The sequence below is a fragment of the Mobula birostris genome, chromosome 15 (genome assembly GCF_030028105.1).
Source record: "Mobula birostris isolate sMobBir1 chromosome 15, sMobBir1.hap1, whole genome shotgun sequence".
Classification (NCBI taxonomy): Eukaryota; Metazoa; Chordata; class Chondrichthyes; order Myliobatiformes; family Myliobatidae; genus Mobula; species Mobula birostris.
Genome location: NC_092384.1, coordinates 52,052,658 through 52,341,015, shown reverse-complemented (window position 1 = coordinate 52,341,015; position 288,358 = coordinate 52,052,658). Strand labels below are relative to the sequence as shown.

General features: G+C 41.2%; 4 protein-coding genes across 10 annotated transcripts in view; 2 read left to right on the top strand and 2 right to left on the bottom strand.

Moving 5' to 3' along the window:
- slc10a3 (solute carrier family 10 member 3) overlaps positions 1 to 4,594 on the bottom strand; it is a 5,578-nt gene extending 984 nt beyond the window's left edge. The window contains exon 1 of the mRNA XM_072279796.1: positions 1 to 4,594. This exon is cut by the window's left edge and continues 984 nt beyond it. Within this exon, the coding sequence (XP_072135897.1) occupies positions 2,795 to 4,177 (1,383 nt within the window). The 5' untranslated portion in view covers positions 4,178 to 4,594 and the 3' untranslated portion in view covers positions 1 to 2,794.
- Positions 4,595 to 17,982: 13,388 nt separating this feature from the next.
- On the top strand, positions 17,983 to 47,941 carry ist1 (IST1 factor associated with ESCRT-III). Of its 3 annotated transcripts, none has more exons than XM_072279794.1 (10): positions 17,983 to 18,062; positions 24,748 to 24,861; positions 25,735 to 25,915; positions 30,307 to 30,394; positions 32,436 to 32,519; positions 33,643 to 33,753; positions 36,206 to 36,379; positions 42,316 to 42,429; positions 45,555 to 45,606; positions 45,717 to 47,941. In XM_072279794.1, exons 2-10 carry the CDS (start codon positions 24,774 to 24,776, stop codon positions 45,929 to 45,931), a joined length of 1,107 nt encoding a protein of 368 aa, XP_072135895.1. In that variant the 5' UTR covers positions 17,983 to 18,062; positions 24,748 to 24,773; the 3' UTR covers positions 45,932 to 47,941. The 3 variants fall into 3 exon arrangements, with proteins under 3 accessions (XP_072135895.1, XP_072135894.1, XP_072135896.1); XM_072279793.1 differs by lacking the exon at positions 30,307 to 30,394 and adding an exon at positions 30,154 to 30,241; XM_072279795.1 differs by lacking the exons at positions 30,307 to 30,394; positions 42,316 to 42,429 and adding an exon at positions 30,154 to 30,241.
- Positions 47,942 to 129,727: 81,786 nt separating this feature from the next.
- On the top strand, positions 129,728 to 236,517 carry dhodh (dihydroorotate dehydrogenase). 5 transcript variants are annotated; one of them, XM_072279788.1, is made up of 19 exons: positions 129,728 to 129,801; positions 131,467 to 131,613; positions 136,202 to 136,387; positions 138,674 to 138,992; positions 147,408 to 147,541; positions 151,397 to 151,524; positions 155,549 to 155,709; positions 157,273 to 157,483; positions 157,930 to 158,031; positions 170,799 to 170,930; positions 176,210 to 176,308; positions 213,140 to 213,352; positions 220,576 to 220,775; positions 221,409 to 221,491; positions 230,607 to 230,794; positions 231,084 to 231,197; positions 231,573 to 231,726; positions 233,348 to 233,507; positions 236,073 to 236,517. In XM_072279788.1, exons 2-19 carry the CDS (start codon positions 131,481 to 131,483, stop codon positions 236,203 to 236,205), a joined length of 2,850 nt encoding a protein of 949 aa, XP_072135889.1. In that variant the 5' UTR covers positions 129,728 to 129,801; positions 131,467 to 131,480; the 3' UTR covers positions 236,206 to 236,517. The 5 variants fall into 5 exon arrangements, with proteins under 5 accessions (XP_072135889.1, XP_072135890.1, XP_072135891.1 ...); XM_072279789.1 differs by lacking the exons at positions 233,348 to 233,507; positions 236,073 to 236,517 and having other exon boundaries at positions 231,532 to 231,686; XM_072279790.1 differs by lacking the exons at positions 129,728 to 129,801; positions 131,467 to 131,613; positions 136,202 to 136,387; ... (1 more) ...; positions 147,408 to 147,541; positions 151,397 to 151,524 and adding an exon at positions 154,859 to 155,003.
- A 28,101-nt stretch (positions 236,518 to 264,618) lies between these two features.
- LOC140210193 (adenosine receptor A2b) lies at positions 264,619 to 265,668 on the bottom strand. Its single transcript, XM_072279070.1, has one exon. It carries the CDS (start codon positions 265,666 to 265,668, stop codon positions 264,619 to 264,621), a length of 1,050 nt encoding a protein of 349 aa, XP_072135171.1.
- Between the last annotated feature and the right edge of the window lie 22,690 nt (positions 265,669 to 288,358).

Here is a 288,358-nt window from a genome sequence, read left to right as displayed (position 1 = left end):
TGTACTCATTTTAAAAATGCCAATTTCAATGTTTCTTTCCAAATTAAGTACAGTGAAAGGCAACATATTTTTGAATGAAAACAGAATGAAACAACTGAATGGATTGACTTTTGTATGACAATACTAATGAATTTAGTTGTTAAATTATACTGATTTGTAGAAAATATTAGCAATTTCTCTAATATTATTTTGTTAAATGATTCAAGATTGACTGGAAATAGCATATTCAAAATGAGATTATCAAAACCACTGGGTAAATTAAGTCCCTCATGCTAAAGGTCTCCAGTAAACGAGAAAGAATGTTGAATGTTGTGCAACAAACACTGTACTCATGGCAAAAGTGTTTCTGCAGTTCTTCTTAAACTGCTTTAGTAAATTGTATCAACCTCTACCACCCTTTGCAGAGGAGAAAAGCCTTCATGTAGTTCACTAAAATGAAGGGGGTTTTGTCTTAGTTGGCTGAATTGCAATGGCCCACAAAATATAGAAATACGATGACTTCTATGTATGAAACCTACTTTAATTATTGATCCCTCTAAACAGTAAAAAGCAAACAATGAGATACTGCAGAGCAACTTGATAGTTAATTGTACAGTAACCTTTTTCCAGCAACCCATTTTATCTGCCAACTCCGCTCATCTATTATGTAAACTCATTGCCAGCAAACTGAGCACACAGAATTCGCTTCAATGTATTCTGTTATAGGCTTTCACACTAAAAGTAAGAACATTCTTGGCAAATGAAATGTTCTTAAGGCATTTATACCTAGATTGAGGAAAATTCAGTTATTTTACTAATAAACCAAATTAGACTGACACAAAGAACAAGAGAACAATCAGACCATTATGCCTTTGTCAGTTTCTTTAAAAAAATGTATGATTTCCATTTCTTTTCCCATAGCCAATTAAATTTTCCCTCAAGTTATTGGAAGTTACATGGTTTACATTGAATGCTCTTATGAAATTTGCTCCATATCGTGATGATTTAAAGCTCCTTTCGCATCTTTTGATTCTTTTGCCAATTACCTTTAGTTTATCTTATGTTTACTCAGGCATCCACAGAATATTTTTCATTTCATCTTGAAATTTCTAAAGTAGCTGGCATATCTTTATAATATTCCAGATGTATTTCATCATGTTTTTGTGACATATACAATACTGTATGCAAGGAATAAAAGACTTGTTTCTCAGCACAATTACTTAAGTAACAATGTATGAACATGGCAACTGCAGAGTACACAAAATAAAATAGATTATGAATTGCAGTTTTCATAATGAAATACCAGCTGAAAAGAAATCATTGCAATCTATTTAAAGCTGTTTTCAGTGGAGAAAGGATACTGAAAAAACCCAAATTAGACTATCTGGAATAGGTGTAATTCTTCCTATAAATGGTAAAAGTGCATTTGCATAATGTACCTGGTGTTTAAGATTTTTCTTCCATTTCAAAATACTTTGTTTCCCCACAAAAAAATTCAAAAGCAATTTTTTCAACATCTCTACAACCACGTAACAATCTGAACATTTATGACAAATTGCTAGCTAATTAAATCAATATCAAATGGACTGCACGAGTTAACCTGACAGCAGTTACTGAATCATTACAATTCTATGCCCAAATTTAAAATCCATTTTTTAAAATTGTTTTGTTTGAATACAGAACTAAACTTAAAGAAAATTTCTAATTGTAACTTTTCAAGTTAAAGATATGTAACTTCCCTTGTAGTCTTTGGCAAGGTAGCTGATCTCAGTAGTGGCGGCAGCAATGACAACTAGTTTCCAAACTCTTGGGCTCATGAGAAGTGCTTAGGTAGAAGTGATGAAGGAGTCCTGTGCATTCAATGAGTTTTATTGGGACGCTCTCGTGCAAGGATATGATTGGACTTGATAGAGGTGTGCAGAATAAAATCGAGCTGCTTAATACCTATCACAATTGCCAACTCTTGAAATAATGCCTAGAAACATGGGATTGGGAGGCTGTCAATAAAGAAGGTGGGATGAAGTGGGAAAATTTTCTTCAGAAGAAAAATTAAAGATATTGTTTAAATAGCACAGTGCAAATTAAAGCTCAGGAGTGCAAATTATAAAGGGTGCATTCTTATTGATACTGCAAAAGAGACAAATATTAGTTAGTGCTGGATACACAAATTGACAACTAACATTTTGCAAAAAAAAATGTCCAATGATGCAGATCCTGAGCAAGGAATCCTACTCACTCCCACCATTGAGAATTTGATCACTGGAAAACTTATTCAGTCCAACTTGAGGAATATGTTTACACGTTTCAGAGAATGTTGCCAATTACCAAAGCAGAAAACACCGACAAGTACCATTCTAGACAATAGTAAAATCATAGAATTCTCATTATCCCTGTGGCAATCTCTTGAATACTGCGTGCCTTTGACATCTCAAATATTGACAGGGGACAAGAACTGTCATTGCACATAGCACAAACTGTTGCCTAAAAAGAAATTGTCACAGCTATTTTAAAGCAATATAATTTAAAATTATTTAAGACTTTCCTAAAGCAACAAAATCTTACAGTTGTCATTTCAACTGAAATTAGATACTAGATTATACCAGAGTTCCTATTTTTAAGACAGCAGTTTTCCAAATACAGACTTTTTGTGCTTACAACAAAAACATGGAAGTGGCTCATTTCAGAATGCCATGTAAACATATTAATTTACTGCAGTAGCTATATACTTTCATTTTAGAAAATGTGTCAGTAGAAAAATATTTCAAATACATTTGCAGTGCAATAATTTTGCTTTAATGGAACCAATCCAGAAAGTTTAAGATTTAAAGCCATTTTCTTCAGAGACGGGGCTGGCCCTGAGACTTTTGTATATGAAATGAACAATCACAAGCAGCAGCATTTCCGAAGTGCTACTCAGGGCCACTATGAAAGGAGCCTGTGAGGCAAAATCTGCTTCAATGCGGCGGAAGGACAACTGGAGCACAGCAAGAGCTAGCAGACTATTTTGGACTCCAATTTCTATACTGACTGTTTTGCACACAGGCACAGGTAATTTCAAACAATAGGCCATAAGATATCCAATGAACAGTCCAAAGATAGGAACAGCGACTCCAGCAAGAATTATTTCTTTGCGCACATTATAAAGTATGGCAGCTCCCATTTGATAGGCCATGAAGAGTCCTCCAATGATCAATATAAAACTGAGGGGTCGAATGAACAAAAGCAAGAACTTACTGACCCGTGGCAATTTATACTTGATTAACATTCCTGTTGAAATGGGAATAGCTATAAACAGTAATGTCACCAAAATCTTGGTAAATGGCACATGGAGTGTTTCATGAACATTGAGAATGTGGCTATAGATAGTGGATGAAAGTGGCATCATAACAGTGGCAACCAGAGTGGAGATCAAGGTCATGGAAATCGCAAGGGTAACATCCCCTCCGAGAAGAAGACTGTAGAGGTAACCTCCTCCCCCTCCTGGGGCAGAGCAGGTAATTGCCAGCCCAAGGGAAAGGGCTTTGGGCAGGGAGAAGATCCTGGACATAATATATCCATACAAGGGCATAACAACAAACTGCCCTATCACCCCTAGAATAACTGGATGCGGCTGCTTCAGAATACCTCGAAGTACCGCTATCTCCACCTTACAACCAAAAGCGCATTTGTTAATAAATATCAACGGCAAAAGAAAATAAAGGACAGGGTTTTGAGAGAAATGCGCCAGTCCGTTGTAACTTAAAACATCATCAGTAGGCGATACTTTAATGATGTAATCTTTTCGCTCTTCCACGGTGAATGGCTTAACCCTGGCGACATCCAATAGTCTGATTAAGAGTGGTGCGGTGCCGGCCAGTCGGGATTTAATGCTGACGATGTAACTTTTCACCAAGCCAATGGTTTCGGCGTCGGTAACGTTGATTATTTTGAGGACATCCGGATCTAGAGACTCAACTATCAGTCTAGTACAGCCCTTTTCCGTGGCCGCTCGATACCGGCTGGAAACCACAATAATACCGTCGGTGTTTTCGGGAAAGTCGAATTGAGTCGAAGTGCCGTCGCCGATGTTTACGTAGTAGGGCGCCGGGGTGGTATGGCTCTGGTTCGAGTCCGACAAGCAGTAGACCCCGCCGATGAATGCCACAACCAGCAGCGCCTTCTTCATGCCGGCTGTCCACAACTTCGAGACATCAACCATTCCGCAACAACTTTTTACTGCGTCAATTCAGTGGAAAGGAGGAAGCGGAAGGGCAAGGGCCACACACAAATTGCAGTTACCCCGCACTTCTTCGTGCCCCTACGTTTACCTGCAGGAGGCTCAGCCCGCCGAATCAGCGCCAGCGCAGGGGGTTCGCAGCCCGGCCATGGCTGGGAGTCCGCAGTAAATCAGACAAGATCTCGGGAGTTCCCACCTCCTTCCTTCCGGCACAGCTCAAAATAACGCCGTCAATGTGTGTTGGTCGACTCTCCCTTTTCACCGCTCCTGACGTCAGCCCGGGAAATGATGGTTTGGAAGCAGATTTGAAAGACGCCCTTCCCTCAGTGAGGGGGGGTTTACTCCGTTTACGCTGCCTCGCACCGTTCACTGCATCCCTCTTCCTGCCATCCTCAGTCGCCGCCTATCAACTGCACGGGCAGTACAGCCCAATTGGGTCAAAGCCTTTCAAATGCATCTGCAGCCGATGTTTCCGGACTCATTTTTTTCCGGTTTATTATTTTTAAACACTACGCCTCTCTCGCAGTCTTTCAGTGCATTCTGTGGTACGACCTTGGTCACGCCTCGTCTCCGTGGAGACCTTGAATGGGTTCTTTATAATTCAGCCGACTCATTGCCATTATATTTCATGCTGCCGGCAGATCAACAGTCAGGGATCCTATTTAGGGATTTTTTAAAATGTTGTGCTGCATTTGTGACAACTTTAAGAGATAAACACAAACTAAGATGTTGACGGCATAATCGAATCCCTATTCATACCTCAAAAGGCATTTTGGATTCCCAATGTAAATTGTTTATTTGATGTGCATTACCAATGAACGTGAGGAGAGTCCTCCTCCAGCGGACTGGAGACTTTTGTTTCCTATTTCGGCTGCAATTTTCCCGACAGGCTGCCAGCTTTCACCAAAGTGACGTGCCTGGCATTTCCCACCTTGGCCTATTTTCACTTCTTTCCCCCTTCCACCATGATCTGCGTGTGATTTCAGCCCAGACAGATGGCATGGAGGGCTACCTTTTGCCATTTATAATGGTCCTTTTAAGCTAAGTTTGGAATCGGAATCTGGGGTAGGGTCTATTTTGCCCACTTCAGCTTGAAATATTAGCTCATGACGCAGCATATGGAACTTTCTATGTACACGTTTAACGGCCGTTCTTTAGCCGAAGACGTTCCAATTGAATGGCCAGTGAGAATAATTTGTATTAATATAGGTCCTCATCTTGGTAAAACATCCCAAAGCATTTCATAGGATTTGACACCAGGCTAACTGAGAGCATGGATAACATGGTTTCAATTATTATTGTAAAGGAGGAGAGATAAAGTGATCTTGTTAGAGAATTGCAGTGCTTAGAGACTTGAAAGTTGAGACGACTGCCATTAACTCAAGAAGTGAGATCGGGTATCTTAGAGCTTGTGCAACTGAGAGTAAAGGCTTGTGACTGATTTGGATGACCTCTGGATTGTTTATGGAACTCCTAAAGGAAGTATATACTGTCACAGGGAGAATTTTTAAACTCCACAGGGTAGCACCTGACGACCTGGAGCAGGGACTCTGGTGCTGTGAGACAGTGGCTTTAATAGTTCTGCAAGGTGTTGTACCCACAGATAGTTTCATCTCTCAGTTCCAATTTTATGTAATTATTTGAAATTAATTCCCCAAGCAATTTGAACTCATGGTTTTGGGTTAGTGATCCAGATCTCTAGATACCATTCCAGTATTTAAATTGTATGCTGCCGTAGCCATAGTCAGATGACCAACTAGTAAGGGATCAAAGTATAAATTATAAATATAATTTATAATAAACAGAAATCTAAAATTAAAATGTTGTCTTTCTATTCCTCTAAAACAACCCTACTTTTCATTCAGATTCAGAGGATTCTAACTACTGCCAGTTCAAGCTGGAAAGGCACCCATATATAGAATGCAGTATGTTGATCTGTATCCTGATGCTAACCTTATTTATTGAAAAAGTTAGCTCAGCACCACTAGCATAGAAAGCAGAAGTTGTGTTGTCCAGTATTCCTATTACTCTCCCCTATCTGTATTACCTTTCCACAGTTACAAGTCCAGCTCTTTCTATTTATGAACAACCACTGTATCTTCTGTATCCATTCCATATATTCAGCAAAATATAATGGACTAGGCTGCAGATGAGGATTGATTTTATGTGAGTGAGTTGAATAAGTTTTGAAAAATTTTTCATGATAGCTTCACATCAAACAATCTACACCCTCAATAATTTTACTTCAGGCAAATTTCTCAGACTAAACCGTAACTCACCACCAAGAAGTTTAACAAGACGCAAAAGGGCATAGGTTGTCACCTCTCTACTCACATTAACTGCAAGTACCTTTTAGATATCATCTAGAATTGTAAGATATTGTCATAGTTTGAAAGTATTGTCCTTCCTATTCATGCCTTACGTCTGAGGATTTTGTTCCTACTGAATGTGAAAAACAGATTTAATGTCAATGTACAAGAGTTTAAATTTTAAATTCTCATCTTTACTTGTAGGCATCACCTGGAATAGAGCTCAATCCAATAACTTTCTAACTCAGGAGTGAACAGATTGCCAATGAGTGACAAATACGCTGATATTCCTCCTCTGTCAATACTGCTACATGCAGTACGTGATAGTGGCTTCAGGTTTTACTCTGCTTCTGAAAGTTAATTCTATTGACTTCAATTTATCATTATTAACTAGAGATGAATTTCTAGATAAGGTTAACTTGCAGGTAGGGCCAGTGGTGAGGAAGGCAAGTCCAATGTTAGCATTCATTTCAAGAGGTCTGGAATATAAGAGAGTGGTGGTGGATAACTGTTTGTCAGATTGGAGGCCGGTGGTGTGCTTCAGGGATCTGTACTGGGTCCAATGTTGTTTGTCATATACATTAATGATCTGGATGATGGGGTGGTAAATTGGATGAGTAAGTATGCAGATGATACTAAGATAGGTGGAGTTGTGGATAATGAAGTAGGTTTTCAAAGCTTGCAGAGAGATTTAGGCCAGTTAGGAGAGTGGGCTGAAAGATGGCAGATGGAGTTTAATGCTGAAAAATGTGAGGTGCTACATTTTGGTAGGACTGATCAAAATAGGACATACATGGTAAATGGTAGGACATTCAAGAATGCAGTAGAACAGAGGGATCTAGGAATAATGGTGCATAGTTCCCGGAAGGTGGAATCTCATGTGGATAGGGTGGTGAAGAAAGCTTTTGGTATGCTGGCCTTTATAAATCAGACCATTAAGTATAGGAGTTGGGATGTAATATTAAAATTGTACAAGGCATTGGTGAGGCCAAATTTGAAGTATTTATGAGAATGTTACCTGGGTTTCATCACTTAAGTTACAGAAAAAGGTTGAACAAGTTGGGTCTTTATTCTTCGGAACGTAGAAGGTTGATGGGGGACTTGATAGAGGTATTTAAAATTATGAGGGGGATAGATAGAGTTGACATGGATAGGCTTTTTCCATTGAGGGTGAGGGAGATTCAAACAAGAGGACATGAGTTGAGAGTTAAAGGGCAAAAGTTTAGGGGTAAAATGAGGGGGAACTTCTTTACTCAGAGAGTGGTAGCTGTGTGGAACGAGCTTCCAGCAGAAGTGGTTGAGGCAGGTTCGATGTTGTTGTTTAAAGTTAAATTGGACAGTTATATGGAAAAGAAAGGAATGGAGGGTTATGGGCTGAGTGCAGGTCGGTTGGACTAGGTGAGAGTAAGAGTTCGGCACGGACTAGAGGGGCCGAGATGGCCTGTTTCCGTGCTGTAATTGTTATATGGTTATATAAGAGCAAGGATGTGATGCTGAGGCTTTATAAGGTGCTAGTGAGGCCTCACCTTGAGTGTTGTGGACAGTTTTGGGCTCCTCATCCAAGAAAAGATGTACTGGCATTGGAGTTGGTTCAGAAGGATGATTCTGGGAATGAAGGGGTTATCTTGTGAGGAATGTTTGATAGCTCTGGGTCTGTACTCACTGGAATTTAGAAGGATGATGGGGGATCTCATTGAAACCTTTCGAATGTTGAAAAACCTAGAATGAGTAGATGTGGAAAGGATGTTTCCCAAGGTGGGGGAGTCTAGGGCAAGAGGGCATAGCCTCAGGATTGAGGAGTGTCCACTTAAAACAAAGATGTGGAGAAATTTTTTTAGCTGGAGAGTGGTGATTCTGTGGAATTTATTACCACGGGCAGCTATGGAGGCCAGGTCATTGGGTGTATTTAAGGTAGAACTTGATAGCTTCTTGATTAGACATGGATCAAAGGTTACGAGAAGGCTGGAAGTGGGGCTGAGAAGGGGATAAAAGGATCAGCCATGTTTGAATGGGAGAGCAGACTCGATGGGCCAAATGGCCTACTTTTGCATTTATGTCTATGGTCTTATAATATACTTTAGTGCCCTTCAGAAGTAGTTTTGATGTGTAGTTACTATCACAATGTAGAGATACTGTTACAATGTGATAATGAATAAAGGAAGCTTTGGAATCAAAATCAGGTTTACTATCTTTGCCATATATCGTAAAATTTGTTAACTTTGTTGCAGCAGTCAATGTAATATATGATAAGTACAGAAAAAACTTAATTACAGTAAGTGTATATGCATATTAAATAGTTAAATTAAGATAAGTAGTGCAAAACAGAAATTTAAACAAAATAGTGAGGTAGTGTCCATGGGTTCAATGTCAATTTAGAAATCGGATGGCAGAGGAAAAGAAGCTATTCCTGAATTGTTGAGTGTGCCTTCAGGCTTTTGTACCTCCTTCCTGTTAAGTAACCGGCAACAATGAATATCAATCGAGACAGGTTATATAAAAACAACCAAACATTATTAAACAATGATAAACGATAGGGAAAAAACAAACGAAAATCTTAACCGGAAGTTAACCACTATGCAGCCGTTCAACAAATCGTCACTCAGCACTGGTTCTTAAAGCGTTAAATGCGAAAACAATTTTTAAGGCGATAAAGTCAGATATAGTTCTTAAAATGGTAAATTTGAAAGTCCTACAGATTTATACGTTCAATTGGGAGAGACTTCTCTGGAGAAGGATTTCTTCATAGACGCGACTTTCCTGCTGGTTCTGTCCACAGGATTCACGATGCAGTAAATAAACAGTTTAAAACAACTGACCTTAAATTCTAGAGAGCAAACCTTTGCATGAGCTCTTTTCTCTTTTGGCAAGAGTTATCTCCGATGCAGGTCGCTACTCCTTCAACGAAGACTCAATAAGGTCGATCCTTTGTTAAACTGCCAAACGATGCCGACTCCTCTCAATCCTTCAATCCTGTACTACGATAAAGTCTTCACTCTCCCTTCTACTGCAGGAATAGGGTAAATCAGCACATCTAGCCAAAAATTTCCAGTCCAATAACATTGTATCTTGCAACAGAATGCACAACCGTTTCAAAAATGAAACTGCGTCACAAAAACAAACACGCAACAGAAACGGAGACGCAGCACGTTCTACCTGGAAATCTACAAACTAAAAACTCACTGCGTCATCTGGAGTCTACCCTTATATACCTGTGGTGCACATGTCGTCACATGACCTCACATCAGTGGGAAAATTACATCAGGTGACCTCCAAAAGACCATTACTTCATTCTCACAAAAAAAATCACAGATCTCCTTGAGGCATGTAACACTCCTGACAGTAACAATGAGAAGAGGGCACGTCCTGAGTGATGGGGGTCCTTAATGATGGACATCGTCTTTCTGAGACGCCGCTCCTTGAAGATGTCTTGGAGGCTGGTACCCGTGATGGAGCTGACTAATTTTACAACTCTGGAGCCTATTTTGATCCTGTGCAGTAGCCTCCCCCCCCCCCCCCGCCCCCCATACCAGACAGTATTGCAGCCAGTCAGAATGCTCCCCATGGTACATCTGTAGAAGTTTTCATGTGTTTTAGGAGACAAACCATTAGCAATGTTGCTTCAACAATAACTGTGGCTAGATTAGGTGATCAGTAAGTTCACAGGTGACACAAAGATTAAGTTGACTTCATGGACGGTAGCCATAGGCTACAGGGTGATTTTTAGTGTTGTTAAACTTAACCACCAGAAAACTGTTAATTAGCTGTAAAGTTCCCTGCTTCTGTGTGCTGCTGAGTGAAGGTATGTTCCTTCTTAGTCTGTATAAAATATTGATGATCACATTTGCATTCAAGCATTTATGAATCATAAACTGGTTCAAGCACTGAATATTAAAATGACATTGTAATACATATACAGTATATTTTACTTTTTCAATTTTGTCAAATCCAAACTGTGGTTGAGAGAGACAATGCTATTTATATCACTCAAATTCCTAAGGGATGAATGAAAATTTTATTGGGTCTTCTCCTTTTGGCAAACTCAGGAGATTGTTTAAATTGGAAATGATTTTTCTTGTTACTGAAACAGTTCTGAAACTTTTCCTGATTTTGAAGGGTTCACATATTTTGCTTCTAGTTGTCATCTTCAAAAGATCATTCTCACAGTGCTCCCTCAAATGGCTAAATGCAATGTGTAAAAAGCACTATTAAAAAATCCAAGTTGTCCTGGTACTTAATATGATGTGTAATTGGAGGAATAATTCAATATAAATTTCTAGTCAATAGTAAGTAATGCACCAAATGATATTGTATTACTTAAGTTGATGATCTATTGTAGTCCACATGATGTGTTGGAGATACAACATTTCATTCAAAATGTTAAAACAAAGTTCAGTTTGGCTGCTAAAGAACCATGGGGAGATTTTCAGTATACAAGCCAGCATTCCATTCTGAATACCAAAACTTCATCCCCTATTCTATGCTAACAAATTGAAGTCGGTAGAACTAAATTTGCAAGGGTAACTACAATCTGTGAATAGTTGTTCCATATAGTATGTTTAGTCCCAATGACCAAAGATAAATTTCTCCTCTCTTAATTTAGCAAATTTAACATCCCATTGCCTGAAATTTAATTCCGTAGTTTTTCTGAATATGGATAGATTCAGTGACAATGGTCCCCTGCTAGTCATCTGTTTTTCTCTTATTTCAGATGGTACAGAATATCCTGCAAATGTGACAAACACTTGTCTGCCAGAAAGCTTCCATAAGAGAAGGTTCAAAGAAAAGTGTCCAAGGTGCAAAAGATTAAAACTCAAAGGGGAGCATCACCTTAGGAAATGGACCCTCTGTCTGGCCCCAATCTCAGACATCGATCTATAAATTATTTTGGGAGGCAAATAGATTATACAAACTAACATGCACTAGCAAAGTAACATTATGACAGAGCAATTGGTTGATTACAACGTATATGCCGCCACTCTCCCTTGCAGTACAAAGTACTCCAGCCTTACTAAGATGGCGTACAAAGTGCAACTGAACATTGAAGGGATGATCAATTTATGATGTGGGTGCTGAATCATTTGTTCTTGAGATCACACTTGCTTTTTTCACACCATTAGGTTGAACTTGCTTTTTCTTCATAACTTACTTGCATAATTTTGAATACTGTTATGTTTTTAATAATATTTAAAATATATATTAAACATTTTACCACATAACTATAGTGTTTTTTTCACATAACTCTAATGTTTTATGTTCCATATGTAGCTGATAGGTTTCCGTTTTGGAACAAAACAAAATACTGTAAGTTCTCTTGCTGAAGGGAATATTTGTCCTATGTGCCAAGGACTAAAAAGAAAAAAGAAAATGGATTTATATGGTCCATTTTTGCAACTTTGGATGTTTTGAATACTTTTGAAATACAATCATTGCTGTGATGTAGCAAATATGCAAACCAACAAGTTCCAACAAGATCACACAGTAAGATCCTACAAAAAGTTGTTGTGACATAGATTTTAATACCATATTCAGTGGATTCAGATTAACTGAACCATTGGTTAATCAGCCCAGCCGTTTATTTTCAACAACTCTTAAAGAACACAAACTAAATCAAGAAAATAGTCAGGATTCGCTTTGTTTATTTGGGACACTATGCTGCTTAATTGGGGCAGGAGACTGCTGCCAAACAGTTTAAAAACAATGTCTGTCACATGCACTTGCATGACAGTTAGACACTACACCATGCTTACAGCGATTAGATTTTAAATAGCATTAGTTGTGTGTGTTCTGTACAAAAAGCTGTGATTTTTTTCATTGATACGTGGCGAGAAATAAGTAGTAAGACAATTCGGAACTGTTTTGCTTGCTGCGGTTTTGAGCATTCTTGGAGGCTTGGAGATGCTATAACCGGCCAGGAGTGAAAATGAAACAATTTTACTACTTCAATAAGCTAGGAATTATGAAGGTGTTGACAATCATCTTGAATGTTATAATGAAAGTGAATATTCGGAGGATGCAATCATCTAAAGGACTATATGAAGGCAGTCCATTATCTGCACCAGGTGTCTGCACTGATTTTTGGTCATTTACAGTCAATCAAAGAACATGACAGATGAATTCCTCAGTTGATAACTATTAGGAACTAATACACATTTTTATAGTACTGTAAAGGTATTGGTAATGTTCTAATTTGTTCTGTATTTCAATTAAATACATAAATTGTTACTCCATTAAACAATAGTTAGTCTTTTTTAAAATACATTTTAACTATTTCCATGAAATTTAAGCTAATTGAGGTAGCTGCTTAATTGGGCCAAAACATACTGGTCCAAATGTGTCCCAATTAAGCAGAATCCACTGTATTCTGGACCACCAATGTGGCTGGTGTAGCACTAACGTAACTGAAGATTACTGTTTAATTTCCACTTGAGCAAATGTCTTAAATAATATAAGCACATTATGGACTACTGCAGCACCAATAATTAAAGTAAGTGTTGAATTTTTAATACCAGAATCTTAAATGTTTAATAACATTACAAAATGACAACTTGCTTTCACTGAAGACTGTTGCCTTCTAGAAAAAGAGATTTACTGGTTTCTTCAGCAGTGTTAGCATACTCACCAGAAACTGTGTAAGTGATGTACTATCCCAACATATCAATAGTTTAATCAAAGAGTAAACAAGACTATAGAACAATGTTTAACAGAAACACCAACATTTCTGTGTAAACACGAGGAAATCTGCAGATGCTGGAATTTCAAGCAACACACAGAAAAGTTGCTGGTGTACGCAGCAGGCTAGGCAGCATCTCTAGGAAGAGGTACAGTGGAGGTTTCGGGCCGAGACCTTTCGTCAGGACTCTTACTAGCTCTTCTCTCAGTTAGTCCCGACGAAGGGTCTCGGCCCGAAATGTCAACTGTACCTCTTCCTATAGATGCTGCCTGGCCAGCTGCGCTCACCAGCAACTTTTATGAACATTTCTGTGTAGCTAGTTTCAATTCAAGTGAACACACTGAAGATACACTCTGTTGCATTGTGTGGCACTACAAACATGCTAAATGGGATAGGCTGAGGACAAATTTGCCGATTGTAAATTGTGTATGAGATTCTGTGGATCATGTCTGGCAGTACAAAAAGTAAACCACTGCAGTCTGTAACCTCATGCCCCTGCTCAGCCCTTATCTCAATGTTACAATCCAGCTAGGGGATCAATCCTTCCAAAGGAATGCTGAAAGGCAAGCCAAGATGTGCAGCAGGCATACTTAAAATGCTGAACCGCCAGCCCTGTGGGGCTGCAAGAAAGGATTATTGAGTGATAAATAGAAAAAGCATTGGCAGAGTTAAGTGATCTCAAAACAAATGCATCAAGTCAAAGCTCTGTAGTCCTATCACAACTAGTTGTGAATGGTATGGACAATTAAATGGAAAGAGAAAGTACAAAAACATTTTCATTCTCAGTGAGTGGGGACCAGCAATGTAAATGCTGAAGAGTGAAGTATTTACAATCATGTTATTCTATGGTGTTAAAGAGGTGATGCAGTTTAGCCTCTCTCTGAAATCTCCACCATCATAGCCAGTTCAATTTACTCCACATAATATCTAAACATGGCTGACAGAACTGGATACTGCAAAGGTTACGAGAACAGACAGCATCACAACTGTATTGCTGAAGACCTGGATTCTAGAACGAACTACAGTATAGTAAAGTTGATTCCACTACAACCTGAATCAGCCCACAATGTGGAGATTTGCGCAGACACGTCCTGTTCACAAAAAAGTAATACCCATCCAGTGCTGCGAATCATTCTACTGTCAATCACCCGCAGAGTGATGGAAGCTGTCACTTAAAGTGCTATCAGCTGGCTCTTACTCATCAACATATTCACTGATGCTCATTTTGGAGTCTGCTAATGTGTGAGTGACTGACCTTGACATAAGTGCAACAATTGACTTAGCATGACATCGTGTAAAACATGTCAATGTACTTTAAAGGAAAACCACTCCAGGAGTTGGAATCATCCTTTTCAGAAAGGTAAATTAGGATTAAGCCAACCTTAAAACATTGTAGAAGTTCTATCTAATCATCTTCAGTTGCTTCACATAATGATGTTCATTCCATAATAAGGCTAAAAGTGCACGTTTGCTGATGAATGCACAATCTTCAATTGTCTTGACAAATGAAACAGTCCCTGCCTGCTTACAGCCCAAGCCTGTCAACAGTCAATGACAAATAACATTTGTACAGAAAGGTGCCTGGTAATGAAAATGACATTCAATGGCATTACTGTCACTAGGACCCCACCATCAATGGACCCATGTCAAAAATACAGTGGCTGCAAGAGCAGGTTAAAGGCTGGGAATTCTATTGTGAATGATCTACATCTGGAACCCCAATGCTTTAGGTAACCTACATGGCACAAGTCAGGACCTGATTGAAACTCCCCCCTTGCCTTGGTGAGTGCAGCACCAACAACTCTCAAGATGTTCAACATTTACAGCAAGGCTGCCAGGTTGATTGTAACCCCATGATTCACCCTCTGTATAACTGGAGCACAGTGGCTGCAGTGTCAACCATCTACAAAACGCATTGCAATTACTCACCCAGGCTATTTGAACAGCTCAAAACTCCAAAACTCACCACCTCTACCACCAGGGACACAGACAGAAGGTGCATGGCAACACCACCACTTCCAAGTACTCCTTCCTCCAAGCTGTAAATCATTATGACTTGGAAATCTATCATCCTCCCCAATATTCAAAATTGTTTGTCATTCTTTAGTACACAAATGTAAAGGAGAATGAATTGACTGTTACTTCAGATCCAATGCTGCATAAAAATCACAATAAACATAAAGAATACAAAAACAAAAAACATAATAACTAAACTTCTACAATGTCAACCTCATTGATGAAGACCACACTGGAATGTAATTTGTGATATTTCTGAAATGTATTATCTATAGTTTATCAGCTTGTGTTATGAATTTTAACATGAATTAGATTAAATTTTAATTAGATTTGATAATATGGTCATGTCCTTTTCAATTTAGTTTTAAAAATTGCACACTGAGTTAACAAATCTATTTTATACTAAAATTAAAGACACCTCATATTTCATCTACCAAAACAGACTATAATAAATTAATCTAATCTTTATAAAATAGGAAAAATATTAAGGCATTAATAAGATTACAGTACATTGTTTAACATTATAAAACAATGAAAACAGTTTGCTGAAGAAATCCTTCAGTTCTGCATGAAATATCTAAATTACATAATGGATGAAGGGAATTTTAGGGTTTAGTATCTGGTAATTTTTGCTTTTATAACTATTATGATTTGGAATAAACTGTGGAAAAGTAAGAAGTTTTACTGGAATATTAATAGAGTTTCAAAAGGAAATTGCATATGTACTTGAAAAATCTTTAAAATGCTATATTATGGGAAAGGTAAATGAATGGGAATTAACTGAAATAGTTTCTTAAAAAAAACTTAGGATTCAGGGACCAAGCGGCCTTTTTCTGTGTTGTATGATTCATGATTCTGTATTCTGACTGAAATATCTGTACCATTGCAATTATGCATGCCTCACGTTTTTCGTTTCAAAACTGTTGCATGCCAATTCTTGAAAAAGTATTTAATGAATAAAATATGATTATCAGCTAATTCATTGTTGTAAAATGTACTGTATTGTTAACAGTGAAATGTAATAAAACATGTTTCCCTCTTTCCAAGTTCTAATGAAGGATCTTTGGCTTCTTTTTCCACAGATACTGCCTGATCTGTTGAATATTGAATTGTGCCCATACAAAGGTGAAATACAGCTGATACTGGTTATGGTTTTTAACCTGAATTAGATTAAATTTTAATTAGATTTGATAATATGGTCATGTCCTTTTCAATTTAGTTTTAAAAATTGCACACTGTTAACAAGTCTATTTTATACTAAAATTAAAGGCTATCTTAAATAATTAATGATGATCTTAAATACACTTGGAAAGTGCTGGAATGACTGAACCTGTCAGGCAACATCTGGAGACAGCAGAGACACAAAAGACTGCAGATGTTGGAGTCTGGAGCACTAAACTTTCTGCAGGGAGAACTCAGTGGGTTGAGCAGCCCTGATGCAGGATTTTGACCTGAGATGTTGACAGTTTCTTTCTTCCCACAGAAGCTGCTTGGCCCAGTGAGATCCCTCCTGTTAAAGGATGCCGATCTTTCATCAAAATTTGGATAAGGTTGGATTAGTGACAGCTTTAGAGAATGCACAGTTGAAAGAAAAAAATATGGAGTGAAGAAAGAAAAAAATGAAAGTTGCGGTGAGGCTCTAAACTATATAAATGGCCCTGCAGAATAATCCTCAGTACAGTAGCTGCATTCAAAAGGATGATTTGAAATTTGGACTCAAGCTTGTAGGTGACAAGGCATATATTTAAGTCAAAGTATGTTCTTTAGCTTCCTTCAATAGCCTAAGGGCAAAGGTTAAATTAAGAGTGGAATGGAATCTTAAGAGTAGCAAAATGAATAATATAAATTTGTAGAATAAAATTAGCTATTTGGTCTGTTCTGTTTGCCCAGGCTCTGTGAAAAGAGCAATCAAATAAGTGCCAGATCCCAGTTTTTCTGCCCTTAAGTTTGCAGATTGACTTCTTCAAGTACATGTTTAATTGCTCTTGAAATATTATTGTGAGGCAAATGTTAATTTGGGTGAATACTTTGGCAGGAGTTGAAATATTGGAAAAATTAAGACCATATGGATTCCCAAACCCATTTATTTCCATATTTCAAACCAGTGTGTTGGCTGTTTGAATCAACCACCTCAGCTGGGGTGGAAATTCAATTCCAATAAACTTATTGCTCAATTACAGTGATTTTGACATGAATTTTGTAAGTGAATTTTGACTCTATGTGTTTCTTGAGCACTTACCCGTGAAAGTAAGGTGACAGGATTGTAGACAATTTCTGGACTTGTGGTTTAACCAAGAAAACTAAATGATTTGCCTTGAACATTCAATTCCACTTCAAAATTTCAGCAAGGGGATTTCAGGAATTTCAAACAAGAGAAAATCTGCGGGTGCTGAAAATCCAAGGCAACACAAACAAGATGCTAGAGGAACTCAGCAGACCAGGCAGCATCTATGGAAAAGAGTAAACAGTCGACGTTTCAGGCCGGAACCCTTCATCAGGAACTTCTCATCTTTTTTTCCAGACCTGATGAAAGGTCTCGGCCCGAAAGGTCAATGCAGGAAGGTAAAAAGTAGACTAGAAAGTTATTTGGTCTGGTGCATCATATTTCATTCACGCTCTCCTACTAGACCAAATCAGTGCTATTACGCGACAATGTTTGGTGTAGTCGAGACTTACAAAAAACAAAACGGAATCTCCTCAAATGCTGATCTTCGACAATTGCTGGTGTCCTAGCAACACCATTCCTCAATAATCCAGCGCTGTCACGGGATTCCAGACGTCATTTCCGCCGAGTTCGCTTGTGTCAAGTGACAGGTGACGTCACCGGGAGTTTGGTCGCGGCGGTGGGATAGTGAATCGCCGAGACGGAGAGGTGAGAGCTGGGATGGTGGTGAGGGGATGCGGGAGTCTCAGTACCCGCGTACGGTGCCTTTCCCTGACCCGAGTAAAAGGGCATTGAGCCCCGATAGCGCATTTTCGACGGCGGTTTGTTTATGTTTCTGAACCCACTTCTGTGTTTCCGTACTTCCATGGCCTCTGAGGCCTAAAATCGGAAATCAAGGAAGCCTATCGCTTTTGTGTAAAGTTTGAACATGACACCGAGTTTGATGTTTCACCCTTCCAAAATAAGTGATAAACTTACGAGAGTAAACCATCCAACTTTGGAGCTCAATTTGATGGTTGTCCTGATCGAGCTTGCGAAACTTAATTCCTTTATTAAAGTAGAGATTTCCTTTAAAGTCGAGGTTTTAATTGAGACTACTTCGCAAAATTGTTTACTTATGAGGGTAAATTTCTAACAGTAGTCAGCTTTGTGTAAGGCGGCTCTTTCATCAAAGTTCTGTGTTTTTATTTTCAGAGACCCGAGCACAAAGTATAGCTTGGCACAGTCTTTAAAATGAAATGTGAAGTTGTAGATGGGGATAAAGCTAATATTGTGAGGAGTAGCACTTCATTCACTGTCCAGGCATGTTTTCAGCTTTTGGTACTCAATATTGAATTCAGCATTTTGATATAATCAGTAAATCCTACTTGTTTTGTTTGAAACATGCCAATTGTAATGCAAGGTCATCGTTAGTAAGTGTTCTCCTGAGATGACATCATCTGGATTTTGGTTCCCACTCTATCACGGATATTCCTTTATTCTTTTCACCCCTCCCACTTGTTTTCACCTGAAAACTTCTCCAATTCTAATAAAGTTTTAACTTCAGGACCTTCCACAGACGCTGGCTGATCTGGTGGTCTTTGTTTAGTATTTCAAGTTGCCAGCGTCTGTATTTCTTTTTGTAATTTTAGTTTATGGGAAAGGCATTTCATTCCTGCTTGTAGGACTTTGCTGTTCTCAAACCTTTTTCGCCACCTTTATAACAGCATGGCTAAAGTTGTATGGCGGTTATGCAGTGGGTCCATAAAGAGAAAGAGCTACTTTGTTCTGATACTGAGTTTAGTGGTCAGAAGTCATCTGTGCATTTTGTAGATATCTGATATGTACATCCACTTAAGCCATGTGGATGCCCACGGTTAACTATCCATACTGGGTATTTTTTCTAACTACATTTATCAAGCATGCAACTCTGAGATTTGTGTTCTCCCCACCCCACCCCCATCTCCTCTGCGGGCGGCCATGAAACAAAGAAATGCCATGGAGCCTGTTCAAGAAAACATCATGCACCCAACATGCGAAAGAAGAACAAATTGTGTAAAAAGCAAGCAAACAGCACAGAATATCAAACATCAAACCGGGAGTTCTGTAGCATTCTGTCTCGTTCAGTTCAATGCTGCACTGGCGGGCCATCCTTCACTGAAGCACCCTAGTCTGCATCGACTGCCCTGATCAAACCATTCAAAAACAGCAAAAAAAAAAGTAACCAAAATCCAGAAACACATGCAACATGAAGCTCAAGAGTCTCCCTAAACAAGTCCACAGCCTCGCCGATCAAACCTCGCAATGTGGATCCTGCACTTACCCCTGACAGTAGCCAGCGAGAGCAAGAGGAATAATGGCCAAATGCAGGCAGGTGGCACCAAGCATCCGCCTATCCTCTGCTCTCGTCCTCGTCGACTTCATACTTGCTCAATGCCTGAATTGAAGAGAAGCAATGGAATTGATCATGGGGTTGTGCCCCATCTGCAGGCTGCACACTCCGCTCCAAACCTCACTGAAGTCCCTTGAAGGCAGCGAAGCACTAAATCGCTCAATCATTCGCGAGGAGCTGTGGGCTGTTTTCTGGAGTTAGGGTATAAAGCAAATATTAAGTTCAACAGCAGCCGTTCTTCAGACATAGACATGGACTGTAGATTAAATTTAAAATGCAGTCCTGAACAATGGCTTACCTGCAGCTGTGGGCACCAGCTAATTGAAAACCAGACGTTGCTGATTAGCATTCATTTTGGGTTTCTGGAGTGTGGGTGCAAAGAAGGAGGTGTGTGAAAACTATATGTAATTCAAAGGAAGCATTGTATGTACATTGTAACTATATAGAATTGTGCACCTTTTACCTTTGATCTTTAACATGTAAAATGTCATATATTGTTTGAATAGGCCTCTTCTTCCGAGAGTGTCTCAATAAATTGCCTGCTGCTCAATTTTGTTGAATGAAACATTTCTGTATCCACTAGCTTCAGTGTGTGTCTGGTGACTTTGTTCACGTTACAACATGGGCCATCATAAACAGAAATTGCCTTGTACGTTTGTATATATCATAGCCCTTTGAGAACTATTTGATAGACTGTTATCTCATTATATTTTTGTTTTCAAAGGGATTGCATGGCAAACACATTTATCATTTACATGAACAATTAATTGATAAGTAATTTGATGAAATTGGGTGGCAGAGGCTTTGCTGTTCCTTTACCACCTGCCATGGGTTTAGTCTGACAGAAATGCCTTTCAAAGATTGGTTACTGGTATATTATATGCCCTAATTTCACTCTGTAATTCCAAGGAATTTAAATTATTTTATAGGCATCCGTTAGTCTCGTGAGACAATGGATTTGCGCCTTGGAAGGTTTCCAGGGCGCAGGCCTGGGCAAGGTTATATGGAAGACTGGCAGTTGCCCATGCTGCAAGTCTCCCCTCTCCACGCCACCGATGTTGTCCAAGGGAAGGGCACTAGGACCCATACAGCTTGGCACTGGTGTCGTCGCAGAGCAATGTGTGGTTAAGTGCCTTGCTGAAGGACACAACACGCTGCCTCAGCTGAGGCTCGAACTAGCGACCTTCAGGTCACTAGACCGACACCTTAACCACTTGGCTAAGCACCAACACTATTTAAATTATGGAGTTGTATTAAATTATTGGTTGACATTGATACTACTATTATTGGCTAGACATTGATGTTACTAAATTACATCGAGCAGAAAATTTCCATTGACATTGATTGACTAAAAACAAAGTGATCATTAAAAAGTTGTACGCTATCACTGCTCCAATGTGCTGCTCAGACAGGATCTTAGCTGAAATCATTATTGGCAGCAATAGTAGTTAAAATCATGCGGTCAATACTACAGATGCCAATAACATTGTTGAATGCGTAATTAGAGTTAATGTTTGAAATAGTGGCATTGTTGGTGCTTAATAATAGGTTCAATAGGTTGTGGAAGTACAGGTGGATCCTAAGATGAGGGGTGATTGAAATGGGCACCTGCATGATTAAAATTGTACATCTCCCTCAGCTTAAGAACATCCAGTTCATTCAACCGTATAAATAAGTGGAGACCAGTGGGATTGATTTGCTGACTACTATGGGACTGTAGGCATCTTGTCTGTGTGAGGAACTAGTTTGTGGCTTCACCTCAGACTTGCAACATTTCAAGGAACTTTCCCCACTGTAATCTGGGAAAGGTGCATGGCATCTAATATTTTCCCCTCCCCCTATTTTGTATTTTTCTGTCTATTGCAATTGTGTACTTTCAATATGCTTTAGAATGTTTAAAAGGGTGATAGCATACATTTTCCTCCTCCAAAAATGGGTAAAATTGGTGGGAGGGTGGAGAATTTGCTGCTTTTGTGAATATTGTTAAACGTAGAGCAATGTGGAAAAGACTGAAAAGAGGATGGTGATAATCAGCATAAGGTTTAAAGGCAAAAATGGTTCAGCACAGTTAGATAAGGTGACAAAATTAGTGTTATGCAATGCTTGCAGCAGAGTATTTAATTAGTTTGTCCAATAAGGAAATGGAATAAACAGCACAGAACTGTAACAAAAATGTTTTACTTGTCTATGTAGAACAGTCCATGTTCTAAGCCTTCCCTGGTAATGCTTTCCAACTCTTCCCTCACATATCATGGACTGCTACTTCATGCATACATGCTGAGCTCGTCAATTTCATCAACTTTCATCCTGCCCTTAAATTCACTTGGTTCATCTCTGATACCTCCCTTCTCTTTCTTGATATCTCCGTCTCCCATATCTGGAGACGAACTGTCTACCGACATCTTTTATAAACCTACCGATTTCCATGGCTATCTTGACTATACATCTTCATACCCTGTCTCCTGTAAAATTGTAATTCCCTTTTCTCAGTTCCTTCGTCTCCACTGCATCTGTGTGTAGCCTCTTGAGAAGCTGTCCATGAGGCGTTGCAGTTGCTCTTCAGAGTGTAAACACGAGGAATTCTGCAGATGCTGGAAATTTAAGGAACACACATCAAAGTTGCTGGTGAACGCAGCAGGCCAGGCAGCATCTCCAGGAAGAGGTACAGTCGATGTTTCAGGCCGAGACCCTTTGTCAGGACCAACTGAAGGAAGAGCTCGTCCTGAGGAAGGGTCTTGGCCTGAAATGTCAACTGTACCTCTTCCTAGAGATGCTGCCTGGCCTGCTGCGTTCACCAGCAGCCTTGATGTGTGTTGCTCTTCAGAGTGTGTTGCCAGTGCCACATCGTCTGCAAACAACATGTCCCTGATGAGTACTTCATGAACCTTGGTTTTTGCCCTCAGCTGGGACAGACTGAGCAGCCTCTCATCCAATCTGGTGTGGAGGTAGACACCATCAGTTGATGTTCCAAAGGTGTGCTTCAGCATGACTGTGAAGAAGATGCCAAACAGGGTGGGGGCAAGCACACAGCCCTGTTTCACACCACTGCGGATGTTGAAGGCCTCCGAAGAAGAGCCGGGGAACTGAACGACGCCCTTCATGTCTGTGTGGAATGACTGAACTATCCTGAGGAGCCTCGGGGGACAACCAATCCTGGCAAGGATTTTTGAACAGGCCGTGTCTGCTCACAAGGTCGAAGGCCTTCGTAAGGTCAATGAAAGCGACGTAGAGTGGTTGTCTTTGCTCTCTGCATTTCTCTTGTAGCTGTCGAAAGGAGAAGATCATGTCGATTGTGGAGCGTTCCGACCTGAAACCGCACTGAGACTCGGGATATACCTTTTCGGCTATTTTCTGCAATCTGTTCAGGACCACGTGGGCGAAGATCTTCCCACCGATGCTCAGCAAGGAGATTCCCCTGTAGCTGTTACAGTCGCTTCTGTCCCCTTTGTTCTTGTATATGGTGACAATGTTGCAGTCTTTCATGTCTTGCGGCACTGCTCCCTCTGTCCAGCACTGGCACAGTAGTTCGTGCAGGTGGTTTAGCAGGGCGCCCTTTGCGCATTTGATGGCCTCTGGTGGAATGCCATCCAATCCTGGTGCCTTCCCAGTGGGCAGGCTGTCAATGGTTTTACTCAGCTCTTCGGCAGTCGGCAATGCATCAAGTTCCTCCATGACAGGCAGGCATTACATAGCATCCAGCGCGCTGTCCGAGATGCTGTTTTCTCTGGAGAAGAGTTCAGAGTAATGCTCCACCCACCTCTCCATCTGCTTGCCTTTGTCATTGATCGTCTCGCCTGTTATGGTTTTCAATGGTGCTGTCTTGCTCTGGGTTGGCCCAATGGCTTTCCTGATGCCCTCCTACACTCCACGGATGTTGCCTGTATCAAATGATGACTGAATGCTTTCGCATAGTTGTAGCCAGTAGTCATTTGCACAGCGTCTGGCTGTTTCCTGGGCCTTGCTTCTTGCTGTCCTTAGCGCTTGCAGTATTGCCTGGTTGGGGTGGCGTTTGTGCTCTAGTAGTGCAACCAAATACATATTTACTCCCACACCCTTTCAATCCCCCACTCTTCACTTTCTGCAGGGATCACTCCCTTTGTGATTCCCTTGTCCATTCTTCCCTCTCCACTAATCTCCCTCCTGGCAGGTACCCCTGCGAGTGGCCTAAGTGGTACATCTGTCCATCATTTCCTCAACCTCCATTCAGGGCACCAGAGAGTCCTTCCAGGTGAGGCAACGCGCCACCTGAGAATCTGTTGGGGCTGTCTGTTGTGCTCCCAATGCTGCCTCCTCTACATTGGTGAGACCACTTTGTCGAACAGCTGTCCTCCATTTGCCAAAAGCAGAATTTGCCGGTGCCAGCCATTTTAATTCCTATTCTCATTCCTGTTCCGACATGTTGTCCATGGCCGCCTCTTGTGCCACTATGAGGTCACTCTCAGGTTGGAGGAGCGACACCTCATATTCCGTGTAACCTGCAAGCCGATGGCATGAATATTGATTTCTGCTTCCATTAAAAATAATATTGCTTCCCTTTCCCTCTTCTTCTATCCTTTGCTCTGGCTTCTTACCTGTTCTCACCTGCCTATCACCTCCTGATGCCCCTTCTCTTACTCCTATGGTCCACTCTCCTCTCCTGTCAGATTCCTCCTTCTCCAGCTCTTTACCTTTCCCACCCATGTGGCTTCACCTATCACCTTTTGGCTGGACCTCCATCCCTACTCCCACCTTTTTATCCTGGCATCTTCCCCCTTCCTCTCCCCCTTCCTCTCCAGTTCGGATGAAGGGCCTCTGCCCAAAATGTCCACTGTTTATTCATTTCCATAGATGCTGCTGGCCTGCTGAATTCCTCCAGCATTTTGTGTGTGTTTTGGATTTCCACATCTCGTGTTTATATGAATGTTGTAACGACTTTACATTTAGTATACATTATTTTCATAGAAATAACTCAGATTAAAACTGGGTTATAAAGGAACTTGGACAACTTTTTGTGACTTGTGCTTCTCTTTATATTTTTGCTAGATTGATTCAATTTTAGTGATAGAGTCATGCTGCGATCCGGATTTAGACCTGAACGTTTGCGGGTGAACCTGCGACTTGTTATCAATAGGCTTAAGCTGCTGGAGAAAAAGAAAAGTAGGTGTTTTTAATGCAATTATGACAAATTTTATGAAATTGTTTGTAATAAACTTTATCTTTGTAATCATAATACCTCATTTAAATAAATGTTTTGGTGGAGCTGGAGTATCAAAGCCTTTGTGTTTCTGACTTGTTGCATAATTATCCAGCTCTTTAACATTATATAGATAATAGGTGCAAGAGTAGTCCATTCAGCCCTTCGAGCCAGCACTGCCATTCACTGTGATCATGGCTGATCATCCACAATCAGTACCCTGTTCCTACCTTCTCCCCATATCCCTTGACTCCGCTATCTTTAAGAGCTCTATCTAACTCTTTCTTGAAAACATCCAGAGAAATGGCCTCCACTGCCTTCTGAGGCAGAGCATTCCACAGATCCACAACTCTGTCCAATTCACCCTGCATCCTCATAACATCCTCCTCACATTTCACACTGCCACCCAGCTTTGTGTCATCTGTAAATTTGCTAATGTTACTTTTAATCTCTTCATCTAAATCATTAATGTACATTGTAAATAGCTGCGGTCCCAGCACCAAGCCTTGCAGTACCTTACTAGTCACAGCCTGCCATTCTGAAAGGGACCCGTTAATCCCTACTCTTTGTTTCCTGTCTGCCAACCAATTTTCTGTCTATGTCAGTACCCTACCCCCAATACCATGTGCTCCAATTTTGCCCACTAATCTCCTACGTGGAACCTTATCAAAGACTTTCTGAAAGTCCAGGTACACTACATCCACTGGCTGTCCCTTGTCCATTTTCATAGTATATTGTGTGTTTCTTACATACCATATAAAATAATAAATATTATGCAAGATGTTACATTCTTTAAAAACATTGCTCTGTTTGATATTGTTTAATTATTTTCTTAGCTGAATTAGCTCAAAAAGCCAGGAAAGAAATCGCAGATTATCTTGCAGCTGGGAAGGATGAACGGGCGAGAATCCGCGTTGAGCATATCATACGGGAGGACTACTTGGTGGAAGCCATGGAAATTCTGGAGCTGTACTGTGACTTGTTGCTTGCAAGATTTGGCATGATCCAGTCGATGAAGTATGTAAACATGACACTTATTGTCTCAGTCTTGTGCACATTTTAGCATATTATTGTTCGTTTGTTTGTAATGATTGTAAAATAGCTAACCAGCAAAATCTTAGTGTGTTCTAGAAATGAGAAATTAAGTTTACAAAGCCAGTAGGGAGAACTTGAGTAACAGAAAGATTACAACAGCTTTAAATTTGTAAGAGAGGAACAAGCAAGATATTAAATAACATACACAAAATGCAAGAGGAACTCAACAGGTCGAGCAGCATCCGTGGAAAAGATTGGTCGACGTTTCGGGCCGGAACCCTTCGTCAGGCCTGTAGGGGGAAGGGGCAGAGACCCTATAAAGGAGGTGGGGGGAGGGTGGGAAGGAGAAGGCTGGTAGGTTCCAGGTGAAAAACCAGTAAGGGGAAAGATAAAGAGGTGGGGAAGGGAGGCAAGGAGGTGATAGGCAGGAAAGGTGAAGAAAGAATAGGGGAAAACACAATGGGTAGTAGAAGGAGGCAGAACCATGAGGGAGGTGATAGGCAGCTGGGGGAGGGGGCAGAGTGACATAGGGATAGGGAAGGGGAGGGGGAGGGAATTACCAGAAGTTGGAGAATTCTATGTTCATACCAAGGGGCTGAAGACTACCTAGACGATATATGAGGTGTTGCTCCTCCAACCTGAGTTTAGCCTCATCATGGCAGTAGAGGAGGCCATGTATGGACATATCTGAATGGGAGTGGGAAGCAGAGTTGGTGGGTGGCTACTGGGAGATCCTGTCTTTTCTGGCGGACGGAGCAGAGGTGCTCGACGAAACGGTCCCCCAATCTGCGTCGGGTTTCACCGAGGTAGAGGAGGCCGCACCGGGAGTACCGGATGCAATAGATGACCCCAACAGACTCACAAGTGAAGTGTTGCCTCATTTGGAAGGACTGTTTGGGGCTCTGAATGGTGGCAAGAGAGGAGGTGTAGGGACAGGTGTAGCACTTGCGCTTACAGGGATAAGTGCCAGGTGGGAGATCCATGGGGAGGGACATGTGGACCAGGGAGTCGCGGAGGGACCGATCCGGGTGGAGAGGGAAAGATGTGCTTAGTGGTGGGGTTCTGTTGAAGGTGGCGGAAGTTGCGGAGGATAATGTGCTGGATCCAGAGGCTAGTGGGGTGGTAGGTGAGGACAAGGGGAACTCTGTCCCTGTTGTGGTGGCGGGAGGATGGGGTGAGAGCCGAAGTGTGGGAAATGGTGGAGATGCGGGTGAGGGCATCATTGATGACAGCGGAAGGGAAACCACGATCCTTAAAGAAAGAGGACATTTGAAATGTCCTGAAACGGAAAACCTCATCCTTGGAGCAGATGCGGCGGAGACGGAGGAACTGGGAATAGGGAATGGCATTTTTGCATGTGGCGGGGTGGGAAGAGGTATAGTTGAGGTAGTTATGAGAGTCAGTGGGCTTGTAGAAAATGTCAGTGGACAGTCTGTCTCCAGAGATGGAGACTGAGACATCGAAAAAGGGGGGAGAAGTGTCTGAGATAGACCAAGTGAATTTGAGGGCTGGGTGGAAGTTAGAAGTAAAGTCGATGAAATTGACAAGCTCAGCATGGGTGCAGGAAGCAGCACCAATGTAGTCGTCAATGTACCGAAGGAAAAGTTGGGGAGCAGTACCTGAATAGGTTTGGAGCACAGACTGTTCCACATAACCAACGAAGAGGCAGGCATAGCTAGGGCCCATGTGAGTTCCCATAGCTACACCCGTAGTCTGAAGAAAGTGGGAAGAGCCAAAAGAAAAGTTATTGAGTTCCGCCAACCAGAGGAGGGTAGTGGTGGTGGGGAACTAGTGAGGTCTCTTATCCAGAAAGTAGCGGAGGGCTTTGAGGCCTTCTTCATGGGGAATGGAGATGTGTAGGGATTGGACATCCATAGTGAAAATGAAGTGGCTGGGACCGGGGAACTGGAAGTTATTGAAGAGGTGGAGGGTATGATGCAGATTGGGGGACCACTTCGTTGAGCACCTGCGCTCCGTCTGCTGAAACCTGACGCAGATTGGTGGACCGCTTCGTCGAGCACCTCCGCTCCGTCCGCCTGAAACCTGACGCAGATTGGGGGACTGCTTCGTCGAGCACCTCCGCTCCGTCCGCCGAAACAGACAGGATCTCCCAGTAGCCACCCACTTCAACTCTGCTTCCCACTCCCATTCAGATATGTCCATACATGGCCTCCTCTACTGCCATGATGAGGCTAAACTCAGGTTGGAGGAGCAACACCTCATATATTGTCTAGGTAGTCTCCAGCTCCTTGGTATGAACATAGAATTCTCCAACTTCTGGTAATTCCCTCCCCCTCCCTTCCCCTACCCCTATTTCACTCTGCCCCCTCCCCCAGCTGCCTATCACCTCCTTCATGGTTGCGCCTCCTTCTACTACCCATTGTGTTTTCCCCTATTCTTTCTTCACCTTTCCTGCCTATCACCTCCCTGCCTCCCCTCCCCCACCTCTTTATCTTTCCCCTTACTGGTTTTTCACCGGATACCTACCAGCCTTCTCCTTCCCACCCTCCCCCCACCTTCTTTATAGGGCCTCTGCCCCTTCCCTCTACAGTCCTGGCGAAGGGTTCCGGCCCGAAACGTCGACCGATCTTTTCCACGGATGCTGCCTGACCTGCTGAGTTCCTCCAGCGTGTTGTGGGTGTTGCTTTGACCCCAGCATCTGCAGAGTATTTTGTGTTTAGGAGGAACTCAGCAGGCCAGGCAGCATCTGTGGAAAAGAGTGAACAAGTTGATATTTTTGGCTGAAAGACTGTTTACTCTTTTCCATAGATGTTGCCAGGCCTGCTGAGTTCCTCTTGCATTTTGTGTTTGTTGCTTTGGATTTCCAGCATCCGCAGATTTCCTCCTGTTTGTGCATGATATTAAATAACAAGCTTCTGCCACCTGGGTCCCCTGGTTGTCATATCAACCATTGTAGTGAACATTTTCCTACCACCATTAATACCACTCCACTATCAACTATTTCTGTCCAAATTGGTTTAAACTTTTTAGGTCAAATCCATCATTTATGGATCCTTCCTGGTAAATAGTTTCTGTACCCTTTTGTGCTACTGTTTTTTCTAAAGTACATAACCTGCATAACATTGAAACCTTCAGTGTTCGCTGTCAGACTGAGAAATAGGCAATAACTTCTGAAGTCTGCACAGTCATAATTAAACCCTTTGAAATTAGAAATTCAGGAGTTGCTGCTGGTGATATCCTGCTAGCTTCATGATGCAATATCAAAGTCCTTGCAGAAGGAAATTAAATTTCTGATTTCAATTTTTGATTCATCTATAAAAGCTGAGTAAGTAGCACTTTGAATGTGGAGCTTTAAAAAACCCTTCAGAATATAAACAGAAAATTGCTGGGAAAACTCAAAGATCAGGCAATATTCATGGAAAGATTACAGTAAAGATTACAGGCTCCATCAGAGTTCTCTTTTCTTTTTGAAATGTCCATGAAATTGTAATAAGGGTATTGAAATCATTTTGTATAATATTCCAAGTTTCTGAAATCATTCATGTCCAAATGTATCTTCACTCTAAGAAGTTTTAAAAAAATAGTTTCCCACATCCATGAGAATTTTTGAAACATTCATATTTGGTGGCCTGTTGGATTTTCTGCAGCTTAGGCTGGAGTGATATTTAGAGCTAGAAAAGAAGTCCATGTAGTGGAAAGATGTTTTTGAAGTGAATGGCAATTATCTATTGTTCTAAACATCGAGCAATCTTCTTTGGATGTGATTGCAAAGTAAGGGAAGGAGTGACAAGCTCTGTTAATCAAATATTTTAGATGCCTATGCTTTATTACTACTAACAATTAAACAAATATGCACCAATAATGGCATCAGTAATGTTAGTTGTCAAATACATCTTGGATTAATTTATTCTGATATTTCCATAATCTTGCAACCTGTATCCCAGTGAAAAACATTTCAGGTTGATTAAGTAGTTCTCTTATAGCTCCCTACGGTTATTCTAGGTAGACTCATTCATACACTCGTAGATGTAAGAGTAGGTCGTAAGCATTCCCTTCGTTCAGTGGATTTGAGGTGAGTGGGTGCTTCATCAGATTGAGATCTAAGTGTAGGTTTCTCAGTAGCTGGATTGACTTTACTTACATTGTGACTTGTAACTGAAAGAAAATCTGAAGCATTAACTATCTGAGAGCCCATTATAAACAATGCATGATGTTTTATTTGTAATCTACATTCTCTTCTTCTGTGTGTGTGTGTTTAGAGAACTTGACACAGGTCTCAGTGAGTCAATATCCACTCTGATTTGGGCTGCCCCACGGCTTCAGAATGAAGTGGTTGAACTCCGAACTGTAAGTATTATTTCTCTTAGTGGATTACAGATTTACAATTTCCGTCTACCCACTTTTTCATTCAGGGAACTGGACACAGGCCTGGCAGAGGCAGTCTCAACACTAATCTGGGCTGCCCCAAGGTTGCCAACAGATGTAATAGAGTTGAAAATAGTAAGTAACAGCAATTGGAGGTAGTTGCAACTACAGTTTTGTCCTCTGTATTTGTGTGTATTTCACATGCCTGAGTTCAAAGTGAAATATTTGTGCTGCTGGATTTGTGCTTCTTAATTTCTTTTTAAATTTTATGTTTTAGGTTTGATTGATGGTAGCTTATCTAGATAAATGTATTAGCATTAGCAAATACAGCACAGCTACATATAGCTTTTACTTATTTTAAGCTTATGTAGAAAACACTTTGCATTATTCTTTACTATTTGACAAAATCTGTAATTCCAATCCATACTAAACTTTTCAACAGTTTATTGCAGTGTTTAAGAACTAGTTCCATTTCAGATTTCTCTCCAAGTGAAGTGTAGTAGTTGCTCACTAATATTTCAACCGGTTATCTTGCTGTCTCATATCTCTTCACTAATGGTTTAATTTGTCCAGAAAACTATATGTCTGCTTTGGTGAATGGTTCTTGGATCTTTGCAAGGTGGTATTTATGTTTTCTCCTCAAATACTGATTATTGCACTTAAAGTAGAAACAATATTTTAAATTTTAATTTTCCATTCTTGGCTTCTACAGCAAATCTTTTGAGCTTGGCAGGTTATTCCTCCTACCTATTGCTCAAACTTTTCCCCTACTGAAATATACAAATTACAAAGTAATGTTCCAGGATAGAATTGTATATCTGTGGAAGAAGGTAGACTTTAGGAAATGTAAAATTGTGATTTCTTTATTACTCTGAAGTTTCGTTATTGAAATATAATGATCATACTAGTAAATCTTTTTGGAAAAGGATCTCAACTAGGCCTGTAGTATTTGAAATTGTACCTTGTACTCTTTAATATATCTTCACTGTGGAAACCTCAAGAAATCTCCCAATGTAAATTAACTAGTGTAAATTAACTATTTTCTACAAAGTTATGATTATAAAACCATTCCATATTTTACAAAAGTATAGATACTTCAAGATGAAAACAACTACTGTTCCAGCAACACACACAAAAGTTGCTGGTGAACGCAGCAGGCCAGGCAGCATCTCTAGGAAGAGGTGCAGTCGACGTTTCAGGCCGAGACCCTTCGTCAGGACTAACTGAAGGAAGAGTGAGTAAGGGATTTGAAAGTTGGAGGGGGAGGGAGAGATCCAAAATGATAGGAGAAGACAGGAGGGGGAGGGATGGAGCCAAGAGCTGGACAGGTGATAGGCAAAAGGGATATGAGAGGATCATAGGGACAGGAGGTCCGGGAAGAAAGACAAGGGGTGCGGGGGACCCAGAGGATGGGCAAGGGGTATATTCAGAGGGACGGAGGGAGAAAAAGGAGAGTGAGAGAAAGAATGTGTGTATAAAAATAAGTAACAGATGGGGTACGAGGGGGAGGTGGGGCATTAGCGGAAGTTAATTTCACACTCAGGTTGGAGGAACAACGCCTTATATTCCGTCTGGGTAGCCTCCAACCTGATGGCATGAACATCGACTTCTCTAACTTCCGCTAATGCCCCACCTCCCCCTCGTACCCCATCTGTTACTTATTTTTATACACACATTCTTTCTCTCACTCTCCTTTTTCTCCCTCTGTCTCTCTGAATATACCCCTTGCCCATCCTCTGGGTCCCCCCCCCCCCCCCATCTTTCTTCCCGGACCTCTTGTCCCATGATCCTCTCGTATCCCTTTTGCCTATCACCTGTCCAGCTCTTGGCTCTATCCCTCCCCCTCCTGTCTTCTCCTATCATTTTGGATCTCTCCCTCCCCCTCCAACTTTCAAATCCCTTACTCACTCTTCCTTCAGTTAGTCCTGACGGAGGGTCTCGGCCTGAAACGTCGACTGCACCTCTTCCTAGAGATGCTGCCTGGCCTGCTGTGTTCACCAGCAACTTTTATGTGTGTTGCTTGAATTTCCAGCATCTGCAGAATTCCTGTTGTTTGCGTTTTTAAAACTACTGTTCCATTTGCTTCTTGATCTATATAGTCCAGGATACTTCATTTTCCTGCTTTTCTGGAGCTTGAGTCCACAGTGATATTTCATAATTGCTTTTTCTTTTGTAGGTGTCAGATCAGCTCTGTGCCAAATACAGCAAGGAGTATGGAAAACTTTGCAGAACAAACCAAATCGGGACTGTGAATGAGAGGGTAAATGCAGTGTAATTTTCTTTTAAAATGATTCACTGCTGTAAAAAGGAAGTTTCAAGAGCACTAGGCTCTCAAAACAGGAATTATAATGTTATAGGAAGAAAATACTAATTCATGCCTTTCATGAGCATAACCTGTCAGTACAATTTTAGATTGTCATTGATGTAATATAGGAAGACTAATTTACTCACACCAACAACCTAAAAAATACAATGCACCAAATGAGCACATAGTCAGTTTTTAATGACCAGGACATTGTTCTTGAATTCTACCATTGTTCAATATTGATCCCTGAGATCTTGAGAGTCCAATTGAAGGAGCATCTGAACATACATCTGCGTAACAGAATAGAACTCCAAACGAGCAGCTCTTGTACAGTGTTGTACCAGAATGCTTAGTCCTCTGTTTGTCTATAACCTGACAAATAAGCAGTTAAAATTAAGACACCACAAATTTATTTTATTTAGAGGTAAAGCACAATAGCAGGTCCTTCTGGCCCAGCGAGCCCACACTGCCCAATTGCACACCCATGACCAATTAAAGTTCTAGCCTGTATGTGAAGGGACTGGAACACCTGGAAGAAACCTGCGCTGTCACCGGTAGAACGTACAAACTTACAGACGGCAGCAGAATTGAACCTGGGTTGCTAGTGCTGTAATAGTGTCACACTAATGTGCTGCCCCTAAATTTATAGTCATACAGCACGGGAGCCGGGCACTCTGGTCTGTGCTGACCATAATTCCCATTAAGCTAGTCCCATTTGCTCAGGTTTGGCTGATAACCCTCGAAGTCTTTCCTATCCATTACTTATCCAAATACTTTATATGTTGTTCGTGTACTTGTCTCAACCATTGCCCCTGGCAGTTCAATCCATACACTGACTGTTCTCTGGCTGGAAAAGTTGTCCCTCGGGTTTCTATCAAATCTCTCCCCTCTCATCTCAAACCCGTTCCCTCAAGTTCTTAATAAGTCAACCAGTTTGTGTATAGTTGAATTACATGATGGATGTAACTAATTTCTTGCCTGAGTTAGAAGTTTCTAATTTGTTGTTATAGTTATTTGTAATTCCTATGTCTTCATTCTCTTTGTGTGTTTTTCTAATACTAGCTTCATTGGCTTTCAGCTCATGCTCAAACTAAGTGTTGAAGCACCACCCAAAATCCTAGTGGAGAGATATTTAATCGAGATAGCAAAGAACTACAATGTTCCCTATGAGCCTGATGCAGTTGTCATGGTATGTATATCTAAAGTTTATCTGCTGCAAATGCTGTCTCTTGTAAAGCATACGGGATGTCCCTGGGTAATGAATGCGTTCAGTTTTACAGACATTCTTTTATCTGTAAGTTGGAAACCATATCACCTCAGTTATTCCACTGAGTAGTATCAAATGACTGACAAGAACAATCAACAATAATAGAGGGGAAGGTAATTCTGCAGTTCATAGGAATGAATATATGTTCAAAGTATGCCTAAATTATACAACCTTGAGAATTGTCTGCTTACAGGCAGCCACAAAGCAAGAAACCCAAAATAACCCAATTTTTTAAAAAAAGACCAGTACCTGATGCGCAGAGAAAGTGCACAGTACATGTACAGTGTGTACAGTACTGTGCATACATCTACAAACATCCAAGATTTCTAAATAAATTTTCTTGGATATTTTTTGTCTTATGCATTAATGTGTCAGTAGAAAAGAACAAGTTAAAAAGTTATTTTCCAAGGTATGAAATGTTAGAGAATTTTTTGTATTTCAATAAAGAAAGTAACTTATTAAGTTATAGGCCATTTTTCATATTAAAAACTTGATAACTTTATAAAAAGCCAACAAACAGGTGCTGATGATCGATGATAATAGTTGAATGAACTAAACTGATTAACTGAAACAGAAACTGGTGTAGAAGAAATCAAACTGGGTGAAGGACAACCCAAGCTAAAAGGTGAGGGTGTGGCAGATGTGACAGTATAACCTTCAAATCATCAATTTTTACACCATGGAAAGAGAGAGCACAGCAACAAGACACAAGGTGGTCATACTGCATAAGCAAGGTTGCTTCCCAAGTGGAAATTTCAGGACAGGCAGGAATTTCAAGATGAGCTATCCAAGCTCTTCTGAAGAAGCACAAAGAAACAGGCAAGGCTGAGGACTGAAAACACAGTAGTCAGCCACAGAAACTGAGTGCAGCAGACGAGAGAGACATCAAACTGACATCCCTTCTAAATCAGAAGTCCAGCACAGCTATCAGCTCTAAACTCTCAGAAATCACTGGATCCAAGTACACTCCTCTACAGTCTGGAGATGTCTTGTCAGAAACGGCCTTTATGAACTGCCAAAAGGCAGTTCCTCAGAAGTGAAAACAAAGCTAAGAGACGTACCTATGCACAAAAACACAAGGACTCTCTGAGCAATGGCAGCAAGTGCTCTGACTGACGAATCAAAAGTTTTAAATTTTTGCCTCAAACAGAAAACGGTTTGTCTGTAGAAGAGCTGGAATGTGCTGCATGGGTGAGTGTCTGCAGCCAACAGTGAAACATGGCGGAGGTTCCCTGCAGGTTTGAGGTTGCATTTCTGCAAATGGAATTAGTGACCTGGTCAGAATTAATGGAATCCTCAACGCATGGTATAAATAGATTATATCCATTGGGCAATACCATCAGGGAGGCGTCTGATTGGTCCCATCTTCAGTGACCCCCCCCCCCAACACACGATCAAGGTCATAAAGAACTACCTTTAGTGAAAAGAAGAGCAAGGAGTTTTGCAACAGATGGTATGGCCTCCACAGAACCTGATCTCAATGTCATTAAGGCTGTCTTGGGATTACTTGGGAGAGACAGAAGCAAGTGAGGCAACCAATGTCTGCCGAAGAACTACACGGCAGTGACCGAAGAGAATTGATGCAGTTTTAAAGGCTAAGGGCAGTCACACCAAATATTGATTTAGTTTTTTTTTACTGTTTACTGCTCTTTATAGTAATTATTTTAATATTTAGATGCTTCTCATTTCTTTATTTTTGAAAGCATCTTCACTTTACAGATTTTTTTTAAAGACTTTTAAGTTGAGTAATGTTACAGGAGCACAATATGTTGGGGTGTCCATAAGTCAGGTATTCTTAAACTGTAATCAAAAATGAAGCTTCAGCTTGGATGTATCTAGTTGATCAATGATTGGAAGAGTAAATAGTCATCAATGTGATGTAGTTTATTTTTGAATCAAGTTTAGCCCTTTAATTGTTTACATAATATTTTGTGTGGCACAGTGTCTTAACCAACAAATTATCACCATGGCAATCCTGGCCTTGTCTCATCAGAGATATTCCCTTTCATATTGGCCGTCACTCCCCTATACTGTCTCTTTCTGTTCTCCACTTCTGATTAAGGGTCTTTGATGTGAAGTGTAACTCTTTTTTCTCCTTCAGTAGATGTTGAGTTTCCAGTATTTGATCATTTTCAATGTACTTCTGAAGTCTTTGCGATTGACTGATATTGTTCAGTTATCTCTGATAGCATTCTGAATCCTTTCCAAGATGTATGGGTACCAAATTGCACCAGTTCAACAAATATCATAGTATTGTGCATCTTTTTTCTGCTGGGGTACAATACCTTAAAATTGGTAGTGTTTCAGAAAGCCTTTTTTGGATAAAATTGTATATTGAATCACCAATTAAAAGTGCTTTTTTTTAAATTTCAAGGGTGAAGCTCCAGTAGGGGTGGAAGCAGATTTGATTGATGTTGATAATGGAGACAAGAAGGGCGGACCTGGTGAAGGTGGTGGTGGAGGATTTACAGCGCCCAATCCAGGCTTTATGCCAATGGCAATGCCCACACCATCTGTACCATTTTCATACCCTCCAAGAAAGGGACCAGTAAGTATTTTATTTTTAAACAGTGAATATATCAGATTTTAATTCCTCATTTAAATTTCTGCAGTACTGCATGCAGTGCATTAAAATAGCACCTGGACAGATAGCATGACCGTTCATTGTTAAAAAAGAGGCAGAGCTGCTCAAAAAAAAGAGAGACTTACAACAAATGAATGATGTTTGTTAACAATGTGGCTAGAAAAGCAAATTTTATTGTGATTGAAGATATTCAGCAGCAGAATTTTGCATTAGATAAAGTAGAGTAGAAAACTGGCCAACAAAGTATCAGTTGTGGTTTTGATCATTCAAATCTAGAACATTACCTCCTATTACCTCTCTGTGGTTCTAAACCAATTCAAGTTGTGTTGAACCAATAGAGTTGATGCATGTTTGGAATGAGTTATAAAGACCCCGAAGTTTAGATGAATATTAACAATAACTATATCTAATTACTTACTGCCCGTTACACAGCTGGCATTTAGGGCAGCAATGTAGGTCTTCCATCTCAGTCTGTGTAGAAGGATTCTTCATCAATGTTTCCGTAACAATTGTTTTTTGACCAGTCTGGGTTGTTAGCCCTGAGCTGAACTCTGAACCTGGAGGACCAGTGGACCACTCTTAGTCTGGTCTCTACCCTTTGACCTGTTTGCATGGGTGACCCTACCACAAGCCAAAGCACAAGACCCAGCCAACTTAGCTCTCCAGTTCATTTAAGTTTATCAAACCTCCAAACCCTGTGGCAAGGTTGTCCTCTTGGAGGATATCTAATTACAACTTGTAAAGATTTTCTTCAGATGCATGTGGGGGTGTGAATACTGTGGAGCTTCTGTTTTGATGAAGTGTAAGCTTCTGAATTCTTGTTAATTAATGAAACATCGCTGCTTCATAAATGATACTGTTTCCACAGTTGTGAACTATTTGTTCTTTCACCTTGTCTGAGCTAGGTTTTGTGGTTGTAAATCTAGGTAATGAAGGTTAATCATTTGACATATTAAAATTTTAATTTCCCTTGAATTAATGCTTCTGTTACTCAAGCTGACAACTTGATAAATGCGATTAGATTAAAACTCCTGAATTTCCAACCTGTTTGTCTTCTGTCCTGGACATTGTATAGGGACAAATATACCATTACTTCCACTCTGTTTGACAAGGAGAATGAATTAGACAAGCAAGAAATTATTGACAAACACAAGAAAATCTGTAGATGCTGGAAATCCAAGCAACACACACAAATCTAGAACATTGCATCCTATTGTCTCTTTGTGATTCAAGTTGTGTTCTCATGATAGAGTTGATGCATGTTTGGAATGAATTATAATGACCCCAAATGTTAGCTGAATATTAACAATACTATCTAATTACTTGTAAAGATTTCTTGTATTCCGCCTGGGTAGCCTCCAACTAGATGGCATGAATATTGATTTCTCGAACTTCTGGTAATTGCCCCCCCCCCCCCAGCTCTCCTTCACCATTCCCCATTCCCGTTTCCCTCTATAACCTTATCTTTACTTGCCCATCACCTCTCTCCAGTGCTCCTCCCCTTCCCTTTCTTCCATGGTTTTCTACCCTCTCCTACCAGATTCTCCCTTTTCTCACATTTATCTCTTTCACCAATCAACTTCCCAGCTCTTTACTTTACACCCCTCCCCCATTTCACCGATCACCTACCACCTTGTACTCTTTTTTTCCCCCCCACCTTCTTACTCTGACTTCTTATCTTTCTTCCCCCAGTCCTGATGAAGGGTCTCAGCTCGAAACATCAACTCTTTACTCTTTTCCATAGATGTTGTCTGGCCTGCTGAGTTCCTCCAGCATTTTATGTATGTTGCCAAGAAATTAATTAAATTGAGTCTAATTTCCAGTTAAATTGGATGCCACATTTCTTGCAAAAAAAAACTGCAAGGTAATCAGGTATATAGAGTAATAATTTTAAACGAGCATATCCAAATTAAATTTGCTGAAAGTATCCGAAGTGTGTATCAAAGAATATTTATCAAGCATATCTTGCAGTTTCCATGCTTTCATCTGATAGGGTAATTATAGACCAATGAGCCTTACATCTGTGGTGGGAAAGCTATTGGAAAAGCTTCTTAGAGATTGGATCTGTGGGCATTTAGAGAATCATGGTCTGATCAGGGACAGTCAGCATGGCTTTGTAAAGGGCAGATCGTGTCTAACAAGCCTGATAGAGTTCTTTAAGGAGGTGACCAGACATATAGATGAGGGTAGTGTAGTGGATGTGATCTACACAGATTTTAGTAAGGCATTTGACAAGGTTCTGAAAGTCAGAAGGCATGGGATTCAGGAAGGTTTGGCCTGGTGGATTCAGAATTGCCTTGCCTGCAGAAAGCAGAGGGTCGTGGTGGAGGGGGTACATTTGGATTGGAGGGTTGTGACTAGTGGTGTCCCACAAGGATTGGTTCTGGGACCTCTACTTTTCATGATTTTTATTAACGACCTGGATGTCGGGGTAGAAGGGTGGGTTGGCAAGTTTGCAGATGACAAAGGTTGGTGGTGTTGCAGGTAGTGCAGAGGATTGTCAAAGATTGCAGAGAGACATTGATAGGATGCAGAAGTGGGCTGAGAAGTGGCAAATGGAGTTCAACCTGCAGAAGTGTGAGGTGGTACACTTTGGAAGGACAAACTCCAAGGCAGAATACAAAGTAAATGGCAGGATACTTGGTAGTGTGGAGGAGCAGAAGGATCTCGGGGTACATGTCCACAGACCCCTGAAAGTTGCCTCACAGGTAGATGGGGAAGTTATGAAAGCTTATGGGATGTTAGCTTTCATAAGTCAAGGGATAGAGTTTAAGAGTCGCGATGTAATAATGCAGCTCTATAAAACTCTGGTTAGGCCACACTTGGAGTGGTGTGTCCAGTTCTGGTCACCTCGCTATAGGAAGGATATGGAAGCCTTGGAAAGGATACAGAGGAGATTTACCAGGATGCTGCCTGGTTTAGGGAGTATGCATTATGACCAGAGAATAAGGGAGCTAGGGCTTTACCCTTTGGAGAGAAGGAGGATGAGAGGAGACATGATAGAGGTATACAAGATATTAAGAGGAATAGACAGAGTGGACAGCCAGCACCTCTTCCCCAGGGCACCATTGCTTAGTACAAGAGGACATGGCTTTAAGGTAAGGGGTGGGAAGTTCAAGGGGGATATTAGAGGAAGGTTTTTTACTGAGTGGTTGGTGTGTGGAATGCACTGCCTGAGTCAGTGGTGGAGGCAGATAACACTAGTGAAATTTAAGAGACTACTAGACAGGTATATGGAGGAATTTAAGGTGGGATGTTATATGGGAGGCAGGGTTTAAGGGTTGGCACAACAATATGGGCCAAAGGGCCTGTACTGTGCTGTATTATTCTATGTTTTTTAAAATTCTGAGCTATAGTTTTGGCACAGGATTGATGACGTTTGAAAAGGCACATTTTTCTGGAAAAATAATGCCCTTACCAAGCTAGTTTTGAAGTATAGTTAGTGTTGAATTTTTAAAGTTATTTCATTCATTTCTGGGTTTGAGGTGAGGCCAGAGTGATAATAATTATTGCCTATCCCTTTTTGGTCTGGTAGTGAGCTGCCTCCTGGAACTTCTGCAGTCATTCCAGTGAAGATGTGCTATTAATGGAGGTGGTACCAGGATTTGGATGCAGTGACAATAAAGGATCAGAGATATTGGTGTCTGACTTGGAGAGAGATCATGTTTCCTATGCATCTTCTGCTGTATCCCTTTTGCGCTGTCATTATTTACTCACAATAACCACAGCCACTGCATGCTGGTAACAGAGGGAACAGATGTTCGGTGTGACTGATATGGTGCCTTTCAAGTAGATTGCAGTACTCTGATTGTGCCAGGGTTCCTGGGAGTTTGTGCGGTGCCCACTCATCCAGACACCCGGGATGTGTCATATTGATGGTCGGAAGTCTTAGGGTGTGAGGAACTGAATTTTTCTTGGGATACTGAGCCTGTGATCTACTCTGGTGGCCATGTTATTGTGATTAGTCCAGTTAAGATCCTGATCAATAGTGATTCCCACTATATTAAATAAAGGAGTCTTGGCAATGATAATACCATTGAATGTCAAGGATTTGTTTTAAGACTTGCTCTTGTTGAAGCAGTTCGCTGCCTGGCACTTTTGTTGGGTCAGTGGTACTTGCAATTTATCAATTGATGCCTGCTCAGCAACATTGTTAAGGACCTTGCCCGTAACGGTGTACTGTCTCCTTGCATTTACCCTACCGGAGTGCAACACCTCACATTTTTCTGGGTTAAGCTCCATCTGCCATTTCTCAGCCCATACCTGCAACTGATCTATATTGTGCTGTAATCTTTGCCAGTCTTCTACGCTATCCACAACTCCACCAATCTTGGTATCGTCTGCAAATTTACTAACCCGCCCATCTACATTTTCATCCAGGTCATTTATATACATCACAAACAGCAGAGGTCCCAGCACAGATCACCACAGAACTCCGCTAATCACAGGCCTCCAATTTGAGTAATTTGACTTTCAACCACTACCCTCTGTCTTCCATGCACAAGCAGTTTCTGGATCCAACTAGTCAATTTGCTGCGGATCCCATGCATCTTAATCCTATGGATTAGCCTCCCATAGGGGGCTTTGTCAAATGCCTTACTAAAATCCATGTAGACAGCATCCACTGCCCCAGCCTCATCAGTCTCTCTTGCTACCTTGTCAAAAAAACTGTTCTCATTGTCCCAGTGGCTATTAGGTGGTCTGCAGTACAATCCATCAATGTGATTGCACCCTTCCTGTTTCTGAGTTCCACCCAAATTGTCTCGGTGTCTGACCCCTCCATTGTGTCTCCTCTGGTATTGTGATATTATCCCTGATTAGCTTTCTAACCCCTCTTTTACCTCCTCTATCTTTTCTAAAACTTTGAAAACTAGGTACATTAATCATCCATTCTTGTCCCTCTCTCAAGCAGCATTAGCAAACTTCTCCGCCAGGAGATCGGTTTACCTCCATTTCAGGTGCAACCTTCCCTAGAAAAGGTTACAGTGATCCAAGAATTTGAAACCCTGTCCCCTACACCATCTCTGCAGCCACTCATTTATCCATGCTATCATCCCATCTTGCCTGCATTAGCCTGTGGCACAGGGAGTAATCTGGAGATTACAACCCCCGAAGACCTTATCTTCGGTCCTTTTCCTAACTCTATACTCACTGCGAAGGACTTCCCCTTAAGTACCACAACCTCAGGCTGTTTCCCCTCCCTCTTGAGAATATCCTTCAGTTCCTCTGATACATCATGAACCCAAGCACCCGGGAGGTAACACACCGCCCTGGTGACTCTTGCAGCCACGGAATCTCCTTTCTGTCCCCCTAACTATTAAGTTCCTTATGACTACCGCACTGCCTGACTTTACTCTTCCCTTTCGAGGTTTCGAGCTGGCCACAGTGCCACCAGCCTGGCAGCTGCTGCCATGATCTGATGAGTCATTCTCCCCTCTCCAGCAGTATCCCAATGGGTATACATGTTGCTGAGGGGAATAGCCTCGGGGGCACCCTGCACTGATCTCTTGGTAGTTATCCATCTACTGTCCGAAGCCTGTATTCTGGGTGTGACCACATCTTCAAAACCTCATCCCTAGTATCTTCGGCCTCCTGAATGATCTTGAGCAGATCCAACTCCAGTCTCTGTTCTTTTTCTTTAGCGCTCCTGTTGGGCTCTGCTGCAGTTCCGAATGCAAATTTTCTTGACATCTCTTCTTTCTCTTATTTGCTTAGTTGCTTGCAGGTTATTACTGACTAGATGTTAGAGCACTCCATTTGCTGTGAGATTGCCTAGTTCTGGTCACTGCTTTTTTCATTTGGAATCCTGTTTGACTTGATCGAGACATTAAATGTTGGTCTTATGGGTTAGCAGTAGATGCTTAGCATTTGGGTGAATCCTCTCTTTCTGTTTCTTCTAGGATAATTTTAATGGTCTTCCAGTAGACACTTATCAGCCATTCAACAACTTCCAGCCAACAAACTTTGGAGGTAATCCACCTCCAATTCCAACGCAGCCACCAACATATGAATCTGTAAGTTGCTGAGGTTCTTTGGCAAGAATAGACTCCAGTGTGGACAATAGGAAGAGTGGATATTCAGGAAAGATGTTTCAATTGTACCTGTGCTTTCAGTTATGCATTAACCCTCTTAATAACCATTGCCTGTCATATGTGGTGTTTAAACTATTAACCTTGCACGATGTATGGCATTATTACCCTTTCTATTGTGCTTAAGAGAAATTTAAAATGCTTGTCAGCATGACTTTATGTCCGCGCTCGATTTCTGACATTTTATTTGCAAATGGCCTCTCTAGTACTTCAAATTAGAATATTTACCTATTCACATAACTGAAAACTGAGAATCATTTTACCAATCAGATTGGCTTGCTGTTTTGCAGGCCTCATTAAGCAAAATGGTGATTTCCTCATGTATAAATCAAAAGTAATATTTATGAATTTATTTTGTGGAGATGTCATGCTTAGAAAGGTCTGTGCGTTCAGAATGCTTAGAAACAATGGTACTTTATTCATAGAAATTTTTGATTTGAATGATTTAAGAAAATCTTAGAGCTTTGTTTTCTTGGTAATACTTCCAGGTTTTGTGTATGCTAACGTTTATACAGAAGTAAATATTTTTACTAGTGAAACTTAAGAATCTATATGGCTACATTCATATTTTCGCTGTTCTTAACATCAATATTCAAAAAGTACAGTTGCTTTGCACTGAAGTAGGTAGATGGTCACATGAGTCAGCTTTCTGTATAAGGATGCTTTGGAGATTGATAGGATACTCTCAGTTCTGGCCTCCCACCAAATAATATGGCAGGAGGATAGACTATGTAGGCAAAACAGCTGTCTGAGAGGAGATTGGAGGAGGCTTGGTGTGCAGGCACTGTTGTGTATCATAGAGCTTGAGATGCTGCAGGTGCTGAAGTCTGGGACAACAAAGAATGCAGAAGAATTCAATGGGTCAAGTAGCATCAGTTTTTAAAATTTGCTGCCATGTGAATTGTCTATTTTGATACATAGCAATTTTATATACAATGGATTCTGGTTAACTGGGCCATTAGTTAATCAAGGCAGCCGTTTATTTGGGACAACTTTTAAAGAACCAAGCTATTCAAGAAAGTTGCTGGGTTCCCTTCATTTATTTGGGGCACTCTAGACACTGTGCCATTTATTTGGGGCAGGAGACTTAACAAACAGGTTTTAACTTGCATCAGTCTCACTCACTTGTGTTTTTAAAAAAAAAAAAAGGGATTTTTGTCACTAGTTGGCGAGAAATAAGCAATAAGACAATTTGGAACTATTTTGCTCACTGTGGTTTTAAGCATTCAGGCTTGGAGATGCCAGAAACAACCAGGATTGAAAATGAAACAATTTCACTACTTCAACAAATTAAGAACTATGAAGAATTTGAAGGCAGTAACAATCATCTTGAATGTTACAATGAAAATGAAGATTTGTAGGATACAGTCATCAATAGCATTGTATGAAGGCAGTCCATTATCTTTAGGTGCCTGTGCTGATATTGTTCATTGTGCACACTGGGTGAATTCCTCTGTCGGTAACTAACAAACTAATGTGCAGTTTTATAGTACTGTAGAACTATTGGTAGTGTTTCATTTAAATACATAATTTGTTACTCATTTTGTCTCTTTAATAACTTTTTTTTAAAATCTATTTCCGTGAAACTGGCTAATTGAGGCAGCCATCGAATTGGGAAATATGTACTGGTCCCAATGTGTCCCGATTAGCCAGAATCCACTGTATTTATAATTGCAGTTAAAAGGAAAATGTTGACTGGATGTTTAATGACCCTTCGTAATTCCATATGTTGCCTGGAATTTGCTAATTTTGTTAATGATTTTGACATCTTGCCGGTAATGTGGGAAAACCTGTTAAAATGCATTAAGGAAGTAAGTGAAAGTTTGGTTGAAATCTATTGTCTTGAGGCTTTGGTAGGTCAGATGGAGGATTTTACAAGGATTTTGTTGCCGTTAAAAGTTACTTGCTTAAAGGTTAATTATTTAAGTTGGAATTGGTAGATGGGTGGAGAGTACAACAATATTGAAAAATCAGCGCTGGAACTCATTGGACAAGAACCATGCCTAGAGCAGTTTATATTAAGAGCAAATGGATTTGTTTTGTTAACTTTGAGGAGAATGTTAATAGATAGTGTGAATGTTAATGATGTTGCTTGAACAAAGAATGTGGTGCCTGTACTTTGGTAGCAGCAGCAATCCATCTTTGCTTGCTGCTCTCCTATGACTTCGGTCCTTACTTTCATTGTGTAGATATATCAATGTGAACTGCTTGGATAAAGTTGCCTCTAATTATAATGGCATTGTATTTGCCTGCTGGCTTTTGGTTTAACAGGCTGTCCAAAATAATAGATTTTTTTTTCTAGCATTTGGATACATTCAAAAACATTGCAAACCATAATTAGTCAATCTGTTCATAGACCCAGATCCCTCTGCCTAATCAAGTTTATTGATGCTTCTTTCTGTTTTTTTTAAAAAGATATGGTTCTGTCCTTTTCTATTTCTTAAGTTGAAGGATTGTGTCAATGAACACTGGCTTCTGGCTTGGCCTTCCACTGATGAGATGGTAGATGAGAAACGCTGAGGTGTGCATGAGCTAGAGTCTCAGGAGATGTGTTCTTAAAGGATGTAGGCTTTAGGATGCTGTTTAGAAGATGAAACTTAGATGATTATTGAAGTTGGAATTCAATCATCTGCAACTACAAAGTGTACAAGGCTTGTAACTTGCGTTTTATCTGGATTACCCTTACCATCTGTAGAACCATTAATGAATCAGGCTGATTGGTTAATTCAAGGTGAATTCAAGGCCTAATTGCCTTGGATAGTAGATTGGAAAATATTTAACCGGTGATTTGGATCTGTGCTTCTGTCACAAAATCAAACTTAACTCTTGGCTTAAAATATCACCAGCCACTTAATATGTGCACTCGAGTAAGATTCAAAGCATGCCATGTTGGAATTGATTTCTCATTCCAGACATATTGATGCAGACCACAGCTACTAGCTAGGCATGTGCTTCCCTGTTGCCTACCTCACAGCATGCAATTGGCAGTGATTTTAATGCTGTTAAAATTTGACTTGACAAAATTAGTGACAATTGATTTTGTTTAATAGATTGATGATGCTAACAGTGCTGACACTCATTTGCCTTCTTCCAAGCTTCCTGGTAAGCAATAGATATACTTGGCTTAATAGTTTTTGAAATAGAAATGTTTCTGTGATTAATGTCAGCAGAGGTGAAGTTACATTCTACATATTTTTGTCACCATTGTTTAGGTCCTTCAGCACCAGTTGCTGCACCTCGGAAGGTGCATGGACCTGCTGCTCCTGGCCCAAGCGACTTTATTTTTGATAACACAACACTACCAGAGTTGCCCTCTGTGCCTGACACCTTACCGGCAACATCTGTGGGTGGCACCTCTACGGCTTCAGAAGACATTGATTTTGATGATCTCTCTCGTAGATTTGAGGACTTGAAGAAAAAAACCTAACTGTCTTGATGATTATATTCTTCACTTTTCAGATTAATTCTAAATTCACCAATGTTTCTCTGCTAGAGCCTGAAAGCTTTATAATGGAACCAGATGCTGTGTATGCTGGAATATTAACACTCCTTGAAAACACTTTTGGCTTTTTTTTTGAATTGATGCAATAGAGCTTTCAGATATTATTCTATCGGATGATGTTTGTATTTACGGGGGAGTTATTAAACTAAATGGAGTGCAATGGTTTAAATCCAGTTTTGGCAATGGCTTCACATCTTTTATACTTGGTTGAATGCTTCTCTCTCTCATACACTTCAGCAGGACTGTTGAGGGCATTTGGAAACAGTGTACATTGTATTGACAGCTGACATTTGACCCTGTCATGTCAAATTGCGTTGGAGAAAGCAAAATGCTTATCCTGACAAAATGAGTTGTCAGTACCATTTGGTAATATTGTAAATACTTTTCATGTAGTTATTTATGCAGTATCCTGTGTACTCCAAAAAAAAAACCAACAATGTGGTTTCTATTTATGGGTGGGTAATCCTTATGTAATTTAGTCTAATTTGAACTTAATCTGTCAGAAAGATTCTTTCACTTGTTTTACCGCAGCCTTTTAAATATTAAATTTGGGATTTTCAGCATTTGAAATAATCATACTTAATGTCCATGTAGCAACTTTTAACAAACTAAGTGCATTTCTGAAGTTTATAAAGCTTCCTAATCAACAAAATCTAAAATATTTTCCGATTCACATTGCGCAGATTGTATTTTTTGGTCACTTTAAATTGTCCGAGGTCTGAGAAAACTTTTACTGCAGGAGTATGTGCTAATTTTGGATGGAATACTGAAGTCTTAAAAACTGACCTATCAACAGTTACTCAAATGCCATTCTCTTTTTATATAGTATAAAAATACAAGACCATCAAGTTGTTGTTTTACTTACCAGTTAATTCCTTAAAATGCGTATTACTTCATCACTTAATGCTACATTTCTGCTGAGCCCAGCCAATGCTAAAAACCGTGGAAAGACTACTGTGCTGTTTATCCCTCTGCCCCAGCTAGGGGTGTCTAAGAATGAAATATTCATTCAGTTTTACAACAGGTTTCTCAATCTTAGTGGGGTAACCTTTGGTGAAGTAACTCATTATTAGGAACTTGTCTATGGCAGTGGTGGCACACTTACTGGGAGTTCACTGTCCTATGCCTGTTTTTTTCATTGAGAAATATGTAATGCAGCAAGATTACTGAAGATAAAGTGGAAAAAATGCATTACCTTCCAGAAACTTAAGAATGGCTGTTGGCCCCCCCCAGACTCTTTTACTTGCTCCTGTACTTCTCAATAATTCCACTAATTGATTGTAATTGGACACTACAGCAAAATCCAATAAATGGTGTGGCTGAGATGGTCTCTGTGTATAAACTGATAATTGTTCAAATTTGACCTGCCAATTTGTGTCCTGAGTTGCCTACTTCCTGCACAGTCAGGCATATTTTGTTCATGTCATCAAGATTCTTCTCAGGCAACATACTCATCCTTTACACCAGTTTGAAACAATGATTGTTTAACTTGTATATTTTCTTTCCAACTGGAATGGTTTCTTATAACTGCCAATAGAGTGGATGAAGCAACAATATTAATGAACTCTGATTTTCCAGAGTTGATTTGTGCATGCATGCATCAATGGTTGATGTGTACAAGGTTGTAAAATTGCCTTCAAACATTGAGTAGCTAACCAACAGTCAGGTGGCAGGTTCATTTGTTTAACATCTACTGTTGAGTGGAAGTGCTGAATACAGAATAAACGAATTATTGTAAAAGTTCTTTTAATAAGACTACTCATTATTTTCTCCTTGTAATACATTGATTAATTTCCTGCAGTATATTCTGATTATTCTTGACAAATGAAGTTTTGAAGGCCTTATTAGTGTCTAACTTTACAAGAAAGTGTAGATGGTGTACATTATTCTGTTAATTATATGTTTAAACATTACTAAATAAAAGTTTAAAAAGCTGCCGATGGTTGTAAATGTCCAGTTAGTTCTATTTAAGAGTGCATATTTTCCAGTCCATTTGAACACTTGTGCAGAATTACAACTCGAATTATATTCAATTTGGACAGTGGCATTACCCTACGTGTGCTTTGGACAACACCTACAATCTGGCTTCTAGTTTCAGATTTCAGGAAAGGTTGTGTTAAAATTCCTTTTGGAGTGACCATTGTGTGTGTGTGGGTCATTGTAGGAGTGGGAATTTGAGGCTGTGGTGTGGAGGCGCAGGTGAGTACCAGATAAGAACAGGTCAGATTTTTTTTTATATAGATAAAGAAACACACTAAATTACAGCTGTTGAAGTGGGGATGCAGAATCAGGTGATGTGGGAGCTGTTGGACCCCACGGTGGTTCCTGGTGACCACACCTTCAGCATGTTTTAGTTACTCGATGAACCCTGGCTCGAAGCTAATGACCTAGAACCTGAGCATCAGGGAGGGGGAGAATTATCTGTATACTCTTTCAGGAGGCAGCCACATCCGTTAGATTAACTACTTCAGATTCAGTCTGTGGTCAGGGACGATAGGGTGTGACTACGAGTTAGGCAGGTATGGGTATCCAAGAGACAGTGCTGGAGGTCATCTAACAGGTCTGAGATTCCTGCTCCCTGTGAGGATGAGAGCGGGAGTTGTACCAATGATGAGCAATTGCATTGTGGTTCAGAGCCACTCAAGAGGGAGAGAGAAGAGAAATGTAGTTGTAATTTGGGATAGCATTGTTGGGGGAACAGACGGAATTCTCTCACAAGAGTTGAGCGTCCCAAAGGCTGTGTTGCCTGCCTGATGCCCCAGGTTCAGGACACTCATCTAAGTGCTGAGGAATTTGGAATGAGAGTGAAAAGATCCCGTTGTCATCCATGTGGGTACCAATGATATAGGAAGAACAAGGAAAAAGGTTTTGATGGAATTTGAGCAGCTAAGGACTAAGTTTAAGAACACAAAGAAAAAGGCAATAATCTCTGGATTGTTACCTGAGCCATGTACAAATTGGTACAGGGTTAATAAGATCAGAGGGTGAAATGTTTAGTTCAAAAGATCAGCGTGGGAGAGGTGGGTTTGAATTTGTGGGACATTGGCACCAGTATTGAGAAAGAAGGGAGCTGTTTCAATGGGAAGCAGTCTGGCTGAACCATGCTGGGACCAGGATCCTGGAGGACTGCATAACTAGGGCTTTAAACTAAATATGGAGACAGGAGGGAATGGGGTGGGTTCAACAGCTGGAAGAAGTATGGATAAAGTAAAAGGGCAGGTAAGGTTACTGAAGTCTTCAGAATAAGAAATATGACAAAGTTGAGAGAAGAATTTAACCTGAGGCACCAGGGAGACAAAGTTAAGAAGAATGGTGGTGAATACTGGACTGAAGGTGTTGTATTTGAATGTTCTCAATATATAAAATACGGATCTTGTAGCACAGTTAGAGATTGGTGGGTATGGTTTCTGAGCACCACAGAGTCATGGTTGAATGAAGATCACAGTTGAGAGCTTAACATTTAAGAAAACACATCCTTTCAAAAGGATAGGTAGGTGGACAGAAGGGTAAAAATAAACAAAATCTAATCCTTAAAGTGATATGGGCTCAGAAGGTGCAGAAACCATGTGGGTAGCTAAGAAACTGCAAGGGTAAAAAGACCCAGATGGAATTTATATACAGTCCTCCAAGCTGTAGCCTGAATGTGGGGTACAAATTACAATAGGAGAGAGAGAAAAGGCATGTAAAAAAAAAAAGGTAGGTAATTTCAATATTCAGGTAGATTGGGTAAATCAGGTAGGTACAGAAACCCAAGAATAGGAATTTGTAGACGTCCTACAACATGACTCTCTTCGAGCAACTTGTGGTTAACCCCACTAGAAAAAAAAAACGTTTCTAGATTTTGTGTTATGCAGTGAACCATATTTGTTTTGGGAGCTTAAGCTAAAGCAACCCTTAGGAGTAACGATCATACTATAGGATTCACCATGTAATTTCAGATGGAGAATAAAATCAGATGTATCAGTATTGAGTAAAGATAATTACAGAGGTATGAGAGAGGAGCTGGTCAAAATTGATTGGAAGAGGACGCTAGCAGGTATGATGGTAGAGCAGTAATGGCTGGGGTTTCTAGAAGTAATTTAGAAGACAGAATCAGTTCATCTCAAGCAGAAGCACTCTAAAGGGTGGTTGAGGCAACCATGACTGACGAAGTCAAATGCAGTATGGTAGCAAAAGAAGAGCATACCATATACTTTGCAGCAAAAAATAGTCAAAGCAAGAGGATTAGGAGGATTTTAAAAATGATTCAAATGCAATAATGAAAGAAAAGATGAAAAATGAAGGTAAGCTAGTCAATAATATAAAATATGATACCAAAAGTTTTTTCAGATATACTGTATAAAGAGTAAAAGAGGCAAGAATGCAGATTAGACTACTGGAAAGGTAGTAATGGTGAATAAAGAAATGGTGGATGAATTGAGTAAGTATTTTGCATCAGCCTTCACCGTGTAACACACCAGCAACATGCCCGATATTTGAGCCGGTTGGATAAATCACTGTTTATGGATCAGATGGGGTACACCTCAGAATTCTGAAAGTGTAGTTGAAGAGATTGTGTAAGCATTAATACTGTAGTGATCTTTCAAGAATCACTAGATCTGGAATGGTTCCGGAGGACTAAGAAGGGAGGGAGGCAAAGACAGGAGATTTAGATCAGTTAGTCTGACTTCATGGTTGGTAAGATGTTCGAGTCTATTATTAAGAATGAAGTTTCATGGTACTTAGAGGCACACAATAAAATAGGCCAATACAGGTCGACCTTCACTAATCCGGCACCACTGGGACCTGAGAAGTGCCGAATTACAGAAGGATCACATTAAGCATAATCAGTGCCGGATTATCGAAGGAACCGGATTACAGGTAGTTGGATTAGTGAAGGTCGACCTGTACCAGCGTGGTTTCCTTAAAGAAACATCTTCTCTGACTAATCTGTTGGAGTTCTTTGACGAAGTATCAGAGAGGACAGACAAAGGAGGGTTCGTGGATGGTGGTTACTTGGATTTTCAGAAGGCCTTTGACATGAGGCTGCTAAACAAGATACTAGCATGGATAGAAAGCAAAGAGTGGGAATAAAGGGGGCTGATCTAGTTGACAAGCAGTGTTCCACAGAGGTAAGCGTTAGCTCTGCTACTTTTCACGTTACATGTTAATATTCTGGATGACAGAAATGTTAGCTTCGCAGATGATGCAAAGGTAGGTGGAGGGGCAGGTTGAAGCAAGGAGTATTCTGAAAGACTTGAACAGATTAGGAAATGGGCAAAAAACTGGCAGATGGAATATAGTGTAGGGAAGTGTATGGTCAAGCACTTTACTAGGAGGAATAAAGGCAAAGACTATTTTTTAAACAGGAAGTAAATTCAGAAATCAAGGAGCAAAGGGGTTTGGGAGTCCTAGTGCAGTATTTCCTAGCTAGAGGTTAACTTGCAGGTTGAGTTGTAGTAAGGAAGGCAAATACAAGGTTAGCATACATTTTGAGAGGACTACTAGAATATAAAAAAAAGGATGTAATGCTGATGCTTTAGAAGACATTTATCAGACCATATTTGGAGTATTGTGCCCCATATCTAAGAAAGGATGTGCAGAGGAAGAGGTCCAGAGGAGGATCACAAGAATAATCCTGGGAATGGAAGGGATAATATATGAGGAGCACTTGCTGGGTCTGGGCCTGTACTCAACCTAGATAAAGTGGACATTCCTATAGCATGAACCATCAGCTTAAAACAAGCGTCGGCAATCTTTTTGCTTCCGTGGGCCAGATTGCGTATTAATGAGCGGACGGTGGGCCAGATAAATGCCATAAAGAACTTGAAATATGGGAATTATCCATTTAAGTACAAAGAACTCAGTTTAGTTGCAATTTATGTCAAGGCATCTTTTGAATCTATTAAAAGGACACAAAGAATCTTTAAACATAAAATGTATGAACATGATGCATTGAATGGTGGTAAATTAAGTATAATAAAAAAGAAAATTTTAATGCAAACATTTGATAAATCAATGTGAAACTTAATGCTGTTTGTTTCGAAACTAGCATTCATTCACTCAACTTCATCTTTCCTTACTTGCCCAGTAAACTTGTTAAAATTCCACTATGGCGAGTCTCGTAATATAGCCTGTTATTTGCCACCGTCTTCACAGCAACATTTTCTAGGCAAATGAGACAAACTGGTTTCCCAGCTTGCTCAGTGAAGAAGTAATCTAGTGTCCAAGTGTCCTGGAAATCTTCTGCACTGTCATGGTCCGGTCCGTGAAGTCCACATTCCGGTTCACGGTCCAGTCCGTTGACTCCTTATTCCAGGTTTTCCTGTTTTCCCTTGTTCCATTGGGTGCCTTAATTGAGGCACCTGTTTCTCGTTTTGGGCTGGTACATAAATACCTCTCAAACCAAGGATTCCCTGCTGGACTGTGTCCTTCCTTTCCCTTCCAAATCCCCGATGGTTACCTTGCCTGCAACCTTTGTCTGCCACTTCATCAGAATCCTCATCAAGTATCCTCGGCAGTTACCTCGGCAAATATCCTCAGCAGTCATCCTGGCCCTGCATCCTAAAATGGGTCCCGGCCCTATGTCCTAGAAGGGTCCTGGTGTCTCCAAGCCCAAGTAGGAGTCCTGGCTCCGTACCCTAGAGCCTAACTCAGCCAAGTCCAAGAGCCGAGCCAAATCTAGTTCAAGAGCCTCATCCTGCACTGGAGATCCCTCGCCCAGCCCGGTGCTGGAGCTCACCCATCCTGTGCTGAAGTTACCTTGTCCTGTCCAAGTCAATGCTTTGTGTTCTCATTCTGTCCATGTGCCTCATCCTGTGCAGGAGTTCCATGTCCAGTCCTGTAGCCAAGCCACATCCAGTCCTGTAGCCACGTCTTGTCCTCGCCTAGTTCCAGGGTCCGAGCCAGAGTCAAGACTCAGGTTCCGGGTCCCTGTCCAGTCTCTGGCTCGGAGTCCTAGCCCAGGCTCCTAGTTCCAAGTTCCTTGTCCTGGTCCCGCTTTCCTAGTCTTAGTCCTAGCCCAGGCCCGGTGTTCTTGACTCGTCCAGGGCCTGTGTCCGTGTCCAGCATCATTTCTTCCTGACTCCCCTTGCTTTCTTGATAAATCTTGTCCTGTTCCTAGTACTTCAGTGTCTGTGTCTTGCATTTGGGTCTGCTCCCAACGCCCCCTTGTAACAGGCACTCAGTGTCTACCTTCCTGTGCTTTGCATTCACAGACATCCCACCCTGCTGTGGCACCTAATTAATTAGCTTGTTTATTTCGGCTTTTTTCTTAAAGATGTGCTGGGTGTGTTCCGGCCACCGCTGTATTCTTTGCGGCCCGGAGGGTGGGGACCACTGAATTATAAGTCACTTATAAGTCAATAGCATCATAACATTTTAAGTAACGTTTGGATATTAAACACACAGTACATATTTTCCTTGTATGAACATATAAAATCATTGCAACACACCTATACCACTGAATCAGTGGGAGCCCTGGGCTTGTTTTCCTGCAACAACACGGTCCCATTGAGGGGTGATGGGAGACAGCGATACTCGAAGGGGGTTCCTTATGTCCAGTCTATTCCGCAATTTAGTTTTCGTTGCATTCATTGCAGAAAACTCCGCTTCGCAGAAATATGTTGGAAATGGAAGCAATGTTTTCAGTGCTTTCGTGGCTATCTCAGGATATTCAGCCTTGACTTTGATCCAGAATGCCGGCAGAGATGTTATGTCAAACATACTTTTCAGCCCACCGTCATTTGCAAGCTCAAGGAGTTGATCTTTTTTCCCGTGCTGACATGGATGATTCACCGGGGATATTCACAAATGGATCGTGGACCCACTCCTTTGCACGTCTTGGGTCACTGATGACCTCGCGTGCATTAAGATTCAACAGTGCATGACAGGGAATGAGGAAAGGTGCAGCTGACTCATATCATTTCATATCGCCAAATCATATTGTTTCCTCGTGGCTTGGTGGTTGGGGACCACTCTTAGCACGAAGAGAGACCAATCAGGATGTTCGCTCTCCCTCTCCCTCTCAAAAAAATCTATTTCCGGGATATTGTATATAATTTCCAGGCATCAGCGAGCCACTATTGATATGCTGGAGACTCCCAGAACTTCCGGGAGAGGTGGGGTGTCTGCATTCATTGCCATTGGAATTTTTTTCTTCGATTTTATTTCGAAACGCGACTTATTCAACAAGTATCATAGCACATGTAAATATCTGGATATTTAGCGTAGATTTCTTGTTAAAACACAGTGACGCTGCTTCTGTTTACAAGTTTGAATGATCCCATCTGAAAACCTGCGTGTGCTCGGAGAGTATCTAATATGTATTAATAAGGTAGTCTGCCTTCCTGTCATTCGTATATACCAGTGTTTGGTTTGGAACAAAACAGAACCTGGGGCCAGTGTAACAAAACGTCATTCATGTCCATCAGTGTGGTCGCGTGAAACACTCAGAATAAGAAAAAAAATCGCTCGCGGGCCGGATAACATAGTATCTCAATATTTGCTCGCAGGCCGGTCAATATACCTTCACGGGCTGGATCTGGCCCGCGGGCCGTAGGTTGCCTACCCTGGTTTAAAACTATACAATCCTGGGTCAGATTGTTTGAGTTGACATCCACCCCCCAGTCACCCTTTAGAGGTGATTGCCAATTGTGTCACCTCTAATCTGGGCCGACATTTACATGCCGGGCTGGGGACATTTACATGCCGGGCGGCACCTAATTAATTAGCTTGTTTTTTTCGGCTTTTTTCTTAAAGATGTGCTGGGTGCGTTCAGGCTACTGCTGCACCCCTGCATGCTTCGCGGCCCGGAGTTTGGGGACCACTGCTTTAGATGACCGAGGCTGTAGTACACACTTGGCGACATTTGGGGAGCTCAACTCTCGCATTCAGTCAACTGACTTGATGACAGTTGCCTCTAACTGATTATTGGTATCCAGGCCATGTAGCTGATTATGCCACCTTTAAATCCACCTCCTCACTCCAAATAAGCCTGTTTTCAGCTTTCAATGTGGTTTTGAGGTTATTTTTGTCTAACTTTATAACTGGAAGCATTTTAAGATTTGAATGGGAAATTTTGGGTTCAGATGACATCAACATAAATAAATTCCCTTGAGTAACCAGGTACATTCAATGTGCCAAGATAGAATTCTTTAAGGTGCTATGTTTTCAAATAATCACGGGCTTGTGCTTAAGGCCTTTTCAGAAGAAGAGGCAGCAGGTTAATGACCCAATCAATCAAGCCAATTTGTAGGGGTTCAAATAATTATTGAAGGTAATTCATACATGTATCTTTTCAGGAAATTTTTCTAGCTGAAATCAGTTTTGGGGCAATATTCTGCTGCTTCTACTGTCTTCTGAAACTCACTTTTAGATCATTTAAAAGTAAAGATACCACAATGTATTAAACGTTATGAGGCCCTCCGTTGGTCAGGGTTGACCTTGGATGTTGCCCCATATGGAGGGCAAGCAGCAGGCCCACTCTCTCCACTCTGCCGATGAATCCAAAGGAACAGCAGCAACCAATACCGTTTGGCACCAGCAGACTTGGCAGTCAGCGCTGAACTCAACATCGAACTGCCTTAGGGCCTCCAGCTCTGAATTTTTCCTTAGGTTTTCACTTTCGAAGCCTTCTCCTTGATTGGGTATAGCCACAAGGCAGTGGAGGTTTGAGATCAGAGTTTCCCTTCCAGAAGAGCTGCCATCCACAGCTGGCAAGCCCCATCCGCCCAAAGCAACCTTTGACCCACCTGTAGTAGAAATGGTTTTGCTGGTCTTAGTTGCTAAGCCACATGCTGGATTTGGTTGTCAGAGGGTATGTGAAACACATGCCATTTGGAGAATTTAATAAGTAGTGGAAGCTTATTCCCATTATCTCCTCTGATTATGACAATCTTAAGGAACTATTATCATTATCCTACATAGCAAACTGAAATTAGTTGAAACTTTTCATCCATGGAATAGAGAAACTAAACGATTGTTAAATTGTTATCAATTATTTTTAATTGGGTTTATTCTTTGTTGCTAATGTCATTCTTCATCCTCCACATGTCTATTATTCTCTGCACCTGAAACATATTTAATGAGATAAGATAATAATGTATTTGCTTATAATTTTAAAAGAAGTTGCATTATCATAAAAGTATGGAAATAGGATACCTCTGCTGGAATAACTCAAGTTCTTTCATAATTTCAAGAATATTCATTCTTTTCTCATTATATTGTCTAAGCCTCTTGATCCTTTTATGCTTAATGATCTTTCTTTAGACTTTATTGTGTTTTATTCTATTGTACTTGTTTAAAAATCTAAATTATTTAAATTCATTTTCTGTGCTCACCCGCTTCGTTAGATGTACTGTAGTTATATTCACAATATACATAGAAAACAAATATGACTGGAGATGTTTGCTTTGTTTTCAACTTGACTGGTAAGAAATCGGTGAGAAACTTTTCATCCTACCATTGCAGGGTATGAACAGATTTCTGATTGGTTTATTCCAATTGATCCATTAACAACTTACTTTTGGAAATTTTCCCTGAAGCAACGTTAATTGTAATAGAAAATATTGAATTTTGTAGGGATGCTTTGTTATTAAGTTCATGAATGAGTGCTGTGCTTAAATAAATCTAGCAACTATAGTTGTTTTGTTAATTCTACTAATTTAACCTGTATGAAACTTTTCTATCTGGTGCATTGGGCAAAAGTGCTTAATTCGCATAACAACCTACAGGTATTGTTATCAGCAAAACCTGTGATAGGATACAAAGTGATAAATAGTCTGTTTTCATTGAATGTATCTCTGAAGGTTATCAGAATCCATGTTCCAAGTTTTTGAGAGGGAAGTTGATGACAAATTCAGTTCTTGGTGATAAGCCAAGAAGATGCAAGTGGCAGGGAAAGGCAGAGATACCAAACCAAAATATGATGATTTAAAAAAAATTCTATTGATGTTAGAAAACTGAAACAAAATAGAAAATGCTAAAAATACTGAATGCAGAAGGTCTAGTAAAATTTTGTTCTGTGTTATAACTGAATTCCAGGCTATCATCACTTATAGAAACATAGAAACATAGAAAATAGGTGCAGGAGTAGGCCATTCGGCCCTTCGAGCCTTCACTGCCATTCAGTACGATCATGGCTGATCATCCAACTCAGAACCTTGTACCTGCCTTCTCTCCATACCCCCGATCCCTTTAGCCACAAGGGCCATATCTAACTCCCTCTTAAATATAGCCAATGAACTGGCCTCAACTGTTTCCTGTGGCAGAGAATTCCACAGATTCACCACTCTCTGTGTGAAGAAGTTTTTCCTCATCTCGGTCCTAAAAGGCTTCCCCCCTTTATCATTAAACTGTGACCCCTTGTTCTGGACTTCCCCAACATCGGGAACAATCTTCCTGCATCTAGCCTGTCCAATCCCTTTAGGATTTTATACATTTCAATCAGATTCCCCCCCCGCCAATCTTCTAAATTCCAACGAGTATAAGCCTAGTCGATCCAGTCTTTCATCATATGAAAGTCCTGCCATCCCAGGAATCAATCTGGTGAACCTTCTTTGTACTCCCTTTATGGCAAGAATGTCTTTCCTCAGATTAGGGGACCAAAGCTGCACACAATACTCCAGGTGTGGTCTCACCAAGGCCTTGTACAACTGCAGTAGTATCTCCCTGCTCCTGTACTCGAATCCTCTCGCTATAAATGCCAGCATACCATTCGCCTTTTTCACTGCCTGCTGTACCTGCATGCCCACTTTCAATGACTGGTGTACAATGACACCCAGGTCTCGTTGCACCTCCCCTTTTCCTAATCGGCCACCATTCAGATAATAATCTGTTTTCCTGTTCTTGCCACCAAAGTGAATAACCTCACATTTATCCACATTAAATTGCATCTGCCATGAATTTGCCCACTCACCCAACCTATCCAAGTCACCCTTCATCCTCTTAGCATCCTCCTCACAGATAACACTGCCGCCCAGCTTCGTGTCATCCGCAAACTTGGAGATGTGACTATTATGAATGTGACTAGGAATTTTGCAAGCTTTTTCCACTATGAGAACAGCAAGCTTTGTTGGGCTGAATGGCCCATTCTTGTGAAAAAATTTATAATGTTCAAATGTTATTGACTTACGGAACAAACAATGACTAAATAGTTACTGTGTAAATGCAGACTCAGTCAAAAGCTAAATGGGCAGAATACTTTTTAACCAATACAAATATGTGTCCTAGGGACCAGAGTGGGTTGTGGGAGTAACTTGTATGGCTAAAGAATGCACATAATATACGCAAGTGGATAGTTTAACAGCTATGTTCCTAAATTTATGCTCTCATCCAGTAGGACAACAGCAATCAGATTAGTTTAATCTCTTATTTTGGAATAAAGCTTCAAAGCATGTTGTGTTAGTGCTAGTAATGCATTCTAAGAGAGAAGTAGAATGTCACAATAGCAAAACTTTGCTTGATTCACTCATGCAAAGTGAAAGTTAATGTTGCCCTCATGGTTTTGCACTACCATGCTAGAATTTTCAGAATTCTATTACCAGTAGATTGAAGTAAAAGCAATATAGAGACGAGGGAGACCATTCATTGCAATTCCCTGATTTAACTATATTCCCGGAAACATTTCTGGGAATGAAATCTTGTATGTCAAAAAGGCTGGGCAAAATACATTTTGCTCATTTCAGTGCAGTGTATTTCTGTGCATAAAGTTGCATGCTACCTCTCAGAATGAAAAATAGCTTTACAAATTGGAGACACATAACCCAAAGAGTCCGAGGCACTACCACAAAAAATCTATACGTTGCATGTTTGTAAATGGGGGAATTATCCTGACTGATTGGATTATACTTCAAATCTCACAGATTCTGTAATGTGTTAGCCAATTGCTGTCTTGAGATCTTCCAGTGCTTTCGGTGCTATAATCCTTTCAAACCTTTATGTTAGGAGTGCTGCTTAATGTCAGAGCCAAACTTTGACTAATGCCTCCTCTCTGAATGAACTTAAAGATCATTTGTCAAAAATGGAAACTGTTTCTCTCTCCACAGATGCAGGCTGACTTCACACCTGTTTAAAGCATTTTCAATTTTATTTCTTTATGTACATTAGGTTTGAATGTAATCCAGAAATGGATTAATAGTAAATAACTGTTAATACACAGATGTAAAATGGTGAAAAAGAGGACGTTGATAATAACTCTGTGGTACATACCACAAACCAAATATATTTATCATTGACTAGTGATTCCCTTATATTTCCTGCCACAAGAGTAGCTCATCCCAATGCACTGGATTTAAATTTCAGAAACCTGATCTGCTGTTGTGTAGTTAAGGGGAATGGCTCACCAAAGAGGTGGAGATACACATCTTATATAACTGAAAGTTCAGAGCTTGCTTTAGATGCACTGGTTTTGCTGAAGTTTGAAATATGGGGTTTCAATTGGTTTTCCTCATTGTCTTTTGTGTTTATTATCAGGCTGATGCTGAACCCTGTCTCCAACATCAGAAGTGGTTTCAATCTTCATGCTATGAATTTGTGGAAATGCAACTGAACTTCTCAAGTGCCCAGGGGTGGTGCAGAGGTGCTGGGGCTGGTGGACATCTTGCCTTTATTAAAAGTAAAGGGGTTCACCAGTTTCTGACTAGCCACATTCAAGATGTCAACAACAGGTGGATTGGCCTGTCTTATGCTATATATGACCTAATCCCTGAATCAAATGCTAAAGGTAAGATATGAATTTTGCTTTAAAATCAGTGTATATTGGATGTATAGTAGGTTAAAGTAAGAAAGAGAAATATATATAAGGAATTTAACAAAAATGTTGACATCTATTGTGCAAGTTTTTAGTTATTTGGTTATCACCAGGATACTGAAGACAGATTTCCTATTTGCCCCCTTACAGTCCAGATGAAGGATCTCAGCCCAAAATATCGACTGTTTATTTCCCTCCGTGGATGTTGCCCAGGTTGCTGAGTTCCTAAAACATTTTGTCTGTTCTTTTCTCCCCTCTCCACACCTTGTGGTGCATCAGCCAGCAGTTGCTGTTTCCTTAGCATTTGTCTGCTTTTTACAAGGTTGAATGCTAGCTCGACACTCAACCCAGCATGGAGAGAAAGCGTTAGAGTGATTTTTGGGTTTAGGTCATTTACATTTAGCAAATGGCTTTGGCTACCAGCCTTCTGTTCCTTGACAACGTATTGTGGATTTACTTTGGAACAATGCTTTTCCTAAAAGCTGTGAATCCCAGTCCACAGACGATGCTGGCATCTGTGGGATGGATGTGAACCAGATGGTGTGAAGTTCACATGTAATGTCAAAGAAAGCATTATCTATACTTTGTAAATATGGTTCTTAGTGTTTAGCAAATAAATATTGAGCCCCATGTTGGGCCAGCAGAACTTTCCACCAAAAGCATCTCCGTAAGGTGCCTGCTGTACCTTGTTTTGTAGAATAAAGGGGCTGCTTTGTATCTACCAGTAACTCTGTCTGGTGATTTCATTCACATAACAGCAAAAAGCGTACAAGGTACCGGCTGGACTTGAACCCGGGACCACTCACCTTGAAGTCCACTGTGATGCCACGGTACCACTGGCTGGCTTGTTTAATTTGTGTTGCACAAGATATCCAGCACATGGAGAATCTCTTGTGTTTATGCAGTAGGTCTGATAGTCTAAGGCAGAAGTTCCCAACCTGGCATCCATGGACCCCTTGGTTAATGGTAAAGCTCCATGGCATAAAAAAAGTTTGAGAAATCCTGGTCAAAGGAATGGTTGTAAACTCAACAACTACATCAGAGAAAAAGGGTTAAAAAAAAAGACATCAGATAATCTGAGCTAATGTCACAGATGCATCACAGATAAAGTTATCTGAAGTTACGAAATTCAGTATTTCAATTTGAAGTTGAGAACGTTGCAGAGCTGGGCAGATACAAAATTAGCATCAACTTTCTATAGTTGAAATGCTCATTCTTATGCATTTGGTTATGGTGAAAAGAAATAAATTAATGGAATATGTCAATCAATAAATTACCTTAACTGCTATTTCATAATAGTTTTGGGCACGTGTTGCTGATATAACAAACTATTGTTAAAAGTCTGGAAATCTCCAACCACATTTATTTCAAAGACATTCTGCTAACATTCAGAAACATCTCTCAGCATCTGTTTTTTTTCTGCTGTCTTACATCATTTTGCCATATCTTAACACACAAAAATGATGACAGGTTAAGTTTAATCATTTAGCAAGTCTGTTTATTTTCTTCATACCTACAAATATAAACCCTTACAGAAATCAACCAAATTGACACCTGCCAATGAACAAGACAGTGACACAAAATAAATCCCCAAAGCATCATGCAATTGATGCCATTCACTACAATACTGTGAAGGTATGGTTGTCATACGGAGTGATTTTTGTGTATTTTCTGGGCTAATAGAAAAATCAAGTTGTGGAAAAATGGAACCTGTTGTCTATCAGGGATGGCCTGTACATGATATTTTTAATGGCCTCGTATCATCTTAAAGCTGAACATTCAATTATGTAATTGATTGTCTGTGTCATGTGGATTACGACAAAGTAGTGAAGTCTGTAAAAATTCTTCGATTTATTTCTGTTTTCAGCTCTTGCTTGGTTGGATGGATCTGCGTTAAGTTACAGTAACTGGGAATTTGCCCAGCCATCCACTTCTCCAGCAGATTGTACTTACATTCACGAGCAGTCTGGCTATCTAATGTGGGCCATGATGAACTGCGCGAACATACTTCCTTTCATCTGTGAATTTGGTATGATCATTTTATTATTCCAGACTAATTGCAAATGAAAAGAGGGAGGGACACTCGGTGGCAGACTGTCCTTCAACAAGTGTCTTGTGAGTGACCAGCAGGACACTTCGGTCAGTCTCCTCATTAAATCCCAATGTGATTGCAATTCAGTGGCTCAACGGTTCCATTTAATTTCAGAGAATGTATACAGTGTACAACCTAAAATCCTTTCTCTTCACAGACATCCACGAAACAGAATAAAAACCCTAAAGGATGGATGACAGGAAACATTAGAACACCAAAGCCCCCCTCCCCTTCCACACACAAGCAGCAGCAAAGTATCAGCCCTCCCCCCACCCACCATGCAAGCAATAGCAGGGCCCCAAGTAATATGATCTATAGTCCACCACAAACTACTGCTCATCCCAATACCTTGACATCTCAACAATGTCTCTCTCTCTCGGTCACACACACACACACACACACACACACACACACACACACACACACACACACACACACACACTCACACACGCTCTCACACTCTCACATACACACACACTCTCACACTCTCACTCACACTGTCACACTCTCACACACACACACACTAGTAAGGGAGAGAGAGATACTTCAAGTAATGACTAATATATTTTGTGAAAATAATGACTTGGATTCTTGGACAGGCCTTTATTAGGTTGTGAATGCATGACTTATGGACATTCATAGTTACAAGTAAGCTCTAATACTATTATTTAATTCAAAAGTCTAGCATACTGTAATCCAGGGAGCGGGAAGCGCAGAATCAAATATAACCGTGATGATTGTACGTTCTAGTATCAATTGTTTGGCGACAATAAAGTATAAAGTATACATATGTAAATTCATTCCTGTGAATGGCAGAACTAGTTTCCTTGCTCTCTGTCCACTTTAGTCATCACCCTTTCCTACCAGTCTTATTTGCTGTTAAGGCCATTCATTACCATACTGTGGAGTGGCCTTTGTATGTTTTCCAACTTATGGACAGAATTGACCTAGAGGAGCTTGTACAAATGGAATTCATTCATTTCTCAGGGACAGCCTGTATATGGTACTTTTCACATCCTCGTGAAATCATAAAGCTTTTTACAGAAATTAAGTACTTTTGAGATGTAGGAGAGTAGCGGTCATTTTCCATGGATCAACATCTCATAAACAACAGCTTACCAGGGCTGTGGTGAGTATGGAATGCTTGTGTCTCAATCTGCAATCTTTTCAATTAAGATTGAAGCATGCAATATAATGATGGAATATTGTTGCTGTCTGAGATTATATTTACCAGAAGTGCTTGGGGAAGAGAAGAGAGCTTAATTGAAACTGGTTGTGGATGAACATGATCAGAGACTGCTTGGTCTAGGTAGAATAACAACACACCCAACTCCTAAACCCATCGGCAACCCACGAAAATTCAACAATAGATACATATTCAGATAGCAAAGGATTTCCATGTTATATGATCAATTTTAGCTAATTATTAAAGTTGTTTCATTAGAAACGAACAATGATATAAGGACTACATGGAAAACACAGGTAGGTAGTTTGGATCTATCAAACAACTATCACAAACATAATGATCTAAATAGTGATCTTCTGTACTTACACGTGCTGACTAGGTGCCAGTTCTGTATTTTTCCTTTACAAATGTAACATAAATCAGTCATTATAACATAAGTTTCTCATGTAAGTGTCTTCACAAATATAAGAGCCTAAATATAAATTATTTTAAGCCTGTTGAATCCAATAACAATAGTAATTAGTCCAACTTTTCTTAGTGATGATAAAGAACTTTTGGTTTTGTGATCGATGTTTAATTTGATGTCATACTTTGTAAAGACTCACAGGTGCCACCTGTCAATAGTTATTCAATTTTCCACATAATCATCCCACTTGAATGGCAACTTAATCCATACTTGGAAAGATTCTCATGCACAGTTTCCACAGGAGATGGCACAATGTATTACTTTAATCACCAAAACCAGTGAGTAAACATCAACTATTTAAAATTTGCTTTTCTTTGTTTTAATAGAATAATAGTTGTAAAGACAAATAAAATAATGTTGTTTCTGTGAAAGATGCTTCTTGTTTTTATTATTGGATGTGTGAGAGACACTCTGTTTTAAAAAAAAAATCTTCATTTAATTTCTATGTGGCAACCCGAAGCTGTGGGATTTGATGGAAGGGACAATTTTAATGCTATGAAAGAGCACAGCGAGAAGTACGAGGAGAAGGGGAAAAGGCCAGTATGGACAAACCAAAGGTGATGAGAGAGACAGCAGCAAGGCAGGAGTGCGATAACTTAGAGGCGGAAATGACTGTGAGGAAACAAGAGAAGTGAGAAAATTATTAAACTAGGAGAACCAGAGTGAAAGCAAGGCTGCCAAGTCAGAGAGTGAAGATTAGGGATTGAACGCGGAAAATGTGTGATATTTGTGTGATTCCACCTTTGATTATTTTTCTGTTTGAGTAAGATCACCTTTGAAGATTGAAAATGAACAAATGAAACCTGTGTACTTAAGTTTATTCTCCTGAGTTATGAATATATAGGGGATGATGTAGCTGTGATCAACACATTCAGATTAAATTGTTCACACACGTTTGCTTTCAAATGCTTTGCCTGTCAATGAACTGAATAGCTAAGTAAATTTGATGAAATTGATCATGGTCTCATTTAGTTTCTCCTTTGTTCTGTTTTGTGTTTTATTAAGATCTTTCACAGCAGCACATTTATACAAGGCTGCAGGTGTTTATACCATCTCCATTGAATGTCAGAGCAGCAAAGGGCACTGGGCTGTTGACAAGAGTGAAATTATACATCAGCCAAACAATCAAATGGATGGTTTGCAGTGTTTCAGCCCCAGTCAACTGGACACAATTCTTGATTGCGCAGTGCGATATGGAGACACATTGTGGATTCAGACAAAACGTGGTACATTTATGCCTGTATTACAAACTGAAATTATTAGGTTTGTTAGATTAGCACCCTTTAATTTAAGATTTTATATTTGGATTCTAACTTGCAGTAAAACATTAAATTAATATTTTATTGTTGTATTAGCGTAATGGAATATACGTTAAACTGAAAATCAAAATCAGAATCCGGTTGAATCAGGTTTATAAATACGAGAGGACATGGCTTTAGGGAGAAAGGGGAAAGGTTTAGGGGGAACATTAGGCAGAACTTCTTCACTCAGAGAGTGGTGGGAGTGTGGAACGAGCTGCCATCTGACTTGGTAAATGTGGGCTCACTCTTAAGTTTTAAGAATAAGTTGGATAGGTCCCTGGATGGGAGAGGTCTGGAGGGTTATGGACTGGGTGCAGGTCAATGGGACTAGCGGAATAATGTTTCGGCACAGACTAGAAGGGCTGGATGGCCTGTTTTCTGTGCTGTAGTGTTCTACGGTTCTATGATTATCATTGACATATGCCATAAAATTTGTGGTTTTGTGGCAGCAGCATAGTGCAATACTTAAAAGTTACGATAAGAAATATATTAAAAATTAAATAAATAGTGCAAAAAGAGAGCAAGAGAGTTCACAGATTCATGGACCATTCAGAAATCTGCTGGTGGAGGGCAAGAAGGTATTGGGTGTGTATCCTTCTTCCTGGTGATAGTAACGAGGAGAGGGCACGTCCCAGATGGTGAAGGTCCTCAATGGTGTTTGCCACCTTTTGAAGATATTCTCAATGCTGCAGTGGCTAGTGCCCATGATAGGGCTGGCTGAGTCTACAAGACTCTGAAGTTTTGTTTGATCCTGTGCATTGGAGTCTTTGTACCTGATGGTGATGCAGCCAGTCAGAATGGTCTCCACAGTACAGCAGTAGAAATTTGCTGGAGTCTTTGGTGACATACCAAGTCTCCCCAAGCTCCAAATGAAGTATAGACACTGACATACCTTCGTAATGATTGCATCAGTATGTTGGACAAACCATAGACTCTCTGAGATGTTGACACCCAGGAATGTGAAGCTGCTCACCCTTTCCACTGCTGATCTCTTGATGAGGACTAGTGTTCTCCCAAATAGCACCTTCCTGAAGTTTAGAAATATGAAATGGCTGCAACCATTTATGTATTTTTGCACATTGTTTATAATTAACTAAACTTAAATACTTTTCTCTTGTAGATTTTGATATGATCTACACTGCGTCAGTTGGAAATATTGTGCTTCAGGCATCCACTCTAATACAAGGGGTCATTCCCATTGACCAAACTTCTCAGTTGCTTATTGGCCCAGGGCAACATAATGTGACTGTAACTGCAACAAATGATTCTGTAGAGACATATCAGAATTTGACAATTTATTTTCTTGTTGAGATCAACGGTCTGGAAGCAGTGTTAGAGCCTTCAGTCCTGAATCCAGGCAGTAATGTCACCATACACGTGTCTGTATCCGAAGGTGCTCCGATAAACTTACAGTTTGATTTCATTAATTCTTATAACATTTCAACTTATGCAGTGGAGAGTTCCAATGGAAAGCTTTCAGTTTATAAATTTCCAATGAACGAGGAAGGTAAAAGTTTCACCAGTGTTGGATTAAATATTTTTGACCTCCGGTAATCTGCGAAGTATAAGTGAAGATAATTGAAGTGTATGATTGAGAGAACATTAATCTGCTGTCTTGTTGTAACACCAGAATAATTATCTGTGTTTTAATTATTTGCATGCCCACTTATACAAATCTAAATGGTAATGGCCAATGAGGGTAATGTCATACTTATTAATACCTTTAAAAAAACAAAAGAAGAATCCTTACCTTTGTTTACCTCTGGAGCTGGCTATACCAATGAATCCCCAACTGGACTCCTTAGTTTAAACCTTCACAAACTTCAGTTCATCTAATTTTTGCTGTCCATTCAGTCATTTGCACCCATCATTTCTGTTTAATTGATCTATATTGGCTCACATTTAAGCAATATCTTGATATTACAATTCTCATTATTGTTATAAATCTAATCATGACCTTAAACCTTTACATCTCCATAACGTCCTTCAGCCCTTTGGTTTGAAATGTTTGGCTTCCAGAACATCCTTGAATATAATTGTTCCACCATCAGCCATGCCTTCAGCTGCCAGAACAATTCTATCCCTAACTCTGTCTCTTCAACCTTTCTACTTTCTTTACTTAAGATGCCGCTTAAGAACAAAATTTTGGTTATCTGTGCAAAAGTATCCCTTTATATGTTTGATATCAATTTTTCTTTGAAATTATGTAGGAAGTGTATGAACTTGTTAAAGGAATGACATAAATATAAACAATGATTTTGATTTTCTTTAAATATAAGATCAATTAAAGTCTGACTATGCATCCCAATGGAGAAAAGAAACAATGGTGGAGGCATGTTTTGCCCAACAGATATTGTTTGACCCTCTGTTGTTCAATGTTACGACTTTTGTTCCATATTCCAATATCTGTAACCTGTTTTGACTTCTCTTGTACCCAATTAGTTTAATTTGTCAATGAATTATTCACAGATCTATATGCATGTATGGGCTCTATCCATGTCAAAAGGTGGAATGAATAAGGAAAATAGTGAGAGCCCTCCCCGACCTTAGTCCAGCTCTCTCCTCCCATCATCTCTCGATAGCCTGCTTTAATAATGAGTTTAAAATAGGAAGGAAGAGAAATTATAAAAAAACAATGTTTAATTTTGAAGTCTCAGTGAAGCATATTGATTTTAAAGTTACTAGATCAGTTTTTCTCCCCTCTGATTACAGGTACATTTCTTGTGACTGTCACTGCTTCGAATTTCTTATCCATTAAGCAATATGTTGCTGGGCATGTCATTGTCACAAATAATCCTTCCAGAAGGAGTATTGGAATGAAGAAAGGTAAGGAGAGTGACCACTTTCAGAATACATTACTATTGAAATTTAAGATCCCATTTTTCAGATCTGAATGTTGTGCAAGCGGAAAAACTACATTCCATCTTCAGTAAAATTGAATTCAACTGCCAGCCAGACTGCAGCCAGTTCAGATGTGTGGTGAATTGAACGAGCTGATCATGAAGGTCACCAGACCATTGACAATATTACTGAAGATTCAGCCTTCAATGCTCAGCACCTACAGACTAAAATGTGGGCAAGGAGAATCCTATCTGTCAAAACTGCCAACGTTTTGTAACTGGCTTTGAATGATACTTAGAGATTTTAAACTATGATCATGGTATAAAATAAATATTAAAAATAAACAAGCGTTTTCAAACAATAATTTTTATCAACACATTAAAGCACTAAGAAATAATTAAGTAAAATATGAAAGACAGGTTAATTAAGTAATTGCACATAACTTTTCCCATCCAATCTGCAAAGGCAGGAATCCTGTTTCAAACCTGTAGGTCTGTGTGCATCTGAGATTTCATAATGTGGGATCATCTGTGCACTGGCAAAGACCTCTTGGAATCATTAGCCATTGTGTTTGTAGAACATGCAGCTATTCTTGCATTGAGGCCATTTAGAAGTAGTGAGTTTGATTCGCAATGTGACATAGTCATTCAAGGAATAATGAGTGACACTCATTTATGATCAGGGATCATTGACCTGAAACAATAACTCAGCTTCTCACTCTCTAGAGGCCGAGAATTTCCAACATTTTTGCTTCTATTTTAGAATTCTATATCTTTGTTATAGTTTACTTCCACCATTCAAAAGTAAATATAATTGTTGCTAAAAAATGCAGAAAATAATTGGAACGTATACAACTTTATCTGCAGTGAGGCGGCATATTAATATGTTGGGTGTATAATCCTTCTTCAGATTAAAAATCACAAATGATCACCTATGTTTTCTTTTTACTTACCTTGTTTACATTTATTTTAATACAATCTACTTCCCTTATTTACATTTCCTTTAATTCATAAGGTCACTCTTCATGTAGTATTACCTTTGAACAGTAAATATTTGTGTATAGTAAGACTCTGCTGAATGTTAGGTTTTATCAATAGGATTACTTCTATTTGTGCACATTCAGAACAGTCACTTGATACGTGCACTTGCGTGAACTACACAAAGTCAAGTAGTATCCTCCTGAAGTCACATCTTTGTACAGATCTCAATTAGAAAATCAAAGATAGTGTTGATTGTTCAAAACTGAGTTCTGAAGAATGAAATCTATATTACAACAGTACATTTAATATATTACATTATTAGAACATGACATTTTTAATGGTTTTTAATTTTAAAGGATTTACATCTTTGACAGATTCACAAAATGTAAAGAGTGGTGCCAGAAGAAAAAGAGCTTTGCCTGAAGTAAGTGATTACTTAGTTCCAAAATCAAATGCATTTATGGACATAATTACTAATGTACCAGCTACTGGTTTGTGGCTGTCTATTTAATGACTGTTGATATTCTATAGTTGAATGCACTTCTGCACAAACAGGAGTTCATTAGCAGTATTTCCAGTGCTTTAGAGAATGGATGTGACAAGCCATCTGCTGTGAAGTGTTTCATTTTCCATAAGAGCCTTTCAATTACTGCTGCAAAAGCCCGAGGTACCAGTCTAACAAAGTTTCACTCAGGGTTCTGAGGCTGGAAGCAGGGTTTCAAGAGAGCCATAGTTTGATCTTGCTAGGTCTTTTTCAACACCGGTTGAAGGCCAGTGCTAGAATGGGTGGCATTGACTGGAATGAGCAGTATTAATGAATGGTGGCATCTTGTTTATCAGCAATGTACCAGGCTGCTGTTTAGAAGTGTTTAACTAGAGCAAAAAGCCATGTCGGTCTTGAAGTGGATCCTAATGCAACATTACAATCCACCACTGTTACTACAAATGCACCCAAGACAAGTACCAGCAAAGATTATAAACACATTGTTCATTATTTGCATCAAGGAAGCTCCATAATTAGTTTCATGGACAACCTTCTTTACTGTTGAGAATAAGGTTGTGTATACTGTTGCTGTTTTTTGTAAAAAGTCTTTAAATTGTCTTCAGCTGATTGATCAGTAAACTCCAAGACCTGGGCCTCAATACCCCCTTGTGCAATTGGATCCTGGATTTCCTCACCTGTAGACCCCGGTCAGTTCGGATTGGCAAAGGCATCTCCTCTGCAATCTCTGTTAGCACAGGTACACAGGGCCACGTACCTAGCCTCTGCTCTACTCACTTTACACCTTTGACTGTCTGGCTAAATCCAGTTCCAACACCATATACAGTACAAATTTGCTGATGACACCACTGTCGTGGGCTGTATCAAAGGGGGTGATGAATCTACGTCCAGGAGGGAGACTGAAAACTTGGCTGAGTGGTGTCATAACAACAACTTCTCACTCAATGTTAACAAGACCAAGGAATTGATTGTAGACTTCAGGAGAGGGGAACCAAAGGTCCATGAGCCAGTAATCATAGGAGGATCAGAGACAGAGAGGGTCAGTAACTTTAAATTCCTGGGTGTCGCTATCTCAGTAGACCTGACGACCCAGCACATTAATATTATTGCAAAGAAAGCAGGAAAGCACCTTTACTTCCTCAGGAGTCTCTGCGGAGGTTCAGCATGTCGTCCAGAACCTCGACAAACTTCTATAGATGCGTGGTGGAAAGTGTGCTGACCGGCTGCATTACAGCCTGGGATGGGAACACCAATGCCATTGGGTGGAAAATCCTATGAAAGGTTGTGGATTCGGTCCAGTACATCACGAGTAAAGCCCTCCCAACCATTGAGCACATCTACATGAAGCGTTGCCATATAAATGGAGCATCCATTATCAAAGACCCTCACCACCCAGGTCATGCTCTCTTCCTGCTGCCATCAGGTAGAAGGTACAAGTGCCTCAGGATTCACACCACCAAGTTCAAGAACAGTTGTACCCCTTAACCATTAGGCTTTTGAACAAAAGGGGATAGCTATATTCATTTAAGGACTCTCTTATATTGTCATTTCATACTTATTATTTATTACTATTTATATATATCTGCATTTGCACAGTTTGTTTACAGTTTATAGTTCCTGATGTTTGCAGTTTACAGTTATTGTTCTATAGGTTTGCTAAGTATGCCTATAGGAAAAGAATCTCAGGGTTTTATGTGGTGACGTGTATATATGTTGATAACAAATTTTACTTTAAATTTTGATTAATCTCGTTACACAGGGGCCAACGGAGGGTTCAAATGATCAGGTGCTGGTTATTCTGAATGGAAAGAGAGCAGAATGTTGGAATTACACTTGTGGTAGCACGGAACCCTGCTAGCCTTTTCCAAATGAGGTTAGGCCAACGGAGTCAGAGCTGGAGGGCTAAATAATTCGATTAACGGTCAGTGCCAGGGTCCCTGGATTTCAGAGCAGGGATTGTTACTGTGCTCATCTTGTGTTGAAGCCAAGGAAAACTCTGCTGTGGCTGAACTCTCCCAATGCTGTCTGTAAGGGGTTTGTACATTCTCCCTGCGACCACGCAGGGTTCCTCCAGGTGCTCTGATTTCCTCTCACCTTCCAGAGACGTATGGGTTAAGGTTAAGTTTAATAAGTTGTGGGCACGTTATATTGGTGCCAGTAGCATGGCAACATTTGCGAGCCGCCCCCAGCACATCCTCGGACTGTGTTAGTCTTTCACTGTATGTTTCAACGTTTTGGTATACATGTGACAAATGAAGCTAATTTTTATCTTTAATGTCTACGTTAAGCTCTTCTTCTGAAACCTTCATTATGTGCCTACCTATTTGGAAAGGAGTTATCATCTCACACTACCTTCCCTGTATCTTGATTTCAGAATTTTCGAATATGGACTTTTGTGCATGACTGCTTGCCCTCTCTAGATTTTCCCAATGTGAACTGCCAGCATGCCAGCCATCTCAGTTTTCCACTCTACGCATGCAGCATCGTTCACCAAAGACCATTGTCAGCATAGTCATTCTATTGTATTCTTCCCTTCGATGAAATGTCTTCAAAGTTCAGAGTGAATTTATGATCAAAGTACACAGATGTCACCATATACAACCATGAGATTCATTTTCTTGCGGGCATACTCAATAGATCCATAGTAGAATCAATGAAGGAACGCGCCAACTTGGGTGTTCAACCAGTCTGCAAAAGGGACCACAAACTGCAGATACAAAAGGAAAGAAATAATAAATAAGAGTAAATAAATAAGCAATAACTACAGAGAATACCAGATGAAGAGTCCTTGAAAGTGAGTTCATAGCTTGTGGGAACACTTCAGTGATGGGGTGAGTGAAGTTATTCCCTTTGATTCCAGATCCTGAAGACTGAGGGGCAGTAACTGTTCCTGAGCCTGTGATTTGAGCCCTGAGGTTCATGTACCTTCTTCCTGATGGCAGCAGTGAAAAGAGAGCATGTCCTGGGTGGTGGGGGTCCCTGAAGGTGGATACTGCTTTCCTTCAATAATGCTCCATGTCTATGCGCTCAATGGAGGGGAGGGCTTTACCTGTGATGGACTGGGCCGCATCCACTACATTTTGTAAGATTTTCCATTCAAGGGCATTGGTATTTCCATTTCAGTCTGAAGTATCAAATGTTTCATTTTATTAAAAATGCTGCTTAACCTTCCGAGTCCCCAGCACGTTATGAGTTCTGATCTCTGATATCTAGCAATAGCAGTAGTTTGATTTTGTATTAGTGTTTCCACCTAGGTAAGACTGTCCACAGTAACCAGTAGTAATTTACCCTCTGTTCCTTCATATAATACTGCTACTTCTATTTCTTTTGCTGCCTTTTTCCGTTTGGTACACCAGCCTGTCCTGGCCTTCCTTCCTACTCTAATGAGACTCTTGACAAGGCAATACCATGAGAAGTCAGTAAAAGGATGAAAGAGTTTGATAGGTCAGATAACTTCACTACTTTAGGAAGAGAAAATGTATAAGGCATCAGTATGAGCCAGTCACTGTTAGAATGCGTAAGGGACTTCACCTGCAAGTGATTAGAATATGGTACCTTGCTCCTTCAGGGAGTAATTGTGTTGACAGGTTCATAAGGGAGAAAGAGATAGAAGAGTATATTTACATGTGTAGTATAATCACCAGCATTAATCAGTTGGCTGGAAGGCTGGTTTCTGTGCCCTAGTTCTCTGTAATTTTATAGTCATAGACAGCAGACTGAAGCAAGTTCTTCAACCCTCTGGGTCTGTGCTAGTAGCTCTGGTGGAGTAACCCTACTCTAAACCATTTTATTCAATTTGAAGTTCGTGATTCTGAGCCAGTTGTTCTTTCTTCTTGTTACTTTTAACTTGTGTTGATTTCAGAATGATAACAAAGGCTATTCCCATGTTATGGCTATTTGGGTAATGGAAATTTGCACAGAACTGCTCAAAAATTTGAGATTTAGAATAACATTAACTCTCAAGGAATTTTAGTGAGGCGAAAAGTAAATTAATTAACACTTTAAAAAACTCACATTTCTTTTTTTCCTTTCCTTTCAATTTTTTTTATTAATTTAAAAGAATAAGGATAAATACAAATCAGAGGAGAGGTTATCTCAAGCACATATATCATTAATAGTACAGACAAAGAAAGGAATATACACTGTCAAAATTGCACTTCTTGACGCCCACGCAGATGCTGCAATTTGCATTTCGGAAAACCATGACATGATCCCCTCCCAGCGTTTCTCTGTAATGTTAGGATGAGAAAATACAAGAATCTTTATGCAAAAATGTCTGCAGAACAATGAGGAGCTGCAGAGGAAAGCTTCTGTTTTGGTCAGTCTTTGCATTGGCACAACTGAAGTGAGATGCAAATGCTTCACTTCAGCAGATACTGGTGATGGCAGCATCCATTCTTCGCAACACTCCCAAAATTGGAAGACAAACAGATAACGTTAATAAACTCTATAAAACTATGAAATGGATGCAGGAATCACCAGACCACTACTGATAATTTATGTGCCCAATTAACTCTTCCTTGAATCTGGTAAGTTTTGGAGTAATTTTTTTAAAACATGCAGACCAGCTATTAAATAAAATTTATTGCTTCAAAATGCAAATTGTTCATAAGAATTTTACTTGTTTGAAGCATACTCCAAAGTTAAGCTGTGATTATAAAACCATTAAAGTTAGTTATTTCATTAAATTGGGGGATCGCTTTGTTGAGCACCACTGATCCATCTGCCAAAAGTGGAATTTTCCGGAGGCCAAACATTTTAATTCCTATCCCCATTCCCCTTCTGACATGTCAATCTATGGCTTCCACTTCTGCCATGAGACTATTCTCAAGGGTGGAAGAGCAACTCCTCATATTCCATTAGGGACATTTTTTCTCTTTGTTTTCCTTTCCCCTCCCCCTTCCCTCTTCTTCCATGACCCTCTTCTCTTTACTTTCTATCACCTTCCCCTGGTGCCCCACCTTCCCTTTCTGCCATGATCCACTCTCCTCTCCTTTCAGATTCCTTCTTCACCAGTCCTTTACCTTTCCCACCCACCTGCCTTCACCTATCACCTTCTAGCTTGTCCCCTGGCATTTCCCCCTTCCTTTCCAATCTTCGTGAAGGGTGTTAGCCTGAAATGCCAACTGTTTATTCTTTTCTATAGCTGCTACATGACCTGTTGAGTTCCTCCAGCATTTTGTGTGTGCTGCTCTTGATTTCCAGCAACTGCAGACCTTATTGTGTTTATTTTGTTTTGCAGAATTCAAGAATTTGCACATCGAGGTGCCCAACACCAGATTCAGATCTAACAGAGAGTTTACTGAAAGGTCTTCTGGACTCTGAGGACTCGTTCACTGATGTTTCTGTAAGTGAGCTAATGCTAAAGTGATTAGAATAACTTCTCTTCTATGTTTGAGAACAATCTTCCACAAGGACAAAATGAATGGCAAGTATAAACAATAAAAAAATCCACTCCCTTGATAACAAGATATCATTAATAGATTGTGTATTTCACAACAGCATGAATATATGTATTTTGAATGCACTGATGACATTTTAATGCACTTTGGACACAGGAGAAATCAGATAAGGAATCGGTGAAAACTGGTGAAGTAATAGGATTCTTCAGATTCTCAAAAATTCTGTGAGGAAGGAGATAATCTTTCTTAATATATCTACACTATGCAATTACAGTGGGTTCCAGTTAATTGGGACGCATTAGAACCAATACATTTTGTCCCAATTGTGCAACCGCACAAATCATCCAAAGTTTCATAGAAATAGTAAAACAGCTACCAAAAAAAGACGAAGTGTGACAAACTATGCATCTAAATGAAATGTAAAACAAATTAGAACTTCTGCAGCACTATAAAACTGCATTATTTCCTAATTGTTATCAATGGAGAAATTCATCCAGTGCCTGCTGCCACGTTCTTTTGATTGACTGTAAACGAACAAAGTCAGCACAAACACCTCGTGTAGATAATGGACTGCCTTCATACAAAGCTATTGATGGTTGCATCCTCCAAATGTTCATTTTCATTGTAATATTCTGTCACCTTGAATGTTACAATGAAATTCTTTGTAGTTTCTAACTTGTTGAAGTAGTGAAATCGTTTCATTTTCACTATTTGCTCTTTCTGGCATCTCCAAGCCTGAAGGCTTGAAACCGCGGTGAGCAAAATTGTTCTGAATTGTCTTACTGCTTACTTCTCACCAACTATCAGTAACAAAAAATCACTGCTTTTTGAACATAAGTGCACAAAACAGTATAGTGTCTAATTGCCACACAAGCGCATGTGAGTGATGCTAATTAGAAACTGATTGGTAACAGTTTCCTGCCCCAATTAATTGGCATGGTGTCCCAAATAAACGACGGGAATCACAACTATTTTCTCGATCTTTTTCTTTAAGAATTGTCCCAAATATGTGGCTGCTCTGATTAACCGATGGTCCAATTAACTGGAATCCAATGTATATCTATAAAATGAAGTTCATAAATCATCATATTTATAAAACATCATTTGTTACCATATTAGCAATACAATACCACAAACAATGATTGCTATTCTCACTGAAAGTCTTTTCAAAGGGTTTAGAAAGCAAAGGTACATTTAACCACATAACCATTGATACTTAAATTGCAGAATTATAGCTGATAATGTATAGCCTAACAGATACACAGAGTAATAAAAACTCTCAAAAGCACGACAGAAAAATACAAACAGCTTGGCATAAATGCTTAGTGTACATCTGATAATTAAATCTAATGTTAATACTCTCAGATTCATAAACTGAGACTAACAGCTTTGTAAAATGTAAACCTAGTTTTCATCGGTAATCACATGGATAACAATTTTACTATTTCAGTTAAAACAAAATATCAAAGAAAAATCACAATTATTTCAGAATCTCACTAAATGTATACTTACTCAAGGTAATTGATCTTAAATGTAATGTAAGGTACTGGATTAAAAGTATTTGGGGAGAACTAGAAGCAATTCATGATTTAAACTGTTGCAAAATATATCACATTTAAAGATACACACTGTATTTCAAAGATACATGATATCTAGTTTGAGCACAAACAAGATGCTGGAAATCCAAGCAACACACACACACAATACTAGAGGAATTTAGTAAGCCAGGTAGCATCAGGACGGGAGAAAAAAAGACGAGGAGTTAGAGTTAGAAGGTGGGGGGAGGGAAGGAAGAAACACAAGGTGATAGGTGAAACCGGGAGGGAGGAAGGGTGAAGTAAAGAGCTGGGAAGTTGATTGGTGAAAGAGATGGAGGAATCTGACAGGAGAGGACAGAAGGGCGTGGAAGAAAAAAAGCAAGGAGGAGGTCCAGAGGGAGGTGATGGGCAGGTAAAGAGATATGTGAGAGAGGGAAAAGGGAATGGGGAATGGTGAAAGGGGGAGTGGTGCAGCAATTAGTGAAAATTCGAGAAATCGATGCTCATGCCATCAGGTTGGAGGCTACCCAGACGGAATATAAGGAGTTGCTCCTCCCTGAAGTAAGGATTTGGCTTTTCATAAACTGGGAGACTTCTTATCTCATGCATACATAATCCTGATCCCTTGAGATAAACCAAACTTCAATACGAAATCAAACAGGAGCCACAAAGGTTCCAATGAAAATTTCATATCAGCCATCAATCAAAGTAAAAGTGTTTGCTGATGTATGTTTGCTTACATACTATTGTCACCATAAAATCTTGCTTAAGTTTTCATAGCATCATAGAAAAGTACAGCACAGAAATAGGCCCTTCAGCCCATCTAGTCCATGCTCAACCATTTAAACTGCCTAGTCCCATGGACATGCACCTGGAGCATAGCCCTCCATACCCTGCCATTCAAACGTTGAATTCCAGCTCACATGCACCACTTGCACTGGCAGCTCATTCCACACACATGATCCCTGAGTGATCCTCTTTCATTGCTCCGACATTAACGTTTCTATTTTCTGCTTGTACGAGTCTGGAACACTAATCAGAAGTTCATCTTCTCAATTTTTTTTCTGTTTTATTTTTATCAGGCAATTGAGAATACTGTACAGAACTTTTCTCTGATAGCAATGAATTCATCCTCACTGAGGGGAATAACAAAAGCAAACGATTACCTTGATTTCATTACTTCCCAACCTGACAAATTGACTGTCACATCACAGGTAGGATGAACTTGCTTTACTGTTAACTCTAATTTTTCAATGGTGCATCATAAATGAGACATAATATTTAGTTTTAGCTGCAAATCATGTATTTCTTTTAACATCTTACAGTTTTTTAAAAACATTTTGCCTTATCTATGTACATCTGACAAGCCTAGTATTTATTCTTCATTTCTAATTGGCCTTCTACATTTGACTGGCTAGCTGACCCATTTCAGAGACACCAGAATGCTGTGGGGCTAGTGTCATATGCAGGCTAGACTAGGTAAGGACAGCAGACTTCCTTCCCTGAATTATTCTAGTGAACCAGGTAAGTTCTTTTTCCAGTGAGTGGTTCATGGTCACCATTTTCTTAAATTTCCAGATTTCCTAATTCTTGGGTAATTGAATTTAAATCACACAACTGCTGGGATTCAGGATCATTACCCCAGGCCTCAAGTGTAAGATTCTGGAAAACTAGGTTTCAATTCTTTAGGCTTTTAGCTCATGAAAAGGAAATAGTCTGTCTCTAACTTTCAGGATCCTGCTCAGGGACAAGCTTGCTTTCTTAAAGTGGGTTTTTTATTTGTTACAAGTATAAAAAGCACAATGCCTAGTGTGTGTTCATTTTACAAGTATAAGCACAATGCCTAGTATGCTCCTGAAGGCAGACCTAATTTAATCACAGAGACAATGGTGCGGGAGAGCCAATTATGTCGCTGTTGATTGAAAATTTACTGTTAAGACTAATCCTATTTTCCAGCTCTCTGTTTGCCCTTCCCCTTTCAGGAAACTGCACATCCAGGGTTTATCTCTACCTACTTTGTTCATACGATGTTGGTTCTAGGTCCTGACCATATCTGAGATTTTCCTTCCCTTTAATCCCTCTACCTATTCCCTTAAATCTCATGGCTCTTCATCTTCCTGTTAAGGAAAATAGACTTCTATATCTTAGCTGGAATTCCTGTAATTTTTCAATCATCTGCTGTATCTTGTTTGTTTCTTAGCCGTCTTTGTTCTAAAGAACATTCCCAGCCTAAACTACAGACACCCTATTGTACTACAGACACCTCATTAGTTACTGGGACATTGAGGAACAGATATACAGGCAGATTAGGACAACGTGAAAAAGCAACAGGTCTACTTTATGCACACTTTGATAGGAAGAATAAAGCACACCTGTGTGAATCCCCACAGCACCTGGAAACCCTGTGATCTCTGACTCAGGTGGCTGGCGTCAGAACACCTTTCAAGGTGGTGAATCCTCACGAGGTGTCGGCCTTCAATAGTGTACCTTGCGCGGTGTGGAGAACCTGTGCCAAATAACTAGCCGGAATGTTCAAGAATATCTTCAATATCAGAATTAAATCACTGGCAAGAGAAGATCTGCAGATGCTGGAAATCCAAGCAACACGCACAAAATGCTGGAGGAACTCAGCAGGCCAGGCAGCATCTATGGAAAAGAGCAAACAGTTGACGTTTCAGGCTGAGCCCCTTCGTCAAGACTGGAAAAAGAAAGATGAGGAGGAGTTTAAAGGTGGGGGAAGGGGAGGGAGAAACACAAGGTGATAGGTGAAACTGGGAGGGGGAGGAGTGAAATAAAGAGATGGGAAGTTGTTTGGTGAAAGAGATAAAGGGCTCGAGAAGGGGAACACAATAGGAGAGCACAGTAGGCTATGGAAGAAAGAAAAGGGGGAGGAGCACCAGAGGGAGGAGATGGGCAGGTAAGGAGATAAGGTAAGAGGGGGGGAAAGGGGATGGTGAATGGTGAAAGGCGGGGCGGTGGGGACTTTACTGGAAGTTAGACAAATCGATGTTCATGCCATCAGGTTGGAGGCTACCCAGACGGAATACCAGATGCTGTTCCTGAGTGTGGCCTCATTGTGACAGTAGAGGAGGCCATGGATGGACATAGCAGGATGGGAATGGGAAATGCAATTGAAATGGGTGGCCACTGGGAGATCCCACTGGTATCACTGGTATATGTTAAATAATGCAAAAAAGAGATAAAAAGGGAAAAAAATCTACTGAGGTAGTGTTCATGGGTTCTTTGTTCATTCTAAAATCTGATGGTGGAGGGCAAGAAGCTGTTCCTGAAATGTTGAGTGTGTGTCTTTGGGCTTTTGTACCTCCTCCTTGATGGTAGCAATGAGAAGAGGACATGTCCTGGGTGATGGGGGTCCTTCATGATGGATGCTGTCTTTTTGAGGTACCACCTTTTGAAGGCATCCTGGATGCTAGGAGGGCTAGTGCCCATGATGGACCTGGCTGGGTTTACAACTTTCCGCAGCTTTTTCCAATCCTGCGCAGCGATCCCTCCATACCAGATGGTGATGCAACCAGTTACTTTGCTCTCAATTAGAGTCCAGTAAGAAATCTTTCACAGGTGCAGTTGGAATCTCCCACCTACTTCAGGAGGGGAGCAATCATACCAGTGCCCAAGAAAAGCATAAGAACATGAGAAATAGGAGCAGGAGTAGGCCATCTGGCCCATCGAGCCTGCTCTGCCATTTACTAAGATCATGGCTTACTCATTTCCACCTACTTGCCTATTCCCCATAACCTTTAATTCTATACTATGCAAAAATCTGTCCAACCTTCCTTAAATATATTTACTGAGGTAGCCTCTACTGCTTCATTGGGCACAGAATTCCACAGATCCACCACTCTCTGGGAAAAGCAGTTCCTCCTCATCTCTATCCTAAGTATACGCCCCCAATTCTTGTGGCTATGACCCCCTAGTTCTAGTCTCACCTATCAATGGAAACAACTTTCCTGCCTCCATCTTCTCTATCCCTTTCATAATTTTATCTGTTTCTATAAGATCTCCTCTCATTCTTCAGAGTTCCTGCGAGTATAGTCCCAGGTGACCTGATCTCTCCTCACAGTCTAACCCCTCATCTCTGGAGTCAACCAGGTGAACCTCCTCTGCACTGCCTCCTACATCAGTATATCCTTCCTCAAGTAAGAAGACCAGAAATGCACACAGTACTCCTGAAGTGGCCTCACCAGTAACCTGTACAGTTAACCTCCCTGCTTTAAATTCAATCCCTCTAGCAGGGTGAACTGTCTCGATGACTATTGCCCAGTAGCAGTCACCTGTACAGTGATGAAGTTCTCTGAGGGGTCAGCCATGCTAGAATTACCTCCTTCCTGAACAAGGCCCTGAACCTGCTGCAACTTGCCTCTGACAGGTCTACAGTGAATGCAATCTCACTGGCTCTCTGGTCGGCCTTGTGTCACCTGACAGCAGCAATATCTATGTCAGGGGGCTGTTTGTTGATCACAGCGAGACCTTCAATGCCATCATCCCCTCACTACTAATCACCAAGACTTAAAAACTGGGCTTCTGTACCTCCCGCTGTAACTGGATCCTTGACTTTCTCATCGGGAGACCACAGTCAGTGCAGATCAGTAATAACATTTCCTCCTTGCTGAGAGTCAACACAGGAGCACCTCAAGGATTTATGCCTAGCCCACTGCTCTATGCTTTCTACACTCATGACTGTGTGTCTAGGCACAGCTCAAATTCCACCTGCCAATGACTTCACTGTGCTTGGCAGAATCTCAGATGGTAATGAGGAGGTGTACAGGAGTGAGGTAGATCAACTGTTTGAGTGGTGTCACAGTAACAACCTTGCCGTTAACGTCTGCAAGACCAAGAAATTGGTTGTGGACTTCAAGATGGGAAAGTTGGGAGAATATGCACCGACTTTCATCGAGGGGTCAGCAGTAGAAAGGGTGAGCAGCTTCGAGTACCTGGGCATCAACATCTTAAAGTACCTATCCTGGGCCCAACATATTGAAGCAAGCACAAAGAAGGCATGCCAGCGGTTACACTTAGTTAGGAGTTTGAAAAGATCTGGTATTTCACTGAATTACTATTGTCATGTGGAGAGCATTATGACTGGTTCCTTCCCAGCCTGGTTTGGAGGTTCCAGTGCACAAGATTGAAAGAGGTTGCAGACGGTTATGTCTCAGCCAGCTCTATCACAGCACAAGCCTCCCCACCATTGAGAACATCTTGATAAGGTGGTACAGGTACTTCCAGAAGGTGGCATCTATTGTTCAGGACCCTCACCATCCGGGACATGCCCATTTCCTCATTAGTACCATCAGGGAGGGGGTACAGGATCCTGAAGGCACACAGTTAATGTTTTAGGAACAACCACTTCCCCTTCACCATCAGATTTCTGAACTGTCTACGGATCTATGAATACAACCTCACTATTCCTCTTTTGCACAATTTATCTATTTTGCTTTCTTTTGTTTTTAGTAATTTTTTGCACTTCTATTGCTACAAAAATTACATATTTCCTGACATACAGTATATCAGTGATAATAAACCCGATTTTTGACTGTTGTAGTGGGTGACTTCAATGTTCCTAATACAGACTGGGACAACCTCATTGCAAGAATTTGTTAGATGCATCCTGGAGGGTTTCTTAAATGAATATTTGGACAGTCCAGTAAGAGGAGGGGCCTCGCTGGGTCTGGTGTTGGGTAATGAGCCTGGTCAGGTGACTGATCTTACAGTGGGCAAGCAGTAAGGGAGCAGTCATCACAACCCCTTAAGCTTGATGACAGATAACCACAGGTATGAATCTTGCAGAAAAATATAAAATTGTACCAGGGCAAATTATGAGAGTATTCGATAGGAACTCAAGAGCTCGTTGGGAACAGCTGTTTTTGGGCAAGTGCGCATCTGACGTGTGGAAGGTGTTTAAAGGGCAAACCTCACCGAGCACACGAAAGGTATGCTCCAGTCAGAAAGGGAAACAAGGATGACAAGGCAAGAGAACCTTAGATGTTGTGAGAGGTGATGAATTTAATCATAGGAAAAGGAACCTTATGAACAATTTGGTAAATGGAGCCTTTGGGGATTATAAACGATTCAGAAGAGAACTCGAGCAGGGTATTAAGAAAGCCAGGAGGGGCCATGAAATATCCTTGAAGAGTAGGCTCAAAGGGCACTCTATACATATATCAGGAGCAAGAGGATAACTAGAGAGAGGGTAAGACAACTCAAGGATTGAAAAAAGGGAATATTTTCTTGCAGGCAGTGGATGTGGCTGAGCTCCTAAATGAGTACTTTGCATTAGTATATGTCAAGGAGAAGAATGTGGAGGATTGAGAGATCTCTGTGGTGTGTACTAATATGCTAAGGCATTTTGAAGTCGAGAAGGAGGTCATGCTGGGTCTCCTAAAGAGCATTAACGTGGATAAGTCCCCAGGGCCAGATGGGATATACGCCAGGTTATTGAGTGAGACAAGAGATGAGATTGCTGGTACCTTGACCAATATTTTTGTGTCATCCCTAGCAAGGTTCCAGAGACTGGCAAGCAGCTAATTCTGTTACATCATTCAAGGTAGGAAATAGGAGTAATCCCGGAACCAAAAGATTAGTGATTCTCATGTCAGTGATAGGATTGTTACTAGAGAGAATTTTTAGGGATAGGATTTATGAACATTTAGAAAACCATGGCCTAACTAGGGACAGTAGGCATGGCTTTGTGTGGGGCAAGCTGTGTCTTACTAACTTGATTAAGTATTTCGAGGAGGTGATGAATGTAGAGCTGCGAGTGTTGTCTACATGGATTTTAGTAAGGAGTTCACCAACATTCCTCATGGAAGGCTCATCCAGAAGATTAAGATGCATGGTATCCACAGTGAATTGGCTCCCCTGTAGAAGACAGAGGGTAGTGGTCAATGGGATATGCTTTGGCTGGAGGTCTGCAAATAGTGCTGTTCTGCAAGGATCCGTAGTGGGACCTTTACATAACCTGGATGAAGATGTAGATGGTGTGTTTATAAGTTTCCAGATGATACGTTTGGTGGTATTATGGATAGCGTAGAAGACTGCCAAAAGACACAGTGTGATATAGACCTGTCGCAGATGTGGGTAGGGAAATGGCAGATGGAGATTATTGTTATTGGCAAGACCCTTAACAGTGTCGATGTACAGAGGGCTCTCGGGGTCCAAGTCCATAGCTTTCTGAAAGATCAGGTGATGGGCTGTGTTACGTACCCCGTAACTGGGTTGCCAAACCAGCAGAAATGGATCACTCAGTTGGAGTCTGGATTACTGGAACTAAGAAAGTTTTATTAAAGAAACAAGCAACACAGTAATCGATAGGATAATAAATGCAACAGTTCAGCAATGATAAACACACATGTGCACAGAATTAAGATAACAGCATCAATCAAGCTCTATCGTTGTCTAGGGGTAAATGACCAAATTTCAAAGTGACACAAAAGTTCAGTCCAATTTAGTTCAGTTTGCAGTAATCGTTGCCATGGCGATGGACAACGTGGGGGGGAGGGACGGAGAGAGAGAACGGGAACGACTGATCATTCAGAACGGCTTCCACTCACAAGACCTGCGATATTGCTCACAAACAGCTTCCGGGCGAGTCCTTTGTGATGTCACCTGAGGTCACCGACTGTGACCCCTCCTCCAGATGCGGTCGATCCTCTGCAGTGAACCTGGCACCCAAGCGAGGGTGGACACACACCGGGTTCCCACTGATCGTACCTTTCCACTCTGTGCGTTGTCCGGTACTTCCCACTGACTCGTGAGAGGCGCACCGCTTCCAGGGTCTCGTTACCTCGGGTGCCGTGTGTGTTGCCTTAGCGAACCTGTCCCTTTTTATCCCCCTGCTGGGGTATCGCCTGTCCATCACTTCAGACAGTTCAGGGTTCAAAGGGGGAGCCGCTCCAGACAGCACTCTCTACCGTCCCTTCATTACACATCTCCAGATCGCCTGTCCATCACTTCAAACAGTTCAGGGTTCAAAGGGGGAGCCGATCTTGACAATACCCAGACTGATGGCTCCTTCATTAACACCTCCACATGCTGCTTCATGTTCCTTATCTCTCCTTCCCCCTGAGGACAGGTGGCAGACCAACTGCTGATGCCACTGATGCTAACCCAGGCCAGCAAACATTTTAATTTTATGTGTATTCTCGTCACAGCTGGTAAAGAAATCATAAGGCATGTTTGTTTTTATTTATCCAGGAGTTTAAGGAAGTTTTGCTGCAGCTTTATAAAATTTCATTTATGTTCCTTATGGAATATTGCATTCAATTCAGACCATTGCTTTGTAGGAAAGATATCAAGGTTCTGGAGAGAGGGATGAAGGTGTTTATCAGGATGTTGCCTGGATTAGACGACATGTGCTCCAATAAGGAGAGGTTGGACAAACTAGGGCTGTTTTCTCTGGAGTGGTGGAGACCAAGAAGAGAACTGACCAATATTTATAAGATTATGAGATGAATTGATAAGGTAGACAGCCAGAATCTTATCCTATCCCTGGCTGAAATCTAATAACAGAGAATGTTTAATGCAAGAGGGGAGAGGAGATGTTCAAGCCACAGCCATATGTTCAGAGAAGATGTGTAGACAAGTTCTCTTTTTCCACAGAGAGTAGTGGTGCCTGGAATGCATTGCCTGTGTGGTGGTGGAGGTTTCTAAGAGGCTCTTAGATAGGTTCATGAATGTGCAGGAAATGGAGAAGATATAAATATTGAGTAGGCAAAAGAGGTTGGTTTAGTTGGGCATTTGATTGCTAATTTAGTTAGTTCAGCACAATACTGTGGGCTGGACATCCTGTCTTTGTGCTGTACCATTGTACATTCTATGTAGACAGCTTCTCCTCATAATTCAGCTCCATTCCTGCTAACCTCTGGAGCCATCGCTTCTTCCAGCATTGTGGTGACCAGAACAAATGAAGGTTCTCTAGCAGTGAGGCATAATTCTGTCAAAACCCTCGCCACCTCACTGCCGCATTAGTCTATGCTTCCTTTTCTGTTCTGCGTTGTTCTTGGTAACTCACAGAAAGGATTTTAGGGTCATTTATTACAATGGTTGAACTATATTGCTATAAAAACCGATATGAGCATTGTACTTTCAGCTCAATTTTCATGATTGTGAGTAATATTTACATTTAAATACCTATTCTAAGTTACAACATTGAGCTCTAAGTTTGTGTGGTCTGTGTTTCCATGAATGCCTTACCGGATTGCATTCTAAAAGTGGATAATGATGTGAACACAAACATTCCTGTGCTCCAGATCTTCTTTGAAGCCATGAGTGTGGTTGGTAGATCAAATGGCCTACCTTCAGCAGTTATGGAGCCCACAAGAGGTTACAGACTGGAATGGTAAACTGAAACCTTCAAGCTTTTATTTGACATTGTGAATTGTTACTCAGATGACAAAGCTGTGGTTCCAAAAATCACAATTCAAAAGCTATTTTCAAAGGACTTGCCAACTTCACTACAATAAAAGCATCCCAATTTGGGTCACAATTTGAGGATGAAGGGGAAGCCTTTTAGGACCGAGATGAGGAAAGGCGTCTTCACACAGAGATTGGTGAATCTGTGGAATTCTCTGCCACAGGAAACAGTTGAGGCCAGTTCATTGGCTATATTTAAGAGGGAGTTAGATATGGCCCTTGTGGCTAAAGGGATCAGGGGGTATGGAGAGAAGGCAGGTACAGGGTTCTGAGTTGGGTGATCAGCCATGATCATACTGAATGGCGGTGCAGGCTCGAAGGGCCGAATGGCCTACTCCTGCACCTATTTTCTGTGTTCCTGTGTTTCAATCTGTCCCCAGTGGAATAAGCACCAGCCAGAGGTAGAATTCATTTTGAACTTTATGACTTTTGACTGTCTAGCAGTCAAGATTATGAACAGTCGCCCTCAGCATGAGTGCTAACTTTCTTGTCCTTTGGAAATTCTGTTCAGTTGCCGTGATTTGTAGGCGAGGATGGCAATGCTATGGTAGGTTATTCTGTTGAATATCCATTATTAAATGGGCTTGGAAACAACAGCTATGTTTGCTCTATAGTACTTGTTGAAAATTACCTGTATTTTGGAGAGTCATCTACTCCTTTCTCCACTCAGGACATTGCCAGTAACTCGCTTCTGATCCTGAGCGACAAGTTGGAAAATATTCCTGTTGTGAAGCCAAGTGACATAATGTGGAAGCTGTCTGCAGCAAAGTCAGGTCTTTATGGGGTCAGCAATCTCATCAATGCTACGATGACGGTAAAGGATTTGGATGTGGAGAAAGGAAAGGTAAAAGTCCTTGGATGCTTGGAATTGAATGACGTGGAAAGTGCAAGCTTGCTGAAAGGCAGAAATTTTTCTTCCTTCCAGTGGTATGTATTCTTTTTAGGAACATCATTCAGGTTTCATGTAAAACTTAGAGATGCAAGAGACTGCTATCCTGAGACAGGGTTTCGATCGTTGACTATCCCTTTGCCTCCACAGATGCCATCTAACCCACTGAGCTCCTCCAGAGCTCGTTTTTGTTTCATGTAAAGCTCAATCTTCAGGAGAAAATGCATGCAACTTTATTTATGGTACTACACTAATCTGACTATTCCATAGACTGCCTGCTAGTAGGAAGGCTATTCAGGGTGAAACCTGCAGCAAGCTTGCATGTTTGCAAAGCTCAGGCAGTGGCAATAATGGGGGACTTCAACTATAAATACGGTCTGTGAGATGATAAGGAGCAAAATGTCTCCTAGGCAAGATCTTTTCTCTCTGCATTGGGAAAACAAAATGCTGGAAGATTGTTTTCCCATGAATAAAATTCAAGCCAATATCAACCATACAGAATTATAATTTCATTCATTGTGTTTAGGAATGTCACATAACCATCAAACTTTTTAATAGACTGTTGAACGATCCAATTTGTGGCATAATGGTGGAAAGAACCAGGGCAGAAACAGTGTGAAAAACTCACTTTTGTTGGGGCATCTGCTCATCAGTTTTGTGCCAAGTTAGAGCCAATGCATCATTTCAATTTTCCAGAGTTCTATGGCTGTAGGGGTGCAAAGTAGTAATTTATAGCTTTTACATAGAAGCATAGAAAACCTACAGCACAATACAGGCCCTTTGGCCCACAATGCTGCGCTGAACATGTACTTACTTTAGAAATTACCTAGGGTTACCCATAGCCCTCTATTTTTCTAAGCTCCATGTACCTATCCAGGAGTCTCTTAAAAGACCCTATCGTATCTGCCTCCACCACCACCACTGGCAGCCCATTCCACACACTCACCACCCTCTGCATGAAAAAACATACCCTTGACGTTTCCTCTGTATCTACTTCTAAGCACCAAAAAACTGTGCCCTCTCGTGTTAGCCATTTCAGCCCGGGAAAAAGCCCCTGACCATCCACACAATCGATCTCTTTGCAGTTTTTTTTTAATGTGTTTCCACAATAAGTTTACATTTTTTGAACCTTTTAATTACTTGTTTCATTTTTAATTACGTAAAGGAGAGCCATGTAGCTAAATGCAAGACCTTCCGGGGAAGTGACGATCCAGCAGCTGAGTCAATGTATCTTAATGAGGTCAAGAATATATCTAATAATAGGCATGTGCTAAGCTGTACGGTGCTGAATGGGACTGTGAGTCCCAGAGGTGTATCATACAGCTACTTGGCAATATCAACAAGGCATTATATAAAGAGAATAGTTAGGAGATTTGAAGCCAGGGATTTGCATTGCTGACCTATTCAGTTAGCAAGAATGTATGTTTATTTCAATGCAGGCCAAAAAGTAAAAATTAATTACATGATGGTGGCAGCAGAATACCAGGAAAGAAGGAATAGGTTCTGCAAAATAAACCTGGAAAGCGGAGTAAATAGCTGAGTGTAGAATTACACCCGGGTGCAATGTGCTGAAGTGAAGGATAGCCTTCGCAATATTAACAGTTAGAGTGCAGAATATCTTGTAGATAATAACTTAGTATTTTCACAGCAGTGGGAACGTTAGTGAGCCTTGACAGCAAGCAATTCACATGAAGAATGAGAGATGGTGTGAGTTTGAAATATGCTGGTGTTCAAGGCAACCTGGGAGTTCTGTACACAAGCCACTGGAAGTTTGCACAGGTTTGTCATGAAGACAAATGGCATGTTGATTTTCAATGCAAGAGATTTTAACTACAAGAGTAAAGAGGTCTTATTATAATTCTATAGGGCTTTGGTGATTCTTCACCAGAAATATTCCATGGTGGCCTGGCCTCCCTACTTTAGGAATGATATATATGTGCGAATAAACCCTTCTCAGGCTTCCAGCCAGACACAGGTGTCGATTTTAACCAACATTTCGATGACAAACTCTGCCAAACTTAGGGATGATGCCTAGGCATGTCTAGTCTGGTGTCTGCTGATGACACAACAATTGTAGGCCATATCTCGGTTAATGATGAGTTTGAATACAGAGAGAAATTTAAGAACCTGGTGGCATAGTGCGAAGACAATAACCTATCCCTCAATGTCAGCAAGACGAAGGAATTGGTTGGTGACTTCAGAAGGGGTAGCAGACCGCACGACCCAATTTACATCAGTGGTGCGCAAGTGGAACAGGTCAAAAGCTTCAAGTTCCTCGGGGTCAATATCACAAATGACCTGACTTGATCCAACCAAGCAGAACCACTGCCAAGAAGGCCTACCAGCACCTTTACTTCCTGAGAAAACTAAAGAAAGTTGGCCTGTCCCCTAAAACCCTCACTAATTTTTATAGATGCACCGTAGAAAGCATTCTTCTAGGGTGCATCACAACCTGGTATGGAAGTTGTCCTGTCCAAGACCGGAAGAAGCTGCAGAAGATCGTGAACACGGTACAGCACATCACACAAACCAATCTTCCGTCCTTGGACTCACTTTACACCGCACACTGTCGGAGCAGTGCTGCCAGGATAGTCAAGGACACGACCCACCCAGCCAACACACTTTTCGTCCCTCTTCCCTCTGGGAGAAGGCTCAGGAGCTTGAAGACTCATACGGCCAGATTTGGGAACAGCTTCTTTCCAACTGTGATAAGACTGCTGAACAGATCCTCACCCGGATCTGGGCCGTACCCTCCAAATATCTGGACCTGCCTCTCGGTTTTTTTGCATTACCTTACTTTCCATTTTTCTATTTTCTATTTATGACTTATAATTAAAATTTTTAATATTTACTATCGATTTGTAATCCAGGGAGCGGGAAGCGCAGAATCAAATATCGCTGTGATGATTGTATGTTCTAGTATCAATTGTTTGGCGACAATAAAGTATAAGGTATAAAATATAGTCTAGATGCCATCGTCCGTCCCTCCTGATTGGTTAGTCCTCATCCCCAAATTATGTTTCTGCTGTCCCACCTTGTTTACAATTGAATTCCGGTTCTTACTTAGAGCGAGAACTTTGTTTAAAAAATATTCCCTAGTTGAAACCCCTTTTTTCTGGGCATCTCTTGTTAGCCCCTCGCTAGCAGCCATTGAACTCCGTGGCGAGAAACCCACCTTTCTTAGGCTTCATACGTCTAGGGTGTATGCGACTTTGGTCCTGCCAAATCCCTGAATTTGGGATGTCTTGCCTACCCAAACCATGGTTTGTGTGAATGCTGTATAATTTACAGCCCAGCAGTTGCCCGTTGGCAAGAAATGACAGATCGTACTCGGCATACAATTATAAACAAGTATATTTAAGAACGTTAACTTAAGCCAACAGTTATTAAAGGAAAGGAAGGAAAAAACAAAAAGGGCCCATTATTCTTAAGCAGTCAAATATGCACTTAAGTTGGAGCTCATCTTCAACTTGGTGTATCACTCATGCGCTGGACCCTCGGTCTGCGTGAAAGCACATACTAGCTTCCAAATGTCACCCAAAATCCATCTCAAACAAATGAATCTCCAACAAGGGTATTGGTCCTTCCACCTTGAAGCCATTTATCTGCACCAAACACCTTGTACAAGAGGGACGGCATCCCCAGCCATTTTCCCTCCTATTCTTCTCCCAGCTCCCTCAAAAAGAGACCTCCCAACACCAGTGTTCTCCAGAACCTTCTCCCAATTCCACTGTCCTGATTGGCGGACACCACATTCCTAATTTGAACAACAAAGCCTCCTCTTATCTCAGTTCAAACCCAAACAAGCTGAAGGCAGAACAGACTGCTCTTACAGAACTGCTAAATTGAAATACCTACAGCATAGCGGTAAAAATCTTAACCAGGGCGTAATGTAGTTTTATTTCAATGGCTTCCTTCACCAGGTAGTCTCAAAAGCCATTGGCCTGGCACTGTAGTTTTGTGCCATTGAAATCAATCCAATGGCCATCGCATCTTTGTTCTAAATGGACGTCCTTCAATCCTGAAGTCGTGCCCTCTTGTCCTAGACTCCCCTACCATGGAAAATAACTTTGCCATATCTAATCTGTTCAGGCCTTTTAATATTCGGAATGCTTCTAAGAGATCACCCCTCATTCTCCTGAACTCCAGGGAATACAGCCCAAGAGCTGCCAGACGTTCTTCATATGGTAACCTCTTCATTCCTGGAATCATTCTCGTGAATCTTCTCTGAATCCTCTCCAATGTCAGTATATCCTTTCTAAAATAAGGAACCCAAAACTTCACACAATATTCCATGTGGTCTCACGAGTGCCTTATAGAGCCTCAACATCACATCCGGCTCTTATATTCTATACCTCTAGAAATGAATGCCAACATTGAATTTGCCTTCTTCACCACTGACTCAACCTGGAGGTTAACCTTTAGGGTATCTTGCACAAGGACTCCCAAGTTCCTTTGCACCTCTGCATTTTCAATTCTCTCCCCATCTAAATAATAGTCTACCCGTTTATTTCTTCCACGAAAGTGCATGACCATACACTCTCCAACATTGTATTTCATTTGCTACTTCTTTGCCCATTCCCCTAAACTGTCTAAGTCTCTCTGCAGGCTCTCTGTTTCCTCAATACTATCTGCTCCTCCACCTCTCTTTGTATCATTGGCAAACTTAGCCACAAATCCATTAATCCCATAGCCCAAATCATTGACGTACATCGTAAAAAGCAGCAGTCCCAACACCGACCCCTGTGGAACTCCACTGGCAACCAGCAGCCAGCCAGAATAGGATCCCTTTATTCCCACTCTCTGTTTTCTGCTGATCAGCTAATGCTCCACCCATGCCTGTAACCTCCCTGTAATTGCATGGGCTCTTATCTTGCAAAGCAGCCTCATGTGCGGCACCTTGTCAAAAGCCTTCTGAAAATCCAAGTACACCACATCTACTGCATCTCGTTTGTCTATCCTGTTTGTAATTTTCTCAAAAATGGTTTTCAGGAAACCATGCTGGCTTTGGCCTGTCTTGTCATGTGCCTCCAGGTACTCAGTAATCTCATCCCTAACAATCGATTCCAATAATTTTCCAAACACTGATGTCAGCCTAACAGATCTATAGTTTCCTTTCTGCTGCCTCCCACTCTTCTTAAATAGCAGAGTAACATTTGCAATTTTCCACCCTTCCGGTACAATGCTAGAGTCTATTGAATCTTGAAAGATCATCATTACTGCCTCCGCAATCTCTCCAGCTACTTCGTTCAGATCCCAAGGGTGCATTCCAGGTCTAGGAGATTCATCCACCCTCAGACCATTAAGCTTCCTGAGCACCTTCTCAGTCATAATTTTCATTGTACATACTTCACTTCCCTGACACTCTTGAATGTCAGGTTTACTGCAGATGTCTTCCACTGTGAAGACTGATGCAAAATATGCATTCAGTTCCTCTGCCATCTCTGCATCTGTCATTACAATCTCCAGTGTCATTTTCTATTGGTCCTGTATCTACCCTCAACTCTCTTTTACCCTTTATATACTTTAAAAAAGCTTTTTGTATCTCCTTTGATATTAGTCACCAGCTTCCTTTCATTATTCATCTTCTCCTTCCTAATGACCTTCTTAGTTTCCTTCTGCAAGTTTTTAAAAGCTTCCCAATAGCTTTGGCTTCCTTGTATGCCTTTTCTTTTACTTTTGCTTTGGCTTTGACTTCACTTGTCAGCCACAGTAGTGCCCTTCTTCCCTTTGAAAATTTCTTCTTATCGGGAATATGTCTGTCTTGCACTTCCTCATTTTTCACAGAAACTCCAGCCATTGCTGCTCTGCTGTCCTTCCTGCTAGTGTTCCTTTCCAGTCAACTTTGGCCAGTTCCCCTCTCATGCCATTGTAATTTCCTTTATACCACTGAAATACCAACACATTGGAATTTAGTTTCTCCTTCTCAAATTTCAAAGTGAACTCGATCATATTGTGATCACTGTTCCCTAAGAGTTCCTTAACCTTAAGCTCTCCTCTGGATCATTCCACAACACCCAATCCAGCACAGCCAATACCCTAGTGGGCTCAACAACAAGCTGCTTTAAAAAGCCATCCCTTAGACATTCTACAAATTCTCTCTCTTCTGGTCCAGTACTGGCCTGATTTTCCGAATCCATTTTCATGTTAAAATCCCCAACGATTATCATGATGTTGACCTTCTGACATGCCTTTTCTATCTCCTGCTGTAATTTGTAATCCACATCTTAGCTGCTGTTTGGTGGTCTGTATACAACTGCCATTTCTTAACTCAACCCATATAGACTCTATACCTTGTGATCCCTTGTCATCCCTTTCTAATGATTTAATATTATTTCTTATACACAGGGCCACACCACCCCCTCTGCCTACTAACTTATCTTTCTGATACACCGTATACCCTTGGACGTTCTGCTCCCAATGGCAGCCATCCTTTAGCCAAGTGTCAGAGATGGCCACAATATCATACTTGCCAATCTGTAGCTGAATTTCAAGATCATCCATTTTATTTCTTATGCTGGATACATTCAAATGTAATGCTTTCAGTCCAGTATTTGTTGCTTTCTGTTGTAAATCATCCCACTGGCTGTGATTATGCCTCATCTCCTGCCTGTCCTTTCTATCATCACTGTTGCACGCTATCTTTGAGTTATTTCTGTTTTCCCCTTCCTCAGCCCTGTCACTCCGGTTCCCATCCCCCTGCCAAATTAGTTTAAACCCTCCCTAATAGCTCTATTAAACCTGCCTGCTAGGATATTGGACCCCTTTGGGTTCAGGTGTAACCCATCCTTTTATTACAGATCGTACCTCCCCCAGAAGGGATCCCAATGATCCAGGAACCTGAAGCCCTGCCCCCTACACCAGTCTCTCAGCCACACATTAATATGCCTGATCATGCTATTCTTGCGCTCATTAGCACGTGGCACAGGCAGCAACCCTGAGATCACTACCCTGAAGAATCTGCTTTTCAGCTTCCTACCCAACTCCCTGAATTCTCCTTTCAGGACCTCCTCCCTAGTGTACAACGTGTACAAAGACTTCTGGCTGTTCACCCTCTCCCTTCAGAATACTGTGCACCCGAACCGAAACATCCCATACCCTGGCACCTGGGAGGTAACACACCATGTGGGAATCTCTATCCGGCTGACAGAACCTCCCGTCTGCTCCCCTCACTATGGAATCCCCTATGACTACCGCATTCTCCATCTTCTTCTCAACCTTCTGCACCACAGAACCAGACTCAGTGCCAGAGACACGATCGCTGTGGTCGTCCTCAGTCAGGTCACCCCCCTCAACAGCATCCAAAATGAGACAACGATTACTGGGGGGCGGGGTGGCCAGAGGGGTACTCTCTACTATCTGAGCTCTTCCCTTCCCTTCCCTGACAGTCACTCACTTGTCTAACTCCTGCAGCCTTGGGGTGACTAACTCCCTGTAGCTCCTCTCTATCTCCTGTTCACTCTCTCAAGTAAGCTGTAGGTCATCAAGCCACAGCTCCAGATCCCTAACACGGTCTCTCTCAGGAGCTGCATCTCGATGCACCTGGCGCAGATGTGGCCATCTAGGAGACTGGAAGATTCCCAGGATTCCCACATCTGACACTCAGAGCAAAGTACTGACCCTGCAGCTATGGTCTCTATTCCTCAAAAAATGCAAGGAAAAATATGAAGCCCACTTACCTCACCGAAGCCCGACTGAGCCAAAGCCCGACCACTCTCACTCACACCACTCCTTTGATGTCTGCTCCTTTGACGCCCGCTCTGCTAGGCAGTGTCTTATTTTAAGCCTGAACCTTCCCTACACCTCCTGTGCTCCTTGATGCAGGTTTCCACTGTGAGTCCTGTCTGGCTGATGTGCTGTACCAATTGCTTTTGGGACTGCCTGGTGAAGGAAGCCATTGAAATAAAACTAGAGGAAAAGGATTTTAACAAAGACGAAGGTCTCGCTCTAAGTAAGAACCAGAATTCAATTGTAAACAAGGTGGGACAGCAGAAACCTGTATGGATGAGGACTAACCAATCAGGAGGGATGGATGACTGGGGTATATATAGCACCAGGTTAGGCATGCCTAGGCATCAGCCAAGGTGGCGGAGTTTGTCATCAAAACGTCGGTTAAAATAGATACCTGCACCCGACTGGAAGCCCAAGAAGAGTTTATTTGTCATGTACGCCTAGAAAGCACAAGATTCTTTTTGATATACATGCAATTAAAGGAGTGCAACTAAACTTCTTCCAGGTTGGTTCTTGTGACGAAGTTTGTCCAGCGAGGAAAGATTAAGCAGACTGGGCCTACATAATTTTGACTTGAGAAGAATGAGAGGTGAAACCAATTATCTGCAGGGCCTCTCAGGGTAGGTGCATGTAGAAGTTTCCCTTGGGTCTTTAGAACAAGGAGTCATATTTCAGTGTGAGTGATTAGCCATTTAGGACAGATATAGAGAAGTTTCTCCACCCAGAGGATAGTAAATATTTAGCATTCTGTACTGAAGTGGTTTGTAAAGCCACAGTACCACAGTATGCTCAGAGCTAGTTCTTATAGTTTTGTTTAGATAATAAGGGTCAGGGGATATCGAGATAGTGCTCTAAAGCATTGCTGAGTTAAAGGATCAGCTATGATCTTATGAAATGGCAAAGCATGCATGAGGGGAAAAATGGCCTATTCCTGCTTTCTCTTATGTTCTGAAGAATCCGTAATATAATTGGATAGCAGAAGAGAGTTGGTTCACTGAAGATTCAACATTGTTGCCCTGTTATTAGAAGATCCATTGATTAGTGAAGTTGCGGGATGCTGCAATGAGGTTGTGTCTGGCACAAACTCTTTTGCCATGAAAGTTGAGATGGCACAAGTTTTGGGGAAGACTTCAGTGTCTACAGGCTTTTGTTGCTGAATAACCCCAATCAAGGCAGATTCGCTTGCATGTTTGAAGATTGCTGAGTGACTTTGTAGTAGTTCAAAGCTTCTTAAAATCCTGTGAATGATGGAGTGATGTTACAGCAGCCATGGCAAACCTGATGTCAGCCTGTACATCCCGTGTAGGGAAAGAGAACTTGGAAACAGTTATTGCAGAATTGCAAACATTAGGTAGTTCCCTAACCACAGCGGGGGAGGGGGGCTGGGAATTAGGGGAGAAGACCTAACAATGACTTCATGAGTCAAAATGAGAAAAAGGATGCAAGGCAGTGAAAGTAGGGGCACAAAGAGTCTTAAGAAATAAGCAAGGTAGTAGTTTATTCCTGGTATTTAAGAATGTATCAAATGCAAGGGATAATTGCAGCCTCTGGGAGCAGATGATAACTATTATTAACTAATCTTAAGTTCAATGTAATAGTTGATGTTTGGAAGCTGTGTAACCATTTATCGTCATGAAGACTTTTATATTGAAGTAACAATTGTAGTACAAGATATGCAATATACAGTCTGGAGAATTGAGCTAGTGGAATTACAAGTGCCGAGAGTGGATACTTCAGAGATGTTAAGTATGTGTACTTTCATACCCTTTAATAGTTAACCAAAGATATAATTTAATTTTATTGGAAGTAATAAAGTCTATTGAGAATATTGCACCTTACAGAACTGACTGTACCACGTGGCCCGACATTTGAAACTATTAGTTGTAAGTGTCTGGTTTCAGTCAAAATTTTATCGATGCTCCAATTCTATTATTTGCTTTAGAAAGAAGTAGCTCTGAAGAGACAGACTCTAGAAGCTGCATTGATTAAAACTGCCCTAGATTATCATTCTTGAATATATCAAGGAAATGATTTTAGTGGAAAGACAAGAACTGCAAAAGTATTTTGATGAAAGTCAGTTGGTTGTCTATCTCTGGTCAATATTTAAATTTTTATGCTTAAAAAAAAGCTGCCCTGTTTCCAATGCTGCGTCAGTAATGTTACATCAAATGTATAGTATTTCATTGGATGTAAGGCATCCACATAAATAGATATTCCGTTCCTTCAGCATCAATTGAGATCATGGCTTTTCAAAAGGAAATAATTGACTTTTATATGATTTGAAGATACTCCAGCAAAGTTCAAAATTTGTAATAATAAAATAAATCTGTTACCTTAAATTTTGTTTTTAGATGTCAAATGTATCTGAGATCCTCCTCACATCAATGGGTAAAATGCAATCTTCTCTTGAGAGACTAATAAATGAAGAGGATCTTGTACTGGTTTTCCACACTAATTCCTTCAGCATGATTTTGAACACGTAAGGCCGATCACGAGAAAACAATTTTATACTGTATGCCTGAAGAAGATATTTTGTGAGCATGTGTCAGTGATTACCAGAATTAAAGAGATTGAAAAAGTTTGAACTTGAGTTGTAAAAAAATGTTATAAATGGAATGGGTTTCTTAATTTTTTTTGAATGTGTAATTCGACTAGTGAATGTATGAACCCGTTCACTGTGAATAATATCTTACTAAAGAGTACAGCCACAAAAGGTAACAGCCTTCCTTGCAGATTGACCATCCTTTAATCAGAACACATGTAGCAATACCGAACGAGCAATGTAATTCTCTTCTTTATTGCATCAGGTACAATTCAAGTGAGATGAAAACGAGCAATGTTAATACATCAGAAGAAAATCCATTCAGTTGCACTTTTCCAGACTCTGCAAAATTCCAGGAAGTTTCAGATAAATATATTAAAATTAGGGTAAGTATCATGTGATAACTTGTGGTGAATCACTGGGAATTTTCTAATTTAGAATTCCCTCAAAGTAATTGTATTAACATGCTATCTTGTTAGATTGATGACTGAATTAGTCCCAATATTACATTAGTGGTGATAGACAATAAGAATATAAATGTTTCTAATTTTCTCTCTGGATGTTCTCTTCTTAATGAACCATGGTTGACAGTTGTATAAACAGCAGGAATCTTATAATTGAAGTCAGATACAATCAGAGTGTGTGGTAATGTGCGAAACTGGACAATGCACACTGAACCCTTGTATCTAAAAATAAATTGTGCACATTTTTAAGGAGGCACCTAGAAAGTGAACAGGATCACCAGAGCTCGAAGCAGGAAACCAAAAAAGCAAACCTTGGAGTGGTCAGGGACATTCTTGGTCCCCCCTCCCCTTTTCAGGTACAAATCTGGGATACCTTCACTAATATACAGCAAATGCGACTCAACACCTGACCTTCCCATCCATGAGCTACCATTCAGGCTGAGCTTGTTTGTTCCATGTGTGGTAACTAATGCTGTGCACATAGAGTTAGTAATGGCTGCACATTTGCTTAGCCTCATTTCTTTCATTGGATTCCAACCGCTTTCATATATTCCAAGCAGCAATGATCACACGGTATCCTCTCCCATGGATGGAACATCCACAGTAGACCCAGAGAGTCTGTTAATCACCCTGTGAATCCTTGCACAAGGGAAGAGTGGAAACGATGAGAGAGCTAGTTCCTCCTGTCTGTGGTTGGAGAGGGGCCCAGTTAGTGTGCATTCAGCAAGAAATCCACTCGTGCTGGGCAATATTTCCTTTAAGGTGTGCGCATGTGCACACACACATCTTTTGCCACTGGCGCACAAAGGAATTTAAACTGTGCACAAAATGTTGTCACCTTCTACCGCATTGGCATGTTAGGTGTATTCCACTATCGTACACAATCACATTTCCTTCTCCGGTTTCTGATGAGGACGATGTTGACAATGTGGAGTTTGTGATGATTTCTCTGCAGATTCTAGAACGGGCTTATTTATAATGTTTTTATTGAGGAAATTTTTGATTTCCTATGTCGAATTCAAAGAAGCAAACGGAGTGAAGCACAAAACAACTGCTAGTTCATTTAAAGTGGAATGGCTTAATAAAACATTGGAAACAGCTGTCGTATAGTTTAATAAAATAAGACTCATTGATGTGTATTATTTTCTTTCTTTTAAACAATGAACAACAAACTGGGCTTGGAAGTTTATTATTCTTAGAATAACTTCAGGTTTACTTCCACTTAAGAATTCAGTGTTCACATGCTGTTGTCACTGGGCAAAAAAGTGCACAGCACAAGAATTTTGTGCACTCTGGTCATTACAAATTAGAGGGAACATTGATGGAGGGAGTGAGGGTGATTCCACTTGTTTGTGTAAAAACACACACGCAATCAACAAACTAGTGTAAGGGGCCGTCCTGAGATCATTACTGTTGAGGTCTTTCCTTTCATTGTGAATCTAAATCCTCTAAACTCTCTCCATCGGTCTGGTGTAAGGCAATTCATGATTGAGAGAATCATGGCAGTAGTGTGGTAACTGAGAATTCAGTCTACTCCATCCTTTTCATCTGTTCCAGTGGGAAATTTTACTTCCTCTTTTGAAGTTTAGCACCCACTCCGTAAAGACCTGTATCTTGGGACTTGATCTGGACAAGTGTGAGGTGAAATGTTGCATGAGGTCAAATGCAAGTAGACTGTATATAGAAAATGGCAGGACCCTTTAGAGAGGGATTTCTGTATATCTGAACATTGATCTTAAAGTGCATTGATCCCTGAAAGTGGCAACACACGTGCATTAGGGTGATAAAGAGAGCATTTGACACACTCCATTCGTCAGGAATTGAGCCTAAAAATTTGGAAGTCATGTTCTTGTGTTGGTTTTTCTGGAGGGTCAGAGGCTGAGTGGTGACCTCCCAGGAGTGCATGAGATTAAGGGGCACAGGCAGCATTGATAGACAGAGTCTCTTTCCTAGAGTGGAATTTCCAAATAGTGGAAGCCATGGTTTAAGGTGAGAGATGTCTGAGGCGGTGGAAGAAGCAGATGGGGCATCTGGACAGGCAGGGAGGGGAGGGATGAGGGCTATCTACAGGAGAATTGGATTGACATTATGGTCAGTGTAGACTCCGTGAAACTAAAGACCTGTTCCTGTGCTGTGCTCTTCTATGTTATATTGAAAACAGTAGGCCATTCAGAATTCCCTGTTTACACCATGAAACGTTTATACTCCTAATTATAGAACCCCTGATTATCATTTTCTACAATGTCATGTGATCTTCTTAGCCGGCCTCTGCCGATGTCCCGTGCATTCATCTGTCTAGACCTGCAAGGTACTGTCAGTACTGGTTCCCTCTGCTTGTGTTGGTTCTCACACACTTCCCTTTTACTGCTTCTGCTTGCACGATGATCAGTCTCTGGGGCATGTCTTTTCCTCCCTGTTTATACTGCGGAGTATACCCAAGCGCCTCTTTCCTTTGTTCATGCAATGTCTTTTCCACTTCAAACACATGGCACGACTTGAAATTGTGCTGCTTGTCATTAGCTTGTTTACTCCTGGTTCTTCCCTGCTACTCTAAGATGAAATAAACAGAGTCAAATCTGACTGGTTTATTGTTCTGGGTTCAATCTTACTCGGTTTCCATACAGGCAAAACCCCTCACCTTGTTTTAACTCTTCAAATGAACTTTGTCAATGCCTCCTTCAGATGGATTAGAACTAGGGGATGTAGCCTCAATATTCAGGGGTGCAGATTTAGGATGGAAATGAGGAGGAACTGCTTTTCCCAGAGAGTGGTGAATCTGTGGAATTCTCTGCCCAATGAAGCAGTGGAGGCTATCCCAGTAAATATATTTAAGACACAGTTGGATAGATTTTTGCATAGTAGGGGAATTAAGGGTTATGGGGAAAAGGCAGGCAGGTGGAGATGAGTCCATGGCCAGATCAGCCATGATCTTGAACGAGCTTCCAGCAGAAGTGGTTGAGGCAGGTTTGATGTTGTCATTTAAAGTTAGATTGGATAGATATATGGACAGGAAAGGAGTGGAGGGTTATGGGCTGAGTGCAGGTCAGTGGGACTAGGTGAGAGTAAGAGTTCGGCATGGACTAGAAGGGCCGAGATGGTCTGTTTCTGTGCTGTAATTGTTATATGGTTATATCATCTTATTGAATGGCAGAGCAGGCTCGACAGGCCAGAATGCCTACTCCTGATCCTATTTCGTATGTTCTTACAGATTTCCACAGCCTGATAAGTTCGCGACAGACTTTCTTATAATTTTCAGAGATCTGTGTTAATAGGATAGTTGTCTACTCAATTTAATAACAGGAGGCAAAAGAGTTTGTGTTTTGGAAAATCTTTAAGGAAATATAAACAAGAATATCATAAATAATGTATATGAAAAGTTGCAGGACAGTAAAATGAGACATATTGTGACTTAGAAACCAGAAATTCGTTTAAGTTCTCAGGAGGCATAAAGCTAGCACTTCAGATATTTGCCCTGTCACTGGAATTGATATTTTAAGGATGTATGTTTTTATAAAACTTTGAGGCAGAGAATGATGGAAGGAGGTACAAAAAGCAGGATATGAGAAGGAGAAAGACAAGAGGAATAAGAGATAAGAACACAGATGGTGAGGGCGAGGTGGTGGTGTTTTGTGAGAATGGGGTAAAATCATAGGAGATGCAAACTTTAGTTGTCTGATCATTGCCTGCAGTGTGTGTCTGGCAAAATGAGAGTGGTGATTAGCAAGTGAAGTTTCTGAATGCAGCATTGATTCCAAAGTGGTATAAAGTTCGAAGTTCAAAGTAAACTTATGGTCGAAATACATATATGTCACCGTATATACCGAGGTTCATTTTCTTGCTGGTAATCACGGTCAGTACAAGAAATACAGTAGAATCAACGAAAGGCCGCACCCAAAAGGCATACAACCAATAATGTGCAAAAGAAACCCCAACAAACTGTGCAACTACAAAAAGAAAGACAAAAAAAGGAAGGAATAATAAATAAATAAATAGATAAGCAATAGATATCGAGAACATGAGATGAAGAGTCCTTGAGAGTGTGTCTGTAGGTTGTGGGATCAATTCAGTGCTGGGGTGAGTGAGGTTGAGTGAAGTTACCCTCACTGGTCCAAGAGCCTGATCGTTGAGGATTAAGTGTTAAGACAAAGAAAAAGCTGCTGTCCCTTTTCACCACCTTGAGCTTCCATGGAATAGTAGAGGTAGTCAAGTTCAGAAAGGAAATCAGATGGAGAATCACAATAACAAGCAGATAGAAGTATATGTAATAGTGATTGGGGCTCTGAATAGCAATGTTTAGGATTGGTCTCTGCGGTGTAAACAAAATCATATTTTGAATGGCGAATACAACAAAGTGCAAGTAATTCAAACAAAATGCTAGAGGAGATCAACAGGCCAGGCAGCATCTGTGGAAACAAGTACAGTCGACGTTTTGGGCCGAATCGTGAACCGTACTTGTTTCCACAGATGCTGCTTGGCCTGCTGAGCTCCTCTAGCATCTTGTATGTGTTGCTTGGATTTCCAGCACCTGTAGATTTTCTCTTGTTTGCAAGGAAGTCATATAGGTTTGCTTACCATTTACCCTTTCACAACCTGTTTTTATTTTCTGTTTTCTTCGTATGGAATTTCATAAACATGTTTTCTGAAGCTGTAAGTGTTTTTCATGTTAGTTGTAAGATCCAAGATATAGGATCCATTAAACGTTTCAGAATAGGAATGATTGACAAAAATGTTATCTTGTATTCAAAATGAGCAATGAAATTCCATGACATATGCCTGTGACATTAAACCTGATTCTGATTCTAATATGTCCTAGACCTATTAAGTAACTTACAGCAATAATTAAGGTGAACTAAGCGTGGAAATATTTACCATATTGCACTGTTTGACAAAACTTACTTAGTTTATAACATACATGTACATATAAAGGTAATAAATAAGCTGGTGAAATCATATCCATATGAATTGTAAGGAATTTCTTCCTCTGATTTTATTGTGGTTTTTCTGCTGTGTCTTTTAGATGGTTAATTACAGAGAAAATCCTTTGATCTGGCTTGAGCAAAGTAATGTTACTGGACCCATGACCAATATATCCTTATCTTCAAATGATAGTGAAGTAAAAATTCAGAATTTGTCAGAAACCTTTGAGGTAAATATAATTAATAAAATATGGATGTGTACATTGTAATCTGCCTTTTGTTTACATTTGGCAATATTCGCTATTTTGAACTTAATTCAAACAAGGCCATTTTTCCTTTTCTCTTAAGATTATGCTTCCCAGGTCCAATGCAATGCAGTCTTCCGCAGCCACGTCTGTCTCATTTACAGAACTAGTCTTTCACAAGTTCCAAGTAACAGATACTGAATCAGTTTTAGTAATCTCTATATCAGCTGAACCAGTTACTTCAATGCAACTGTACCTCAGCCATGAGCACAGACCCAATGAGACCCTATATGACTTTGAAACAAGCTTCTTTCCAGATAACAGTAGTGAAGGTAAAGTAATGCTATTTTACTTTGTTACTCTGAAAATCGTGAATTTAAACATAGGCTAAAAACTGGGATTTGTTTAGGACTTGGGACTAAGTATATTCATATCGAGTGTGGTTAAACAAGGAAGTAACTGGAGCATAGGGAATGAGAGCAGTGAGAATACAATAGAATGGGAGAGGAGGGGAACAGGGAAAAGAAGATGGGCAGGGGCAGGAGGGGAACAGGGAGAAGAAGAGATGGAAATTTGATGCACCTTGTGTTAGGAATCAGAAACAGGGTGGACGGGAAGTGGGAAATTTTAGAGCCTTACAACATAGTAGCAGGCCACTTAACACAGCTGGTTCACCCCGACCAAAATTACCATCTAATCTAATCCCAGATGCTCTACATTTCTCTAAACCTTTTCTATCCATGCACCCGTCCAAGTACATTTTAAATGTTGTTGCTATTAAATTATAACTCATGGGAACTTATATTCCAGTATAAAGGAGGAAGATGTTTGTACTTGTGGGATGATTGATAATCAAGTAGATGCATTTAAGATTGTTGGGAAAATAAACAATGAGAGATGTGGTCATCATTTATACACAGTGAGAAATGGTAGCCTTGAGTAAATTGCCTCAAAGTGTTGTGGAAACAGATTACAGGTCGACTGGGATAAATACAGTACTACAGAGAAAGGGGACCGGGATTAATTAGAAAACTATGTGAAAGTATTAGCACAGGCACGGTGACTGTTACTGGTGGGTTCTGAAGGGATCAGTTCCCTACTTTCAGCACTAAATATTACAGTATCGATGTAGATGTAAAAGTAGGAAACATGTTAAAGAAGTTTGCAGAGGATTAAAGAACGGGCTGAGTGGTTTTCAGTGAGGACCTCTTTCTATGCTATAAGATTCTATAATACTTCCTTAAGCTTCATTTAAATTATATTTAACAGTTTATGTGAGCCACCTTTTCTCAAGTTACTTCTTGTATTGGAATTTTATCAGTAAACAAGGAGTTGTTGTTTTTTTTTTTGAAATTTCTTTCAGCCAAATTCTACAGTTGGCTTATTGATCCTGAGATGTTAACAGGCAGGAATGGAACCTATTATATGGCAGCCAAACCACTCCTGAAGACAAATGTTTCAGAAGTCAATGCGACAACTTTTACTATAGTCACTTTCAATACTAAGTGCTTGTATTGGGATGAAGTACAGCACTTATGGTCAACGCAGGGGTGTAAGGTGAGATGAATGGAGAACTGCTGATGTTGCACCATTGTTTAAAAGGACGAGTGGCTAAACCAAATAATTGGAGGCCAGGTGGTTAAACTTTGGTGATCGACAAAATATTGGAATTCATTCTAAGGGCCAATATAAACCTTCATTATGAAGGTGTGGAATAATCAAGGACAGGTGGATTAATTCATGGAGTCATAGAGTTATACAGCACAGAAACAGGTCCTTCACTCCAGCTGGTCCATATCCACCAAGGAATCCCATTCAAGCTAGTCCCATTTGGGACTAACACCTGCAATCAATGTACATACTTGTCCAACTGTCATTAAAAAGTTGTTATACCTGCCTCAACCTCTTCTACTGAAAGAAGACTCTGCACAGATAACACCCTTTTCTGCTTAAAAAAAGGCTGCCCTTCATGTTCCTCTTAAATACTTATCCTCTCAGCTTAAATATACGCCCTCTAGTTCTAGATTACCCAGCTATGGAAAAAGACTGAGTGCATTTCCCTATACCTGCCTCTCATGATCTCATATGCCTCTGTAAGATCACCTCGCAGTCTCCTACGCTCTAAGTGATGAAGTCCAAGACTGTCCAATCTCTTCCTATTATTCAGTCCCTTGAGTTCTGGCAACATCCTTGAAAATCTTCTTTGCACTCTTTCCAATTTAATAACATCTCTTCTATAGCAGGGCAACCAAAACTGGAAATAATATTTCAAGTGCAACCTCATGACCTCCCTGATTTTATACTCAGTGCCCTGACTTGCAAAAGCCAGCATGCAAAAAGCCTTCTTCACCATCCTGTCTCCCAGTGACTCCACCCCATAGACTTGTACTCCATTTTTTACAGCACACTTTAGGCCCTAAATGTTACTATGAAAATCCAACCTGGATTTTACTTTCCAAACAACAACACCTCACACTTACCCAAATTAAACTCTGTTTGCCATTGTTTTGTCCACTTATTCAGCTGATTAAGACCTACCCTGTAACTTTTGATAACCTTCTCATTGTCCACTATACCAGCCATTTTTCTGACATCTTCAAATTTACTAACCATGCCTTGTGTAATCTTATCCGAATCGTTAATATCGCTTATGAACAGCCGTGGGCCCAGCACCAATCCCCGAGGCACATCACCAGTCACGGGCCTCCAGTATGAGACACATCCTTCAATGATCACTAGCTGCTTCCTACCGTCAAGCCAATTGTGAATCCAGTTAGCCAAGCCCACCTTGGACTCGATGTGATCGAACCTTCCCAAGCACGTGGAACCTTAGCAGTGGCCATACTGAAGTCCATATGAACCACATTCATCACCCTTCCCCTCATCAACTTTCTTGGTCAGCTCATCCGAAAAAAATTGATCAGGTCCATAAGACATTATCTCCCATGCACAAAGCCATGCTGACTCCCCCTAATTAACCCTTGTCTTTGCATATGTATGTGTACCTTAATCCTCAGAGTTCTCTCCAGTAACCTATTTACCGCAGACCTACTACCCTACAATTCCCAAGATTTTCCTTCTACCCTTTTTTAAACATTTACTACCTTCTGGTCTACTGGCACCTCACCCATGGCTAATGATTATGCAAATATCTCAGCCAGGTCTCTTGCAATTTCTTTCCGACGTCCCACTGTATTCTTGGTCAGGCTCAGGAGATTTACAATATCTTCCTCATACCTTGTAATACATACAACGGATGTCCAATATATCCAAGGTGTCCCCATTTACTTTTTCTGGCTCTGGAGTGGTGGATGATTTGTTTAGACAATGTCTTGTCTGATTGAATTTCTTGAGGCAGTAACAAGAAGTTGAATAATGTTTGAACTATGTTTGATGTAGTAGAAGTTTTGATACGATTGCTCCTAGTCAAGAAAAATTATAGGCCATAGAATTTAAGGGAAGTAGTAGGAAAATCTCAAATTAGCACAGAGGCAGGAGCAAAGGTTTGAACCCATCAAATAGAAGCAAGAGAAAGTCATTCAATACATTGAGTCTGCTTTGTAATTCAGTATGATTATGGATGGCCATCCAAATTCATTTCCTTGTTCCAGCTTCTTTCTCCATACCACTTTGCTGTCTCTAGGCTTTAGAATGATACCGAACTCCTTCTCAAATATGATAAATGATTTAGCCTCAATTGGTTTCCGTGTAGAGAAGAAGCTTCTTCTCATCTAAGTCCTAAATGATTCTCCCCAAATCCTTAGGCTGTGACCCCTGTTTCTGGACTTTTCCACCATCAGATACAACTTCCCTGAATCTAGTCTGTCCAGTTCCATCAGATATTTAAAGGCTTCATTCAGGTTCCCTTTTACTCTTCAACTTTGCCACCTCTGGAATCTATCTGGTCAACTTTTGCTGCAGTCCCTTCATAATAAGAACAGGTCGTCCCTATCGTAGAAAACAAAAAATGGAAGGTTTGGTGGGAAACAATTTGGGAGCAGTAACCATTATTATGTTAGCTTCAGGGTAGTTATGGAAAACATTAAGGTTGAACTGAATTAAAAGTCTTAAGTTGGAGATCAGCCGATTTCAGTTAGTTTAAGAAATGACCTAGTGACAGCAGATTGGAAGTAGATGCTTTGGGTAAAGTAATGACTCACAAGAGGACATCTTTTAAAAGAGAGTTAGTAAGCATTCAGCATGTTCTGGTAAGGGTAAAAGGGAGAGGTCTGTGAACAGTCTGGAAAAAAAAAATCAGTATTTAGGAGTATGTGTTAGATGTTATAGGACATACAAATGTTGATGAATCCAAAGAACTGGTGGAAATCTATCCCAGGCTGCTGTGGGAAACAAGCAATGGAGATAGCTGAGGTCTTGAAGGAGAATTTTATACCTTTGGTGCCAGAACAATGGAGGATAGTTAATGCTGTTCCTTAATTAAGGAGGACAGTGGTGAGAGGCCAGGTAACTACAGGCCAGTGTGTCATTGTCTATGGTAGGGAAATTCCTGGAGAAAGCCCTAAGGGATAGGTTATGTATACATTGGGAAAGGTAGGGTCTGATCATGGATAATCTGTATGGCTTTGTAAGGGGAAATCCTGCCTGATTGAGTTTTATTAGCAGGTAACTAAAACAATAGAAGGCAGAATCTCTTGACGTTGTCAATAAGGAGCAAAAAAAAAACTTATTATTTGCTTGGATTTTCAGCATCTGCCATTCCTTGTATCTCCATTGTCTGTGTGGGCCTCAGCGACGGACTTGACAAGGTCTTGCATAGTAGGTGGGCTCAGTTGGTTATGGCACATGGGGTCCAAGGAGATCCGGCCAATCGGGTCCAAGATGAGCTTGATGATAGGAAACAGAGTGTAATATCGGAAGGGAAATTTCCTGATTAAGAATTTGTGAGCAATATTGTACACTTGTGGACTTTCATCACATATGGAACCAAAAATGTGTCGAACTTTTGTACCAGCAGCCAGTTGTGACAAGTTTAAAAAAAAGAAATAGGCCTTAAAATAAACAAATCATCGAATCTCACTGATTACACTTGAAAAAAAGCATGTTATTGGGGAGATCCCTAATTCACGGCTTTGTTACTACAGCGTGTGATTCCTTATGCTCCCTTTCCATTATTACTCACCGGCTTGCTCAATATGCTGCATTGTGGATCTTCACCCACAAAAGTAGCATTTTACTTTTGGTTTCAGTAACTTCCCACCTCAAGAGAACTGGAATTGACTTCAAGATGGAAAATATTGCTTTGAAATTGGTCAATATCTAACTTGTCAGCCACCTCCTGCAGCGATATATTTCAAAGGTACCCTGATATTGTTTGCAGCTTCGTTCTCCATCACTCCTTTTGGCTTGTCTTCCAGAATTTCACAACCTTCCCAAGTCTATCCACCAACCTGCATTATACAGTCGTAGAATCATGAAAATGTATGGTATGGAAGGAAGCCATGAAGCTAAAAATGATCTATAGATTAATCCTTCTTCCCTGCTTCTGTTCTGCAGCCTTACAGATTAATGCTCTTTTACATAACTACTGCTTCTTTTAAATGTGGTGGTAGTCTCGGCCTCAAGTATCCTCGCAGAAACTGATACCAACCATTTGTTGAATAAAAGATTCCTTTCTTTCAGTGCCCCACTAATTCTACCATTTAACAGCAAACCTGCCGTTTATGGTTTCTGACCACTCTGCTGAGGGAGAGAGGATTTTACTGTTTATTCTGTCCGGGCCTCCTTATACTTCCATACTGCTCAAGCAAGCCTGTCCTCAGCTTCCCACATTCTAAAGAAGACAACCCAGACCAAGTCGTTACAACCCTTGCAACTTGCTCAAAAACCTGCAGCTTGTCTGCTATCCTGCCTGTAGTTTGACGACTAGAACTGTAAATATGATCGAACTAAATTTTATAGAGTTGTTCCAAATCCTCCCATGTATTCTTGATATCCTATGCCTACTTAACCCCCTTATCTACCCTCAGGGAGTTTTGAGGAGATGCATTCCTAATACTTTGTTTAATACAACTTCTCACATCTTCAGGTATTCATTTCCTTTATTGTTTTCCTTTACTACTTCACTAGCTTGAATCTCTTTTACAGGTACCCTCCCTAATTCACACATTAACTGGTATTCTCCCATAATTCCATCAGTTAACGAGGCACTATTCTAACTAACCACTTACGGTTAATCACTTTCACAAGCCCACTTAAAGCAGCTGTCTCCTTTTTCTTGAGTTTAGGATGCCTTGTTTCTTTGCCACGCTTGTACTGTGCTTTGATGGGCATCTGCCTATGACATGGGCTGCAGGAATGGGATTTGTAGTAGGCTGACCGGGACCCAGGCTGAGTGCTACATGATTCACCATGGGACCAGTGACAAAAAGAAAGCTCAGAATGATGTATTGTTCAACCTGACACCTTGGTATTATTTACAGAGTTCTACTATCCTTTGTCTTGAATACAGAATGGTATATATTCACTTTGTTTTTGTCATTGCAGGTGGGGCCAAAAACAAACCCTGAAAGGGTCCAGTGCCTTTGCAATCACTTCAGTTTATTTGCTACCTCTTTCATTGTTTTTCCCAACACTGTTGATATCACAGAAACAGTAGAATTATTTTCTCAAGTCAAAGACAACTCTGTGGTTGTCTCATTATTGGCCGCTGTAGTTGGAGTGTATATCATATTGGTCATGTGGGCTCGGACAAAGGATAGACAGGATTTAGCAAAGGTAAGAGAATTGTTTGTAAGGTTCTGCAACTCTGAAGTTCTGTTGATAAATTACTGCTCAAATTAAGCAAAAATACCTCCAATCAGGTATATTCTCCAGCACAAGAGCTAGGGAAGTCTTTCAACCGTCCTGCAGACTGCAAATGAAATCCTGTACTAGAGGAAACCAGGCTTTTGTCAACAGGACTCGCCACTAAGATCAGGTGTTCTGCAGTTGGGCACGTGGCCAAGTGGTTAAGGTGTTCATCTAGTGATCTGAAGGTCACTAGTTCAAGCCTCAGCTGTGGCAGCATATTTGTGCCCTTGAGCAAGGCACTTAACCACACATTGCTCTAGTCTGTGCGAGGAGTGGCGCCCCACACAGACTTCCAATCTGCGCCTTGTAAGGCACGAAAATGCCCAACGCAGGCCTCTCACGGTCTGAGTTGATGTTCACCCCTCCCCCTCCCTCCCTCTGCATTTGAGTAGTAGATGAGAAACTTGTAGTGCACATAGTAAGGTGAACATAAGCAGTTTTGTGCTAATCGACCGTGGAAAACAAGTTCAGATGTCTATAATGCTGACTCTTGAATCCGGAACTAATTTCTCGGCATGATGTGTTTTTTTTTTAATATACTAAGTTTAAACAAAATTATTATTTAAAAATCACTATATTCTTTTTGAGCCCTGGTTCATTTCCATTTGCTTTTTCATGCTATACATCACAAGTGAACTGAGTTTTCTCTGAAGCTAGTGAGCTAATAAAGGTTTTCCCGATTTGCTCTTTCATGGTGTTCTTCCCACATCCATTTTCTTAGAGAAAAGTAAAGTTATTGCATAAACTGGCATCCCATTTTTAATAAGAGCTGATCTTGAACAACAATCAGGTCATTTGTTGTTGCTGAGTCTTAAAATGAACTGCTGCCTAAAAATACTACGTTTTATGTGTGTGTGTATCTACACCTCAACATTGATGGTTAAAAACATTCAAGAGCTTTTCCTTTACTATTTTTCTTACATCTAGGTGAAAAGAACTGTTCTTGCAGATAATGATCCATTTGCCAAATACTTTTACTTGGTGAAGGTCTTCACTGGGCATCGACGAGGAGCAGGGACCTCATCTAAGGTCGGGAAACAAGACTTCAGAGGGTGTGAAAATAGAACTTAGTTGAAATGTTAAAAATAATGGAGAGTGGTGGTTGATTCAAAATGAACTATAGATATAGAAAGGATAAAGTCATTGAGAAGGGCAGAAGAATGTATTTTTGCATAAATTGCAATTATTAGCGTGGCCAGTTTTTTACTTTTTAAGAATTCTTTGCATGTGGTTATGAGAGGCAAGGTAATAATTACTACTCATCATTACCCAGCACAATGCAATCGTGGCCAGTGCTGCCTTTGGTGAATTCACCAATCCTGACCCAGTAATAATGTTTTTCTATCAGCAATATGTTCTTGTATCATGATAAAGGCTCTTATTCTTCAAGCTTGGCTATATTATTGGGAAGCGTGATGAGTCACTCCAGCACATTCTGTACCTATTGAGTTGTGGAGGATATATTGAGTTAATAAGAGAAACAAAACTAAGTGTACCTTTTGTCTTGGTTTGGGTTTAGTTTTACAAGTGTTTTCCTTCACGTGTGTTGAATCCACCCATCAGTGGCTCACCCTGAGCAATCTAATTTCTCTTTCCCACACTTTTCCACTCTACGTCCCCCAACTGTCTTCACACTTGATGCTGAAATAAAAAGATGCCAATATAAAATGTTAAAATGTATCTCAAATCAAGTTATTCCCTGAGTTGAAAAATAGGAAGTGGATTTTCAAAGCAGAGGTTGCTAACAGTCTTGACAACTCACAGATATTAGTCTGGGAGGGAGAGGGGAAAAGATATGGGATTCAAAGTTGCTGGCTTGGACTGACAATATTGAGAAAGACTGATTTACTAATTTCCATGACTGAAAGTTGCATAAACAAATTACGTCTCAGGTGATGGAGAGGTATATTGTTCCTGTGTAAGTTTACTCCATATCCTTAGTAAATGTTGTTAAGGGGAACCATTTAGATCTGAGAAAGGAAAGAGCCTAATGGCTAATGCCAAGCTAATGGCACTGGATGGAAAGAGAAGCTGTTGCGGCATGTTCCCTGATTGGTTTGGTAAGAGTGGAGCTAAATGAAGATGATCCTACTTAGCTGAACAGTGGTAGAAAAGTGTTTTCTGCTCACTGGCTATTTGGTTGCCATGTTGGCAGAACCACCATATAGTCAGTTCATCATTTTCGTGGGCAAAGTCTAGGACAGCTATTGCCCCCCTTCATATTTTTGTGTAGAATGTGTAAAATCTAAATTCGTATAAGACTGGATTTATATAACATGGTTGCTGTAGAATGATAAGGTTGAGACAGGGATGTGAAAATTACTTGAAAGGGATAAGAGAATTCGCTGTGCACATTAGATTGATTTAGAAATAATGTGGCAGAGCCAAGGAAGTTGGTGCTTGCCTGAATTCAATGGAAAAAATGAAAATTAGCTGCTTAAATAAAGTCACAGAATGGATATATGCATTGACGCTCAGTCATGTGGATGAAACCCCAAGATTAAACAAAATAATGCTTACTCTTTTAGTGGCCTTAATAGTCCAAATTGTCAAATTGTTCTCCTGGAAGCTTCGCTACATTATTTGTTTGCCTGATCTTGTCACCAAATCCAAGAAATTATTATTTTTCAAATGCTATTAATTTTGTTTTGTTTAGAGCTTAGGCCCTTCCAGCCTTTCGAGCCGTGTCACCCAGCAACCCCTGACAGCCCTCAATTTAACCCTAGCCTTATCGCAGGACAGCTTACGACGACCAGTTAGGCTACTAACCTAACTTACATTTCAGCGGAACTTTCAGACCCACAACCATGTGTAGAATTCAGTCTTGTTGTCATTCTTAAGCCAACAGCTGGGAAATTAGTAGCACTCAATGTCTTTATCCTTTCACAGGTAGTAATAACAATCTGTGGCTCGGCAGGCTGCAGTGACGCCCATCATCTGAGTGACCCAAAGAAGCCAATATTTCAGCAAAGCTCAGAAGATGAATTTCTTCTTGCTACTCCTTTTCCACTGGGTGATCTCACCAGCATCAGACTGTGGCATAACAATTCAGGACCCAGTCCATCATGGTAAACGCCGCATATTGATTCTTTCACTGTCCTGAATGGAGCACCATTACGAGGCGCATAATCAATGTTTACTGACAACATTAAATCCGATTAAATTTAACTTGCAAATTCCAGGGTAACTTCAGAAAGATTTACATGCTGGTTTTAACCTCTCCTTTATCACAGGTACGTTAATCACGTGATTATACAGGATCCAGAATCAGAGCAACAATGGTTCTTCTTCTGCAATTGCTGGTTGTCTCTTGCCATTGGAGAGCTTGTCCTCGACAAAGTATTCCCGCTTGCTTCTGAGGCAGAAATGAAAGACTTCCGGTAAATTTATTTATCAATAACTGGACTCAATTTTTTCCTTCATTGTTTATTTTACCCTGATAGTGGTCAAAGTATGTGGTCTGAGACAGTCCCTCGCCAATGCATGTCAGTGTGACATTCCCCTCAGACTTGTGAACTAACCACGTTTGATTTCAACTGGAGGAGCTTTTGACTCTTTTTCATTAATGACGTGTATGACACCCGAGCATGACATTTTAAATGTTTAATACTGAATTGTTAAATTTAAATCAGCTAAAATTCTGATGCCTTTTATCTGTCCTGAACTAATTCCCACTTACCCATCACCTTTCAATTTTAAAGTTTCATCCCTGCTTTTAAATTCTTGCAAAACTCATCCCCTTGTCTTCAGAAATTCCTCCAGCCCAACAAATTCCTGAAATTCAGCAGGCCAGGCAGCATCTATGGAAAAGAGTACAATTCACACTTTGGGCCAAGACCCTTTATCAGGACTGGGGAGAAAAGATGAGGTGTCACCTTTTCACTCTGACTCCTCAGCTTTTCTCCCCAGTCCTGCTGAAGGGTCTCGGCCTGAGATGTCCACTATACTCTTTTCCGTTGATGCTGCCTGGCCTGATGAGTTCCTCTACCATTCTGTGTGTGTTGTTTGGATTTTCAGCATCTGCAGATTTTCTCTTGTTTGAAATTCCCTTGCTGAAATTTTGAGGAGGAATTTAATGTTCAGCGGTATACAAGACAAATGATCTAGTTTTCCACAAGTCCAGAAATTTCACTAGAAGCTAATTGTGACTTCCCATTTCCGATCACTGATAAACTGTTGGATACAGTTACAACAATGCCATTTCTGCCGGGAAGATTTAATGTATGTCTAACATTTGCCTCGGTTGGTCATTCACAGGATAACCAGGCTTTCTTAGTATCATCTATTCAGCACTGCAAATTTAAATTACCTTGTTGTTCAAGTTTAAACTTGGTCTTGGAAACTTACTCAGATGGGTTCAATTTTTTAATTACTTACTGCCTTTGTTACCAATACCAACATCTCTTCCCCTGCCTCCAACGATGACAGCAATTTTATCTCCTCTTAAGCTCATGACCCTTGCCAGGGTGTATCCACTTAGAACTCAAGGGACCCAGTCACTGATCACATGGCAACCCTCCTGCATCCCCATAATACAGGACTAATCTCCTTACCTGCTCCTCCCACCCGACCAAACAATTAATCTACAGGTGCTTCAACATCTGGCAATCCCCCAACTCCAAACACCAATCACAATGTATCATCTGATAACAATCACAGTTCCTGAATTCATTTAAAGCCTCCCTTGTTCCCCCTGCCATGTACAACCAGCATCCCAAGGCCCAGCACCATTGATAACTGGCAGCAGACTCTTATGATTCGCAATACTCTCTGTTTCCTCCCCACCCCATCAAAGTCATATACAGCCCCAGACCTGCCTGAAAGAACCTCTCAAGCAAGAGCCTTTCCTGGTGTCAGAGTGATTCCGTACTGCTCATAGATTCTAAATTTCCTCGTAAGAGGCCCAGCGCTAACATGGTTATTCACACAATGCATAGCAACCAGTTGATGCCTCTTGCAGGCACTGAGGAATCCATTTCGATCATTCTAGCCAGTGCTGAATTTCCATTACCCTTTGTCCTAATAGGCCACCTTTGACTGTCTAAACTCCATTTTCCATTTTAGCTTTATAAATTCATCAGTTTTTACATCTTCCTTTCAAACCCTTGTTAAAGTTCTTTGACCAAACTTTTAGTCATCTCCCTTAAAATCTTTTCTTTGGCTGTTCATTGATATCTTTTTCTCAGTATACCACTGTGATATGTCCTGGGCATCTTTCTGCATTATCAGGGTTATATAAATCAAGGTTACTTTGTCCAGCCCCTTAACTCGACAGATGCACTTGTGTTATCACTGAGCCAATGTTGTTTTGAGTTTAATAAGTCTGGCTATGCCTAAATTTCATCAAAATTCACTTGACATATAGATAGTTTCATTTACTACATTATCTTCAGGACAATGTGAAGAGTGTGCAAATTTCAGCTCCTCATTCCAGTGTGGTTATAACAAATATATTTGCTATTTCTCATATGCTGTCAGTAAAGTCTTAAAAGGGCACTTTTGTTCAGAAGCACTGACAAAGTCATTTTAATTTACAACAATATGCAATCTCAGACAGAAGAGAAATTCCCCTTAATGTGATGAAACTGACAATGAAGAGCGTACTGAAATAACTGAATGCTAGTGTTTCAAAAAATGAACTAGCTGGAAGCACAGAAAGGCTTTCAAACCATTTCAAGAGAAAAACATGGTTATTGCCTTGAATGGCAAAAATTGTGCGGTGAAAATTATAAAGCATAAGGGAAGAAAAACTTGCTTTCATAATCTCTGGATGACTAAAAGTGCTATATATTTCATTCACCTTTGTTGTACTGTGAGACCATTTAGAATGGTAAATTATCTTTTGATATGCCTGTCAAAATTACCAACATTTCATAATATTATTGCAACATGTTCTGTTTATACAGGGTAGGCTACTCCATCCGTATTAATAGTCATAATAGGAATTTAATAAAGGGGGATTTGAAGCGAATTTCATTTGAGATTTAATTATTCAATTCATGATGTTTCCACTTTTGCATCTACAAGGGAACGTTATTAATGGCCCATAAATCACTTGCTAACACTTTAATATGATTGAGATGCCCTCCACTACATATTAACATGAATAGATTGCTTTTTACGCGTGTATTCAGGGTGGAATGGTTTCAAAGAATTGATTAATCACGTTGATTCAATTGGACGTACTACAGGAACTTGTTCTTTATGAAGACGGCTGAAAGTCTCACAGATCAACATATCTGGTTTTCCGTGGTCGCTCGTCCCCCAAGGAGTTCCTTCACCAGAGTCCAGCGGGTTTCTTGCTGCCTGTCCCTCCTGCTCTGCACAATGCTGACCAACATCATGTTCTGGAACAGAGCTACTAGTGAAAACGAACAGGAATGGGAACTTGGTACGTGTTAATGGTGAAAATGAGAGTAAAGCAGCAGAAAATGTTGGAAATGCGCAATGATTCAACCAGAAATGTTAACCTATCCTTGTCTACTCTAATGTTTGTTATTACAAATTGACAAAAGGTCCTGTTTAGTTTTAATTTGCTTTCTTCCAGAGGTGTTTCATCCTGGTGATGTAGAAATTCATCTTCCAATGTCTACTAATCATATGCAGGCTGTGGACAGCATCAAATTGAAATGGTCGTGTTTATTCCTACTGTTTACATCAATGTATGGTGTCAAGATTCACTTGTGTTCAAATTAGTTGTTTCAACCACTTAATAATCAAGAGGATACACTTCAAAAGTTGAATCTTAACCCGTGCACTGTTGAAATTAGTGTCTAATCCCTGACCAAGAATCAAATCTGGGTGTTTGGACCTAATACTGCTAATGAGGAGCGATGGTATTTAAATGACATTTTAGAACTTGACTGTTGGATTCACTGAGTTTGACAAATATCAGATAGCTCCATACTTACACATTACGGATTGATCGTGAACACAAAATCTGTAAGGAGTCTGTACGTCCTCCCCAATAACATGTGGGAGTTTCGTACAGGTGCTCTACTTTTCTCCTATAGTCCACGGACATACCAGTTAGTAGGTTAATTGGTCATTGTAAATTGTCCCATGTGTTAAATCAGTGGGCTGCTGGCAGCGTTGCTCATTGGGCTGGAAGGGCTTAATCCGCACTGTATCTCTAATCAATCAATCAATCAATCAATCAATTATGGGAGTCATTCTTATATGTCAGTTCTGCCATTCTGGAATAAAGAGGGAAAAAGCCTGTCAGTGAGATTTTATTTATCAGGTTGTATCTTTTATTTATTGCAGATCCCAGTACTGTCACCTGGCGGGAGTTTATTATTGGGATCGAAAGTGCCTTGATTATTTTTCCTGTGAATCTTGTAATTGTACAAATTTTTCGCAATGTTTGCCCCAAGCCAATTAAGATGAAGAAAATGTTAAAAAAGTCATTTGGTGCCAATAACACATCAAGGTCTCAACGGACACCTGAGGATTTAATGATGGTGAGGTCTCCTTTTCATGTTTGTCTCGCATGATGTCTTAGATTGGTGTTAACAGTGTTTTATAACACCCCGCATGCCTAGAAATATTATTTAGTTTCTAAATTGCAGCAAGAAGTTATTTTCCTTCATTACAATTTTTAAAATAATAAACTTGCATCTGTTTCCCAAAAATTGTACAGAAACTCTCTACTTTAGCTCTTTTCTGTACCTGAAGTGATGTGCAAACATCTTCTCCTGGGGAATTGGAAATGATTGGAAATTTGATTCTTTTTATGAAAGATTGTGATAAGTATCCTGGAGAAAACGGTATTGTGGTTGCAACACCAACACTCAATAGTACAGAAAGTATTCAAAATGTAACTATTTACTTATTGAAATACGGCAGTCTTTCAGCCATGCCACCCACCCGGATTCAACCCTAGTCTAATCAGGGGCAAAGTACATTGACCAATTAACTTAGTAACCAGCACAGCTTTGGTCTGTGGGAGGAAACCGGAGCACCCGGAGAAAACCCGCAGGTTCCACACGGAGGATGTACAGACTCCTTACAGGTGATGTCGGAATTGAACTCCTAGCTCTGATGCCCCAAGCGGACCATGGATCTGCGCCTGGGCAAGGTTGTATGGAAGACCAGCAGTTGTCCATGCTGCAAGTCTCCCCTCTCCACGACACCAATGTTGTCCAAGGGAAGGGCATTAGCACCCATACAGCTTGGCACCAGTGTTGTCACAGAGCAATGTGTGATTAAGTGCCTTGCTCAAGGACACAACACGCTGCCTCGGCTGGGGCTCGAACTCATGACCTTCAGGTCGCTAGTCCAATGCCTTAACCACTTGGCCACGTGCCCAATAGCGCCATGCTAACTGCTACACTACTGTGGTGCCCCTGATGAAATTATAGATCCTGATGACTCTACAGGTTGACTCTACAGGTTAAATAAATTATTGACAGTAGGTATATGTATACCAAACACAAAAGCGAATTTGGCAGCTGGTGGGAGCTCTTCATGAGATATTAAGTTGTAGTTAATGCTTGTCTGGCATTACATAATCTGCATAAAATGAGTCTGATGGATGTTGACTCTTACAGTGCCAGTCTTGCCAGGGATCAGGGGAGCAGAAGAGAGGGCATATAGAGGCAAAAATTGAGAGGATGAAGAAGACAGTGAAAAGAGTAAGGTTTAAGGCTGAAGAGGCCTTGAAATTTGGAAATGGGGTAGCTCGAGTGTGTAGCAGTTAGCATAACGCTATTTCAATGCCATCGACCTGAGTTTGATTCCCGCTGCTGCCTATAAGGAGTTTGTATGTTCTCCCTGAGATTGTGTGGGCTTCCTCCAGGTGCTCTGGTTTCCTCCCTCACTCCACAGACCTTCGGGTTAGTAGGTTAATTGGTCACAATTGTGTATAATTGGCTGGTGCAGACTCACTGGGCCGGAAGGGCTTGTTACCATGCTGTATCTCTAGGCAAACAAACAAATGTGTGCTCTAGCCGCAAAGCATGTGCTACCAGGCCGCGAGGGAACAATATGATTTAGTGATATGAAATGATATGAGTCAGCTGCACCTTTCCTCACTCCCTGTCACGCCCACTGTTGAACCTGAACACCGGGGGATCATCAGTCGGTCATTAACCTACAACTACTCGATGAGTAAAAAAACAAATGTCACTTGAGAGTTTCTTTGGAAGAGGTGGTAGGGGACATAAAAGGCCTAATGATGATGATAACGCAGAGACAGCTGAGGCTGAGACTGAAAAAAAGAAAGCTTCCTTCAACAGAAAATATGACGAGTTGTACATAAAATATGGCTTTATTGCGACCGGTGACTCTCACGCTCCAAGCCCCCTGTGTGTGATATGTGGAGACAAGATGTCTAATGAGGCAATGAAGCCCTCAAAACTGCTTCGGCACCTTGAGTCCAAGCACCCTGCACTTAAAGACAAACCTGTTGAGTTTTTCGAGCGGAACAAAACGTGAGCAAGCGGGACAGAAGCAAGTGCTGAGAGCCACCACCTCCACAAATACTGCTGCTCTGAGAGCGTCGTACTTAGTGGCTAGCCGTATTGCTAAGGTGAAGAATTGATTCTGCCTGCTGCCAAGGACATGTGCTGTGAACTGTTGGGAGAAGCTGCGGCTGAGACTGTACCGCCCTTCTCACAGCTGGTGCACTATTACCTATCTTCGCTGTCGACAGAATTCGAGCGTCACTTCCCAACCACAAATGACCCAAGACGTGCAAAGGATGGGTCCGTGACCCATTTGTGAATGTCCCCAGTGAATCATCCATGTCAGCGGGGGAAGAAGATCAACTCCTTGAGCTTGCAAATGACGGTGGGCTGAAAAGTATGTTTGACATAACATCTCTGCCGGCATTCTGGATCAAAGTCAAGGCTGAATATCCTGAGATAGCCACGAAAGCATTGAAAACATTGCTTCCATTTCCAATATCATATCTCTGCGAAGCAGGATTTTTCACAATGAATGCAATGAAAACTAAATTTGCGGAATAGATTTGTTGCAGGGAAACAAGCCCAGGACTCCCACTGATTCAGCAATATTGGTGTGTTGCAATGATTTTATATGTTCATACAAGGAAAATATGCGCTGTGTGTTTAATATCCAAATGTTACTTAAAATGTTATGATGCTATTGACTTATAAATGACTTATAATTGACTTATCACTATATTCGTGCGAGGAAAATATGCGCTGTGTGTTTAATATTAAATTCATTAGATAAACACTTAGAAATGAAATTGAGCGTATTAGCCACTTGTAAGTAACTTATAGTTGACTTATCACCTATATTCCGGTCGTGATTAACACCCACCTTCCCCCGGTCGGTCGGTCCGCAAGAATATTGTCAATATTAAACCGGTCCGCGGTGTAAATAAGGTTGGGGACCCCTGCTAATTGTCAAGGTCAAAGCCAATTTTCAGACTGCAGTGTTCATATCTGATGCATAATATCAAAAACAGACAGTGCTGTTTGAAGGAAAGCACGTCTAAGATTGAGGCTGGGTTAATACTTACATCTAATCTGTGGTGTTCAATAATGATACAAGATTCTACATGTGAAATATTGTTCCTTTCCAAACAATGGTATTCCTCACAATGAAAAAAAATGTTCATACTTTGGTATGAGTACATGTGTAAATTTTTTTAAAAAGCTATAAAAATTATTCTGAGAGTGATATCCCCATGGGTTTTTTATCCTTAGGACATCAAAAGGATTGCCTCCTGCTTGCCACAAAAATTGAAAGATGCCATGCCATCTCTGGAAGAAGATATTAGGAACACAGACGATATGAATAAATTGTTGGCGTTGGTAGCAGACATTATTCAGCACTATAATGAGATTGAGCACTCCGAATCTCAGGAGACTACTGTTCCAAATGCAGGTCAGTATATGTGTTTTGCAATCAGTCAGGCCAGTTAAAACAGCAATAATAAAGCACTTTTTTCACACATTAAGGCCCATGGCCAAAAAATTTAAGGCAAAGTCAAATGAAACTTCAAAACTGTTGCTTGTAGGTGCAAGTTTAAAGATGCAGACTCAAGGCAGGTTGTGGAGACAAAATCCAATTAACTGTGATTTAATTGACCATGACAGTCAGTCTGGAGGGACTTGAAAGCTTCTCTTGTTTTGATATTCCAGATGAAGTTCTGTTTCCCTTTGTGAAGTTAGTAGAAACAGGAAATTCTTCTTGAGGGTCCCATAAAAAATTTTGGGTTTTATGGTCTGCATGGCAGTGCAGCAGTTAGTGCTGCTACCTGTCATCTCTGGCAACCCAGGTTTGACTCACACCACCAGTGCTGTCTATGTGGAGTCTGCATGTTCTTCGCATCATCGTTTAATTGGCCACTGTAAACACTGTAGTTAAGTGACAAAACCAGTAAGATTAAATAATTTGCAGGGCTGAAAGGGTAATAAAGAGAAGTGGGATGGGACCAATGGGAAAGTTCTGGCATATATCAGATGGCCTGAATAGCCTCCTTGTGCATCTGACTAAGTAAGAGCCTAATCCAAGTGCACACACGCCAAGGAGAAACTCAACAACTCCCTCCAATTTTGAAGGCCGGCATCTGTTTAAGTACATACCATCTATTTCAGGCAGGAAGATCATTGCTCCTATGTTAATGAGATTTGGGAGTTGGCCATTGACCCCCAGTTAAATTCATACCCCCGATCTCTGCACTATTATCTTAATTCCTGGAAACACTGAGCAGACCAGCTTACAACTGCGCTGGGCAGTGTAGGGTTAATATATCATGTTCATGACATCTTATCAGAACTGGCATGATTTGTGAAAATATGATTCTCAATTGGAGCTGATATTTTTATTCTTGGCATGCATCAGACATTTGGCCTCGAGTGATATCATCTGTGGTACACTGTTACTTGTAGAAAATTTTCAGCTGAGATTGGGTTGGTTCCTTCAGGTTGTCATATTTGGGGGTGAAGGGTTAGTGGGAATAAGCTCCCACTACCTATTAAATGCTCCCAAAGGCATGCACCTCAAATAGCCTCTGACAACCACGGTCAGCTCCTGGCCTTCACGCGTGGCCTAGTCACAAAGACCGAAGGAACCATTTCTACTGACATAAGAAGGGGCAAAGGCGGGTCACTGGCACCTTAAAATCAGTCACTTAGGGCAGACGTGGCTCATCAGCTGTGGTTGGCTGCTCATCTAGGAACAGGAAAACCCTGAACTCAAACCTCGGCTGCCTTGCATCTATACCCACTCATGGGAATAAACTCCAAGGTAGAATCCGGAGCTGGACTCTCTAAGGCAGTCCTATGTTGAGTTCAACACTGACTTCTGCGATGCCAGACTGTATTGGTCTCTGCTGGTCCTTTGGGTTCACCATCTGCGTGGAGAGAGGGCTGCTGCTGCACGGGCAAAAGCCTGCTCTCCTTATCGTACTGCTCTGGCTTACATACTGGCTTGTGCCTGGCAGCTAGGGCACAAAATCCATCGTCAACCCCGACCAGTGGAGGGCCTCACGCCTCCTGCTTCTGTGATCTGGTTGTCTTCTCACAGGCAGCCATGTCTCACTTCACTGCAGCTGTGCTGTTCAGACGCAAGTTTAGCCATTTGGACTTGCATACTGGCAGCACTGCATTTGGAGCCTCTCAATGGACTGGGAGACTGCTGCAAGTTGTCAATTTCTTTTGAGTGAAATTCCCTGCTATTTGCCCATTAATTAACACTTTACCATGGGCTCTGCAGTAGTGGTTCTACAGGCTGAGCTGAAAGGGCTGGAGCTTGCAGTGTAGGCACCGGAGGCAGAGTAGATACGCCAGGTCTTTACAGAGGAGAAGGGCAAAGAAGGACTCATGTCTATTAACTCCATTTCCCAAGTGCATTCAGAACATGATCCTATCTGCAGCTGGCCACCTTCTATGTTGAATCCAGCCCTACCGGGGGGATCAGGAAAAGTTGTGATGATCCGACTGGAAGATGACAAGCAGCTGGATTGAGGAACTACAGCCTGGGGTCGATGGATTTGGGCAGATTAGATTAGGTTAGATTATGAGGACACTCAGTCCTCTTTTATTGTCATTTAGTAATGCATGCATTAAGAAATGATACAATGTTCCTCCAGTATGATATCACAGAAACACAAGACAGACCAAGACTGAAAAACTGACAAAAACCACATAATTATAACATATAGTTACAACAGTGCAAGTAATACCGTAATTTGATAGAAGAACAGACCATGGGCACGGTAAAAAATATCTCAAAGTTTCTCAAAAGTCCCAACATCTCATGCAGATGGTAGAAGGAAGAAAACTCTCCCTGCCATGAGCTTCCAGCGCCGCAAACTTGCCAATGCAGCACCCTGGAAGCACCCGACCACAGTCCGACTCTCAGTCTGTCCGAAAACTTCAAGCCTCCGACCAGCCCTCCGACACCGAGCACCAAGCACCATCTCTGCCGAGCGCTTCGACCCCAGCTCCAGCCGCCAGCAACAGGCAAAGCCGAGGATTTGGTGCCCTCCCCTCCGGAGATTCTCGATCGCACTGTAGCAGTGGCAGCAAACCGGGCATTTCAGAAGTTTCTCCAGATGTTCCTCTGTGCTTCTCACGTCCGTCTCCATCAAATCAGGATTGTGCATGGCCCCTATTTAACAAATACAATATCATTTCACCAGAGAGGCCGCGTGCGCTGCGTCGCGCCGCCATCTTCTCCTCCCTCCTCCCTCCAGATGTGAGGCTATAGCCAGAAACTAGCGCTGGGAATTGAGATGCTGACATCCCAAGAAAACTCAACATTTTCTAACACCACCACGCCATTGCTGACCCTCAGACAGGGCATATAACTGATGTAATCGTGTATTTGCTATAGAACAGACTATAGAGCTGGCATCATATCCTCCTGAGCTGGAATAAATATAGATGGTCAGCTCCCTTATGGTAGGTACATTAGCTGGCACAGTCGCAGCTACATTAACAACATTTAAAAGACACTTGGACAGGGGGATGGGGGGACATGGGAAGGAGAAGTTGAGAGAGAGGTGGGTCACATGTGGGTAGGTGGAATTATCTTAGTATTTTGGTCTGTATGGAGAGTTTAGGCTGAAGGACCGGTTTCTGTGCTCTGTGACTGATGGTAGGTGGCGTCTCTCGGCACTCGAAAAGCAGCAGTTTGCTCCTGGGAAATGCAGGCAGAGTTCTGAGACCACAGTGAGGCCTAAAGACTTTGGATGTCTCTCACATATGCCACAGTGAAAGCAGAAAACTTCTCCATCTTTGAGAAGGGCTCAGAAAGTGAGGAAAGAAACTCCCCTCCCAAGAGGGTGGTAGAGGCAATGTTTTAAAGGCAGAAGTGAATTGATTCTTGATAAGCAAGGGGGTGAAACATTACCAGGGTAGAAGGAAATATGGACTTGAGATTATAATCTGGGTTCTTATTTAATGACGATTGGATTTGAGGGGTGAATGGCTTATTCCTTCTGTTAATTTGAATGCTCCTATACAAGTGTGCAACTGTAGAGTTAAGTAGCGTAGTCAGGAAAACTGAAAGTTGCCGTGCCATCACTGGAAGAAGATATGAGAAATGCAAATGATATGAATAATTTAGTGGTATTAATAAGAGATGTTATTCAGCACCAAAATGAAATTGAACACCATGAAACTCAAGGGACTGCTAGGTACCGTACCATAGCAGAATTGGTGTGAGTATTTGTGGGGTGCGTCCATCTTGTTCAACATGCTGGAGTGTGAGTGCTGTTGCTGGGTCAATTTCAAGACCAGATTTGTGAGCTACATATCCACAGCAGAGATAAGAATTCCCTTGTTGTTATGAGTTGTGATGAGAGTCCATGACAAGAGTGACTTGGATCCAAATGCTCAAGTCTCCAAGACTAGGATCAAGATAAAGGTTCAAAATGGATCGAGAATTTGAGCACAAAACAAATACTAGACAAGATCACGAGTAGGCTTATGATTGAGCACTGAACCTCAGTTCAGGTGCTCTTTAAATGCTCAATCCTTGGCGCCCAAAACATGATTGCCAATTAGCAGGACTGTCCAGAATCTTTAAAGGAGTCACACCAGTTAGCCATACTCTTGGGGGGGGTTAGAGCTTTTGAACCTCGGAAGCTGGCGAGTTGTAACAGGACCCCCTCCCTTATGACCAACTCCTGCCTATTCTGGCTGGTCGGAGAGATGATGACTGTAGTCATGGATGAGAGTTGGACCCAAGATGTCTCTTTCGGGCACCCAACACCTCTCCTCCGGTCTGAATCCTTCTCAGTCCACGAAATATTGCTGAACACCTCGAACAGTAGGCGAGTCCAAAATTCTTTTCGCGGTGAAAACCTATTCCCTACAAACAAACCTTGGTGGCAGTGGGGCTGTTGGTGGTGGGGCTAACAGGCTGGTGTTCACAGGCTTTAACTGAAACGTGGAAAGTAGGATTGATCTCGAGGGTCCTGGGGAGCTGCAACGTGTATGCCTCTGGGTTTACTTTCCCGAGAATTCTGAAGGGTCTAATGAACTTGGGTGCCAATTTCCTGGACTCTACTTGAAGAGGCAAATCCTGAGTTGACAGCCAGACCTGTTGCCGGGGCTGCAAAGCTGGTCCCAGTCTTCTCTTGTGGGTAGCCTTTATTTCAGCCTTCTGGGTAGAAGCTAACAAAATCTCTCTTGCCCTAGTCCATCTCTCCTTGCAGTGTCATGTGAGATCTCCAGTTGCGGGAACCCTAACCTCTGTCTCCTGCTCAGGGAAGAGTGGCAGAGAATACCCAAATTGGCATTTGGAAGGAGACATCCCATGTGCTGAATGCGGTAAAGTGTTGTGGGTGACCTTTGTCCATGCCAAATAGTTCCTCCACTTGTCCAGTCTTTCAGCAGCCAGGTACAATAGACTACATTCAACATCTTGGTTCACCCGCTCCGTCTGGCCATTGGACTGCTGGTGAAACACAGAGGAAAGACTCGGATCTACTGGCTTGGGTGCTGCAATTATTCCTGAGCCCTCCTCCAAGGATGACTCCTGAGACTCCGTCGGTAGCGAAGGAGCTTCAGCAGACCCCAGAGCCTCCCCCATAGGTCTACAAGAATCTTTAGTGAAAACTGAAGCCAAATCACCGTCCAAATTCTCATCCCTCCCCTCAGACATTGGCGGTGAGGTGCAACAAATGCTCCTTGTGCTCCTGGGACTAGATTCCAAGGATCTCCGTCCTGGAGCCTTCCCCTTAGACGGGACCTAACAATGGAGTCCTTTGGCTTAGCTGCTAGGGTTCCATACTGCCTTGGTATCTCCCCGGTTTGCTCTTGGTCTAGAGATCTCATTCCAGCGCACCCCTGACTGGACTGGGTCGGGACTCACATGGGCCTATTGGCAGGAGCTGACATGCCTCCCTTGAAGGTAGGACTGGATTTCCGGAAGGCTCCAGGATGCCTTGAGCAGAAGTCTATCCCCTCGTTGGCTGCTGGTCTCGGGAGAGTCTGGGGGTCAGAACACCAAGCTGAAAACATACCTTCTTACGATGGCTGGACCAAGCAATGATTCTTCCCTCCCTCCAGTCTTTGGATGGGTTATACTGAGACAGCGAGGATCAGGGCTATGAGTGGAGGGTCAGTAATGTAGAAACTAATGTTTTCCACATGATCTCCTATTGTGTTGGGCACGTGGCCAAGTGGTTAAGGGGTTCGTCTAGTGATCTGAAGGTCACTAGTTCGAGCCTCAGCTGTGGCAGCATGTTTGTGTCCTTGAGCAAGGCACTTAACCACACTTTGCTCTCGTGCCTGTGCGAGGAGTGGCGCCCCACACAGACTTCCAATCTGCGCCTTGTGAGGCATGAAAATGCCTGACGCAGGCCTCTCATGGTCTGAGTCGATGTCCCCTCCCCCCACCATACTAATCTGCAACACCACAGTCTGTTGCTGGATCTGCCTAGCGGCTGGCCATCCAAGATAGTTGCGGGCACGGGCTGACTCAATTCTCACAGCGGTATGTCGAACTGATGGGTGGTTCCTCTATCCAGAAAATTACCTGCTGTCCCAGAGTCCATAAAAGCCTTCGCCTGCCTCAGGTTCTAACCCTAGTTAAACTCCACCTTCAGCACAAAACCAGAATCCGTGGGTTTGTGCGTAGTGGCCACTACCGACGTTGGACAATCTTAGCAGTTTCCCAGATGGTTGCAGCTTCAGACATTCAGCCCACAGGTGACCTGCTTCCCCACAGTAAAAGCAGCAACCTTGACTCTGGCACCAGGACCTCTCATTGGTGCAGTCTAGTGCAACTGATCTGCATGGGTTTGACTGGATTTTGAGGAGACAATGGGCTAGTCATGGTCTGAGGTTGGGGAGTGGAGCAACAATGGGTAGAGTCCAGGCTCAGGCTAACCCTTTGACCTCATGATGTAGTCCCACTGTCACTCTGCCAGGCAATTATTGAGATGCAGGGACTGGTCAACAAGAACCTCTAAGCTCTAACCTCTAACCTCACAGGCATCCTTCAGTTCATCTTGGAGTCCGTGGTGGTGTAGCGTGGCTAAGGCCTCCCCGTTCCAACCATTCTGAGCCAAGGTCCGAAATTCGATTGCGTGGTCAGCTGCTGATCGTTCGCTGTCGAACCTTCATCAGGTGGTCTGAGGCTTGGCTGGTTCTGAGGAGTGATGAACCTTCCTCATGGCGGCCATGAATTCCTCTGAGTTGGAGTAAATCTCTAACCTGTGTTCCCAATGCGCAGTGGCCCAGGACTCCTTGACAAGGATGACTTGGACCCAAATGCTGGTGTATCCAAGGCGAAGATCAAGACACGGTTTCAAACGGGATCAAGAATCTGAGCATAAAACAAACACTAGGCGAAATCACAAAAGTAGGCTTATGATTGAGCACCAAACCTCAGTTCAGGCACTCCTTAAATGCTCGATCTTTGGTGCCCAAAACATGATTGCCAATTAGCAGGACTGTCCTGAATCTCTTAAGAGGTGCACCAGCTATCCATACTCTGGGGAGTTAGAGCACCTAAACCTCGGAAGTTAGCGCGGATGGGTGCGTGTTGTAACAATGGTGGACATGTCTCTTTCCCAGCAGAGCTCTCTCGCATCCCGTTTATCAGAGAACAATAATGAATGCATTTCCAGCAGTGATGTGCCTTAATGGAGAGATTCTCTGTACGTTACTTGACGCATCATTAGGTGTGTCATATTGAGCTATGAAGCAATGTCAATCATGCACCACCAGTGGAAAGCAAGTTCTGTGAATGACCATTTAAAAAAAAATTTCAATGAAATACCAGTCCAACTTGCACCAGAATGATAGCATGAGTTAACTCGCATACCTCAAGTATAGATTTTTATTTAGAGTAATCTAAATTCTATCATTTTTCTCCTGAGGTAATAACTAATCACCCGTAATACATTCGTAACAATCAGTATTTTTGAAAACATGTAAAATATTTTCATTCTTAGTCAAAGCAAGAGACATTGAAAAGTATGTAAGATGTATATCCGCTAAATAATGGAAATGGTTGTGATTTCAGAAAATGATTCTTCTGCCGACTCTAGAAATGATCACCAAAGTGAAGATAATGATTCAATAGCCAGCAGACCTGAAGAAAGCGAAGACAATTCTGCCAAGCAGAAGAACCAAACCATGCAACATTTCTTTCACTATGTGAAGCTTTTGCTTCAGTTTGTGGAAACTGAGCTGCAAGAGATGGATATAAAAAAATTTCGGAACCCTTACACTCAGATTCATGCCACAGACCAAGTGCGGAAGATAATACAATTTATTAAAGCTACCATTAAGGCCAATGAAGATGATGATAAGGGCGTTGACGATGACACTAGTACCAAAGGGTAGGGTTACCTTTTCAAGTACTTGAGGTTTAGCACTCCTAGTTCAAAATAATTTCTAAAAGTAACAATGAACGTTCAGTAATTTTGAATAATGTTGAATGAGTAATGGAAATGGTAGGACTCCCGTGTCCATATTCAGGTAAATATGATGTCCATGACCCTTGAGTCGAAAGTCTACCTTTGTAAACTATAACTGCAGTTTGCATTCATTCTCTTGTTTGTTAATTCCATTTACAATGAGTTTGCTAACTGTTCAACAGGGAATCTCTGCCTGGAAGTGAAAAGAAAAGTTTTAGTTTGGAGAGACTCCCATGGTGGTTCGTGTACATCGGCTGGTTCCTGGTGTTTTTCACAAGTGGTATCTCAGCATTCTGTACTATGCTGTATAGTTTTGACTATGGCAAAGAACAGTCCACTCGGTGGCTTGTGTCCATGATCATCAGCTTCCTTGAAAGTATCTTCATCATACAGCCTCTAAAGGTAACGGCAGGAGACAGAAATGAAGAAAACTAACCTGTCAATCTATCAAATGTTGAAATTAACCAGAATCATACTCCTTTTGGAGCTGATTGAACAGCTAATGATATCACCCAATTCAGTGAGGTTCGCTGGTGAATAGAACTAAAATAAGTTCCCTTTGTATATTTTTGCCAGTGTGGAGACCGCTGTACATGATTGGAGGCAATCTTTCTATGAGCTGCCCATTTTAAATCACTGTTGCTGCCCTTAAAGTTGGTCAGAATTTTTGGTTGCCAAACTTCTGAACAGCTATTGGTTGATAAGCGGAATCATAGTTAGTGAAGGTGAAAGCTAAAAGATAATTCCACCACCAACCCCACCACCCTCCAGAAATGTTCCCTCCCCTGCACCCTATTACACTAGAAATGTATAGAGATTTGGAAACAGTATAGTGCAGTATAATTGCCAGAAAGCACAGAGAGTTAGAATTCAACCATACTTGTAAAAGGATCGTTTTGGTTGGCCAATCATTTGGCTTTATTCTTTGCATTGAGGATGTGCGGGCCTTTTGGCACAGCAGTAATACCTGGAGTGTACAAGCATATTTGTGGGATGCTCCAGGCAACAAATATCTATATTAAGAAAAGAATTCAGCCCCTTGAGCCACCTGTGCCTCTTATAAGATCAGTTCTTCTGGCTAATGCTCTGATTCTGTAACTGATTATGCTGTTATGCTAGGACAGCACGGTAGCATAGTGGCTAATACAATGCTTTACAGCTCTGGCTGTAAGATTGGGGTTCGATTCCCACCGCAGTTTGTAAGGTGTTGGTATATTCTCCCCATGAACATGCAGATTTCCTCTGGGTGCTCTAGTTACCTCCCACATTCCAAAGAATTGTTAATGAGTTGTGGGCGTGCAGTTGCTATGTTGGCACTGGAAGCATGGTGACACCTGCGGGCTGTCTGGCACAATCCTCACCATTTCTCGATTTGATGCAAAACTTGGCATTTCACTGTTAGTTTGATGTACCTGTGGCAAATAAAACTAATCTTCCTATACTTGTTGAAAGGGTCTACAGAGAATGGTATGGATTCTGATTTTAGGCACAAGTACTGATGAAAGACAGTTTGCCCAGTCAACTTCACCGCAGAAGACCTCCCTGTACTTGTTCCATCTATAAGCAGTGCAGACCAACCCCAGGTGACATTGATAATGAGCAATGCCATTAGTCCTGGCTGTATCCTTTGATAATCCTAACGAGCAGACAGTATACGGTCAGAATGCAGGCTGTGTTTCAGTAAACCAGTGCAGATTAACTGTGCTTCATAATCTGTGCCAACTTCCAGGGGTGAAGCAAGTGTAACCCATCAATTTTGCTTGTCTCTTCTTTAAGGTTTTACTTGTTGCTGCATTTGTTGCCCTGATTGTCAAAAAAATTGAAAGAAATGACACCGAAGAAAATTTCAATGAGGATTTTCTTACCTCAGAACGTAAGTCTCAGTATAATGACGACTATCACGGTTACTGACGTGAAACAAATTGTTGATGGTTCTGGTTTTTATTTCTATTGAATAATAACCTGATTAATACAGTAAAACTGCAATATTTGGCGTAAGTAATCGACTTGGCTGCTCATATACAGTATAACCAGTCAAGGAGCTGAAGATTCCACTTCTGTAAAGTGCCTTGGACAGTTGGGTCAGCAGCATATCTTCATTCTCCTACCCTCAGCTGGATGTTCCTTTTCTCTTACCTTATATTAAGTGCAGATAAGACTGTACGAGCGCAGAGTTCTGCTAATTTTTTTCATTTTACTGCTGGAAACACCAAGGTGCTACTACATGGGATAATGGTGGAACTCTGATCATGTCTTCTATACAACTATTGAATGACTTCGCACCAGTGAGGCCATTTAGTTTAATGTGTCTTTGTTGATTCTTTGAAAGAGCATCCAAGCATTCCCATTTCCCTAGTCCTGCATTTCAAAGGTTCATTTTATTGTATAAGTATGCATGTACAATACATCTCTGATATTTGCCTTCTCCAGATAGCCATGAAATACACATAAAAAAGAAAATGAAACAAAGCATGCAGACCCCAGAATCTCCACCCCCTCCATACAGGAAAAAAAACAGTGACAATAACAATCCCCAACCCTATCACCTGCAGAAGAAAACAATGACAATACAATCCCCGACCCCCTTATGTGGCCTTGGTTTTTCTGTTAACAACACAGAATTTGTGCCCTTTCTCTGGATCCTTCACCCAATGGAAATGGTTTCCTCTTATTTCCTCATTATTTTGAACACCTCCATACTCCAGCCTCACTGGCATCTCCATGTAACAGAGGTTTTCAATCTCTAGGACCATTCCAATGCATATTTTCTCGTATCATTTTTGTAGCTGAAATCATTGAAATGATTTTATTCTGTTTAAAATTGAACATGAATATAAATATTACAATTTATTGTCTGTATTGAGCAGTATACATGCAGATGCAAGAGCAGAAATCACAGTGCCATAGAACATTGGGAAGCTGAATGGTTTTTCGTTTCCCGCACTGATTTCATTGTCATCTTTTATTTATGTATGGATTGACTAATTGTAATCTGTTCATGCCACTCGCTGCTAACAATGAATGAGGCATGTACGGTGTTGATGATCAGTCTGTAGAGGCTGCCTAACAGTCGTTGTGAAGAAGTTGGAACATGGTACCATTTCTCGAAAGCCAGGACTGGCCCGATAAAGCTGCAGGAATCTAACTCTGTATGATGCAGCTTTGACTCAGTGAGGAGGATATGAGTACAAATTACTTTGGCAGCTTGATTTGTACTCAGGGTTGTGGTCAATGCTACAAAGGAAAGCAGTTTACCTTTTTATACACAAAATAGAAAATATGGTTCTAACATACCTTTCAAGTCGAAAATTTTGGTTTCATTTATGATCTCCTTTTGGAAATCATTTTAAAATATCAATTCACAAAAACTAGAACATTATAGAAATTAAAGTTATGAGTTGGAAACTATATATAGAAGGTACACATTCCAAACATACTAAAGATATGAAAATAAACTGATATGAATATCACATTTAAGTCATATTTTGAAATGTGTCATTAACTTTTAAGCCGACTTACATATGAAATGTTTCTCTAGGTGAAGCACCTGATATGTTGACTTACAATTGTGTCAATCAAACTGATCGTACTATTTACCAGCCACCGGCTCTGAAAAATGTGGAGCAGCTGAAAGCACTTCGAATCAAAGAAAAGAAAATGTATACCTTAATCAGAGATATAATTGGTATGTAAATTTATTTTTCTATATGGCTGTATATAACCAAACATAGAAAACCTACAGCACAATTCAGGCCCTTCAGTCCACAAAGCTTTGCCGAACATGTCCTCAACTTAGAACTACCTAGGGTTACCCATAGCCCTCTATTTTTCTAAGCTTCCATGTATCCATCCAGGAGTCTCTTAAAAGACCCTATTGTATCCGCCTCCACCACTGCCTCTGGCAGTCCATTCCACACATTCACCACTCCCTGCGTTATATTAAAAAAAAACTCCTCTGTACCTACTTCCAAGCATCTTAAAACTATGCCTTCTTGTGCTTGCCATTTCAGCCCTGGGAAAAAAGCCTCTGACTATCCACATGATCAAAGCCTCTCATTATCTTGTACACCTCTATCAGGTCACCTCTCATCCTCCATTGCTCCAAGGAGAAAAGGCAGAGATCTATTCTCCGAAGGCATGCTCCCCAATCCAGGCAATATCCTTGTAATTCTCCTCTGCACCCTTTCTATGGTTTCCATGTCCTTCCTGTAGTGAGGCGACCAGAATTGAGCACAGTACTCCAAGTGGGGTCTGACCAGGGTCCAATATAGCTGCAACATTACCTCTCGGCTCTTAAACTCAATCCCACGATTGATGAGGACCAATCCACCGTATGCCTTCTAAACCACAGAGTCAACCTGCACAGCAGCTTTGAGTGTCCTATGGACTCGGACCCAAAGATCCCTCTGATCCTCCACACTGCCAAGAGTCTTCCCATTAATGCTATATTCTGCCACCGTATTTGAGAGGGGAGACTTGCAGTATGGGCAACTGCTGGTCTTCCACACAATCTTGCCTAGGCCTGCGCCCTGGAAACTTTCCAAGGCGCAAATCCATGGTCTCATGAGACTAATGGATGCCTATATATTTGCCCTACCAAAATGAACTACCTCACACTTATCTGGGTTGAGCTCCATCTGCCACTTCTCAGCCCAGTTTTGCATCCTATCAATGTCCTACTGCAACCTCTGACAGCCCTTCACACTATCCACAACACCCCCAAACTTTGTGTCATCAGCAAATTTACTCACCCATCCCTCCACTTCCTCATCCAGGTTATTTATAAAAATCATGAAGAGTAGGGGTCCCAGAACAGATTACTGAGGCACACCACTGGTCACTGGCCTCCATGAAGAATATGACCCGTCTACAACCACTCTTTGCCTTCTGTGAGCAAGCCAATTCTGGATCCACAAAGCAAGGTTCCCTTGGATCCCATGCCACCTTACTTCCTCAATAAGCTTTGCATGGGGTACCTTATCAAATGCCTTACTAAAATCCATATACACTACATCTACGGCTCTACCTTCATCAATGTGTTTAGTCACATTGTCAAAAAGTTCAATCAGGTTTGTAAGGCATGACGTGCCTTTGACAAAGCCATGCTGACTATTCCTAATCATATTATGCCTCTCCAAATGTTCATAGATCCTGCCTCTCAGGATCTTCTCCATCAACTTACCAACCTCTGAAGTAAGACTCACTGGTCTATAATTTCCTGGGTTATCCCTACTCCCTTTCTTGAATAAGGGAACAACATCCGCAACCCTCCAATCCTCTGGAACCTCTCCCGTCCTCATTGATGATGCAAAAATCATCACCGGAGGCTCAGAAATCTCCTCCCTCATTTCCCACAGTAGCCTGGGGTACATCCCGTCCGGTCCTAGTGACTTATCCAACTTGATGCTTTCCAAAATCTCCAGCACATCCTCTTTCTTAATATCTATATGCTCAAGCTTTTCAGTCCACAGCAAGTCATCCCTACAATCGCCAAGATCCTTTTCCGTAATGAATACTGAAGCAAAGTATTCATTAAGTACCTCTGCTATCTCCTCCGGTTCCATACACACTTTTCTATTGTCACACTTGATTGGTCCTATTCTTTCACGTCTTATCCTCTTGCTCTTCACATACTTACAGAATGCCTTGGGGTTTTCCTTAATCCTGTCTGCCAAGGCCTTCTCATGGCCCCTTCTGGCTCTCCTAATTTCATACTAAGCTCCTTCCTGCTCACCTTATAATCTTCTAGATCTCTATCATTACCTAGTTTTTTGAACCTTTCGTAAGCTCTTCTTTTCTCCTTGACTAGATTTACAACAGCCTTTGTACACCACAGTTCCCGTACCCTACCATCTTTTCCCTGTCTCATTGGAATGTATCTATGCAGAACCCCACACAAATATCCCCTGAACATTTGCCATATTTCTTCTGTACGTTTCCCTGAGAGCATCTGTTTCCAATTTATGCTTCCAAGTTCCAGCCTGATAGCCTCATATTTCCTCTTACTCCAATTGAACGTTTCCCTAACTTGTCTGTTCCTATCCCTCTCCAATGCAATGGTAAAAGAGATAGAACTGTGATCATTATCTCCAAAATGCTTTCCCACTGAGAGACCTGCCACCTGACCAGATTCATTTCCCAATACCGGATCAAGTACAGCCTCCTCTCTTGTAGGGTTATCTACATATTGTATCAAAGAACCTTCCTGAACACACCTAACAAACTCCACCCCATTTAAACCCCTCACTCTAGGGAGATGCCAATCAATATTTGGGAAATTAAAATCTCCCACCACAACAACCCTGTTATTATTACTCCTTTCCAGAATCTGTCTCCCTATCTGCTCCTCAGTGTCCCTGTTACTATTGGGTGGTCTATAAAAACCACCCAGTAGCATTATTGACCCCTTCCTATTCCTAACTTCCACTCACAGAGACTCCGTAGACAACCCCTCCACGACTTCCTCCTTTTCTGCAGACTGGCATTATGTGTACATACTGCTCTAGTCTTTGACAGGGATGAAAGCAGTACAGGCTAGTGCTGGTAAGGAAGCTAAATTACTTTTACACCCGACCATTGGCCTATTTAAACCTGTCCTACACTGCAACATATGGTATTGTCAACATGCCTATATTTCAGAAGGCAGTAAGGTAGTTAACAAGGCATTTGGAGAAATTTACTGTCCTAGACATGGAATAGTACAGTGATTATTTTAAGACAGAAGTTAGACCACAGTTCAAATGGAGTGTATACTTCAGGGCAGCACTTTACTGAAAAGATGTGATGACACAATAAAGTGCAGAAGGTACTTACGAGAATGTTGCTTGGATTGGAGAATTTTTATTTTTAGGAGAGATTGGCTCGGCTGGTATTGTTTTCTCTGCAAGAAGGAAGACAGAACACAGACTTAATTGAAGTGTATAAAACTATGAGAAACTTAGACTGTTTTTCCTTATCAGTGAGGATTATAACCAGGGGACATAGATTAGGTCATTGGTAGAAACGTCAAAGGGGAGTTCTTTGGAAAGTTACGTTATATCAAGATATTCAAAGCAGAAACATAAGCTCGAACTTATTTACAAGTGGTGTCTTGTTAATGTTAACGAGAGACACCTCATTTCACAGAATGTGCAATGTGAAAATGTAAAAGATTTGCAATGAGGCATTGAGAAATGTTATGTATAACTATCCATTACTGGCGCCATCTCCTGATCAAGCTAAAGAGTATGGGAGAAGTAAAGAATTATGTGTGAGTGGATGAGTATTGGAAGCTAGGTAATGTAGATACAGAGGGACACAGTAAAAGAAAGAAAGGACTAGAATATAGGAACGGGGCATCTACAACAAGGTGAAAAACAGCTCAAGAGAGAAAGGAATACAAACCAATGAGAGAGGGAGAGGGAGATTCAGCCTTGTCAAATAAGGCCACCATGGTCATTGTAGCTTTCAGTACACTCCTTCTGCAGCTCAGCAGCTGCTGGATTACAAATTGTGTGAAAACTAATTTTTCCCGCAGCAACCAATTAGAGAAAAAGAAACAAGAAGTGAGTACAAATATTACGTAGATTTTTCTTTCTTTAAATTTTCACAGAGTATCATTCTTATAAATTGGAGCTGTATAAGTCCTGTGAATACAATTCCTATTCTTAAAGCACTTGAACAGTCAACTACGAAAAATCAGTACAGAAATGCTTTGCACATCTCTTTTCAAACATGGCATTGGGTGGTTGAATGTTGAACTTGGTTAAGTTGCTGCCAAATTTTTGCTAGTTCCATCACCTTTGTGCAATTGTTTCACTTTTTGTTCTGAAGATCTAACAGAGCAGTCATTTTTTGTAAGTTAATGTACTGAATGTGGCTGATCACTGAATAAAGCAATAGAGGAGACAGACCCCTGTGTTGCGTGGTTGGAAATGTGTCCTAGAAAGTGGGTGGTATTGCAATCCTATAGATCTCAAACCCTGTCATCTGCACATGCATTAAGAGGTGTGCTTTGAAAAATATTAACTTTGTGTTTAGTTGTATACTTTCTTTTCACAAGTTCAGTCACAGTATATTTTATCCTGCATCTCAGATTTTTGGGTAATGTTTTATGAATTCTACAAGGGTGAATTTCTGTAATCAAGCCGACCATAATGACAGGGTCAATTATACTTTGGTAAGCCAGCCACTGATACAGAAGAGATGATCTGGCTTTTATATATTTGTGGTTAACATGACAAATAAAGGAACAAAAGTAAAACCAGATCTTATACATTTCTTCCTTATTTTAGCCCATGTGCTGTTTCTGGTGTCTTTGTCGATTATTGCCTACGGAGAACGAAGTCCTCATTCTTTTTATTTAAACAAAGCCATCAACGATAGTTTTACCAGAAAGTTCAATGGCTCTGTAACTGTCGATGACTTTTACAATTGGTCTGAGGAAATCTTATTACCCAACCTCTATGGAACTTATGAAGGTAATGACAAAACTATTGAAACAATATTAAATAAGTGATTTTAAAAAAAAGAATATTTTATCTTGATCAATTGGTTCTGGAGGTGCTGGAGGATTGGAGGATAGCTAATGTTGTTCTGATGTTTACGAAGGGCTCTAGGAATAGGCCAGAAAAGTATAAGCTGGTGAGCCTGACATCACAAGTGGGAAAGTTGTTGGAAGGTATTATAAGGGACTGGATAAATCAGTATTTGGATAGACCTGGACTGATTAGGGATAGTCAGCATGGGTTTGTACATGGTAAGTCATGTCTAACCAATCTTACAGAGTTTTTTTTTGAGAAAGTTACCAGGAAAGTGGATGAAGGCAACACAGTGGATGTTGTTTACAGGGACTTTAGCAAGGCTTTTGACAAGGTCCCACATGGGAGGCTGGTCAAGAGGGTTCAGTCACTTGGCATTCAAGATGAGGTAGTAAATTGGATTAGACTTTGGCTTCATGGAAGAAGCCAGAGAGTGGTGATAGATGATTGCTTCTCTGACTGGCGGCCGATGATTAGTGGTGTACTGCAGGGATCGGTGCTGGGTTTGTTGTTGTTTGTCATCTATATCAACGATCTGGATGATAATGTGGTGATAAACTGGATCAGCAAATTAGTGGATGACACCAAGACTGGGGTTGTAGTGGACAGCGTGGATGACTATCAAAGCCTGCAGCAGCATCTGGACCAGCTGGAAAATGGGCTGAAAAATGGCAGATGGAATTTAATGCAGGCATGTGTGAGGTGTTGCACCTTTGGAGGACCAACCAAAGTAGGTCTTTCACAGTGAATGGTAGGGCACCGAGGAGTACTGTAAAATAGAAGAATCTGGGAATACAGATCCATAATTCCATGAAAGTGGTGTCACAGATAAATAGCATTATAAAGAAAGCTTTTGGCACATTGGCCTTCATAAATCAATGTATTGCGTACAGGAGTTAAGATGCTATTTTTTGTATTAGAGGATGGTGAGGTCTAATTTGGAGTATTTTGTCCAGTTTTGGTCACTTACCTACAGGAACGATGTAAATAAGATTGAAAGAGTGTAGAAAAAATTTACAGGGATGTTGCCAGGACTGGAGGACCTGAGTTATAAGGAAAGATTGAATAGGTTAGGACTTTATTCCTAAGAATGTAGAGGATTGAGGGGAGATTTGATAGAGGTATACAAAATTATGAGGGGTATAGATAGCATAAATGCAAGCAGGCTTTTTCCACTGAGTTTGGGTGAGATTAAAACCAGAGGCATGGGTTAAGGGTGAAAGGTGAGATATTTAATGGGAACATGAGAGGGAACTTCGTCACTCAGAGGGTGGTGAGAGCATGGAACAAGCTGACAGCACAAGTGGTGGATATGGGGTCAATTTCAACATTTAACAGGAATTTGGATAGGTATGTAGATAGGAGGGTTATGGAGGGCTATGGTCTGGGTACAAGTCGGTGGGACAAGGCAGATTAATGGTTTGACACAGACTAGACAGGCCCAAGGGCCTCTTTCTGTTCTGTAGTGTTCTCTGACTCTATTTGTATTGTTTCTGGAAACTCACAATGAGCCCTCTGGTATTACCAGACTATAGTCTAACTGTTATTTTATGTAACATGCATATCCCAAACTCACAGCTTAAACATCTGAAAAATGTAATGGTTTGTGCCATGAAACATTTTTAAAAGATTAGCTGTACTTATCACAGAGAGAAATAGGTACATTTAAAGTCAGAGAAATGTATACAATATACATCCTGAAATTCTTCTTCTTCACAACCATCCACAAAAACAGAGGAGTGCCCCAAAGAATGAAAGAGGAGAACCCCAAAACCCTCCCACACATAAGCAGCAGCAAAGCAACAACTCCCCACACAATGATTTAATATTTCGACATACATCAAAACATACCATGAAATGTATTGTTTTGCATCAAAGCAAATCAGCGAGGGTTGTGCTGGGGTAGCTCACAACAACTACCACGCTTCCAGTGCCAAAATAGTATGCCGACAGCTCACTAGCTGTGTGTCTTTAGAATATGGGAGGAAACCAGAGCACGAGAAGGAAACACACACAGTCACAGGGAGAACGTACTCCTTACAAACAGCAGCGGGAATTGAACTGAAATCTTACAGCGGGCACTGCAAAACGTAGTGCCAACCATTACTCTACTGCGCTGCCCTAATTTTATATTTCATACTCACTTGTGCAGTCACTGAACACCAAGTGACGAGTGGAAATAAATGTAATGACTAACCGGATAATCATTGCGCACTTCTTGTCCAGGATTTATAACAGACGGGAATTCAAAGCTGATTGGTAGCCCCCGTGTTCGACAGGTGAGAGTGAAGGCAGCTCCTTGCCCTGTGCCAACTAGGTTGCTGGATAGTATTAAGGAATGCCGTGCTCCCTACTCCTACAGTGATGAATATATGTTAGACTTTGGAAACCTCAGTGTTCATACTGACTCTTCGAGCCTTGCTTCCTCCTGGAAATATCAGAGTGAATCACAGCTGAATGGATATCCCATTTGGGGAAAGCTCGCAGTTTATCGAGGAGGTGGTTTTGTGGCTGAATTGGGCACAGAGTTCAAAACTGCATCCAGGTAACCAAAATTTGCAAAGATAACCAATTATTTTTCTACAGGAACTTAATGTGTGTGATGGCTATCACTCGAGGTCGAGGATGATGGTCTTCATTCTGTTGATCCACTTATGGGCTCTCAAGTGGCTTATGAGTCCAATCTTAACTTAATGTCATCACAGATTGTTGTGCTTGTTTCAAGTAGTCCACAATTATTTCATGTTGACCAATGCAATATGTATGATCATGCAATATGAAATTACATTTATAATAAGAAAACAAAAGAAAATTGCAGATGCTGCATATCTGAAATAAATCTGAATTTGGGGTAGGCCCGGTAACATGGCATTTAGTGTAGAGCTATTACAGCAACAGCAGATCAGGTTCAGTTCCACAGCTGTCTGTCAGAAGCTTGTACATCTCCCAGTTACTGCATTGGTTTCCTCCGGGTGCTCCAGTTTCCTCCCACATTCCAAAGACACGCAGTTTAATTGGTCACATGGGTGTAATTGAGCTGGAAGGGCCTGTTACTGAGCTATATCTCTGAATTAAAAAATGAAAATTCTGGAAACGATTTAGCAGCTCGGCAGCATCTGCAGAAAGACAAACTGAGCCACTGTCTTGAGTCAAATACTATTTGTCAAATATCACTGGTTTTCAACCTATGATGTTCACTCTCTTTCTCCTTCTGTGATTGCTACCTGGCCAATTACATTTATCCTATTTTTTTCCTTACATATTTTTTACATCAATCATGGATAAAAATAAATAAAACTTTCTCTCTTTATTCACAATATAATCCTTTAATTCTTTGATTATTATTTATCTCTGCTATAGAGAGTTACATGTAATAGGTCAATTTTTAACCAGCTGGGAAATAGCATTGCTTCCTCTGCATGGTATGGACTGGTATGGATAAGATCATTACAACCAGATATTACAATATAACTATGCTAAAATTAGATGCATATACCACTGACACTTTGGCTATGCTAACAAATCACAAAAGTTTTTTTTTTAAAAAGTTACATCTTCCTAACAGAGAAACTCACTGAATTATGCAGCTTTTCTGAAATGTGATTACGAATTAACAAATTCAGTTTCATGCTGGATTTACTCACCGGAGAGATAGAGTGTGAGATTCGTGATGAAATAATTTGTGGAAAAAGAATCATTTGAGGTAATTTAGACAAGTAGGACATCTACTCAGCGGCCAATTTATTAGGTAGCTCCTATTCCTAATAAAGTGGCCATTGAGTGTATGTTCATGATATTCTGTTGCTTAGCCCATCCACTCCAAGGTTCAATGTGTTGTGCAGTCACAGAATCTCTTCTGTGCACTGCTAGTGTGACACGTGGTTATTTGAGTTACTGTCACCTTCCTGTCAGCTTGAACCAGTCTGGCCATTCTCCTTTGGTCTCTCTCATTAATACAGTTTTTCCCACAGAGTTTCCGCTCACTGGCTGTGATTTGTTTTTTTGTACCTTTCTCCATAAACTTTAGGAAATGTGGTGCATGAAAATCCCAGGAGATCAGCATTTTCTGAGATACTCAAACCACCCCATCTGGCACCAACAAACATTCCATGGTCAAAGTCGCTTAGATCACATTTCTTCCCCATTCTGATGCCTTTATGCATTGAGTTGCTGGCACATTATTGGTTGATTAGATATATTTCCATTATTGAGCAGGTGTACAGGTGTACCTAATAAAGTGGCCACTGAAAGTGGACTCCATTTGAAGCAGTCTGACAAGCCTTATATCACGAGTTAAGTCTCTCTGAAGTCTATTGGGAGTTACAATCCATTCTCCTAAAGGGTAAACCGTTCGCTCACACTTATTGTGAAACGCATTACATACATATCATCTTTCTTTCCTCAATTTTAGAAAATACTTTTCCTGAAAAATCACTGACACCTTTTCAGAGATGTTCCCTGATGACTTTGCAAACAGTTCACAGCAGGGGCAATACTGCCCCAACTAACGTGTTTCAAAGGCTTTTAAAGGGATGTTGAAACCTGCAGAAACTTGAGCAAGAGTCTTTACTCAAGGCAGCGAGAGCAGCAAGGGGCAGGAGAGTGGGTCAGGTTTGGTTAAGAATGGAGGAGAGGGAGGCTAGTGGAGGGAGAAAGACAGAAGGGTAGAGAGATGGGATGGTGTGTGATGGAGATGAGAGAGAGAGAGAGAGAGAGAGAGAGAGATGACACACTTGCTTGCTGTCACAGATATATGGACATCCTCCCTTAGCTTCCACTTCAACCCTTCCCCTTTGACAATGGGCAAGATAGGAAACAACTTTCTCCTTTCATCCGTTTTACCCTACCCTTACTTTTTCCATCGGACACCATCCCACACTTGCTCCCCCAACCCACTCTTTCTCTTCCTCCTTCACTATATTTCTCCCTCTCTTTCCCTTTCCAACTGCACACCCACCCAATTTCTTCTGTAGCTCTCCCGCTGCCCTTCAGATCAGTGGCGAGGGATTGTGAATGGGGCAGGTGAGGCAAGATGTGACCCCAGCTGATGTTGCGTTCCACCATTTGGGGAAAACTTACCAAGGTACATTCCAATGTTTGAGTCACATTCTCTATTGGACCCTTCATAAAATTCTTGGAAGATCTTCGTGTACACAACTTTTTTTGACACTGTTGATTCTGGTGGAATTGGTGTTGGTTTATTATTACCACATGTACGTTTGTACATTAGACCATGCCTTGCATATGGTTAATACACACAAAATGCTGGAGGAAATCAGCAGGCCAGGCAGCATCTATGGAAAAGAGTAAACAGTCGACGTTTCGGGCCGAGACCCTTCAGCAGGACTGGAGAGATAAGAGATGAGGAGCCAGAGTGATGAGGTGGGAGGAGGAGAGGAAGAAACACAAGGTGAAACCGGGAGGGGGGTAGGGGTGAAGTAAAGAGCTGGGAAGTTGATTGGTGAAAGGGATACAGGGCTGGAGAAGGGGGAGTCTGATGGGAGAGGAGAGAAGGCCATGGAATTAAGAAAAGGAGAGGAGCACTGGAGAGTGCAGGCAAGGAGGAGGGAAAAGGGGATGGGGGGGCAGGGGTGGCCATTACCAAAAGTTAGAGAAATCAATTTTCATCGGGGTGAAGGCTACCCAGATGGAATATAAGGTGTTGCTCCTCCAACCTGAGTGTGGCCTCATCATGACAGTAGAGGAATCCATGGACTGACATGTCAGAATGGGAATGGGAAGTGGAATTAAAATGGGTCACCACTGGGAGATCCCATTTTTTTTTGGTGAATGGACCGTAGGTGCTCGGCAAAGTAGTCTCCCAATCTACGTCGGGTCTCAATGATACACGGCAGGCCACACCAGGAGCACCAAACACAGTATATGACCCCAACAGACTCACAGGTGAAGTGTCACCTCACCTGGAAGGGCTGTTCGGGGCCCTGAATGGTAGTGAGGGAGGAGGTGTAGGGGCAAGTGAAGCACTTGTTCCGCTTGCAAGGATAAGTGCCAGGAGGGAGATGAGTGGGGAGGGACAAATGAACAAGGGGGTTCTTATGATCCCCGCGGAAAGTGGGGGTTGGGAAAGATGTGCTTGGTGGGGGGGATCACGTTGGAGATGGTGGAAGTTATGGAGAATTATATGCTGGGCCCAGAGGCTGTTGGGGTGGTAGGTAGTAAATTCGATTTCTTGAACTTCTGGTAATGGCCACCCTGCCTCCCCTCCTTCACCATTCCCTATCCGGTTTTCCCTCTCTCACCTTATCTCCTTGCGTGCACTCTCTGGTGCTCGTCCCCTTTTTTTTCTTCCATGGCCTTCTTTCCCTCCTATTAGATTCCCCCTTCTCCAGCCCTGTATCTCTTTCATCAATCAACTTTGTAGCTCCTTATTTCACCCCTCTCCTCTCCTGGTTTCACCCATCACTTTGTGTTTCTTCCCTCCCTCCCTCCCATCTTCTAACTTTGACTCCTCATCCATTTTTCTCCAGATCTGAGGAAGGGCCTCGGCCCAAAACGTCAACTGCGCTCTTTTTCATAGATGCTGCCTGGTCTGCTGAGTTCCTCCAGCATTTTGTGCGTGTTGCTTGGATTTTTCAGCATCCGCAGATTTTCTCTTGTTTGTCTTGCATACAGTTCTTGCAGATCAAATCATTACACAATGCATTGAGGTACTGTGAAATAAAATAAAACAATAACAGCGCTGAATAAACTGAAAAGCTGCTGAAAAAGAGAAGCGCAGGTAAATAAAGTGTAAAATCATAATGAGGTAGATTGTGAGGAAAAGAGTCCATCTTTATTGTTGAAGGGGTCTGTTCGAGAGTCTGATGACTGTGGGATAGAAGCTGTGCTTGAGCTGGTGGTACCTGCTTTCAGGCGTTTGTATCTCCTGCCTGATAGGAGAGTGGAGGAGAAAGCTGGCTGCATTACTGAGGCGGCAAGTAGGATAGAAAGTCTATAACTCCCGTAACACCACTACCTCAGTTTAAAGACATTATTTAAATGCTTTTCTTTTTTTTGATTGCTAATCTGTATCTACTGCATGACCTCCTCATGAAACAGCCCCTTGTATTCTGCCTGGGTAGTCTACAACCCAATGGTATGAACATTGAATTCTTCAGAATCAGAATTATGTTTAATATCCCTGGCATATGTTGTGAAATTTGTTGTTTCAGTAGTACATTACAAAGCATAATAACAAAAAAGCTACACAGTAAGAAATATACTATATATAGCATAGGGATTTTGAGGTCTGCAAGTTTTGTTTCTTTTTCTTTTTGTGTGTATTTAATGGCTATCTGCAGAAGACCGATCTCAGAGTTGTATTGTACAAGACGAGACACAAGATCACAAGGCAAAGGAGCAGAAGCAGGCCATTCAGTCCCTCGAGTCTGCTCTGCCACTCCACCATGAGCTAAACTATTCTCCCATCTAGTTCCAATTTCCAGCTTTTTTCCCATATCCCTTGATACCCTGACTAATTAGATACCTATCAATCTCCTCCTTAAACACACTCAATGATCGGGCCTCCACAGCTGTATGTGGCAACGAATTCCACAAATCCATGACCCTCTGGCTAAAAAAAAAAAATTCTCCTCATCTCTGTTTTAAATGGGTACCCTCTAATTCTAAGACTGTGGCCTCTTGTCCTGGACTCACCCACCAAGGGAAAAAGCCTTTCCACATCTACTCTGTCCAACCCTTTCAACATTCGAAATGTTTCTATGAGATCCCCTCTCATTCTTCTATACGTTAATGAATACAGTCCAAGGGTCCTCATTGTTAGCCCCTGCATTCCAGGAACCATCCTGGTAAATCTTCTCTGAACTCTCTCCAGCATCAGTACATCCCTTCTAAGATAGGGGGCCCAAAACTGCACACAGTATTTCAAATGAGGTCTCGCCAGTGCCCCACAGAGCCTCATCAACACCTCCTTACTCTTCTACACTATTGCTCTTGAAATTAATGCCAACATAGCATTCGCTTTCCTTACTGCCGATCCAACCTGGTGGTTAACCTTTAGGGTATCTTGCACGAGGACCCCCAAGTCCCTTTGCACTTCCAATTTTTGAATTTTCTCCCCATCTAAATAATAATCTGCCCGATTATTTCTTCTTCAAAAATGTACAACTGTACATTTCTCAACATTGTATCTCATCTGCCATTTCTTTGCCCACTCTCCTAAACTGACCAAGTCTCTCTGCAACCTTTCTGTTTCTTCAACACTTCCAGCTCCTCCACCTATCTTGGTGTCATCCGCAAACTTAGCCATAAAACCATTTAATCCATAATCATCTATACACATTGTAAAAAGAAGCGGCCCCAACACCGACGCCTGCGGAACACGACTAGTAACCGGCAACCAATCAGAATAGGATCCCTTTATTCCCACCCTTTGCTTTCTGCCTGTCAGCCAATGCTTCACCCGTTCCAATATCTTTCCTGTAATTCCATGGGCTCTCACCTTATTAAACAGCCACTTAAGCGGCACCTTATCGAAGGCCTTTTGAAAATCCAAATACACAACATCCACAGCCTCTCCCTTGTCAATCTTATTTGAGATTACCTCAAAAAGTTCCAATAGGTTGGTGAGGCAGGATCTTCCCTTCATGAAACCATGTTGGCTTGGGCCTATCCTGTCTTGCATCTCGAGGTATTTCATAACCTCGTCCTTGAGGATTGACTCCAATAATTTTCCAACTACTGATGTCAGACTAATAGGTCTGTAATTTTCTTTTTGCTGCCTCCCTCCTTTCTTAAACAGCGGAACTACATTTGTGACCTTCCAGTCCGCCGGAACCATACCAGAGTCTATTGATTCCTGGAAGATCATTCATCCTCCACAATCTCCAAAGCCACCTCCTTCAGAACCTGTGGGTGCACCTCATCCGGTCCAGGAGACTTATCTATTCTTAGTCTATTTAGCTTCCCAAGCACTTTCTCTCTAGTAATCTTGATTGTACCTAAATCTATTCCCTGAGACCTCTGGCTATCTGGTATGTTGCTAATGTCTTCCACTGTGAAGACTGATGAAAAATACTCATTTAGTTCCTCTGCCATCTTTGTTAACCATTATAATTTCTCCAGCATCATTTTCAATCAGTCCTATATCTACCCATGTCACTCTTTTACTCTTCATATATTTAAAAAAACTCTTAGTATCCTTTTTTATGTTAATTACCAACTTCCTTTCATAATTCATCTTTTCTTCCTAATGACTTTCTTAGTTTACTTCCGTAAGGTTTTAAAAGTTGTCCAGTCTTCAGTTTTCCCACTAATTTTTTGCTTCCTTGTACGCCGTCTCTTTTGCTTTTATTTTAGCCTTAACCCCTCTCGTTAGCCACAATTGTGCCATTTTTCCATTCATGATTTTCTTTTTTCTTGGAATATATTTTCCCTGCACTTTCCTCATTTCTTGTAGGAATTTCATCCAATTCTGCTCTACCGTCCCTCCATCTAGCTTACTTTTCCAGTCGACTTGGGCCAGTTCCTCTCTCATACCACTGTAATTTCCTTTGTACCACTGAAATATCGATACACCTGATACCAGCTTCTCCTTTTCAAATTTGAAATTGAACTCAATCATATTATGATCACTACTTCCAAGGGGTTCCATTACCTCCAGCTCCCTAATCGCCTCAGGTTCATTACACAGCACCCAATCCAAAACAGCCGATCCCCTGGTGGGCTTATGGACAAGCTGCTCCAAAAAGCCATCCTGTAGGCATTCTACAAACTCCCTCTCCTGAGATCCAGTACCTTCCTGACTTTCCCAATCCACTTTCATATTACAATCCCCCATCATTATCTTGACATTTTCCTTCTGACACACTTTTTCTATTTCCAGCTGTAACTTGTAGTCCACATCCCGGCTGCTGTTTGGAGGCCTGTATATAACTGCTATTAGTCTTTTTACCCTTGCCATTTCTTAACTCGACCCATAAGGATCCTACCCCTTCTGATCCTATGTCCCTTCTTTCTAATGATTTGATATCATTGCTTACCATCAGGTCCACGCCATCCCCTTTACCTGCCTTCCTATCTTTCCTATGCACTGTGTATCCTGGGACATTCAGCTCCCAATCACATCCATCATTTAGCCATGACTCGGTGATGGCCACAAATGTCCTATCTTTTAACCTGTAGCTGTAAAACAAGATCATCCACTTTATTTCTAATGCTGCGTGCATTTAAGTACAGTACATTTAGATCAGTATCTGTAACCGATTTTGCTATATTTCTATCGCACAGCAAATTATCCTGTCTATTCACCTGCCTGTCTTTCTTGCCATCTTTGCTGCACAGTATCTTTGACTTATTTCTATTTTCCTCTTCTTCGACCCTAACACCCTGGTTTCCTTCCCCTTGCCAACTTAGTTTAAAACCTCCCTAACAGCTATATTAAACAATCCTGCCAGGATATTGGTACCCTTTAAGTTCAGGTGTAACCCATCGTTCTTGTATAAGTCATACCTCCCCCCAAAAAGATCCCAATGATCCAAGAATTTGAAGCCGTGCCCCCTGCATACTTTGACAATAAAATGAACCGTTGAACCTTTCTTGCTTATCAGATTCCAGCACTTGCAGGCTCTGGTCTCCATGTATCACCTTCCAGCCTCTGTCTCTACCTCCACTGTCCCTTTCACCACAACATATGCTGTATTTCAGTACCTTTATTGCATGCTTCTTCATGAAGAAGACTAGACAGTGGGTGTCATTAACCTGATTCTGAACGCATCCAACATTAGCATGCATCATCTAGTGAAGTATTCGCATGGCTACTGCAGCTTTTGTTCACTGATAGCTGACACACAGCTGCAACCTTCTTTAAATGAGCACAGTCATCAGTGATTCGCTTACTATATTTTGATGCATAAAGTGCAGATTTTTGTTTTAGAGTGTATGTTTAATCCGCATGTCAAAATCAAGATAAAGTAATGATTTCCTTTACTTTTCCTTGCAGAATTATTAAGTACCTGAAAGACAACAGCTGGGTTGATATGCACACCAGAGCCATCTTTATAGAGTTTACAGTCTACAATGCAAATGTAAATCTATTTTGCGTGGTCACACTGATGCTGGAGATGAAAGCTATCGGTAAGAGACAAGTATATTCTGCTTTTATTACAGTTATTAAGAGGATGACACTTTAAGGGGAAACAGCCAGCAGCGACTAAGGGGAGCAGGAAGATAAAATCAATGTGTGTTCATAAGCATTAACAAAGTTCAAAGGTAACTTATTATCGAAGTGTATATATGCCAGCATATACAACCCTGAGGTTCATTTGCTTTGGGCGTACTCAGTAAATCTATAGAATAATAACCACAATAGGATCAATGAAAGGGTGCCCAGCTTAGGTGTTCAACCAGCATGCAGAAGACAACAAACTGTGCAAGTATAAAAAAAAAAGAAATATCAAAAAATAAGCAAATAAATAACGAGAACATGAGACGAAGAGTCCTTGTAAATGAGTCCATTGGTTGTGGAAATGTCTCAATCATGGGCCAAGTGAAGTTGAGTGAAGTTTTCCCCTTTGTTCAAGGGCCTGATGGTTGAGGGGTAGTAACTGTTCCTGAACCTGGTGGTGAGAGCTCTGAAGCTCCTGTACCTTCTTCCTCATGGCAGCAGCAAGAAGAGAGAATATCAGCATAGCCTGATCGCAACAGCTTATTTCCGCATTGTGCACCTTATGCAAACCATGTAGAAACAATCACAGTAAGATTCACTTCTGTTTCTGAGTCTGTATCTGTTTAGACCATAAGGTATAGGAGCAGAATTAGGCCCTTTGGCCCATCGAGTCTGCTCTGCCATTTCATCATGACTGATCCAATTTTCCTCTCAGCCCCAAGTGAGGCCTGATCAGTGCCTTGTAAAGCATCAACATTACAAACCTTGCTTTTATAAGACCATAAGCTATAGGAGTCTGCTCTGCCATTTCAGTATGGCTGATTTTTTTTCCCTCTTAGCCCTAATCTCTTGCCTTCTCCCCATATCCTTTCATGCCATGATCAATCAAGAATCTATCAACTTTTGCCTTAAATATACATAAAGACTTGGCCTCCACAGCCCCCTGTGGCAATGAATTCCACAGATTCACCACTCCCTGTCTAAAATTCCTCCTCATCTCTGTTCTAAAAGGTTGCCCCTCTATTCTGACGACATGGAAACATCCTCTCCACATCCACTCTATCAAGGCCTTTCACCATTCGATAGGTTCCAATTAGATCACCCCTCATTCTTCTGAATTCCAATGAATACAGGCCCAGAGCCGTCAAACACTCTTCATATGACAAGCCATTAAATCCTAGAATCATTTTTGTGAACCTCCTTTTAACCCTCTCCAGTTTCAGCACATCCTGTCTAAGATAAGGGGCCCAAAACTTTTCACAATAGGTTTAGGTTTAGAGGTAGCTACTAATACATCTGACTAATATTATTGCTTCGTGCCTCTGCCTTAAGACACATGTTCAAACCTTGCCTGATACAGTAGTTCAGGTTGCAATGCTAAGGGTATACAGCACTACCAGAACAAATGCTATTGCAGTGAGACATTAAACCAAAATCCTGCCTTCTCAAGTGGATATAAAAGGTCCCATTTTTACCGTTTGGAAAATAAATGCAATGCTCACTGTTCATAGATCCTCACTCACAAGTTATTCCTAAGAGGGAATTAGTATCAGGTTTATTATCACTGACTCATATCATGAAACTTGTTGCCTTGTGGCAGCAGCACATGTAAGTTACAAGAAAAAAGGTAGTTTAAAAGGGGAATAATGAGCTCATGTTAGAACATAGAAATCTACAGCACATTACAGGCCCTTCGGCTGACAATGTTGTGTCGACCATGTAACCTAGTATAGAAACTGCCTAGAGTTTCCCTACCGCACAGCCCTCTATTTTTCTAAGTTGTGTTCACAGACTGTTCATAAATCTGATGGTGCACAGGGAGAAGCTGTTCCTAAAACATTGAGCGTGGGTCTCCAGGCTCCTGTACCTCCTCCCTGATGCTCGCATTGAGAAGAGGGCATGTCTTTGGTGGTGGGGGTCCTTAATGTTGGGGATTCATCATCTTTACACAAATCTTTGAACTGACATTTCAATGTTAAAGTAGTAAAAGCTATTTGGGAGGCAAAATTAACTCTTCAGAATTCTTTCCATGAAGCCCGATGTGATATTGTTAGAACAAAAGAATTGTTTTTAATAATAGTGGAGGGTTATGGGCTCAATTCAGTCAACTGGAACTACTGGGGAGAATGCTGTAGTCAGCAAGGGCCTATTTTCATGTTTTATTACTCCATGACTTTATAATGAGATAAATCAAGGTATAAACATTGTTCACATGCCAATATTGTTATTGATTGTATTCATAGTGATTCATGCCAGAATTACAAAAACTATACTTGCTTAAAAAATGTATTTTGTTTCTGTGGTTATTTTGATTCCTGGGAAATCATGTTGCAGTGTTGTTCCCAAGTCACAAGGCTACTGAAGGTAGTGTTGGCTCTTTAATGGTGGACTTATTCCAACAGTGCACCAAGTTAGAGCAAAGAAGGCAGTAATGAGGGTAATGTGTTAGAATGAAGACAGCCCACAATAAACTCAGCCTAAAATGGAATAGGAGCCAATTCAGAGATAAATCACAAACTTTCCTTTTGATACTTAATACTGTGATTTCATGACATGAATTATATCCATGAAAATTATAACCATTAGGACTTTTTTTGTGTACTACGTATATCTCGAGTGCTCTAAAATAGCAGTCAAGATCTGTAAATATTTGTGGGCCAGTGTTGTGGGAAAGGTAGTCCTGCAGTAAATTTCTGTCTAAAGTATGTGGAGTAGGCATCATGGTATCAATCACGGCTGATATGAACCCACCACAGCCGCTTCTCATCTTAACCCTTTGGCTTCCCTGGCTGATCACTCGTTTGCCTGGTCTCTGTGCACCCTCTTCATTCTTCTAAACTCCAGAAGGTACAGGCCCAAAGCCATAAAACACTCCTCATGTGTTAACCTTTTATTCCTGGGATCATTCTCATGAACCTTCTCTGGACCCTCTCCAGTGCTAGTGCATCTTTTCTTAGATAAGGGGCCCAAAACTGCTCATAATACTCCAAGTGCAGTCTGACCAATGTCTTATAAAGCCTCAGCGTTACATCCTTGCTTTTGTATTCTAGTCCTCTTGAAATAAATGCTAACATTGCATTTGCTTTCCTTACCACCAACTCAACCTGCAAGTTAACCTTTAGGGAAATCACGCAAGGACTCCCAAGTTCCTTTGCACTTCTGATTTCTGAATTTATTCCGCATTTAGAAAATAGTCTATGTCTTTATTCCTTCTGCTAAAGTGCATGACCATACACTTCCCAACACTGTATTCCATTTGCCACTTCTTTGCCCATTCTCCCTCTGTCTAAGCCCTTCTGCAGAGACCCTGCTTCCTCAACAGTACTTGTCTCTCCGCCTATCTTCATATCATCTGAAAACTTGGCCACAAAGCCATCAATTCCTTGACATGTAACATGAAAAGAAGTGGTCCCAACACAGACCTCTGCAGCACGCCACTAGTCACCAGCTGCTAACCAGCAAAGGCCCCCTTTATTCCCATTCTTTGCTTCCTGCCAGTCAGCCAATCTTCTAACCATGCTGGTACCTTTCCTGTGATACCATGGACTCATATCTCGTTAAGCAGCCTCATCTGTGGCACCTTGTCCAAAGGCCTTCTAAAACTCCAAGTAAACAACATCCACTGACTGTTCCTGTCAATCCTGCCTGTTATTTCCTCAAAGAATTCCAACAGATTTGTCAGGCAACATTTACAATGAGGCAATCGCAAAGCTATGTAAGGCATCTTGTTGTGTCTTTGTATCAGGTGCTGAACAGAACTCCAATTGTTGTAAATCCTCATCAGTTGTAAACTTTCTCTCCCCCCCCCCCACCCCCACCTTCAGGTGTCTTTCTTGGCAATGTGGAAACAGAAATCATCCGATTGTACCACTACACTGACGAAAATTATCCTTCTGTTATTGGGGCACAAGTTGTCTTCATGCTTGTGGTTATTTACTATATGGTCATGCAGGTAGGTGGGAAGTCTGGAAAAACACTTTTTATTGAGTTGGAGAAATATTCTGGAAATCATGCTACATGGCATTATTGTACAAATATGCTAAACATTAAAATGGGAAAATAATTTATACAAATCTGTGATATATCTGTGCATTATCACAAAGGATGAAATCCACCTTTTAATATTGTATTTTCCCTTATAACATGTTTTCATCAATTGGCCCCAAGGGCTTGATGCAGCATGAGAACTTGTGATACTCAGCTTGGACAGGCGAATGAGGAGGCTGGCAGGCATTCCAACCTGTAGACACCTGCAGTTCATTCCAAAGTTCTCAGAGTCCTGGTCATTGTCTTTATTTTTTTAAAAAATCATAACATTCAGAGAATTGTTAAGCTGTCTTTGATGAATTTTATGTCCTGTTTAATGGAATTTACAGAAAGTCTTTGAACCTTGGAGTGAGCTCCAGGCAAACCATTTTCCAGGTGCCTCAGAGCATAGATAGTCCAGTCCATAGGCTCTGCTTTTGCAACTAATGCAGTCCTGGATCGAATTTAAAGAAGTTCTAATTACCGTGAGCAATGGCCCTGCCATACCTGATCTGCCAATATCATTCTAGAGTTGACATCCTGAAGATTTAAGACACGTGGTCAACTGCTATCAGTTGTATCAATGCCATAGATGGAACCATGGCATCTTCGATATTGAAACTGCTGCTTTTTTTAATTTAAAATGTGATAAGTAATTTATTTGCCACGTGTCCATGGTGGTGACTGAAGATGTCCTTACTTGAAGACTTTACATCACTGCAGGTAAATCCCTGAGCTTCCCTTTAAAAAGCTGTGAGGGTGGTAAAAGAAGCAAATGTTGTACTCAGATTATGATTACTTCAAGCTATATGTAAAATGAATTATACATTTAATTCAATGCATATATTTATCGCAGAAGAGATAAGGCGATAAATTAGTTGCAATCTAAGACACTGGATTTACCAGTCATTAGGGTAATTGGTAGATCTTTTCTCTTTGAATCCTATAAAAGCTCATCTTGAATCAAAATTCATGCAAGAAAGGAGGAATTGGGAAGAGGTTTGAAAGCCTGGGATACTTTGAATGTATTTTGGTTTGGTAGCATTCCACCTAAAGCTTCGGACCACTGAGTCCAGAGAAAGACTGGCAATGGTTACTCTGTATACAGTTGGAAATCATTTTGTAATAGGTATTTGTTTCTTTGATGTACATTTGTCCTCCTTTTGATGAGTTTACTTATGATGTGTGGTATGAGTGCATGTTCTAAACCAGTGAATGATATATCCAGACTTATGTGCAGTTAGAGCAGGGGTTCCCAACCTTTTAATATACCACGGAGCCTTGTCATTAACTGAGGGGCTGTGGGCACCAGGTTGGGAACCCCCAAGTTAGAGCATAGTTCCATTTGAAGCTTTGTGGTGTTGTAGACAAGCTCTACCAACGGGTCTCAATACCAAGCAACACCGGAAACAGATTAATAACTTGTAAATAAGGACCATATGCCGGCCAGTGGTGAAGTGGCATCTGCACCAGACCACGAGGCAAGTGGCCCCGGGTTCGAATCCGGCCAGCTCCTTCGCTTTCCATCCGAGCTGGGTTGAGCTAGCAACTCGGCCTTGCAAAAAACAGACAGGAAGCTTGGGTAGCAGGATATTTGGAGGGTTAGTGGAGGAAGCCTATGGCATGATGTTGATTCTGAAGATGCTCCTTAACAGAAACAATATGAGGAAAACCATTCTGCCCTGTTCTCCCCTGCTGCGGGTTCACCTTCTGCTGGATCACCTTCTGCTCTCGGGGACAAGGCTCTTTAAATATACAAACCCATTGGGGATTGTTGGAATTGGGCCACGTACTATGAGAGTTTGCCCGCTTAATGGAAATTCAAAATCAGGAATAGTCAGCATGCTCCCTGGGGCTTTCCAAGGCTAACACATGCCCCTGTCATTGTGGCTACCCCACACTGGACAATTGCCTCTTTCCAGACCTACACAGTCATCTGGGCTGTGTGCTTAGCATCCTACCTTGTTGGTGATTTGGGTAGTGTACAGTAAGTAACAAAATGGAGCTCATGCAGACACAAGTCAGCTGACTGGTTTCCCTGCAATAGGCAGACAATAATGAAAATCAGCCTCACACATTACTTTAATCATTGTTTCCAGCAGAAGCCAGAAAGGGGAAGCAAGTAAATAATTGTACAAATGTTGGGCTGTATTTACAGAGCTGATTCTGAAGGGAGTTTCATGAGGCAAAGCACATCAAAGTCACATGAGAACCCTGAAAACAGTGTTATCTGTAATCCCTGATCATAGGATGCTACAAATAACCAGTGGAAATAGGAATCGTGAGTGGTAATGCTGTTGCCAGCTCGGATGGAAAGCGAAGGAGGCCAATTGCCTCGAAGTCCAGTACAGATGTCACTTCACCGCAGGCTGGCACATAGTCCTTACTTACAAGTTATTAATCTGTATCTGGTGTTGCTTGGTATTGAGACCCATTCCACAACACCACAAAGCTTCAAATGGAACTATACTCTAACTTGGGGGCTCCCACCTGGTGCCCACAGCCCCTCAGTTAATGGCAAGGCTCCGTGGTATATTGAAAGGTTGGGAACCCCTGTTCTAACTGCACATAAGTCTGGATATATCATTCACTGGTTTAGAACATGCACTCATACCACACTTCATAAGTAAACCCATCAAAAGGACAAATGTACATCAAAGAAATGGACATCTATTACAAAATTGTTTCCAATTGTTTACAGAGTTTTGCAGCCCAAAACCATGGCAAGTGACTGCAGTGAAACCCAAACAATGTCCAGCAACTATTCAGTCATATGAGCCAGCCCAACAATGAACACTGAGCATTAGATTATGACTTCAATCTTTGCCAATGAAATGAGATGCAGCGTTCACAATTTCATTGCCTGTCAGTCCTAAAACAGACTCAAGCTGCAGAAAACTGTGTTAACTCTGGAATTAAGCTGGGAGAAGGGGGAGTAACTATTGTATGAACTCTTCTTATTTCTTCCTGAAACTTGCTTTTTTTTTTACTTGAAGTGCCAATCCATTTACTTTAAATTAAAATAGCAAAGAAAACTGTTTTGAAACAGTGTGTTGTGCTGCATTATTTATACCACAGTACCATGCTGTATTTCAGATCTTGACTTGAAATGTCGAACATTTCTGCCCCTCCCTGCTGATGTTGCTCAACCAACTGCGTTCTGCCAGCAAATTGTTTGTCGTTCCGGATTCCAGCGTCTGTGTTCTCTCTTATCTCCACGCTCTGTTACTCTGTCTCTAATTCTTTCATCCTGACCATGAGTAAGGTGTTCAGGGTCTGGACCACATGACACTCTTTATAAGTTCTCACTAAATTACTCTTGTATGCATCATAAATTCCTGCAGTCGATCTATGAAAAGGCAAACTTCAGATTATCAAAATTTCCAATGTTAATTCAGAATGACGGTAAATTATATTTTGTGTTTTTAACCTATTCTCTCCTGAGGCTATTTATTTATGTGCGGGGACTGTATTCATCCTCTAGTAATTCATTACAACTACCAGCTTTTATGTTAAGTCTTGGTAGTTTAATGCCAACAGCTGGCTTATTGATCCAGCTATTCTTCAAGCAGTCCTTGCTAGCTTTCTATGGAGATCACTGAAGGGTAATCAAGTCCAATTTGCCCTACCCCAACTAAGGGAAATGAAGCAAATCGGTATCTCGAGCACTTCAGCACAGACATAGAACCTTCTGTTCTTTTACAGTTTAACAAAACACTTTATTAATTAGCCGAGCAACAGGTTTATCACATCGCAAAGCAAAGACACTATATTGAGATTAATCCTCTAGTTTTAACTCAGATCAATTATAACAGAAGAAAATAACCAAATTGTATTTAGAAATGAAACCTGCTAAAACAAAAGTTGCTACTTAACCCTAGGGTGTGATTATGAAGGGAAGTATTTATTGCTAAATTCACCTATGTTATCTGTTTTATCTCCTTCCTCAGGGAAAAGTGCTAAAGCAGAAAAAACTGAAGTATTTCTGGAACAAATGGAACATTATTGACATGGCCATTATAACGTGCAGCTGGAGTGCATTTGGACTATATATAAAGCGAGCAGTGCTTGGAAAGAGAGTTATAGAGAACTACCTCCAGAATCGGGACAGGTAGCTGGGTTATTTACTGCTAGGATTAGTCTGGAGTTATGGAATTATGTAAACATAGCAGATACCAAATCAAATGAAAACCAGTCTTCAGTTCCAAGTGTAAATTGCAAGCAGTCATCAGCTTGAAGTTAAAAGAACAACTTTGTAAACAAACTACTGCCTGCAGAGCACAGGTTGCTGGCCCATGGCAGGTGGCTGGGTGCTAAAAGATATAGCTTGCAAAGTGAAGTGACCATGAGACATTCTCATATGCATCTGCCAGATGTAAGTCAATGGGGTTATGTTAATTGGCGTGCATCAAACTGGGCAACATGGCCGAAGTTATTTTGCATCCTTGTGACCGAGTTCAAGGAACCTTGCAAATCAGACTGTTGTTGCCACTTAGTGTATCAAATATGGTCATTGGCAGGTTTGACCAATCAGTAGCTGGGATATTTGTATACTCAAGAAAGTCAGCCCTCAATGGACGAATTTTGGGTGTCTGGGTTCTCTATCCTCGGAAGCTTTTAGACCATTTGGGTGAATTATTTTGTTTCAGTAAAGGTGTTTGAACATCCTGAGCTGCCTGAGTGTAGATATCTAATTCACAGGAAGTATTATCTAGCTCAAAATATTGAGGTAAACAATGTCATTGTAACTATTGAAATTGTATTGAATCACCTGCTGTAACCTTTAATCTTAAGGGTATAACAATGTGATGTACTTTGAGTTTGAGAGACTCTACTGAGAGGCTCACCGGGAGAATGCCTACTTGCTGTGATGAGTAAAGTCTTCGCTACCACTAGCTTCAGAATCTCTCCAGTGACTCAGATCACAGACACAACATTTACCAAATTTCTGTAACCACACTGTAGAAAATTAAAGCATTGGGCTTGCTGATCTTATAAAGTCCACTTTATGAAAATGCCAAGAAGCACAGCAGCTTGAACCGAAACAATAATTGTGCCAGTTTGTACCTACAAGTTGCAGATGCTTCATTGTGAAAATATCTGTTAATAGAGTAAACCTTTAACTTTCAAGGGAGACACATTCCAGAAAAGGTTGCAAATCTGAAAAGCCACAAATGCCATTTATTCCACACAGCTCAGGAGCTATTTTGTGGCAGGGTTTTCAGAGCTGAATGAACCTTTTCTTTGTTGGGAGATTTGCCCTACATGTGTTGAGGCAGCAGCCCTGGACGATTAGTCAGGCAATTAAAATATTATTAGTAGTGGAAAACCTGGGCGTGGAGGGATTGTGCTTTTTGGCACATCTCTCAAAAATTTCACCTTTTTAAAATAAAAAGGCAAAACAGGAATCTTCTGGAGGACCAAAATGATTGCATTGAATTGCTTGCCCCTTGGAGGTAAACTGACTTACTAATGAAAACTGCTGGTTTAAAATTCATAATAGGAGCTACAAAATAAACATTGATGTAGGTGGTGCTAAGAAAAACATTAGGAGCAGGCTTGGGCTCTGAGTTCACAAAACTACAAAAGTTAAAGTTTTACTGTAAATTTAATAGCAAAACATTTTTCAAAACTGTGATTTATGTAAACTGATGTTACTTGTGGTTACTTCCAGGTTTATCAATTTCTATGAGACTGCAATTACAGATTCTGCCCTGGGTTATGTGATTGCTTTCCTGGTCTTACTGGCTACTGTTAAATTTTGGAGTCTGTTGCACTTTAACCCCAAAATGCACTTGATTACTTCTTCCTTGGAGAGAGCCTGGGGTAATCTTCTGGGACTTCTGCTCATCATGCTGGTGTTGCTCGTGAGCTACTCTTCTATAGTAAGCAGACTGTAATTACGTTGTACTGCGTGCACTCTTCTCTGGCCATAAACCCCTGCTACCTGCATTTGCCCTGAGAGAGCTTCATATTTTAATTTCATTGTCACCTGTGCCAGGAAGCTGAGCTGTGGAAGATCCTCCCCATGTTTCTTTGTAAGGTGCTCTTAAAACTACTTTTTTATTTAAATTCTGATTATGTGTGAAACTTAGTTTGTAACATATAGACAGTATGAAACATTCCCATAGAGTACCATGGTATCTTTACACCAGGCTAAGGTGTAAATACAAATTGCTAATAATGTTGAAAAATATTTTATTATAATTACCCATACCAACAAGTCTCAAGAGCATACAAGTTAATACACAGTTTAATCTGCCCACCTGTATCTTCTTTGTCGCCAACATTATAACCAACAGAATAACATTTTTTTCCTTTTCTTCCCCAGTGCAACCTGGTGCTGGGTTTAAACCTATCCTCCTACAGAACTTTCAGCAGTGCAGTTGTAACAATTATCCGTCTACAGCTTGGAGTCTTCAACTATGATGAGGTGAGACCATTTCAAGATCACTGAAAGCCTTCAGATCACTCTAACCCTTTGAATAGACCATTAGACCTATGACGTAGCAGCGGAATTGGGCCACTTGGCCCATTGAATCTGCTCTGCCATTCCATCATGGCTGATTTATTGTCCCTTGCAATCCTATTCCCCATAAACTTTGAGGCTTTGACTAACCAAGAAACTATCAACCTCCACTTTAAATATACCTAATGATTTGGCCTCAATCACAGCCGCTGTTGAAGTGAATTCCTCAGATTCGCTACCCTCTGGCTAAAGAAACTTCACCTCATCTCTGTTCTAAATGGGCATTCCTGTATTCTAAAGCTGTGCCCTCTGGTCCTAGACTTCCCAACTATAGGAAAATGTCCTCTCCACATCCATCCACTCTACCAAGGCCTTCCAAGATTCAATAAGTTTCAATGATATCCTCGCTCATTCTTCTACACTCCAGCCATCAAACTCTCCTCATACATTAAACCTTTCATTCCCTGAATCATTCCTGTAAACCTCCGCTGGACCCTCTCCAATGTCAGTATATCTTCTCTTACATGAGGGGCCCAAAACTGCTCATAATACTCCAAGTGTTGTCTGACCAATGCTTTATAAAGCCTCGACATTACATCCTTGCTTTTATATTCTAGTCCTCTTAAAATTAAGGTTGACATCGCATTTTCTTTCCTTACCACCGACTCAACATAACATTTGGGGAATCTTGCATGAGGACTCTCAAATACCCTTTGCACCTCTGATTTTTGAATTTTCTCCCTGTTTAGAAAATAGCCTATGATTTTATTCCTTCTACCAAAATACATGACCATATACTTCCCTACACTATTTTCCATCTGCCACTTCTTTGTCCATTCTCTCAACCTGTCTAAGTCCTCCCACAGATTCCCCGCTCCCTCACATATCTTTGCATCATCTGCAAACTTGGCCAGAAAAATATCAATTCTATCATCCAAATCATTGATATATAATGTGAGAGGATTATATACAGTCCCAACACTGACCCCTACAGAACACCACTAGTCACCAGCAGCCAACCAGAAAAGGCCACATTTATTCCTGCTCTTTGTCTCGTGTCAGTTAGCCAATCTTCTATCCATGCTAGTATCTTCCCCGTAATACCATGGACTCTCCTCTTGTTAAGCAAGCTCATGTGCAGCACCTTGTCAAGGACCTCCTGAAATTCCAAATAAACAACACCCACTGACTCTCTTTTGTCTATCCTACCTGTTATTTTCTCAAAGAACTCCAATAGATTTGTCCAGCAAAATGTACCCCTAAGGAAACCGTGTTGACTCTGCCCTATTTTAGCATGTGCTCCACGAACTCTGAAACCTCATCCTTGATAATGGACTCCAACATCTTTCCAATCACTGAAATCAGGCTAATTGGCCTATAGTTTTCTTTCTTCTGCCTCCTATCTTAAGTGGCACAATGCTTTCCATTTTCCAGTCCTCAGGAACCATTCCAGAATCTAGTGATTCATGAAAGGTCATTCATAATGCCTCCACAATCTCAGAACCCTAGGGTATAGTTCATCTGGCCCAGGTGACTTGGCTACTGTACCTTCAGACTTTTCAGCTTCCCAAGCGCTTTCTCCTTAGCAATAGCAACTATACATACTTCTACCCCTTGACATTCTTGAAATTTGGCATACTGCCAGAGTATTCCACAGTGAAGACTGATGCAAAATACTTATTCAGTTTGTCCGCTATTTCTTTGTCCCACTCCAGCGTCATTTTCCAATTGTCTGGTATCCATTCTTGCCTCTATTTTACTCATTATAACACTCAAATAAAATTTTTGGTATCCTCTTTTATATTATTGGCAAGTTTATCTTCATTTTTAATCTTTTGGCTCCTTATGGCTTTTTTAGTTGTTTTCTGTTGGCTTTTAAAAGCTTCCTAATCCTCTAATTTCCCACTAATTTTTGCTATATTATATGCCCTCTCTTTCTCTTTTGTCTTTGACTTCCCTCAACAGCCACAGTTGCGTCATCCTCATTTTAGAATATGACTTCATCTTTGGGATGTATCTATGTTGTGCCTTCTGCATTGCTGTCAGGAACTTCAGCCATTGTTGTTCTGCCATCATCCCTGCTTGTATCCCCTTCCAATCAACTTCGGCCAGCTCCTCTCTCGTGACTCTGTAATTCCCTTTACTCCACTGTAATACTGATATGTCTGACTTTAGCCTCTCCTTATCAAATCGCAGAGTGAATTCTATCATATTATGATCACTGCTCCTTAGGGTTCTTTTATCTTAAGCTCCCCAATCAAATCTGGTTCATTACACACCACCCAATCCTGAACTGCCTTTTCCCCTAGTGGGCTCAACCACAAGCTGCTCTAAAAAGCCATCATGTAGGCATTCTACAAATTCCCTCTCTTGGGATCCAGCACCAGCCTAATTTTCCAATGAGTATTATAACGTTGCCCTTTTTACATGTATTTTCTATTTCTTGGTGTAATTTTTATCTCACATCCTGGCCACAGTTTGGAGATCTGTATATAACTCCTATCAGGATCTTTTAACCCTTGCAGTTTGTTATCTCTACCCCCAAGGGTCTCTACATCAGCCAATACAATGTCAACTCTTTCTAAGGAATTGATTTAATTTTTTTACCAACAGACCCACCCCACTCTCTCTGCCTACTTGCCTGTCCTTTCAATACAATCCTTGGATGTTATCTTATTCTATATACTGTGTACATTCAAGTATAACACCTTCAGTCCTGTATTCATCACCATTTTTAATTATGCCCCATGATACACTTCAATTCATCCCACTGACTGCAATTTTGCTTTTTCATTTGCCTGTCCTTCCTCGCATTCTCTCTACACAGGGCATCTACTTGCATCCCAAGTGCCTCAACCTCAGCCCTATCACTCAGGTTCCCATCCTCCTGCCAAATTAGTTTAAACCCTCGCCAACAGCTCTAGCAAACCTGTCTGCAATGAATTGATTTGAATTGTCTTTATTACTTGCATCCTTCAAATACATGAGTAAAGATCTTTACATTACATCTCTGTTCAAATGTGCAATGTGCAATCATAGTAATTTATAATCAATATTATGTACAACAGGATAGTTGATATAACATAGAAATACAATTATATCGGAGTGAATTAATCAGTCTGATGGCCTGGTGAAATAAGCTGTCCCGGAACCTGTTGGTCCCAGCTTTCATGCTACGGTTCCGTTTCCCGGATGGTATCATCTGGAACAGTTTGTGGTTGGGGTGACTCAGATCCCCAATGATCCTTCAGGCCCTTTTTACACACCTTTCTTTGTAATGTCCTGAATAGTGGGAAGTTCACATCCACAGATGTGCTGGGCTGTCCGCAGCACTCTCTGCAGAGTCCTGCGATTGAGGGAAGTACAGTTCCCATACCAGGCAGTGATACAGCCAGTCAGGATGCTTTCAATTGTGCCCCTGTAGAAAGTCCTTAGAATTTGGGGGCCCATACCAAACTTCCTCAACCGTCAGAGGTGAAAGAGGTGCTGTTGTGCCTTTTTCACCACACAGTTGTTATGTACAGACCACGTGAGATCCTCAGTGATGTTTATGCCGAGAAACTTAAAGCTGTTCACCCTCTCAGCCCCAGATCCACTGATGTCGATAGGGGCTAGCCTGTCTCCATTCCTCCTGTAGTCCACAACCAGCTCCTTCGTTTTTGCGACATTGAGGGAGAGGTTGTTTTCTTGACACCACTGTGTCAGGGTGATGACTTCTTCTCTGTGGGCTGCTTCGTTATTATTTAAGATTAGGTTAGTGTGGTATCATCAGCAAATTTAATTAGCAGATTGGAGCTGTGGGTGACAACACAGCCATGGGTATACAGAGAGTAAAGGAGGAGGCTTAGGACACAGCCCTGAGGGCACCTGTATTGAGGGTCAGAGGGGCAGAGGTGAGGGAGCCCACTCTTACCACCTGCCGGCGATCTGACAGGAAGTCCAGGATCCAGCTACACAAGGCCAAGGTCTCTGAGCTTCTTGTCAAGCCTGTAGGGAATTATGGTATTGAATGCTGAACTGTAGTCCAAGAACAGCATTCTCACATAGGCATCCTTCTCCAGATGTGTAAGGACTGTGTGTAGAGCTGTGGCTATTGCATCGTCTATCGATTGGTTGTGTCAGTAGGCGAATTGTAGGGGGTCCAGTATGGGTGGTAGCATGCTACAGATGTTGTCCTTGAACAGCCTCTCAAAGCATTTGCTTATTATTGAGGTGAGTGCAACAGGATGCCAGTCATTCGGCCATGTTACCTTGGCCTTTTTAAGTACAGGGACAATGGTGGATGTTTTGAAGCAGGAGGGCACTCTACACTGGGAGAGGGAGAGATTAAAAATGTCTGTAAACGCACATGCCAGTTGTGCCATGCACACACTGAGTACCCGCCCTGGGATGCCATCTGGTCCCACAGCCTCATGAACGTCCACCCGTTGGAAACACCTGCGTACTTTGGCCCCAGAGATGACCAAACTGCCGGTCGCCTCAGGAGCTCAGTATTGGCGACATTGAATCGAGCGTAAAAAAAGTTTTAACTCATCTGAGAGAGAGGCATTGACGTTGGAAACTCCACTGCGATGGTGTGCAGACCTTGCCGTAAGCTGCGTGTGTTGTTGGTGGAACGTTGAGTCCGAATCTTGTCTCTGCATTGTTGTTTCACTGCCTTGATGACTTTGCGCAGATTGTCGCTGCATTTCTTGAGCTCCTGTTGGTTATCGACAGTGTAAGCTCTGTGTCACACAGTAAGTGCTGCTCGCACGGAACTCCTGATCCAAGGTTTCTGGTTTGGACAGACGCTGACCGATTTCTGGGGGATAACATCCTCAAAGCACTTCTGGATGAAATTCGTGACCCCACCTGTGAACTCGGAGACATCCTCATCACGAGAAACATTCCAGTTGACGTCATCGAGGCAGTCCTGCAGCATGGAGACTGATTGGTTGGACCAATAGTAGACGGTTTTAACTATGGCCGCCTCTTGTTTCAGCTTCTGCTTGTACTTTGGCAGCAAGAAGATGGAGTAGTGATCTGATTTTTCAAATGGTGGGTGAAGGAGCGCTTTATAAGCATTGCAGAAGGGAGAGTAGCAGTGGTTGAGTATGCTGTCTCCCCATGTGCTCACCTGGATGTGTTGACAGAACTTCAGAGAGACTTTAGTTGGTGATGCTCTATGAAAGTAACCGGTGATGATGAAGGCAGCCTCTGGGTGTGCAGTCTCCAGGGTGCTGATGGTCTTGTACAGTTCCTCGAGACCCAGACCAGTATCAGCCTGCAGCGGAATATACACCGCTGTGACAATAACAGCTGTGAACTCCCAAGGCAGCCAGAAAGGTCTGCCCAGCAGCACCAGGTACTCCAGATCCAGGGAACAAAAGGATTTGAGGGCATGCACCTCGAGGGGGATATTGGTCCCCCTTGGGTTCAGGTGTTACTCATCCTTTTTGTACAGGTCATACAAGATCCCAATGATCCAGAAATCTGAACCCCTGTCTCCTGCACCAATTTCTCAGTCATGCATTCATCTGCCAAATCATCCTATCCTTGCCCTCACTAGTGATGGAACAGCAGCAATCCAGAGACTATTACCCTGGATGTCTTGCTTTTCAGCTTTCTTCATAACTCCCTATATTCTCTCTTCAGGACCTCCTCCCCTTTCCTACCTATATCATTGGTACCAATATGTACGACGACTTCCGGCTGCTCACCCTCCCCCACCAGAATGCTGTGGAATATATGTGTCAGAAATGCAGATTAGTTGCAGTAGTAAATTAAAATTACTAACTAAGATTAATGTTGGCATAACACGAGGAGATTTCTGCAGTCAAATGAAATAAGTTATGGATATAGACAGGTGTTCTTAGTGATGGCATGGAAAAGCAGATCGGAATTCATCTTGGGGTCAAATACTATGCTAACCTGGTAAACACTCTGATTCAAACTGCTGGAGTTGACATAAAATTGATGGGGATCAGGTGCCAGGGAATAGACCTTATGCTGATGACCATTTGGAGGAAATTTCTGCACATCTCAGACTCGTGTTTCCTCTGCAAAAGTGGAGGACTCTGGGGGGAGGGGGACTCGCAAGGAGATAGGTTGCTATTTTCTGTTCTCATACGGAAACTTCTGAGTAAAAAGTTCTCCACAGTCTGCATATTTTGCCCCAGCCTCCTGTGGAACTCTGTGAGAGAAGTGATACAAACAGTCATGTCTACAACACTCCTTTGGTGTTAACAATTGGATCTCTTCCTTACTACATGTCCCAATGATGGCACTGCAAAGTTGCAAGTGGGGGAAGACAAAAAGGATCCAAGGAAAGATTTATAGATGATACCAGAAGTTATAGTGTGGGAGTATGAACAGTTCAACAAAGAGATTATTTGGATTCAATTGGATAGGTAAGAATTGAACATGCAAAATCAGTTTGGCCCACCTTGAAGAAAGTCGAGAGGTTAAAAGATGGCGATGTGGCCATTATGTGTAAGGGTGCAGACAAATGAGAAGAACAAGGAACAGCAGTTTACATTGGTTGGAAGCCATTTTGGTACTGTGTGAGAAGTTAAAAACTTGACTCTAGTCTCAAAAACCGGTTCAGCTAGAATGCCTGACAGGATGCATCTCTGTCTACTTGAAACCCCCACCATGACAATCCAACCAATTCAGTCCATTCTTTTCAATTTAATGAAACAGCTGAGAACTTAGTGTAAATGTTTGCAAATCCAGAAATTAATCAAAAGAAAACCATGGGAGAACAGGGATAATATGTGTCTGGTTTCGTTTTTACTTCAGTGAGAAGTGCACAAATGACAAAGTGGTGTAATAACACATGCCATTCATGTACTTTTACATATAATCTGTAATAAATTATTTAAATGAACAACAATCAAACAATATATTTACAATATTTCTCAAATATTACTGAAAATACAAAACACTGAGGATGTAGCAATTGCACTGAGAGCAGATCCATCCCCTCAGTCTTACCAATTCATGTTTGTATTTAATCGGGCATTGTGGGATAAATGGAACATTCATGGAACAGGATCCTCTCTCAGCCAGAACAAAGGCCATTTGCTTTATTGATTATTTGTGTATTTTGATTACTGATGATTATTTCCAGCATTTTCTGTCTTTATATTAGTTCTCCGTATCTGGTCTATATAAGACTTCAGACCCACAGCTCCCAATTGACTGTACCTCTTAGTAAATCCAATCACAATATTTATTTGCTGTCACAAAACAACAAATTACATGACCTATGGCAATGACATTAAACCTGATCTTGATTATAGCCCATCTGGCAAAGGATGCAGTGGGATATACAGTAGATTATTTGCAGATATGGGCAGAGAAATTGCAAGCAGAATTCAACCTGGCCAATTGTGCAGTGTTAAACCTTGAGAGATCAAATTTGAAGAGTATACATGCAACACCTTCTTGCATGCTTCCTTCATGGAGTTAATGCAATTGTTCTAGGCTGACAACTGGTGTTACAAGGATCGCCCTCAATAAAAGTGATCAGTTGGGCTCAGAGAGAATCTGTATTTACTGAAACTGCCTCAGTTCACAGGCACATAAATTTACACAACTGAATGCCTGTGTGCACATCTACTAGATTTCCCTGACCCTCCACGAACAGTCAAAGAAGAGAAAAGATAGTACGCAGAAAAAAGTGTTTACTCTGGCCAGGCATTCCTCGTGGTCCCGATGTGATCTCTGTTTGTCCGACATGGGGTCCTCCACATCTGCAATCGTTGGTCTCCAGAGAGTTGTCACTGCCTGAGTCCCAAAATCCTCTATTTTTATACTTTTCCTCATCAGGTCAACCTATGATGTTTCAGTTTTATTGACTCAAGGTCATCTGACTGATCTGCATCAGATTGCCATCGGATGTAAGCAGTATTGTTTCATGGCCTTCACCTTCAATTTCATGCCTTAGGTGACTTCTTTTATTCTATTTAACTCTGACTGGTTTAAACCAGGTCACAGAGACACTGAGCCCAGATGACGAGATTATTTCTGCAAAGCTGCCATGTTACACAATAAACAGCTCCTTATCTGAAAATAGTTTCAGGTTTATCAGAAACTTCTTGTGTCTATGTTCAGTTGCTCTGATCAAGTTATCCCAGAACAAGAATCATCATCATTATCAGGTGCCATGCCCAGTTTGAGCTTTGACTGCCATGGTCCACACACTCCTGTTGCGGGTCAAGTGGATCAATTCATTGGTATTCATTTCCAGTTCTCGGGCTGCTGTCTCCATCATCATTTGTCTTTGTCTTCCTCTTGCCTTCTTCCCTTCAAACTTTCCCATAATTACCATGCATTCTAACTCCTCTTTCCTAATCACATGTCCAATGAAGTTGCGTTGCCTTTTCATGATCTCATACATTATTTCTCTTTTTGTTTGCTCTGTTCATGACATTCTCGTTAGATATTCGTTTCGTCCATGATATTCTTTGCATCCTCCTCAAAAACCACATCTCTGCTGCTTCAATTCATTTCCTCATGTTGCTAGATATTGTCCAACATTCTGAGCCATATAACATAACTGGATAAACGTAACATTTCAGTACTCTGAGGCGGGTTGTCATGCCTAGTTTAGTATTGGTCAGTATACTCTTCATTCTCATAAAGGTGTCTTTTACCATCCCTATTCTTCTTTTGATGCCCATGTCGCACCTGCCATTTGATGTCACCCAGCTTCCTTAGTAGCAAAAGTTCTGTACTTGTTTTATGTCTTTCCCATTTATTCTCAGCCTGCAGATAGGATTCTCCTTCTTTTTCGATATCACCATACATTCTGTCTTTTTGCAATTGATAGATAGACACATTTTTGCACTTTCTTCAACAACAATATCAATTAAGTTTTGTAGTTCTTCCTCCGTACTTGCAATTAACACAGTGTCATCCGCATATCTGAAATTATTGATGTTTTCACTGCCAACTTTGATTCCCAAGATGTCTCTTTTGTAATATTGTTTCACTGTACACATTAAATAAATCGGGGGAGAAAACACACCCTTGTCTAACGCCTCTCTTGATTTTCATAAACTGACTCACTTCTCCATCTATTCTTACGGTGGCAGTTTGTTCCCAGTACAGATTTCTGATTAGGCGGTGGTCTTTTGAATCTAAATCTAAAGCTTTCTATAATATTTCAAAAATAACTTATTGTGCTTCACTTTATCAAATGCTTTTGTGTAGTCAATAAAGCAAACAAACAAATCTTTTTGCACTTGAATAGCTCATTCTGATAATATCCATAACATCAATATTGCGTGCCTTGTGCCTTTGTCTTCCACAAAACCACATTGTTCTTAACCTATTTCAGCTTGTATCTTACTTTTAGCTCTTGTCATCAAAATTCTTAGAAGTATCTTGATGATATGACTCATTAAACTTATGGTCCTATGTAATTCACATTCTATTGCTCCAGGTTTCTTAGGAAGAGTGATAAATACAGATTTTTTTCATCTGGTATTATTCCAGTCTCATAAATGTCATTGATTAAATCAGTAAGATTTTCACTTCCATAATCTTCAAGGGCAATAATTTGTTCTGTTACTAGTTCATCAGGATCTGCTGCCTTTCCTTTCTTAATCTTATTTATTGCATTACGAACTTCAGATTTTAAAATACTTGGACCTTCAATGTTTTTCTTAATTTCTGGTTTTTCGCCTCGATCGTCTTCAAACAATTCCTGAATCTACTCAGTCCATCTGTTCATAATTTCATCTTTTTCCATGATAATGGTACCGTCTTTTGCTTTCAAACATCCACCTGAAGAACAGAGGAGCTTTTTACCAGTGATATTCTTGATTTGTTGATGTAACCTTTTTGGATCAGTAACAGGGATTCCTTCTATTTGCTCACATTCCTGGTTTAACCATTCTTCTTTGGCTTTTTGACATAAGCTTTTAACTTTTTTATCTAAGGACTTTATACTCTATAGGATTTGCTTTTTTCCGTCTCCTTTCTTCCATTAGATTTTTGATTTCATCTGTCATCCATTTATTCTGTGTGCTTTTTTCTTTTTTAGGAATCACTGACTTTGCTGATTCTACCAAGGCATCCTTTAGAGAGTTAAATTTGATTTCTACATGATTGCTATCATCTTCAACAGATTCTGTGTCTAGACTTTGAAATCTATTCCTTACTTCAATTGTAAATTTATGTCTGAAGTGTTCTTTAATTAATTGCAGGTAGTCAAGGGATTGTTCAGATTTTTGCTTCTTTAGTTTTTTAAGTTTTACTTTTACATGACATACTACTGGGTTATGGAAACTATTACAGTCTACACCTGGATATGTTTTGCATTGAGTCACTGAGTTTCTAAATCTTTGGTTTATAGTAATAAAGTCAATTTGATTTCTGGTGTTATCACCTGGACTTTTCCAGGTCCACAAGCGTCTTGGATGGTTATTAAAGTAGGTATTCATAATGACCTGATCATTCATCTTGCACCATTCTACCCATTTCTCACCTCTTTCATTTCTTTCCCCCAGTCCAAATTTTCCTCTGGTATTTCCATCAGCACCTTGTCCTACTTTAGCATTTAGATCTCCCATGACAATAACAATATCTTGAGATTTGCATCCATTCTTTGCTTGTTTAAGCTCTACATAGAATTTATATATATCCTCACTTGTTCCACCTGTTGTTGGTGCATATACCTGTATAATTGAGCAAGAATCAGTTCACAAAATGGCAGCTGCAAGCGCAGTTCCACCAAAAGGCCTCCTCTATTCCTGTTCAATGATTGTAGCTCTTTTTAAGACCACAAGATATAAGAGCAGAAGTAGGCCATCCGGCCCATCGAGTCTGCTCTGCCATTCAATCATGGGCTGATCCAATTCTTCCAGTCATCCCCACTCCCCTGCCTTCACCCCATACTCTTTGATGCCCTGGATAATCAAGAACCTATCTACCTCTGCCTTAAATACACCCAATGACTTGGCCTCCACAGTTACTCATGGCAACAAATTCCACAGATTTACCACCCTCTGATTAAAGTAATTTCTCTGCATCTCAGTTCTAAATGGACGTCCTTCAATTCTGAATTCATGCCCTCTTGTCCTAGACTCCCCTACCATGGGAAATAACTTTGCCATATCTAATCTGTTCAGGCCTTTTAAGATCAGGAATGTTTCTATGAGATCCCTCCTCATTCTCCTGAATTCTAGGGAATACAGCCCAAGAGCTGCCAGGTGTTCCTTATATGGTAACCCTTTCATTCCTGGAATCATTCTCTTGAATCTTCTCTGAACCTTCTCCAATGTCAGTATATCCTTTCTAAAATAAGGATCCCAAAACTGCACACAATACTCCAAGTGTGGTCTCGCAAGTGCTTTATAGAGCATCAAGATCACATCAACATCTCTCTCCTCTTGATCCAAAGATATTTATCTCAGGATCGTTATCCTCTTCTCATTCTGTTGGCTGCCCATAAGACTGCCATGGACCTCTGACAGGTGTGCAACACTCACATTATATAAATGTAAAAGTAACATCCACCTACTGAACTCACATAGTTTTTATACCGACAGTCATTTCTTCAGTTTCACCTTCCACCTTCTAAGATGATCTACTTTAAGCATTCCAATTATCAACATACATAAAATTAGTATTTCAGCAGCATGTGATATTCTTCTCATCAACGGATGTATTTGATCACTTGATTCCCAATTCCAAAAGTCTGAGTCACTTAATACTTCGTTTGCCTTATCAGCACATGGTTTAATTACTCTAGAAGGTTTAGTCCATTGATGGATTATCTCCTTTGCCTCCACTACAAATCATGTCCAGTCTGCGTCAAGTTAGGAATTGGAAACTCAGTCGCAATGAAGTCCCACAATTATCTGATATGCCTCATCCTACCAAATCTGTCACAGTATGCCACTGGGAAGTTAAATGCAAAGAACTGTACCCCCTTTCAGCCATCCAGCAGATTTAAGTGCATAAGCTGTTGAAGAAATAGGCATAACAAAATTCCAGGCAGGACTTCGAGTACTGGTGCTGCATTGAAACCAAAAACCAGCTCTTTTCACGGTAATGCAAGTGATGGCTACAAACAGAAATGATGTTGCAGCTTCACAGATATTCAAAGATCAGAGCTCATGCAAGGTATAATTCTGGCCAATTATGAAACACTGATGAATATTATGCCCGGGTTTAACCCTCTGATGATTCCACATTCAACAGAAGTCAAGTAATATACATATAACCTTCTGCTCCATTGTTGAACATGTGCTGCGAGGGACGAGTCACTATGATGTGATCATACTTCGTTATGCCAAGGGGACTGGTGTACAACGCAACAGGTTCATTCACTTGAAAGGAGTTAGCAACCCTGTGGGAATAAAAGGAAATGCAAGGAAGTGTTTATTTCACTTTATTTTAATGTTTTTAAGTGATACTATCAGAGACGTGAAAATTCTCCAATCTTTGGCAGAGGATCTGCTTGTTTCGCCCTCGACACCTAGAGCAGGTAGACACCACCAGTGGTGGGCTGGATCCCGGCCAGCATCTTCGTGAAGTTTTCCCCATTGTACCATCATCACTTGTCAGTGGGCTTTCCCCAAAATCAGCTTTGAGAAACTTTGCCCCAACTTATTGCTATTTTTACCACACTTAATCATCAATAGATGTCATTTTAAAGTACTTGGAATTTAGTGTGCTTGAATATTGTCAGATATGCTGCTTAAATTATGCCTGACATTTTGCATTGTGTTGTTCAGGTTCTGAGGACTAATCCAGTCTTGGGTGCATTCATCATCAGTACCTGTGTGATCTTCATGACGTTCATCCTCATTAATGTTTTTGTTTCTGCACTGCTTGTGTCCTTCAGTGAAGAGCGGAAAAACCCTATGGTATGTACCTGAGAAGGGGCTGAAAGCCTTTGTTGCTTTTGCCTTTGATCTTGATGTTGTAGCTTTACTCTCTGAAATTATCATATAGATCTCTCTCTCTCTCTCTCCCTCTCTCCTCTCCCTCTCTTCTCTTCTCTCTCTCTCTCTCTCTCTCACACACACACACCCCACCCCACCCCAACCCAACAGATTCTCACACTCTTACACACTCTCATTCACTCACTTGCTCTCACACTCTCTTCACTCCCACACCTCGCACTCTCTTCACTCTCACACCTCACAGTCTTCACTCCCACACCTCATACTCCCACACCTCGCGCTCTCTTTACTCCCACACCTCACACTCTCACACCTCGCACTCTCTTCACTCCCACACCTCGCACTCTCTTCACTCTCACACCTCACACTCTCTTCACTCCCACACCTCACACTCTCACACCTCACACTCTCTTCACTCCCACACCTCACACTCTCACACCTCACACTCTCTTCACTCTCACACCTCGCACTCTCTTCACTCTCACACCTCGCACTCTCTTCACTCCCACACCTCGCACTCTCTTCACTCCCACACCTCACACTCTCACACCTCGCACTCTCTTCACTCCCACACCTCGCACTCTCTTCACTCTCACACCTCGCACTCTCTTCACTCCCACACCTCGCACTCTCTTCACTCCCACACCTCACACTCTCACACCTCGCACTCTCTTCACTCCCACACCTCGCACTCTCTTCACTCCCACACCTCGCGCTCTCTTCACTCTCACACCTCGCGCTCTCTTCACTCCCACACCTCGCGCTCTCTTCACTCCCACACCTCGCGCTCTCTTCACTCCCACACCTCACGCTCTCTTCACTCCCACACCTCACACTCTCTTCACTCCCACACCTCACGCTCTCTTCACTCCCACACCTCACACTCTCTTCACTCCCACACCTCACACTCTCTTCACTCCCACACCTCACACTCTCTTCACTCCCACACCTCACTCTTTGCTCCCACACCTCACACTCTCTTCACTCCCACACCTCACACTCTCACACCTCACACTCTCTTCACTCCCACATCTCGCGCTCTCTTCACTCCCACACCTCACGCTCTCTTCATTCCCACACCTTGCGCTCTCTTCACTCCCACACCTCACACTGTGTATTAATCCCTAGCTGCATTGTTTTTCCCCAGAAGGTTTTATGTCTGGTGCTCTTATAAAAATGGTATAAAATAATCTTTTACCTAGAAAAGTTATCTCAACCTCTTAACATACTTCAAGATCAATTAATATATGTTCTTTCACACATAGCCATCTATTTTTCCTTCACCTATGTGCCTGTCTAAGAGTGTCGTAAATGCTCATAACATATCTGCCTCCACCACCACCCCTGGCTGGACATTCTACACATCAACCACTCTGTAAAACACCTACCTGCAGCATCCCCCCGCCCCCATACTTTAATCACCTTAGAATTACGTCCTCTTGTGTTACCCATTTCTGCACAGAGTATAAGGCATTGGCTGTCCATTCAATCTTTGATACACCTCTATCAAGTCACCTCTCATCCTCCTTTGAACTGAATTGACTTTATTTCTTACATCCTTCATATACATGAGGAGTATACTTCTTTACGTCACGTCTCCATCTAAATGCGCAATGTGCAATTTACAATAAATAGTATGTACTCCAAAGAGAAAAGCCCCAGCCCTAGCCCTAGCTCACTCAGCCTTTCCTCATAAAATATGCCCTCTAATCTAGGTAGCTTCCTGGTAAATCCCTGAATCCACATCCTTCCTGTAATGAGTAACACAATACTCCAAGTGTGGTCTAACCGGAATTTTGTACAGCTGCAACAGTACATCATGGTTCTTAAACTCAATCCCTTGGCTAATGAAGTCTAACACACATATACTTTCTGAACCACCCGATCAACTTGTGCTGCAACTTTGAGGGATCTAATGAATGTGGATGTCATGACCTCTGTTGCTCCACACTGCCGAGAATCCTGCCATTAAAACTGTACTCTACCTTCAGCTTCAACCTTCAAAAGTGTGTCACTTCACACTTCTCCGGATTGAACTCCATCAGCCATTCTCAATCCATCTCTGCATCCTATCAATGTCCTGTTGTAACCTGTGAAGACCTTCTACACTATCCATAACACCACCAACCTTTGTGTCATCTGCAACTTACTAGCCCACCCTTCCCTGCCTCTTCTGACTCCAGGCACGTTTCCTCTCTTATCCCTGAGAGGTCTTACCTTCACTCTAGTTATCCTCCTGTTCTTCACAGATATGTAGAACACCTTGGGGTTTTCCTTAATGTTATTCATCAAGGCCTTCTCATGCACTCTTCTAGCTCTCCTATTTCTGACTTCCACCCACACTGACTCGGTAGACAACCCCTCCATGACATCCTCCCTTTCTGCATCTGTGATACGGTCCCTGATTAGCAATGCTACTCCCCCAACATCTTCTACCCCACAAACCTCCTTGTCCCCTTTGATCTTAAACCCCAACATATCCAGCAGCTATTCCTGCCTTTGTGACAGCCAAGTCTCTGTAATGGCCACAACATCGTAGTTCCATGTACTGTTCCTGGTAATTCACACATTAAAGCTGACTAATTTCAACCCATCCAACTGACTGCATTTCTGCCCTGTCCACTGCCTACCCTTCCTCACAGTCTCTCTATACATTAGACACTAGACACTAGACACTAGAACACTACAGCACAGTACAGACCCTTCGGCCCTCGATGTTGTGCCGACCCATATATTCCTTAAAAAAACGTACTAAACCCACACTACCCCGTAACCCTCAACATAGCCTCAGCCTCTTTTGCTATTACTCCAAAAAAAAACAGAATGTCATAGGATTGTGCTGTCCTGATTCTTATATTTGGCTTTGCACATTTGTTAACAGTGCAGTGTGCATGTGCAATGTTTAGGAGTTTGTTTCTGAAAGTACTTCCCCTAATTATACATAATTGCTTAATTTAAATTTCCCATACAAGATGGTGAGAAAGAGAAATCCTTTGAGGGCTCCCATTACACCGCCTGATTTAACGCAGTAAACAAATAAAATAGCAACAGTGAGGTGGATGTTCTGTCCACAGCCACCTGTAACCATGGCCCCTAGTTATAAATTTACTGGAGACATGTCTATAAGTTACAAAGCACAGCTGACTACATCAAGTGTGGAAGCCAGAAATTCTGTTAGGACAGTTGTGAGGAGATGGGTGGGTGGGATGTTGGGAGACAGTTGTCCCATCTCCTTCAAAACCTTTGAGATCCAGTGAAAATCAGAGCACATTCAACATAGATGTAAGCACATCTACCTCAATTGTCAGTAATATAAAATGTCCCGTCTGAATTTGTTATGTGGCCCTCAGGACACGTTAGTTACTTAAAAAGTTGATTGGTTGGTGTCCATCTGTCTCAAGGGACAATGTGTGATGATAATTATCACAAGCCTGGGCAGAAGGTATGGAGATCCTGAGATGCCCAGTCGACAAGATCCCCCTCTCAGCCTCACCAGTGTAATCCAAAGGAAAGCTTATGAAGCAGTACGCTTGGCACTGGCTTGGCTGCAGGAGCTGCCGGAAGGATGTTCAACGACATCCAGCCACCTTACGGGCTCCACTCCGGATTTGCTGTCTGAGTTTACTACTTCTGTAGCCTTCGTCTCTCCCGAGGCTGCCCACAAGGCAGTGGGGCTATTTACCCATTGCTGGGAATCTGGTTCACGAGCACCAGGGCGCGTCCACACACTGGTGGGCCTGCGTGCTACGTGTGCAGGGGCAGATCTCCTCACCACCCTCTGTCATTCTGCCTGAGTCCGAAAGGAGGTCGGTTTCCGCGTGTTGCCAGTGAGGAGGCTTGCTGTTGGAGAGCTACATACCTGCACATTCAGCTCTCCTTTCCAGTGGAAGCTGAAACTGAGAGCAACAGGCACTACCCACTACACTACCAGACCAGACACATCGCAACAACCATTTTCACACTTGGAAAAGTATGGGTGGATGATAGATATGAAAATAGGACAAAATCCTGTGGTATTTCTGCACCATTCCGAACAATTGCACAGCTATCCTGTAACAACATCAGCTGCTGCTTTAGTAACAAACTGCAATCTAACTGAATCTTCCTATTTTGCCGCCTTTTCACATCCTGCTGCGTGTTTCTCCACCATCCCCCAAATACCTCTGCTGCAGGCCAGTCATCCTGGCCATCTTTCTCATCTGCATTCTCAGGAGATAGGAACAAGGCACGTGAGATGTGGCATCGTCTGCTACCCGAGCTGCTGTCACTAACACTGCTGTGTCTTGGAGCAGCTCAGTCCTGAATTTTTTCAGTTAGTTTTAAGCCAAATCGCTAATGCGCAAGCAGAGCCAATTCCTTTCTTCTTTGTTCATGCGGTTTGTAATTAAATTTGACTGAGCAGAGGAGGGAGCTGTAAAAATTATAGAGCATGTAGCCTGTAGAAACTACCTTTCAAAGCAAATTGTAGTTTCCAGCTTCCTGATGCTGATCGATTCACGGAAAGATGGATTTTTTTTCTTGGTGAAATTATTGAATAGAGTGATCCTGTACTCCTGTAGTTTGGAATAATAAAATATGTTTTCATCAAAATATTTTTTGGAGGGCTTGAACAATTAATGTTTCCTCTGCCTGGAACCTTGCAGCCAGGCTGAGATGGGGAAGAGTTCTCCATCTGAGATCATGATTACTCGAGCTGAGATTATTGGAAAATAATGGAATTGAGGAAGATGGGGATCAGGTGAGAGTGTGGGAAGTGTGCAGGATGTTACTAAACACTACAGCAGACTGAGAGAGGAAAACAGTGTATCTCATGTTCTGATTTTTTTTAAAGCATCACTTGACCTTGAGCATTATAGTGGAATCATTAACTTGGATACTGATTGTTGTGGACTAGGATTAGTGATCCAAGATTTTCTGCACCATTTAACTGTTACCTCGTTTAGTCTGTTTCAGATTTACTTTGGGGGAAAAAGAAAATTTTGAATTCTCTTTCAGTAAATCTTGTTGTGGGGGAAGTTTGTTGCATGTCAATGGAATATAATATTTACAATACTTTCAGCTAACAGCATTATTCAAAAACATCTATATAGGGAATTAGAATTAGCAACAGATCAGAGTGAGATGAAAAGTTTAATGTACTACAACTACCTTTACTAATTCCATAACTTTTACTCAGAAGTTTAAAGGTAGATGAGTGGAATAAATTATTGAAGTTTTCTGTTACCTGGTTTACTTTCTAGCCCGTGGAAGACAAAGAAATAGTTGATTTACTACTGACAAAGTCATGTGCCATCATTGGAATTCAAAGGAAGAAAGAAAAAGCTCAGTCAAAGCCTGAGGTAATGGAATCTTTGCTCCAAGGAGAAAAGGCAAATCATCAATAGGAATAAATAATGGATAACTTGATGATTGATTGTTGGATCCTTCAAAGGGCTGATACAGTGAGATCTAAGAGTTAAGGAAAAGTGAAAAAATATTTCATACGAGTGCATTTTCAATATTATCTTCATTATCCATTTTGCTACTTTTTAATAATTAGATATCTCAGAATTTATGTAAAGTTGATAAATTGATATTAAACTCTGTTTTAGCATTTAGAGACACAGAAACAGGAAGAAAATAATTTGGCCTTTTTAAACCAAAAAAAACTAGAATGCTGGAAGAACCCAGCAGGTCAAGCCACATCTGAAGTAGTGAATGGCATACATCAGTATTTCAGGTCAAGACAGCCTGACTCACTGAGTTCTCCCAGCACTTTGATTTTGCTCCATTTTTCAGCATCTGCAATTTCTTATGCTCTCTTTTAACCTTTTCAGTCTGTTCTGCCACTGGCTAACTCTTACTTCAATTCCACCCACAAGCTTCAGCCTAGTACTTGAAGTCTGAAAAGTAATCTACTGATTGTCAGGCATGAACATTTTGGTTATTTCAGAGGGCCAGCTTCCTGCTCCTTTTCTCCAAAAAAAAGTATCTCATTTCATTTCTAAATAGTTTTAATTTGAAAATTATACTTCTTTGCTCTGGAGTTGTTTAACAGTGGGAATACTGTCTCTGTATATATTTCATTGGGTCTTTTAAAACTTCCAGAGGCCTTGATTAGATCAACCTTCAAGTCATTCTGAGACCCATTCATTTTGATCAGACTGCAATACCGCCCTGCCATTGTCTTGTTCTAGATTTAAAACAGTGGGAAGGTGATTTCTCCCATTTCAGCTTTGACAACTGAAGCCCCAACACTCATACCTTCTTGTATTCCAATATCCTCGGGTAAAAACAAACTTTACATTAACCCTTGTGGTTAATTTTTGTGCCTCTGAAGTACTTTTAATTCACCTGCATGTCGCAAGCATTTTCTCCTCAGTGGTTTGTAATTTCTCAGCAGTAAAAAAAAATCAATTTTGGTATTTTTAGCCCTACCTGAAAGCTTGATTTTTGCATTTGGTTTTTATTTACTCGAGATCTAACTCCTGGTCCATTGTAATGTCACTATCCTGCCAGAGAAAGCTCAATGAAATACAAATATGACTCTGAAAGGCCATTTAATTTGTGTGGCGTGGAGGTTAGCGCAATGCTTTACAGTGCTAGTGACCCAGCTTCAACTTCTGCCGCTGTCTGTAAATTTGTACATTAACCCTGTGAGTGTGGGTTTCCTCTGGGTGCTCTGGTTCCTTCCCACATCCTAGAGATATGTGTGTTAGTAGGTTAATTAGTCCCATGGGTATAATTGGGTAGAATAGGCTCATGGGGTCGGAGGGACCTTCACCACGCTGTGACTTTAACAATAATAAATAAACGATAAATAACTTCTATTTCCGTGTGGCTGTTTTATGATGTTTACCAGCTTCGTCATGTATTCCTTTACACCTTTTGTTTACAAAAATCTGTCAGTCTCAGACTTAAAGTTGACAGAATGTCATTGACCACATGCAGAAAGTAATTCCAATTCCGTACAGTGCTTTTCAAGTAGAACTATTGCTAAACTTTAATCTTGAATGGCCTAATTCCAGTTACCCACCCCGCCCTTTTGGTTTAAGACATCTCAACCAGCAAAAGTTTAACAATCCTATCAATTTCTTTAGATTTTTCAACTTTTGAGGTCTTGCCTTCTTTCTGTTAAAGCTATGCTGCTGCATTCCTTCACGGGTCAATAAATCTTTTCCAACATGTATAGTTCAGACAACAGACATAAAAGTTGCTGGTGAACGCAGCAGGCCAGGCAGCATCTCTAGGAAGAGGTACAGTCGACGTTTCGGGCTGAGACCCTTCGTCCTGGCGAAAGGTTTCGGCCCCGAACGTCGACTGTACCTCTTCCTAGAGATGCTGCCTGGCCTGCTGCGTTCACCAGAAACTTCTATGTGTGTCGCTTGAAATTCCAGCATCTGCAGATTTCCTCGTGTTTGCGATATACGATTCAGAACCTGCATCTATTTTCACAAAAGTTAACAATGCCAAAAAGTTAATACTTTGGAGTTAAAACTTATATTATTAAATATGAGTTGTATTATTCAATTAATTGACAACATGGTATAATTATTTTCATGAATGTTATTTATCCCCTTTTAAACTATCCAAGGTCTTAAGGAACCTTACTCAGTTACATTACAAATATCTATCAGAAAATATTTCACTTCCTCACAATTAATTACAGTCACAAATCTCGTTAGAAGGATAGAAAATAGTACAATATTAAATCAATTGATATTATCAGTTCTATTGGTAACAAAAATAGCAACTTTTGTGTTTAGCATTGATGTTTCACTTTGCTTTTGTCAGTAGTACTGTGCTTAATATAATCTAAAGCTTAAATAAATTAATGATCACCAAACTTTATGCTATTGCATCTCTTTGTGAATATGAAGACAATCCTTGTGATCGGCCTTGCATCGTAAGTATGAATTTCAATGGTTAGATACTGGGATCCTGTTACACTGACAACAACATGATTGAAAAATGTTACTCAAACCACTTGCTTATCTCTAGTTTTCAGCAATGACTTCATCTCAGCCAATATAATTGCTAACAACCAGAGGAAATTGAAATAGGATTTTCATCAGCATTTGATTTAAAATTTGAAAAGCTGATCGCCATGACGCTAAACGCCAACGCCTGCTAGAAATCTGAAATAAGTAAGAAAATTTGCAGATCAAACAGTCTCTTTAGAGAGAGATTCTAATTTGATCTTATTTGATAATGGCATGTTAAATACAAGCTGGAGATAATGTTCACTTTGATGACAATTCTACTGAGGAAAAAGAATTAAGTTAGTTTGTTTGACGTAGATAATAATGTGGTAAGCTGGATCAGTAAATTTTCACATGACACCAAGGCTAGGGGTGCAGTGGACAGCAAAGAAGGCTATCAAAGCTTGCAGCAGGATCTGGACGAGCTGGAAAATTGGGCTGGAAAATGCCAGGTGGAATTTAATGCAAACAAGTATGAGATGTCGAACTTTGTGAAGTCAAACCAGTGTAGTACTTACACAGTGAACGATAGGGCACTAGGGAATGCAGTAGAACAGAGGGATCCGCAATTCCACGAAAGTGGCGTCGCAGGTAGTTGGGGTGGTAAAGAGATCTTGTCGCATATTCCTAAATTGAAGTACTGATTACAGGAGTTGGTATGTTATGTTAAAGTTATATAAGACATTGGTCATGCTTAATTTGGAGTAACGTGTGCAATTCTGGTCACCTACTCCAGCAAAGTTATTAGCAAGATGAAAAGAGTACGTTAAAAAATTTACAAAGGTTTTGCTAGGATTTGAGGAACTGAGTTACAAAGAAAGGTTGACCAGGTTAGGAATTTATTTCCTGGAGCATAGTAGAATGAGGGGAGGTTTGACAGAGGTATACAAAATTACGAGCGGAACTTGAGGGCAAACTCCTTCACTCAGAGGATGGGGCAAGTGTGGAATGAGCTACTAGTGAATGTAGTGGATGCACGTTCATGAGGTTTGGATTAGTACATGGATGTGAGGAATATGGAGGGCTAGGATCCAGGTGTGGGTCAGTGGGGCGAGGTAGAATAACAATTTGGCACAGACTAGATGGTCCAAAGTGCCCATTTCTGTACTGTAGTGCTCTTTGACTCTAAGATCTAAATGAAGATAGTCCTACTTGTCTTTAGCTCATGACATATGAGTTATATGAAAACTACAGTCAGACTATTGCTATTTCTAAGCACTGTGCAGAAGAATGAAACATTTATGGAAGTTCAGTATCCATGTAACACATGACAGATGAAGCTACGAGTAAGGCTCCATTCAATACAACCTTGTTATCATGTTCAACAGTCTATTGCAATATCTGCTTCTCCTGAAGATCCATTACATTTCTTCCATCAGAAACTGCAGAGTGTAGGTTGCAAAGTCATGAATAAATCAAGTAGGTAATTCCATAGCGGAAAAACTTTTGAAGAAAAATTGGGTCAACTCAGAGAAAGATAAAGTCACAGAGAGGATATGGGACAATGGATTAGCCCAGGAATTAGTCTACCAAAGCATCAGCACAGATATAGATTCCTAGAGTTATACTGCTTGGAAAATGGGCCATTTGGCCCAACTTGTCAACGCTGGCCAAGGTTCCTACCTAAACTAGTCCCATTTTCCTACATTTGGCTCAAATCTCTCTTAAGGTTTTCCTATTCATTTAGATCCTAGGCATTGCAATTGTACTCATCTCTACTACTTCCTCTGGCAGCTCATTATGTACACCCACCACCCTTCTGTGTGGGAAATCTATCCCCTCTCACCTTAAATCCATGCCCCCTGGTTTTAAATTTCCCAAGCCTGGGAGATAAAGACCAGCTACTTTCCCCATTTGATTTTATAAACCTCTATAATATTCATCTCTCAGCCTCCTTCACTCCAGGGAAAACTGTCCCAACCTATTCAGCCTCTCCTTACATCCCAACGCCTCTAGTCCCAGCAATATACTTGAGACCATTTTCTGCACGTACTCTAGCTTAATTGCATCCTTCCTGTAGAATGGCAACTGCACACAATACTCCAAGTACATTCTCATATGACAAACAAGGGACCCAGACTGATCCCTGTGGAATACCGCTGGTCACAGGCCTCCAATATGAAGACCAGTCATCCACCACCACCAAGCCAATTCTGATATCCAATTGGCTAACTCACTCTGGATTCCAATCCTTCCAGACCAGTTTGACGGGTCAACACTTCTTCCTGTTCATGGATATTATTAGAATGGTGACTGATTCTGTGAACAGCTCAATTCCCTGTTCAGAATATAAATTCTCTCTTCATGACTGATTTCTGCAGGACATTGTTCAACTGATAACCTCAGCTGTTTATTCTCCTCTGTAGATGCTGCCTGACCTACTTTTGTCTGTTGTTAATAGATATAACCATATAACAATTACAGCACGGAAACAGGCCATCTCGGCCCTTCTAGTCCGTGCCGAACGCTTACTCTCACCTAGTCCCATCTACCGGCACTCAGCCCATAACCCTCCATTCCTTTCCTGTCCATATACCTATCCAATCTTTTTTTTTAAATGACAAAATCGAACCTGCCTCTACCACTTCTACTGGAAGCTCGTTCCACACAGCTACCACTCTCTGAGTAACGAAGTTCCCGCTCGTGTTACCGGTAAACTTTTGCCCCATAACTCTCAACTCATGTCCTCTTGTTTGAATCTCCCCTACTCTCAATGGAAAAAGCCTATCCACGTCAACTCTATCTGTCCCCCTCACAATTTTAAACACCTCTATCAAGTCCCCCCTCAACCTTCTACGTTCCAAAGAATAAAGACCTAACTTGTTCAACCTTTCTCTGTAACTTAGGTGCTGAAACCCAGGTAACATTCTAGTAAATCTCCTCTGTACTCTCTCTATTTTGTTGACATCTTTCTTATAATTCAGTGACCAGTACTCCAAATTTGGCCTCACCAATGCCTTGTACAATTTTAACATTACATCCCAACTCCTATACTCAATGTTCTGATTTATAAAGGCCAGCATACCAAAAGCTTTCTTCACCACCCTATCTACATGAGATTCCACCTTCAGGGAACTATGCACCATTATTCCTAGATTCCTCAATGCTCTACCATTTACCATGTATGTCCTATTTTGATTAGTCCTACCAATATGTAGCACCTCACATTTTTCAGCATTAAACTCCATCTGCCATCTTTCAGCCCACTCTTCTAACTGGCCTAAATCTCTCTGCAAGCTTTGAAAACCTACTTCATTATCCACAATACCACCTATCTTAGTATCATCTGCATATTTACTAATCTAATTTACCACCCCATCATCCAGATCATTAATGTATATGACAAATAACATTGGACCCAGTACAGATCCCTGAGGCACACCACTAGTCACCGGCCTCCAACCTGATAAACAGTTATCCACCACTACTCTCTGGCATCTCCTATCCAGCCACTGTAGAATCCATTTTACTACTTCAATATTAACACCTAACGATTGAACCTTCCGAACTAACCTTCAGTGTGGAACCTTGTCAAAGGCCTTACCGAAGTCCATACAGGCAACATCCACCGCTTTACCCTCGTCAATTTTCCTAGTTACCTCTTCAATCCTCTCACCATTGTTTGCTGCAATTATTAACTTATGTATCATATGCTGATTAATGGAGATTAATTATATTACAGGAAAATTTACAATTTTACATAGTTTAAATATCTGTACAAATCAATGGTAATGAATAATTTATAATAATCACAGACAGATTATGACCATGTGTATGTAGCTCCCCCCCCCCCGGCCACCCTCAGGGTCACTTGGCTCGCTGTTGTCTACATGTATAAAAGATTGGAAATCGTAAGCATTCAGTGACATCTAGACAACAATGCATTATAAATTAAAATAAAAATGCTTATAGCTTAGTTTTCATTTCTTACCTGGATTGAGGTGTTCATTCTTCACCTCTGTAATCCTAGAGTTGGGTGAAAATTCCTCCGAGATGCAGCACAGAGCGTCATAGGAAGTCATTCCTGCCTGTGGCCATCAAACGTTACAACTCCTCCCTTGGAGGGTCAGACACCCTGAGCCAATAGGCTGGTCCTGGACTTATTTCATAATTTACTGGCATAATTTACATATTACTATTTAACTATTTATGGTTCTATTACTATTTATTATTTATGGTGCAACTGTAACGAAAACCAATTACCCCCGGGATCAATAAAATAGTGCTCTAATTGTCATTGGTTTAATGAAACCCAACAAACTTCATTTATTTACATTCAAAGATTGGAGGTCTGCATTTACTCAACCCAATATAAAAAGAATGAGCTGTGACCACAGCCTATAAGTATTGTTTGAAATTAGCAGTAATGTTTAAGATGCTTCAGTACATTAAAATTGAACAACTGGACGCATAGGCTAAATATACCCTTCAACTGTCTCATTGAGAGGTATTATATGTCAAAAATCACATTTGACAGTGTGAGATATGAATTTTAAGAAAATGAAATTTTTAGTCACAATAAAATGGGTGACTTCACTCTACATGTAGATTGGGCGAACCAAATTGGTAAGGGTGCTGAGGAAGAGGATTTCTTGGAATGTATGCGGGATGGATTTTTGAACCTACATGTCGAGGAACCAAGTAGAGAGCAGGCTATTCTAGACTGGGTATTGAGCAATGAGGAAGGGTTAATTAGCAATCTTGTCATGAGAGGCCCCTTGGGTAAGAGTGACCATAATATGGTGGAATTCTTCATTAAGATGGAGAGTAACATAGTTAATTCAGAAACAAAGGTTCTGAACTTAAAGAAGGGTAACTTTGAAGGTATGAGACGTGAATTAGCTAAGATAGACTGGCAAACGACACTTAAAGGGTTGACGGTGGATATGCAATGGCAAGCATTTAAAGATCGCATGGATGAGCTACAACAATTGTTCATCCCAGTGTGGCAAAAGAATAAGTCAAGGAAGGTAGTGCACCCGTGGCTGACAAGGGAAATTAGGGATAGTATCAATTCCAAAGAAGAAGCATACAAATTAGCCAGAAAAAGTGGCTCACCTGAGGACTGGGAGAAATTCAGAGTTCAGCAGAGGAGGACAAAGGGCTTAATTAGGAAGGGAAAAAAAGATTATGAGAGAAAACTGGCAGGGAACATAAAAACTGACTGTAAAAGCTTTTATAGACATGTGAAAAGAAAAAGATTGGTTAAGACAAATGTAGGTCCCCTACAGACAGAAACAGGTGAATTGATTATGGGAAGCAAGGACATGGCAGACCAATTGAATAATTACTTTGGTTCTGCCTTCACTAAGGAGGACATAAATAATCTTCCGGAAATAGTAGAGGACAGAGGGTCCAGTGAGATGGAGGAACTGAGCGAAATACATGTTAGTAGGGAAGTGGTGTTAGGTAAATTGAAGGGATTAAAGGCAGATAATTCCCCAGGGCCAGATGGTCTGCATCCCAGAGTGCTTAAGGAAGTAGCCCAAGAAATAGTGGATGCACTAGTGATAATTTTTCAAAACTCTTTAGATTCTGGATTAGTTCCTGAGGATTGGAGGGTGGCTAATGTAACCCCACTTTTTAAAAAAGGAGAGAGAGAGAAACCAGGGAATTATAGACCGCTTAGCCTAACATTGGTGGTGGGGAAACGGCTAGAGTCAGTTATCAAAGATGTGATAACAGCACATTTGGAAAGCGGTGAAATCATCGGACCAAGTCAGCATGGATTTGTGAAAGGAAAATCATGTCTGACGAATCTCATAGAATTTTTTGAGGATGTAACTAGCAGAGTGGATAGGGGAGAACCAGTGGATGTGGTATATTTGGATTTTCAAAAGGCTTTTGACAAGGTCCCACACAGGAGATTAGTGTGCAAACTTAAAGCACATGGTATTGGGGGTAAGGTATTGCTATGGATAGAGAATTGGTTGGCAGACAGGAAGCAAAGAGTGGGAATAAACGGGACCTTTTCAGAATGGCAGGCAGTGACTAGTGGGGTACCGCAAGGCTCAGTGCTGGGACCCCAGTTGTTTACAATATATATTAATGACTTGGATGAGGGAATTAAATGCAGCATCTCCAAGTTTGCGGATGACAGGAAGCTGGGCGGCAGTGTTAGCTGTGAGGAGGATGCTAAGAGGATGCAGGGTGACTTGAATAAGTTAGGTGAGTGGGCAAATTCATGGCAGATGCAATTTAATGTGGATAAATGTGAAGTTATCCACTTTGGTGGCAAAAACAGGAAGACAGATTATTATCTGAATGGTGGCCGATTAGGAAAAGGGGAGGTGCAACGAGACCTGGGTGTCATTATACACTAGTCATTGAAAGTGGGCATGCAGGTACAGCAGGCGGTGAAAAAGGCGAATGGTATGCTGGCATTTATAGCAAGAGGATTTGAGTACAGGAGCAGGGAGGTACTACTGCAGTTGTACAAGGCCTTGGTGAGACCACACCTGGAGTATTGTGTGCAGTTTTGGTCCCCTAATCTGAGGAAAGACATCCTTGCCATAGAGGGAGTACAAAGAAGGTCCACCAGATTGATTCCTGGGATGGCAGGACTTACAAATGATGAAAGACTGGATGAACTAGGCTTATACTCGTTGGAATTTAGAAGATTGAGGGGGGATCTGATTGAAACGTATAAAATCCTAAAGGGATTGGACAGGCTAGATGCAGGAAGATTGTTCCCGATGTTGGGGAAGTCCAGAACGAGGGGTCACAGTTTGAGGATAAAGGGGAAGCCTTTTAGGACCAAGATGAGGAAAAACTTCTTCACACAGAGAGTGGTGAATCTGTGGAATTCTCTGCCACAGGAAACAGTTGAGGCTATATTTAAGAGGGAGTTAGACATGGCCCTTGTGGCTAAAGGGATCAGGGGGTATGGAGGGAAGGCTGGTGCAGGGTACTCAGTTGGATGATCAGCCATGATCGTACTGAATGGCGGTGCAGTCTCAAAGGGCCGAATGGCCTACTCCTGCACCTAGTTTCTATGTTTCTGTGTTAAAACACTGGCTCTTAGTAATAACCTTAATGCTTCATGCAATGCTAAACACAACACATTAACATGCTCCTTCAAGTTAACACTTGCAAAGCTGCTAGATGTTGAGACCAAATCACAGGGGTACTAAAGAATCACAAGCTAAATGCAAAAGCTCCAGTGACAAAGGAGTCATTGTTATGGAACTGTTCAGGCAAAGTGCACCATCTCATTTGCACATACCAAATACAAATAATTGATTTCAAAAGAAGTTACATTTTATTAGGTGGCCTTATATTTGACATATGAAATCACTCAGAACCACTTACTTCTCTCACACCGGTGGTAATAGTTCAAAGGTTTCCCACTTACTAACTTTCAATTGTCAGGAGAAAACATGCATTGCCATAATTCTCCAGCCTGGAAGTATAATGGAAAATAAAGACCAGTGAAAACCAGATTCCTGTCCCTGCCACTACATGAATTGGGCTCAATCTGGTGGCTGAAATGAAGGGTAGCAGAGATCCTTTGAGGAATAAAAGAAGATATCTCAAGGAGCCCAGGGAATGACAAAGTATTAGCTTTGAATTACCTTTAACAATGAGAATCTTGTGTATTCCACAAACTTTCACCGACCAACTGCTTTCCTGGAATCCAAGATAAACAAACACCAATGGAAAGGCATCTAAAATACCAACTGGTGAAGGGTTTCAGCCCGAGACGTCAACTGTTTACTCTTTTCCACAGATGCTGCCTGGCCTGCTGAGTTCCTCCAGCACTTTGTGTGTGTTGCTTGGATTTCCAGCATCTGCAGATTTCCAAATGCAAAGTTTTTGATTTGGCCATGCAGCAGTTCCAGTATAATGTAAGGGCTTTTCTGTAATAAGCAGAAAGAACAACATTTTTCCTTTCTTTTACTAGTTTGATTTCTATTGCCTGGAACAGGCTTGCAGGTCAATCCCATTCAAACATTACAACCTTTACCATGATAACAGTATAGATTCTCAATAGTGTACACTGGTCCCCTCCTGTTGCTGAAAATATCAATGGTGACAGGGCATGGTTTAACACTAAGGAGTGAGGATGGATGAATATTTTATAATTTTTGTTTGATACCTTTGTGGAGCAGGGAGCATTTACCTAGAAGCCAAGAGGTTAAAAGATTGAATACTGTTGACCCATGACAGATTAGGTTGGGCATGCAGTAAACTGCAAAACAGATAGAAGTGGTAGTCCCAATGTTCTTTTCTGGGTCTAGAGCTTCACAATATGCTTTTCTAAATGAGAAGATTTCCCACTGCTGCGAGTTCTGAAGAGGCCATGGAGTTTTTCCAACTGTAGATCTTCATATAGCTGGACAGCAAAATAAAAACAATTTAAATAATGGTAATTCAATCTCAAAATGTTTAACTGTGTGGAATACCATATATTATTATATAATCCATTAGATTATAAATTGTAAATAATTGTTTACAACCTTTAAGTGGTAAAGGTTGAAGAAAATGCATTTCAGGATGTCTATTGTATAAATTTCTCTGACATTAAATATACCTTTGAAACCTCTAAATGGTAAATATAATAGACTCTTCCTATAAAATTAATAGAGGCAAGACCAGATCTGTTGTTCACTTCAATCATTTGCATGACTTGTATGTTTTCCCTAGTGCACATCGTGTTGGTCTTTTATTTTTATTTTCATTCTTTTTCTTTAATCGGGTTCTTTTGGGTTTCTCACTTTGTGGCTACCTGTGAGCAAGCAAATGTCAAGGTTATAATTTTTTGATAATGAATGTACTTGAATCTGCTGACACAGGAAACAGTTACAGCAGACACGCCAAACAGCTCAACCACTTTCACCTGAGCTGTTTCCGCAGACTCCTCCACATCACGTAGCAGGACAAAGTCCCCGACACGGAAATCCTGGAACGAGCTGGGCTCTGCAGCGTCTACACCCTCCTGCTGAAAGCCCAAGCCAGGTGGGCTGGACATGTGGTCAGAATGCCAGACAGCCGATTGCCTAAGCTGCTGCTGTACGGAGAACTGTGTCAGGGTAAGCGCTCAGTCGGGGGGCAGAAGAAACGTTACGAAGACTGCCTCAAAGTGTCCCTCAAAGGCCTGGGTGTCGACATCAACACGTGGGAGACGCTTGCCCTCGACCGTCCAGCTTGGCACAGCAAGATCACCGCAGGAGCCCGTGCAGCTGAAATCAGGCGCATCATCAAGGCGCAACGAAAGCGTGCTGTGCGCAAGGCCCGAGCAGCATCCACTGCCACGACAGCACCCACCCACTTGTGTCCCACATGTGGGCAAGCCTTCAGGGCCCGGATTGGCCTCATCAGTCACCTCCGGACCCACAGCCACCAATCTCCCATTTGACTTTGAAGCCATGGTCATCTTCGACTACGAAGGATGAACAACAACAACAACTTGAATCTTGAATCTTGAGTTTCTTGTCTGCTGTGATGTGACTGATTGTTCAGTCACTTGACTAAATCCAGTTGTTTTTTTGGCAGGTAGTAAGTTACATTCTATCTTATGAATTATGGCCAAAGCAGCTACATTTTTGTTTGATTCATAAGATGTGCACGTTGCTGGTCATTACTCATCCCTCCCTGCCCTTGATGTAGTGAATTGCACTCCTGGACTTCTCCCTGAACCAGGGTTGACAAGGAGACAAGGAGATGTTGGCCCATGATTTTGTAATGGTTTGCTGCTGGTGGTGATGGTCTACAGCACCTCACAGCTGCCCAGTTTTGAGCTGTTAGATCTGTTCCACATCTTTCAGCCCAATCATTAACTGGGCAGCCTCCTTAGATAATGAGACTTAAGATACTGAGCTTTTGCTACTCACAGCTCTTCTGCCTGATGACGTTCAAAGTGGTGACTCAGATATTCATCTGCCAGGGAGGGTAGCATATGCTGACCTACAAGACAGTTCCATGCTTAGTTTAGACTTACAACACGCTGGAGGAACTCAGCAGGTCGGGCAGCATCCGTCGCAACGATGAGTCGACGTTTCAGGCCGGAACCCTCCGTCAGGACTGAAGAGGGAAGGGGCAGAGGCCCTATAAAGAATGTGGGGGAGGGTTGGAAGGAGAAGGCTGGTAGTTTCAGTTGAAAAACCAGTAATTTGAAAGAAAAAGGGGTGGGGGATGGGAAGCAGGGAGGTGATAGGCAGGAAAACAATGGGTAGTAGAGGGAGGCGGAACTATGAGGGAGGAGGTAGGCAGCTGAGGGAGGGGGCAGAGTGACATAGGGATGGAGGAAGAGAGGGGGAGGGAATTACCAGAAGTTGGAGAATTTTATGTTCATACCAAGGGGCTGCAGCCTACCTAGACTGTAAATGAGGTGTTGCTCCTCCAACCTGAATTTAGCCTCATCATGGCAGTAGAGGAGCCCATGTATGGACATATCTGAATGAGAATGGGAAGCAGAGTTGAAGTGGGTGGCTACCGGGAGATCCTGTCTGTCGTGGCGGACAGAGCGGAGGTGCTCGACTTAATTTGGACTTAATGCCTTGTGATTTCATGGGGAGAAGTATCTGTGTTAAGCACTGGTAGAAGCATCCTCTCTGACTGAATATGACAGCACTGCCACTAGCAATTCAGTGCTGGTGGAAATGAGCATACCAGGGAGTAATACTAGAGGAGTCTGAGAGTGAAGAAATCTAGGTTAGGCAACTATTTGCCTAGTTTGTGGGACAGCTCTGGCAGCCTTTAAATACCGCATAGGCCAACAACTTTATTTTTATCAGTGCAGTGATTTGATAGAATTGAATGAGTTTTTTTCTGCAGATTGGGTAAGGCAGATTTCTCTCCTTAAAAGACATTAGCAAACCAGATGGTTTTTGATATGACCATTGCTGACAGCAGTGTTTTATTCCAGATTTATTGCATTGACTGAATTTCAATCAGCTCTCTGTCTTGAGCTCATACCTCAGGATGATATTCAGGTCTCGGGATTTGCAGGAGCATAACCACAATGCTGCCACACCCAGTGTGGAAGAATAACCTAGTTTGTCATTACCTTACAGATTTCTCACTGATATAATTGCAATGAATTGTGCAAGTGAGAGCCTGGGAATCTATGCCTGGCTTGTGCTCACTTAGAGAAATATGTTATTTCAGAATTTAATGTTCCTTTTTAAAGAGTTCCCATCGGCACCCATGATAGGCCCTAACCTTTCATCAAATTTTGTAGGTTCCCCTCTCTAATGAGCATCCAAAATCTGTCCGAACTGATGGACATTCTCTTGATCAATTGTAAGCATGTGACATTCAGCCAGCGGTTAGCAGCAGGTGGATTCTAATAGTTTTAACAGAAGCAATGATCAGAGAGTTTTCAAAGCCTGTGAAGTAATCTGTAATTTCAACCAGTGCTAGCACCACCTCAATCTCCTCAAGAAATTAATTAATTCAGATGAACCATGGATTCTGGCCAGAATCTTCCAGAGCACCTCAATGACTCTCATAGAAATATTGACATTCTTGTTACAAAGGGCCATTGTTTGTGTCTCAGCTTTCTGCTGAAATAAACCAGAAACAGGCTCGCATTCTTCTCTTCATTGACAATCCGTCAAGAAATATTTATATCCTACTAAGTTACCAATATATTTATGCCTGGTTGCATAAGGTCTGCTTTTTCTCAAAAAAAATCTACCAACCATCGGTGAATGCTGTTCCACTGTAGAGATTACTAGAAGTAAAGCAAGAATGAGGTTTAAACCCAAGAAAGTCATACAAATGTGGGGGTAGTCACAATAATTGACCATGTGATTGGATAAAGTTCTATCACCTGAATATGAAAAAGCATGAAAGACATTCAGAAAAACAGGAATTGTGTTTTATCTGTCATTGTGACCTAGAGGTTAGAGTGGATGTGGGGAGGATCTTTGCTATAGCAGGGCAGTCTAGGACCAGAGGGCACAACCTCAGAATAGAGGGATGTCCAATCAGAATGGAGATGAGGAGTGACTTCTTTAGCGAGATGGTGGTGAATGTGTGGAGTTTGTTGTCACAGGTGGCTGTGGAGAACAGGTCATTGAGTGTATTTAAGGTGGAGGTTGATAGGGAGAAGGCAGGAGAATGGGGTTGAGAGGGAAATAGATCAGCCATGATTAAATGGCGGAGTACACTTGATCGGCTGAATGGCCTAATTCTGCTCCTATGTCTTATGGTCTAAGTTTACAACGAGGGTAACCTACAAGTAACATTCTGATTTCACTTAACTAGTGAAAAATAATTCCTTGGTTGATAACTACAATTTGAAAGTGGAAGAAAATTGCTGCAATTTTAATTTGCTGATGGTTGCTAATTAGCATACACTTCAGGAACAGTGGTAGTCAAAGAAAAGTTCTCTCCTTTTCTGCAGTTTCTGATATTAAACAAGATGGGGAATAGTTGAAAGCAGACAGATAAGGAGCTGCTGTAATGTATTGGAAACACCAGCTTTTGGGGGAGGTGGATGTTTTGCTCAATGGATGTTCTTGAAATGATTAGCTCTACAACAAAAGCAATAATATTTATTGAACTATCATCCTGGGATGGAGGTCTGAGGAAAACTTAATAGGCCACTATTTTCTTAATAGGCCACAAAAAGCTGCCAATGTCTTTTCCTCAATCACCAACTATTTTCACAATTGCCTTCAGTGGAATTCCCAGCAGTCACCACCATATCAAGGTCATACAGCGTTATTGATAAAGCCCCGGGTAGCACTGGACCTTCCACGTGTAAACCCCAACATGTCAAGGGATGACATGGCCTCTACTCCAATTTATATTCTGTGTACATCCATATATTACCATTAACACCATGTAAAAAACAATGATGAGCACGTATGCAATCTTCACTGCAGAAAACAGAATAGTAATCTTTCTGTTGTGGACCAGTTGTATACTTACCAGACAGGTGGAAGTTATAAAGGCTCCTGTAAAAATAATTAAAGCAAATAGATATATGAATCCACCAATGGATAGATAAGTGGTGATGGCAGCACTGTTGGAAACCATTGTATTTTAATACCTTTTATAAGATAACAGATGAATTAATGTAAGACTAACGTTTGAGTTGAATCATTGTACTTTTACTAAAGTTGAAGCTTCATCACAATTTTGTACAAACTCATGTATTTTTCACAGTATGTGGTGGTTTGTCCCCACTTACTGGCAGAAAGCAGTATAGCAGTTAAACCAATGGTTTATCATCTTCTTATTTTTCATTGGCTCAAGTGTTGGTACATTACCCGTGTGATATAATATTGCTACCAGTGATTGGTTTAGTTTATCTAAGGAATTTCCCTTATCTCAATTATAAAAGTGATGGATTTTTCATCTTATTCTCTTCAATCTTTCTTTTATCTTCGCCTCCTTTGGCGTTCATTCATCTTTACTTAGTTTTTCAGCTCTTTATTTAGCTTGCTTAGAATTTGTATATTTCTTTGTACTTGCCATTCTTGACTCCCAGAATAACACGAAGGATCAGAAAATAAACAGAGATCCCACAGCACTTATAATAAAAATGTTCAATTCTGAGTGTTTGATTTAATTGTTAACTTGACTAATACTTGCTCTAGTGGTGTACGATCAGCTGTAGGTGAAAAGATAACCATGTTTTGATTACCCCCATATATAATGGGAAAGAAGCTCAGTAACTTAAAGAGAATCTAATGTGCAGGAGCCTAGCACAACCAAAGGCTGATACTTGCACATCTCTTTGATACTCGTGGCCAAAGATAAATGTTAGTGTTCACAGTGTATTTATGTTCTTTCTGAGGGTATGCCCACGTGTGCTGAGTTTGCTTTCCTGAGAAGGTGGTGGAGTACTGCCAGTCTGTTGTTGCGTTCTTTTAGGTAAGAAGTTATGAGATGGCAGTGAGGAAACTGGGAAGTGGAATTGAACGTTAGTTTTAGCAGCAGGCATATCAGTCCCCGTATCCTGGTGGATGTCAGTCATGAGTCTTGAAAGAACTGCATCTTGAGATCAAAAACACAAAATGCTGGAAATCTTGAGCAACATTGCGCAAAATCGGGAGGATCGGTGTAGGTTAAGCATCATCTTAGGAAGGGAATAAACAGGTGACATTTCAGGCCGAGACCGCTCATCAGGACTGGAAAGGGAAGAAGGTGCCAGAATAAGAAGGTGAGGGAGGGGAGGTGATAGGTGAAACCAGGTGAGGGGAAAGGTGGATGTTTGGGGAGGAGGATGAAGTAAGAATCTGGGAGTAAGATGGTTGGAGGAGGTGAAGGGCTGAAGAAGGCGGCATCTAAAATTCCTTCTTCTTCAGCTCCTCACCTCTTCCTCAATGGATTCCTGTTTACTTCACACTCCTCCAGTTTTAACTATAACCTGCTGGTTTGTACTAATTTCAAGATTAAAGATTAGCGTTATTTATCACATGTACCTTGCAACATACAGTGAAATGCATCAATGAACAACACTGTCCAGGAATTGTGTCGGGGGTCAACCTGCAAATGTCCACTGTCCCACAATTCCCTAACTCTAACCATGTGGCTTTGGAATGTGAGAGGAAACTGGAGCAGCTGGAAGAAATCCACATGGTCACAGGGAGAATGTACAACTTCCTTACAGACTGTGGTGGGAATTGAACTCTGATTGGAAATCGATGGCACTATCATGCATTGCACTAACCGCTAGGCTACCATGCTGTTACCCCTCCTCCCACCTTCTTATCTTGGCATTCCATCTTCTTTTCCAGTTCTGATGAGGGGTCTTGGCCTGAAATATCAACATAGATGCTGCCTGGCTACATTGGTTCCTCCAGCACTTTGCATATGGTGCATGGTGAGGTAATGGAATTGATTGGAAAAGAATACTGGCAGGGATGATGGCAGAGCAGCAATGGCTAGAATTTCAGGAAACATGTGGGAAGGCACAGGATATATACATCCCAGAGATGAAGTATTCTAAAGGTGAAATGACACAACCTTGGCTAACAAGAGAAGTCAAAGCCAACATAAAAACCAAAGAGAGGGCAGATAATAGAGCAAAAATTATTGGGAAGTTAGAGGAATAGGTAAGATTTTAAAACCCAACTGAAGGTAACTAAAAAAGTTATTAAGAAGCTTAAGATGGAATACAAAAGTATGCTAGCCAATAATATTAAAGAAGATACCGAAAGTTTCTTCAGATACATAGAGTGGATATTGGACCACTGGAAAACTATGCTGGAGAGGTGGTAATGGGAGACAAGGAAATGGCAGATGAACCGAATAAGTAATTTGCATCATTCTTCACTGTGGAAGACACTAGCAGTATGGTGGAAGTTTCAGATGTCAGGGGTCATGAAGTGTGTGAAGTTACCATAACTAGAGAGAAGGTTCTTGGGAAACTGAAAGGTCTGAAGGTAGATAAGTCACCTGGACCAGACAGTGTACATCCCAGGGTTCTGAAAGAGATGGCTGAAAAGATCGTGGAGGCATTAGTAATGATCTTTCAAGATATCACTAGATTCTGGAATGGTTCCAGAAGACTGGAAAATTGCAAATGTCACTCCACTCTTCAAGAAGGGAGAGAAGCAGAAGAAAGGAAATGATAGGCCAGTTAGTCTGACCTCAGTGGTTGAGAAGATGTTGGAGTCAATTATTAAGGATCTGATCTCAGGGTACTTGGAGGCACATGATAAAATAGACCGTAGTCAGCATGGTTTACTCAAGGGAAGATCTTGCCTGACAAATCTGTTGGAATTCTTTGAAGAAATAACAAGCAGGATAGACAAAGGAGAAGCAGTTGATGTTATGTACTTGGATTTTCAGAAGGCTTCTGACAAGGTGCCACACTTGAAGCTGCTTAACAAGATATAAGCCCATGGTATCACAGGAAAGATTCTAGAATGGATAAAAGAGTTGCTTATTGGCTGGGAATAAATGGAGCCTTTTCTGGCTGGCTACAGGTGACTAGTGGTGTTCAACAGGGTCTGTGTTGGGACCGATTCTCTTTATGTTATATGCCAATGATTTAGATGATGGAATTGATGGCTTTTTTGCAAAGTTTGCAGATGATATGAAGATAGGTGGAGGGGCAGGTAGTTTCGAGGAAGTAGAGAGGCTACAGAAGGACAGACAGATTAGGAGAATGGGCAAAGAAATGGCAGATGGAATACAGTATCATGGTGTATGGTCATGTTCTTTGGTAGAAGAAATGAAAGGATTGAATATTTTCTCAACACAAAAAAAAACTGAGGCACAAAGGGACTTGGGAGGCCCCCTGCAGGTTGAATCTAAGGTGAGGAAGGCAAATGCAATGTTAGCATTCATTTCAATAGGACTAGAACATAACAGCAAGGGTGTAATGTTGAGAGTTTATAAAACACTGGTGAGGCTTCACTTGGAGTATTGTGAGCAGCTTTAGGCCCCTTATCTTAGAAAGGTTGTGCTGAAACTGGAGAAAGTTCAAAGGAGGTTCACAAAAATTATTCCAGGATAAAATGGCTTATCATATGAAGAACGGTTGATGGTTCTGATCCTGTATTCACTAGAATTCAGAAGAATGAGGGGTGACCTCATTGAAACCTACCAAATGGTGAAAGGCCTTGATAGAGTAGATGTGGAGAGGATGTTTCCTATGGTGGGAGAGTCTAAGACCAGAGTCACAGCCTCAAAATAGAAGGGTATCCTTTTAGAATGGAGATTAGCAGGAATTCCTTAGCTAGAGAGTGGGGAATCAATGGAATTAATTCTTTGCCACAGGCAGCTGTGGAGGCCAAGTCTTAATGCACAGTTAAGGAAGAGGTTGATAGATTCTTGATTGTTCAGGGCATGGAGGGATACGGGGAGAAGGCAGGAGATTGGGGCTGAGGAAAATTGGATGAGCCATGATGAAATGGTGGATCAGCCTCGATGGGCCGAATGGCCTAATTCTGTTCCTATATCATGTGGTCTTACGTTCATTAAAGTTCCGTTTTATAGCCTTGGGCTCAGCAAACAAAGGCCCTGCTAATCTCAAAAGCATTCTATTCTCTCCTGAGCCACACCTTCATGCTTAATATAGCTACCAAACCTCTTGGGACTTCCCTTAAGCATCTCATATCCTCTCTTGGCCCTCCTAATTTCCCTGTTAGGTATATGCCTAATATTTATATAGTTATTCATTTGTCCCTGACCTCCTAAACCCAATAAATGTGTTCTTCTTTTTCTTGATCACAGCCTCAATATTCCTTGTCAGCCCGGGTTCCCTAAATTTGCCAGGTTTACTCTTCACCTTAACAGGAACATGCTGCCCTGAACTCTCGATAACACACCCTTAAAAGTCTTCACTTGCCATTCAATCCATTCAAGCTTAGCCAATCATCCTCTGCTAGATCCTGCCTAATTCCCACAATATTAGCCCTCCTCCAATTTCGGGCCCTAAACCATGGGCTTCTATTTATTTTATTTTGAGATACAGTGTGGGAAAGGCCCTTCTGGCTCAACGAGCCGCATCGCCCAGCAACCCACCGATTTGATCCTAGTCTAACCACAGGACAACTTACAATGACCAGTTAACCTACTAACTGGTGTGCCTTTGGACTATGGAGAAAACCAGAGCACCCAGAGGAAATCCGTGGATTTCACAAGAAGAACGCACAAACTCCTTACAGATGGTGCCAGAATTCAATCTGAACCCTGGACCACTCTTAGCTGGTAATAGCGCCATGCTAACCACTACACTATCATGGCACCACCTGTCTTATCCTTGCCCATAACTATCTAGAAATCTGGCCACTACAGCCATAGTCCTTGACTGCCACTTCAGTGCGTGCCTGTCTCGTTCCCTAAGAGGAGGCCCACTACTGTACCCTCCTGAGCAGGTCCCTCTACATACTGACTCAGGTGACATGCGAGGATACAACCTATCATTCTTACAACTATGAGCAATTTCTCTGCATGCCTGCTCCTCAAACGCCCACTGACTACTGGAGGCCCTATAGAGTGACCCTCCCCTTCTTGTTTCTAAGTTCTATCATATGGCCTCAATGGATGATCCTCCAAGAACCTCGTCTCTAAACACTGCTGTTATGTCTCTCTAATCAAAAGTGCATCACCCCCTCCTCGCTTACTGATATCTATGTCACACTTGTAGCATCTGTATCCTGGAGCATTGAGCTGCTAGTTCTGCCCTTCTCTCAGTAATGTCAGTTATAGCTTTAACATCCCAGTGCCACAGCCAATCTATCTTTTGCTGATTTAAATCTTCTGGTACTTGTTCCAACAATATGCATAGACAATGCAGTTGCAGTTTGGGCCTTAGATTCTTCAAACCAGCTGTGGGATTTCCTGAAGGGACAGAAGTAAAATCTATACTCTTCTTCTTCTTCTTCTTATAGAAACATCTGCATGATGCTAAGCATTAATTATTTGACCTTGCACAGTTATTGATGTCAGAAACCAAGTATTGTTCATGTGGATGTCATTGGACTGGCCATCAATGGCTTATTTCCTGAATAAACACTATCAATGAGGCAAAGCACCGGTGTCATATTCCAGAAAGTATCTTCCACCGGATCCTCCAACCCTTTGTGAAAATGCCAGGATTACAACTTGCTTTTGTGCAATTTCCTGCATAACATGCTGAAGCAAAAGAATTGCTTATCCAAGTGACAGGTCATTTCAAGAGCATGGGTATAGTTATCCTCTGGTGGATTGCTGACTAGTAACAGAAGAAAACTGTGACTATGTAACACCTTAAGTTAAAACAGCCAAATCATATAAATCCATATGAGATTGATCAGAAGTAGACAGAGTACAATTAAGTTTCAATCAGAATCGTCTCAAAGGACACATTTTGAGACAAACATCAACAGCAGCTTAATTATTATTCATTTGTTGAAAGAAGCATTTTGGTTTGCCTGAAACTTGCTGGTCTTCTAGTGCAATGGGCTGTCTGCAACCAAATGCTTCAGACTGGTACAGAGGAGATGATGAGTGATGCACGGAAGTTTAGTGCGGCACCTGTAAAGTCTCAGTTGTGAAAGGTCACATATCTGGGGTCTTCCTGCTACTGGAAACCGGGGGGCTGGAATTCTCAACCTCCCTGACTTACGTCTGAAACAATACTTAGGAATGATAAGGCAATGCTGTGTTGACAAATCATAAATATTTCAAGTGTAAAGATATCCTCGGTCCAGTACGTAGAGACCAGGCAATGACTTGCATTGTATAACTATATTTTCAAATGTTCATGTTTTATTAAAACATGAGTGGCTCATTCCGAAAAGCCAAAAACCCCAAGAAGAATTTTAAAAGTAAGGAGCAACAGGCACAAAGTGCTGGAGGAACTCAGCAGGCCAGGCAGCATCTACGGAAAAAAGTACAGTCAACGTTTCAGGCGGAGATCCTTCAGCAGGACTGGAGAAAACAAAGCTGAGGAGCAGATTTAAAAGGTGGGGGAGGGGAGAGGGAAACACAAGGTGATGGGTGAAACCGGGAGGGGGAGGGATGAAGTAAAGAGCTGAGAAGTTGATTGGTGAAAGAGATACAGGGCTGGAGGGGGGGAATCCGATAGGAGAGAACAGAGGCCATGGAAGAAAGAGAAGGGGGGAGGAGCACCAGAGGGAGGAGATGGGCAGGCAAGGAGATAAGGTGAGAGAGGGAAAAGGGATGGGGAATGGTGAAGGAGGGAGGGGAGATGATCTGACGTGCATCTACAGGCTGTCAGATCCCATTACACTTAACTGGGCATCTCCATGCGAAAGCATATCACGAACATTAAGTCCTGCCGGCCATCCCATAGGAACCAGCACATCATGCAAATATGATCTACTTGGGAGTAAAGTTCATTTAGCACGCTACATTATGCCACATGATAGAATTTCTAGGCCTTTGATTCAACAAAAGAAGATTGATGATTATCTTAACAAACTGTTTCAGAGTTGTGAAAAATGCATTTGGAAGATCAAAGTGAAAGCCTGCATCAAAGTGCTGCCTTATTTAATTCTAATATGTTGGTCTAATTCAGAGAAAATTAGCTCTGTGATTAGAATAACTTCTGCACCTCTTGTCTCTTCTTATGTATATCAAATCTTTAGATGAGTTTGAATTAATGTCTTAATGTATCTATGTTGCATATAAGACGGTATGTGTATTTAAATAATAAAAAAGCAATGAAATTGTAGTGCTTCCCTTCACCCTCTGTAGTACTATCACTCTCATTCATCTACAGTTTCTCCACATTGATCTGAAGGGAACTGATGTCAGCTGCATTACTGACTTCCATCCTTCAGGGTCCTGGAGATAAGAATGATGAGCTGTTTAATATCCTAGAAGGATAAGGGGTACAAGATGAAGGAGCACAAGCAGCATATGAACAAAGGTTTCTCTAATTTACAAGAAGGGACAATTGTCTGGATGAAGCACAGTGGAAAATGCTGCAGTTTTAGGTGTATCATGTATACTGTCTACCATAGATTCTCTTCAAACAATCCATAAGATATGACCTTAAGAAATAGGATCAGAATTAGGCCATTTGGCCCATCGAATCCGCTCCACCATTTGATTATAGCTGATCATTTTTCCTCTCAGCCCCTATCTCCTGCCTTCTCCCCGTATCCCTTCATGCCCTGACCAATCAAGAATCTATCAACCTCTACCTTAAATTTGCATAAAGACTTGTCCTTTACAGATGCCTGTGGCAAAGAATTCCACAGATTCACCACTCTCTGGCTAAAGAAATTCCTCCTCATCTCCATTCTAAAAGGACGCCCCTCTATTCTGAGGATGTGTCCTCTAGTCTTAGACTCTCCCAGCACAGGAAACATCCTCTCCATGTCACTCTATCATGGCCTTTCACCATTCGATAGGTTTCAATTAAATCACCCCTCATTCTGAATTCCAGTAAATACAGGCCCAGACCCATCAAACGCTCCTCATACCACAAGCATTTTTGTGAACCTCCTTTGAACCCTCTCCTGTTTCAGCACATCCTTTCTAAGATAAGAAGCCCAAAACTGCTCACAATACTCCAAATGAGGCCTCACCTGTGCTTTATAAAGTCTCAACATTACACCTTTGCTTTTATATTCGGGTCCTTGTGAAATGAATGCTAACATTGCATTTGCCAGGCTCAACCTGCAAATTAATCTTTAGCGAATCCTACACAAGGATTCCCAACTCCCCTTGCATCTCAGTTTTTTTGTATTTTCTCTCCATTTAGAAAATAATCAACCCTTTCATTTCATCTACCGAAGCACATCACCGTGCAATTCCCAACACTGTATTCCATCTGCCATTTCTTTGCCCATTCTCTTAATCTATGCAAATCCTTCTGTAGCCTTTCTATTTCCTCAAAACTACCTGCCCCACCACATATCTTTATATCAACTGCAAACTTAGCAACAAAGCCATCAATTCCATCATCCAAATCATTAACATATAACGTAAAGAGAATTGGTCCAAACACAGGCCCCTGTGGAACACCACTAGTCACTGGCAGCCAACCAAAATAGACTTCCTTTATTCCCACTCTTTGCCTCCTGCCAATCAGTGACCGCTTTATCCATGCTAGAATCTTTCCTGTAATACCATGGGCTCATAGCTTGTTAAGCAGCCTCATGTGTGGCACCTAGTCAAAGGCCTTCTGAAAATCCAAGTATACAACATCAGCTGATTCTCCTTTGTCTATCCTGTTTGGTGATCATGGTGTGAGCAGAATTATCTGCAGCTTAATGTGAAAAAGACTAAGGAGCTGGTGGTAGACCTGAGGAGAGCTAAGGTACCGGTGATCCCTGCTTCCATTCAGGGTGTCAGTGTGGACATGATGGAGGATTACAAATACCTGGGGATACGAATTGACGATAAACTGGACTGGTCAAAGAACACTGAGGCTGTCTACAAGAAGGGTCAGAGCCGTGTCTATTTCCTGAGGAGACTGAGGCCCTTTAACATCTGCCAGACGATGCTGAGAATGTTCTACGAGTCTGTGGTGGCCAGTGCTATCATGTTTGCTGTTGTGTGCTGGGGCAGCAGGCTGAGTGTAGCAGACACCAACAGAATCAACAAACTCATTCGTAAGGCCAGTGATGTTGTAGGGATGGAACTGGACTCTCTCACGGTGGTGTCTGAAAAGAGGGTGCTGTCTAAGTTGCATGCCATCTTGGTCAATGTCTCCCATCCACTACATAATGTACTGGGTGGGCACAGGAGTACATTCAGCCAGAGACTCATTCCTCCGAGATGCAGCACAGAGCGTCATAGGAGGTCATTCCTGCCTGTGGCCATCAAACTTTACAACTCCTCTCTTGGAGGGTCAGACACCCTAAGCCGACAGGTTGGTCCTGGACTTATTTCATAATTTACTGGCATAATTTACATATTGCTATTTAACTATTTGTGGTTCTATTACTATTTATTATTTATGGGCAACTGTAACGAAAACTAATTTTCCCCGGGATCAATAAAGTATGACTATGACTATTTGTTATTTCTTCAAAGAATTCCAGCAGATTTTTCAGGCAAGATTCTCCCTTGAGGAAACTATGCTGACTATGATCTATTTTATCATGTATCTCCAAGTACCCTGAGACCGCAGCCTTAATAATTGACTCCAACAGCTTCCCAACCACTGAGGTCAGACTAACTGGCCTATAGTTTCCTTTCTTCTGCCTCTCTCCCTTCTTGAAGAGTGAGGTTACATTTGCAATTTTCCAGTCCTCTGGAACTATTCCAGAATCTAGTGATTCTTTAAAAATTATTACTAATGCTTCTATGATCTCTTCAGCCACCTCTTTCAGAACCCTGGGATGTACACTATCTGGTCCAGGTGACTTATCTACCTTCAGACCTCTCAGTTTCCCAAGAACCTTCTCTCTGGTTATGGTAACTTCACACACCTCATGACCCCTGACAACTGGAACTTCCATCATTCTGCTGGTGTCTTTTACAGTGAAAACTGATGCAAGATACTTACTCAGTTCACCGCCATTTCCTTGACCCCCATTATTACTTCTCTAGCATCATTTTCCAATGGTCTGATATCTACTCTCGCTTCTCTTTTACACTTTACGTATCTGAGAAATTTTTCGAATCCTCTTTAATATCATTGGCTAGCTTACTTTCATATTTCACCTTTACCTTCTTAATGACTTTTCAGTTGCCTTCCATTGGTATTTGAAAGTTTCCCAACCCTCTAACTTCCCACTAATTTTTGCTCTATTATCTGCCCTCTCTTTGGCTTTTATGTTACCTTTGACTTCTCTTATCAGCCATAGTTGTGTCATCTTGCCGTTAGAATACTTCTTCCTCTTTGAGATGTATAAATCCTATGCCTTCCGAATTGCTTCTAGAAATTCCAGTCATCGCTCTAAAAAAACCATCTCGTAGGCATTCTAGAAATTTCCCCTCTTGGAACCCCACACCCACCTGATTTTCCCAATTTACCTGCATATTGAAATCCCCCATGACTATTGTAACATTGCCCTTTTGGTACGTGTTTTCTATCTCCTGTTGTAACTTGTAGACCACTTCCTTACTACTGTTTGGGGGTCTGTATATAATATTTATTGTGGTCATGCTTTAAGAGGTTGGTGACGACTAGAATTAATTCCTGCCAAAGTGAGGACCTGGACCTGCTGTAGTTTGCCTGCCATCTGAATAGGTTTTCAGTGGATGCAATCTCAGTGGCTCTCTGCTCGGCCTTGGATCACCAGGACAACAACAATACCTATGTCAGGCTGCTGTCTATTGATTACAGCTCAGTGATACACCCACAGTACTAATCAATAAGCTTCAAAACCCGGGCCTCTGCAAATGGATCCTTGACTTCCTCATTGGGAGACCATGGTCAGTGATGATCAGAAATAACATCTCCTCCTCGCTGACAGTCAACACTAGCGCACTTCAAGGATGCATACTCAGCCCAGAGCTCTGCTAGCTTTACACTCATGACAGTGTGGCTATGCACAGCTCAAAACCGTCTATAAAATTGCCAATGACACAACTATTGTGGGCAGAATCTCAGATGGTGACAAGGAAGCGTGCAGGAGTGAGTTATTGCAGACTGGATCATTGAGTAGTGTCGAAACAAGAACCTTGTGCTCAACATCAGTAGACCAAGGAATTTATTGTGGATTTCAGAAAGAGGAAGTTGAGGGAACACACACCAGTCCTCATTGAGGGACCAGCAGTGGGAAAGGTGAGCAGTTTCAAGTTCCTGGGTGTCAGCATCTCTGAAGGTCTACCCTGGGCCCAACATAATGATACAATTACAAAGGGGGCATGCCAGCAGATACATTTCAATAGAGGTTTGAGTAGATTTAGTACGTCACCAAAGATTCCAGCAAACTTCACAGACGTACTGTGGAAAGCATTCTAACTGTCAATGTCGGGAAGTGTCTGGTCATGCAATTTGGCAGAAGAAATAAAAGCATGGACTATTTTCTAAGTGGAGAGAAAATTCAAAAAGCTGAGTTGCAAAGGGCCTTGGGAGTCCTTGTGCAGGATTCCCTAAAGGCTAACTTGCAGGTTGAGTCTGCAGTGAAGAAGGCAAATGCAACGTTAGCATTCATTTCAAGAGGACTAGAATATAAAAGCAAGGATGTAATGTTGAGGCTTTATAAGGGACTGGGGAAGCCTCACTCGGAGTATTGTGAGCCGTTTTGGGCCCCTTATCTAAGAAAGGGTGAGCTGACGTTGGAGAGGGTTCAAAGGAGGTTCACAAAAATGATTCTGGGATTGAAAGGCTTATTATATGTTTGATGGCTCTGGCCCTGTACTCACTGGAAATCAGAATAACAAGCGGGTATCCCATTCAAACCTATCGAATGTTAAAAGGCCTCAATAGAGTGAATGTGGAGAGGAGATTTCCTATGGTGGGGAAGTCCAGGGCCGGAGGACACAGCCTCAGAATAGAGGCTGTGCCCTCTACATCTAACATGCCTGCGCACATGCACACACTCACACACACACACACACGTACACACGCGCGCGCACACACACACACACACACACACACACACACACACACACACACACACACATACACACACACGCGCGCGCGCGCGTGCACACACACACACACACACACGCACGCGCACACACACACGCACACACACACATGCACACACACACACGCACACACACACACGCGCGCGCACACACACACACACACACACACACACACAAATTCTGGTTAGTTGATCGATTGGTTAAAGAACAAAAAATAATTAAGAAAATAGGCAGGATTCTCTTTGTTTCTTTGAGAACAAGAAGTGCCACTTAAATGTGGATAGCCAGAGGCTTTTTCCCAGGGCTGAAATGGCTAACACAAGGGGGCATAGTTTTAAGGTGCTTGGAAATAGGTACCAAAGGGATGTCAGGGGTAAGTTTTTCACACAAAGAGTGGTGGGTGAGCGGAATGCCCTGCTGGCAGCGGATACGATAAGGTCTTTCAAGAGCCTCTTAGATAGGCACATGGAGCTCAGTAAATAGAGGGCTGTGTGCTAGGGAAATTCGAGGCAGTTTCTAGAGTAGGTTACATGGTCGGCACAACATTGTGGGCCGAAGGGCCTGTAATGTGCTGGAGATTTCTATGTTCTATGTTCTATGTTAAATGGGGCAGCTGACTGTTGCCAAACAGTTTCTAACTAGCGTCAGTCATGTGCACTTAATGAGGCCATTAATCATTACATTGTGCTTAGAACAAACAGTTTTTAAATATTTCAGTTGCGTGTATTGTGCTGAGTTATGCATTTGGGCCAACAGATGCCGAATTAGAAAGCAGTGATTTTTGACGCTACTTCATACAGGAAGGCAATGAAGGCAGTCCATTATCTGCACTGATTTTGTTTATTTGCAGTCAATCAAAAAAAACACTGGATGAATTCCTCCATTGTTAATGATTAGGAACTAATAGAGTTTTACAGTACTGCAGTAGTATTGGTAGTATTCTAATTTAATTTCATTTAAATACATAATTGGTTAATTAGTTCAAGTAAAGTCAAGTTTTTTGCTATTTCACTGTATACTGTATACAGCCATATAATGCATATAGAAACAAGACAGCATTTCTTCCAACCAGGGTGTAAAGACCATAAGACCATTAAGACATAGGAGCAGAATTAGGCCATCTGGCCCATCGAGTCTGCTCCACCATTCAATCATGGCTGACCCTTGTTTTTCTTCCTCCTTAACCCAGTTCCCAGCCGTCTCCCTGTAACCTTTGAAGCCATGTCCAATCAGGAACCTATCAGTCTCTGTCTTAAATACACCCAAAGACCTGGCCTTCACAGCTGCATGTAGCAACAAATTCACCACCCTTCGGTTAAAGAAATTTTTTCGCATCTCTGTATTGAAAGGGCGCCCCTCTATACTGAGGCTGTGCCCTCTTGTCCTAGACTCTACCACGATGGGTAACATCCTTTTACATCTACTCTGTCTAGGCCTTTCAACATTCAAAAGGTTTCAATGAGATTCCCCCTCATCCTTCTGAATTCCAGTAAGTACAGACCCAGTGCCATCAAACGTTCCTCATATGATAACCCTTTCATTCCTGGAATCGTGCTTGTGAACCTCCTCTGCACCCTCTCCAATGCCAGCACATCTTTTCTAAGATGAGGGGCCCAAAGCTGTTCACAATACTCAAGGTGAGGCCTCACCAGTGCCTTATAAAGCCTCAGCATTACATCTCTGCTCTTGTGTTCTGGACCTCTTGAAATGAATGCTAACATGGCATTCGCCTTCCTCACCACCAACTCAGCCTGCAAGTTAACCTTCAGGGTATTCTGCACAAGGACTCCCAAGATCTCAGATCCCTGGGTTTTCTCCCCATTTAGAATATAGTCCACACATTTATTTCTACTACGGAAGTGCATGACCATGCATTTGCCAACATTGTATTTCACTTGCCATTTTCTTGCCCATTCTCCCAATCCAGTGGACCCCAGCCTCCAGGCCGCGGACCGATACTAGGCCGAAAAGAATGCAGCGGTACAGCAGTAGTTGGAACGCACCCAGCACATCTTTAAGAAAAAAGCCGAAATAAACAAGCTAATTAAGAGCAACAACCTGGCACTCAATGTCAGTAAGACGAAAGAGCTGATTGTGGACTTCAGGAAGGGTAAAATGAAGGAACACATACCCATCCTCATAGAGATATCAGAAGTGGAGAGAGTGAGCAGCTTCAAGTTCCTGGCTGTCAATATCTCTAAGAACCTAACCTGGTCCCAACATATCAATGCAGTTATAAATAAGGCAAGACAGTGGCTATACTTTATTAGGAGTTTGAAGAGATTTGGCATGTCAACAAATAAACTCAAAAACCTCTATAGTTGTACTGTGGAGAACATTCTGACAGGCTGCATCATGTCTGGTATGGAGGGGCTACTGCACAGGACCGAAAGAATCTGCAGAAGGTTTTAAATCTAATCAGCTCCATCTTGGGCACGAGTCTACAAAGTACCCAGGACATCTTTACGGAGCGGTGTCTCAGAAAGACAGTGTCCATTATTAAGGACCTTCAGCACCCACAGCATGCACTTTTCTCACTGTTACCATCAGGTAGGAGATACAGAAGCCTGAAGGCACACACTCAGTGATTCAGGAACAGCTTCTTCCCCTCTGCCACCCAATCCCTAAATGGACATTGAAGCTTTGGACACTACCTCACTTTTTTTTTGACATACAGTATTTCTGTCTTTGCACGTTTTTTTAAAATCAATTCAACATACGTAATTGATTTACTTGTTTATTTATTATTGTTATGTTTTATTTTATTTATTATTTTATTCTCTCTCTGCTAGATTATGTATTGCATTGAACTGCTGCTGCTCAGTTAACAAATTTTATGTCACATGCCAGTGATAATAAACCTCATTCTGATTCTGATTCTGCTATCAAACAGAAATAAAGACACAGACCTCGGTATAAGGTTAACCCTTTGATACGTGAACATGGGGAGCTATTGCCTTACGACTCCACCAATATCAGGCTACATCTTAAATTTATACAATAAATTTTGTGCAATAGCCAACAGCTAAACATACTCAGTCAACGATTTCAAAAAGCATTTGTTAGGTATCAGGCAGTTAACAAATGTTCCTGTGTGATACATTAAGTTAGAACCGCTCACCTACAGCCAGTTCCTGTATTAGCTAGACAGCCTTGCATAAAGGTTAACAATACCTCATTATTGGCGTGATTTATTTCTAGCTATTGTTAGCTAGCACAAGCAAGGCACCGTCTGTGTCTTATCCTGTCAGTCTCATGACCCAAGTCTTGAGCAACACTTAGCCAGTCAAGCTTGATAACAAAATTTAATTCAAAATTTATTTTTCTTCTATGGGTCTAGTGTATTTTCCCCTCTGGTAGCAAAATCAATTTGCTGGTGGAACTTAGGCAGGACTGTCTTTAGGTTCATATGGTTAAAGTTGCCTGCAATAATGAAGATCCATCAGGGTGTTTGGTTTGAAAGTCAATGATGGTGGAATAGAGCTCATTGGCATTAACAGTGGAGGGAGGATGCCAAGGGAGAATGTTTTCGAAATTCCGTGACTTAAGTGATTATTGGTGTGGACTATAGTTTAGCCTTCTTCAGTTTTTTTTTTGTGTTTTCTTTCTTGTTGCCGTTTAACTGGGTGGGCAATATGTTTTTGTGCGAGGAAGGGGGTTGGGGATTTGGGGTCTGATGTTCTCATTGGTGCTTTTCTGTGTGGGCAATCTGTTAGGTGTGTGTGTATGTGTGTGAGTGTGAGAGAGAGAGAGAAAGAGAGAGAGAGAGAAAGAGAGAAAGAGAGAGAGAGAGAGAGATAGGGGTTTGATGTTATTGCCACTTTTTTTTGCGTGGGAGGGGTTGGGGTTAGGGGTTTGATGTTCCAGCTGCAGACATCCCACCTCTCCCAGAAGTTCCGGGAGTCTCCCGCATATCGATAGTGGCTCCCTGACGCCCGGAAATTATATACAATATCCTGGAAATAGATTTTTTTGAGAGGGAGAGGGAGAGTGAGCATCCTGATTGGTCTCTCTTCGTGCTAAGAGTGGTCCCCAACCACCGGGCCGCGAGGAAACGATATGATTTGGCGATATGAAATGATATGAGTCAGCTGCACCTTTCCTCATTCCCTGTCACGCACTGTTGGATTTTAACGCACGCGAGGTCATCAGTGACCCAAGACGTGCAAAGGAATGGGTCCGTGACCCATTTGTGAATGTTTCCGGTGAATCATCCATGTCAGTGCGGGAAAAAGATCAACTCCTTGAGCTTGCAAATGACGACGGGCTGAAAAGTATGTTTGACATAACATCTCTGCCGGCATTCTGGATCAAGGTCAAGGCTGAATATCCTGAGATAGCCACGAAAGCACTGAAAACGTTGCTTCCATTTCCAACATCATATCTCTGTGAAGCGGAGTTTTCTGCAATGAATGCAAGGAAAACTAAATTGCGGAATAGACTGGACATAAGGAACCCCCTTCGAGTATCGCTATCTCCCATCATCCCTCGATGGGACCGTGTTGTTGCAGGAAAACAAGCCCAGAGCTCCCACTGATTCAGAGATATTGGCGTGTTACAATGATTTTATATGTTCAAACGAGGAAAATATAAGCTGTGTGTTTAATATCCAAACCTTGCCTATTGCGTTGTCTCTGATCTGGGCTGACAATTACATGCTGGGCGGCACCTAATCAATTAGCTTGTTTATTTCAGCTTTTTTCTTAAAGATGTGTTGGGTGCGTTCTGGCTACCACTGTACCACTGCATTCTTCGTGGCCCGGAGGTTTGAGACCACTGTTATAATTGACTTACCACTACATTCATGCGAGGAAAATATGCGGTGTGTTTAATATTAAATTCGTTAGATAAACCCCTTTAGAAATGAAATTGAGTATATTAGCCACTTACAAGTGACTTATAGTTGACTTATCACCTACATTCCGGTCGCGTTTAACACCGCCCGCGCCCTCCCCCCCCCCCCCCCGGGTCGGCCGGTCTGCAAGAATATTGTCAATATTAAACTGGTCCGCGGTGCAAAAAAATTTGGGGACCCCTGATTTAAACTAGCTGGCTAGCTGCCAAGATGCTACGCTATTGATGTCTTACATGATGAGGCCAAACTCCCTGTAGACTTGCTTAAAGTTGTAATAGAATAAACATAATATACATACATATTTTAATGTCACATTTTCTGCATATACCCAACTTGGTTTACAGATTAGACAAAATCACTAAACAAAGTATTACATACACCCTTGGAGGTCGACGGGGGGAGGGAGATATGGGGTTGCGGGAGGGCGGGAGTGCTACCTCCCTGAAATGAGTTTTTGCAGGGCGGGATGTCTGCAGCTGCCATTTTTTGGGTGTGGGGGTGGCGATATCTTCACTTTTGTGTGAGGGAGAGGTTGAGGGGTTTAGGGCTTGCAAGTTTTGCTTCTTTTTCTTTTTCATACAGCGGGGCAGGGAGGAGGGTTGATGTCTTTTTCTTTCAACAACTTCTATGGTTTTCTGTATTTCATGGCTATCTGGAGAAGACAAATCTCAGAGTTGTACTCTGCCTGCGTACTTTTATAATGAAATGAACCTTCGAACCCTTGTTGGACCGCAGGGCTTTCCCTGGTTCAGCAAAGAGGTATGGTTGAGTCTAAATGTGTGCTCAAGTTCTGAAGCCATTAAGCTCACCTGCTAGAGTCACGCTGAGGAAGCCCCTTCAATAACATTTTAAATGATTTTATGTTTAAAGGAAGCGTTTCTAAATTAGAAAGTTGCATTAGGTTATCAACTAGATAAGTAACATTGCTTTGAATGGCACAGCCGACACTGGTGGTATCAGAGGTAGCACCTTGAACACACCTCCTACGCCTCGGGGGCAATGGTAAGGACCTGCCCTGGAGAGAGTGGCGCTCGATGTTTGCGCCACTTCCTGTGCGTCTGATCGCCCGGACCCGCCTGTTCCGGCTCTACCAGAGAGTTTCTTCTTGCGGTGGGATGGCCGGGAGTACGTGGCAGGTAGGGCGGCCGGAGCGCGGCTCTGATCCCGGGAGTTCGGCCTGTGTTTTCGGGCTCTGCAGTTGTCTACACATCCGAGTCTCCTCAGTCGTATACTTGTCCAATCTTACTGGCTCTCAGTCACCTCACAAACTCCATGCCCCTGACTCACAGAAGTTTTGTCCGGTCCAGGACCTAGATACGGTGCAGCCTGTACTACAGTGCTGGCTGTGTAACGGGAACTGCTAAGGATTACTTGTCTGAGAATTGGGGAGTTATCTTGGTGCACGTTTGTCCACCACACACCATTATAAATTACTGGCCCGTTTTCAAATTAATGAAGGGAGGGCGGAGTTTGCTGTGTATAAATTAACAACCGTGATTCCGACTCCACGCCACTGATCACACCTCTACAGTACTTAATTGACTGCAACTATACATAAAATGCTGGAGGAACTCAGCAGGCATCTATGGAGGGTAGTGTATGGTTGACATTCATTTTCGTTCAGCTATGCTGCCTGACCTGTGTTCCAACAGCATTTTATATGTTGCTCCGATTTCTAGCATCTGCAGCCTCTCCTGTGACTTCATTGACTCCAAAGTATGAGGGTAATTTTGAAAGTCGTGGGAGAGGTGCTGCAAAATACAAGTAATTTATCGATCAATTACACTTGACTAGCGTTTTTTTTTTGACCAATTGCTTTGTTGAAGTAGATAGTAGACTATAAGCTCTTCGATTGTTAACTTTACCAACTTTTCCATACTAGACCGGATAATTTTGAAAATACCGGTTTCGCATAAAAACGATAGGCGTCCACACCAGGCATTTTTGAAACTATCTCCGTTCACATTAAAACGGATATTTGGGCGAATCTCCTCCTACTGGGCATGTACAGGATACACAGAAAACAAGTGAAAAGGAAACGGTATACTTGGTGCGCGTTTGTCCAGTACAGACTAGAAAAACTTGAAAAGAAATTGCCAAATGGAAGATTTGGTGTGCGTTTGTCCAGAAACATTTCCAACAGCCATAGTCTCTTCACCGATGAAAGGGACGGCAGCTACAACTAAGTGCAATAAGGCTTGTTACTGGGCAAAAGTGAAATTTGCTGTTACCTCATTTGTTTGCCTTTACTTTTGCCATGTCTTTGTGTATTATTTTGCTGTATTTAACGTGCAATAAAACGAGTTACTGGGCAAAAGTGACAGTTGCAACTATTGAATGTTTGCACAAGCAGCACATTAATAAAGCACCTTGTTAAATGTATAAAACATGTCTGCATCAGTGTTATCTTGTATTTCCATACAATGTTACATTAGGCTGTTACACACCTATTGTCAGATATTGTTGTGGTGTTGGCGGTTACGTTCAAGAGAACAATGAAATGCCGCGCTGCCGCCACCATTTGTTCCAGCACGTCATGACAGCGGTTTTAAAAATAGTCGGTTACCTCGTACACACTGCGCCAGATATTAGGAGTTTTCAGATTTATTTGCTCTGGAGAGTGTTTCTGAAAAGCTCTGTTTTGGGGGAGGAAAACGCCGCTTCGGTGTGGACGGAGGGTCAAACCGAAGAGAAAAAGCTTCGGTTACGGATTTATCTGGTCTAGTGTGGACGTAGCCTTAGCCTTTAGTTTGCCAAGGGAGATAAATAAACACTGAAAGATCAATGCCGAGGTTAATTTCAATGGTGTATTTTTCTCACTTGCCTTGACCCAGCAGCAGCTCACTCTGCATCTGGTCTGGACTCTGTGAAGAAATGATGGTGAAATTGTTAGCATTCATCTCCATTGCTGATAATGGAATCTTCTAGATTTCTGTAGATGCACGAGCATTCTGACTCCCTAGAAAAATAAATGAACCAAATCCCTGACATTTGCAGAATAAACATGTCTGAGGAAAAATAAAGTTGGGTGCTAATAATGGGACGGCAGACCAAATAGCAGCTTGGTAGTTTAAAAAGGTTTCTTGATATGTCATTAGCTTAAAATGTCCTATGTGTTGTTTGTCTCTAACTGCTTGTTAGTTTGTATTTCTTAGAACTGCACATAATGTTGCGAAGCATTTAGACTTTTTAACTCGAGTTAATTTACCAGTAAATTTTAAAACTTGTGTTTTTGACGTTTATGTTTACAACATAGAATAGTACAGCACAGTACAGGCCCTTCGGTCCACAATGTTGTGCTGACCCACAAACCCTGCCTCCCATATAACCCCCCACCTTAAATTCCTCCGTATACCTGTCTAGTAGTCTCTTAAACTTCACGAGTGTATCTGCCATCATCCCTGACTCAGGCAGTGCATTCCACGCACCAACCACTCTCTGAGTAAAAAACCTTCCTCTAATATCCCCCTTGAACTTTCCACCCCTTACCTTAAAGCCATGTCCTCTTGTATTGAGCAGTGGTGCCCTGGGGAAGAGGCACTGGCTATCCACTCGTATCTATTCCTCTTATTATCTTGTACACCTCTATCATGTCTCCTCTCATCCTCCTTCTCTCCAAAGAGTAAAGCCCTAGCTCCCTTAATCTCTGATCATAATGCATACTCTCTAAACCAGGCAGCATCCTGGTAAATCTCCTCTGTACCCTTTCCAATGCTTCCACATCCTTCCTATAGAGAGGCGATCAGAACTGGACACAGTGTGGCCTAACCAGAGTTTTACAGAGCTGCATTATGTTTTAGAAATCTTCAGTGTGATTTTAAAAGGTTTAAGACATAGATCAGGCTAAGGTCTGGGGATATGACTTAACAGACTGGCTAGTGTTTTGAGTGCTCTCTGTGATGTGGGGCCTTTAGAATGTAAAAGGCCTTGTACTGAGGATCCTGCCAGCAGTTTGTCTACGTTCCTGCTGGTAGGTTGGTAAACGGTAGGGTTGTATTTACGCTGAACTGAGCCGTGCCCAAGTTCTCCTTTTTCTGCCTGATGGTAATGTAGCGGTTGGCACACCGCCTTACAGTTCTCGCGGCTGCCTGTCAGGAGCTTGTACATTTTCCCCGTAACGGCGTGCGTTTCCTCCGGGTGCTCCGGTTTCCTCCCAAGTTCCAGAGACTGACCAGTTGGTAGGTTAATTGGTCGTTGTAAATTGTCTTGTGATTAGGCTGGGATTAAACCGGGGGATTGCCGGGTGTCGTGGCTCAGAGGGCCTATTCCGAGCTGTACGCCAATAAATAAATGTTCTCTATAATGTTAATCCATGTGCTGCTTAAATTGTAGGCTGTGTTTGGAAATAAATAGCAGCAGGAAGCCATATCCTTATTTAATAGAGGAGGGTGCATTTTCTGGTTTTTGTTTTAATTGCTATGTTTTGTCTTGCCCAACAGAGACGCTTGAGAGAGGCTTTTCAGGTGCTGGGCAGCGGCACTTGTCTCTTCATTGCTTATTGCACTACAACTGGGGATGAAAAGTTTTATGCCAGACACCTGATACCTACGCTACAGAGGTTTCTGGAGCCAGAAACAGCGCATAATTTTGCTGTCCGTTTTATTTCCTGGGGATTAATCCCTCATTCAAAACACAAGGATTCTTCTGCCCTGGTAAGTACTCTCAAGAGACAATGAGACCACAATCTGTGCAATAGGGGAAGTAAACCCAGAACATTCATTGACATTTCAAAAGCTATTTTGATTTTGCTGTACGTGGTTTTTAGCTCTTGTCATCAAAATTCTTAGAAGTTTCTTAGTGATATACCTCATTAATCTTATGGTTGGATGTAATTCACATTCTATTGCTCCAGGCTTCTTAGGAAGAGTGATAAATACTGATTTTTTTTTTCCATCTCTTCTGGTATTATTCCAGTCTCATAAATGTCATTGATTAAATCAGTAAGTTTTTCAATTCCATAATCTTCAAGGGCAATAATTTGTTCTATTACTAATTCATCAGGACCTGCTGCCTTTCCTTTCTTCATCTTCTAAGAATTTTGATGACAAGAGCTAAAAGCAAGATGCAAGCTGAAATAGGCAAAAGAACAGTGTGGTTTTGTGAAAGACAAAGGTACAAGAAATGCGATGTTGATGTTAGGATTCTAACAGAACAAGCTATTCCAGTGCAAAAAGATTTGTTTGTTTTATCGACTACACAAAAGCATTTGATAAAGTGAAGCACAATAAGTTATTTGAAATATTACAGGAAACTCTAGATCCAGATTTGAAAGACCTCCGCCTAATCAGAAATCTGTACTGGGAACAAACTGCTGCTGTAAGAATAGATGGAGAAGTGAGTCAGTTTACAAAAATCAAGAGAGGCGTTAGACAAGGGTGTGTTTTCTCCCCTGATTTGTTTAATGTGTACAGTGAAACAATATTACAAAAAATAAGAGACATCTTGGGAATCAAAGTTGGCGGTGAAAACGTCAATAATTTCAGATTTGCGGATGACTCTGTTAATTGTAAGTATGGAGGAAGAACTACAAAACTTAATTGATATAGTTGTTGAAGAAAGTGCAAAAATGGGTCTATCTGTCAATTGCAAAAAGACATAATGTATGGTGATATCCAAAAAGAAGGAGAACCCTATCTGCAGGCTGAGAATAAATGGGAAAGACATAAAACAAGTACAGAACTTTTGCTACTTAGGAAGCTGGGTGACATCAGATGGCAGGTGCAACATGGACATTAAAAGAATAGGAATGGCAAAAGACACCTTTACGAGAATGAAGGGTATACTGACCAATACTAAACTAGGCATGACAACCCGCCTCAGAGTACTGAAATGTTACGTTTATCCAGTTATGTTATATGACTCAGAATGTTGAACAATATCTGGCCATGAGGAAACGAATTGAAGCAGTAGACATGTGGTTTTTGAGGAGGATGCAAAGAATATCATGGACGAAACGAGTATCTAACGAGGATGTCTTGAACAGAGCAAGCACAAAAAGCGAAATAATGTATGAGATCACGAAAAGGCAACGTAACTTCATTGGACATGTGATTAGGAAAGAGGAGTTAGAATGCATGGTAATTATGGGAAAGATTGAAGGGAAGAAAGCAAGAGGAAGACAAAGACAAATGATGATGGAGACAGCAGCCAGAGAACTGGAAATGAATACCAATGAACTGATCCACTTGACCCGAAACAGGAGTGTGTGGGCCATGGCAGTCAAAGCTCAAACTAGGCACGGCACCTGATGATCATGGTGCATGTGGTTTTACACTGACTACTTCATTGATGGGATCCTGTAAATCTTCAGGTCACCGCTGCCAGTGGTGAGGTTGCACGTTCTCCCCTGTGACCGCATGGGTTTCCTCCCACAGTCGGAAGATGTACTGGTTGGTAGGTTAATTGGTCATTGTAAGTTGTCCTGTGATTAGACTGGGGTTAATTCGGGGTTGTTGGGCGGATTGGCTGGAAGTGCCTACTCTGTGTTGTATCTCAATAAATCAGAATCAGGTTTAATATCAGCAGCGTCTGTCATGAAATTTGTAAACTTTACAGCAGCAGCACAATGAAATACATGACACATAAATATAGGGGAAAAAACTGGATTACAGTAAATATATATTTCTATTAAATAATAAAGTTAAAATAAGTAGTGCAGATAAAAACTAATTTAAAAAAAGTATTGAGGTAGTGTTCATGGGTTCAATGTCCATTAGAAATTGGATGGCAGAGGGGAGAGGCTGTTCATTTCGGTGAGAGCCAACATTGACTCGATGGGACAAATGGCCTCCTAATTTGCTATAAATATAAATAAGAAATTACTGCACTGCTTTTCATCCAGTCTTCCATTCCACAACCATCATCGTCACTGCTTTGAGAGTAATCTGAGGAGAATTTATTTTAAAGAGCTCAATATCCAGTAATCTCTGGCTTGCTTAAGATATTTTGTTGAAATAACTATGCTGATTATTGGTAATCAGTTTTTTTTCCTGCCATCACCAGTCTGTTCTGTGCTTTTGGAGCAAGGGTTTTTTGTGGAAAATTTCCAGTTTCAGTTTTAATTGAGAGAAAATTAGTTTGGTTTATGGTATGGCTCATTGTGATACTATTACCTCTGTACAAGTTCAAGTTCGAAGTAGATTTATTATCAAATTACATATGTCACCATATACAACCTTGAGATTCATTTTCTTGTGGGCATACTCAATAATCCAATAATCAATGGAAGACCTCACCGACAGGGCAGACAGCTGGTGTGCAAGATACAACAAACTCTGCAAATACAAAGTGAAAGAAAAACATAAATAAATAAACAGTAAATATTGAGAACATGAAACGAAGAGTCCTTGAGACACTATTTAAAGCAACAGATAAATAGCCTCTGGAATCTAGTGTTCATATCCCAGCTGGTGAGAAAATGTTAAAACAATTTTTTTTCCACCTGGGTTTGGGGGAAGACGAACTTCCATCAGCTTTTTTTCATCCAGTATTTCGAAATGCATGTGATCACTTGCTTCACTCTGCCTTCTGATCCACTGATTCAATCTATCTGTTTCTTTAAATCCAACTATATATCTTAGTATTAAACTATATATATCCCTACCGAAGGATTTTTCCCGGAAACATCGACTGTACTCTTTTCCTAGATGCTGCCTGGCCTGCAGAGTTCCTCCAGCATGTGTGTGCTGCTTATATTAACAGTGATGTAAATCAGAGTCACGGGCAGATGTCATGAAATTTGTTGTTTTGCAGCGGCAGTACATTGCAATCCATAGTAATAAAACCTGTGAGCTCTAGTAAGTATGTACATACATAAATAGTTAAATAAGTAGCGAGATAGTGTTCGTGGGTTCAAAGTTTTGTCCATTCAGAAATCTGAATCCAGGAGGGAAGAAGCTGTTCCTGAATCAGTGAGTGTGTACCTTCAGATTCCTGTACCTCCTCCCTGATGTTAGCAATAAGAAAGAGGGCAGGTCCTGGTTGATGGGGTTCCTTAATGATGCTGGTTTTCGGAGGCATCACTCCTTGAAGATGCCCTGGATGCTGGCAAGGCTGTTGCCCATGATACAGCTGACTGAGTTCACAACTTTCTGCAGTTTCTTTCTATCCGCTGCAGTAGTCACCCCACCATACTAGATGGTGATGCAGCCAGATAGAAGGCTGTCCATGGTACATCTGTAAAAATTTGCAAGTGTCTTTGGTGACACCAAATCTCCTCAAACACCTAATGAAATATAGCCAATGTCAAGCTTTCTTTGTAACTGCATTGATATGTTGGTCCCAGGGTAGATCCTCAGAGATGTTGACACCCAGGAACTCTTTCCACTTCTGATCCCTCTGAGGATTGGTGTGTGTTCGCTCATCTTGCCCTTCCTGAAGCCCACAATTAATTCTTTGGTCTTACTGACGTTGAGTGCAAGATTGTTGCAGCAACATCACTCAACCAGCTGATCTGTCTCAATCCTATATTGTCAAGGCGGATCGACCCGATGAAAGAGCGCGGATACCACGAACACAATAAACAAGCAATACTTTATCAAACTTTACTCTTTATTCATAGCATCCTATGGGGGAAGTTACAGACTGATCTCCCAAAGAGCCAGTCCGGACACTACCCTCCCCCAAATCACAATTCTTCACATTTTATAATATTGATTATTATGTCCACAGGAAATCTTACAATTACACTAGTTAAGACAGTTTTAGAATAGTTTTGATCACATGCTAAGATACTATTAGATGTAAAATCATCATTGGTTAGTTACAATTATTTTCTGCCAAAGCTGGCCTGGATACAACGTTATTTCCTTATATTGACACCTTCCCCTTTCTCTAGAACATTCTATCCCCTATGCTATCCTCCCATATTTAGTTACACCTTGAGATGTCCCTTCTGTATGGTCAGATAGAGGACAATGTCTAATAACGTCACCTCTTTCTTTCTGACTTGCCTAACAACAGTAAGCTAAGGTGATTGATCATTAGCTAATCATTGTTCTCAGTCTATACCCATATTTACCTATCCCTCTACTCTCTTGTCACCACCTGAAATTCTGCCAACAATAATGTCGTCAGCAAATTTATAGACGGTATTTGAGCTGTGCCTAGCTACACAGTTATGGGTGTAGAGAGAGTAGAGCAGTGGGCTAAGCACACATCCTTGAGGTGCGCCAGTGTTGATCGTCAGGGAGGTGGAAATGTTACTTCCGGTCCGCACAGACTGTGGTCATCTTATGAGGAAGTTGAAGATCCAGTTGCAGAGGGAGGTACAGAGGCCCAAGTATTGGAGCTTTTCGATCAGAACTGTAGGAATGATTCGGACTCGTATTCGGACACATAGAATTCTTCAGCAACTGGTCATGTTGGAAAAGCAACTTCCTCCTTTTCTAAATATTTTAAAGGAAAATTGCAGTTGAGTCAAGCACATGGCCTTGTGAAAATCCTTGGTTATTGCCCATCACTACAGCTGACTGATTGTAGGAAAAGGAGAAAATGGTTATTGGAAAGGGTATCCTACTGAAAATGCTTGGGACAATGACATACTATATGGAAAATTGCCAAGAGTGGTTCCTTTACTGAGAGTTTCATTGCTGTATCTCCCCAAACGACTGTTTTCACATCTCCGGTAATTTTATAATTAGTAAGTTGATGTCTTTTAAGGACACAGAAAAAGAGTTTAGTTTATTGCCTCTTTGGCAATTTTTGGAAGATAAATCCTGAATAATGAGTGCTTTGAGCTGCTGGTTATGGATCACATTAAATCCCATCTTCCTGCTGCATTGGACCCTTTCCAGTTTGCTTATTGCTCGAATCGGTTCGCTGCTGGTGCCATTGCCTCTGCACTCCACTCTGTCCTTTCCTGCCTGGAAAATGATGCTTTATACACCAGGATGTTTATCAGCCTCTGCTTGGTGTTTAATCAGATCACCCCTCAGAAGCTGGTGGGTAAATTATCCTCGTTGAGTCTCAACACCTCTCTCTGTATCTGGATCTTGAGGAAAAAAAACCACAGTCAGTTCGTACTGGCACCAACCTCTCTCCTCCATCACAATGATTACTGGCACCACCCAGGGCTGCACGTTCAGCCTGTGGCTGCTGACGCATGACTGCAGTTCAATCCGAGCCATGGAATTCAGTCAACAACGATGACGAGACGGTGTATAGAGAGGAGGCAGAGCGGCTGGTAGTATGGTGCTGACACACAAAGAGATGATCGGGGAGCTTAAGGCTGGTGCAGGCTGACCACTCCTCACTGCACATGAACTGGTCCCCTCAGAGTTAGGGGCACCAAGTCTCTGGGAGTGCACATAATAGATGGTATCACCTGGCCCCTCAACACCTGACCAGCTGCACCACCTTTTGGTATGGGAAATCCAAAGCATTTGACCACAAGTCCCTACAAAGGATTGCAAGGACTGCTGAGAGGATCATTGGAGTAACTCTTCCATCCATCCAAGATATTTATCGGGAGCACTGCATACACAGGACCCTTAGCATTGTCAATAATCCCTCCCATGCATCCAACAATCTCTTTGACCCCCTACCATCAGGCAGGAGGTACTGTAACATTAGGACAAAGAATTCAATTGAATTGACTTTATTATTTACATCCTTCACATACATGAGGAGTAAAAATCTTTACATTACATCTCCATCTAAATGTGCAATGTGCAATTTATAGTAATTTATAATAAATAGTATGTACAACAGGACAGTCAATATAACATAGAAATACAATTGTATCAGCATGAATTAATCAGTTTGATGACCTGGTGGAAGAAGCTGGCCCAAAGCCTGTTGGTCCTGGCTTTTATGCTGCAGTATCATTTCCTGGGTTTGTGGTTGGGGTGTCTCAGGTCCCTGATGATCCTTCTGGCCCTTTTTACACACCTGCCTTTGTAAATGACCTGAATAGTGGGAAGTTCACATCTACAGATGCGCTGAGACATCCGCAGCACTCTCTGCAGAGTCCTGTGATTGAGGGAAGTACAGTTCCCATACCAGGCAGTGATGCAGTCAGTCAGGATGCTCTCAATTGTGCCCCTGTAGAAAGTTCTTAGGTTTTGAGGGCCCATACCAAACTTCTTCAACCGCCTGAGGTGAAAGAAGCGCTGTTGTCAGGGTGATGACTTCCTCTCTGTAGGCTGCCTCATTATAATTTGAGATTTAGGCCGATCAGTGTAGTATCGTCAGCAAGTTCAATTAGCAAATTGGAGCTGTGGGTGGCGACACAGTCATGGGTATACAGAGATTAAAGGAGGGGGCTTAGGACACAGTCCTGAGGGGCATCTGTGTTGAGGGGCAGAGGTGAGGGAGCCCACTCTTACCACTTGCCAGCAATCAAACAGGAAGTCCAGGATCCAGCAGAGTGAAGGCCAAGGTCTCTGAGCTTCTTATCGAGCCTAGAGGGAATTATGGTGTTGAATGCTGAACTGTAGTCCAAGAACAGCATTCTCACATAAGCATCCTTCTTCTCCAGATGTGTTAGGATGGTATGGCCTGCTAGGATGGGAAACAGCTTTTTCCCCCAGCCGTGAGACCACTGAACTCCCTGTCAGCACCCAGATCTCATCATGAATGAAGTGCCAGTAGGGGGTTATATGTTTACTTTTTAAACATTATTATTTGTTAATTTATTTGTGGTAATATTACTTGTGTGTTGTGTGTGAATTATATGTACTGTGTTGTGCAGCTTGGTTTGGAGGAATGTAGTTTCGTTTGGCAGTATACACGTATATGGTTAAATGATATTCAACTTGCACCTTACGTCAGGATGATGTGCGAGGACTGGCTCCCCTGTTCTGTTTATAACTTTTGTGACTGACTTTTGAGTTTGGCCATTCACCAGTGCTCACTGACTGTTAGTTTGTTTCAGGAGGTAAATGTATTTGGCCGAAAATTCAAGAACCCCATTGGAATTGCTGCAGGGTTTGACAAACATGCAGAGGCAGTGGATGGCCTTTACAAGATGGGGTTTGGATTTGTGGAGGTAGGAACTGTTACACCGCAACCCCAGGATGGTAACCCCAGACCCAGGGTCTTCAGACTGGACGCAGATAAGGCTGTCATCAACAGGTACTGCACGCGCACATATACTTGTGTTCTAGGTTGCTGACGCTGTGTGTTTGTGCAAGGTGGGGTTTGAAAGATCCTGTGACCGTGTTGATTTCCACTGGGTGCTCTGCTTTCCCCCCACATTTCAAAGACATGCTGGTAGACTAAATGACGACTGTAAATTGCCTGTTGTGTAGGTGAGTGGCAGAAGAAGCAGACGGGGGCGGGGGGGGCGGAAATGGGGAGGTAAATGTGCAAGAGAAAAAATAACTTTGTCAGTACATTTTCATATCTGGACCTTCTGAAGTTCAAGGTTAACTATTTATGCATGAAATTGGGAATTGAATCTCTTCCTTTATGTACTTGGGTGCATTCTCCAATGATTATACATGGACATTCCACCATAGTTTGCAGATGGTGAGCAATATTTGGCATAGATGTGTATACACTCTCTAACTGCTTGAGTTTGAAATACCCTTGTATGCGGGTAAAAATCTACTCTAATGCATGACCTTGCGGGTCTCATCAGACTGGGTATTTCTGATTCAATGAATTGGAAAGAACTCCTGGGGAGGGGAGGGATTTTAAAGCTTTGCATGTTTTTTCATTAAATTGTACTTTAGAAAATGTCTTTTTAATTATCTTCAAAACCAGATATGGCTTTAACAGTCATGGACTTGCTGTTGTACAGAAGAGGCTTCAAGCTCGGTCCGCAATCCAAGAGCAGCTTACAATAGGTAAGAATGAGAAATGTTTGATACAGGAGCTGATTTGTACTTATTTATCAAATACTCTTTATTCTCCTTTTGCTTTATTTACACAAGACTGTTTCTGAACTTTGCTTAGCTTTATTTCTCATGTTGGCCTGTGCAGTATTTCTCTGTGGACTGTGTAAAATTTTTTGATAGTTCTGCAGAAAATAATTGGGCATTGTCAATCGGACTGAGGTTAAATTGGGGTTTGCTGGGCAGTGCAGCGCAAAGTGCCAGAGAGGCCTCCTCTGTACCGTATCTCAGTAAATGAATATGCTCATAAACAGGTTTCCTCCGCTATCCGAAGGTAGAGCGTTCCTATGAAACAGTTCGTAAGCCGTGAAGGGAATAAGCAATTACCATTTATTAATATGGGAAAAATTTTTGAGCATTCCCAGACCCAAAAAATATCCTACAAAATCATGCCAAATAAAACATAAAACCTAAAATAACAGTAACATATAGTAAAAGCGAGCATGATATGATAAATACACAGCCTATATAAAGTAGAAATACTTTTCTGCAGCACTGTCTAGTGCAGTGAAAATCACACAGCAGCACTCTCGGCGGAAGCACTCTCTGCAGAAACACTCTCTCCAGTAACCTTTAAGCTATGAAGCTGCCAAATCATACCAAATAACACATAAAAATACACAGCCTATATAAAGTAGAAATAATGTATGTACAGTGTAGTTTCACTTACCGGAATTGGGAAGACTCCAATAAATTGCAGTTTCGTCACAGTTAAACACTTGCTTATATGAATAACCACCTGACGCAATCAGCAATCACCTCTGATCTGGGCTGACATTTACGTTCTGGGCGGCAACTAATTAATTAGCTTGTTTATTTCGGCTCTTTTCTTAAAGATGTGCTAGGTGCATTTCGACTACCGCTGGACCACTGCATTCTTCGTGGCAATGTATCGGTCCGTGGCCCAGAGGTTGGGGACCACTGCTTAAACTATGAAGCTGCCCTCGCCTCAGAAATCGATTAAACCACCCATGACTACCTTTAAATTCCACTTCCGCCACACTTTCATCACCATCATCCAGTGCTTTCTGTTTCAGCTTATTAAAAAGACTGACTGATTTCTCCTTAAGTATAAGAAAACTTAACGAAACACCAAGCTTTGTACACCCATCAACCCACTCAAGCAATAGACTTTCCATTTTATCCATTATTGGATGCCGGCTAAGAGAGACCATTTTGCTATGAGCAGAACCAACAGTAATATCAGCAGCTTTCAAAATACTTTCTCTCCGCGTATAAATAGTGCGAATGGTGGACGCAGGCAAGTTCAACGCGCGAACAGTGTCCTTACTTCGTTCACCACGATGAAAACGCTTAATTATGTCTAGTTTTACGCTAAGTGTAACACCCCTATGAGTTCTTCTAGGCTTTTCCGATACCTTAGAACTCATCTTGCTAACGGCTGCACAAAATAAATCGAGATAAAGCACGTGTTTAAGCAATGCCTGCTAGAATGCAGTTCCGGGGAGAAGCCTGGCTGTTTGGGCGCACGCTGCCTTTTTTTGTAACAGTGAAAACACCTGTTAGCGAAAACAGGTAACTAATGTCGGTCTTTCGTAACAGCGAGGTGTCGTAAAGCGAACGTTCGGAAAACGGGGGCCACCTGTACTGGGTGCAATGCAGTTCTTAGCCACAGGGTGACAGCAGATTATGGTCCATTTTACAGATTGACAGATGAAATAGTAACTAAAGGTCTGAAGCAAATGTAAGAATCTCACACAATTAATCTTAATTTGTGGAAAGTATGAACTGATGTTGTACATGTGGATGTTCTATTTGAATTAAAAGATTATTGACCTGAAATTTTAACTGTTGGTTCATATCTAGTATCCAGTGTTGGTGGTTGGGTATTAGATAACAGTGAAACGACTTGTGTAACTTTTTGGCTTGGCAAGTGAAATATCTAGTTAAGCTAAGATACTGACGTACTAAATGTCATGACTCTGCACGGTCAGACAGGATAGGAGGTTTGCTCTACGGTCCTTCAAGCACTGCACACTACTCTGGTGAGATCATTGGAGAGATTTGTTTGAGATCCTTGATGCAATGGTTTTCTTATTCAATAAGACAAAATAATTAATTTCAACTTAATCTACTGTTGTAAAGTTCTTTTACAATTCTGATGAATGGAAAAGATGTTCCCCCCCCCCCTTTACTCTAACTGGATTTAGTACCCCTGCAAATTCAATTCTTTAGGATTTAAACTCTTGAAGTTATGCTTTCCTTTTCTTTTTCATCCTTTGCATATTTCATATTTGATTAAGTTATACAGAGGTAAAGAACTTCATAGGTGTTATGTTTTGTAACTCCAGAACATAAAAGTAGTTGAAAGAAAAACACTGGAGTCATGGATAACTCGTGTTTTACTTAGTTTTACTTTAATGAGGCACCCACTTATGATGTGGTGGTGTAATGACGTATGCCATTCACATACTTTTACATGAACCCGCAAACAACAAAGAATGCTTCATTCAACAATTAATAGATTTGCAATATTACTCAAATATTACTGATATATGAAATAACATTACACTCTTCCCTGCTTAGCAATAAACTCCCAACTCAATATAGAATGCCTCTCAACTATGTATACAGTATACTACATAACACAACTACTATATTGACATCCATAGCATAGTAAATTTTAAATTGTTCCTTTTGAGCCTTAAGATTTAATCACTGTGAAAGATTTCTTACTCTTGTGGGATAACATCTTTCCTGACAAGGTGGATCACTGTGCTCGGCAGGTGAGACTTGTGACTGTGAAACAATCCCAGGTTTTGGGGACGACTCCTTGTTGGTTGTAGGAGTTGAATCTGGAACTGCAGGAAGTGGTTCTGACGGTTCTGGGCACCTTTCTTCTGGATGTGTTGGCATCAGGAACAATGCATGGCAAGCTGCCTGATCTGCTGATCTATCCCAGGTCACCGGACAAAACTTTGAGCTAACACTTTCATTTTGACTACTCCTAGATGACCGGCACGTAGTCCTTGAACACTTTAGCTCTCTGCTTGGATGGTACAACTCTCAATGCCCACATTAGGCAACTTCTGTCAAGGGCAAGCTCATGCTGGCACTGGTAAAAATAGGGGAACTGGAATTTCTGCATTTTGGGTTGCCGAGTAGTCCTGAGGCAGTGTGGGGTCTTTTCTGCTTTCCCTTTGGATCATCTTTGCCGAAATGGGGAGACTTTCAATTTGCATTTTTATGTGGCATTTTCATTTAGCGTTATTTTACCCTTGGTATGTTTGAGTTTTCCAGTGCCACCCTTGAACACTGCTGTGGCATCATCCAGTACCCTTCTTAATCCACTTTCAGTTGACTCTGTTACAGGGGATGTGGCATGCAAAAGGTGGATGGATCTCCAATCAAGTTGTAGTTGTCGCAACCAATCATGCTGGCCCTCCTGTTTTTACCAAATACAAGCCCAGTATGACTTGTTGGTTGTTGTATTTCATTGTTACAAATGTCATTCCCACAGGAGTTAAATTTTCTCCAGTATAAGTTCTTAGTTGGATACCTGCAGGCTTCAGTTCAGTATCTTTGAAATGCCACTCTAACTCATTTTGTGGAATGACTGAAACAGTCGAGCCAGTGTCCAGTTCCATTTCAGTTAATTTACCGTTCATTTCTGGTGTCAGCCATATTGCTTGTCACATGTTAGTTTTTATATAGTAAATCTCAAAGGTACCTGGTCCTCATCTTTATCACATTTTTCACCAACAGGATACAGATTAGTGCTCTTTTTGAAATTGCAACTTTATTTTTTTTATCTTTTTCTCTGCTCTGTACAGTCGAGTTATTTTTGTCTGCCTGACATGCTCTTTTTAGGTGTCCACATACGTTGCATTTTCTGCAAGTTTTGCCTTTAAACCTGAATTGCTCTGGTAGCCCCTCCCACAACGGTTACAGAATTTGTTCAGCCAGGTATGATTCTGTTTATACGTTGCAATTTTGTTCACACTCACTTTCATTCCTGACTGCAACTCGGTTGTGTCTCTGTCTGCTCTTTCTTTCCATTGATACAGCGATTTCAACTGCTTATTTAAATGTGGGTTGTGCTTCAGTTAGGAACTGTTTCTGAATGCTTTCTTGCAAGATTCCACAAACTAAATGATCTTTCAGTCCATCATTAAGCCCATCACTGAACTGACAATACTTGGACAATCTCTTCAATTCAGCCACATATGCTGAAATGGACTCCCCTTCCTTTTGATTCCACTTATGAAATCTAAAGCGTTCTGTGATCAACAATGGTTTCAGTTATGAATGTTCCTGCATTATGTTTACAATATCAGCAAAGTTCATTTCAGCTGGTTTGGTTGGAGCTGTTAAACTTCCAAGCAAATTGTATGCTTTTCCATCATTTGCACTCAGCAAAACTGTCACTCACTTGTCATTGGCTGTTTCATTTGCTTCAATATACTGCTCAGTTCATTCAGGATACATCAGCCTATTGTGCAATTGAACGCCTCTGTCTTTCTGATGTCACCAGCCATTTCTACTTTTTTAAAAATTATTATCATTAACCAGTACTCACTGCTTATGAACCCAGGAATTTTGTACATTTTCTGCCTTTTTTAAAAAAACTTGACAGTCTCTCTCCCCTTGTGAAGAAAAAAACATGCTGCACTTTCTTTTAACTCAAATTTCTCCCCCTCTCCACACTCCTCCTGCCCCCACACCCCCCTCCTATAATTCTATAACTTAGTAACCTATTGAGTTCTAATTCTTCATGAATGATTACTTTTTCTTTTTTCATCTTTTTATTAGTTTTCAAGTTCATAAACATAATAGTGGTATAAAGAGATTGGAATTACATTATTGGTAATAAACATATACAAAAGAAACTACAAAGAGTACAAGTGTAATAAACTTCCAAACTCTTCATATAATTAATCAAGAAGAGAAAAAAAAATAAAAAGAAAAGGATATCACAAAGAAAAACCCCAAAAAACAAAAAAAAACAAACAGAACAAAACAGGGCTGAACCAATATGTTAGATCGAATACATTCATTAACGTCGTCAACTCCGCTCCTCTATTCATATATTCTAAGTTAATAAAAAGGATTCGGAAAAGGTCAAACTACATCGTATGAAAATGTTGAATAAATGGCTTCCAAGTCTCTTCAAATTTAACCGAAGGATCAAAAATGATACTTCTGATTTTTTCTAAATTTAATCATGATATAGTTTGGGAAAACCATTGAAATGTAGTAGGAGGATTGGTCTCTTTCCAGTTCAATAAAATGGATCTTCTGGCCATTAATGTAACAAATGCGATCATCCAAAAGTCTGAAGAGGGTAAAGAGCTATGTTCCATCATTGGCAAACCAAAAATTGCCGTAATAGGATGGGGTTGTAAATCTGAACGCAAAGCTGTTGAAATGATATCAAAGATATCTTTCCAAAATTTTTCCAAGAGGGGGCAGGACCAGAACATATGAATCAAAGAAGCCACCTCAGAGTGACATCTGTCACAAATAGGATTTATATGGGAGTAAAAACGAGCTAGTTTATCTTTAGACATGTGGACCCTATGCACTACCGTAAATTGTATCAGCGTATGTTTAGCACATATAGAGGAAGAGCTAACTAATAGAAAAAATTTCTCCCATTTCTGTATGGGTAGGTGAAGTTGAAGTTCCCTTTCCCATTCATTTTTAATTTTATCAGATATACCTGGCTGTATTTTCATAATTATATCATAAATAGTTGCTATTAACCCCTTCTTTTAAGGATTTAAGTCTAAAAATTTTTCCATGGTATCAGTTGGGTATGAAATTGGAAATGTAGGCAACATGGTATTTAACAAATTTCTTATTTGTAAATATACAAAAAATGGGATCTGGGCAAGTTATATCTATTAGACAACCGTTCAAAAGACATGAAACAGTTATTCAAAAATAAATCGCGGAAACATGTTACACCCTTCATTTTCCATATCAAAAAGGCTTGATCCATAACAGAGGGTTGGAAAAAAAATTAGATATAATAGGGCTTGATATTATAAATTTCCTCAAGCCAAAAAATTACGAAATTTGAACCATATTCGTAATGTGTGTTTGATTATTGGATTAACCATTTGTTTATTCAATTTAGAAAACACAAAGGGCAGTGAAGATCCTAAAATAGAAACTAATGAAAACTCTTGTACAGAGTGACTTTCGAGGTTTACCCATTGTGGACTTAGAACTATATCCCAAACTTGAGTCCAAAATATTAAATATCGAATATTAATTGTCCAATAATAGAATCTTAAATTTGGCAATGCTAAACCACCATCTTTCTTGGACTCCTGTAGATATTTTTTACTTAACCTAAGATTTTTATTCTGCCATATATAAGAGAAATTTTAGAATCAATAGTATCAAAAAAAGATTTAGGAATAAAAATTGGTACCGCTTGAAATAGATATAAAAATTTAGGTAGAATAATCATATTAATAGCATTGATTTGGCCAATCAGTGATAGAGACAATGGGGACCATTTAGTAAGCAATTGTTTAACCTGACTAATTAACGGTAAAAAATTGAGCTTGAATAAGTCCTTAGCCTCTTAGCAATTTTAACCCCCAAATAAGTAAAATAGTCAGTAATCAATCTAAATGGTGAATATCTATGAATGGGACTCTACATATTTAACGGAAAAAGTTCACTCTTGCTAAGATTCAATTTATAACCAGAGAAACTACTAAACTGAGCAAGCAAAGATAATACTGCTGGAATGGATTTCTGAGGGTTAGGAATATATAATAGTGTCATGTACTCCGTGACGGGTTAAAGAACCAGCAGAGATGGAAAACACTTTGGAGTCTGTTATTGCTATTAACTAATAATATTTATTAATAACTACGCAATACAGTAATATAAATGCAGATAAATCAAACAGGTTAGCAATGATTATATATAAGTAAGTCTGGAATATATGAAAACCAAGCTTCTTCAAGTCTAGAGGTAAATAGATAGTCTTATGAAGATGAGTAAAGTTCAGTTCGTGGTATTGAGTTGAGTATTGGAGAGAGGGAGAGATTTGAGTCTTCAGGTGAGCTGACGCCATCGATCTTCCCTTTGTTCTCCAAAATCCTGTAAAAGTCACTGACTGTGACCTCAACAAAGGAGACCGTTCTTCTGTGGTGGAACTATCAACCCAGGCGAGGGTTGGACACACGAATAATTCCCCACCGGTCACGCCCTGTTCACACTGCAAGAGCCACTGATCAATCTGCCTGATCGGTCCTCCAAAACCCACTTCTTCTGTGGGCGCAACAAAGCTCATTCAGTGTCCAAACATGTGCTGCAGGTCTATCATCTGACCTTCTATTTATCTCACCGTGCTGAGTACCATCTGTCTCTCAAATAACTCCTCCCTTCTCTGTCTGTGTAAGAATGTACAAGCAGGCAATGTTCTTGTAGAAATGTAAACAAACTGTGAGCAGTCTTGGTTTTTCTCTCTCTCTCTCTCTGTTAAAAACAAGATGTTGGTGTTAAATAACTTCCTCTCTCTTTTCAAAGCACAGGTCATAGGGGTAATTCAGCACAGTTCATAGGTGTAATTCAGGACCCTGTCACAATAGTAAATCATCTGCATATAGTGATAATTTATGTATCTCATTCCCATGGGTAATACCAAATATATTAGGAGAGTCACAAATAGCAATAGCTAACGGTTCCAGGGCACTATCGAATAGTAGTGGACTAAGAGGGCAACCCTGCCTAGCACCACGGAATAACTGAAAAAAGGGAGATCTTTGATTATTGGTAAAGACTGAAGCCAAAGGAGCAAGGTATATCAGTTTAATCCAAGATAGAAATATCTGACTAAAATTGAATTTCACAAGCGTATTAAACAGATAATGTCCATTCGACTCTATCAAAAGCTTTCTCAGCGTCCAATGAGATGACACATTCTGGAGTTCTAGGTGAAGAAGGATAAACAATATTCATTAATCTTCTAATATTAAAGAAGGAGTAACGATTTTTAATAAATCCAGTCTGATCAACAGAAATAATTTGAGGCAATACATTCTCCAGTCTCGTTGCCAATATTTTAGAAAAATCTTAGAATCCACATTCAGCAAAGATATAGGCTTGCAAGGTGCACATTCAATAGGATCCCTATCTTTTTTAAGAATTAGGGAAATAGAAGCTCGATAAAAAGATTGTGGTAATTTACCTATAGATGCTGCATCCTTAAGGATTCTACATAACCAAGGAGAAAGTATAGTAGAAAAGGATTTTAAAAATTCTACTGTATAACCGTCTGGACCAAGTGCTTTACCTGAATTCATCGAGGAAATAGCATTCTTTATTTCTTCTACTGTAATAGGTACATCTAATTTTAAACATTCATTGGGTGGTAATTTTGGAATATTCAATTTCTTTAAAAATTCGTGCATTATAGTGGAATCATCAGGAAATTCTGATTGGTATAAAGAAGTATAAAATTCTTGAAAGGATTTATTTATCTCATCATGATCAACTGTCCGAGTACCATCTTTTTTAAGAATCTTAACAATCTGGTGTTTAACCGAAGCCGATTTCAGTTGATTAGCCAGTAGGTTTCCAGTTTTATCACCATATATATAGAATTGACTCCTAGTTTTAATTAATTGATTTTCAGTCAAAGATGATAGTAATAGACTATGTTCCATTTGAAGTTCGACTCTCACTTTATAAAGCTCCTGATTAGGAGCAATAGAATATTTCTTGTCAATTTCTTTAATCTTGTCAACCAGCTTAAGTATTTCATTATTATTTCGCTTTTTCAATCCAGCAGAATATGAAATAATTTGTCCACTAATATATGCTTTAAAAGTATCCCATAGTACCCCGCTGGAAATTTCCTCCGTAAAATTCATTTTGGAAAAAAAATCGATCTGTTCCTCAATAAAATTAACAATGTCCGAGTTGTGAAGCAAAGTGGTATTAAATCGCCATGATTATTACTGTATAGCAATAATGTTTCAACCTTCCGCATTACTTTCAATACTGTAACTCTTCTCAATTATTATAAATAAATCTAATGGAAAGAAAAAAATTGGTGAAATTATATTTTGTTTTGAAGGAGGGAGACCTTTGGGTATAAATCTTGGGAAAAACAAGCTCTCTATGGATGCTGCAGCTGATTATGTAGAAGGAGTCCGAGAGCTGGGCCCATTAGCTGACTACCTGGTTGTGAATGTGTCCAGTCCTAACACCCCAGGTTTAAGAGCACTTCAGGGCAAGGAGGAGCTTCGCAACCTGTTGGAAAAGGTCAGCAAGATACTTCATCAAATCCATCTTTGATCAAGCATTTAAATCTTGTTTGTCAGAACATAAGTTATTTATCTCTACCTTATGATGGTTTACATTTACTGCTGTACCTGAGCCAATATGGGATCAGTGACCTGTCTGTGTGCTTGACATACTTGGTCTCCATTATTTTAATAATGCATATTATGGCAGTGCAGGCTCGAAGGGCCGAATGGCCTACTGCACCTACTTTCTATGTTTCTATATAGTTGGTTGTGATTTATTCTTTTTTGATATTATTTTGTTCTAGGTAATGAAGGAAAGGGATCGTTTGAAAGTCAATCGGAAACCAGCTGTACTTCTGAAAATTGCTCCAGACCTGACAATGGAGGATAAAAAAGATATTGCTGGTGTTGTAACAGAGGTGAGGATGATATGATAGGAGCTGATTGAACCTGAAATGTATCAGGACTGTTTTCCATGTGCACAGCTGCCTGTGGAATGAACCAATTTGTTCAAAGACTTTGGAGTTTCTTTGGTTTTAAATTGGAACTGGAAAAATTAGCTTTATGGTGGGATAATGGCTGTATAAAGATCTCAGTGTAAACTACTGTCCTTATGCTGCAGTTGATGCTAATTTTTTATTTCACCGTTCAGTAGATTGGAGCTAGATTGTTTTTCTCCCTTGATTCATAGTATTCTGTAGAATGGTGGACTGGACCCACTGTGACATGGGTTATTCTGATTATCCACCCTAGAGCATAACCTTCCTGGCGTTATTCCGCGTTTTGTTCTCCAGCTGGGGATTGATGGCCTTATTGTGGTGAACACGACTGTCAGCAGACCGCAGACTCTTCAGGGGCCGTTACGAACTCAGGCTGGTGGTTTAAGTGGAGTTCCGCTCAAGGACCTCGGTACAAAAACTGTGAATGAAATGTACTCCTTAACCAAAGGTATTTCTGTGTACAGTGACTATGCGTTTAGTCCTGGTAATAGCCTTGAAGTTCAGAGCCATTTTATTATTTAGAATGCACTTTGCCTGAACATCTTAATTCAGCGATAATCATAGTAGATTCAGGGACTAATGATGATATGGTTTCCACTGTGTAGATTGCATAGTTATTTGAAAGCAAATATAAGACATAGGAATGGAATTAGGCCATTCAGCCCATCGAATCTGCTCCACCATTCCATCATGGCTGATTCTGGATCCCACTCAACCCCATACACCTGCCTCTGCACCATATCCTTTGGGTGCCCTGATCGATCAGGAAACTATCAACTTCCATCTTAAATGCACCCACAGACCTGGCCTCCACCGCAGTCTGTGGCAGAACATTCCACAGATTCAGCACACTCTGGCTAAAATAATTCCTGCTTACCTCTTGTTCTAAAAGGTCACCTCCTCAATTTTGAGGCTGTGCCCTCTAGTTCTGAATACTCTCACCATAGGAAACATCCTCACCACATCCACCCTATCTAGTCCTTTCAACTTTTGGTAGGCTTCAGTGAAATCCACCGCGTTCTTCTCATTTCCTATGAGTATAGGCCCAAAACTGCCGAACACTCTTCATATGTTAACTCCTTCATTCCTGGAATCATCCTTGTGAACCTCTTCTGGACTCTCTCCAATGACAACACATCCTTTGAACATATATATCATATGAAGTAACCTCTCCCTCCAGCCCTAGAGTACTAGGTGAAGATGAGTACCATAATTTCCTTGAGTTGGGTGCAATCTTCATGTTAAACCATCTTTTCATTACTAGACTCTTAAGTAAAATCCACCCTAGAGAGAGATGGTTGCTCTTTGAACTTAGCAGAGGTTCAGAGTTAAAAATTGTGGAACTACCTACAAAATGGTTTAAAACGAAATGGAAAGCTTCACTCAGACTTCTTGCCATGTGAAATAACCCAGCTACCTCTAATGATACGTAGAGGAGGCCTGAAGGTGCGGATATTGAAAAATCAGATAGCACCTGCAACACTAGGTGGCATTTTCTTTTGGAGTGTCCATTTTCACCTACCCCCTTGAGGATAATTTCATGCAGTTGTCACTATTACTGATTATTTTCCAATACTTAACTAGCTTTTGCTCAAGTGTGATCCTTGCAAAAATATTATCTGCAGGTTTGATTGTGAAATCACCAGAACTGGTCTTGACCCACCATCCACATGTTTAAGCTTCCAGTAAGACTTGTGGTATGATAACAGAGAATGCTGTAATCCCTTTCCAAACCTGGAGTGTGGAACCAATTCTAACCCCCTCCGCATCATCATAAACAGGAAAAGCTAAAATGACAGAGGAATGAATGCGACCCATATATTTACTGGTCTAGATCTGTAGCTACTCAATAAATGGACTTCTGAAGGTTCTTTAACTTCTATAAGAGTATATATACTTCTGTAAGAGGATAATAATGCTTTTGATTGTTGATGTATTTGGAAAAGAATATTTCTTCGTCCCTTGACTTTATATCCATTTTATTGTCAGTGTCATCACTTGAACATATGATGTAAATCTAGTATTCTGTAACACACATGGACCTTATCACTGTGTATTTTGTTTTCTAGGAAGTGTTCCTATTATTGGGGTGGGTGGAATCAGTAGTGGAGCCGATGTCCTTGAGAAGATCCGAGCAGGAGCAACTCTAATCCAGTTATATACAGCCTTTACCTATCAAGGGCCTCCTGTGGTAAAGAAAATCAAACGTGAATTGGAGCAACTGTTAAAGTAAGTTTTCCTCGCTGTTCCAGTGTCACTCATCTTTCACTTGCACAATGAAAGTAGGTTATGGAAGATCTACAACCTCGTGAAGGCTCATTATAGTCTGCACAAAACTTGCTGGTCTTTCATTGCGAGGAATGCTGTATAGCTGAGTGTTGAGAGGCATGCTGAGGGTCACACCAAAGCTTAGTTCTCCCACCGTAAAGGTTTGATGGGAAACACCACATCGTGGGAATGGAACCGAAATAAAAACCTCTCAGACTCTTCTCATAGATTGGATGTTAAAAAACATGGATGTCGTGTTGACATCATGTAAATCTCGTAAGCAAATGACACATTAATGTCCCATATTGTATATTTATAGAATTAATATAATTTTACAATCTTTCTTTTCAAGCACTCCCATTTGTCTGCCATTATTTTATACATAGCATCTACTCCCAATCTATTGTCTCCTGGTCCTCTTCTGAAATGGTCTTTCCCCCAGTTGAAGACCTTAACTTGAGGACTAACCTTATTCTTTTCCATAACTATCTTGAAACTTACAGAATACTGGTTATTGTTCCAAAGTGTTTGCCCAGCCAAGATAAGGTCGAGTACTGCCCATCTCTAGCAGGACCACGGGGGGCGGGGGGGGGGGGGCTAAAAAACCTGGATACACTTAACAAACTTCATCCCATCCAAGACCTTTGCACTTAATTCTGATGATGGGAAAAATTTGATGTGATGACATTTGTTAAATGCACCCTAGTCAACATTGGAAAAGCTAAAATTCCCCACTCTAGCCCTACAATTAGAGTGTAGGGTTAAGAAGGCATATGGTGTGTTGGCATTCATCAACCATGGGGTTGAGTTCAAGAGCTGTGAGGTGATATACCATCTGGGTAGTCTCCAGCCCCTTGGTATGAGCATTGAATTCTCCAACTTCCAGTAATTCCCTCCCCCTCCCTTCCTCTATCCCTATGTCACTCTGCCCCCTCCTCCAGCTGCCTATCACCTCCCTCATGGTTCTGCCTCCTTCTACTACCCATTGTGCTTTCCCCTATTCCTTCTTCACCTTTCCTGCCTATCCCCTCCCAGCTTCCCCTCCCCCACTCCTTTATCTTTCCCCTTACTGGTTTTTCACCTGGAACCTACCAGCCTTCTCCTTCCCACCCTCCCCCCACCTTCTTTATAGGGCCTCTGCCCCTTCCCCCTACAGTCCTGACGAAGGGTTCCGGCCTCAAACGTTGACTGTTCATTTCCACGGGTGCTGCCCAACCTGCTGAGTTCCTCCAGCATGTTGTGCATGTTGCTTTGACCCCAGCATCTGCAGAGTGTTTTGTGTGTAGGTGATGTTACTGCTATATAAGACTTTGGTCAGACCCCACTTGGGAGTGCTGTGTTCAGTTCTGGTCACCTCACTACAGGAAGGATGTGGATACTATAGAGAGAGGGCAGAGGAGATTTACAAGGATGTTGCCTGGATTGGAAGGCGTACCTTATGAGAATAGGTTGTTCTTGGCCTTTTCTCCTTGGAATGACAGAGGATGAGAGGTGACCTGATAGAGGTGTATAAGATGATGAGAGGCATTGATTGTGTGGATAGCCAGAGGCTTTTTCCCAGGGCTGAAATGGCTAGCATGAGGGGGCATAGTTTTAAGGTGCTTGGAAGTAGGTACCGAGGGGATGTCAGGGGTACGTTTTTCACACAGAGAGTGGTAGGTGTGTGGAATGCACTGCCAGCAGCGGTGGTGGAAGCAGATACAATAGGGTCTTTTTCAAGCCTTTTTGATAGGTGCGTGGAGCTTGGAAAAATAGAGGGCTATGTGCTAGGGAAATTCTAGGCGGTCTCTAGAGTAGGTTACATGGTCGGCATAACATTGTGGGCCGAAGGGCCTGTAATGTGCTGTAAAGTTCTTTGCTCTATGTACAGTATTTGCACCTTTCTCTGATTTGCTTAAATATTTGTTCCTGTTAGGAGGCCTATATTAACTGGCAAAATGATCACCCCTCCCTTATACCCGAGTTCTATCCATGTACCCTTGTTGGGGCAGATCCTTTAAGGATATCATCTCTAAATGTTGCCATTATGTTCTAATTAGTTGTGAACCACTCTTCCTATTTTGCATTCCCTTCTGCCACATCTGAAACTTCTTACCTTGGAGTGTTAAGCTGCAAATGCTACCCTTCAGTAATGTTCATACTGTGAACTCGCTTGACTTAGATTTGAGGCTGCGTGCATTGAAGTGTATGTCACTGAGCCTGCCACCCCTTCCGTACTCCCTGACCTTCCTCTGTCTGCTCTACCCACTCAATTTCATGTGTCCTCTACGTTCTTCTCTTCGCCCCACTGCACTGCTACCACATTCCCCATTCTCACTGCCACATTCCCCTCACTCTTTTTATTTTTGTTGGACTTGCTGAAATATGAAGAATAAATTAGATCAATTAGGCATTTTGGCTTCATGCATCAAAGTCCCAAGATAGAAGTTCTTTTCTATGTCAGCATATGATTTTCCTGCCTCAAGACGAGTGTCACAAGTAAAACAAAAGTTCCTCGCCTGAAATAATCTGTATTTATTTTTGAAGGGAAGAAGGATTTTGCAGTGTTGCTGAAGCAGTGGGTGCCGATCACAGGCCTGGAAAAACACAAGTGCCAGCCGTCACAATGGATAAAATTCAAGGTGAACCTGTTGCTGCAGTCAAGGCAGCCATTGCATAGAAATACTGGAGAGGAGAGCAGCCAGAACGTGGTCAAAGCAATTGGTCACCTCCACAACCTGCACTCAAGTTAATGAACATTTTGAGTGAGAAGAGCTAATGACATCAAGGTGGGCTGCTGGTAAACCCTGAGGACATGGTCTTTGAACCAGATAATGTCCAAACAGAACAATCAGTGCAAGAACTTGTAAATGTATAAGTAGATCTGCCTTTTCAAAAGTACATTGAATATCATGTTCCTCTTTCACCTAGCAGAAGTTGTAAAGACATTTTTGTACCATTACTTCACCAATAAATTAACTGAGATATATCACACTGCAGTTACAGGCATAAGTGTATCTGAATACAATGGAATATCAGGTATGTATGTGCACATAAACAGGAAGTGAGAGGTACAAAGAGGGGACATGAAAAATCCTTGGTAGATAGGAGAACCCTAAGGGATTATCTAAGCTTATTAAGAGCAAAAGGTAACTATGAGGAAGAAAATACGGGTCCCCCTGTAAAAGTGTGGTCATCTATGTGTGGAGCTACAGGAGACAGGCAAGGTCTTAAATGAATATTTTTCATCTGTCTTCAGGGGGAGGTCGTATAAGACAGTGAATATCGGAAAAAGAACAGTGGTGTCCTAAATACATCAACATTACAAAAGAAGATGTGTTGGCAGTGTTGAGGCACATCAAGGTAGCCAAATCTCCTGTCAAGACCAGGTATATCCTAAGATCCTTGAATTCAGGGTAGAAATTGTTGGGGCCCTAGCAGAAAGTTTGTATCCTTCATAAGGTACCGGAAGACTAGAGGGTGGTTAATGTTTTACCATGATTTAAAAAGAGCTGCAAGAACAAGCTAGGGAATTTCAGATTGATGAGCCGAATTTCAATGGTGGGCAAGGCACTGGAGGGGATTCAGAGGAATAGGGTCTACCTGCATTTGAAAAAGCATGAATTGATTAGGTATAGTCAACATGGCTTTGTGAGAAGTTATGTTTCTCAAATTTGAGTTGTGCTTCACTGAGTCTTTTGAAAAGAGGAGCACATGGTGGTAGACTGCCTACATGCAGTTTATAGATGTTTTTGACGTGGTCCTGCATGTATGGTAGGCTGGATTGGAAGGTTGGATCCCATGGGATCCAAGATTAGCTAGCTGACTGGATAAAAATTGGTTCGGTGGAAAGAATGAGGCTGGTAGTAGAGGGTTGTTTCTCATTTGGAGGCACGTGACCAGTGATGTACCATAGGGATCAGTGTTAGATTCACTGTAATTTGTTAATAACTTGCATGAGAATAAAGGCAATATGATTAGTAAGCTTGTGGGTGATACCAAAATTTGTAGTTAGTGGACAATAAACAAGGTTGTCTAAGGTTACAACAGGATCTAAATCAACTGGAAGTAGGCCAAGAGTGAATTGATCCATATTGGGAAGTTAAGCCAGGGCAAGATCAATGCAGTGAACGACAGATGCCGGGAAGTGTTGTAGAACAGAGACACCTAGTGGTACAAGAATCTGGTTCTCTGTAAGAGATGACACAGGTGGACAAGGTAGAGAAGATGACTTGCTTTCATCAAATACGGCATTGTGTGCAGTTCTGGTTGCCAATAATAAAGGGTGTGATTAAGCTAGAGGGTGCAAAAAAGATTTACAAATGTATTCTCAGACCGAAGGCCTTGTCTTATGAGGACACACTGGATAGATTGGGACTATTTTCCTTGGAGTAAATGAGGCTGAGGGGTGCCCTGTAGAGATTTATAACATCATGAAGGATGGAGATAAGATGGATGACTACAGTTTTTTTTACCAGGTAGTAGAGTCTAAAACCAGAGGACATAGGCTTAGAGTGAGAGGGGAAAAGATTTGAAGCAGAGGGTGGAACTATGTGTATGTGGAACTAGTTGCAAGAAGAAGTGGTTGAGGTAGGTAAAATTATAAAATTTATAAGATGTTTGGACAGATACAGGAATAGGAAAGGTGGGCTCGATGCAGGCAAATGGAGCTAGCTCAGGAAGACACACTGGTTGCCATGGATGCATTTGGGCCCAATGGCCTATTTCCATGCTTTATAGCTCTGATTATGAGAATGACATCAGATACTAGTGAGGAGAAGGGAGGTTGACAGCATGGATGTAGTGATTTGAAGAGTCTTTAAAAAGCTGCACAGTTTGGGAGATAACCCAACACAATGGTGATGAGGTGCTGGAATGGCTTTCTCAAGGTCCAAGGCTGCCCTGTTACTCACCCAGCTGAAAGTGTGACAACAATAGCCATTGGCCTGATACATATGAGATGCCTTCCCGTTCCTCCAAATCTGGCAGAGTTACTGTTATACAATAGATAGCAGATAAGTTTTAAATGTTAGGCAATGAGGATTGTAGAGCATAGTCTCCTTGCCCATTCTGTTTAGGTAGTCTTGAGTGTCTTGTTAACCCAATGCACTGCCAGGGATAAACCTGAATGCACTTTATCTATGAGATCTCCCCCATCTGGTTCCATCTACCCTTCATCTCTCTCATGTGGTTCCCATTATCACTTCCCTTACCTTTTAGATTCCAGAACTGTTAACTCTTTGTGTTCCTGCTTATTATCCTTCAGTAGCCACACATTTTAATTCTACATCCCATTCCCATTCTGATATGTCTATCCATGGCCTAGCTCTACTGTCAAGATGAAGCCACACTCAGGTTGGAGGAACAACACCTTATATTCTGTCTGGGTGGCCTCCAACCTGATGACATGAACATTGACTTCTCTAACTTCTGTTAATACCCCTCCTCCCGTTCTTACCCCACCCCTTTTTTAAATTTTTTTCCTTTTTTTCTCTCTCTTCCTCCTCTCACAATAACTCCTTGCCTGCTCTCCATCTTCCTCTAGTGCTCCTCTCCCCTTTTCTTTCTCCCTAGGCTTCCTGTCCCATGATCCTCTCCCTTCTCCACCCTTGTATCCCTTTTGCCAATCAACTTTCCAGTTCTTAGCTCTATCCCTCCCCCTCCTGTCCTCTCCTATCATTTTGGATCTCCCCATCGCCCTCGCACTTTCAAATCTCTTACTATCTCTTCTTTCAGTTAGTCCTGACAAAGGGTCTCAGCCTGAAATGTCGACTGTGCTTCTTCCTGTGGATGCTGTCTGGCCTGCTGCGTTCCACCAGCATTTTGTGTGTGTGGCTAAGTGTGGCCCTTGTTTTCTTTGTCTACTTTCACCTTTCATCTACCTGTCTCTATCTCCCAACTCCACCCCTCCCTATCTGGCTCCATCTCCCCACCATCCTTCTGTTCCTCCTCGGTCTACCGGTCACTTCCTGGTCCCTATCTCACACACTCCCCTTCAGTTTTGTGCTGGCTGTCTTTCCTCTCTCACTCCTGATCCTGATGCAGTATCTCATCCCAAAATATCAATCATTCCTTCCCCATCTCTTCCCAATACTAAGTTCCTCCAGCAGTCTGTTTATTATTTTTGTAATCTGAAGGCTTCCCCTTCCATAATTTATTATTATTGCAGGCAGATCATAATTTCATTCAGTGAGCAACCCAGATCTGACGTGTGCAGTAAAATGGAGACCTTTTTTCCCCCTGAATTGTTTGTCTCCAGAGATGGAGCCAGAGAGATCCAGAAAAGGGGAGAGATAGTTCTTGGAAACAGTCCAAATGAATTAGAGGATGGGGTGAAAATTATTAATGAAGTTGATAGAATTGAAGAGTTCTGCACAGCTGCAGGTTCTATTAGCATTTCACACTCCGGTGAAAGTTGTTCATTGGCTTCAAGCAGCTGAATGTGTTCATCAGTGAGAGAAACAATCCCACCTGTGCTGGCAAAGTAATCATCATGCACTTACAGGTTAGTAGCTGGTTGGTTCCATTGTAGCAGTTCTACCATGTCACTGCACAAGCTGGGTCTGCAAGCTCCCCCTCAAAGTGCATCGGGACTGGAGGTTGAGCAGAGGTAACAGAGCAGTGTAAACTGCAGCTACAGAAAGAGAAGGGAGGTATTTATTTCCTCTGCTTCCCTCCTCACTATAGCTTGACTTTCTTCCACTGAGCAATTGAAAAGTGAATGGTACCCAGAATAATTTCTTTTATGGTGAAAAAATTCTTCCTTTTCTGTTGCTTGTTGGGTATCTAAGGAAACAGAAGGACCGACTGCCAACCACCACCACCACATGTTCTCTTCTTGCTGCTGCCATCAAGAAGGAGGTACAGGCATCTTAGGTTCCGTACCATCAGGTTCTGGAACAATTATCACTTTTCAACCATCAGGCTCCTGGTTCCTTAAGGTTGTCATAGTCAGGGGAGGTAGTGGGGATAAGCCCCCACTACCTATTAAATTTCCCCCAATGGTGTTTATCTCAAATAGCCTCTGACTACCAAATCCAACTTCTGGCTTTCTGACCTAACCTTTGAATGGGAAGCTGTAAAGAGGTCAGGGGTATTGTTAGTATGTGTGTGTGTTTGAAGCCTGTTAGAATTTACCACCACTTTCTTGGCTACATTCATAAGAGACTTGAGGAAATGATAGTATAAAAGAAAATAATCAGCTTAAATTGTAGTAAATTGAAGCCAAAGTTCAGGTGTTGGAATGGGTGCAAGTTTTGAGTTATTTATAGGCTAACAAATAAGCAGCTTGCTTCATCCCAAATAATGTAAAGTTCTTATAGAGTCTTGCTGTAGTTGTATTCCCTAAGACCAGTTGAGAATAGACTACCTCATTTTACCATATGCTTTGTAGATAATTGAAATTCTCAGGTGCATCAAACAATGAGTTCTTCACTCCAGAGCACCCTGTCTCTATCCTCTTTTTAAATCCATGGTTTTTATGGGCTGTCTGAGTTAGATTTCTGCCGTTCGATAAATGCTGAAACAGCAATTATTGGAGATTTCATGAGTCGATGTTGGGAGAGACAATGAACATCAAAGAAAAGTTTCCTGATGTTTGTGTAGAATGCATATTGTATGCCAATAATCAAAACAAGCTAGGAATTTATTTAGGATTATAACATCAACACTTTTGTTGATTTGCTGCAGTTCTCTTGATCCAGAAAGGCTTCCAAAGCTATCACAGAGAGGCATGAAATTTGCTTGTCCTTTGGGCTGTACATCCTCTTTGCGTCTAAGCAAAGCAAACACTTGATCACATTTCAAACAATAATGCTCCTGGCAACAATGCAAATGAAAGATTGTCATTTCCAAAGTAGTGAAACACATCAGATTAATCCTGAGAAGGCATACAATCACTGTTAAATTTGATTTTTCTAATCAATTCAGTTAAATTTGTAAAGACTGTTTTAAAATCATTGATTAAAAGCTACATTGATCAAAACGTCAGACTGTTACCAAGTCTCCATGTCTGGTGAGGGCTGTAAGATGGTTTCAAGTAAGTGCTGTCAAACATGTGAAAGCTCTCTGCTTTTGAAATGAAGAGGGTTTGTGCAATTCTGAATAGAAACTAGGCTGTGAATAAGTTTTAGCATTTATGCCTTTATGTATTGGAATAAAACTCAGCCACTTTTGTGGTTAAAATAAAACATCTTTCTTGTAATTAGCCCTTGTCATGAATGATGATGGATGGTTAAACAGCAACAGGAAGGAGTACATGAACATCACCAGTCTTGGGGATGCCAGAAACATGAGAAAATCTGCAGATACTGGAGATCCAAAGCAGCACACAAGATGCTGGAGGAACTCAGCAGGCCAGACTATATCTATGGAAAAGAGTAAACAGTCAACATTTCAGGCCCAGACCCTTCATTAAGACTGTGAGATGAAATGTCAACTGTTTAGTCTTTTTCCATAGATGCAGCCTGGCCTGCTGAGCTCCTCCAGCATTTTGTGTGTGTGTCTGGGATGCTAGAGTTAAGTGTGCCAATACCAATGGCAAGTATTTGTAACCATTGTCTGCAGATTTGTTAGGCAATTGTCTGCCAATTTAATTAATTCTATGTGGTATGGAGAAATAGCTGTGCCTACTAGATACTAGTAAAGGATATGGACAACACTAAGTATGAATGGTGCTGAACTCTTCTGCTGAGACCAAACACCACATTTAGCATTTTGTTCCAATACAGCAACAAAACTGACATTTACCCTACAGAGTTCTTAAAAAATCTGTCCACAAAATGATACCATCAATCTAAATAATTAATAGTCCATCAGTCCAACCAAGTAATGGACAGGCTCACTGACAATACCATCAAGAGCACTTACAATTAATGCTCAGTTGTGTTTCAGTGTAGAACTTATTATAACTTTGTCTAAAATATAGGTAACTGTGTAGTCAGAATGCAATCATAACAGCAGACATTGCAAGTTAAGTTGAGGAGACCAAATCAACTTCAGCTGCTTCATTAACTAACTTCCAAGGTAAAAAAGATGTTTACTGACAAATGCACAACATTTAACTCCACGCAAATTACTTGCTTGATGAGACAGTATGTGTCCTTATGCAAGACTATCTGGACTATGCACACACACCAGAGCTGATGTACAGCAATGACATTTGTGCTTTTATAATTGCCTGACAATGATCACTGCAGCTAGAGAGAGAGAGTCCAATTACTATCAACAGCCCAATAGCATTAGTATTGCTATATTACCAACTATTAGCATCATAAGGGGCACCACTGTCCCAAAAGTTAACTGGACCAGTCAAATAAAACTGCAGCAAAATGGGTTTTCACATTCAGTAAGAATTCCTCTCTTGACTCCCCATAGCTGTTCCCCGTCAGGAAGAGTGATGCACCTCACTCCGCTTGTGCAGATTAATGCAATGCAAATAAAATAAAACAAAACAACATCTGGAGCAGAGCATTCATTTGTTTGGTTTTCCACCTGCCATATTAAGGCATTTGTTTTCTTTGTACAAGCCCAGCATTGACTGCAGTTACCAAGGTGCGTTCTTGCAACTTTCCAAGGCTTCAACAGCATAATTAACCTATTATCATCACTTGAACAGCAAGACAATGAAAACAGTAACTTCTGTGAGTTTGTATTTGACAAGTTTTACTTGAGTTTTTTGAGATTAGTATATTGGGTACAGGGACACCAACAGATGTGATGTATTTAGATATCGAGTGGGCATTTGATTGTCTCGCGTAATACGTTACTGGACAAAACAAAGTTAAGGTAAATGATGTGTTTTCAGATTGGCAATCAGAGTTTCACTTGTACTAATATTATTAAGTGTGTTGGTGTGCAGAGGAGCATATGAATGTTGAGTGTGTATCAAACTGATTCATAGAGATTGGTGGCAGGTGAATAATAGAAATTTAAAGCAGAGGTTGATATGATTAGTATGGATGTCAAAGGTTATGGGGAGAAGGCTGGAGAACGGGGTTGACAGAGATAATAAATCAGCCACGGTAGAATGGTAAAGCAGATTTGATCAGCTGAATAGTTAATACTGCCCCTGTGTCTTATACTCTCATGGAACTGTGGCAGCACGAGAAATGTCTAAAACAAGTAGCACAGTTGTTACAATGTGGCATTTGAAACCATATTTGCAGACCTTGACACTTGTGTGGTTAAACTGTGTGGCTGCATCCCCGTCAGTGCCAACTTGACTGTTGGAATGACCTACATGGCTGTCCATTTACATCAACTTCTGAGTGTTTGTCTGATCTGTTCCATGGGGGGGGTGGGGTGGAAGAACGTGTGAGGGAGGAAATCAGTACAATCTCAACATCTGTTTTCAGGGATTTAGTCTGGATTATTTTGAATCACACTGAAGGAACGTGATTACTCAGGAGAAGGTGCAGAGAGCATTCTGCTGGTGTCTGACAGTTATGAGGAGAAAATAGACAATGTGTTTTCTTGGAGTGGAGAAGGCTCAAGGAAGACTTTACCGATATATACAAATCTATGAGGGGATTTGCTAGGGTAGATGGTGACAAACATTTCTCTTTGATAGAGTTACCTACAACCATATGAGGAAGGATGTTTAGAGGGATTCTGAGAAACCTTTCTTCATCCAAATGATGGTGGGCTCTCACAACATTTAAGAAGAATTTAAATGTATTCCACGACACCATGGCATAGAAGGTTACTGGCTCTGAGAGGGGATTTGTATAGTTAAATTCTTAAAGGCTGTGATAGACAATGTAAGTCAAAGAGCTAGTTTTTGTACTGTGTGAATTCATGATGCTATATAAATGTGAGAACCAGTCGTAATTATGACAAGTAATTTGCCTTAATACAACTTATAATGTATTTACTCTTATCATTCAAAATTCAAAATAAATTTATTATCAAAGTGCATATTTGTCACCACATACAACACTGTGATTCATTTTCCTGCAATTACAGTAAATACAAGGAAAACAATAGAATCAATGAAAGACCCCACCCAACAGGACAAACAACCAATATGCAAAAGACAACAGACTCTGCAAATACAAAAAGAAAGGAAAAAAATGATAATAAATTAAAAAAGCAGTAAATATCAAGAACGTGAGATAAAAAATCTTTCAAAGTGAGTCCAAAGTTTGTGGAAACAGTTCAGTGATGGGGTGAGAGAAGTTATCCCCATCAGTCAAGAGCCTGAGGTTGATGCGTAATGGCCGTTCCTGGATCAGGTGATGTGAGTCCTGAGTCCCTCTACCCCCTTCCAGGTGGCAGCAGTGAGAGGAGAGCATGGCCTGGATGGTGGGGGCTGTTGATGATGGATGCTACTTTCCTGCGACAGTGCTCCATGTAAATATACTCCATGGTGGGGAGTGCTTTACCCATGGTCTGGGCTGTATCCACTGCTTTTTCTAGGCTTTTCCTTTCAAGGAGATTGGTGCTTCCATGCCAGGCTGTGATTCAGCCAGTCAATATACTCTCCATACAGCCTTGTAGTGCAACTGTGCTGATAAGATTGTGGAGGAGATGATGTCAAATCAAACTGGCTGGGGTCTGCAAGTGAGGAAATCGAGGATCCAGTTGCAGAAGGAGGATTTGAAGCTTATTGATTAGTTTTGATGGGATGATGGCATTGAATGCCAAATTGTAGTCAATGAAGAACATCCTAATGTTCTATGCATCTTTGCTGTTCAGATATTCCAGGGTTGAATGAAGAGCCAGTGAAATGGCATTCACTGTTGACCTGTGAGAATAGTAGGCAAATTGGAGATGATCCAAGTTGCTTCTTAGGCAGGAGTTGATATGTTTCATCACCAACCCCTCAAAGCACTTCATCACCATGTATAGGTTGAAGGTGCTCAGCTGTTTTTAAAATGCCTTCAGTTTTTCCTATAATGAAGTCAGAGATCAGAACTGTTTTATACACCATCCTAATGAATTTGATATGATAAGGAAGTCCAAACATTAAATAGAATATTTACCTTCTTAAAAAGGCCATGATTGTGCAATGGTGAATGACTAAACAAGAACTAAATGGCTCCCAATAAATGTGGCTAAACACAGTAAGCTCATAACAGGTGTGTATCAAGAATAACATCATTTATGGTGCACACCAATGTTGTAGTTTAAACAAGAATAGGATGAGTGTACATAAACCAAGGTGATTATCTGACATTAATCTTAGTATTGTTCCAGCTGAAAGACTGTCCTTCATGGGAGTGTCCTTCACTTCCACTCTGGTCCAAAGATTAAGGAGTTCATCGGGTTGAAACTTAATAGCTGAGATTTTTTTGTAGGAAGGCAGAGCTGAGAAAGATGAAGGGCATATTATGTTTAAACCTCAGGAAGAATGATGTAGCAGAAAAGGCAGAGAAATTAATTTGAATATAATGAGGAAAATAAGAGGAAAATATGCAGAAAGGACGATCTAAATATAGCTTGGGAGAAACTAATGGAGAAACTGAAAGAGAATACTCAAAATCCATTTGCAGGACTTGCATATCACTGGCAAGGCCAGCATTTATCGTTCTGATAAAAGGTTACTGACCTGATTGATATGTTCACCCTGTTTCTTTCTCTATCAATGTTGCCCATTTGGAAGAGTAACTCAGCTTTTGTCATGCTTTCCTAATGTTTTAAAGGATGTTTTTAAGGATGGTTAATGTTAAGTGCTCCAGGTCTTTGAAGTAGCAACAAAGGTCCAAGTTAGAATGAGGCACAACTTAAAGCATAACTTTTAGCTAGATGTGTTCTGACACATCCACTGTTCTCAGTACTTTGGGTGGTGTAGGCAGTGGGTTAATAACCATTGTAATACATCCTTAGACCGAACATACCAAGGCCAGAGTATAGACACGGTAAAAAGAAATGATATCTTTGTTTTGCTTCCTGTCTCCTCCTGGATATTGCCAAATTTCAAGTAGGAGGAGAATATCGCCTTGCACCTTTGACCTGTGACTAGTAGACGATGAAAAGATCACAAGCCACAAAGTGTCATGGTCCAGTCCGTGAAGTCCACATTCCGGTTCATGGTCTGGTCCATGGACTCAAGACTCCGGGTCTTCCAGCTGTCCCTTGTTTCAGTTGGGTTAATCATAAGCACCTGATTCCCATCTTGGGGCTTGGAATATAAGTAGCCTTGGGGACAACTGTGGGCTGCTGGTTTGTCTTGTCAAGATTCCCTGGGAGCAACCTGCTGGTGGAAGGCTAGAGCGGCCACTTGCCATCTTTAGGCTGCGTTGGGGAACCATCGCTTCATGGAGCCTTGCTGTCAGTAGTTGGATCTGTCTTTGCCGTATGGATTTGGCCATTTCCCAGGCCAGCTGAGTGGCCGTCAGCCACCGAGCTAGTTCCCAGTCTGTTTCTGAGCTCCAGCCTCCGAGTTATCAGCCTCCACATTCCAAGCCTCAAGACCCAAGACCCCAGCCACATCCTGTCCTGTAGCCATGTCATGTCCTTGCCTAGTGCTGGGGTCCGAGCCCAAGGCAAGGCCCAGGTTCTGGGTCCTTGTCCAGCCTCTGGCTCGGAGTCCAAGCACAGGCTCCTAGTTCATAGTTCCTAGTCCTGGTCCTGTTTTCCTAAGCCCAGGCTCCTAGTTCATGGTTCCTAGTCCTGGCCCTGTTCTTCCAAACCCAGGCTCCTAGTTCATGGTTCCTTGTCCAGGTTCCCTGTCTAGTCCATGTCCTAGCCCAAGTCTGTGTTCTTGTCCCTGCTCCTTGTCTGTATCCTGTCACATCCCTACTCTAGTCAAGTCCCGTTCCTAGTACTTCAGTGTCTGTATCTTGCATTTGGGTCCGTTCCCATCCGCCTCACCCTTATGACACAAAGTGAGTTATGTGTTTCTAGTATCCAGCTACCACAGAAGTCATTACTTTTATGCAACTGATCCACTTGAGTCTTTGGTCAATGGTAATCCCAGGATATTGATGGTAAAGTGCTGATGATGCAGTTGAAGGTCAAGCTATCTATTGCAGTGCAATTTTGTGGTTTAAATCTTGCTTGCAACCTCAAATTAAATAACATATACTCAGAATCAGAATCAGGTTTATTATCACTGGCATGTGACAGGAAATTCGTTAACTTAGCAGCAGCAGTTCAATGCAATACATAATCTAGCAGAGAGAAAAGAAAATAAAACAAAACAATAATAAATAGATTAGATTAAATTATGAAGACACGTAATCCTCTTTTATTGTCATTTAGTAATGCATGCATTAAGAAATGATCCATTATTTCCTCCGGTGTGATATCACAAAACACAGGACAGACCAAGACTGAAAAAAACTGACAAAACCACATAATTATTACATATAGTTACAAACAGTGCAACAATGCCATAACTTGATGAAGAAGTCCATGAGCACAGTAAAGTTCAAAGTTTTTCAAATGTCCTACATCTCACACAGACGGGAGAAAGAAGAAAAACTCTCCCTGCCATGCCGACCACAATCCGACTCTGAGTCATCCGAAAACTTCAAGCTCTGATCTGCTCCCTGACACCGAGTACTGAGCGCCATCTCTGTCCGAATGATTCAACCTCCTTCTCAGTTGCCAAAAGCATATATGAATACCAATAAATTACATATATGAAATAGATTATTAAAAAATGTGCAAAAACTGAAATGCTGTATATTAAAAAACAAGTGAGGTAGTGTGCAAAGCTTCAAAGTCCATATAGGAATTGGATGGCAGAGGGGAAGAAGCTGTTCCTGAATCGCTGAGTGTGTGCCTTCAGGCTTCTGTATCTCCTACCTGATGCTAACAGTGAGAAAAAGGCATGACCTGGGTGCTGGAGGTCTTTAATAATGGATGCTGCCTTTCTGAGACACCGGTCTCTAAAGATGTCCTAGGTACTTTGTAGGCTAGTGCCCAAGATGGAGCTGACTAGACTTACAACCTTCTGCAGCTTCTTTCGGTCCTGTGCAGTAGCCCCTCCATACCAGACATGATGCAGCCTGTCAGAATGCTGTCCATGGTACAACTATAGAAGTTTTTGAGTGTATTTTTGACATACCAAATCGCTTCACACTCCTAATAAAGTATAGCCACTGCCTTGCCTTCTTTATGACTACATCGATATGTTGGGACCAGGTTAGATCCTCAGAGACCTTGACACCCAGAACTTGAAGCTGCTCACTCTCTTCACTTCTGATCCCTCTATGAGGATTGCCTCATAGGACATTGAGTGCCAGGTTGTTGCTGTGGTACCATTCCACTAGTTGGTACATCTCACTCCTGTACACCCTCTCGTCATCACCTGAGATTCTACCAACAATGGTTGTATCGTCAGCAAATTCAGTCCTAACTCTGGCTTCAAGGAATGCCAATGATGAAACATCTGGCAAAAGTTGTCCAGAGACCCCATCCAATGAAATTTAAAATAAAATCAGTGTGATATGCTTAGCTGTCACAAACCACTGTGATCAACAATGAGTTCAACATGTTTATATAATAATCCCATTTCTTGGGTATATAATAGCTCTATTACTTGGAAGAGTAGGACCAGGAATCATCTCTAGACTGACTATTTATTTTCCCCTGTGGTCATTCACAGGCTCCCTCTATGTTGCTAACAGCATTGTATTCAATCTTTTATTTCCTCTTTATAATACATTTTCTCCTTCTCACTACCTCTATGTTTGATTAATATCTAATACATTTCTCAATGTTTATCTGTTCTAATGAAAGGCCACTAATGTGTTTTTCTCTCCCATAATGGTGCCTGAACTGCTGTGCATTTGCAACTATCTGTTCTTATTTCAAGTTTCCGCCACTCATTACTTTTCTAAACCAGGATCCAGCTGAAAACTAGCTTTACGTGAGTTTAATACATTTCAGAATGTGTTACTATACATTCATTTTCCTGTAATTTTATGCAAATTGTGCACATAAATAACAGTAAACTAATTGAGTTATATTTCAGCTCTACACACGACATCTTACACCAAAAGTAGATGTAGCCTATAGAGAGATCTTGAGAAAGGCTGGCCAGTGGGTAGGGCATAATTGCAGTCAGTGGGATGGGTTGTAGTGTGTCTGTCTTAATGCAAGAAGTATAAGAACAAGTGTGATTAGCTTAGAGCATTGGTCAGTATATGGAACAGAGACCTGGCTGTCAGAAGGGCAGGAATGGCTGTTGAGTGTTCCAGGTTTAGATATTTCAAAAGGGACAGGGAGGGAGGAAGATGTTCTGCAGGGATCTGTTCTGGGACCCCTGCTCTTTGTAAGGAAGTGGAATGGTGGGTTAGTAAATTTGCAGGTGACATAAAGGTTGGTGGTGTTGTGGAGAGTGTAGAAGGTTGTCGTGGGTTACAACAGGACATTGATAGGATGCAGAGCTGGGCTGGGAAGTGGCAGATGGAGTTCAATCCGGAGAAGTGTGAAGTGACACACTTTGGAAGGTCAAAGTTGAAGACAGAATACAGGGTTAATGGCAGGATTCTTATCAGTGTGGAAGAACAGAGGGATCTTGGGGTCCACATCCATAGATCCCTCAAAGTTGCTGCACAGCTTAATAGGGTGTGTTACCTTCATTAGTCAAGGGATTGAGTTCAAACACCATGAGGTAATATTGCAGCTCTTTAAAACTCCAGTCAGATCACACTTGGAATATTGAGTTCATTTCTGGTTGCCTCACAATAGGAAGGATCTGGAAACTTTAGGCAGGGTGCAGAGGAGATTTACCAGGATCCTGCCTGGACTGGAGAACACGTCTTATGAGGATAGTTTGAGCGAGCCAGGGCTTTTCTCTTTGGAGCGAAGGAAGATGAGAGGTGTACAAGATGATAAAAGGCATAGATAAAGTGGACATCCAGAAACTTCTTCCCAGGATGAAAATGGCTATTACAAGGGGGCATAATTTAAGGTGTTTGGAGGAAGGTATAGGGGAGATGTCAGAGGTAGGTTTTTTGCACAGAGAGTGGTAAGTGCATGGAATGTCCTGTCAGAGGTGGTGGTAGTGGCAGATAGATTAGGGACATTTAGGAGACTATTTGATAGGCACGTGGATGTAAGAAAAATGGAGGCAATGTGGGAGAGAAGGCTTAGATTGAATAGGTTAAAAGGTCAGCAGAACATCATGGGCTGAAGGGCCTGTATTGTACAATACTGTCCTATATTGTATGTTCTCATGAGATGACTGAACGAATTTTCTTCTCTGCTCCATGGAATCTGGAAGATAGCATTGCTTATCCTCGGAATTTTGCTTTGTGATTTACAAATGATTCAGCTATTTTCCAGACTTTCCACATTCATTAGCTAACTGTTCTGTTTCAGAACCTCTGAGACAATTCCCTTTCTGACAGTCTAGATTGAGCTGACAGGCGCAAAAAATTGATTCTCTCCAGCTCTTGCTTTTGCTTAGCCCTTAACTTGGAGGCATCTCGGGAACTGATTGAGTCAGTGATTTCCCAATTCTTGTTCTTCTGAACACCATTAACCTCCAGCAAGAGTCTATGCATTGTTTTTGTAAAACAAACTTCCACAAATAATCCTTCAAAGTCAGCTGAAAGTCTGTCTATTTGTTCTTTTAATTACCTTTTTTAATCTGATATAGACTAAGACTATTAGTAAATAATGCCACTAATTTTATTACGACAAAGATATCTGAATACTTTATATTCTTTCTTTCACAAAGTACAAAAACTACTTCTTGTCATGCTCGCAGTACACAATCACAATCCTCAAGTCTTTGAGATGAATCACAGTTGTCTTTAAAATTTCACCACATAGAAGGAGACCACTTAACCTTTCAAGCTCTATTTGATGTTAAATAAGGCAGAAAATTCGAAAATAAAAAAATCCATAAACTGAAATGGACATGCTAATATCTTGTGACAGAGCAACTCACACAAAATGCTGGAGGAGCTCAGCAGGTCAGGCAGCATCTATAGAAATGAATAAACAGTCAACGTTTTGGGCCAAGACTTCATCAGGACCGGAAAGGAAGGGGGAAGACAGCCGAGTAAAGATTTGGGGGGGGTGGGGCGGAAGGAGGACAAGCTAGAAGGTGATAGGTGAAGCTAGGTGGGTGGGAAAGGTAAAGGACTGGAGGTGAAGGAATATGATAGGATAGGAGAGGAGAGTAGACCCTGGGAGAAAGGGAAGAAGGAGGGACACCAGGGGAGGTGATAGGCAGGTGAGGAGAAGAGGTAAGAGGCCAGAGTGGGGAATAGAAGAAAGGGGAAGAAGAAAGGGAAAAGAAAGAAAAATTACCAGAAAAAATTGATGTTCATGCCATCAGGTTGAAGGCTACCTGGACAGAATATGAAGTGTTGCTTTTTCACCCTGAGAGTGGCCTCATCATGGCACAAGAGGAGGCCATGGATCGACATGCGAAAAAGGATAGGAATTCAAGTGGTTGGCTACCAGGAAATTCCGTTTTGGGGGATGGAGTGGAGGTGCTTGACAGAGCAGCCCCCCGCCCCCAATTTACATCAGGTCTCACCATTGTAGAGGAGGCCACATCGAAGCACCAGATACAATAGGTGACCTCAACAGATTCACAGGTGAAGTGTTGCCTCACTTGTAGGGAATGCTTGGAGCCCTGCAGGGAGATAAGAGAGGGGGTAAATGGGCAGGTGGAGCATTTCTGGCACTTGCAGGGGTGTGTGCCAGGAAGAAGATCAGTGGTGAGGGATGAATGAACAAGAATCACGGAGGAAGCACTCCCTGTTGAAAGTGGAGAGTGAGAGAGAGGTAAAGATGTGCTTGCTGGTAAGATCCCGTAAGATCCCATTGAAGATGGTGGAAGTTGATGGGTTTCTGCCGGGTGCTCCGGTTCTCCCCCCCACCCCCCGCCCCGACATTCTAAAGGTGTGTGGGCTGACAGCATCTATGGAAAATGAAAAAAAGGAGCAATATTACAGACTGAGGACTTTCCACTGGAATTCACCTGCAAATCTTCTTTTGATTCAGCATTTTACCTCCCTCAGAATTCAGCATTTTGTGTTTTTAATCACAACCTCTAGGATGAAAGGACCAGTGCTATGTTTTCCTAGGATATGTACAACAAAAGGAAGCATTTGTTTGAATTTGTTCCAAACACTATTGCTGGGCCAATCTGATTTTTTTTAAATCCTGCTTCTGACAATTTAGTATTGCTTTACTTACTTTTGTGTTTTTTTTAATAAAGCTATTTAAAATTTTAAAAAAAGATGGTGGAAGTTGTGAGAGTGAAGTGTTGGATGCGGAGGCTCTTGGGGTAGTAGGTGAGGACAAGAAGAACTCTCTCTCTGTTAAGGAGGCAGGAAGATGGGGTGAGTGTGCATGTCCATGAAATGAAGAGCATTCTGGTGATGGCAACATCCATGGTGGAGGAAGAGAAACCCGTTCTTTGAGGAAAGCTGATATCTCTGAAGTCCTGGAAAGGAAAGCCTCATCATGGGAATAGATGCAGCCAAGATGAAGGAACAGAGAAAATGGATTGGTAGTTTTACTGGAGACAGGGTGGGGAGAGGTATAGTTAAGGCAGCCGTGGGAATCAGTAGGTTTATCAGTCTGTAAGTGAATATAATAATACCTGAAGATGTTTAACAGGTGCTGGTTGAGAGAAGAATGCTGACCAGGACAATATTTTCAGGTATTGTTATATTGACCTGGACAGCCACAGAGCACCTCTTAGTTTTGCAATTAAATTTCCACATGTTTCATAATTTAAGGATAAAACTTGTAGGATAGGTGACGTTTAGCCAACTTTGACCTTGTTTTGCACAGAAATGTAAATACACTATTCTGCATTGTTTGAGCATTGTTCAAGGCATTCATTTATTTTCTAATTTATTTGGGAGCCACGTAAACTTGAGTCTATAATCGCCTTCTTTAGCAACTAGTCTGTTAACTTTCATTTGAAACTCTTGATCTGGTTATTCTTTATCAGAACAGCAATTCCAGAATGATAATTAAAATAGGAATTGGCTGAATATTACTTAATATTCTCCAGGATGAATAATACCACAACGGAGTTTGGTCTGTGCCAAAAAAAAGGATTTATACATCCTATGTGTTTCACTGAGGGAGAAATTGGCCTGATTTGTTTCACAGTGAGCATTTTAACAACCACCAGTGACAGATGCTTTTTTTAAGACTACTGCAATACAGGTTTACCACACGATTTGCTTAAGTCTCGAAGTGGAACTTGAGCTGACAACCTTCTTGGTCAGTGTGGGCAGGATGGCAAGGACAGTGTGATTATGAAGGAGGTAATGCTACAGAGAAAGCAGTGGTTGTTTTCAGCACAGCTGAGCACGTAGTCTCATTGTAAGCACTTCCTCCATTATGCTAGTAGGCTACAGGAACATCCTAGGAGTTAACCACACTTCTTTTTATATACATGGAGACAAGTCAGGCAAATTATTAGCTGGTCAGTTAAAAGCAAATACAGTACGGCTAGAAGATAGACCCTGAAAATACGAAGACCTGATAGACATAGAAACATAGAAAATAGGTGCAGGAGTAGGCCATTCGGCCCTTCGAGCCTGCACCGCCATTATGATCATGGCTGATCATTCAACTCAGAAGCCTGTACCAGCCTTTCCTCCATACCCCCTGATCCCTTTAGCCACAAGGGCCATATCTAACTCCCTCTTAAATATAGCCAATGAACTGGCCTCAACTGTTCTCTGTGGCAGAGAATTCCACAGATTCACCACTCTCTGTGTGAAGAAGTTTTTCCTAATCTTGGTCCTAAAAGGCTTCCCCTTTATCCTCAAGCTGTGACCCCTCGTTCTGGACTTCCCCAACATCAGGAACAATCTTCCTGCATCTAGCCTGTCCAATCTCTTTAGGATTTTATACTATTCAATAAGATCCCCCCCTCAATCTTCTAAATTCCAATGAGTATAAGCCTAGTGGATCCAGCTTTTCATCATATGAAAGTCCTGCCATCCCAGGAATCAATCTGATGAACCTTCTTTGTACTCCCTCTATGGCAAGGATGTCTTTCCTCAGATTGGGGGATCAAAACTGCACACAATACTCCAGGTGTGGTCTCACCAAGGCCTTGTACAGCTGCAGTAGCACCTCCCTGCTCCTGTACTCAAATCCTCTTGCTATGAATGCCAGCATACCATTCACCTTTTTCACTGCCTGCTGTACCTGCATGCCCATTTTCAATGACTGGTGTATAATGACACCCAGGTCTCGTTGCACCTCTCCTTTTCCTAATTGGCCACCATTCAGATAATAATCAGTTTTCCTGTTTTTGCCACCAAAGTGGATAACCTCACATTTATCCACATTAAATTGCCATGAATTTGCCCACTCACCCAACCTATCCAAGTCACCCTGCATCCTCTTAGCATCCTCCTCACAGATAACACTGCCACCCAGCTTCGTGTCATCCACAAAATTGGAGATGCTGCATTTAATTCCCTCATCTAAGTCATTAATATATATAGAACTGAAATGGTAGATCCTTATGAAATCAATAAGATATTTATAGACTTCTACTCTAATCTTTATAAACCTGAATTTTCAGACAATATTACTTTTATGAATAGTTTTTTGCAAAAATTAAATATACCTTAAATTTCTATTCAAGATATGAATACATTAGATGCACCTATTAAACAAGAGGAAATAGCAAGGGTTATATCCTCTCTCCAATCAGCTGAGGCTCTGGGACAGGATGGATATACAGTGGAATTTTATAAGACTTTTACTGATACACTTACACCTCATTTATGTCAAATTTTCACTCCTCTGGGACTCTCCCGAAAACTTTTTATGAAGCTTCAATCTCTTTAATTCCTAAAAAAGATAAAAGATTTATTTGAATGAGCTTCTTATAGACCAATCTCTCTATTGAATGTGGATTTTAAAATTCTTTCTAAGATCTTGGCAAATAGGCTTGAGAGTATTTTACCTACTGTTATTTCCAATGACCAAATTGGATTTATTAAAAATAGATATTCACATTTTAACATTCGAAGATTATTAAATATTATTCATTCTTCTCCATCTAAAGAATCTGAATGTGTTGTTTCTCTTGATGCAGAGAAAGCCTTTGATAGGGTGGAGTGGTCTTACTTATTTGAGGTTTTGGAAAGATTTAATCTTGGCCCAGGATTTCTTTCCTGGATTAAATTGATCTATTATGTTCCTATGGCTGCGGTTATAACTAATAGTCAAAAATCTCCCTATTTTAGATTATACAGGGGTACTTGGCAGGGATATCCTCTTAGCCCTTTATTATAACTTGGCCTAAGAACCCCTTGCTATTGCTCTTAGAGATTCTAGTACTGTTCAGGGTATTAAGAGAGGGGACAAAATACACAAGGTTTCGTTATATGCAGATGACCTGTTAGCTTATATTTCAGATCCTAGGAAATCTATTCTTTCTATGTTATCTATATTTTCTGAATTCAGTAGTTTTTCTGGGTATAAATTAAAATTACATAAAAGTGAGTTATTTCCTATTAATAATTACTCAAATCCAAATCATCAAGTACCTTTTAGTATTGCTAAAAATTACTTTACCTATCTTGGTATTAAAATTACTAAAAATTGTAAGGACCTCTATACATATATATTTTTCCATTAATTGATTACACCAAAGAAATGCTTTCTAAATGGTCGCCTATGACATTATCATTAATAGGTCAAATTAATGCTATTAAAATGATAGTTTTACCAAAATTCTTATATATATTTCAAGCAGTTCCTTCCATTGTTCTTAAAAAGTTCTTTGACAGAATAGATTCTATAATCTTATCTTATATTTGGAACAATAAAAATCCCAGATTGAGTAAACCCTTATTGCAGAAATTTTGAAAAGGATGGTGGTGTGGCTTTGCCAAATTTTAGAATGTACTAGTGGGCAATTAATATTCGATATACAGGTTTCCCCCACCATCTGAAGGTAAAGCGTTCCTATGAAACGGTTTGTAAGCTGGAATGTCATAAAGCGAAGAAGCAATTACCATTTATTTATATGGGAAAAATTTGTGAGTGTTCGCAGACCCAAAAAATAACCTACCAAATCATGCCAAATAACACATAAAACCAAAAATAACAGTAATATATAGTAAAAGCAGGAATAATATGATAAATACACAGCCTATATAAAATAGAAATACTTTTCCACAATTATTGCCGGCACTGTTCTCCATAGTGAAAATCTCACGCAAGCGCTCTCAGCAAAAACACTGCGCAAGCGCTCTGCAGTAACCTTTAAGCTATGAAGCTGCCAAATCGTACCAAATAACACGTAAAAATACACAGCCTATATAAAGTAGAAATAATGTACGTACAGTGTAGTATCACTTACGGGAATTGGGAAGACAGCTTGCCGAGCACACTGATGATAGTGTGTTAGACTGAGTCATCGGAGGTTGGGGTGGTGCAGTGGCCCCCACCCTCCGGGCCGCTGACCGATACCGATCTGCGAAACATGCAGGGGTACAGTGGTAGCCTGGAGGCACACAGCACATCTTTAAGAAAAAAGCCGAAATAAACACACTAATTAATTAGGTGCTGCCCGACACGTAAATGTCGACCCAGATCAGAGGTGACGCACCTAATTAATTAGCATGTTTGTTTCGGCTTTTTTCTTAAAGATGTGTTGGGTGTGCCTCTCGGCTACCACTGTATCCCCCACGAATCAGTATCTGTCCGCGGCCTGGGGGTTGGGGTGGTGGGACACTGAGGTGTCGTCTGTTTCCATCAGGGCAGGCAGGTCATCTTCTTCTATGACTGCCCGCCCCGATGTCGAAGGTCGAGGTTGGTCGTCTGCTGTGGCTGATGTGGAAGGCTTGCTTGACTGCTGAGCCTCGTGCATTTTTCTGTCATACAGTTCTTGCATGATAAAACCATCTTGCAAATACTGTATGCCCTAAACCGACGTACCCTTTCAAAATTAAAGTCGTAATTTATCATTACAGCGAAAATCTCATCTTGCGAACGGATGCTCACAGGCACGTGTTTAAGCAATGCCGTTCCGAATTCGGGGGAGAGCAGCTGCTTGGGCTGCGCGGTGCACTGCCTTTTATCGCGCGCTGATTTTTTTTTGCGCACTGCTTTTTCTGCGCGCTGCCTTTTTTTGTAACAGTGAAAACACCGTCTGTTAGCAAAGACAGGGAACTAACGTAGTTCTTTCATAACAGTGAGGTTTCGTAAAGCGAACGTTCGAAAAGCGGGGGACACCTGTATTACTTTTTGGATTCACAATTCAGATATACATGAATGTCCTTCATGGGTGGATTTGGAGGAAAACTCGGTGAAAGGATACTCTTTGGCCTCTTTACTGGGAGCTCCTCGTCCCTTTTTGTTTTCTAAGATTAGTAGACAAGATTTTAATTCCATTATTAAACATACATTAAGAACTTGGTTTCAGTTTGGTAGATTTTTTGAGTGAAATAATTTTATTCTTTTTAGTAATATCCATCTCAATTAATTTTTCTAAACCATCAATTTTGGATAAGGCCTTTTTAATTTGGAAAACCAAGGGAATAATAACTTTTTCAGATTTGTTTTTAGGGGACTGTTTAATGTCTTTTTCTCAGTTAGTGGATAAATATAATTTATCTAATGTACACTTTTTTAGATACTTACAGATTAGGAATTTTTTACGTGGTTTGTTGCCAAATTACCCTTCTGCTTATCCACCTAATATGACAGGTGCTCTCTTTCAGCTTAAACCATTTCAGAAAGGCTTGATCGCTATAATCTATAAACGGTTATTAAACTGACAAATGATATCTAATGATAAAATTAAACGTGCTTGGGAATCAGAATTTCAAGAGTCATTTTCAGATAATCAATGGAGTAAAATTTTTCATTTGGTTAATAACTCCTCTGTCTGTGCCCGTCATTCCTTGATACAGTTCAAGGTAGTGCATATGTCAAAGGATAAACTAACACGTATTTTTTCGAATATCAATCATATTTGTGACGGATGTAATATCAAGGTGGCCACTTTAATTCATATGTATTGGTCTTGTATAAAGCTAGATAACTTTTGGAGAGATGTTTTTAAAATGCTATCAAAAGTCTTGGATCTGGATCTACAACCTAATTTGCTTATGGCAATTTTTGGGATTATCCCATTGGAAGCAGGAAATATTCCTGTTTCCACTCAACATATGATAGCCTTTTCGACTTTATTGGCTAAGAGAGCCATTTTATTGAAGCGGAACGATTCTAATCCACCTGTGGTCTCTTATTGGCTCTCCTCCATTATGTCCTGTTTAAGTTTAGAGAAAATAAGAAGTCGGACATTCGATACATCCTTTAAATTTGAGCAAATATGGCGACCTTTTATCCAATATTTTCATTTAATTTGATTTATTACTCTTCCAATTTTTTTTGAAGTTTTAGACTTGATCAGAAAGTCTTTCTTTTTTTTTTGGTTGTATCCTCAGAATAGACTGCCCAGTCCCTTTTTTTTTGTTTCTTTTTTTTGTATAGTGTAGTGGGGGATTTTTTTTTTCTTCATTTAAAATTCACAGTTTTTTCTTTCCTCTTCATGAACTGATAAGAGGAGAATCGCGGGTTTCTTTTTTTATTATAAATTATATACTAGCTTAACACTATGTATGATTTTGATGATGTCTATCTGAATCCCTGTTGTATTATTATTTATATATCTATTTGAAATAATTCTCCTCTTCTTCGTATTTATGTTCATTTTAAATCAATAAAAAAGATTAATAAAGAAAAGAAAGGAGTTAACCACACTTTGTAGGTTGACTCTCCCAACTAATGCTAATGCAATATATTTATTTTTTGAGATACAGCTTGGAATAGCCCTTTGAACCACGTCGCCCAGCAATCCTCCGATTTAAACCTAGCCTAACCATGGGATAATTTACAATAACCAATTAACCTACCAACCGGTACATCTTTGGTCTGTGGGAGGATACCAGAGCACCCAGGGTTAACTCACACGGCCACAGCGAGAACCTAGAAACTCCTTACAGGCAGCAGTGGGAATTGAACCTGAGTCACCTGTACTGCAAAGTGTTGTGCTAACCATCACACCACTGTACCTTCCCCAGACGATCATTGAGTTGATATGTAGACGGAGGTCTAATCTTTTGAGTCATAAAATGTCCTACTGGAACTAAATGAAAAGGGAGAGGTATATTACCACAATGTCTGGCCCACTATTGGTTGCCAGAGCTTCAAGTTACGTGAGCATACAACATTAAAAAGCCACTGTTTATATTCCACAGTCCACCAGCTGCTTATTCCAGGCTTGGTTTGTGCGTTTTGTTTAATAATTCAAATTCACAGAAACTAGGCTGGTGTTTGTGCCCAAATCTGGTCTCCAGATTATTTCTCCAATGACATGACCACCACACTCCTGCACCCAACATGAATAAAAGATTATTTCAAAGAAATGAACACAAATATTTCCCACTTAACCAAAAAGCAAAAGGCTGCAGATGAATAATCATATTAATCATGTTGGGTCATATTAATCATGTTGGGTCTAGATTTTGAGTAAAAGAAGTTCAGGTAATTTAGTGACAAGGAAAATGGAATCAATATTTCAGGTTAATATTGTCTGACTTGCTGAATACTTCCAGCATTTTCTGTTTTCATTTTAGATTTCTAGTGGCTGCATTTTCATAGCTTGAGAAGGAAACGACAAGATTGCCATCAAAACACAGAAGTGTATTGTAGAACAAAGATTTGAAATAGCTCAGGAGACATACACTTGCCAAGAAGGGAATACAAAGGTACAAAGAGATATAAATTACTTCATGTATCACTGGTACTTACATAAAAAGGTAATGTTGCAGTCACAAACAGATTAAGTTTAGAACTTTGAAAGTATGAAATCCAACACTAGGCAGAATTTTTTAATTGCTTGCATTGGCATTCATTTGTGCTGGGTGTCCAGGTTTGACTTAGTGATATAATTATAATCCTTTTGGGTTCATGTTGCTGAGTCCTGTATAGTTCGGAGGCAAGCGGTTTGAGATTAACTCTGGCTCTTAGTACAAACGGATCATTCTGACTATGATTATACAACTTTGGATGCCAAAGATGTGCAAGGCTACAAGCCTGAAAATAAAAGTCACAGAGTATGTTGGAAATAGTCAGTAGGTCAGGCAGCATTAGTGGAGTGCAAAGCAAAGTTAACATTTTGAGTTAATGACTTTTCATAATATTGCTTTTCTCTGTCCTGAAGGAATCTTACCGACGATAGCTTAGAATTTACAATTTACAATAATCTTAGGAAAATGTTTTTTTGTTACTCTGTGCAGCTTCAGCAGGTAAACAATTAGGGCTGCTACTACTAGCAACACTTCTCAGTAAGATCATAGATGGTACTATTATTTATTATTGATACACAGTGTGGAGTAGACCTTTCTGTCCCTTCAAATCGTGCCGCCCAGCGATCCCCCAATTGAACCCTAGCCTAATCATGGGACAATTTACAACAACCAATTATCTTTGGACTGTGGGAGGAAACCAGAGCCCCCAGAAGAAATCACGCGGTCGTGGGGAGAACGTACAAACTCCTTACAGGCAGCGGTGGGAATAAAACCCTGGTGGCTGGTACTGTACACTACTGATAAGATAAAGGAATATCCTATGAATCTTTAAAGAAATTCAATACAATTCCTTTAACCCTTAATGCTAGGTAGTGCCAGACTAGCAGTATTTCTAGACCTTTGTGTGTTAATCCTATGGGGAATCTGAAACACTTTTAGTTCACTCTTTTTTTTTTGCATGTTACATGGTAGAATAAAGTTTCCAGTGGACTAGTGAAGTCTGAAGAAAGTTCAGGAACAGGGCACCCTGAAAAGTTCTAATAGGCTTGGCAAACAAGGCCAGCTGAGTTTCAAGACAGCACAGAAGACAGAGTTTCAAGGGAGTGTGGGAACTGGTGCCCCAGTGGGTTCAAAGAGAGCACAAAACCAGAGACCTAGTGAGTTTAAAGGGAGCATAGGAAGCCAGGGTTTTGGTTTCTTATAGGGAACACTGGAAGTATGGTCCAGGTATTATAAAAGGAATGTGGGAACTGGAACCCTGGTTTGTTGAAGAGAAGGTGGGAACCGGAGCCCTGGTTTGTTGAAGAGAAGGTGGGAACCAAGGAAGCACAGCACTAGTGACACAACTGCCAGGTAATAGGTGAGTCCAGGTGAGACAAGGAAGGTAGGTGTGCAGGGAAAGGGGAAAGAGGATGACGTGGGTAGCTAGGAGGTGACAGCTGGAAGAGACAAAGATCTGAAGAAGAAAAATCAGATAGGAAAGACAGTAGACCATAGACCAAAAGGAAGGAGGTGAGAAACCAGGGGGAGGTGATAGGCAAGACATGAGTGCAGGCAGGGTAAGAGAAGGGCTGAGGGGGTCGGGGGAATGAGGGGAAAACAAAGTGGGTGGAGGAGGAAAGCAGAGGGGAAATTGGTTTCCAAAGTTAGAACGGTGCTAGGTGATCCAGATATCAAACTATCTGGATATCTAGTTGATGGACTGTTGGAGTTTTATTGCAACTAGATTGGTACACGTTGAAAGAGATGCTGGAAATTACTCAGTCTGCATGTGTGTACATACTACACACTTACCAAATGGGTCTCGAACCTCCGTTCAATCACTGATGTTGAGGATATCTTTCTCAACATGTTTGGTCTTCATGTTTGTCCAGATGTGATGGGAGTCATATCGTTTAGAAACATTACATATTTGGCATACCAGTTACACCTTAGCAATGTTAATACTTAAAATAAATAAACCCAACAAAGATGTAATATTACTAGTTTTTATTCCCATGCCATAACATATTTCCACATTCCTTTATTCAGAACAAATAAAATGCATACACATTTTTATGATGAACTGTTACAAATAGATGTCATTAAAATGCCTCATTATTGAAATAAAAACTTAAATTTTACTTAATTTGCCAAGGCTGTCAGAATGTTAATCAAGCAAAATGAAACCACTTCAATATATAGAATATCAAAATATTAATAAGGATTAACAGCAACTCTTCTTTCTGATCAACTGTCAAAGTAGCCTTTTGTCATTTTTGACTCTGAGAGGAGGGTTTGATAACATCTCTTCATCATTTCTAAGAATGCCTGTTCATCTCTCCATAGTGCCATCTAATCACACGGCTGCACCTGCTCAGCGGCAACTGAAACTTTTATCCACCGTTTGCTATTCCTGGACTTGATCACTAAAATGCACCACAGGCCACCCTGTGTAAATTTGCAAATGTCCAAAACTCTATTATAACTCATAGCATGGCTGATGAGCAGTTACTAACTGACTTTAGGTTACCTGGAGGTGTTTTGGAGTGACTTGCTACATTAAATATGATACGCAAATATAACTTACTGTTTCTTTTATCTGTATAATAATTTATTTACAAAATTAAATAACTATACTTAAATACAGTTAAAAAATACTTAAAACATACATAAATTAAACTAACTAATGAAAACAACTAAAATGTAAATTTTCCTTTGGAGCTGTTCCTATTTAGTTGAATGGCAATGCTGTTCCTCACAGTAAATGTTGGGCCTTTGCCTTTGCCTTTCTTCACCTTTGCACCCACTCACTGGACTCCAGAGTGAATGTCTGGACAACACTGTAAGCAGTGAGTAATAAAACTGGGATTTCCACATCCATATATAAATCCTGAAGATTGCTGTCAATAAGCAATCAGCCACTGACATTTCTCCGTAAAGTACAGGTTATTAGAGATTTAGAAATCATGCCTTTTAAACATTCCACGGGATTGCTGATAACAAAATGCCATCATCAGTATTATGGTGAGTGTATTATCAGAACATCTTTCACTCAGTATGAGAAGGATTCTATCCTGATCTCTAATGCTGCAAGTGCAGACTTTGCATGTTCTGCCCGTTATCTCGTCAGCTTCCCCTCACAGCCCAAAGACATGCTGGACGTAATTTGCTGATGAAAAATGCTCCTAGGTGTTAGCTAATGGATAAAAGAATCAAAGGGGATTTGATGGGCATGTGTAAAACAGAATAAGTTGCAAGTCTATAGGGAAACAGAAGAGGCAGAATTACTTCCTTAGGAGACATTCCAGTTGTATGTGTTGTTAAAGGTTTAAGATAAGTGGGAGTGATTTACTTCTTTTTTAAAATATTATGTTGATTAACAGAATTATTCATTACTAGTTTAGAAAGAACATTTGTTTTAACCTCCTCCTACCAGTACAGACTGCCACAAAATCGTTCGTGCAGTGGTCAGCCTTGCTTGAAAAATGCTATCACATGCAGATTAATTTTGAAAATCAACACAGTAACGGTAATGTCTATTTTCAATGACAGACTAGAGCATCTCTAATACTGTAGAAAATGTGTACAAACGATAGGTGGTGGACTACCATGTTTAATGATTCCTTAACCTTCACCAGTTCCTCTGGACCAGCATTTCACTAACCCTCCCTTTGTTCTCCACCTGAAAAGTCAGCTAAAACTTTCCTGTTCAAGGCAGGAAGTTAAACATCCCTTCAAACCAAAGATTTTAATTCTAAAACAAAACCGAAGGGAACTAAATGAATTGAAACGTGCCTGGAAGATTTGAGTAGGAACAATGCAGTCAAGAAAGATAAATGTCCACCGCCTGATCAAAGCAAAATATTGCAACGAACTGTACAGCCCAGAGATCCAATCAAAATACCTATTTGCACGCGTACGCCCTTGTCATCTCCTTGTTAAGGCATTCTGCAGCTCCGTCCCTGAAGCCTGGTCCTCCTTGCAGCCGGTTTAGCAAGCTCTCATTAACACCGATATAAAAAGAACGAGCTATTTTGTTTTTGCCAATGTTTGCTAGAGGATATATTTTGTTCATGATGTCGGGGATAATTTTCGAGTGCCTGCAAGTGTCATGAAATCCTTTACGTCTCAGCTGGACGTTGTTGAAAGGCGGCATTGCGGACTGTGATGTCCATTGATCAGTAACCTTAAATGTTCGTATTCCCCCTCTCTCTGGAGGGGAGGTTAACAACCAATTATTCTCTCAAAGGCGAGTGTTGGCGTCTGTAGCTGTCTTTGAACTACAGCATCTAGGTGACGTTCCCAAATGATGTATTTTTTTAAAAGACAGCATTTGAAAACATTGATTTCTTTCTAATTGAGTGGATCAAATGGGCGATCTATTATCACTCAGTAAAGGGCTGCAGCCCTGCGGGCAAACGGAAGTTCTGTCCGTTCGGGTTTTTGTCCGGCAATGTCCACAGAGTTTTGTGGAACAATTGCTGCACCCCTTTGCGGAATCTTTGGTCTCTGACACTGTAGATGACAAAATTACAGCAGCTGTTGGCGGCCAAGATCCAGAAAGCAAAGAAGGAGAAGGTGCACCAGCTATGGCCGCTGACATTGCCCACGACGAAAGCGGCGATCGGACTGAAGGATGCGGTGAAGGCGAAGGTCAGGATGGCGATGGTTTTCGCCGCTTTGATGTCTGAGAAGGACGGACGCAGGGGGCCGCGGAAGTTGTCGGTTTCGACCAAGCACTTGCGCTGCTTGCAGCAGCGGCGGATGGTGCTGAAGGACAGCGCGTTGACCACCAAGGTGCAGCCCAGCAGGGTGAAGTCAAAGGCGGGGAAGAGCAGCAGGATGCTCCAACTGGAGTGCTTCGGAGCCTGCGGCATGAACGCGTAGTTGCACATACGGCTGCACTCGTTGTACCTCAGGGTGAAGTGGTCGCTGAACATCAGAGGTGCCGTGGCCAGCAGAAAGGCTGCCAGCCAAGAGCAGCAGATGGTCGCCAGGGTTCTGCTGCGGGTCACCACGGTTTCCTTGTGCAGGGGTTTCAGGATGGCCACGCTGCGCTCCACGGTCAGCAGGAAGATGGTGCTGATGGAGACAAAGGTACAGCCGGCGAACACCAGCCCAACCAGGTGACAGGGATGCCAGAACGCCCCACCTGCCCTGGCCGAGTAACCCCGGGCCCAGGCGGGCGACGCTCCCCCGCTCGCCATCCAGACGATCTCGGTGTAGACGGAGAAGGGCACCACCAACACCCCAACCATCAGGTCGGCCAGGGCCAGCGAGACTTTCAGGTAGCCCTGCGGGGTCCGGAACTGCCTTGTCCCCAGAAACACGGTCACTGTGATGGCGTTGCCCACAATCACCGCGCAAGCCAGGACAGTCATGAAGGCGATCACCAGAATCCGGTTGAGCTGACCGCAGCAACACCAGCTACACATGTGTCCGGTCCCGGTTCCGTTCGTCTCCGGAGTGGCCCATCTCTGGCCCGGGCACCAAGCACCCTCCGCGCTAAAGTAACTGAGGTCGTCCGACATTGCATTGAAGTGAATGGAATTCTCAGCGGGAAATGGTGGATAGCCCGGTCCGACCAGTGAGCCAGCGCTGAAATACCGGCACCTACAACAGAATGGGAGAGTTCAGGTGAACAAGCAAGACAACAGCGGCCAACCGCTTTAAATCTGACCGAAGAAACACAAATTATGCAGGGAACAGTTAAAATATTAATTCACTCTGGAGACGGGATATTGAGAACACTGAAATAAAATGTGTGTATGCTGCAGCTCAAAGGGTAAGCATATTTCACCCGGTCAATGGTGAGCGACCATATTCAAGCGCAGATTTCACACACAAAGGGTTGGATGAAAAACAAAAACAAGTTCTAATGTTGCAGTTTTATGATTTCCGCTCAGCTGACGCCTATTATCGAAATATAAACACTTTTTTAAATGGTGACGCTTATAGGGAAGGGAGAATATTGAGTTTTGACTGAAGCTGGGGTTGGTCTAGATAACTGGTTAACTCTGTGAACGAGCCAGTGAAAGAACGATGGCCCGAACGATCTCTTCCTGTGCTTTAACACTCAATAATTTTAAACACATTGCTAACAAATCCATCGGGCTCCTTAACTAGCTTTTGGTTTAGCTTTTTTAAGATTGTGGAAATCTTCTAGTGTCGCCAAATCAAAAAGGAGATCGAGCTCTCCCGAACCCTGGTTAATGTGGTGAATAACAGCCCACTTACCCTTAAGACCTTTTAGTGCGATGGAAGGTCCGTTTATTGCCGGCAACCTGGTGTGGCTGTAAATCTGTCACTACTCTTTGCCTCAGAGCTACTCGATGGTGGCGGCTTCCAAGATTCCGCTCCCGCTCTCCGAGAGGGACCTTGCGCTCCCAGCAGTGAACTTCCTCCTGACCCAAGTCAGCATCACCAGACGCAATCTTCTGTCCATTACACAGATGTACCGACCACGGGATAAAGGAATCTTCTCTGCCCTTCAAGGGGATGCTGGGGCACAACTACTGTGGTAGCATCTGAGGCGGCTTCCCACAGACTTTCGCTGAAGCAGTGACAGAAGATCTGACCAGGCATGAGGCGGTGCGGCCAGGATGCGAATCCGCAGCATTTACTGCGTGTTTTGTGGTTACCTCAAATAAACGCCGCAACTTCCTGAACTCAATCGCGGAGAAACAAAAATGCGTTTAAACCAATCAAATTCCAGGCACGAGCAGCTTTTACAGGCAACCACACTTTCAAAAAGGCAAAGATATTATAAAATTAGCACAAAATATATACCATGCAGAACGGAGAAAATGTGATGTGCAAATACTGAGGAAGTTGAGAATTTGCAATGACATTTAGGAGAAAGGATTTACTGTGATATTAAATTAAATCCGTGGGATCTGAAATCACACACACACACACACACAATGCTGGAGACGGAGGTCTCAGCTGGAAACATCCACTGTTCATTTCTCTTCATTGATGGTGTCTGACCTGCAGATTTCCTCCTGCATATGTAGATACTCTTGGGTCTCAGTGGAACCTGAAACACGCTCGCTTGCGTAACCCCCAAGATTTAGAGAAGCCACTGCTCTCTACGCAGTCTAATTCAGAACAATTTTATAAATAAATTCACAGTACTTTTTTTACTCAAAGATGATGAAATGTATCTGGGGTTAAGGACGGAGACCATAATGAAATGTGACTGTTAAAACTGGTGCTACTGACTATAATCCGCCATTGACAACAATAATGTCAAGAGAAAGGGATCCATTTACCATTATTGAGAATTGATGGACATGCCATACTATTATTGCTAAAATCATGTACATTTCCTTTGTCCTTAACTCTGGGACCACAGGTCCTGCCTCCTGAGGTGATGTGGAGCGCAGGAGACAGAGACCCTTGTTATATATTGTGTAAGGGTGTCACCCTACTGAGCGGCTTCAGGATGAACCCGCTGCTGCCAGCTGGACATCGGGCATCGGGAAATTGTGTGCCCGACGGTTGGGCATGTTCCTCTTGACTTCAGGCTCTTCCCTGCGTTTTTGGCCCAGGAGGCGGGAGGAGGACAATGGGGTTGGCCTCACTCTGGAAAAATAACGAGCAGCTAGCTAGCAGGGCGGAAAACATGGGAAAACTGAGGACAGAGCGGGGAGAGAGAGAGAAAGTGTGAGTGTGTGTGCGTGAGAGAGAAAATGAGAATGTGTGTGTGTGTGTGTGTTTTGTGAGAGAGACAGAGAGAGCTGAATGGATATCGAGGCAGGGAGAAGTCCAGGAAAACATATATATGTGTGTGTGTGTGTGTGCACCCTTTCATTAGTGTGCGAATACGTGTACGTTATGCCTCTGCAGCCAAACCTACTCTCCAACCTTACTGAACCCCCTTGACACTGCTCTACGACCCTGCTCGGTAAAAATGGGTAGCTGTTGCACAATGCTGCGCATTCGACACCTTCCACTCTCAGAAAGGCACAATAGCGTAGCGACTATTGGCGCTCTTTACGGCGCCATCGATCACCACTCGGGCTTTGATATCCGCCACAGACTGTAAGGAGTACGTACGTTCTCCTCCTCATCGCGTGGATTTCCTCCGGCTGCTCCGAATTCCTCCCGCATTAGGGTAACTTGTAAATTGTGGGCATACTATTTTAGCGCCAGAAACATGGCGACCCTTGAGAGCTGCTTCCAGCACATCCTTGGACTGATTGTTGACGCAAACGACTCATTTCAGTGTTACCGTGCACATATAACAAAATCAAGCTAATCTCCAATCTGTAATAAACCAGAAATGGAGTAATTCATCCAATCACAAACAAGAGAAAATCGGCAGATGCTGGAAATCCAAGCAACACACAGACAAAATGCTAGAGGAACTCAGCAGACCAGGCAGCATCTAGGAAAAGAGTACAGTCCACGTTTCGGCCCAGACACTTCATCAGGAGTAAGTCATTATCAATCCTGAACTACCACTAATGAAGTAAGATATGTTTTCTTTACATATTAGACTTCACCAATTAAATGGATAACAGAATTAGTGGAAAATGTTAACAGATAATTCACCAAATTATAAATGGGAATATTTTTGACACTGATTATGCTGGTGTACAGCTTCCAATGTCATGAGATATATAAAAGAAAATCTAAATTCAGACATTACAGTGTTCTATCCAAATTAATGTTAGAATGTCATGATTGCTATCCAATCAATATCACAATATGTGCTTCACAGAGAAGCCTAGTGCCAGGATATTAATAGTAATAACATGCCAGAGTAAATTAAATCCAAAGTGAGCTAAAAAATATAACTGCTGCAAAGGAAGGTGGAATACAATTGTAAAGTAGTAGATGCAAGAAGAGAAATAAGCAATTTAAATACTTGACGAATTATGTCGTGATTGTTACGGGTGAAGTTAAAGGATATTTAGTGACACATTTGGATTCAACGTTCAACATCTCACAATACAGCAGAAACTACACATCAGGCAGAATACTGAGCTATATAAGCAGTGCAGCTGAGGACAAATCAGATGAAATCATGCTCAAGCTGCAGGACGTTGTCATCAGAGGACTCCAGGAATAATCAAGAGCTGGAAACAGCTCACAGAATTGCCACAAGACTACAAAATCGATACAACGAAGAGTGGGAGAAATCTGAGCTGGTCATCCTTTAAATTAATTTATCTTATTAAAGTTTGTAAGGTAGAAAATGGCACTAATGGAAGGATAGCAAAGAGACAGCAGTTCAAACAAGTAACAAATTTAAGATCAATATCAGGAAGCTTCCCTTCACGCAGAGTAAAATCATCCAATAGAATGAAATTCTAAATCACTTCGTTGTACAGTCAGAACCGTACAGCGGAGAAATTGGCCTTTGGGCCCACTTCATCTTTGCCGACTATCATGCTAGTCTATATTAATCCCACTTGTCTGCATTAATTTCATATCTCTCTGCTCATTCAGGTACCTATGCAGATGCTTCTTAAAAGTAGTTACTCTTCCTCCATTCTCCATCTTCTTTGACAACTTCTAGCAGATTCAAGTTGGCTTTACATGAAAATGTTATTCCTCAGGAACTCTAAACTTGCATATTACTCCTATAATGCCAAACAGACTGCTCACTAACCTATCCATTTATCTTATATTTTCATATATGGATTGGAAAAGTGGTGTCTTCAATGCAGTTCAGTAAGAAAAATATGATTGTTACATATCTGAGATGTAAAAGCTATCATTTTGAAACTGCTGCAGAAGTAACTCCATCAGAGGAAAGTGAGGATGATCTGGATGTGCCAGTGCTTGATCTTCAGATGCCAACACCTTGAATGGAAAGACCTTTATCTATAAGAAATAATTTTATCTCCTTGCCCTGCCCAAAGATTTCCCTTTATTACTATAGCTTCAGAGGCCCAAGAATTCAGATATAAATATCCACATGATTTGAGCTTGCATCAGAACGGCTACACTGGGAATTTCACATAAGTTTATCTGCTCTGACATTGGTTTAATAGGTATGTGATGTTTGGTGAATCTGTGCCTTCTGAACAGGAGACGACAATGTTATCAATTGAGTTAACTATCTGATCTTCACATCAATTTACCTGAAGTTCCTGTTTGGATATATTACATGGTCTGTTTATTTATTTAATTTAGAGATACAGCGAGGAATGCAAAGAGCTGCAACCCATCAATTTTAACTTTGCCTAATCACAGGATGATTTGCAATGACCAAGTAACCTGCTAACGGTTGAAATGGTGGGGTGTTCTAATACTGCTGGAATTGACTTTTAGGGAACAAGGCAGAGCAAGTAACTGAATTGGCAGTTTGGCTCTAAGTGACCATAATTCGTTTTAAGACAGTGATGGAAAGGATTGGACAGGTCCATAGATTAGGGCCCTAAACTGGAACAGGGCTAACTTGAGGGGAATTAGACAGGATCTAGCAGTGGCAGGTGGAATATAGTGTAGGGAAGCGTGTGCTCATGCACTTTGGGAGAAGGAATAAAGGCATTGACTATTTTCTAAATGGGGAGAAACTTTGGAAATGAGAGGAGCAAGGGGACTTTTGCAGGATTCCCTAAAGGTTAACTTCCAGGCTGAGTCAGTGGTAAGGAAGGGAAACGCAATGTTAATATTCATTTGGAGAGGACTAGAATACAAAAGCAAGGATAAAATGCTGAGGCTTTATAAGACATTGGTTATAGTGCACTTGGAGAATAGTGAGTGGTTTTGGACCCCTTATCTAAGAAAAGATGTGTTTGCATTAGAGAAGGCCCAAAGCTGGTTCACGAGAATGATTCTGGTAATGAAAGAGTTAACATTGAGGCCTATTTGATGGTTTTGGGCCTTTACTCACTGGAGTTTAGAAGAATGAGGGGGATCTCATTGAATCCTATCAACTACTGAAAGTTCCACACAGAGTGGATGTAGAGAGGAGTGAGGGAGTCTAAGACCTGAGGCCACAGCCTCAGAATAGAAGGATGTCCCTTTAGAATTGAAGTGAGGAAGAATTTCTTTAGCAAGGGGGTGGTTAAACTGGAACTTATTGCCACAGATGCTGTGCAGACCAGGTCATTTGGGTATATTTAAAGGGGGGGGGGGTTGATAAGTTCTTGATTAGTAGAGATATCAAAGGATACGGGGAGAAGGCAGGAGAGTGGGGTTGAGAGTGATAATAAATCAGTTGCAATGGAATGATGGAGCAGACTCGATGGGCTGAATGGCCTAATTCTGCTCCTGTATCCTATGATCTTATGGTACAAATACATAGCTCAATGAAAGCACTGTCACATGTAGGCAGGGTAGCGAAAAAGGCTTTGGCACACTGGCATTCATCAGTCAGGGCTTTGAGTTTTGTATTGGAACATTATGTAGCAGTTTCCAAGCTGTTGCTAAGAATGCACTTGGAACATTGTGTATAGCCTTAGTCACTCTATTATACAATAAAATATGGTTAAACTGGAAAGAGTGCAGAGAAGATTTACAGTACAAGGATGTTGCCAAAACCAGAAGGTTTGAGTTTTAGAGAGAAGGTGACCAAGCTACATTTTTGAAGGTCAATCTTTTAGAAATATTTAAAATTATGAGGGGCATCAATAAGATGTATGGTAAGTCTTTTCCCCATGTTAGAGAAGTTTAAAACCAGGGGACTTTTAGGATGTGAGAGGCAAAATTTCAAAGGAACCTGAGGGGCAACATTTTTCACACAGAGGTGAGTACGTGAGACAGCTCCCAGCGGAAGTGGTTGAGGCAGGTACAATGGTAACATTTGAGAACAACTTGGATAGATTCATGGAGGGGCAGAGCTTTAAGGGATATAGGCCAAATGTGGGAAATTGGCACCAGCTGAGTTGGCATCATGGCTGGCATGGATACATTGGACTAAATGACCTGAGTCTGCATGGTATTGCTCTATGACTCAATGATTTGCTGAATATTTCTATTTCTTCATTTATTTTGTTATTTAAGCACCCCTTTTCAACTTGTGAATCTGTCACTAAGATGCAGTAATATAGAGGCAGGGAAACAGGTACTGCATCCAACTCATTCAAGGTGCCTTCCTCAACCTGTCCAATCTGCCTGAATTTGGCCCATAAACCATTCCCATCTATATATCTCTCCAAGTGTCTTTTAAACATTGTAATTCAATAGGTTTCAATAGGTACATTTAATGTCAGAGAAATGTATATAATATACATCCTGAAATCTTTTTCTTCATAAATAAACACAAAAACAGAGGAGTGCCCCAAAGAATGAATGACAGTTAAATGTTAGAACCCCAAAGCCCCCACCCCACCGGCTCCCCACTTCTACACATAATTGTACCTGCTTCTTCCACTTCCTTTGGTAGCTCACTCCATATACCCACCACCCTCTGTGAAAAACCTACCTCTCAGGTCCCCTTTAAAACTTTACACTCTCAACTTAAGCCAGCACTCTCTGGTTTCAGATGTCTCAACCCTCAGAAAAAGTCTGCGACCATCCACTTTATCCATGCCTTCATGACCTTACAGACCTCTATAAGGTTCTCACTCAGCCACCTTCCCTCCAGGAAAAGTAATTCCAGCCTAGTCAATTTGTCTTCATAACTCAAGGCTCCGGTTCCTGTAACATGTTCAGATTTTAAATTTATTGGAATTGTTCAGCTCATTCAAATATATTCAGATATAAAAAGGGTAAATTTGTCTTTTGAAACTCAGAATACCAAAATACATATAAAGAATATTGGATGCACCCTTAAATTTCACTTTAAGAATCATCTTGCTAAACACACTCAAATCCATTTGTACAAGTGTTTAGGTGCTCATCAGGAATAACCTGAAGAAGGCAAATGAACAGTCTTTCTTTGTGCATTTATGTCCAGAACATTAAAATTGCATTTGTCTTTTTTGATTGGAAAATATCCAATTTGAAATCATTGAAAGCTTGTGCTAACCTTGATAATGTGCTCTGAAATAATAGGCAGACTTGGATATAGACCAACAAGCCGAGTAGTAATGGAGAAAGCAACGCTGATTAATAGGCTATGAGTGCCTGCTAACTTGACTGTATAATGTATGTCACCTGGGATTCTACTTCATAAACAATGATCATTCAGTAAAGCAGCAAGTGAGTGCAGTTATTTGGAGGCATGCAGCTCAGGTATGCACTTGCATGCACTATACATGTCCTGATGCTTTGATTCTTAAGACCCAAAAGCAATTTGTCAAAATTAGGAAGTAATGCTGAGAAAAGCAAGTGAACATGCAGAATTATTTTCTTTTGTTTTTCATCTAAGTGATCCATTAAGTTCTAGAGAACGAATTGGAAAATTTGCCTTCACATTTTATATACAGACTTATACAACATATATGTCTGCTTCTCCAGATATAATGTATATTCTGGAACACATTAAGAGATAATCAAAACACTCAGCACCAACAACACCTATATCTGAGCAATTCCAGTAAAGTTAAAGGAAAGCTATATAACTTCCAAATTAATAATTGGACAGCTGACCTCTGTTTACAAAAGGAAGAGGAATCCAATCCAGATAATTGCATCTAGTTGGTCTATGATCAAATTCCAACAAGAAAAGAAAATTGTCTTAACTGGAGCTAAGATGCAGCTCCCAGCAAAAGCTAACTTGATGAAATTTTATTTCAGCATCATATTTTCCACTTGCTGACTTTACTGTCACCTCAGTCCAAAAGACAAGCGGTGACTTCTAAAGGTGGAAAGAGATTGACATTAAGGATGCATTTGAATGACTACAGTTTGAAAGGGCTTTTGTAAGACTGAAATCAATGGGTAAACAGCCAACTGACTGGAATCACACCTATAAGGGAAATTGGATGGACTGTTGGACTTTATTTTTCTCAACACAGGGATTTTGCTATAGGGAGTTCTCAGATCAGTGTCCCAGCCTCAAACATTTTCAGCTGCTCACCTATGATACATAAGGTCAGAACTAGGGCTGTTTTGATGGTAATTAAATGGTGTTAATTGCAGTAATAGTTGGACAACTTTCAAGCAATTATTAGTCACAAAAAAGTAACATACACTACATAATTGCCTAGCAATGATCGTCTCCGGGAAAGTCTAATCTCATCTCCTTTACATTTCGTTATGTTAACCCTTAATTACCTAATCCTTACTATCGGCTGGCCATGGTTGAACAGAAGATTAACTAGATGTGCAACATAAAGAAATATTGAAACCACAAAAATTCATCAAAAGCTGTGTTTTCTGGGTTGAGTAATTGATCTGACACTCTTCAACCCTCTGTGCCTTTCTACTGTTTATACAGCACAGGCCTCTCAGGAGAGCAGTGAGATACTCTCAGATGAGTCATAACTGTAGAATCAGTGAACAGTGCATCACAGAAACAGGCCTGAAACGTCCAAACTATCCAAGATGCTCAGCTAAGCACATCCATCTAATCCTCTCCTATCCATAAACCCGTCCAGATGTCTTTTAAAAATTGTAACTGTACCTGCCTCTACCACTTTATCCAGCTGCTTATTTCATGGACCCACCACCCTCCATGTGAAAAAAAAAACTTAATTCTCAAGTCTGCTTTAAAGCTCACTGCTCTCAACTTAAACCTTACACCCTCTAGTTTTTGATTCTCTTTCTCTGGGGAAAATCGTGTACATTGATTTTATCTATACCCTGCATGATGAGTGCAGCTCCAATTAAACACAAGTTCTGCATCACCAAAGATAAAGAAATTTGCATGTTTTATACCCTGACCAGCGTGCCAAACATTCACTCTCTCTACTGGGACAATATTGTGGAGATTCCCACCATACAGATCAGAGTATTTACCTTCACTAACCCGGCTCATCACTGTATTCTCAATTGCTTTGTAGCATTTAGAGATAGTCATTAAATTATGACCTTGCCAGCAATGCCTACGTGTCATGAGAGGACTTAAAAAGACATAACAGTTGTCTCATGTTTCTAACACCACATCCTTTTCATTCCTAATTAAATCCTAGGAGAATAATTTTTGTGGGACTTTGCAGAGCATCAATGTAAAACTCAGTCTTTAGGAATGCACACTGTGGACTCAACTTTAGTTTGCCCTCTGGGGTTATGACTGAAGTTAAAGTCCTTTCTAACACACGTTATTTCGTTTTGCGTCAGTGGTGGTGTACTTCACAATGACATGCAGCGCTTGTGCATCAGTCCTCGTATTTTTCTTAAAAGCAAAGCTTGCAGCTAAATGGAATTTAATGAGCGGTGAAGTATAGCAATCTTCTGGGAATTGTCTTTGGCTTTTTAAGAATGATAGATAGTGAGATTACCAATAATTACTAAGGACAAATGTGTTAAAATCCTCATTGCATGATCTGGCAGCTACACAAGGATCATACCTGTTAGAGCCATCCTGGGCAGTCTCTCTTCTCCCCTCTTCTATCATGCAGAAGATACGAAAGTCTGAAAGCATGTACCACTGAGCTCAAGGGCAGCTTCTACCCTACTGTTGCATGACTATTAAATGGTTTCCTGGTACGATAAGATGGGACTCTTAACCTCACAATCTACCTCATTATGAACTTGCATCTTATTGTTTACCTGCACTGCACTTTCTCTGTGGCTGTTACACTGTATTCTGCATTTTTATTATTTTGCTGCGTTCTATTTCAATGTACTGTGTAATGAATTAATCCACTTTGAACAGTATGCAAGAAAAGCTTTTCACTATATCTCAGTACCTGTGACAATAATAAGCCAATTCCAGAGTCACAGCATCTGCTGTTAATAAGTAAGGAGCAAGTGAGCACTTGACACACAGGGTGTCTCTTTACCAACCACCTGTCTTATGTGTTCAAAACACGGGGGCAATGGAGCCAAGAAGGACAAGAAAGTGGCGCAGTTTGCCTGATTAACAGAAGCAAGAGATTCTTTTGCAAGAGTTTTCTTTTTATCCACTTTTTCATGGCCTTACTAAAATTACCATCTGAATTGCTGAATTTAATGCTTTTAGGTGGGGATTTCCAGGATTTTGATCTGGTGATCTTTCTAGAAAGACTACAGGTTTCCAGTAAGCTTTGGATGAGTTTAAGCCAACTCGTCCAGGCCCACTGTGTTCCCCAATGACCTAATCCCATCCGTTCATGATTGGCTCATAGCCCTCTAAATCTTTCCTGCCCATGTACTTTTCTAGATGGCTTTTAAACATTGCTAATGTTCCTGCCTTAACCACTATTTCTACCAGATGACTCAAAAACCCACCCTTTGTGTGAAGAAGCTGCCCTGGTGTCCTTTTTAATTCTCTTGCCCAATCTTAAACCTCTCGTTTTTAAATACCTCCTTCCTGGAAAAAAGACTATGTGCTTTTACCCTATGTGGGCCTGTCACAATCTTTTCTATCTCTATCAGGTCACCCCTCTATACTCTGCATTCCCAGGGAATAAAGACCTAGCCTATACCATCTCTCCTTAATTAAATCTTGGAATTGTTATTGATTGATTATTATTGTCACATGTACAGTGAAAAAGCTTTGTTTTACTTGCCATCCATACAGATCATTTTGTCACATCAGTGCATTGAGGTAACACAAAGAATGCAGAATTACACATCACTGGCAGTTTTTATTACTCAAGTCTAAATGCCACTCTCTTGAACTGTAGCAGCCCTTCTGGTGAAGGTAGCCTCACAATGTTTTTGAATAATGAGTTCCAGGATTTGGACGCAGCACAGATACAGCTGCAGTTTCTGAGGCCGGGTAACCTGGAGATGAATGGTGTTAGCATGAACCTGTTTCCTTGTCGTTTTTTGATTGCAGAAGCAGCAGGTTTCAGAGGTTCTGTAGGGGTAGCTTGGATGAGTAATTGCTGTGCATTTTGTCAGCTGTAGATATTGCAGCCACTGTGTGATGGTGGAGGGAATAAACGTTTAGGATGGTTGATAGGGTGCTGATCAAGTGGGCTACTTTGTCCTGAATGATATTGAGTTTGTTGAAGGCTGTTGGAGATACATCCATCCTGGCAAATTATTGAACTCCAGACTTGTTCAATGTAAATGATGAAAACCAACTCGAATATCAGATGGTGAGTCACTGTCCACTGCATGCCCAGCTTCTGACCTGCTCTTGGAGTATTTATGTGGCTGCATGAGTTTAGTTTCTAGTCATTAGTGGCTCCCCAGGGATATGAATGGTGGGAGACTTGACAATGCTATTGATTGTCACTAGTTGGTAGTTAAGACTCTCTTTGGTTGGAGATAGTCACTCTCTGGCATTTTGTGGGCACAAATAATACTTTATAATCCCATGCCCAGGTTTTGCTGCATGCAAAGATGGGCTGTTTCATTTGCTGGGAAATTGTGAAACGATTTTTTTTTTACAGATTGTGGACTCCTGGTACTCTCTGGATGCCTGGTAGGGTCACAATGTTCAATTTTTAAAAATTTATTCATTTACGGGATGTGGACGTCACCAGCTAAGCCAGCATTTATAACCCATCCCTAGTTGCCCTTGAGAAGGTGGTGATGAGCTGCCTTCTTGAACCACTGCAGTCCCTGAGGTGTAGGTACACCCACAGTGCCGTTAGGGAGGGAATTCCATGATTTTGACCCAGCGACAATGAAGGAACAGCAATGTTTCCGAGTCAGAATGGTGAGTGACTTGGAGGGGGATTTCCAAGTGGTGGTGTTCCCAGGTATCTGCTGTTCTTATCCTTCTAGATGGTAGTGGTCGTGGATCTGGAAGGTGTTACCTTAGGAAATTTGTGTGTTGTAGGAAGTACACATTGCTGCAACTGTTCGTCAATGGTGGAGGGATTGGATGCTTGTGGAAGGGGTACCAATCAAATTGTCTGCCTTGTACTGGATGGTGTCAATCTTCCTGAGTGTTGATGGAGCTGCACTCATCCAGGCGAGTGGCGAGTATTCCATTACACTCCTGACCTGAGCCTTGTAGATGGTGGACAGGCTTTGGGGAGTCAGGAGGTGAGTTACATGCCGCAGGATTCCTAGCCTTTGACCTGCTCTGGTAGCCACAGTGTTTATATGGCCAGACCAGATCAGTTTCCTGTCAATCGTAACCTCAGGATGTTGATAGTAGGGGATTCAGTGATGGTGATGCCACTGAATGCCAAGGGACGATGGTTAGAGCCTCTCTTGTTGGAGCTGGTCATTGCCTGGCACTTGCGTGTCTGGTATGTTACTTGCCCCTTGTCAGCCCAAGCCTGGATATCGTCCAGGTCCTGCTGCATTTGGGTATGAACTGATGATGGAGTTTTCCTAGATGATGGAGATATATTCATCCTGTGAGTGAATCACCCTCTCACTCAGTCACTATCAACACTCAGCGTGTAGAATAAACCTAAACACTGGGATCCCATTCTCCTGTACTTTCTAAACTGATGGAGTTTCAGTTCTTGTGTTGCTCTTCAGTTTATTGGTCCAGAACCGAGTTCACGAGGAAAGCTGGAACATATCTCTAGAGTTTAAATGGAGCACAGGAATAAAACCCCTCAAATTTAAGACAATGATAAGAATAATGTCCCCTGAGTTAAAGAAATTGCAGAATCGAATTCCTGAGTTTAAAAGAAATGGAACAATGACTTCCTAAGATAAGGCAAAGAGTTCACTCCGCTGAAATTCTTAGCATTAGCAATGCTTAGTATTCAAGAAGATGAACAAGTTCTCTACTTCAATTTTTAACAATTGTTTCATTAGCTCTTTCTTGGAAACTTTATTGAAAATAAACTATGTGTAGGCAGTGGGAATTACTTTCAACAGGGTGCATAATTTGATGGTGATTTGTATCTTTTCAATGCAATGACAAATTAGACAGTATGGGAACATGTGCATTACTCATGGACACTGGAAGTATGCAAAGCAAGCAGTCTCTAATGTCATTTCTTGTGTGTTGCAAAGTTGATGCAGCGATCCAATAAATGTCACATGTTAATCATGCACAAGAAGCTTGGCTTTCAGAGAAAGCTTATGATTTTTGGAGCTTATGATTTTTGCAGTGCATGGGATCAGTTCTTTGGAGAATTAGAGGCTTTGGTGAGTGGCCATGACTGAGTTTACATCCTGGAGCTCCTTATTGGCAACATGATTCAAGAGCCTTTAGACAAGCAATTAGAAATGGGTAATAAATGCTCGCTTTGCTAAAAATGGCAAAAAAAAATCAGCTTTTCTTTGAACTCTAATAAGTGTTGATAATTCATCCATCTATTTGATGGTCAGCCACAAGTTTTGAAAAGTTTGCTGGAAAGATAGATAAGCCAGAATCTAACATTTGCACAAAATGGCACACTAGGAAGGAGTTGGATCTCAATGTTTCTTAGCAATTTCATTCAGAATTTCAGACAAGTATGGCACAGTTCAAACTATCTTATTGCTATTTCTAGGCCCCTGATCCATCCAATCCTTTTGGTATTTTGAGTGTACGCCAACACTCAAAAATTCTTATTGGCTACTCGTTTGAGTCTTCTCGGACTTGGAGTTGCTTAATCCCAAGAAGTCGTTGCAGAAAGAATACCCAAGTCTACCTAATCTCAAGAGGGCTGCTGCCTTCTCTTGTTGCTCTGTATCCAGGGCCCATCCAGGTGGAAGTCCTCAAAGATGGGAAAAAAAGAAGGCTACATGGATGGGCTCTGGAAAATCTCAGAACGTATGCTAAAGAAATTATTGCTGTTTGCATAAAACACATTAATTTAGTTCCTATTTATTACAATTACAAATTATTTTTATTGGTAGAAAGGCCACAGTGTTAAAATAGCATGTTTGAAACATGGATCAGATTTAACTCACATTTATTAAAACATCAATGCAAGGATACAAGGAATGGCTAGATTAGAGACTCACCCAGAAAGGTATACATCTATTCCTTTGTTAATGCAGAAACTATTGTACAGGCAAAAAAACCATGATACTGTGATGTTTATTATGAATTAAAAATGCATCTCATTAATTTTACTGTTATGCCCATTCAGTGCTGAAAGCACTACCTGTACTACAGCATAAAGGAACTGCATGCTATATAAGAAAGAGTTACTATATGGTTGGCTGGAAAGGTTATGTGCTGAAATATCAAACCAAACTATTTCTTCCTATATACGTATGCTACTCATTTCCGAACTTACTGTTTTTATTTCAGAAGCCTAATATGAAGTTACATCATTCTTTCAGCTGGATAATTGTTTACCATAAAACAATATGGAAAAATAGTCATTTTAGCATAGCTGCCTGACTTGTTGAGTTCCTCCAGCAATTTCTGTGCACTGCTTTGGATTTCCAGCATCTGCAGGATTTCTCATGATCAATGTGTAGGTGCTAGGCTGAGTTTAGGTCAAAGTGCCTATGAAACTCTACGCGAACCCTATGCCGTAGCCTAATGAGCACCTCTCCCAAAATGTAACTGCGCGTTGTGGTGACGCAGACTGAACAACTGTGATTGGTCCGCTTGGTAGCATCGCATTTCCTCCTACGCAGCAATAGCTTCCCATTGGGCAACTGAAGGGCAGGGAAGGAACTCCGGCTGCAACGCTTTCCATAAAGCTTTACAGATCTCCAAAATTATGGAGGACCCTGTGCTTGACGCCAGTTTGTAGCTAGCTGCTACAGCCTGTTGACTTCCACCTGTAGCTAAAACTCAAATGGTGATTGCCAGTCTCTGAGTATACTGTGCGTACACTGACGGGGAATAAATGGTTGGAGACGATGAACCAAATCATCAAAACTACCTGCCGACATCCGAAAATATTTGAAATGCATTTCCTCGTCCATGTCTCTCAGTGGCCGGACAAGCACAGAAAATTCACTCTCCTTCAGTTTCAGTCACCATTGTTTGAAGTTTGAGTTTCTTCGTGTTGAGTTTCAACAGGAAGAAACTCAACACAGTGGCATAGAAACCCCACCGCCAACTAGCGTTTTGGCGGTGAATTGCAGAGCGATGCAGACACACCAACGCACAAGTATAAATACTCACAACGGCGTAGCCCACTTGCATAGGCTACGGTACAAGCTAGTACACACAAGTATAAATCAGCCTTTAAGGCTTTTGCACAACACTGTATTTGTAAACATGAAATGGAGAGGAAGTTCGTAAGTCTGGTGGGAGCAAAAGATGTTGGGAGTGGTTGAGGGCGCAGTGCTGTGGAAAGGGTGTGGGGCAGGTGGCAGAGAAGGAATGCCAGGGACGGGGTGTGGCATGGGTGCAGATACACCCAGCCCTGGGGCACCAGGCAAGGCCATTCGATTCCAAACAATTGGTTTATTGAGAGGTGTTACAGAATGTCTCTTTTGTGCTTCCCACCCCCTCCCCTCTTCCTTCCCCTTTTCCCAACCATGATTAACCTCTCCCTGCCCCCTTCCTACTCTCAGTCCACATTAGAGACACATATCAGAATCAGGTTTATCATCGCTCACACATGTCATGAAATTTGGGTTTGTTTTGCAACAGCAGCAGCAGTGCAGAGCAATACATCAAACTACTACAGTACTGTGCAAAGGTCTTAGGCAACCTAGCTCTCTCTATATATGTGCCTAAGCCTTTTGCATAGTACTGTACTTGTAGAATTTTGTATTGTTACAATGAACTTATTGACAGGCAGACTGTGACAAAGCAATGGAAGTAGGCTAAAAGTTCAGCAACAAGGGGAGATACTGCGGAAAGTATCTACATGCAAGGAATCTGAACACAGAGCAGCTTAGCACAGGAACAGGTCCTTCAGCCCATGATGTTCTTGCCAAACAAAATGCCCATCTAACTGGTCTATATATTCATTGAATCATATGACGATCTTTGTCACTGTCCACAAGCCAGCTATTTGTTTGTGTCAGCTGCAAACTTACTATTCAGCCCACTTACATGTTTGTCCAAATCATTTAATTGTATCACAAGCAGCACAATCTCCCCACCGAATCTTGCGGAACTCTGCTGGTCACAGACCTCCTGTCAGGATGACATGCTTCAATCACCAGCATCTGCCTTCCACAGCAAAAGCAATTTTGAATCCAGTCTACCTTTATTTTAGGCTCCCCAATCAAATCTGGTTCATTACGCAACACCCAGTCCAGAATCACCATTCCCCTAGTGGGCTCAACCACAAGCTGCTCTAAAAAACCAGCTCGTAGGCCTTCCACAAATTTCCTCTCTTAAGATCCAGCATCAACCTAATTTTCCCAGTCTACCTGGGTATTGAAACCCTCCATGATTATCATAACATTGCCCTTTTGACATGCCTTATCTATCTCCTTTTCTAATTTGTAGTCCACATCCTGGCTATTGTTTGGAGGTCTGTATATAAGTCCCATCATGGTCTTTTTACACTTGCAGTTTTTTAACTCAAGCCATAAGGAATCTACATCTTCCAATCCTATGTCAGTTCTTTTTAAGGGTTTCGTTTCATTTTTTTACAGAGCCACCCCACCCCCTCTGCCAACCTGTCTGTCCTTTCGATACAATGTGCATCCATGGATGTTAACCTTCCCACTACGAACTTCTTTCAGCCACAACTCAGTGATGCCCACAACGTCATACCTGCCAACCTCTAACTGTGCTACAAGATCAACTACCTTATTCTGTATACTGCATGGACTCAAATATAACATTTTCAGTCCTGTATTCATCACCCCTTTTGATTATGTCCCCTTGTTACACTTCAACTCATCCCACTGTCTGCAATTTTCCCTGACCATCTGCATGTACTTCCTCACTGCCTCAAAGCACACTGTATCTAGTTGTAAACCAACTACCCCATCCTCGGCCCTATCACTCTTGTTCCCATCCCCTCAACCAAATTAGTTTAAACCCCTCCTCTCAGTTCTAGCACACTGGCCTGCAAGCATATTGAATCCCCTCGGGTTCAGGTGTAACCCATCCCTTCTGTACAAGTCATACCTTCCCCAGAAGAGACCCCAATGATCCAGAGATCTGAAATGCTGCCCACTGCACCAAATCTTCAGCCACGCATTCATCTGCCAAATGTATCCTATTCTTACCCTCACTGACACATGGCACAGGCAGCAACCATAGGGTCCACCAATCCCAATCCTCTTCTATGCTGTAGATGTCTTCATGAACCAGTCTATGACCAGAAGGAACAGAAAAGGAGGCATCAGACACCCCTGTCTGACTCACGTCGTCGCCTGAAAGCTGCTGCTGAGCTGTCTACCACGGTTGGCTCTGCAGGACAATCCTTCGTACAAGTTTTTGATCGGCCTGACCATCTTCTCCAGTACTCCATAGTGCCACAGGATCCTCCACAGGGTCTCTTTATCTACACTGTCAAAGACTTTTTCACTATTGACCAGGTTGATGCACAGAGATGAATTCTACTCATGACTGCTTGATTATGATGCGTAGTCTGGCTATTTGGGCAATATATGATCTGTTCTTCTGGAAGCCTGGCTTGTCCATCTCTTAGTTTAGCATTCAGAGTCTCCTTCATCCCCTCTAGCATTATCCTGAGGAAAACTTCTCCAGGGACTGACAAGAGTGTGATGCCTCTGTAGCTGGAACAGGTCTCCCTTTTTGAATCTTGACAGGGTAGCTCTCTCTCCAGTCTGTTGATACTTTCTCTTCTTCCCAGATCTTCTGAAAGAGAGGGAACAGCATCTCCCCTGTAGTGCAAACATGAGGAAATCTGCAGATACTGGAATTTCAAGTTCAGGTCTGCCTTGAGATCTTCTCCAGGAATGTTGTCTGGTCCAGCTCTTTCACCATTCCTTAGCAGCTTTCTTGCTTTCCTGATTTCCTGTCTGGTAGGCTTGTTGTAGTCAGGTGGGTTTAGAGCTGCAGATCTGTTCGAGGTGTGACTAGTGCAGTGCTATTGCAGCCTGGGGAGTTGGAGTTCAGAGTTCGATCCCAGCATCCTCTGTAAAGAACTTGTGTGTCCTCCCCGAGGAATGCGTGGCATTTTCTTTGGGTTCTCTGGCTTCCTCCCATAGTCCAAGGATGTACTGGTTAGTGGGTTAATTGCTTTTTGTAAATTGGCCCATGATTAGACTAGGATTAAATTGGGGGCTGCTGAGTAATGTGGTTTGAAAGGCCAGAAGTGCCAATTCTGTGCTGTATCTTTCAATTTTTGAAAAATATATAAAATAATTGAAAATAAAAGAAAAAGTAAAAATAAAAATAAACATGAAAATGAAAGACAGAAGATGTTAATATAAAGCAAGCCTGTGGTATTTCAGCAAAGATATTAGCATTGGCTGATTGGCAGAAGACAAAGAGTGGGAATAAAGGGAGAATTTTTGAGTTTTCTGCCGGTGACTAGTGGTGTTCCACAGTGGTCTGTGTTGGGATTGATTCTTTTCATGTTACGTGTCAATGATTTGGATGAGAGAATTGATGACTTTGTGGCCAAATTTTCAGACAATACAAAGACAGGTGGAGGAGTGTTTAGTGTTCAGGAACACGGGGGCTGCAGAACTACAGAAGGAGTTAGACAGATTAAGAGAATGGACAAACAAGTGGCAGATGGAATATAGTGTCAGGAAGTAGAAAAAACATAGACTATTTTCTAAATGGAGAGGAAATTCAAAACTCTGAGTGTAAAGTGACTTGAGAGTGCTTGTGCAGGATTCCCTTAATTTGCAGGTTCAATTGGTGGTGAGGAAGGCAAATGCAATGTTAGCATTCATTTCAAGAGGACTAGAAAATAATAGCAAGGATGTAATGTCGAAAATTTATAAAGTGTTATTGAGGCCTCACTTGGGGTAATTGTGAGCAGTTTTGGGCCCCTTAACTTAGAAAGAACATGCTGAAACTGGAGAGAATTCAAAGGAGGTTCATGAAAATGATTCTGGGATTGAAAGGCTTATCATATGAGGAGCATTTGATGGCTCTGGGTCTGTACTCACTGGAATTCAGAAGAATGAGGGGGATCTCATTGAAACCTATCAAATGTTGAAAACCCTTGATAGAGTGGATATGGAGAGGGTGTTTCCTGTGGTGAGGTCATCTAAGATCAGAGTACACAGCCTCTATCTGCCCAAAGTGACTGGTTTTAAGGTGCCAGTAACCGGCCTTTGCCCCTTCTCCTGTCAGTAAAAATGGTTTCGCTGGGCTTAGTAGCTAAGCCACATGTGAAGGGCAGGAGCTGGACTTGGTTGTCAGAGGCTATTTGAGATGCACGCCATTGGGAGCATTTAATAGGTAGTGGGAGCTTATCCCCACTAACACCCCCCCCCCCACAGCTATGACAACCTTAAGGAACCTAAATGGGTTTATACCTTAAAATCCAGTTATATAACATCCACTGGTCTACTCCCTTCAAATTTGTAAGACATGACCTCCTTCACACAAAACCACTTTATCCTTCATAAGTCTATGCTTTTCCAGATACGAGGAGATTCCATCCTTAAGAATCTCCTCTAATGATTTCCCTAACACTTGACGTAAGGCTCACCAGACTGTAATTTCCTAGCTTGTCTTTATTGCCTTTCTTAGAGACCAACAATTTGTTTATTCTCCAGTCTCCTGAGACCTCTCCTATGGTCAAAGAGGACACAACAGTCTCTGTCAAGGCCCCAGAACTCTTCTCTCTTGCCTTTCTCAATAAACTGGGATAGATCTCTTCAGGCCCTGGGTACATCCCACTTAATGATCTTCAAGAACCCCAAATCCTTTTCCCTGTTGATAGCAACTTGCCCCAGGATAATTAGAATCTTTCCCCATCCCCCCACCCCACCATCCGCCCCCAACCTCACTGTGCTCCATGTCCTTCTCTTTGGTGAATATTGATAAGAAGTACTAATTCAGCATCTTACTCACTTCCTTTGGATACAGGAACAAATTCTCTCCTTTGCCCCTGCGTGGTTCCCTGGTTACCCTCTTGTTTTTAATGTACTGTATGTATAAAATGCCTCAGGTTTCTTTAATCCTATTTGCCAAAGATATTGCTGGGCCCTTTTAGTCCTCTTAATTTCTGTTTAAGTTCTTTTCTACTTCCTTTATATTTCTCAAAGATCTGTCCAATTTCAGCTTCCTAAACTTTATTTATGCACTGTTTTTCTCTTTGACTATATTTATAACAACTGCCATCATACAAGCTTACTGAACCTTGATACCTTTGTCTTTCTTCCTCACAGCAAAATATTGGTCCTGAATTCTAACCAGCTGTTTTTCACACAACTCCTACATGTCAGATATGGATTGATCCAATAACAGTTTCTCCTAATCTACTGTCTCCAGCTCTTGACTAATACTGCTGTAATTACTAGCCTTCCCTCAAATTAGCACTTTCCCCTGGTCTAGTATTATTAGTACTCATAACTAACTGAAAACATCAAAGTTCAAAGTAAATTTATTGTCAAAGTACATATAGTACCCACAAAGATATATATATATATATATATATATATATATATCTCACCGTATACGACCCTGAGATTCATTTTCTTGTGGGCATACACAGTAAATCCAAGAAGCACAATAAAATCAGTGAAAGACCACAACCGACAGAACAAAGAACCAATGACCAATGTCGAAAGACAACAAACTGTGAAAATATTTTTTTTTTAAATGCAGTAATAATAATACTAAATACATAAGTAATAAATATTGAGAACACTAGATGAAAGTGAGTCTATAGGCTGAGGCAACAAATTCAGTGATAGAGTGACTGAAGATTTCCTCTCTTGTTCAAGAGCCTGATGGTTCAGGGGTAATAACCTTTCCCAAACCTGGTGGTGCGGGTCCTGAAGCTTCTGTACCTTCTTCCTGATGGCAGCAGTGAGAAGAGAGCACGGCCTGGATGGTGGGGGTCCCTGTTGATGGATGGTGTTTTCCTACAACAACGTTCTAGGTAGATGTGCTCAAAGGTTTTGCGGGCTTTACCTGTGATGGACTGGCTGTATCCACTACTTTTTGTAGGATTTTCCATTCAAGGGCATTGGTGTTTTCATACCAGACCATGATGCAACCAGTCAATATACTCTCCATCACACATCTATAGAAGTTTGTCAAAGTATTAGATATCATGGCAGATCTTCGCAAATTTTTAAGGAAGTACTGTCTTGCTTTCTTCATAATGACATTTATATGCTGGACCCAGGACAGATCCTCTGAAATGATAACACAGAGGAATTTAAAGCTGCTGACCCTCTCCACTTCTGATCCCCCAGTAATGACTGCTTCATGGACCTCCAGTTTCCTCCTTCTGAAGTCAATAATCAGCTCCTTAGTCTTGCTGACAATGAGTGAGAGGTGGTTGTCATGGCACCACTTACCCAGACTCTCAGTCTCCCTCCTGGATGCTGATTTGTCACCACCTTTGATTGAGCCAATAGCCATGGTGTTGTCACTAAACTTAAATATGGCATTAGAGCTGTGCTTAACCTCACAAATGCAAGTATAAAGCGAGTAGAGCAGGGAGCTACGCACACAGCATTGTGACGCACCTGCTCTGATGGAGATTTTGCAGGAGGTGCTGTTGCTAATCCAGACTGAATGGGGTCTGCAAGTATGGAAATCAAGGATCCAATTGCACAGGAGTTATTGAGCCCAAGGTATTAAAGCTTATTGATTCGTTTTCAGGAGATGGTCATATTGAATGCTAAGTTTTAGCCTATGAAAAGAATCCTGATGTTTGCATCTTCGCTGTCCAGATGTTCCAGAGTTGAGAGAAGAGCAAATGAAATGGCATCTGCTGTTGATCTGTTGTGACAGTAGGCAAATTGGAATGGACCCAAGTCCCCTCTCAGAGAGGAGCTGATATGTTTCATCACCAACTTCTCAAAACACTTCATTACAGTGGATGTACGTGCTACTGGATGATAGTCATTGAGGCAGGTTCCCACGTTCTTCTGAGGCACTGGTATAATTGAAGCCTGCTTGGAGCAGCTGGGTACCTCAGCCTGCTGAAGTGGGAGGTTAAAGATATTGGTGGACACTCCAGCCAGTTCATCAGCACAGGTCTTTAGTACTCGACCAGGTACTCCATCTGGGCTGGGTTCTTTCTGTGGGTTCACCCTCCTGAAGAATGCTCTCATATTGCCCTCCTAGACTGAAATCACAGGGTCATCCTGGCCTGTGGGAGTTTGTGATGGTTCCTCCATGTTTGGTTGGTCAAGGTGAGCAGCGAAAGCATTAGGCACATCTGGGAGCGAAGCCCTGTTGTCACCAATGTCACTTGGTTTCACTCTGTGAGAGTAATAGCAATATACTTTATAGAGTTG

Excerpts from the sequence above, each read along its gene's own strand:
- ist1 (XM_072279794.1), top strand. The coding sequence starts at position 24,774 with ATGCTGCGATCCGGATTTAGACCTGAACGTTTGCGGGTGAACCTGCGA. Across the intron at positions 33,754-36,205 it reads AGCCTGATGCAGTTGTCATG|GGTGAAGCTCCAGTAGGGGT; the intron begins GTATGTATATCT and ends TTAAATTTCAAG. Across the intron at positions 36,380-42,315 it reads ACCCTCCAAGAAAGGGACCA|GATAATTTTAATGGTCTTCC; the intron begins GTAAGTATTTTA and ends TGTTTCTTCTAG.
- dhodh (XM_072279788.1), top strand. The coding sequence starts at position 131,481 with ATGTTGACTTACAATTGTGTCAATCAAACTGATCGTACTATTTACCAG. Across the intron at positions 157,484-157,929 it reads TCGTGAGCTACTCTTCTATA|TGCAACCTGGTGCTGGGTTT; the intron begins GTAAGCAGACTG and ends TTTCTTCCCCAG. Across the intron at positions 221,492-230,606 it reads CCAAGAGCAGCTTACAATAG|GAGGGAGACCTTTGGGTATA; the intron begins GTAAGAATGAGA and ends TTTGTTTTGAAG.
- LOC140210193 (XM_072279070.1), bottom strand. The coding sequence starts at position 265,668 with ATGTGTAGCTGGTGTTGCTGCGGTCAGCTCAACCGGATTCTGGTGATC.